At 50.0% G+C, this 255,500-nt stretch overlaps 1 protein-coding gene across 4 annotated transcripts; it reads right to left on the reverse strand.

Annotated features, from left to right (window-relative positions):
- Nucleotides 1-29,290: 29,290 nt before the first annotated feature.
- On the reverse strand, nt 29,291-233,394 carry TBC1D1 (TBC1 domain family member 1). 4 transcript variants are annotated; one of them, XM_056125549.1, is made up of 22 exons: nt 233,143-233,394; nt 221,555-222,019; nt 108,987-109,514; nt 105,625-105,714; nt 102,652-102,756; nt 100,990-101,122; nt 96,708-96,799; nt 87,765-87,875; nt 84,833-84,961; nt 82,457-82,543; nt 79,837-80,114; nt 77,675-77,836; nt 76,258-76,377; nt 74,793-74,932; nt 63,032-63,217; nt 60,448-60,609; nt 54,089-54,247; nt 46,524-46,768; nt 44,032-44,191; nt 35,955-36,124; nt 31,331-31,504; nt 29,291-29,744 (listed from the first exon to the last, which is right to left on the reverse strand). In XM_056125549.1, exons 2-22 carry the CDS (start codon nt 221,963-221,965, stop codon nt 29,592-29,594), a joined length of 3,795 nt encoding a protein of 1,264 aa, XP_055981524.1. In that variant the 5' UTR covers nt 221,966-222,019; nt 233,143-233,394; the 3' UTR covers nt 29,291-29,591. The 4 variants fall into 4 exon arrangements, with proteins under 4 accessions (XP_055981524.1, XP_055981525.1, XP_055981526.1 ...); XM_056125551.1 differs by lacking the exons at nt 221,555-222,019; nt 233,143-233,394 and adding an exon at nt 132,791-132,934 and having other exon boundaries at nt 29,293-29,744; XM_056125550.1 differs by lacking the exons at nt 76,258-76,377; nt 77,675-77,836 and having other exon boundaries at nt 29,292-29,744.
- Between the last annotated feature and the right edge of the window lie 22,106 nt (nt 233,395-255,500).

Below are 255,500 nucleotides of genomic sequence, written 5' to 3' on the forward strand. Positions count from 1 at the left end.
TTGCTCCCCATCCAGTCCCAGCAAAGAAATGATTTTGATTTTGTCTTCCTGTGGCTAAATCAGGAGCGTTCTAGCGGAGTTTTCCTGTGAGCCACCCTTGAAGCCTCCTCCATGCCCTCCTCAGAGGCAGAGGCCAACACAAAAGTTCCCAAGGAGCAGCGAGGAAACCCCCGGCTGGCAGCTGGAAGAAGGGAGATTTCAACTGTCTTCCCGGCTCCCCGTGCCCTGCCCCCTCCCCAGATGTCTGGGAGAAAGATGTCACTCCCCCTACTCCCAGGTCTTCTCTCCTCTCTGCGTCCCATCAATTCCACAGGCCTGCATCGGCCGGCTCTCTGTTCTTTCTCTGTCCCTATGAAGTATGTAATAAATACCGATTGATTGATTAACAATAACCTAGAAAGCCTAAAAATCAAGTTAAAGCCCGGGGCAGCATTTTTTATAAAAAATATAAATCAAGGCAACCTGGAGAGACAACACAGCAGATGGGGCACTTGCCTTACATCAGCTAACCAGGGTTCAGTATCCAGCCTCACACACGGTCTCCTCACCAGCACCAGGAGTGACCCCTACGGTAAGGAGTAAGCCCTGAGCATCACCAGGTGTGGGCTCCAAACCAAACGTGTGTGTGTGTGTGTGTGTGTGTGTCTCCACATGCTTAGACAAGCCTCACCCTTAAGGGAGCCAAAAGAGGAGCTCAGGTATGTGGGAACTTGTGGCTGAGATCTCTAAGCCTACTCGGATCGGAACTGGATCTCCTCCACCCAGATCCCCAGTTCTCCAGTAAGTAGCTTGGCAATCACACCCACAAACTGCCCCCTGGCTCCATGTAATCTCATCATCGGCCAAGATCCAGAGACCATAAAATAAAACACCCAGAAGAGAGTGATGCAGTATTTCTTGGAGTGTGCGGCCACATTTGCAGCCACGTGACATCTTATACTCTAGCCCACTGATGTACCCAAAGTAGCACACATTTCTTTGGTTTTGATATACTTGCTTGTATTCTTTTATACATAGGCCTAACTTGCTCCAGAATGAAATACAACAACCTTCATACACTTCCCTCTTATTGTGGTGGGAAGATGCTCACGGTGGGGTGGGTGTTTGAATAATATCTGTAATGAACTATTGTGAAGTACTTTATGAAAATAAAATGTACAAAAATCGCAAAAAAAGTGTGTGTGTGTGTGTGCGTGTGCGTGTGTGTGAGTGTGTAAACCAGGACACAGAGAAGAACATGAAGAAAGGTGTTTACCTTGCATCATGTCGCTGACCTTGCTTGATTCCTGGGACCCTATATAATCTGCCAAGCACCACCAGGAGTGACCCCTAAGCAGAGTCAGGAATAAGCCCTGAGCATCTCCAGATACAGTCCAACCCACCACCCATCTCAAATATATATATACACATACATATATCCTCCCTGCTACCTACCCTATAAAGTCAGGGTTTCTCTCTCTTTGCAGTTGAGGGAAGAGATGTGGTGGGGTCGGAGAGTATCTAACTCCCCAGAGCTGGATCAGAAGACCAGGACTGTCTGACTATCAGGCTCTTTCTCACACTGATGACAGATCCAGCATTTTGGCAAATGGCCCAGGGAAGCTTCAGTTCTAAGCGCTAAAGTAGAGACTTTAGGAACCAGAAACACCATGCGAGCACGGCCAGGCCAGAGGAGGAAGAGGCTCACCCACATGCAGTGCTGTCCATGGCTGTGCTGGGAGCACCCCGGGCCAAGTCCTCCTTCCTAAAATTCCGAGTTTCCAGCTTCACTCACTCCCCGGCTTTTCAGGTGAGTAGCAAGTGAATGAGTCCCAGGCCCCTCACACTGGTCAATCCTGAGCTGGACTCTTGGCACAGCACAGCTGGAGGAGGTGGCTATGGACACATATGAGCACACCTCTTCCCTGTACGTTTTCCAACGCTGGGCTACAGGGGATTGACTCAACATCCCCCTTAACACAGCGTTCCAGCAGCCACTCTACCAGCCTTGCCCAGAGAGGAAAACTGTCTCTCATTACGGGCATCACCTATGAGCAGTGGAATTTCATTTCCTTTTCATTTTATTTTATCCTTCTCTCCTGCCTTTCCAGGGTTTCTAGAATGGAGAGTAGGATGGACGGATGGGTAGGTGGTAGACGACTGGTGGATGGAAAGGTGGATGGAGGGGTGATGGGTGAGTGTCAGACAGATGGGTGGATGGAGGGATGGATGGATGGACGGCTGACAGACAGATGGATGACTAGATATAGAAAAACTGATTGATCACCCTACAAGGGAGTCTTGATTTACACAGCTCCTAATTCTACAGAATGTAGCCCACTTCTCTCACAAATCCTGCCCATAGCATGAGGCATATTTTGTGGCCTGTGTGACAGGAACTGACTAGAACCCCGGGTCATTTAGAGGCCATGTGAGATCCTCAATGTCAGCATTTGTCTCTCACTCGCTCTCGTTTCCTCCCCGCTAGCACATGCCTGGGCCTGAAAACACCCATTCAGCCCCTACTTCCGTCTTCTTTTTAAAGCTCCAGCTGACAAGGGTAATTTCTTCTCCTACTCACCATTTTCCCCCTTGTCTGTCTGTCTGTCTCTGTCTCTGTCTGTCTCTGCCTCTGTCTCTGCCTCTGTCTCTGTCTGCTCTGTCTGTCTGTCTGTCTGTCTGTCTGTCTCTCTCTCTCTCTCTCTCTCTTTCTCCATGAGGAAATACGGCTCTACTATGGGGTTACTAGAAATAGGCAAAGATTAAGACCTCTTCAATGCAGAGAGCATCAGCCTCCTTAGTCTGAGCATCCCCTACCCTGAGGCTCTGACTCATGCCCTGGCTGCAGCAGGGTTGGGGGCACGGGGCGGGGGGATGTTTCTCCAGGTCCTCTCAGAGCGCTGGTTTGCTTTCTTAAGCTGATCCAGTTATGGTCAGAGCAGAGTATTCTTTCCCTTTTAGCAAAACAGGCTCAAGTGTTCAAGAGGAAGGAAATGCTAAGAAATTTTTATCCGTGCAGGTTTAAAGAGGAATAAAATAGCTCTTACAAAGCAACATTTTTTGAGATTTGAGTACAAGTAAGACAAAGCATATGGATTATGCGCTGTGAAATATGCTTCTGTTTCTCCAGGAAGGAAAAGATACCGTGGGGAAAATATGGTTTATAACATGGTGTAGACTGGGAAAAAAGCTGGAGAACTTTCACAAAAAAAAGGGGGGGCGGAAGCAGGGATGGTGAAACTCTAGTTGTTAATATCCTGGCCTTCACTTTGGTGTGAGATTAGGTGGTAAAATGATTGTCTCCTTTGTTATTCCATGCTGGAAAAGGACACACTGCCTGGATACTTCTGAAGAGGAAAATGCCATGACCACCAGTGAGATAGGACAGCGGTAGGTCTCTTGCCTTGCATGTGGCCAACCCTCAATTCATCCCCTGCACCCCAGATGGTCCCCCGAGCCAATAGGAGTGAAACTCCCTAAATAGCAGAGCCAGAAGTAAGCTCTGAGCATAGCCAGAAGTGGCAAATAAATAACTAAATAAATAAATAAAAGGAGGGAGGATGCTATGCTGAGTTCTAGAAGGCGAGATTCTGCCTCATTCATTGTCTTTGTTTTGGTATTAGTCACGACACTAGTTCCGGTCCCCAGACTCAGACAGTGAAGGATACTGCCTGGGACACTGGCCCTGCTACCTAGGAGGCAAAGTGACTCGGACGTCTCCACATGCTGTGCCCTAGTCCTCATCCGGGAAATGGAGGCTCATAGTCCGCGCGGTGGGGCCAGAGAGGGAGTAGAGATGCATCGGGCATAACCCAGATACAAATCCTTGGCACGGCACACAATCCCTGAGCACAGAGCCAAGAAAAGCCTCTGAGCACTGTGGGGTGTGGCCCCCAAACCAAAATAGGAACAGGGCCAGGGAGACAGAAGAGGAGTCAGCAGCTCATACTCATCCACGTGGGACCCTGGTTTGATCCCCAGCACCGAATGCCTCCCCCAACACGCCTGAAGCCGCCAGATGCAATCAGGATGGTCCTGGTGTTTTAGTTTCCCCCAGACTCGGGATTACAACCCCCATAACTGGCCCCTAAGGGCCCCTAAGCACTGACTGCAAAGCCCCCTGCAAACGAGCACCAGCACACCTGTTCAGCACAGGTGCCAGGCTCTCTCGATATCCTTTGACTGGGCCATTTGCTGCCACCTGAAAGGCTTTCCCACGGGCAAATCCCACAGCTCAGATGCTCACTTCACTCCGAAGACTTTAGCCAGATGGGCAGAAGAGACAAAATGCAAGGGTAACCATTGCATCCCCTCTTCAGAAAATGGAAGAATTAGGAGAGAACACCGAGAGCAATTGCCTACCTACAAATGACATCACCTCGGTGAAATCTCCAGAAACACACACAAAAAAACAAGCGTGACTCAAGGGGAGAAAAACCACAGTGGGCCTAGGCCAGGCAGAACAACTAATCGGTCACCCAAACACTCTCCAGGAGAAAAGTCCAGATGCTGAGGCCTTCACACATAAGCCACAACAAACATTGTATTGTTGTCTTGGGCCACACCCAAAACTCAGGACTTCAGTTGCTCAGGGCTTACTTCAGGCTCTGCGCTGAGAAATCATTTCTTCATCTTCCTTTTCTTTTTTCCCTGTATTTTTTTTAGGGGTGGGGTGGGGAGTTGTGGTTTATACCTGGTGATGCTCAGTAATTATTCCCAGTGGTGCTCAGGGACTATATGGGATTCCAGGGCTGGAACTCAAGTTGGTTGCATGCAAGGCAAATGTCCTACCTGCTGTCCAATCCCTCTGGCCCTTTAAGAATCACTCCCAGTGGGCTCAGGGGACCATCTGAGATACCAGGGTGTCAAACCTGGGTCATCTGCCTGCAGGGCAAGTGCCCTAGCCAGGGTGCTATCTCCCTAGCCCCTGAGGCACTAAACATTTAAAGAGAAAGTACACCACTCTGCAAACTCTTCCAGCAAATAGGTGAGGAGGGAACATGCACAACTCATCCTGTGCACTAACTCATCCTGTGAAAGCGGCATTGCTCTGCACAGTAATTGAATCTCCTGAGCTCGTAGTAGAGTTCTACCACAGAACAGAGCACACATAGCCTTTTCCTTCATGGTGGCCATGGTCTTTTTAAACAGCTACCTTACATAACAACTGAGCTCATTGTCCTTGCCCTGAGCCCACATTTGCTGCAGTCTTCTCTGAACCTTTTCCAGCCCTGGTCTGACCAAAAGTCTAGGCAGAGAGAACACGCCTGACACAGATGTGGAACACTCAGGACCCAAATCTCTGTGTTCAGTGCAATGACAAATCAAAAATGGGGATCTTGGGGCTGGATCGACTGCACAGTGGGTAGGGGGTTTGCCTTGCACGTGGCTGACCTGGTTAGATTTTCAGCATCCAATATAGTCCCCTGAGCCTCCCCCAGGAGCACTTTCTGGGCGTAGATTCAGGAATAACCCTTGTGCATTACCGGGTGTGACCCAAAAAGCAAAAAAAAAGGGGGGGGTGGAGGGTCCCAGGCAATGGGCCCTGTCTTGGGGGGTGGGAAAGTGCTGCAGAAGTATGAGCAAACCATGACACAGAGCACCAGGGACTTGGTACCAAGTGGTGATGTTAGCACATCGTCCTTCAAATGAATAAATATTCTCATGGCAACCGGTTTACTTGTAAGAAATCATTCTTTGACATCCCACAAAGGAGCTGAGCTGCTATTCGAACTAACAAGTGTGAGGATGGATTTGTTTTCCTTCCTGATCTCCCTGGTAATATTGGGTGTGCAGAGTGGTCTGTATCATAGAAAATCAGAAGCCTGGAGGGACTTCTGGATCTAACTCTCTTATTTATCTGCAGGGCCTTACAGAAGTGACTTAACTTCTCTGAAGCTCATTTCCTCCTCTGAGACAATTCAGCTACCAGCTTCTGCCATTGATCAGGTTCTTCCCAAGGGCAAGGCACTAGACTGAAACCTAAAGTTGATTATGTAAGTTAATTTGTCTCAGAATGCTTTGAGGTTTTGTTCATCCTGGCCTTATAAATGAAGAATAGGGAACCATAGCAATACAGCAATACAGCAGTAGGGAACTAACCTTGCAGGTGGCCAGCCTGGGCTTGATCTCAACAGCACATATAGTCTCCCCAAAATCACTAGGAGCACAGAGCCATGAGAAAGCCCTGAGCACATGATCAGAGCCAACAAACAAGTGTAGAAAACGCAGGATGTTAACCCAAGTGGATCTGACTCCAAATCCCCTTCTAACACTTCATTCTACTACCTTTGTGCAGTTCCAACTCCCCCCGCCCCCCACCGACTCCCCCACTCCCCTGGCAGAGCAGGCAGGTTTGACTAAACATGACCCAAGCTTCAAAATCCTCCTTTACAATCATCAGTGACTCCAGCCTCCTCTTGGCACTTAACCACCATCCCCAAGTAATTCTACCTCAAGGTCTAAGGTGGCTGCTCACATCCAGCCATCACACTCATACTCACCATTCCATAAAATGGAAAGGAAGAGACCAACAACATAAAGGGGGGGGGGGGGGGAGAGGCATGTTTCCTACTGTTACAGATATTTCCTGAAAACTTCTGCCTCCACCTTTATTGACCTCATGAGCATACTCAACACTGGCCTAGGTGACTTTTGCAGGAAGTCATGTGCCTATAAAAATCATGGGGTTCTAATCTTAAAGAAAATTGGAAGGTTGGGCACTGAAGGACAATCTCTGGCACACTGGGTGATAGACACTGTAAGAGAGCCATTTCATTCATTGTCACTTAGTAGGCCCTTGCAGTAGAACGTTGTGATTTATTATGCTTGACCTCTCTCCGGCATCCAGTTGAACACAGAAAGAATAACCATAATTCAAAATCAGGCATGGAAAGGTCACGGATGCTCCCGTCACCCACCCTAGCAGAATCAGGGTGCACTCCATGACCCACGGATGATTCTATCACAGGTGGCCAGTTGGGAGCTATTTCTACTGCAGCAGTTAATGGAAATGCAGTTTTCATTACAGTTGGAAAATTGAAATTGCAGTCAGCCTCTGCGAGCTCCCTCTGACCAGGCCTTCATTTCTCATAAGAGTGTGTGTGTTGTTTTTATTCCCCACAAGATTAACCTTTATCATGATGGAGAAAGGGAGCTGAGTAATTGAACTCCCCAGAAAACCTCTACAATGCCATTTTAACCATCTTTCCCAACCTTTCTGATACCAGTTACCTGGACCCTTTTTGCTCAAGGAGAAGAGCTATTTTCAACTTGAGGGGGCAATGTTTTTGAGAAAGGCTTCATAGGACTGTCCACTGTGTGTGTGTGTGTGTGTGTGTGTGTGTACGGGGGGGGGGACAAGACACAAGTGCCAAGAAACCCTAATCATTAGAGGTCTGCAAATACAAGCGACATCTTCTTTTGGGTGGAGCGTATGACATGCAAACACGTGTTCCAGATTAGCTCTTGCGGGTGTTTTTGGAGGACCACAGCAGTGATGCTCAGGGCTTCCTCCTGGCTTTGCGCAGGAATCACTCCTGGTGGTGCTTGGGGGATCATACACAATGCAGGCGTCCTGCCAGGATACACACGCAAGGCCACAGCCTTCACCCCCGTGCAATCTCTCTGCCCATTTCTTGCTCTTGAATTGCTCTGCGACCGAGCCAGGCCTTTCCCCTGTTGACAGTGTCCTTAAGGAAAGATGAAGTTTCTCCCTTGGATACCTCTTCCTCTGCATTCCAGGTCCTTGTCCCTTAGCCTTCCTACTTCTCTCCCCCCCACCCCACCCCCCGTCCTTCTCTGGCTCTGCCTCCTCCCTTCTACCTTTTATTTTTGCACCACTCACTCAAGGAGGCAAGGAGCTAATTATATTTGTGGCCAATAACACCCGGGCTTGGCCCCTGTGTCAAGACATTCAAGCTCATAATTCTGCTGTGAAAGCAGAAAGCGCCCTCAGACATGTTCTGCTTGTCAGCAGCTGACAGCTTCAGGGTGGATCGCTTGCCTGTCTCTTCCTGTTATTGCTCATCAAGACCCGATGGCTCTTGGCTGCTGTCTTCTGAGCCCAGAATTGGACACTGTAAGCACAAGGCACCATTCCCACCACAGGGAACTCTGGGCAAATAAAATCAGGACAGAGGGAAAGTTTGCAAAGGCAGCCTCAAGGGTCTGTCTTGTCTTCTCCAAGACCCCCCAGACATGGAGCAGGGACAGAAAACCCACCCTAGCTGTACAGGAGAGCCAAGTTCCCTTTGTGTTAGATTGCTGACGTCACCCACTGTGATTGCCAAGCCCCTTGCTTCTCCACTCTCAGGTCCTCTCCTCTCAGGAGACAGCGCTCTTACCTGGTCAATCCATGGGCACTGGAGTCGGATGCATCTGTCTGTCTCTTTTTTTTTCCTCTTTTTTAATTTTTTAATTTTATTTTCATAAGGTTGTTCACATTAATTGATTACATTGAATATTTCAACACTAATCCCACCACCATTACACCTTCCCACCACTATTATTTCGAAGTTTCCCACCACGGTTCAAGCCTGCCTGCCACAGAAGACAGATTTTATATCATTTATTTCCTATTGCTTATTATGAATTATATCATGATGAGGAGTCGTGCGCTCCTGGAATTCTAGATATGTAAATGATCAGGGTCCAGAGACATCTCTGTAGGAAGCTAATCCATTTTGAGATTCATTTGGGAGTCTCTGGAGCAAGGTTGGTGGGTGCTTAAATATGGCCCGAGGCACTTGATGGGCATGTGACAGCCAGGTCCCTGAAGGGGCAGGGAGAGGGAATGGATAAGCATCTCCAGAGCTTCATCTGGAGTGGGCAGAGAGGGGACAGCCGCTCCATCAGAGGAGTCCCGGTGAGATCAGCTCGGCACGGGGTCCGGAGAGATCTCCGGCAAGTTGCTGTCGCCTGGGATTCACTGCTGCGTCTGTCTGTCTGTCTCTTGAAGGGAGCCCTACCCATCACGAAACTGGGACTGAAGGCTCTTGACACAGGCAGCCTGCTGGGTTCAACTCTCTCCTCAGGCCTGGACCTGCCCAGGCCCCACCCGAACCCTGGAGGCCTGTTCTTTGCATGGGCAGGTGTCGGGGCCACCTTAGACTGTGGAGAGCAAATCCCAAGAGAGTCCGACTCGTCTGCACTTTCCTCTTTGCATCTCTGCATCCAGTCACACCGCATAATACCCCTCACAACCCCAAATATGGAGTCGACCCCCTCAGACAGACAGAGGGCTCAGGAAGAAAAGGATCCAGAGTGACAGTTATGAGGTGTCTAAGAGGCCAGCGATGGCTGTCACTCTACAGCGGCAGTGGCTGAGGTCAAGGTCACACACAAACCCACGACAGACCAAACCTCCACCTCCTGGTTCACGGTTCTCCCAGATGAACCACTGGGCATCTGATGACATGTTGTGGTTCATTCCCAAACGCTCAACACAGGAGTTAGGTAGAATGAGGTAGGCAGAGACAGGGGACAAGGAGTTATTTATATTTGCAGCCACCTGTGCTTTTACTAACCTACCCAAAGGGTCAGCCGGGTGACCGAGGCTTTGGGGGAGGGGGAGGCAATGGAGGAGGTGGGGCTAGAGGACAGGTGGAGCATGGGTCAGCGTCATGTCCCCAGAAGGACAGAATACGACCGAGTCATCTCAGGTAAACTGGTCAGGACTGAGAACTCTGGGGCCTTCTCAGAATAGGAGTAGGCAGATGCCCCTCTCTGCCTGAAGGCACAGCAGCACAGCCACCCCCAAGGCCCTCCAACCTCGAAAAGGCCCAGCTCCCAAACTGAACCTCCACAAAGTGCTGAGCCTCCAAATTGTTTCAGATCTGTAGCTCCTCGACTGTGCAACACCTCCAAATTTCATAGTACTGTCAGCCCAGTAGGATCGCAGTAGATTTGATGGGAAAGTTATATAAAAGACAAAGTGGGGAAATAAAAAAAGACCACCAAGTGGGGCCGGAGGGAGAGCACAGCAGGTAGGGCATTTGCCTCATATTCAGTTGACCAGGCTTCAGTCCCCACCATCCCATATGGTTCCCTGAGCCCCGCCAGGGGTAATTCCTGAGTGCAGAGCCAGGAGTAACCCCTGAGCATGACTGTCGTGACTCCCCCCCCCCAAAAAAAAACCAGAAAAGAGAATACCACCAAGCTCAGTGAACCTAAACAATAATGCAAAAGGCTCACTAAGCTCTAACCGACACAGCAGATCCTCAGACAATGACTTAAGTAACATCATTATGAGATATAACAAAGATCCCAAATGGATTCTTATTGATCTAAGATATGATCATTCTATTTGCCTTTGTGTTGTAACAAAAACTATTAAGTAAGTTTTCTTGTGCCTGCAGGGGTCAGGCTGGGGAGGTGGCCGGGAAACCGGGGCCCTCGGTGGAGGGCAGGCACACTGGCGGTGGGATTGATGTTGGAACATTTAATGCCTGAAACAACTGCGCTATGGACAATTTGGCAACTCATGGGATTATAATTTAAAAAATTGAGAAAACAAAGAGCACAGGCTAGTGGTTGGGAGTGCAAACCAGGCACCAGCCCTCAGTGAGCTAGACCCCAGCTCTCACACTTCCTTAGCTTCTAAAACTTCCTGAAACTTTTTTATTCCTCCAGAAAAGGGGGGTATTAACATTCTCTAAGGTGAGGGTCACTAAGGACAGATCTGCCCCAGATGGCCACGACGAGGATTACCACGGGGAGGGGGACACAAGGAACAGCGAGAGACAGCCCTGGGACCCCTCCTTATTCTAGAGGGGTTTATAAGAGGGGGTGCCTCGTGGGGAAAGTTCCAGTTCCAGCCCTGACTGTGGTGGTGATGGGAGGCTGGAAGGCAAGAGGACCCCACCCTGGCTGTGACCACACCGCCCACACCCTGGCATGCCGCTCAGTCACGCCACTGCCCTCTGCGGTCACTCAGTGGCCCAGGTTCTTCCTGTGTTGTTTCTGTGCCATCTTCCTCAGGCTCTGGGCACACTGAGCCACCACCCCACACACTCCCACACACAGGGGAAGGCTGAGTGGATGATGCCAGAGAGACGCGCAGCCTGGGTTCTGCTTGCTGACTGGCAGACACATCATCATCACCGGACACGCGGAGTTGCCAGGCAGGCTGGCCAGGGCGTTGAGTGGGAGAGGAGCGGGAGACAGTGCATGTCCAAATACAGTTCTTCCCGCGGCTGGCTGTGTCAGGGGCCAGCCCCGGAAATGCTCCGACCTCTTTCCTGCCTTTTAAACCAGTTCTCAATGGCTGGCCAGGCTTGTACCCCATAGTATTCTCTGAGCCTTCCTGTTTGCAGGATGCTGTTGTGGGGGAGGGGGGGGGGTCTTACACCCACAACATTGACCACGCCAGACGAAGGCCCTCGCCCGCTGAGGCAGAGTCACCACGAGGCCACTGAAGACCCTTCCAAGGGATAGTACAGTGGGTAGAGCGCCTGGCTCGCACAAAGTCAGCCTGGGTACAATCCTTGGCACCCTCTATGGTGCCCCCAGCCCACGAGGCGTGATCCTTGAGTGCAGAGCCAGGAGGAAGCCCTGAGCACCACAAGGTGTGGCCCCAAAACCAACATCCAAAAAAACTGACCTAAGTTTTCATTTCATTTTAAACTTCCGTTTTTGTTTGTTTTTTTGTTTTGTTTTGTTTTTTTGTTTGTTTGTTTGTTTCTTAGGCTTTACCCAGTTGTCCTTAGGGCTTCCTCCTGGCTCTGTGCTCAGCGATCAGTCTTAGCGGGCTCAGGAGGAGGCTGTGCAGACCCTTGATTCTCACTAAAGTCACACAATCTTAGCATGAATGGAGGCCTCAGCGCTGAGACCAGACCGAGAGGTGGTCATCATCTGCTCCCTGACCAGAGCAGGAGGGAGCCCCACAGGAAAGGTGGCCTGTGTGGGGTGATGGGCAGGGATGAAGGCCCCGGAGAGACCACTGAAATGGGCTGGTTTTGTTACCTCTGGTCCCCTGAGAGGGGAGGGATCATATTAGTGACCCAGAGGGGCAGAGACCTTCCCGGGGGTCAAGGGAACCCCCAGAGCCAGGGGCCCAGCTGGCGGCCTCTGCAAGATTTCATTAGCTGCCAGGTGACCCTGCGGAGGCAGCTGCTGGCCTCAGGGGCCCCCAGCCACGCGAGGCCTCACTTATTCCCTTGCCTCACCCCTTCCTGGGCTGTGTTCCAGATGTGGCGGGAAACAGCAGCTAGCAAGAGCACGAGGCAAGCGGAGGGGGCAGAGAGGCCAGCCGGGCTGCTAGGGTGGGGCAGAGCTGGGCAGGCAGGGAGAGCAGCTTTCAGGGGAAGTGCACAAACAAACAAAAAACAAATGAAGGGGCTGGAGTGATAGCACAACGGGTAGGGCGTTTGCCTTGCCCATGGCCCAACCCCGGTTCATTTCCCAGCATCCCATATGGTCCCCTGAGCATGGCCAGGAGTAATTCCTGAGTGCATGAGCCAGGAGTAACTCCTGTGTATTGCTGGGTGTGACCCAAAAAGCAAAAACAAACAAAAAGGGGAAGTGCACAGCACAGTGGGGTGGGGAGTGGATCCGCAGTCCTGTGCTCCAAGCAGAGGCTCCTTCAGGCCACACAAAGGATTTGTTTCTCACAGCCTAAATGCGATGGTAAGTTCGTAGCCAAAGCCATCAATGAACATGGAGGAACCCTGTCACCATCCACTACAACAAAGAGAAATGGAGGTGAAGGTGAAACTCACAAAACGCCCTTCTGTCCCAACTGTTCTCAGGGGGCAGAGAGATGGTAAGCAGTTTGAAACTGACCCAGACAGATGGACACACAGCAGGCAAAAGGACAAAGTTGCTCTTTGTTCGTGATCCCTACTTCCTGTTTCCACACACTACATGACTTTCATGACTTTTTTTTTTTTTTTGGCTTTTTTGGGTCACACCCGGTGATGCACAGGAGTTACTTCCGGCTTTGTACTCAGGAATTATTCCTGGCCATGCTCCTCAGGGGACCATACGGGATGCTGGGAATCGAACCCAGGTCGGCCGTGTGCAAAGCAAACGCCCTACCTGCCATACTATCATTCCAGCCCCACGATATGACTTTTTTTTTTTTTTACAATATGACTTTTGAATGCTAATTTTAAATTTTGTTTGGGGGCCACTCCCAGTGGTGCTCAGGGCTCATCACTCCTGGCAATGCTCTGATTGAGGACAAGCTGGCTGAGGGCAAGGCAGGTGGGCAAGGGTCTCACCCCTACATTCCCTCCACCCCATCTCTCTCTCTCTCTCTTTCTCTCATGCCATGTGACTTTGAGTGGGCAGGCATGGCCAGTGAGTCTCACACAGGGGCAATCTTTCTAAATTACCGCTTTCCATCACTGAACCGCATGCCTCCCACTTTACAAATCCGCTCTGAAGGCAAATATAATTTGTGAGTCCTTCACCTGGCCCCTTTCTGATGGCGCATGGGATGATTTTATTGTCTTTGATCTTCTCACTCACTCCTCCAGCAATAGGCTGACCTTGACAAGAGCTCAAAATTGGGGTCACGGCACTAAAAGCCACAAGTTGCTCCCATACAGTCGTTTTCTCTTCCTCAAGACCCTCCCCACCCTCTCCGCGAGCAGCTGATGCAGATTTCATTTTGTTGCCTCCTTCACTCCTTCAGAGTGCGTGAGGCAAGCGCCCTCCCCGGTGTCCCAGTCTCTCAGGTGTGTTCCAGCCCCGAGCGTAAGAGGTAGACGGCACACACAGTCCCTGCTCTGCCTGTACTCTGTACTAGTCCATGGAATGACGTGATCAGAAGTGCTCAGGGTGACGCTGGCATTGAGTGAATTTCACAGATAAGCAGGCAAGAAGGTTCCTTTAGACGACTTCTGGTAGCTGGGGTGGAGGGGTGTGGGGCAAGGGAACGGAGCAAGTCCCTGGCATGGATCAAAAGTACTTAAGTATCATTGCTTTAAAAAAAAAAAAAGTAAGTGGGCTGGAGCGATAGCACAGCGGTTACGGCTGAGCCTGGAGCCTTGCAGGTGGCCGACCCAGGTTTCGAATCCCAGCATCCCATATGGTTCCCCGCACACCGCCAGGAGTAATTCCTGAGTGCAGAGTCAGGAGTAACCCCTATGCATTGCCCGGTGTGAAATAAAAAGCTAAAAAAAAAATTTAAAAAGTAAGAGCTGAAGAGATAACAGAGCAGGTAAAAGACATACCTTGCATAGGTGGGGAGGTGAGGGGTACTCCCTGAGCACAGAGCCAGGAGTAAGCCCTGGGGGGTGGCCCAAAAAACAGAGAGAGAGAGAGAGAGAGAGAGAGAGAGAGAGAGAGAGAGAGAGAAATTAAAAGCCCTTTATGTGTTACCATTGGGCTAATAACAAAAGCCCTCGAAGCTCTGCAGATGACCGGGATCTCCTAAAGCATTGCCCTCCCCTCCCGCCCCTCCCCTCCCTGGCGCCCCCCTCCCGCCTTTGTCCTTGCAGCTGGCCCGGAGGAGGCCCTGCGAGGTGAGAGCCTGGCCCTTGCTGTGCGCCAGGCACCGTGCCCAGCACTTTCCATGCCTGCTTCATGCCGCGCTTCCCCGAGCTCCAGCCCGGCTCTGCCAGGTCCATGCAGCGCCCTAGGAGGCCAGGGAGAGTGTGAGCCAGCAGACCGGGAGGCGCAGGCAGAGACCCGCTGACTGGTCTCCTCCGCTGGGGCCCCGGGTGGGGCTAGTCTCCATCCCGGGAAACAGCTTTCCTCCCACCCCAGGTCCCCGAAGTTCCCCCTCCCCGCCCCCCCCCCCCCCCCCCCGCACCGTCCCCATCCCCGTCCCCGCGGGAGCGCAGACCCGCCGCGGAAGGGCAGCTGGGCCTTGGCTGGGAGGGAGCGAGAAGCGGCAGCTGCCCCCGCGCTGGCGTCCAAAGGCGACACTGAATCAGCCTTCTGCCGCTGCGGGGTGGGGCCCCGCCCTGGCTCTCTCCCGGGCCCCACCCTGCCGTTATTTATAGTTTTAAAGACCAGATGCCACCTGCCATGGTAAACAGAGGCTGCACAAAAGAGCTCAGGGGTCCAGGGCCTCGCCCCTAGGGCCAGCAGCAAGCAGTGGCGGCCCAGATTCCGAGAGCGGAGGCAGGGGGGCTGCACGGACCCTTGTTCCCCTCCCTCTGACTTGGCTGTTGGCTGCCGCTGGATTGGCAGCAACCTTCAGCCTCATTGGATGTGGTTTTCCAGGAACGAGGAAGACTCAGGAAGCGTGGAGAACCAGCTGCTAGTGTTTACCCAAAGGCAGAGATGTTTCCAGAAGAGTCCCTCCCTCCACCCTTCTTCTCCCGGTAAACCACCCCCTCCCTACTGGGTATTCAGCAATTGCCAGCACCTGTTGGCATCCCCTTGGCATCCTGCTGCCCCCTCCTTGGGCTGGGAAATCCTGCTGGGCTGCCCAGCGGGTTATATATCTTCTCTCAAATTAAATGAAATCTGGGGGGCCCAGAGAAATAATAGTGTGGTTAGAGTGCTTGCCTTGCATGCAGCCAACCTAGGTTCAATCCCCGACATCTCCTACCAGACATCTCCTATGGTTTCCCGAAGATCAAAAATAAACAAATAAATGAATGAATGAAATCCTCCTTTCCATGCTCCCCTTTCCAGATGGTCTATTTTATTTGGGTTAGGGGAGGGGGGAGGAGGGCAGGGGCCACACCTGGCTGTACTCCCGGCTCTGCACTCAGGGATCACGTCCAGCAGGGTTCTGGGGACCATTTGTGGTGCCAGAGATGGAATCCAGGTCAAGGAAATTGCTTTATTTAACCCCTGTACAGTCACTCTGGCTCTTACTCTCCACTTTTTTTTTTTTTGCTAAAAAAAGTAAATAAAATCCAGTATGAAATCTGTGATGATTATGCAATAAAGTGGCAGATTTGATACCTGAAACACTGTTTCAGAAAGACATTTGCACTCCTATGTTTATTGCAACATTATTCACAGTAGTTAAAATCTGAAAAACGTAAGTGTCTGAGAAACAGAGGACTGGATAGAGAAATGATGGTACATACACACAGTGGAATACTTCTCAGCTTATAAGAAAAGACGAAATCACGCCACTTGCTATGATGTGGATGCATCTGAAGAGAATCATGCTGAGTGAAGTTCTTCAGCAGGAGGGGAACAGACATAGAACGAGCTCTCTCATGTGTGGGATATAAAGAAATAGAACAACACATGGCCAAAGGCGACAGAAAATGAGAACTGGTTTACAGAACTGAGCTCGCCACAGGAACTGGGGTTGGGGGGGAGGAATTGAGACAGTGATGGGGGTGTGGTGATGGAACAAGAGACGCAAGAAACCTTCTCCTTAGCAGTTATAAATCATGGTGCCTCAAATACATTTTTAAAAAATTAAACACAAAAGAACTGGTTTCTTTGGGGGCTCGGGGGACCTGAGCTCATAGTCAGCACTGCCCTTCCCCAGGGATGAACCTCACTTGCCCCCTCTTAAACCACAGGATTATGATCCCTATCTTGCACCGAAAGTGCTCGGAAACTTCTGGAAAACTTTGGAAGGAGTCAAGATGGGACCCTGGGAGTAATGCTGACCAGTCCTGAAGCAGGAGGGTGACCCTTAGATTTTGCCCTGGGGCTCCTCTCAGAGGTGGCTACGGGTTTCGAGTGTGACCCTGGAGCGGACCCAGGCCTGTGTGGCGGGCCTTGTTTCCCTAGGCCTTCCCTCTCCTCTGTGGACTCGGTTGTGACGCAGGCAGAGGGCAGGCTGGCAACTGGCCGGAGGACCTGGCCTCGGGAAAGTCAGACAAACGAACCCGTCTGCTCCAGGGAGATTTATGGGCACGGTCTGAACCAGACAACCAGTACAGGCCAATTCGGCTGCCCCAGAATAGGCCAGTGGGCAAGGTGTGGCTGCCCCAATATTGTCCGGGTTATAATTCAGGAGGTATTTTGACTCCCAGGAGGCATTCTGGGGGACTTGGAGGCTCATTTTTTTTTGGCTGGCGATGCACAGGGGTTACTCCTGTCTCTGCACTCAAAAATTACTCCTGGCTGTGCTCGGCGGACCATATGGGATGCTGGGAATCAAACCCGGGTCGGCCGCATGCAAGGCAAAGGCCCTATCACTGTGCTATCGCTCCAGCCCCATCTCCTGCCGATTCTCGCTCATTAGAATCATGACTTAGTGTGAGGGCCAGCATGCAATGCTAAGGATCATCTGGGCCAACCCGGTGTTGATCCAAGGACCATGTGGGACTAGGAATCTTGCTAGGAAACCTGGGGTGTACGTGGGGAATACTCACCCTAACCTTGCCATGCTATCTTCCCAGCCCCTGGGTTGTACTCCTGTCTGTTCAAAGAATGTTTCACGAACCTGCTGTGCCAGATGTCCTTCCCCAGTGAAACTGCCAGAAAACCAATTTGCTTTCTCCTCTGGTCTCCATAAACATCTCAAAAATCGAAACAAGATTCTTAGGACAGCTGACCTCTCCTGGCACAAAGGAAGCCATTTAACTTTAACCAGCTATGCAGAAAATCCGCCTCATGGACCAGGCCTGGACCTGCAGGACCCTCCTCTCCAGGGTGTGGGGCTTTGTAAGCCTGCACAGTGTAGACTGCTGGTCAGCACGACCCCAGCTGTCCGTCCTGGCTCCCTTACCTGCATTTTGTTTCTCTTAGCTTTTCACCAGGGCCTCTGGCCAAGTTCATCTTAGAACTTCAGTTGGAGGGTGGAGACCTTCTCAATGGGCTGAGAGCTGACTTTCATGCCCAAGGCCCAGGGTCGCCATCCAGCACCATGAGAATTGCTGGGCACAGAGGCAGGAGCAGCCCCCGAACACTGCCAGGGCTGACCCCCAAAACCAAGTCGAACTAAGGGGATTCTCTTCCTGCCCTGAGTGGTGGCCCACTCTCAGAGACCCACAATCCATCATGTCCAGACTACAGAGCTTCAGGGGTCGTGCTCAGCACAGATGGTTGGTTCCAGGCCTCCTGCTTCTGCTACCAAGCAGCCCCTGGCCCCAGGTCCTTTCCTTTGGTTTCCTATGACAAATCATCTTTTTGCTTTATAGGAGCATCCACCCAACGATGCTGGGAGGGCGGGGGGCGGAGGGGTTGCGACCCCGTCTGCTCAAGCCCACCCCAGCAGTGCTGGGGGCTACGAAGACCACACTGGGTGTAGAAATTGAGCTCCCATTTGACCCAGCAATACCACTCCTGGGAATATAACCTAGAGAGACAAAAAAAAAAAAAAGTATAGTCGAGGTGACATTTGCACTTGTTTGTTCACTGCAGCACTGTTTACAATAGCCAGAATCTGGAAAAAACCTGAGTGCCCGAGAACAGATGACTGGTTAAAGAAACTTTGGTATATCTACACAATGGAATAATATGTAGCTTAGAAAAGATGAAGTCATGAAATTTACATACAAGTGGTACTACATGGAAAGTATCATGCTAAGTGAAATGAGTCAGAAAGAGAGGGACAGACATAGAAAGATTGCATTCATCTGGGGAACATAAAGTAACAAAACAGGAGACTAATACCCAAGAATAACCGAGATAAGTACCAGGAGGATCACTCCATGGCTTGAAGGCCAGCCGCACATGCTAGGGAACTCAGATAGAGAAGGGAGCACCAAATAAAGGGTGTTGGGAGGATCTGCCCAGGGTGGGAGAAGCATGCTGAAAGTAGACTATAGACCGAACATGATTGCCACTCAATTCTTCTTTTGCACACCACAGCACCCCAAAGGAGAGAGAGAACAGAGGGGAATGCCCTGCCACAGAGGCAGGGTGGGATGGGGGGAGGGGGGGTGGGAAGGGTACTGAGATCCATGGTGGTGGAGAATGGGCACTGATGGAGGGATGGGGACTGGATCATTGTATAACTGAAACCCAAGCACAAAACTTTGTAAGTCTACAACTGTACCTCAAGGTGTTTCACTAACAAAAATTAAAAAAAAAAAAGTCCACACTGGGTGGGCCTCGGGGGTCACTGGATGGCTGGGGATCAAAATCAGGGCCCCCAGTGTGCAAGGCATGTGCTTTGCCTCTGGGGCTACATTGCTGCCCCAGAGGCCGGAAGTTTCCCACCGTGGTTGCAAGGGGCCACTCCTTGTCCCGGAGGCCCAGGCTGAGCAGTTTAGTTGTTGCCATCATTTCACTCTGTCCATGGAGATGCCATGCACTTTGGGAGATGCAACAGGAGGCAGGGACCCAGAGGGACCTAGAACACCTCCAGTGAGCCCAGCACTTTTGGACAGATCACCCAGAAGCTGATTTGCTGGGACATACCCTGGTTCTATGTTTAGCTCTTGGGGAAGCTCCATCCTTGAGCAACCGTGAAGGAAGTGAGAAAACCAACCAAGAGACTGTCTGGGAGAGGGTCATAGTGGTGGGAGGCAGGCGCCACAGACACCCAGAGAAGGGATGAGGGGGAGGTGGGACCTCAGGTCAGCGCAGGGGTAAGGGGAGGTGGGGGGAGGTGGCTGCAGAGAGCCTTTCAGCAGAGACCACAGCCTGGGGGCCGGAGAGAGGATGGTGCAGAGGGTGCTGACCTCACACATGTCTGACTTGGGTTCAATCCCCAGCGCCCCATATGGGGTCCTGAGTTTTGGTCCCCAAACAAAACTGCAAACTCTCCCCAGGATCCATTCTCATTTCTTGCTTTAATTAATCTTTGTTGGGGCTGGAGCAATAGCACAGCGGGTAGGGTGTTTGCCTTGCATGCGGCTGACCCTGGTTCAATTCCCAGCATCCCATATGGTCCCCTGAGCACCGCCAGGGGTAATTCCTGAGCGCAGAGCCAGGAGTAACCCCTGTGCATTGCTGGGTGTGACCCAAAAAGAAAGAAAAAAACTTTAATTAATCTTTGTTTGGGGGCCACACCTGGCAATGCACAGCCTTACTCCTGACACTGAGCTCAGTAATCACTGAGCTTGATGGGTGAGCTTGATGGACCATAGGAGTAATATGATGGGGACTGAACCCAGGCCAGCTATGTGCCAGGCAAGAGCCCTACCAACTGTATTCTCTCTCCAGCACCCATCTTATTTATTTTTCTTTATTTTGGTGCAATCCATACCCAGCAGAGCTCAGGACTTACTCCAGGTGATCCCAGCTTAGGGATCACCACTGGTTGGGCTCAGGGGTCATATACAGTACCTCAGAGTGAACTCAGGTCAGCTTTGAGGAAGGTGTTGCTTGACCTGAAGTACAATCTCTCTGGCACCACCAAGATTAACACTCAATACTTATTTGGTTGTTAATGAATCTTTTATAAGTCAAGTGTATTATGTAGACTGATTCAATTATTTTTTTTTGGCCACACCCAGCAGTGCTCAGGGCTTATGTTTGGCTCTGTGCTCACAGCTCACCCATGGAGGTACTCAGGGAAGCATATGGAATGCTGGGGATTGAACTGTGGTCAGTTGCCTGCAAAGCAAGACCATACCCAGTGCACTCTCTCTGGCCGCAGGCTATATCTGTTCTTGCTTTTCAAGTGTCTACTCCTATTGAAAACACAAATCATTCTCTCAGTGCCCCTGAAAGAAATACCATTGTCATTCCATTTTGGAAAGCCAGACTCCGCTTTGTGCTTCAGGGTCATGAGTTTACATTATAGTAAGGAAAACATGCTAGACCCCAGGGGCATGGACATAAACACCCAGACTTTTGACCACAGCTAACAAGGATGATTCAGGTAAATGGAACAAGATGTGTGAGCCACTGTGTTTTGCTTCTCTACCCTGCTCTTGCTTGCTCAAGGCCCGAGAACGCAAAAGGGGGCACCCAGACCTGCAGGCAGGCACCCAGGGTAGACAGGAGGGCATAGGGATTAAAAACCTCTCCCGGAGGGCGATCGGGGTTCCAAGTCTCTTAGGCTTGCGAACCCTCAGCGATGAATCCCTTGTATGAGCGCCCTCAGCGCGGAGTCCCTGGTATGAGTGTGTTTTGGTGCGTGCATAAAACCTTGAAATATTTGTTCTGTCTTGGGACTGCAGTGATAGCACAGCGGGTAGAGCGTTTGCTTTGCACATGGCCAACCCGGGTTCGATTCCCAGCTTCCCATATGGTCCCCCGAGCACTGCCAAGAGTAATTCCTGAGTGCAGAGCCAAGAGTAAACCCTGTGCATCTCCGGGTATGACCTAAAAAGCAATAAAATAAAATACCTGTCCTGTCTCTGTGTCAGTCAGCAGCTGAGAGTTCGCAAGCCTAAGAGGGTTTGCAGCCACTTAACCCCTGCTCCCTCCTCTTTGCACCACTGGGGTGCTGCTCCATCCCAGTGTTCTTCAGCCTTCACATTTGGGGGACTGTTACAACATCTGTGCAAGCCACATTTGATCTACAGGAGCACATCCCCAGCAGTAATGGTGACAGCACAGACCAGGGGCTCTCAGATGACAGCACGCCAGCACGCAGCTGAATCTCCCAGAAGGCTTGTGCTTAAAAAACAAACAAACACAAAGGAACAAAACAGGGATGGGCTCAGGGTGTAGCTCAGCCATACCACACTTGCCTTTTTCCTGAGAGGCCCCTAGTTTGATTACTGGCACGGCAGGTGTGGGGGGGAGGGGTTGTCAGTAATCTGACAGTGTTGTTCCCTTCTAGTTCCTGAATGAGTCACCTGGAGTGTGCTTTCTCCACGAGCCTTCGGGGAAACCTGTGCTCTCAGTCCTTCAGGAAACACCATGCCTTGTTCACATCTAGCCTGAACACTCTGCTCCCCCTGCTGCTGGGCCCAGTTTGTCCACGTTGGCCAGCATCCTGTTGCTTGTGACATTTGTGACCTCCCTGTGCCTGCGAGACATACACTCAGATCCGTGTCCCTGCTTCAGGTCCGGAAGCCTCAAGTGGGTGAAGGACCAAGTTGGGTCAGGCAAGCTTTCACTATCGCCCGGTCCCAGTGTGATAACAGCATGCTTCTTCACACTAAAAGCACAGCAAGCCTGAAACAAAGCCTGTGACAATGCCAGGTCAGCAGGAGAAATGGAGTTTGTCAGCCTGCGATGTGCTCAGCCCTGGGGGCCTGCGGCGGGGGGGGGGAGGGGAAGGCAGTCTCTCTGCAGGTGATTCTAGGTGCTCCCGGGACCGAGAACTACCTTGGAGAGGGTGCTGCGGCCTTTAACTGGTACACCAACCAGGTGCCAGGTGGCCTGTCCTGCTGAGCATGTCACTGTAACTCACCCAAGCTTTTGCAAGAGTTAAACAGCGCTGGGTGATACAGAGGCTAAGGTGCTTGCTTTGCACACAGACAACCTAAAGAACGCAGGAGATGTGACATAACTGGGAAAAAAGCCAGATGGGAGAGGATGGGAGAGAATAATGGGTCAGAACCAAGTTGGTGACTGATGAGTCCCTCACAGGATTAGTGGCCTTCAAGGTCAAGAGCATCAGAGCATTCAACTGGATTAAAAACAAACAAACAAACAAACAAATCTAGGCACGCAAATTGCCCACTCCCGACCCGGGGAGGTAGTGACGATAAATAACAATACAGGACTCTTTGGAGACCCTGTAGAGAAGGGACCTCCAAGTAAAGGATGCTTGGAGGGCCCACTCAGGATGGGAGATGTGTGCTGAAGGTACACTACAGACTGAACATGATGGCCACTTAATATCTGTACTGCAAACCACAACACCCAAAGGGTGAGAGAGAACAAAAGGGAATGCGCCTGCCACTGAGGTGGGGTGGGGTAGCGGGGAGATGAGGTTGGGGTGGTGGGAGGGATACTGGGATCATTGGTGGTAGAGAACGGGCACTGAAGGAGGGATGGGTACTCGATCACTGTATAACTGAAACGTAAGCACGAAAGTTTGTAAGTCTGTAACTACCTCACAGTGATGAATTAAAAAATAAAATAAATAAATAAATAAAAAATAAATGAATCTCTTCCTTGGGAGTCTCAGAGGAGCCCTCCTCATTGGTTTTGTTTTTGCCTTAAGAGACCCCAACAAAGCAGTGCTGGGAATTCCTCAAGTAACCGCAGCAGTGCGAGGAGTCAGGGGCCCAGGGCCACACCAGCAATGCTCAGGGCGTCCTGTGGTTCCTTGGATGGCAGCAGAGGCTACCTGCGTCTTCAATTCTGTCCCCAAGACCTCCAGCCTGGCCACAGGCTTCTCTGAGAAGAGCAGAGGATTATAGCAACTGGCCCAGAAACCATCGGGATCCAGCCTCCTTAAAAAAAAAAAAAAAGAAAAGATAATAATGGGCTGGAGTGATAGCACAGCAGGAAGGGTGTTTGCCTTGCATGTGGCCAACCTGGGTTCAATTCCCATATGGTCCCCCGAGTACCACCAGGAATAATTCCTGAGTGCAGGGCCAGGAGTAACTCCTGTGCATCACTGGGTGTGACCCAAAAAGCCAAAAAAAAAAAAAAGATAATAGGAGTATAAAATAATCACGGTCACGGTCCTCCCGTTGTTCATCGATTTGCTCGAGCGGGCCCAGTAACATCTCCATTGTGACACTTGTTACTGTGTTTGGCATATCGAATACGTCACGGGGAGCTTGCCAGGCTCTGCCGTGCGGGCGAGATACTCTCGGTAGCTTGCCGGGCTCTCCGAAAGGGGCGGAGGAATCAAACCCAGGTCGACCATATTGGCTGCATGCAAGGCAAATGCCCTACCCGCTGTGCTATCGCTCCAGCCCATAAAATAATAGTAATGATAATAATAACAGTGTGTTGGCTGGCTGGATCATTTCTCCAAGATTTTTGTTCCAGCCCTTCTCCTGCCAGACCGGCTCATCCCAAATGCCGACTATGCCAGCCATTGTCTCTCAGTGTCCTGCGACAACACTTGAGCCACCACAAAACCCCTTCCTTTCCTTTTACTTTCTCCTGCCTTGAAGTCACACTGCCCTTCCTTTTATTTTTTTTCAAATTTAATTTTAGTTTTATAAATTTGTTGATGACCTGAGTTCGATTCCTCCACCCCTCTTGGAGAGCCTGGCAAGCGACCAAGAGTATCTCGCCTGCACAGCAAAGCCTGGCAAGCTACCTGTGACGTATTCAATATGCCAAACACAGTAACAAGTCTCACAATGTTACTGGGCACACTCGAGCAAATCGATGAACAATGGGAGGACAGTGACAATGACAGTGATAATTTATTACATTTAATATTGCAACACCAATTTCGCTACTACTTCACCTTCCCATCACATTTCGAATGTTTCCACTCTGACCCCCAAATCCTGTCCCCAAAGTAGAACCCAAGTAATTTATTTTGTATTGCTTATTCTGAATAATCTGCAAAAACTGATTTAAAAAGTTTCCTTAGAGGAGAGTGTGTGAAGATTGTTGTATTTCACTAAGAGATACTTAAGATGTGTAAGAGATACATTAAGATGTATAAGAGATTAAGATTAAGATATATAAGTAGCACTCCACTGTCCTCCCGGTTATTCATCGATTGGGCACTAGTAACGTCTCCATTGTGAGACTTGTTGTTACTGGGTGTTTTCTGGTGCTCCTGCTGCAGCTGCTGCTGTTGCTGGCTTATTCAATCCCAGCATATGCCTAGGCACCCACTGGGGTCCCAGATCTGGAACTTGAAGGTGAACCTCTGTTATTGAGCTTTGCCTGTGCAGGGAGATGGCTTCGGACAAGTCATTAAAAGCATTTCCAAGATGCACCGAAGTCAATGGAGAGCAGTCACTGAGAATGGGGTGGGGAGACACAGGGGTGCAGGGGTAGTGTTCCCAGCTCTGCTGGTCTTGAAGATGAACTCTGAGGGTAGGAGGAAAGGAACCAGCTAGGAGCAGCTGGTGCGTGAGTGCACTCTGGGCAGAATGGCTGGAAACAACCAAGCACTTTCCAAAAGATGCCCAGCCAGAGGGAGAGAGGGAGAAAGAGAGAGAGAGAGAGAGAGAGAGAGAGAGAGAGAGAGAGAGAGAGAGAGAGAGAGAGAGAGAGTGCTCTTATGCTCTTGAGGGAAGAAACTAAGCTTATCCTTCCTAAGCCATTTAGCTGTACTGCAGCTTAGGTGCAAAGCTGATTGCCATGAATTACAAAGGAAGACAGATCCCACCAACTCTGGAACTGCAGTCAGAGCTGAGTCAGGCCGAAGCTATCGCAGTGCAACAGACCAACCACCCTGGAGCCAACGGGCTTCTACTGCCCACAACGGGCTACTTCCCTCTCTACACAGCTTCTCCAGGACCTCCTCAGAGAGTCAGTCTGCAGGGTGCCAGCACCTAGGGCGAGCCCTGATGGTGGCAAGAACCAGACGTCCCTGCCGTTGGAATTAGGAACACAGAAGTCTAGAAGAAAAGTCTAGAAGAGTAGGAAGGGGACAGACACCCCACAGGGGTCGGCATGGATCCAGATAGACAGTAAGAGGGAAACCAAAGCAGGAAATCTGGGATCTTATGGAGAGGGAAGGGGTCCTCCTCTGCACCTGGTCAGTTCCCCCAGGACAGATCTGATGGGGGGCAGGGAAATGGGGGCCCCATCTGCACCTGGCCTCCGCCTTGGCCAGTGCCTCCCAGCTCCTAAGGGACCACAGGGCCAGGGCGGGCAGTGAAGTGGACAACCAGGGTGGCACCCAGCAGGTGAGCTGTGGTCAGGGCTGCTCGCTCTTCTCTCTGGACACAGGAGCAGGGGTCCAAGTTGGGAATTCAAGAAGAAAGAACCTTGACAAAGCTTTTCAGTGGGGTGGGGGTGGGGGCCAGAAGTCATCTTTGGGACACAGCCGCGTGACTCAGGCCGCCTTGGAGCCGCTCTGAGAACGCAGAAACTTTCCACAAGAGGCGTCCATGGCTTTACAAGTCCTTGTTCCAAAAAAACAAAGAAAGGTTTTATCTTTAAATCTGAAGTTGTGACTAGTTTGCCTGGGTCTGCCCTGGTGAGAAGATGGAAATTTACTAGCCAGATGGCAACCTTTGCACGGTGGTGAAAGGGGTCTCTCGGGAACCTCAGGCACACAGCACGGGAGTCTACAGGCTCCTCCTCCAGGGAGACCTCCAGGCTTGGGAACCTGGGGAGAGCGAGCAGTAGGGCAGAGAGAGGGCAGGAGCATCTCCCTGGTGGTATCACGTTCTGAAAACTTCTTTCAAACCATGAAAAGGGGGGACTGGAGCGATAGCACAGCGGGTAGGGCATCTGCCTTGCTTGAGGCCGACCAGGGCTCAATTCCCAGCATCCGTATGGTCCCCTGAGCACCTCCAGGAGGACTTCCCGAGTGCAGAGCCAGGAATAACCCCTGAGCATCGCCGGGTGTGACCCAAAAAGAAAAGAAAAACACAAAAAGGGCCCAGAGCAATAGTACAGCATGTAGGGCATTTGCCTTACACATAGCAGGCAGGCATTCAATCCCAGCATCCCTGGTTCCCCAAGCTCCTCCAGTAATTCCTGAGTGTAGACCCAGGAGTAACCCCTGAGCAGCACTGGGTGTGACCCCAAAACCCAAAAATAATTTCATTAAAAAAAAACATAAAATACTCCAAGGTTCTGTTTGAAAACCCTGAATATAGCAACCTTTTATTATGAACACATGGAACATGGGACTTCTTGGCTCCCTCACCTGGGACCCACTTTTTGCGTCTCCTCTGCCTTTTCATTCATTCCCTTCCCTCTGGGGAGGAGAGAAGTCACCCCACACTTTGGTTCGCAGCTGAGAGCAGGGTCAGCTGCTGTATGTGGCACTGGTGAGGACCGAACCTGCCGTCTTGCATCTGTAAAGCAGGACTCTTGCCGCTGAGCCAGCAGCTTACAAGCTTTACGCATCGGACCGAGTGAAATGCCATGAGAAGCCAACTTCCCACAACAGGTACAGGTGTGTGGTTCTGTCAAAGGAAGAACACTGAAACTTAGGTTATTTAAAATTTACAGGATTGGAGCTAGAGCGAAAGCACAGTGGGTAGGGCGTTTGCCTTGCATGTGGCTCACCCAGGTTCGATCCCCAGCATCCCACAGAGTCCCTCGAGCACCACCAAGAGAAATTCCTGAGTGTAGAGCCAGGAATAACCCCTGTGCATTGCCAGGTGTGACCCAAAAAGCCAAAAAATTAAAAAAAATTCTGGGACTGGGGAGATTGCTCCAAAGCCTGGAGCACATGACCATTGAGGGTCCCCGTTCAAGCCCTAGCACCCCCGACCTTCCCGAACACCACAGAATGCAGTCTGCGGGGCGGGGTGTGGGGGCAACACACCGAGGATGCCCCTTCCCCCCAACAAACAGATCTGGGGGCAGAGAAAAATTAGACACATCTGGGCTGGAACAATAGCACAGCGGGTAGGGGGTTTGCCTTGCACGTGGCCAACCCGGGTTCAATCCCTAGCATCCCGTATGGTCTCCTGAGCACCTCCAGGAGGAATTCCTGAGTATAAAGCCAGGAGCAACCCCTGATCCCTGACGGGTGTGACCCCCCCCAAGAAAAGAGAGGCACATCTACTGGGAATGACCCCACAGCAGTGATGCGACCCATGTGTCTCTCCTTCCTGGGTGAGTCACAGGCTGAGGTTCCTGCCCACAATCCTGCCCTGTGCTGTTCACCCCTGGAAGGGCGCTTGATTGCTGCAGTTGGTCTAGGTTCCAGCCCTGGTACCCCCATATGGGTCCCGGAACCCTGCCAGGAGCAATCCCTGAGTGCAGAGCCAAGACTGTGACCACAAAACAAGCCAATAAGATACTGACAACTCTTCGCGGCTCTCCATGGTGGAGCAACTTGGGACCAAAGCCACCAGTGTTTGTCCCACTTTGCAGTGGCCGGAATGATCTCCAGAACGCAAACAGCCTTCTTTTGGGGGGTGGAGGGGGGAGAGATTGCTCAAAGGGTGGGAGTAACATGTAGGGCTCTGCGTGTAGAAGCTCTGGGTTTGAGCCTCCAGCAGGGCACGTCCCCCACCACCCCTACCCTGCAGGAACAGTGACCTGGAACACCAAAAGTGTGGTTAGCCTGAGGCAGCAACGGTTTTAAACTTTCATTTTTATTATAATTTTGGGTTTGAGGCCAGACCCAGTCAGTGGTGCTCAGGCAGGGGTGACTCACGGCATTCATTCGGGGCACCAGATGGAAGGATGGGGAGCATATGGGGGGAGCATATGGGGGTCAGAATGCAGGTCTAGGCCGAATTGATAGCACAGTGGGGAGGGCATTTGCCTTGCATGCAGCAGACCCTGATTCGATCCCTGGCATCCCATATGGTCCCCCGATCACCGCCAGGAATAATTCCTGAGTGCAGAGCCAGGAGTAACCCCTGAACATCCTGAGCATCACTGGGTGTGACCCACAAATCACAAATCATCCTGTTAATTGTCGATTGCCTCGAGCAGGCCTCAGTAACGTCTCCTTCATCCCAGCCCTGAGATTATATTCAAGGCTCTTTAGGAGAATGAGACCCATCATTGTTACTGGTATTTGGCATATTGGGTACGACACAGGGAGTTTGCCAGACTCTGCCATGTGGACAGGCTACATTCGGTAGCCTGCCAGTTTGTCCAAAGTAGGAATGAGATGTCATAATAGGGTGTGACCCAAAAACGAAAAAAGAAAAAGCAGGCCTAAACTTTTCAAAGACCCCACCTTTTGGCATCCCTGGAAATTCTCAAATGCCTTCACCCCTGTACTCCAGCCCCAGCAAAAAAATAGTAAAAAATAAAATAAAATAAAAAGGGGGAAAAAAGGGACAATCCTTCCTTCCTCTCAGGCTCACCCCTGCTCCCGTGCCTGTACTGGGATGTGCTGGGGACCCTGGGTGCAGGGAACCACACTGGCTCTGGGACGGCACAGAACCGGCTGGCGAGTGAGGTGCAGAGTCACAACTGTGCTCACCACACGCGCCCTCTCTTGCCTGGGACCCACTGCTGCTGCCCAGAGGTATCCTTTTGCGGTGCTGGTGCTGACTAGCCCTGGGCAGATGCTCTAGGCCACTGAGTCCCCCGGCCCTCAGTCTGAACTTTTCAGAGACACCCACCTTCCTGCACTCCCGAAAATCCTCAGCACCCTGAAACTTCTGCAGGACTCAGATGCCCAGGGGGCGATGGTACCCAGATGCCTTTTGGGGCAACTGGACATTTCCAAGGCCTGGTGTCCCTGCTTTGCATGCCAAAGGCCTCAGGTTGGGTCCCGCCAACCCCCACCTGGTCTCCTGTGCTCCCCCCCACCCAAGAGCGACCCCTGCACACAGAGCCAGGTGGACCCCCCAATGTGAAACAAAACAAAAGGATGTATCTCCGGGTTATACAGCAGCCACACCTAGGAATCTAAAACGAGCACCCCCCCACCCATAACCAGTTATCTACAAGGACTCTGATCAATACTTAGGAGACAAGCAAAATAATAATAAAAAAATAATAATACACGAAGACAAAAAAATTTTTTAAAAGGCAAACTTCATTAAATACCAGGCAGAGTGACCAAATTCAGGACGCCGAGTGCAAATCCCCCAATCCGGGGGGAATGAGCTTTCAGAAGGAGAGCTGTGTTGGGCCAGGCCGGGAGCTGGCCAGTGACAGCCGGGGTGGGCTTAGGTGTGGGGGTCTCGCACGCTTCTGCGACGGAGCGCGCCCCCTGCCAGCGGTCCCCCTGCACCGGCCCGACTTTCCTTGCAGGGCGTGTCGCCGCGTCCCTGCCGTCTACATCCTCCCATAGCTGAGCCAAGGACCTAGCGATGCGCAGGCCAGGCCGGAGGAGGCGCGCCCTCCGCGCGGGGCTGCCGTCAGTCCCCCGCCTGCCCCCGCAGCTGCTCCACCGTCCGTAGCAGGGCCGCGCGCTCCAGCTCCAGCGCCAGCGCCTCCTGCTTCAGCTTGCTCTCGCTGGCCTGCAGCTTCTGGACCGCCGCCTCCAGGCTCTGGATCCTGCTGTTGGCCACCTGCAAAGAAAGGCAGGAGATGCAGGAGATGCGGGAGATACGGGAGGGAGGGAGACGCAGGAGTGTCACAGCGCAGGGCGGGCAGGCGCACAGGAAGGCCACACCCCCCAGCTCCCCTGCAGGGCGCCAGCGCCCAGCGCGGGGGACAGGGTACTGTCCCGTGTCTTGGGGGGGTCGGTGAGGTTCTGCATGGGCGGCAGCTGAGCAGACCCTGCAGCTACACCTGGGAAATAAGCCGGGTTTATAAACCAGCTAGCTCCTCTGTCCCCTACACAAGGGCGCCCCACACGGCAGGCTGAGTCAGCCTGAGCCTCTTCGCAGTGTGAAAAGTGGGGTCTCCAGCAGGAGGGAAAGCCTTCGTGCACAGGCTGCCCCAGGAACACCCCAGGCAATGTCGGGGGAGGGGTGGGGATGGGTCTTTCCAGAAGAGTGCTACCCCTGGAATATTTCCTGAGCCGTGGCATGAAGCTGATGAACGCTCTTCATTCCACCCGGATGCAGGAGTCTGGGGAGCACTCGGGGGTCCTGTGCGTCCTGGACAGCAGACAAGGGCACTGGGAGGCAGCGTAAGGGGAGGAGGGGACCCTATAGGGTTGGGAGAGAGCTCAGGCTCCGAGCTGCACCCAGCTCCCCTCGACATGCCGGCCTCACCAGCAAGGAGCATGTTCTCCTCACCCACTTCTGCCCATCCTAGTCCAGATGGAAGCTTCCAGGAAGGGGGAGACTGGGCTCCTCACAAAATAACCCCCTCCTTTTTTTTTTGCAGGGGTTGTTTTGGGTCACAAGTACAGAGGGTAGGGCATTTGCCTTGCACGCATACAACCCGGGTTCGATTCCTCCACCCCTCTCGGAGAGCCCAGCAAGCTACCGAGAGTATCCCGCCTGCACGGCAGAGTCTGGCAAGCTCCCTGTGGCGTATCCAATGTGCCAAACACAGTAACAACAAATCTCACAATGGAGATGTTACTGGGCCCGCTCGAGCGAATCGATGAATAATGGGAGGACAGTGCAACAGTGCAGTGCTACCTGGCAATGCTCAGGGCCGACTCCTCGCTCTGCACTCAGGAGTCACTCCTGGCGGTATGAAGCCAGATGGCTCCAGGTTGAATATGCAAAGCACACACCCTACCCACTGTGCTCCCGCTCTGGCCACACCTGTGCTCCTAACCCAGGGCCTCCCGGATGAAGCTCCTGTGCTCCTTTCGAGTTGCTGGGTAGATTTCTGAGTCCCTTTTCCCCACCCCCAAGTCTCCATTAATAGATCTTGCTTGAGTCTTTGTTCCAGGAAGCCCGAGCCTTTGATGCCCTCGAGACCCAAAGCACACTAGCTAGCACTCAGCTCCCGGAAACCAGGGGCCTCCTCCAACGAGGCCAAGGCCAGCTGCGCCTCTCAGCAGCCTGATTGACCTGGGCAAAGGACGCCCCGCCTGCCTCCCTGGAAAGCCCTCGATACCCAGTCCAACTGGAGCGGGCAGACAAAGGCCCGCAGTGGTGGGAAAGCCGGGCCACCCAGGGCCTGGGGCGGGTCCCTAAGGGGCGGCACTGCCCCCCCCAGGAGCGGCCGGAAACAAGTGCTGTCATCCCACCTGCAGCTGCTCCAGGAGGTCCAGATTCTGCTTGCGCAAGCTGCTGTTGGCTTTCTCCAGCTTGCCCATTCTTTGGTTGTCGCTGAGCGGGGAGGAGTCGATCAGCTCTTCCTGAAGCACGTGGTACTCAACCTCATACGCTTGCAACTGCTTGGAGATGTCCATCTCGAACACCTGCCGATACATAGAACTCACCAGGGACAGGAAACTAGAAAACGGGCCAGCGGGAGGTAGAACAGGGCTTCCGGGGCTTGTCTTGCATGTGGCACTGCTCGGTCTGCTGAGCATCACCACCAGGTAGGGACCTCGAGGGCCCCTGAGCAACAGTGGGGTGGACCCAGTAATCCCCAGCACCTCAGCACCCTGCAGCACTACATCCTCGGACCCTTGCACTGAACCACCAGCCTAGTCGGCTGAGTATCACGGGGTACCCCCATCATCCACCAAAAGAAGAAAATGAAAACACACTCACATGGCCAATGAGCATCTCCTTCCAACACACACACACACACACACACATGAACACAGGTACACACACACGAACACACACACACAGGCTCACCCACACACACATACACATGAAAACACATGTATACATGCATGTGCAAACATGAGCACAGGCACACACATGAATACACACACAAAAATACGGGTACATGCATACGCACACACAAACAAGCACATGTGCATGCATGAACAGACACATGAGCACCCATGAGCACTCATAAACACATGAGTGTACACATGCACATGAACACATAAACAACAGGCACACATGTGCACACACAATGCTCAGTGAGCAGCCCCTAACGCCAGCACTGAGATCCCTGAGATCAACGAGAAGCTGCACGTTTCCTCGGAAGGACCGTAGGAGCACTTGGGAGCAGGAGATACCGGGGTAGCACTCACTTTTCCATGGCTCAGAGCTTCATTTTTGAGAAGCTTTAGCGACATTTATTTTTAGTGTGTATTTTCAGCACCTTTTTTTTATTCTCTCAGAAAGTTCTATGAGGTCAACTACCTCGACATGGGTCAGAGGCAGAGGCTGGGGTGGGGGGTGGGGAACCAATGCAAGACTCAGGAGCTGCCTCAGTTTCCTCACAGTTCCCCGGGGTCAGAGAGTGACCAGAGAGCACACTCACAACCCAGGCACTCGGGCTCTGCAGAAACGAGCCCCACAATCAACAAACGAGTGAACCCAATTTCAAGGAAGCATTCCAAGCAATGGAATTACTGTCAAATGCTTGAATATGTTTATGATATGTATTGTCAAACTGCTTCCCAAATGGGAACAATCACTGTACATACCATTAGCCAGCCATCCACACATGTGTGCATACGGTGTGCCTTTGGCACTGAAATTTTTCATTATGTTTATCTGGTAGGTAAAAGCATCACTTTACTCAAACCTAAATTATGCATAAAGTGAAATCCTTTCTCAGACATTTGTTTATAGACCCATCTCTGACACACATTGATGCTTGTGTGCCTGGCTCATCTGCTCTTGGAGACTTGGGGTTTGCTCTCTGCAGCCTGTGGACACTTTGTGTAACGAAGTCACTAACCCCGAGGTCTACAGAACCACACACTTACCCCCTTCCCAGCACCCTCCACTCCCTAACCCTGCCCCAAGCTGCCCCCGACTCTGCCCCAGTCTCTGTGGCGAACTAAGGGCTGAAGAGGGGAGCAGTGTGCCAGGGATTGGCAATATGGGGGCACAATGTCTGCAGTGAATTAAAAAAAAACACAATAAAACAACTAGGAGTTGGTCTGCTTTTCATTATCACCACATGCAAGCGATTGTAGACGAAGCCAGTGTGGTTCAAGATCCATGGCCTGGTTTCCTGGGATGTCACTGAGGGGTCTTTGAAAACACTGCCCACCCTCGGCAGTACACAGTACTCAAGCGGGGAAGTGGGTACGGCAGGGGAGGCGAGGAACCTCCCACGGTGGCAAGAGAGTCGCTCCCACCCCGTGACCCTGCATGTCCTCTGAGCAAAGCCGCCCCATAGGCGCCTGGTTTCCATCCTGCAGGCCAAGGGGGATTATCAGTGTGTTCACAGTGACGATCGGCCGTCGAGCGTCCCCAGCATTTGCGAGTGTGTGAACCGCCCAGGACCTTGCTAAAATGCAGATTCTGACTCAGCGGGCTGGGGTGGCTGTGGGGTCTGGGCTCACGTGTCCAGCAGAGCCCGAGGGTGGCCCCCAGAACCCTGCTGCACCTTACTCTGTCCTCCCTCACCCTCAGGAAAACCACCCCAACCAAAGGGGCAGACAAAATGGGCCCAGGGCCATGACTGAGAGGCCCCCAGTCCCACCCACATGACAGTGCGGGGGCTCAAGAAACCGCCCATCGGGCTGGAGCAATGGCACAGAAGGTAGGGCGTTTGCTTGTACGCAGCCAACCCGGGTTCGATTCCCAGCATCCCATATGTTCTCCCCCAGCACCGCCAGGAATAATTCCTGAGTGTAGAGCCAGGAGTAACCCCTGTGCAACGCTGGGTGTGAGCCAAAAGGCAAACAACAATAACAACAACAACAAAAAAAAACCCCACCCATCACTTCTGCCCAGGCACCGCCGAGGGTTCTCACATTTGGCCCCTCATGCTTCATCTCTGCAGGGGGTATGAACATCCTCTGCAGGGGAGGAGCCTAAAAGCTGGAGAGATACCGGGCAGAGCAAGGAAGACACTGGAACTGGCTCCCAGTGGCCGGCGAGGCTGTTGGCAGAGTGGTGATCTGGGCCACCTGAGCCATGTGTGCTCTTGTCCCCAGCGAATCGAGAGTCACTACACCACCCTATGGTCTGCAGCTGGAGGTGGCGCACCTGGGTTTTCTGCAGGTAAGGGTGATCCTAGTCACTATATTGTCCCCACCTGCATCTGCTCTTCCCACTGCAAAGGCAGAGACCTTCTGGTCACAGCCCCCAAGAGGAAAAAGATGCTCCTGTCTCCCCCGCATTGTAGACAGAGTGGTACCCAAACCCCGGGAAGCCCAGGGCATGCACAGTCGCTCCTGTCCACCCGCCTCGCACAAGTGTCCGCCCCCCACCCCCCTCGCCAGGACCCACACAACATGGGCAATCAGCCGATTACAGGAGACAGAGGTGGACCCTGGCCTCCGCCCCTCTGTGCAAAGTGCCAGGCATGGTTCCTCTGTCATGCCCAGAATCCCTGCCTGGGAGCAACAGGAAAATTACCTGGCCCCTAACTTGTTCCAGATTCTGGTTGATGAAGGATGCTCCGAGGGCCGGGGAAGATGGCACTGAGATAGGCCTTTGAGCACTGCTGCGTGTGATGCCCCAGACGACGGCCAAAGGCTCCCGTCACCCGCCTCCCTCACACCGTGCCTCTCCCACTCTTCCTACAATGTAAAACACACCTGAAGCAGACGAGAGAGGTGCTCAGCACCTTTCCTTTGCACAAAGGGACTTCAAAATTATTAAATCCTTATTGCTCTCCTGCAGCCCCGGCCTCCGCGCCCAGCGCCACCGACTGGACTAAGCAGGTCCCGCTGTTCGTTTCTACCCCATCGCTATGCGGGTACACGACACTGGACAGAGAACGGCAGGGCTGAGCGCGAGGCGACCCAGAGCCCTGGCAGCTGCCGGCTCTCGGGGTCCACGCAGGAACCCCTTCCAGATGGTTCTGAGCTCTCTGGCCATCTGGCCACTCCCAATGGGTTCCACCCTGTGCTGAGCAACCCTGTCCTTCACAGTCAACAACGATGACCAGATGGTTCCTTCAGACGGGCTCAAAACCAGCCCCTTCTCTTCAGCCCGGCACCTAACAGCTGGGCCCGCTGCACTCCCCGGCACTCAGTGACACTCTCACACTCATACTTTCACTCACATACTTACACTCTCACACATTCTCACATACCCTCACACACATTCACACACCCTCACAGACTCACTCACTACCACACACTCAGAAATTCTCACTCTCACAGTCACAGGCTCAGCAAACTCATACACACTCACACACTTTCACACACACACTGTCACTTATTTTCACACACACACATACTTGCTCACTCACACACTCTTGCACACCTCCCACTCTTTCACACGCCCTCACACACCTTCATATGCTCACATACTTTCCTAAACAACTGCACATACCCTCACACTTATACTCTGCCATGCACACTCACACATAGACACACAACTCACACACATACTTTTTCTTACGAATATTCATACATACACACATACACACATACAGAGCACAGACCAACCCCTCCACCATAGCTTTACCAACATTCACGTGTAGAAAATTCCAGTAATATTGTTCAGCAGAAAAATCAAATCAAAGCACTCATCTTCCTTTGATGAATAAATATATAAATGAAAAAACTTGGGCCAAGTCTCAGCCATGAGACCATGGTAGGCAGATGTACTGACTGCCACACCTACACATCCGCGGACACTTCCTGGACATTCAAACCCCAGCCCCACCCCCACAAACACACACCTACAGGCCTAGACCCAATGGCCACAGCCCTGGTCTTATATCCTACATACATCCACACAGACACAACCGGGCAGAACAACAGGCCTGCTTGTATAGGTGGTTTCTAGGGGGTTGCTTCCGGCCTTTGGAAGATGCCGAGTGACTCATACCTGGTTGATGGTCTTTTCCATCTGCACCAAGCCCAGGTTGGGGAGTGTGTTTTTAATAAAGTCCACAATGGTCTCCAGGTTTTCATGCTGCAGAATCAAGGGCTTGTGGCTTCCCAAGAGACTTAAAGCCACCTTAAATATGACCTCTGTGCCCTGAAGAAAGATCATGTCTGGGAAAACACAAAAATACATGAAGTTAATCCAAACCATTTTTTTTTTGAAAGGTGTGCAGGGGGCACACCCAGAGATGCTCGGGGCTTACCCTAGCTCTGTGCTCAGTTGGCAGTGCCTGGGAATGCAGAGGATTGAACCAGGTCAACCACATGCAAGGTAAGTACTACTTACTACATGTCATACTATCTCTCTGGCTCCCGCTATGTAATAATATAAAATTATCGGGGCTGGAGCGATAGCACAGCGGGTAGGGCGTTTGCCTTGCACGCGGCCAACCCAGGTTCTAATCCTAGCTTCCCATATGGTCCCCTGAGCACCGTCAGGAGTAACTCCTGAGTGCAGAGCCAGGAGTAACCCCTGTGCATTGCCGGGTGTGACCCAAAAAGCAAAAATAAATAAATAAATAAATAAAATTATATACATCCATGATATAACTAATACATACAGCAACTATAAATAGCATCCTCCACCCAGATCCTCCATCTTCCAGTAGGCAGGGGTCACACCCACCAACTGATCCCCAGCACCATGTAATCCCATCAACGGCCAAGACCCAGAGACTATAAAACCCAGCTCCCGGAAGAAAACAGAGCAGAGTCTCCTGCCCCCGCGCCTGGCTGTCCTCGCCGGGGCCCTTTGGAGGGAGGCAGGTTGAGTTTCCCTCCCTGCCCTGAGCAGAGTTCTGGCAGCCGAAGACCTCCAGAACCAGCCCCAAACATGCTGAGACCACTCTCCACACGCATGAAGGTACCGGCAGAGGAACAAAGGCATGTGGGTCCCGGGGCTGAGATCTCCAAGCCTGCTCGGATCGGGGCTGAGCATCTTCCACCCAGATCCTCCATCTTCCAGCAGACAGGGGTCACACCCACCAACTGACCCCCAGCGCCGTGTAATCTCATCAACGCCCAAGACCCAGAGACTATAAAACCCAGCTCCGGAAGCTGACATCTTATTATCTCATTCTTACTTTGGACAACCTGGCAGGCTACCGAATGTTACCTGCCCACACAGCAGAGTCTGGCAAACTCCCCGTGGCGTACCCAATATGCCAAATACCAGTAACAATGATGGGTCTCATTCCCCTAACCCTGAAAGAGCCTTGAATATGACACCTTTTAAAAAAATCTCAGGGCTAGGACTAAGAGACGTTACTGGGGCCTGCTTGAGGTAATCAATGACATCCATGATATAACTAATACAGCAACTATAAATAACGTACAGTGTTGTTATGCACATATAAATATTGTCACGGGTTAAGATAAATCCTCCAGCTCCAGGTACACATAACACTTAAAATGCTGCCCACCCCATCCTCACTGCACTTGACTCTAGCACTGTGACCCCAACTTCCACTCTGCCCCTTCTTCCCTTTCTCCCCTCCTTGTTCAAGCCCCCTAGAAACAGGTACAGGGATTTGTGGAGCAGGAAGTGGAAGGAAACGTCCTGTCAGCTGACAACGCCATGAGCAAATCACGGTGTGCCAAAGCCACACCCAAGGCACCTGCCCCTCTGCAGAAACTCAGACCTGGCGCCTGGGCTGGTCTGTCCGGGAAGGCCATCTGCATCCCCCTGCTGATACCGTGTTCCTGCGCAGGAACTTTTCTTTCAGTTTCTATTTGCTGCTGTTGTTCTCACCTCTGTGAGGAGGTGAACCTCTCCAGGTGACACCCACAGGCATGGATTTTGCTAGATTTTCCAGCACCCCCTTCATCGGCTGCTGTATCAAGTTACTTCTCCTGGCCGGTAAACAACCTGGTACTCCAGGTCTCTTGGAGACCCCCCCCCAAACCCGGATTACAGGTGGCTCACACTGGACTACCTCTCTCCTCGCCAGCACACCCTAGAGACGTTAGGGACGGAATCTGCATAAGGGAGGAAGCCAGACCCCATTTGAGATTCCCAATCCCCATCCCTAAGGGCATCTGTGTTCAGAAGATAAAGCAAGACAAAGTGGGTCCTTTCAGGGGCCTCTGCACACCCAAATAGGAAACTCTCAGAGGAGGCTCTGCTCCATCATCCTGGACATCGTCCAGGCAACGGTCAAGATGCGGTTGTCGAGGCTGAAGCAATAGCCCAGTGGGTAGGGCTTTTGCCTTGCACACAACGACCAGGGTTCGATTCCCAGCATCCCATAGGGTCTCCTGAGCACAGCCAGGAGCAATTCCTGAGTGCTGAGTCAGGAGTAACCACTGTGCATCGCCGGTTGTGAGCCCAAAAAGAAAAAAAAATGCGGCAGTCCCATGAAGCCCCCTCCAAGCAGCTGAACTGCAGGTCCAGGGACAGCATCATTTCGATGAGAAAAGAGCAACTCATGGGAACTGGATGTGGAACTGCATGCAGTTACTCAAGGACCTGCTTTCCACACCCCTTTCTCTTCAAGTCATGAATGTTTCAAAACAGGGGAGACTTGGAGCACTGGATTCAAAGTCACCCGCAAATTCATGGCTGAGCTCTGCGGACTGCGAGCTGAGAATCCTTTACTGAGGTATGAAACGGGGAATAGTCGAGAAAGGCCCATTTGTCTGGAGGGCTTAGAGGGAAGTGGGCGTCCAGCCAAGAGAGACTCTAGAGTGCACAGAGGAGGCTGGGGATTTAAGAAGCGGCTATTTACCAGAGCAGGCGCGGAAATCACGTGACCTACAGACTTGTGAGAGGGCAACTCTTTTAAAGAACCTCCTCATGGGCTGAAATACTGTACTGGAATAATGGAGTACTGTGGGTAGGGGGTTTGCCTTGCACATGGCCAGCCAACCTGGGTTCAATTTCCAGCATCCCATATGGTCCCCTGAGCACTGCCAGGAGTAACCCCTGAGCATCATCGGGTGTGACCCCAAAAGCAAAAAAAAAAAAAAACCTCCTCGTGTGGGGGGCTAAGCCCTGAAAGACAAAGCAAAAAAAAAAAAATACCTCCTCGTGTGGGGGGCTAAGCCCTGAAAGACAGAACGGGCTGTGCCAAGACACCCCGCAGGCTCTGCAAAACAACATCATCACGCAGTTGCCGCCTCGAACTCCTACCAGGTGATGAGCTGAGAAGGCCAGGCCTGTCCACGTAGGCCCCACTGCAGAGAAGGAGCAGAAACCAGGAGGACACACGGGCACACGGAGACCTACCTCCTACCCCACACGCATCCGCTTTGAGTTCAGGGAGTCAGAAAACTGAGAGGGCCAAGAGCGCAGGCTGGCCTCAGCGATCCGGACAGTGGCAGAACCCAGGCGGGGCCAGCCGCCCAGGAAAGCTCAGGAGCAGGCAGGGACAGGCTGGGCAGAGTCACCCACACATACACATGGCCGAAGACCAGGAGAGCCGAGATGAATGACAGGAGCTGCTGGGCCAAGGCAGGCCCAGCGACAAGATTTCAGAAGTTATACACTGGACTGGGCACTGTGGGACAGAATGAGTAACTTCATACGTGGGCAAAGGGAGGCCTGTACACTTGGGGAGGGCCCAGGACCCATGGACTTAACCTGAACAGTAAACGCTAAAAGCTTAACTAGCAGCAGCAAAGCTGAGAGCTGCCTTTCCAAAGCGGAGGAGTGTTAGGACTTCCCCTACAGCTGTAAGGCCCTTCATAGCTATCCTCAGGCCGCAGCTGACCCCGCGCTGACCCTGCCTGGATTCTTCCCAAGGTGTAACCTGATAGTTCAGCTGTCTCCAATCCAGGACCCTTGCAAAACTACAGTGTGTGTGTGTGTGTGTGTGTGTGTGTGTGTGTGTGTGATCTGATAGTTCAGCTGTCTCTAATCCAGGACCCTCGCAAAACTACTGAGGTGTGTGTGTGTGTGTGTGTGTGTGTGTGTGTGTGTGTGTGTGTGTGCGCGCGCGCGCGTGTGTGATCTGATAGTTTAGCTGTCTCCAACCTAGGACCCTTGCAAAACTACAGAGTGTGTGTGTGTGTGTGTGTGTATGTGTGTGTGATTTGATAGTTCAGCTGTTTCTAATCCAGGATCCTTGCAAAACTACTGAGGGTGTATGTGTGTGATCTGATAGTTCAGCTGTCTCCAATCTAGGACTCTTGCAAAACTATAAAGGGTGTGTGTGTGTGTGTGTGTGTGTGTGTGTGTGTGTGTGTGTGATCTGATGGTTCAGCTGACTCCAATCCAGGACACCTGCAAAACTACAGAATGTGTGTGTGTGCGTGTGTGTGTGTGGGTGTGTGCCTAATCTGATAGTTCAGCTGTCACCAATCCAAGACCCCTGCAAAACTACAGAGGGTGTGTTGGGGGGGGAGGGGGTTAACATTTCTTCTTTCAGAAGAGGAGAGGTCAGAGGCACCAGAAGTAACTGGCAAGAGCCAGAAGCCACACATAGAAATCTTTGCTTTTGACTAACTCTTGTTAGTAATTGAAGTACACAACTTAGAATTTGGAATCTTTTCATTACCTTCCCCCCACCCAAAAAAAAAAGTATAAAATTAAAGAGTGGCACTTTCACTAACAATTTGTTTAATCAGGAAGTAGATATTTTCTTTCAATGATTAATTAGAGTCAGGACATTATCAATTTGAAGAGGTTGTTTAGGTATTTCTAATTAAGGCAAATGGAGCTTCTTTAAAATATTCTTTGGTCAGAAAATAACAATAATGATAAGTAGTAGTAGTAGTAGCAGTAGTAGTGGGCTGGAACGATAGCACAGCGGGTAGGGCATCTGCCTTGCACGTGGTTGATCCTGCCGAACGGAGTTCGATTCCTCCGCCCCTCTCGGAGAGCCCGGCAAGCTACCGAGAGTACCCCGCCTGCACGGCAAAGCCTGGCAAGCTACCCATGACATATTCGATATGCCAAACACAGCAACAACAAGTCTCACAATGTTACTGGGCCCGCTTGAGAAAATCGATGAACAATGGGAGGACAGTGCTACACTAGTAGTAGTAGTAATCTAGTATTCTGGGGCAGAGAGAAGAAAAGATGACCCAATACCCAGTTTGATTATAAAAGCAAATATTAGCATTTCCCAGAATTTGGATATCACCACATCTCTGCGAGTGAGCATAGGCAGATGACTTTCAATATGCAATATCAGGGCTGGAGCGATAGCACAGCCGTAGGGCGTTTGCCTTACAAGCAGCCAACACGGCCCACCCGAGTTCGATTCCTCCGCCCCTCTCGGAGAGTCCGGCAAGCTACCGAGAGTATCTCTCGCATGGTAGAGCCTGGCAAGCTACCCGTGACGTACTCGATATGCCAAACACAGTAACAACAAGTCTCATGATGGAGACATTACTGGGCCTGCTCGAGCAAATCGATGAACAACGGAAGACCGTGACATTTAAGCAACGTTCTCACTCTAGAAACAAATGTAAGGGCCAGAGGGATAGCACAGCAGTAAGGCACTGGCCTTGCATGCAGATGACCCAGGTTCAGGGACCACAAAATTCTTCTGAGCACTGCCAGGAGTTGATCCCTGAGCTCAAAGCCAGGAGTAAGCACTGAGTACCCAGGTGTGTCCCCAAAACAAAAACAATAATAAAAATTAAACAAACCTAAATAATTACAATGAAGTTACAGATTTCGGGGTCCAGAGAGATAGTACAGCGGATAAGGCAATTGCCTTGCACATGGCTAAGTGGGTTCAATCCCTGGGACCCCATATGGTCTCCTGAGCCCTGCCAGGAGTGATCCCTGAGGACAGAGCCAGGGTAAACCCTGAGCACTTCAGGTGTGCCCCCCCGCACCCTCAAATACAGACTTAGAGCTGGGACACACGCTTTGCATATAGGATCCCTGGATTAGATCCCCAGCACCACACAGTCCCCTGAAAATCACCAGGAGTGACCCCCAGCACCAAGCCAGGAATAAATCCTGAGTGCCACCAAGTGGCCACTCTGCCCCTCCACCCCCCACAACAAGCAAAAAACACAGAAAAACATTATAAACCGCACGCCACCCCCACCCCACCCCCACCCTGTTGCTTCTGTGATGCTGATGTGATGACGGGTGGGGCAGGTGTTATCATACACCTGCCTTGGGCCTCTGCATCTGGCCGTGGGGCTCGGAAAATCATACTTCCTTCCGTGCCCACATGTTCACACCCTTCAGCAGCTTGCACACACCTGCTACCGTGTGTCTAGAAATCCTTTCTTTCTTTCTTTCTCTCTCTCTCTCTTTTTTTTTTTTTTTTTGCTTTTTGGGTCACACGCGGCAATGCACAGGGGTTACTCCTGGCTCTGCACTCAGTAGTTACTCCTGGCGGTGCTCAGGGGACCATATGGGATGCTGGGAATTGAACCTGGGTCGGCCGCGTGCAAGGCAAATCCCCTACCCGCTGTGCTATCGCTCCAGCCCCCAGAAATCCTTTCTATCTGCCCAGCATGCTGCTTAGTGTCTGGTAGGGCACCAGGGATTTAAGTCCAGGCAAAATGCTTGCTCCGCAGATGCGCTAGCCACTGAACCTCCTGGCCTCCCGGTCCCAGATGTTTAAGCAACTGGACACAAGACGACACTTTGAAAGCACTCAGCAGGTGGTGAGTATCAATCCTCCCATAACCCACTCTCTACCAGAGTGATCAAGTAACACAAACGCCCGATGGCAATAGAAATGAAGAACATGAGAGCAGGTCTTCAGCAGGAAGCTCGCAATGGAGGTGAGATGGGGAGGGGCAAGGAAGGGGGTACGTCAGGGAAGAGAGAACTACAGCAATGGGGGAGGGAAGTGGTCAGCCTCCCCTCCAGAGGAGGGTGCCAAAAGAAAATGTTTCACAGGAAACCCTATCAGTAACAGTACTGCAAGCTACAGTGTCCAAATATTTATTTAAAAGTGCCTGCGATAGGGGGCCGGAGCTGATAGGGTATTTGTCTTGCACCCGGTCGAACTGGGTTCAATTCCTGGCATCTCATATGGTCCCCTGAGCCATGGCAAAAGTAATTCCTCAGTGCGGAGCCAGAAGTAACCCCTGAGCATCACCAAGTGTGGCCTACAAAGATAAAAATTAAAAAAAAAAAGTGCTGCCTGCTATAGAGGCTGCTGGCGGGCGGGACACTGGCAGAGGAAATTGGGCACTGGTGACGGGCCCAGTATTGGAACACTTTGTGCCTGAAACCCAGCCATGCATAACTTTGTAATCCAAGGTGAACAAAAACGTTTAAAAAAATGAGATAGGGAATCCTTGTGAACATGATTTCATTTTATTGGTGGGATTTTGTTTGTTTGTTTCTTTTCCTTTCTGTTTTGTTTTGCTTTTGTAGGATCAGGAATGGTGCCCGGAGCATCACACATGCCAGGCAAGTGCAGGCCTGCGGTGCCACCTGCCAGCTCCTCCGAGCGGGCTGTGCTTGGGGCCTCCCCGGCCTGCACCAGGACCAAGCTGCCGTCCCCAAAGCCACAACGGCCTGGACACTTGGTAGGCGAATACAGAAACAGGAAGAGATGGGGTGTAACAAGGCAGCATTCACCTGGGGGGTAGCAGACAGTGGCATTCGGGGAGCTGAGAAGTGGGGGGCACTATGGGTCACCCCCACAGGCTCTTTCTGACTCTGTGCTCACCCAAGAAACCTTCTATGATACCAGGAATGGAACCTGGGACGAGGCCCCCGCGGCAACACTCACCCCCTGCACTGACCCTCTAGCCCCTCTGGGAAGATTTTGACTATGTTTGCTGGTTTTGTCTGTTTCATGGTGGATCCAGCCCAGAGCCCTCCACGGCGAGTGGGGAGCCGAAGAAGGGGAAGGAGGCAGGACGAGAAACACACGCCCAGGCCCGGTGGGTCCAGCGGCAGTGAAGCTGCACCAAGCAGGAGCATCGGGGCGCCCACCTGCCCGCCCGCCCACCCGTGCCGCCTACATAGATGCTGGTGCCACACCACAGAGGCCAGAGTCCCCCAAATTCTCAGATCCGGCAAGAGAGAAGGGAAGACGCCCGGAGCGTACAGGGCAAGGGTCGGGCTCACGCGCACCTGCCGCACTTACCAAACACCCGGGCCACGAAGCCCAGAGGGAACTGCGAGGCGAAGACGGTGAGGAACCAGGGCGCGGCGTACAGGCTGGGCCCAATCTCCTGCTCCTCCAGGTGCCCATGCAGGTCCCGGTGGTAGTCGTGCAGGAGCCGTGAGAGCTGGTACATCTGGATCTGGGGGCACACAGACACCCGCTGAGCCTGGCTATCGGCACCCCGCGCACCCAAAAGGGCTGCTGGCAGATGCCCCCGCGTGCCAAGCAGCGCCCTCCTGCTCCCGCCTACAGGAGCCTGGGGGGTCGGTCTCTCCCAGGGAAACCGTCCGCACATCCTCTTCAGAATCGCTGTCCCTGAACGCCCACTGGCAAGGGTAACGGGGATTTGGGGAGGACGGCGGCCTCTGCCGAGGAGCTGTAGGCAGGGGTTTTGGTTTCTTTTAGATTTTAGACCATGCCCGGCCACGCTCAGAGGTCACCCTGGCTCTGCACTGAGGAATTACTCCTTGCCCCATGCAAGGCAAGCGTCCACATCCTGTACTATCTTTCCGGCCAGTCAGGTACTGTCATGTGCACTCCTTAGCCCACGACCCCTGGGGTCACCCCCAAATGACTCAAGTAGGTAGGGCACTGGGGATTTCTCAAGGCTCCCAACAAAAAGTACAGGGCCTGGGTGAGTTAAAATGGGTATAAAATGGGGCCTGAGTGATGGGCACTTGCCTTGCATGTGGCCAGTCCTGGTTTGGTCCCAGGCAGGAGTGATCCCTAAGTGCAGTGCAGAGCCAGGGAGTGAGAGCCCTGAGCACTGACGTGGTCCCAAAATGAACAAACGTGACCCCCTTAGACACGAGGCCATTTGCAGCTCAAGCTGAGTGTGGCTCCAAAGTGCTCCCTCTGGAGAGTGACAGAGGGTGGCAGGGTTCCAGGAGGGACCGGTCGGGGGTCACTGTAGCGCTGTGACCCGAGTCCAACCCCCAACAAGAACCTTGAGAGGTCCACTTCCCGACCGCCATGCCGCAAGGCGGGAGTGCACCCCGCAGGAGGGGGGATCGTGGGTTGCCTGGCTCGTCACCTCACCCTCAGCTTTTCTGTAGCAGGAAGAATCAGTTGGCTGGGGTCTGGCACCCCTGAGGATGCTGGGCTCCAACCCTGAGTCATAGCAAAGTCACAAACTGCTCCCTGGGGTGGCAGCTGCCACATTTTAACTTGCTGTGAATGAAGCTGGGGCCACACCCATCCATGGGCCTGGCCGCTCCAAGAGAAGGGGTCCCCCAGGGGCTTCTGCCCGGTCCAGGCGGGCTCACTCTAGAGTGGGCAAAGGCCAGGTCACAAGGGCCTGACTAAGTGCAGAGACACACAGGCCCGACAGCAGTTGCAGAACTCGGCGGCCAACAGGCAGCACGAGAGCACGGGGCACCAAGTAGGCACCGGGCACTGCCTCTGCCTGCTCAGCCCACACCGCCCCGGGCTGCCTGGGCCCAGACGAACGGTTCTTCTGTCTCAGATAAGAGGAAGATGATGAAAGGAGCAGGCAAATGGCGCAGGAAACGGGATCACCATGGGAAGTGGGGTGAAAAGAAGAGAGAGTGTGTGTGCGCACACGCAGCAAATGGCTCGAAAAAGCGGGATCACCATGGGAAGTGAGTGAGGTGAAAGGAGAGGGTGTGTGTGTGTGTGTGTGTGTGTGTGTGTGTGTGTGTGCGCGCACTGACTGGGGGTAGAGAGGATGGAAGTGAGGCGCACGGACAGAGGAGCCTCTCCAGAAACCCCAATGACCAGGGATCAGGTGAGCTGGGGTGGGGTCCATGGTAGAGCCGACTATACCCGGTGGTCACCTATGGATGATTGGAGGTGTGGGGATTTTGTCTTGTTTTTGAGCCACACCTGGTGATGCTCAGGGCATCGATTATGCCCAGTGGGCTATGCAAGATGCTGGGATCTAAGCTGGGCTGGCTGCATGCGGGGCAAGGACCCTACTGCCTCTACCCCCTGTACCATCATTCCTCAAGGTGACTGATCGGAGGGAAAGTCAGAGGGAAGAGGCCCCCTGGGCTAAACCCCTGCTCTGCCACTTGCTTGCTGTGTGACCTGGGCAAATGGGGCAACCGCTCTGGGCCTCAGTTTCCCTGCCTGTTAGCTGAGTGATAATCAGTGTCTGCCCAGGAGTGAGGGAGGGCAGAGATGAAATATCAACAGAGGAGCCGGAGCGATAGCATAGCAGGTAGGGCGTTTGCCTTGCACGCAGCAGACCCAGGTTCGATTCCCAGCATCCCATATGGTCCCCTGAGCACCGCCAGGAGTAATTCCTGAGTGCATGAGCCAGGAGTAACCCCTGTGCATCACCAGGTGTGACCCAAAAAGAACAAATAAATAAATAAATGTCAACGGAACATCTGGCCTCCAATGCCCAGCAAGGTAAATGCTTTCAGCCCAGACAGGCGTGGGGGTGGAGGGCTGCAGGCAGCTTTCCTGCAGCCCCTCTGGGACACCAAGGCAGGCTCGCGGGCTACCTGCAGGATGATCATGTCCGGCCGGTACTGCTTCCGCAGGCCCATGTCGAACATCAGGAACTTGAGCATGTGGAAGGCCTCCTCCTCGCCCATGTGCAGCAGCAGGATGCCCGCGACGAAGCTGAGTCCCTGGCAATAGCCCACCTCCTGGTCCAGGAGCGAGTAGGCCTTCAGGATGTTGTAGAGCGACAGCTGCCCTGCTCCGAGCTGGGCCGAGAAGTAGGGGTGTGTGGGGAAGGTCCGGCCTGTGGACGCAAGAGGCGCACGTGCGGTCAGTGCAGGGCAGGAGTCGGACAGGTCAGACCTCAGGGCTGCACCTCTGCTTCTTCAGCAGACTGCCTCTGGTTCCCGGGACATGCACAAGCCCTTGAGACCAGACATGAAGACCCCTTCCTGGGGCTGCTGGGGGGCTGGGGAGTAGCTCTACCCCTGACACCCACCAGACAAGCATCCTAACCCCCCTTCTCAAGAGGAGTGGAGCGGGTCTGCACTGGCCCTCTGGTCCGACCTTAAGGGCTGGACAGCCAAGCAGAGTTACACACCATTCTCAGACCTGCTCCCTGCACTACACACACATGCACATACAAACACACATACACACAAACATACATATACACAAAACACACTCAGACACACACAGAAACACAAACACACACAAAACACAACACTGAAGAAGCACACGTATATAGACATGAAAACAAACACATACACAAAACACACATAAACACATGCACAAGCACACCTATATACACAGACATAAAACACACAAACACACATCTACACACAAACATATAGAAATAAACATATAGAATGTCCTGACTCCACGCCAGGATGTCTTCACCGGGGGAACTCAGAGGGGATGCGGGTTGAATTGTCCCAGCAGAACCCCGGCAGCCCAAAACCTCCAGCACCCAACCACCGCCATGCTCATAGCCGCTCTCCACAAACTGGGACGAGCCTCAGCTATGTGGGAACCTGCAGAAAAACCCAGATATGCGGGACCTTGGACTGAGATCTCTAAGCTCGCTAGGAACAGGCCTGGGCCTCCTCCCCACAGCTCCCAAGTTTTTCAGTAGCTTGGCAATCACACCCACAAACTGCCGCTGGTGCAATATAATCTCATCAACGGCCAAGATCCGGAGACTATGAAATAAAGCTCCGGAAGAGAGAACAGGACGTCTTGGAATGTGGCCGTGCGACCTCTTATACTCTAGCCCACTGATGTGCCAAAAGTAGCACATCTTTGCTTGGGTTTAATATATTGCAAGTAATCTCTTATACAAGGGCTTAAATGGCTCCGAGATGAAATACAACAATCTTCACACACTTTCCTCTTATGGGAAAGTGCACAGTGGTGGGATTGGTGTTTGAATATTATCTGTAATGAACTACTGTGAACAACTTTATAATAATAAAATAAAAAAAAAAGAAATAGCACTGTAGCACTGTCCTCCCATTGTTCATCGATTTGCTCGAGCGGGCATCAGTAACATCTACACTGTGAGACTTGTTGTTACTGTTTTTAGTATATCGAATACACCATGGGGAGCTTGTCGGGCTCTGTCGTGCGGGCGGGATACTCTCGGTAGCTTGCCGGGCTCTCTGAGAGGGACAGAGAAATAGAACCCGGGTTGTCCGTGTGCAAGGCAAATGCCCTACCCGCTGTGCTATCGCCAGCCCCCTCCCCAAAAGAAATAAACATACATATACACAGAGAAACATATACACAGACACACACACAAACGCACAAGTATACACACAGCACACGCACAAATACACACACACAGGCCTGGAATTCCTCCCACACGCGGCAGGCCTGCTCTGGGCCAGGGAGCAGGTGTTTCTTTTCTCTGGGGGTGTCACACCCAGCAGTGCTCAGGGCTCCCTCCTGGAGTGAACAGAGGGCCCTGCAGTGCTGGGTGGGACTCAAGGCCCTGCACACAAAGCCGGCCCCTGCCTGTTAAGTGTCTCTTGTCTCCACCCACACCCCATATGTTTTCTTTTATACAAGTTACTTTCCCAACACAGAATGTTCATTTATTTTTTGGTTTTGGGGTCACACCCGGAGAAGCTCAGGGGTTACTCCTGGCTCTGCACTCGGGTCACTCCTGGCGATGCCTGGGGGCCACATGGGATACTGAGGATTGAACCTGGGTCAGCTGCGTGCAAAGGAGAGGAATGATTATAAAACTAAGAATAAATTCACCTAGGGGCTATGGGCTATGAGCTATGAGGAACTGGTTGCACGTGGCGTGGCCCCGGGGTATAGGATGAACTCAGATTTCTGTGAGAGGAAATGAAGTCACCCTCCACTTTAAGCCAGTGTGTTTGTTTTTCAGCAGGGGCCACACCCAGTGGTAGTGTGTGTGTGTGTGGGGGGGGGGTGGTGTGTGCATGTGTGTGGTGTGTGTGGTGTGTGCTGTGGTGTGTGTTGTGAGAGGGTGTGTGTGTGGGGTGTATGTGTGGGGGGGTGGTGTGTGATGTGTGGTGTATTTGTGTGTGAGGTGTGTGTAGTGTGTGAGGTGTGTGTGGTTGTGGTCTGTGGGGGGGTTGAGGGGTGTGGGGTGTTTGTGGGATGTGTGTAGGGTGGGGGGGTTGTGGAATGTATGTGTGTGGTGTGTTGGTGTGTGTGTAGTGTGTGTCTATGGTATATGTGGTGTGTGTGGTATGTGTGAGGGGTGCAGGGGTTGCATGTGTGGGTGTGTTTGTGCAGTGTGTGTGCCGTGTGTGGAGTGTGTGTGGTGTGGTATGCGTGTGTGGTATGTATGCGTGTGTGTTTGTGTGGTGTGTGTGGCATGTGTGTGTGTATGGTGTGTGTATGTCTGGTGTGTGTGTGTGCGTGTGTGTATGTGTGTGTGCTGGCCATGCACAGTGATGAGGATGGAGCTCAGAACCTCCCCCGGGGTTAGCCCCCCCCCCCCCCCCCGCCACCTCTACTCTGGCCATCCTAACCACCCTAACCACCCGTCCAGGATCTGGGTCATGGCTGTCCTGGCCTGGCTGTCCTGATACTGCGAGGCCTCTGGGCACACCCTGTCCCCACAGCTCCCCTCTGGGCTCAGGACCTCTCTGAAGCTCAAGGGCATATTCAGAGTGAGGATGATAACCAGGATCCCACCACGTGGAAGGCACCAGATGTGAGGGCAGGCCCCGCTCCCACCTCCTGAACCCCCAGGATACAGCATGCAGCTGGCCTGACACGTGTGCAGAAAGCAAGGCCCTCAGAAGGGGTGCTGCAGAAGGGGACTGCTGCCGGGGGCCAAGGACAGATGGACACACAGTGTCAGGGGAGCGAGAGGGAAGACATGTGCTCTGGGCCTGGGCATCGCCTCCACAGCACAACATGAAACTAATTTCGGTCGTTTGGCAGGGGCGGTGAGGGGAGCAGACAGGGACGGGCACTCCCGGCAGTGCTCAAGGGACCACACAGTGCCAGGGAAGAACACGGAAAGCTCCCTCATGACACACGGCATGTGCCCAGGCCCACTGAGCCACGCCCCGGACCCTGTGCCACATTCTTAGAAAGCTGACACCCCAAACCATCAAGGCTAGCACTCAGAACACGAAGCACCGTTCCAACTGCAAAATCTACTATTCTCATTCCTTGGGTGGGAGGGAGGGGAGAGAAAAATCTTGCTGAAAAGTTGGTCAGGGCAACAGTTCATTTTGGAACGAAAAGTGAGAGGCAGAAAAGACAGAATCTGATCAACCAAGTGTTTTCTTTCTCTGGGGAGGGTCTGAAAGTCGCTTGTGAAGAACAACTGAGATCAGGGTGCGCCTGTACCTGGTACTCTGCAGCTGGGGTGGGTCGTGGGTTAGAGAGTGTGGACCAAGAGAAACCGAAAACTCAAAACGGGCACCCTCCTGGGGTCGGAGAGATAGTACTAAGGGGAGGGTAGTTGCTTTGCACATGCCAAAGTTCGATCCCCAACACCCCATGAGGATCCCTGAGCCCCACCAGGAGTGACTCCTGAGTTCAGAGCCAGAGTGTGGCCTGAGCATCACCAGGTGTGGCCCACCACCCAAAACAATAATCATAATAAATAAATAAATAAATAAACAAAGAAACAAACAGGCACCTTCCAGAGACCATGGGCAGAGTCAGGAGGAACTTCTGTGAGCCCCCAAATCCGAGTGAGCAGGGCCCAAATAGGACAGGCAGGGCACTTCAAGTCACGGGGGGTGTCCAGGCCACCCGGATGCGGAACAAGGCTGAGCAGCAGGGACCCCGCAGATGCCAGGTGGGGAGAGGAGAATTGCCCACTGTCCGTTACCCACTGAATCTCTTCGATGACCCAGAGGCACCAAGCAGGAGACAGACGGGGGGAAGCCTGGGTGGGAGGGGAGGGCACATGGCGGCCAGTGCTGACCGTCAGAAGAGGAGGTTGCGCTGGGCTTATGGGGGTACTGCAGGGGGAGGGCTGGGAGGGCACGCGGGCAGTGCAGCACTGCCAGGGATTAAGGCGGCTGCCTCAGTGCCAAGTGGGGCAAAGGCTGCCTGGAGCCCCGGGCAGAGGCCCCACAGCACAGCTGCTCAGCCTCCCTCTCCTTGTGACCATCTGCTCTGGCCGGAGGGGGGAAAAAAAGGGAAGATAGCTGAGCAGGAGGGTCAGAGGGTGAGCCCCTGGGGAGGGAGAAGGAGGATCGGGAGCGCATCCCCCCACCTCCGTGCTGGAAGGAGGGCGGGCTGTATGAAACTGCCAGCTCCCCCCGCCCAGGATCTGCACTTGGTTCTCACTGCATTTCACATGATGGGGACATGACGTCACTTCTCACTCACCACACTCACAAACACGGTTCCTGCCAATGTGCACAACCACTTGGGGTTAGTGGGGCAAACCGGCTCCAGCCTCATGCTCCCCAGGGGCAATCATGGCCGTTGGCTTCACCCCACGCCCCGGGAGCCACAGCCACGGGAGTGGGGGTGCTCTGGGCTCCCCGGGAGGTGTCCAGTCAGTTTCTGGGGGTATCAGCAGGTCAACCTGTACCTGCAGGGCAAGTGTGTCAGCTGCCAAATTACCTACTGCTATGCCTCTGGACAACTTGGGGCCAAATTTCCTGAGAAATTAAATGGCCAAAAGTTAGGAATGTGGGAGTCACACCCACAAAGCACCTCTGGCTCAGCTATACAAATTCAGTTTTTGGCCTTGCTATGGACACTCATAAATCAATCTCGAAAGAGATGAAAAGCCGCAGTTAATCTCAGACCCGAGCAAGGCGGAGCAGACTTGGGTAAACTGGACGGGGCAGGTTGGCCTGTGCCCGCCCAAGCGGAGCCCCAGCAGCTGCTCGCTTCCACAATCCAAAATCACTGCCACACCCCAGCCTGACTCCACCATCTCAGGACAGATCTCACCTAGATACAATCTGTTGAAAATTCGGGCCTGCAGGTTTTTTGACTGAAATCTCCCGGCTTTCTCAAGGGTCAAGATGGGCTATCTTACCCCACCTCCCTGTATTTCCGGAAGCCTCGGCAGTCACATCCCACACCCCAAAGCTTCCACCCAGTTAAAAAGCTACTCCAGCCCTACTGTCCTGATAAAAATACTGAATGCCCTGAACCATGACCTCTAAGCACCTGTAATGCAAACCATAATGCACAAAAGTAGAGGGAGGCTGGGGGTGAGGGGTGGGGTGTTGGGGGGTGGGAGGGAAATGGCGGACACTGGTGGAGGGATGGGTGTCGGATAATTATGACTAAAACCCAATTACGAACAGCTTTGTAAGAGTCTCCTGCCCCCGCGCCTGGCTGTCCTCACCAGGGTCCCTTGGAGGGGGGCGGGTTGAGTTTCCCTTCCCCTCCCACCCCTCCCAACCTCCCCCCTCGAGCAGAGCCCCAGCAGCCAAAGACCTCCAGAACCAGCCACAGCCATGCTGAGACTATTCTCCACACGTCTGGAAAAGCCTCATGCATGAAGGAACCAGTAGAGAAATCCAGGCATGCGGGTCCCGGGACTGAGATCTCTAAGCCTGCTCAGATCGGGACTGGGCCTTCTCCACCCAGATCCCCCATCTTCCAGTAGGTAGGTGTCACACCCACCAGCTGCCACCAGTGCCCAGGTTGGTCCCATCAACGGCCAAGACCCAGAGACTATAAAACCCAGCTCCCGGAAGTGTGCGGACGTATTTGCGGCCGCAGGACATCTTACTAACTCGTTCTTACTTTGGAGAACCTGGCAGGCTACCAAAAGTATCCTGCCCACACGGCAGAGTCTGGCAAACTTCCCGTGTCGTACTCAATATGCCAAATACCAGTAACAATGATGGGTCTCATTCTCCTAACCCTAAAAGAACATTGAATATGGCTCTTTTAAAATCTCAGTGCTAGGAAGAAGGAGACGTTACTGGTGCCTGCTAGAGGAAATCGATGAACAATAGGATGATCATGATCGTGATTGTAATAGTCTCATGGATATTTAATAAATTTTTTTTAAATAGTAGTGTAGTGTTCATGCCTGCTTTAGTCAGCTTAATCAGTGGCTGAATAAACAGCAGTACTTTTACATCTAAAAAATATATGGTCAGTCCCTGGGGTGGGGAGTATGGGGTGAGGGACAGGAGGCCGTGATCAGGAGCAGTGACATCCCAGTGCAGACCCTAAAGAACGGATTCAGGATGCCAGCCCCGAGGCCCCTGCTCACGTGACCCCCCTTCCCAGGATGGTCACAGGACAGGTGCAAGCAGGGAAAGAAGCCACATATCCCCTCCGCCCCTCAGGGCACTGACAAGTACAAAGGCTCTTTTATTAAAAATTGGTTTGAGGGGCTGGAGAGATAGCACAGTGAGTAGGGCGTTTGCCTTGCATGCAGCCGACCCGGGTTTGGTTCCCAGCATCCCATATGGTCCCCTGAGCACCGCCAGGAGTAACTCCTGAGTCAGGAGTAACCTCTGTGCATTGCCAGGTGTGACCCAAAAAGAAAAAATAAATTAATTAATTAGAAATTGGTTTGGGGGCCATACTCCTCAGTGCTGAGGGCTTACTGCTGACTGTGTTCGGGAATAACTCTGTCTCTGTCTCTCTCTCTCTGTGTGAGGTGTGTGTGTGTGTGTGTGTGTGTGTGTGTGTGTGTGTGGCACCCCCACAATGCTCAGGGGTTACTCCTGGCTCAGGGATCACTTTTGGCAGTGCTCGGGGGACCATATGGGATGCTTGGGAACAGAACCCACCTGTCAATAACCTGTAAGGCCAACGCCCACCCTGCTGTGCTGTCTGTCTCTCCGGCCACAGGGGTCACTTCTGATGGGCCTGGGGGGGCGACCCATGTAGTGCCAGGGACCAAACCCAGCTGGCTGCATGCAAGGCAAGTGCCACCCCCATCCTATCTCTTGGGCCCTCTGGAGGCTCTCTTGCACCCCCAGAGCCTGCCCCCCACCCCTTCCTTGGCTGCCCCTACACTGCATCCACTTTCCTGCCGTTTCCCCAATTCTCTAAGTCTCCACAGACACCCCTGCGGCTCTCCGGACTTTTCTAGCCAGCTGCCCCGTGAGAAGTGCTCAGGACTGGGGGATGCTTCCTGCGAGGAAGCCGGGCTCGGGAGCCGACACCCACGGTCCAGGCGGCTCACCCAGGTCGATGAGGATGGCGTGCTGCTGTGACGTGAGCTGCTTCAGGAGCTCCTTGTAGGGCGTGTCCTGAGGAGGCGGCTTGCTGGGGAAGTGCTGGTGAAGGTGGCGCTGCTCGGCCAGGAACTTCCAGATCTCCCCTCGGTGGTGGCGGGGCACACCTGCAGGACAGGGCAGGGTGGGGAAGTGGTGGAGCTGGAGAAGCCTTGGAGCAAAACGGCTGGGCTTCCCCCAGCCATTGGGGTCTCGGGCCACTAAGGACGGGCAATGGCAAGGCAGCAGCCCACCTTGAGCTGTCTGCCTGCCTGCCTCATCTCCTCCCTCCCTCCCTCCTTCCCTTCCTCCCTCCTCCCTTCCTTACCTCCTTCTTCCTCCTTCCTTCTCTCCCCCCCACCCCCGCCCTTCCTCCCTCACTCTGCCGGCCCCTCCCCCCCCTCTTCTTTCCCCTTCTACACTCCAGACAGGTTCTACTCAGCTCGGGACACAATGCACTGAAGGGGTGACAGGAGCCAGTCCACAATGTCAGGGCACACGGCTGGGGCGGCTGGGGCGATAGTACTGCAGGTGAGACACTTCCCTTGGACACGGCCGACTCCATCCCCAGCAACCCATCGTGGTCCCCCATACTCTGCCTTGAGTGATCTCTGCACACAGAGCCAGGAGTAACCCTGAAGCACTGCCGGATGTGTTTCCCGCCCCCCCACCCCCCAAATCAAAACAAAACAAAACAAAACCAGGAAAGCAAGAAAAAAGAAAAAAAAATCAAACAATGTCAGGGCAAGAAGAGCAGTGAGTGCGAGCACAGTGCCCATGGGGTCCGAGAGAGGCACAGATACCAAGGACATGAGCGCAGGGGTGGGGGTGGGGTTTCCCGGAGCCTTCTCTTGCTAAGCCTTGAGAGTGGAAGAGAGTGCACAACCCTGAGGGTTACAGAGCGTGCAGGGATCCTGTGTTCCAGCCCCAGCACCACATGTCCCCCCAAACACTATGGGAAATGATGCCATCAGGAGTGACCCCCCTAAAAAAAAACACTGAAACAATAGAGCTGAGGAGAGAGAAGAAGACAGGTACGGGGTGAGGGGTGGGGGGCTCGGCATGTCAGCAGAGGTGCTGTGAGCAGGGCTGGGTCAGCGAGGGCAGGCAGAGGGTTTCAGCAGCAGAGAGCAAATGGAGGACAAGAAGACTGCAAGCTGCTGGCGGCGGAGGCTGAGTCTTTAACTGGGGCCGGGTGACCGGATGTAAGGGTCGTTTTCAAATAAATCCCTTTGTGACTGACCACCACCACATGCTTGATTTGTACACCCATTTTAATATGGCCAGGATGGCACAAAAATTTACTGGGCAAAAAGGGGGTAAGTTCCCAGAGGAAAGAGCTGAAGGTGCTGGAGCGAGAGGCTGCAGGTGCCCAACTGGAGCAGAGGTTCCGGAATAGCATTGCCGGGTGTGACCAGCAGCGACAGTCGGGTACTGTCGGGCATGCAGCTGGCCTGGCGTTGGCTCAACACCCCATCTGGCCCCCAGAGCTCCACTAGAGGTGATCCCTGAGTGCGGAACCGGGAGAGAGCCCTGAGCACTGCCAGGTGTGGCCCCCTCCCAAACAACCCCCCTCCCCAAACAAAGAAAAAAAGGAAGGAAAAAGAAAATGACCCCAGAACCCTTTCAATCTGACTCACTTTTTGATTTGGGATGTCTCTTTCCCCTCGTAACTGGCTGTCGGGCAAACCCAGGGTCTCCCGCTCCTCTGCCACTGAGTCATACCCCTCACCCCTCAGGATGGATGTTTCCAAAGAGATTAATACATTTTTTAAAAATTCTCTCAAAAGAACTGTTAAAGTTTTTTTTTTGTTTTTGGTTTTTGGGTTTTTGGGTCACACGTGGCGATGCACAGGGGTTACTCTTGGCTCTGCACTCAGGAATTACCCCTGGCAGTGCTCAGGGGACCATATGGGATGCTGGGAATCGAACCCGGGTTGGCCGCATGCAAGGCAAACACCCTACCCGCTGTGCTATTACTCCAGTCCCCTAAAGTTTTATTTTTATTTTTGGGGTGCCATACCTGGCAATGCTCTGGGAACTTACTCCCAGCTGTGTACTCAGTTGCCCCTGGCGGTGCTCGGGGCACCACATGGAATGTGGGAATCAAGCAGGTCAGCGTCCTCCAGACGCCCTGCCCTCCCCACTATACTAAGGAAGGCTCCAGCCCTCGAGCTGTTACCTTGAATACTAAAGGTCACAGGCAGTGTCTAGGTTTTACAGAGTCCCCTGAAAGCCAATGCCGCCGAGTGGGGCACATCATGTGAGCAAAAGGGAGTTCTGAACAGGAACTGCTTCGTGTCTACTCATCCGTCTTCCCCTTGGGAGTGGTTTCTGCTCAAACCTGGGCCGTCATGGCCAGTATCTGTCTCTGTTCTGGCTCTTTTATCTTCACAACTGGCTATGACGAGAGTTAAGAGGACAATGCCCGCACAAGAGCCCCTGAGAATGGCCCCTGGGCTGAATCTGCCTTTTCTATCATTATGGTCTTTCTTTCCCTTCTACTCTGCTCAGAGATGTACCTTGAGTACATCTCTGATTTCTCTGATTTATACACACACACACACACACACACACACACACACGCACGCACGCACGCATGCATGCACGCACACGCACACACGCACACAAACATACTTCAAAACCCTGATTCCAAGTAAATGTGGCTCCAAACTGTCTGCTATCCTCCTTTATCTATCAGGATAAAAATAAACTTATCCTAAAAATGATTTATTGTGGGGCTTTTCACAAAAAATCCCCCCCCACCACCACCAAACTGAACATTTTCCCAAGTTATGAGATGGCCAATTTCTTCTCATCCCGAGATCATTCTCATGGCCATATCAGATCTTTTTTTATTTAATCTCACGGTGTCAAAAGTACCCCAGAGACAACAGGGTCATGCCCACCAGCCCTGACACGTGGCTCAGAAGGCATTTCTCCTGCACGGGGTCCACGTCATACACCCATCCCTCCCGCAACATGTATGCATCTACCTTTGTAATTAGTCCTGACATCAAAAGTAACTTTTAGGGGCTAGAGTGATAGTTCAGCAGGTAGGTCATTTGCCTTGCATGTGGCCGACCCGGATTCAATTCCCAGCATCCCATATTATCCCCTGAGCATCATCAGGAGTAATTCCTGAGTGCATGAGCCAAGAGAAACCCCCGTGCATTGCGGGGTATGACTCAAAAAAGAAAAAAGAAAAAAAATTTTAAAAAATTTAAATGTAGGGGGCTGGAATAGCACAGTGGGTAGAGCTTTTGCCTTGCACGCGGCCGACCTGTGTTCAATTCCCAGCATCCCATATGGTCCCCCAAGCACCGCCAGGAGTAATTCCTGAGTGCAAAGCCACGAGTAACCCCTCAGATCGCTGGGTGTGACCCAAAAAGAAAAAAAACTGTAAATGCAAAAGATGTGAACAAAGTGAAAAATCAATATCAGAGGGAACACATAATTTACCAGCCAAAGCAGGAACCTTTGGCAAATGGGAAAGAGGGCGCTACTCAAAAGGATGAGTTGGGTCTGGAAAACCGGACTCTGTGAACCTACAACCCCGCCATCCACCTCCTCCCCTCCCCCCCCTCCGCCCGTACAACCTCATCTGGACGCTCGTCTGCACGCGTGTGCAGAGCTGCACACAGCCGCCCATGAGACGGGCTCCCCTCCTCCTCCCAGGCCCCTAATGAGCTCACACCTCTGTCACGCTGGGGCATTTTCCAAGCACTATCACATGGCTGCAGGTTTCGGTTCTGTTTTGACAGTTCTTAAACCTTGCCACCTTCCTGCCACGGAATTCTGACTGACAGATTTCTAGAAGTTACTCTGAGTGGCACCACTGGGTTCAAGGGAAGCAGAATTCGCCCCTGAACCAACTGCAAACTCCTCCTGCGTGTCCACTCCTAGACAAGTGGGCCTCAGCGAATCAGGGCCCCCTGGACACCCTCAGTGGGACTCTTGAAACAAGGTTTCAACAGCATCCACAGCAACTTCCTATAAGTTTATAAAAACCATCACTGTCACTGAGCACATGGTCACTTGTGCGTAAGAGCGTCGTTTGATAACAGTTTAAAAATGAACACACCTGGGGCTTGTGTCCTGGGCCCATGTTCTCCCTTGCCCGGCTCTCGGTGTCACGTCTGTGCAGGCTTGCCGCTTTAAACCTGTGTTCTCTTTGAACATGTATCTTTCTAGGACTCTGCTTCCTTGCCTTTTAAACTCATGCTCTCTCTCTCAAACAAGTATTCCTCTTCTTCTCCGCCCCATGCACCCGTATCTTTCTAAGTTCCATTCAATAAAAACTCTTGCTTCACCCCCCCCCCAAAAAAAAAACCACCAAAAAACAAAAAAACACCTAAAAACACCAAGGGCCAGACAGTACAGCAGGGAAGGCACTTGCCTTGCACACTTCCAACCTGGGTTTGAGCCCAGTCATCACACATGGTCCCGAGCCCCTCTAGGAGTGATCCCTGAGCACAGAGCCAGGTGTCAGCCCTCAGTGACTGACTGCCAAGTACTTTATTTTGAGGTTTGGGTGTAGCCCCAAACCAGAGAAACGAAAGCAAGAAATAAATCATTATAATGCATGCTTTTCATCTCTGCCTTAGCAGTCTGTCAAATGTTTTGCCTATGTACCCTGCTCTGCAGGTGAGAGCTGAGGTTGAAACTACTACTTTAACTCAAACCACACTCTGAAGCACCTAGAATTCCACGGAACTCTATCCTCTCCCGAGCTGACACCAAATAATAATCCTGCTACTCTGTCCCACTTTGAACTTAGAAAGTTAGGGAAGCCCTTCCGTTCTGTTGCTAGGGGGGGCTCCTTAGGGGGTTAAGATGAGGGACCTCGGGGCTGGAGCAATAGCACAGCGGGTAGGGTGTTTGCCTTGCACGCGGCCGACCCAGGTTCGATTCCCAGCATCCCATATGGTCCCCCGAGCACTGCCAGGAGTGATTCCTGGTGCATGAACCAGGAGTAACTCCTGTGCATCGCCGGGTGTGACCAAAAAAGCAGAAACAAACAAACAAACAAAAAGATGAGGGACCTCATCATGCCCGCGACAGACTTCTCTGGGCAGAGAGCCAGAGTCGGGCGTGCAACAGGCCGGGGGTCAATCTCTGGCACTACACGGTGCCCCGGGCGGGAGCAGCCCCCAAACACTGTCAGTGTGGCCCCCAAAGCAAAGCCAAGTCCCCACTCCCACAGGGCTGAGCCCCCCTGCTTCTGCGTTAGAGCTCAGGTGTGGTTCTGACTGAATCTCATTTTCAGTTTTATGTTATTCCTCAGTGTGTGGGGCTTGGGGCTTCCAGCGTCAGCGTGGTCTATGGCTATTCCAGCCCTGAGCGCAGGGGTGACCTGGGACACTCCTTGGCAGTGCTTGAACCTCAGGGGTTTTTCGTTTGTTTTGTTTATTAATTTATTTTGAGGTTTCCCAGGGGGTGCTCAGGTCTTGCTGGCTCTGCACTCAGGGATCACTCCTGGTGGGGCTTGGGGGAGCATGTGGGGTGTGGCCATTGAAACCAGGTCAGCCGTGTACCAGGCAGGGGCCACATCCATTGTACTATGACTCCAGCCCTTGAATCTGTTTTAAATTCTGAGGGATGAGCTGGCCCACAGCATTGTTCAGAGTGATTCTTTTTTTTTGTTTGTTTGTTTTTCTTTTTGGGTGACATCCAGCAATGCACAGGGGTTATTCCTGGCTCTGAACTCAGAAATTACGCCTGGCGGTGCTCAGGGAACCACATGGGATGTTGAATACAAACCCGGGTTGGCCACGTGCAAGGCAAACATCCTACCCGCTGTGCTATCAGACCAGCCCGTTTGGAGTGATTCTACTTGTAGCAGAACACCCCAGAAAGCTACCAAGTATCGAACCCAGCACCCCTCCTCAAATTGTTCCCCAGTTTGCACGCTGTCAGCTACACCCTGGGTTTTCCTCGCCTTCTGTTTTCTCAGTGTCTCTATTACTTTGCCGATAAAAGCCGCATCACTTAACTAGGACACTGGGCGCCCGATCAGATACAAGCACCATAAAGTGGACAGAGCTTGCTACCACAGTCAGATTCTGTTTTTCTTTTTTCCTTTGGGTTTTGGAGCCACCCCCAGTGATACTCAGGGCTTACTCCTGGCTCTGCACTCCGAGTCTCTCTGGCATGCTTGGGGGACCCTATGGGAAGTCCAGGTTTGAACCAGCTGGCCACATGCAAGACAAGCACCCGATCCGCTCTCCTATCTCTCTGGCTCCAGGCTGCATTTCTCTGTTCGCACTTCTCTCCCCAGCCGCCAGGGCAGGGTAGGGGTAGGCCCCCTCCCCCGAGGGAGGTGTACCTTGTCCAACTGCCCAATGCACTTTTTCCATGTCAAATTTAATTTTCGCCCTTCCCGGCGTGCTGAGCATTCTCTCCCAAACAGTCGTGACGTCTTTGAGGCAGGGAGTGACTTCTTCGTAGTCCAGCTTGAGGCGCTTGTTCAACAAGTCATTCTTAGAAGCTGCAAGAGATCACGGAGGGAGAGGTTAGCCCACACTGCGGCCACATGAGGGACCCAGCACATCTCGTTCAGCTCAGTGGACCCCAGGTAGCCTCCTGTTACCCCATCTCCTCTCCCAGCCCCATTTTCCTGAGCTTGGGGGGGGGGGGAATCCTGAAAACAAAAACAACAAACAAACACGAAGAAACCACAACTCGGGGATTCTCGTGGCTGCTCTTAGTCTTTCTCATCCACAAAAGGTCTTCTTGGCTCTTGTGCTGAAACACACCCTCGGTGTCCAATGGGTACCACACCCCTGCTCCAGGGCAGGGGCTGTGTGCTGACCCTACCCTGCCGGCATGGTCAGGTCAGCGTTCAACAGGACCCATCCATGCTGACCCGGGGGCTCTCCAGGACAAGAGTCCTCCTGAGCTCCCCTCCCCCACCGAACCACTCCTGCCTCCTGGTGTTGGCGGAATCAAGACCCTCTTCCCATGGGGTCTCTCTCCCAGGGCTCAGGGAAGCTAGCCAGTCCACCAATCTCCCTCAGCTGCATGTAGAACAATTATAGCGGAATGACGAAACTGCAGGAGGCCCTCAGGGATCAGTCAAGGAAAAGCTGAACTCCACCGTCCTAAGATGGGTTTGAAAACGGAGCGCCCTGAAGCCTCAAAATCCTGTCAGAGCAGAGGGGTCGACAGCAGATGGTCCATGCCAGAGTCCTGCTGCTTACTGTCTTAGATGCAGAGCCGGGTCTTAGAAGTGGGGGGAGGGGTGTGTGTGGCTTCGTGATGATGATAAACAAACACAGCCTTGTCTTTTTTGGGGGGGGGGCTTTTTAGGTCATACCCGACGATGCACAGGGGTTACTCTTGGCTCATACACTCAGGAATTACTCCTGGCAGTGCTCGGGGGGACCATATGAAATGCTGGGAATCGAACCTGTCTCGGCCGCGTGCAAGGCAAACGCCCTACCCGCTATGCTATTGCTCCAGCTCCAAACACAGCCTTGTCTTAAGCACTTGAGGTGTTTGTCACGGTCCCTCTTCCTCCCAGATGCTGACGCTCTTTTTAGCGGAGCGACCCTGGTCCCTCCCACCACTGTCGGTTCCAGTTGTGTGCATCTTTGCTTCAACATCCGCAGGAGATCCCTCCTTTGGCTGCCACGCTCCCATCCCACATCACAAAGGTGCCCTTGGCTAGCTTTCTTTCCCCTCAGGCTCGCCACGTTGGCTGCTGTCGCTGTGTTCATTCTCTCTAACTTTACATCCTGATGGTCCTGAGACAGGTGGTCTGGGAGGAAAGACTGACTGGTGCAGGGGGGCATGGGTGGAGCAGTCAGGGACCCTCACCTCTGTGCCAAGCCTGTTCTTTTTTTTTTTTTGCTTTTTGGGTTTTTCCAGTATGGGGGTCACGGGCTGGAGTGATAGCACAGCAGGTAGGGCATCTGCCTTGCACACAGCCGACACGGGTTCGATTTCTCCATCCCTCTTGGGAGAGCGCGGCAAGCTACCGAGAGTATTTCACCCGCACGGCAAAGCCTGGCAAGCTCCCCGTGACGTATTCGATATGCCAAAAACAGTAACAAGTCTCACAACTTGTTGAGACTGTTACTGGTGCCCGCTCGAGTAAATCAATAAACAACAGGAGGACAGTGCACCAGTGCTACATTGCTACAGTGCTTTTTGGGTCACACCTGGCGATGCACTGGGGTTGCTCCTGGCTCATGCACTCAGGAATTACTCCTGGCAGTGCTCGGGGGACCATATGGGATGCTGGGAATCAAACCCAGGTCGGCCGCGTGCAAGGCAACGCCCTACCCGCTGTACTATCACACTCCAGCCCCCTCCTGCTATTTTTAAAATGCAACTTGCCGCTACTTCACTGAATTGCTCTTGTGAGCAAATTCCAGACCTGCTCAAAGTGATAATCAGGTTCCTCAATTCACGTGGCAAGATCATCATCAGAGCACTCAAAAGCAAGCTGGGTGAACTTTTCTTAGGGACCCTAGCAACCTGCTTGGAGTCAGACCACAGACCCAGTGTGGGCAACACCATGGCCCAGGGGTGCTTGGAGCCATCCAGGGAGGTACTTCTTGTTGTTTTCTGATTTTTCCAATAGTGCCGTGCTGAGTGCTTTTGAATAGTACAGTGGGTAGGGCATTTGCCTTGCACATGGCCAACCTGGATTTGATTCCTCCGCCCCTCTTGGAGAGCCTGGCAAGCTACCCCGAGGGTATCCCGCCCGCATGGCAGAGCCTAGCAAGCTCCCTGTGGTGTATTCAATATGCCAAAAATGGTAACAAGTCTCACAATTTGTTGAGACGTTACTGGTGCCCGCTCGAGCAAATCGATGAACAACGGGAGGACAGTGATACAGTGCTACAGTGCTCTGACAAGGGAGCGCCAGGCTCCAGTGGGGGCGCCGGCCTCTCCACACCCACCTTGCAGCTTCTGGTTCTCCTTCTCCATCCGCAGCAGCAGGATCTGCTGCAGGATTGCCTTTCGCCACAGCTCCCGGAGCTCGCGCGACGTCCTCCTCTTCTCCTCGGGGACAGGCCTGAAGGGTCCGTCCTCGCACACCGGCTCCAGGGGAGACCGTGGTGGGAGCTCACCCAGCTCTGAGTACTCTGGGGAAGGCAAAGGGATACTTTAGCAGGCTCATTCCGTCTGGCATTTAATGGACATCTCTCGTGGGAGCCGGCGTCACCTGGGAAGATCACCCTCCTGCATACATGGACGTGGGCTACCCCCAAGTTAAAGTGTCATGTGTTAACATGCACTGCAATTAACCAGGCCTGGGCCATAATTATCTGCCCCCATATGGACATACATACTTATAGGGGTTGCATTGGAAGGTGTGCGGGGTCGGGGCCAGGTGATGTCAAGGATCAAATGCCAGGGCCCTGCATGTGCCAGGCATGTGCCCGACTTCAGCTATCCCCCTGGAACCTTAAAGTGTATATACTTAGAGGGGAAAGGATCGGAGCCATACCCAGTGATGCTCAGGGATCACTCCTGGCAGTGCTTAGGGGACCATATGAAGTGCCAAGGATTGAATCACAGTCAGCTGTGGGCAAGACAGATGCAGAAACCCCTGGATGACTTCCCGGTCCTTGAGGTGGCTATTTTCATCTTTTGAGTTAAGGACTATTGCTGATAATCACAGCGAGCACTCACACAGTACCTTGCTATGGGTCAGACTGTGCCAACGGCGTTAATTAACCCGCAATTACTGTAAGACACAAGAACTGTGACTTTTACAGAAAACCAAACTGAAGCACGGGGAACCTCAGCAACTTGCTCAATACCCACAGCAAGAAAACTAAAACTGAGCGAGGACTGGGACCCAGGCTGCTTGGCTTTTCAAATGCCCACTCAATCTCTTTTTCAATCTGTCAAAGGCAACCATCCGTGGTCATAAGAACGCACACAGCATTTTCTTAGGAAATGCTCTGTGAGGGGCCCCAGGTCAACTTCTCATAGGACCACAGTGTGAGGGCGATGCTTCCTCTAGAAAACTCCAGTATGAATAGGAAAGAACCATACACCGAGACCAACAGAACAAAGAATCACGCAACACAAACCGGAAAAAGAAAAAGAAAGATGCAAACAGTGTGCTGAAGGCGAGGTCAGGACTCTGAACCCGTGGAGCTCATTTCAAGGGAACAGTGTCAGGAGGAACCACGTGTCTTTCAGCAGGAACAGAAAGGATCCCACGGGCTTCAGAGTCCCCAGGGTAAGAGTTTATTTTAGCGGGGAAGGCCCTTGCCTTGCATGCAGTCAACCCAGTTCCAATCCCTGGCACTGAATAGACATGGTCCCCTGTGCACCTCTAGGAATGATCCTGAACACAGAGCCAAGAGTCAACCCTGAGCACCCCTGGGTGCCCCCCTTCACACTCACACAAATGAAAGATCTTATTTTGCTCCTAGTGGTGCTCAGGAGCCTTGGTTCAGAACTGGGGTCCCCTCCAGAGATGCTCAGGGGTCAATTGAACTCAGGGCATGCCAAGTATACACCTCAGTCCCTTTGAGCCATCTCTCCTAGCCCAATTTATTTTATTTTATTTATTTATTTTGATGGCTTACTCCTGGCTCTGCGCTCTGGGATCACTCCTGATGGGGCTTGGAGGGCCTTCTGTGGGGCTGGGGCTGACCCCGGGTGGGCCGCGTGCAGTGCAAGCACATTCCCCTCCACACGATTCCTCTGGCCCAGGCCCCTACAAATTTTGTTTTGTTGTTTTTATAATTTTTTAGTTTTTTTAATGAATCGCTGTGAGGTACAGTTACAGACTTACAAACGTTCATACTAATGTTTCAGTCATACAGTAACCGAGTACTCATCCCTCCACCAGTGCCCATTCTCCACCACCAAAGTTCCCAGTATCCCTCCTGCCACCCCCCCACCACCACCCCACCTCTGTGGCACGTGCATTCCTTTTTATTCTCTCTCTTTCTCTCCTCTTGGGTGTTATGGTTTGCAATACAGGTACTAAGTGGCCATCATGTTTGGTCCATAGTCTACTTTCAGCACACATCTCTCCTCCTGAGCGATCCCTCCAAACATCCTTTACTTGGTGTTCCCTTCTCTTTCTTTTTCTTTTTTTTTTTTTTTGTTTTGCTTTTTGGGTCACACCCGGCAACTCACAGGGGTTTACTCCTGGTTCATGCACTCAGGAATTACTCTTGGCAGTGCTCGGAGGACCATATGGGATGCTGGGAATCGAACCTGGGTCAGCTGCGTGCAAGGCAAACGCCCTGCCCGCTGTGCTATTTCTTCAGCCCGTCCCTTCTCTTTCTGAGCTGCCTTTTCCCCCAGCATGTGAGGCCGCTTCCGAGTCATGGAGCAATCCTCCTGGTCCTTATCTCTACTATCCTCCCCTGACAAATTTTGACTTAGCAGTTCTGATCCTCCTCTTTTTTTTTTCAAGTCAATTTTATTTATTTTTTATTTATTTTTTGCTTTTTTGGGTCTCACCCGGCGATGCTCGGGTGGAGTGATAGCACAGCGGTAGGGCGTTCGCCTTACAAGCGGCCAACATGGCCGACCCGAGTTCGATTCCTCCGCCCCTCGATTCCTCCGCCCCTCTCGGAGAGCCCGGCAAGCTACTGAGAGTATTCGATATGCCAAACACAGTAACAACAAAATCTCCAATGGAGATGTTACTGGGCCCGCTCGAGCAAATCGACGATCAACGGGAGGGCCTTTACCTTTACCTTTTACCTTTACCCGGCGATGCTCAGGGGTTACTCCTGGCTTATGCACTCAGGAATTACTCCTGGCGGTGCTCGGGGGACCATATGAGATGCTGGGAATCGAACCTGGGTTGGCTGCGTGCAAGGCAAACACCCTACCCGCTGTGCTATCGCTCCAGGCCCCTGATCCTTCTCTTGTTTTCAGGGGCTGCCCTTGCCTCCAGCCGGCCATCCTCTGCTAAACTGTCACCAGCTAAGACTGGCCACCGTCCGCTTCCAGAGCATCCCCGGGAGCACCGGAACAGGCAAGTGCCCTCTGAGCACAGCCAAAGGTCCGAACCTCCCCCCCACCCCCCCACCCCCAGAGAATGGGCAAGTGACTGAAGGGGCCAGGTGAGAGCGCCCATCAGGAAAACCAGCAGTTGGACAGCAGATGAGCCAGTCTGATCACCGGAAAGAGAAGGTTCTGTGGCTATGATGACTGTGACTCCCACCCAGTCTTCCAGTCTGCCCGACCGGGGAGGATAGCACAGCTACTTCCAAAGCACCCACCTTGCTTGTGGGGCTCCCTGAGAACAGAAGACTTTCAATTCCAAACAGGCTATTTGGGTTTTCTGTTCTGTTGTGTCTTTGGGCCACACCCGGCGCGACTCGAGGCTTACTCCTGGCAGCCTTACACGCGTGAGGCTGTGCCCTCTCTCCGGCTCCCACTCAGGCTATTTATAGGAGCGGGACACACAGTGGAACTTCTGGTCTGCGGCCGGAGCTGGCCACCTCAGCAAGGAGACATCAGCTGTCAAGCACAGTCCGAGGGGGCCTGGACCGGAGGATGTTGGGTGAAGGGAGGCCTCGGGGAGCCTCATGGACAGTGGCACACCCCTGGGGATCTGGGCGAGGACGAGGCTCAGCACCCAGGTTCTCCACTACGGCCAGGAAGCTTTGAGCAGACTCCAGATGTCGGCCAGTTAAGACAGAGAAGGATTGATAGTATGGTAGTTGGAAATAGTCGCTTTGGACAAGAACTGAGTGCTGGAAGGAGGTAAAGGGAGATGCATGATAACCCCTCATTATCTGTATGGCGAACCATAATGCCCAAAGGCGGGGGGGGCGGGGTGAGGGGTGGGGGAGGAGAGGGAGAGAGAGTAAAGTGCCTGCCATGGTGGGGGCGGGGGGGGGGGGGCGAAGGGGCAGAGTAGGGGGACGGAAGGGAAACTGGGGTCACTGGTGCTTGGAAATGCACACTGGTGAAAGCACGGTTGTTGGAACACTGTATCACTGAAACCCAATCATGAACGGGTTTGTAACTGTATCTCATGGTGATTCAGTTTAAAAAAAATTTTTTTTTAAAGAAAGAAAGGCAAAGTCTGCCAGAGTCATCATCCTGGGGTCTAAGGAGCTCTGTGTGACCACTGGGCACTTGTGACAAACAGCACAACCTGGAGACACTGAAAAACACCCACGGCCACTTGTATGTCTTCTTTGAAGAAGCTCCTGTTCGTCTCTTCTCTCCCTCCCTCATTCTGCCTGCCACAGGGCAGGCTGGCTGGGGTTGGGGGGAAACTGGGGACAAGGGTGGAGGGTAGAGGGCACCATGAAGGAACTGGTGTCGGAACAACAGATGCAATTATAAATATTCTTGTAACTTTGTAATTCATGGTTGTAGGATGACATTGTTTTGTCCTTCCTCCACAAGGAGCTTAGGTTTATCAGGTTATACCCATCACAGTGCTCCTGAGGCACTTCCATTCCATTGTGTTTATCTGTAAATTCTTCCCTATGCTCCCATCCCCAACCCCCAACCAGTTAATCAGCTTTCCCCCTAATCAGACTCTGTTAACTTGTAAAGGTTAGATTCCTCAGAAATCTATGATTTTATATGTATGAGTGAAATATTGCCTTTCTCCTCTCCTTATGCCTCATGAACAGTTTACTTTAAAGCAATGCCCTTTTTGTATGGATACAGGAAGACTGTTAACATTATGCTTTGTAACTTAGGATTTAATTGGCTTTGAATATTATTCACTCCCGGGCATCTGCTTTCTCGACTTAAGCCTCAGTTGCCCTTAGTTCCTAACACCCCAAAAGCAGGGTCCCGACTGAATGGGACCCAGGGCAAGTGGTGAACTACCTGGCATCGAAATGGGCCAGGCCAAAGTGCCACGATTCTTAACTATAAGTTAAGAGTTTGATCATAGACAAATGCTGTCATGATCCAAAAGTAACGGCGAGACTAGGATCCTGCTAGGGGTGGGAAAGACTATCTGGCCCGAGCACTGTAGTCTGAGATCGAGATGGCCCTAGGAGAACAATTCTATAAGTTTAAGATATTTCTTACTGTATCCATACAAAATGATTTATATTATATATGCTTATATGCTTGCTGGACAAGGAGGGGAGAGACACACCCATGGGATTCCGCTCTAGGCTGGGTCGTCCTGCTGAGAGAGGATCTGTCCTAGGAGCGGCTTTTCCCGAGGGAAAGAGTTCTACCCCTATTGATTGTGACCACACCTATGTGTAATTATTACCCCAACCCCTCTTGCTTTGGGATTTAACTGTTCTGCAAGAGTGGGCTGGGGGATCAGAAGGAAGAAGCAGGGGATCGGAAGGAAGAGAAGGAGGATGAAGGGGGATGGAGAAGGAGAATGAAGTAGCATGGGGGAGGAAGAAGCAGAGGCAGAGGAAGAGAAGAGAGACTGGTGTGGATGGAGAGAGGATTGGAATAAACTGCGACTAAGACCAACCAGTCTGGCCCTCGTTCCTTCCTTTGCCTGCCCATCGCCATCGACCTCCCCGGGGTGGGGGAAGAAGGGTGAGACTACCAAACGCGGGCGGCGGGAGAGATAGAGCCACCGCCGCTACGTGTCGAGCCCCTTTATTGAGTTTACACATCTGGCGTTTGGAGAGAGAGAGAGAGAGAGAGAGAGAGAGAGAGAGAGAGAGAGAGAAGGAAAACAAAAACACCCTCACAGCAAGGCACGACTTAGCAAAACCCCAGAGAAAAGCAGAGATACTGAGAGGGCCAGGAGGATGCTGTCAGGGTGGACAGGCTGAGCGCTGGGTGTGGACAGGAGAGGACGGGCAAGAGGGACTTCCTGGCAAGGAGATCCCGGGTGCAAACTCCCAGCTGCGGGGAGAAACAAGACCAGGCTGAATGCGTGAGCTGGCGGCACCGCCCTGGCCGTGGGCTCTGGGCATCGCCTGCTGTCGGAGTGCTCGCTGGAAATGATGCAGCTCCACACTCTGTACGGTCTCGCCAGCGGGGTCACCCCTGCCAGTCCAGGGCTTCCTCCTTCCTTCTAACTCGAACTGGGAGGGATCCTGAAAGCGAGCTTTCAGCTGACTGTTTCCACAAGGCAGCCATTAGGAAGGAAGGGAAGGGTGGGGGAGGGCGGGGGGTAGGGGCAGGGGAAGAGAGGGGAGGGGAGGGGAGAGAAGAAAAGGGGAGGGGAGAAGAGAGGGGAGGGGAGGGAAGGGCAGAGGAGGGGGAGGAGAGGGAGGGGAGAGGGGAGGGAAAGAAGGGAAGGGGTGGAAGGGAAGGGGACAGAGGGAAGGGGAGGTCAGAGGAGGGGAGAGGAGGGGGGGAAGGAAGGGGAGGGAGGGCAGGGGAGGGAAGGGCAGCCTGGCTCAGTAGAGATTTCTGGCCACTGCGCCAGCCTTGCCCACCACCCTCCACACTCCTGCTCAGAGGGGAAGGGGGATCCCTCCTCGGCCGTACAGAGGCACAGGGCTCCTGGCACATTCTCTCTAACACAACCTCTAAATAATGCTAATGGTGGTACCTGGGAAGGTACAGGTCTGGGAGATGCAGGGCTGGCAGAGGTGTGGAGTGGGGGCACCGGGCAGGGAGGAAGTCCTGTCACTGAAGCACTGAAGGGCATTGTGAGGGGCTGCGTCAGCTTCCCCGAGGGGAGGGGCATTGGTCTCTAAAGCCACTGTGGCAAACACCTGCTGCTGATTCTAGTGCCCCCCTCCCCGCCTCCGCCTCGAATCCAAGTCCTAGATCTGAAGCCTCATCTCCCTCTGTCTCTCCAGCCCGGCCACAACGCCAGTCTCCTGGAAAGCTGCAAGAGCCCCGCAGCATCTCTGCAGCAGAAGTGCCCACGGTGGCACCTTCTCCAGCCCACCAGAGAACCCCACGCCCCCACTTCTGTGCAAAAAAAAAAAGAATCTTCTGAAGTCTAAGAGCTGTGGGCTGCAAATGGGTGCCGAGTCCAAAGACCATCACCAACGCTCCTACTTCAGAGAACGACCTTTATAATTTTCTTCCCGGTCACCCTGCACAGATTTTCATGGTTGTTGCGGTGAGGAGAGACTAACCGGCTCTCAAAATGATACATTTAGAAAACTGTTCTGATGCTTCCCTGGACTTTGATCTCAGTGTTTTACAAAGCGGAGAGCTGGCAAAGTCAGCCCGGGGCTGCCAGGCTGGAGCCACCCAGCTCCTGACCAGTGAGGACATGCAACAGGGCTGCCCTCAGAGCGATGCTTGCTTTATGACATAAACAAAACCCACGGACACCCTTCAACTAGGAGGAGTCTTCTAAAATTGGGATTGGAGCCACTGAGTGCCCAAAATGTGACCTGAACTAGCAAGAGTTAACGGTTGCTTCTAAGAAGACTTTGGGAGGGCCAAACATTGGGGAGGGCCCTGACCTTTCCGTCCCTTTAGCCAATCCTCATCCTCGGAGCTCTCTGGCCTCTCCAGGAGGGTGGCCTGGACCCCACAGAGAAGAGGGCAGGGCCCACGTTCAGGAGGCGTCCACTGACTCGCTGTGTGAGCACAGGGCCAGCAGCTGAAGGTTCCTGAGAGTGAGTGTCCTCTTAAACACTGTACTCGGGACACCAGCAAGCCCTACCCCGCCCACCTGGCTTTCCCCAAGACCCTTCAGATAAAATCTATAGATTTTATCCACATGAAAATATTTCAGGCTCCATCACTAAAGTAACAAACCTTGATGAGGGTACTTAGGACAAGTAACCCACAGGTGACTCCTGGCCAGAGTGGGTACTGGATCCTGGGGTGGACACCCAGGCTGTCTATTTCATGCCCCTGACCCAGAGCCTCCCAGCAAGCTCCAGAGATGGAGGAGTCTGCACCCACACCCCCCATTCACCCAAGCAGCTGCCTTGCACCAAGCAGAGGAACTGACAGCTTCAATGTCAATGATTAACTAGGAATAGCTCCTTCAACACTGATTTTCCACTGTTGACAGGTTAAAAAGAAAAAAAAGGCAGCAAACCAGGTAAAAATCTTGGCATTCGCCGGGGCTCCAGGATATCTGTAATGATGTGCCAAGAAGCACAATAAAGGGGAGGAAAGAAAACTAATTGCTCCCAACTATAAAAGTCCGCGAACAATCACATTCTTGGCGCGCGATATTTTATCTCGAGCCTGGCCTTTATTCAGCACAGAAACGCCAAGTTACACAAGAAAGTAAATCAGGAACAATCTCCACAGGCCGCGTGTCCTGGCAGCCACAGAGCGCCTTTCTTTTCTTCTTGGGCTTCCCTTGGTTTTACGGGCTCCCTGAAAACCCTGTCCTCCTGTCAGATGGGTTGCAAACAGACAGGAAAGACACAGCAGCCCGAACAAACTAACAAATGGGGTGGGGGAGGGAACAAAAACACAGCGGGAAGGAGGGGGGTGTGGTCAGCCCACTGCTCTGGGAAGGCAAAGCTTGGAGAGAGACCCAGGGAGCAACACCGCCACCAAGTGGTGACACCCTCTCCGGCCGCCCAGAGGGACAGCCAACGGGATTCTCCGGAGGAGGCTTGGGAAACTGAGCGAGCAAATCCTGCCCCATCCTCACGCGGGACAGATCCTGCTGGGAGCAGGGCAGGGTTCCGGGTCTATCTGAACCGCACGGTGATGATGGGAAAAAGTCTCCAAGCAAAAGGGCCTGAAGCTGACTTCGGGTACCTTTCTCGGCAGTTTTCCCTGTCCCTGTCGTTATGTCCCTCAGGTCAGCTGTGACCACTGCCTGATGTGCCGGAGATGCTCGAAAACACGGCCTGGCGGGACACATCTGCGGGCCCAGGTGACAGCCGCTCTGCTTCCCACACGCTTCAGTCTTTACAGGGAGATTCAGGTCGGAGGGCAGGCGGATGGCTCAGAGGGCAGGGGCACAGACCTGCATTCAAACCCACCCAACACTGCAAGGCTCCCTGAGCTCTGCCAGAAGTCATTCTGGCACCCACCACACACACCATCACCACCACACACACACATACACACACACCATCACCACCACACACACACACACACACACAATCATCACCACCACGACCACCACACACACACCTTCACAGTTACCACACACACCACCCACACCATCCACACATACACACACACCACCACCACCACCACCCACACACATACACACACACCACCATATACACTACCACCACTGCTGCTCCACACACACCCCACTACCACCGCACACCATCATTACCCTCACCCCCACACACCACACCACCACCACACACACACATACCACAGCACCATAACCCCCCACAACACACACACACACACACACACTCATACACACACACACACACACACAAGAACAGTGCTGGGTATACCCCAAGTCTACTCTCCTAAGGAAATCCCGATTATACCCCTGAGTTTTGCCACCATTATGCATGCCTGCTCTCTGCTCCAGCACTTTCCTCAAGCAAACTAGGCCTCTGGACCCAGTCACACTCCCAACACAAAGACCCTTTGAACTTCAGTTCAAGCAAAACTCTTTGCTTATACAATGGGTTTCAAATCAATCACCCGTATCTATTCCTCCTATCTCTCTCTCTCTCTCTCTCCCTCCCTTTCTCTCCGTCATTTTCTCTCTCTCTCTCTCTCCCCCCTCCCTACTTCTCTCTCTTTCTTTCTCTCTCTGCATGACACATGTAACACCTGAAAGCCTCCATTGTTGGTCATGTCTATAAAGGCACAATGTAATCTGAAACGCTGACCTGAAGGGTATTAAGATAACACTTTCCTGGCTCACATGGTAAATAAAGGCTCTCACACAGCCGCCGACTCCCACCCCACCCCAAATTTCGAAGTTGGGAGTTGACTTAAAAAAATTATTTCTTCATCATGGAGAATTCTCTTCTCTACCCTTATTGTGGAGTATTTTTTGCTACCAAACATGGAGAAAATGGAGAAAGAAGTGGAGTTTTAACCCTCTTTGCTGGCCTGGACAGTTAGGCCAATGCCCAAGGGTTGAAAAACTAACCCTCTGGATCTGAACCTTAACACCAAGGCCAAGGCATTTGCCCTGCAGTCAGCCCACTGGGGTCTGATCCCTGGCATCCTATATGATCCCCAAGCCCCTCCAGAAGTGATTCCTGAATGCAGTACCAGAAGTAACCCCTAAGTATCACCATGTGGCAACAACAACAACAACAACAACAACAACAACAACAACAACACACACACACACCAAACCCATAAAATTATCCCTTAAGACTCAACAAGAAAATACTGCTATAAGATTTGCACACCTTGTGTTACACCCAATTCAATGCCTGACACCACGCATGGACCCCTAAGTCCCACCAAGAGCGACCCCTGAGCATCCCCAAACCAACCAACCGACAAAAATCTAGGCCTCTCCATGCCCTGAGGTCAGTCTGGAAGAAGCGGAACAGTAGGGAGGAGGCCAGGCGTGCCCAGGGCGCCTTCTCTGGACACACGCCCAGACCTGTGTTTCCTTCCCCAGCCAGCCCGACTCTGCTTCCCCGGCCCACAGCCAGTCTCGGAAGGCCTGGAAGGTCTATGAGAGGCTGAGGCCAGGCAAGAACCCAGAGGAGACTGCCGCTTTGTAAAGCCCGGCACTGCTGGGCAGCTAAACCCTGGGCGCATCCAGGCCTCTCGGGCCTGTGCCTGCCTGTTCTGCAGATCCCCGAGGGTTTCATGCATCAGAGGGTGCCCTGGCTGGGGCTCCTCCCCAAGCGGGCAGTGACGGAAGGAGTAGCAACTGACTCAGGACGCAGCTGGAGACACTTGGTATGCTTGAAGTAGGGAGGTTTCCTGGGGCCAGAGAGATAGTACAGTGGGCAGGGCACTTGCCTTGCACATGGTCGACCAGGGTTTCATGCCCAGCCTCCTGTATCCTGCCCTGAGCCCAGCCATGAGTGATTAATGAGTGTAGAACCAAAAGAAGCCCCCGAGTATCACTGGGCATGTGGCCCAACAAACAAAACAACACACAAGTAAAATAAGAATAAAGGAAGGAGATTTTCAAGGGTCAGAGAGAAAGAGAGAGACAGAAACAGAGAGAGACAGACAGACAGACAGAAAGGACAGAGAGACAGAGAGAGAGAAGCCAGCCTGGTAGTGGCCACCTTGACCCTAAGGCTGAAGCTCAGGTAGCCTTTGGCCTCCTGTGCTGACCCCCCCACTGTCTTCAGGGGGTGCAGTATGAGCTCCCTTCTGCTTTTAACTGCATGCTCCACACAGACCTTAGACCTGTTCTGTTGTTTAAAGGAGGGCATGACCCTTATGTAATGCTTTTATTTTATTTTTTCTTTTTTGGGTCACATCTGGCGTTGCACACTGGCTCTGCACTCAAGAATTACTCCTGACAGTGGTCAGGAGACTATATGGAATGCTGGGAATCGAACCCGGGTCTGCCGCGTGCAAGGCAAACACCTTACCGGCTGTGCTATTGCTTCAGTCCCCTACGTTCCGCTTTTATCTGCATCCTCCACACAGATCTCAGACCTGTGTTGTTGTTTAAAGGAGGGCATGACCCCTACGAAATGCTTTTAGAAACTGTGTTGGTGTTACCTAAAAAGAGAACCAGGGAGCGAGGACCACGCAGTGGGAAGGGATGGGCGGCAGAGCTGGGCTCCACGCAGGGGGTCCTGAGGCGGCTTCACAGACCTCCATGGCCCAGCACACACCTGCCTTTCCCTGGGCACCTGGACATCCTGGTGACACGTTAGACCCACCTTCTCCCACCCAGTGTCCTGGGGTCACGGGGCAAGGGCGCCAGCTTACCTTCGTACCGACCTGGCGACTCGCTGGCCTTCTGCGGGGTGGCCACGCGCAGGAAGATCTGCTGCCGCCAGGATGGTCGCCGCGTCCTCACTGGGGTCCCACTGGCGTCACCTGGGTGGCTGGATTTGGAGTCAAAGTCCCTGCGATGGCAAGAAGGGATCTGTGACTAGAGCCCAACATCAAGGGGCATGGGCAACTTCATTTCTCTTTTCTTTCTTTCTTTCCTTTCTTTCTTTCTTTCTCTTTTTTTTTTAAAAGACAAAGTACTAATTATAAATCGTCTTTGCAAACCTAAGTAGGTACTCCTGGAAGGATTGCTGTCCTACGGAGCAGTTTCATGTTGCCAAGATAGTCCTCCCCCACTCCCTCCCTTTGTCCGTACTTCCATCCCTCCACCCTTCCCTCCATTATTCCTTTCTTCCTTCCTTTCACTCTCCCTTCCTCCCTCTTTCTCTCCCCCTTTCGTCCCTCCCTCCCTTCCTTCTTTCCTTCCTGTTGGGAGATAGGGATCTCTTCTTGCAGTGCTCGGGGAACAATATGGAGCGGCAAGGATCAAACCTGGGTTGGCTGTGTGCAAGGTGAGCGCCCTACCTGCTATCCTATCCCTCCAGCCCCCATCAATTTATTTCTAACAAGAAATACATGTCACAGATCGTCAGCTTCTCATCACTCTGCAGGCATCAATGGCATAAACCCTCCCACAGGGGGTGGTGTCCTCAGCCCTCAGGCTGAGAATCTTGAATGTATGACTAGCTGAGGATAGAGGTGTGTCTCCATACATGGTCACCAAAAGGAAAATAAATTGACTGACAAAAGAGTGAAGTTGAGATTGGGGGTGGAGTGAGTTCATAGGGCTGGAGCCCAGGTTTTGTATGTGGAAACCCTGGGTCTGCCAAGTACCACCGGGAACTGGGAATTGGGAACAGCCAGTGAGCACCTAAAACATCCCTAGCTAATCAATTAGAAATAAATAAAAGGTTAAGTTACACAGAACTCTCAGGGCAATAATACAGGCACCTCACTACTGTACTTTATATGTACATTGTCACTTGTGCTTTTAAAACTACAGAACAAAATCTACCTTCCAATCTACAAAAATACAGTCCAATCATTGTAATTTACACCTGGATCTATATTACAACCAAGGAGTACACACACACACACACACACACACACACACACGGGCTGCCATTCAGAGCACCACTATCACTCAGCAAGCTGGCTAAGATTTTCTTCAACCTTCTGAAGAACACAAGATATTTGCATGCTAGCTAGCCCCTAATGAGGAACAGATTGACTATGACTTAAAAAAAAATTTCAGAAAGAAAAGTTTAATAAAAGAGAGGCAAGAGATTCCATCAAAGCAGTGTTTTTCCAATGACAATGTCAGTCAAAATCCCCCATAACACCAGACAACAATTCCCCACTTCCACCCAGGCTCGATGCGTCTAAAATCCAACCCTACCTTTTGGGATGCATAAAGTCACAGGTGTTATTTTCATCTACAGGAGCCAGAAATTTTAAAAAATTTGGCACAGAGGAAGAAGAATGAAGTTTTTTCCGCAGGGCATTACGGTAGGAGATGCTAAGAGTTTGGTTGAAAAAAAGAGTTTAGGATAAAAAAATATATAGACACCAAGAAAAGGACAAAATGTCAGCTTCAACATAAGAGAAACACGTTTTGATCCAAGCGAAAGAAACCAAAGCAGGCTAAGAAATGAAAAATAGCTCACAAATGAGATACAAACTTTCATTTCCATATACAAAATGAACAGAACTGGTGGGTGCATGAAAAGACCCCAGAGTCTTCAGCAGTGTAAGATGACAGAATTCTAGAAACCCGCTGAGCAGCGCAGTGAGGACAAACAGCAACCTCGTGCCATGCTACATGCTCTAAACATGCAGCCACACCACATGAGCATTTGGGATCGGATTTTATTGACATCGGTTAGTACTTGTTCAACACTGAAATGTGTACTTCATTAAAACCACACGTGGCTATGGAAACCAGTGCTGTCGGTCAGGATTTACAGGTTGTGTGTGTATTCAGTTCATTGTACTCAATTATTGCACTCAAACTGGGGATTAAAAATTCATTTAAAGGTATTATTATTTGTACAACTGAATGCTTCCGTGTCTCTTCCAGGCATTATAAATCAATACCCAGAAAATCTTTACTTTCTTATATGAAGAATAAACTATGCAAGATTAAACAGATATGATATATCAACTTCTGTTTTGTTTTGTTTTCTTTTTGGGTCACACCCGGCAATGCTCAGGGGTAACTCCAGGCTCTGCACTCAGGAATTACTCCTTGCGGTGCTCAGGGGACCATATGGGATGCCGGGGATCGAACCTGGGTCAGCCAAATGCGAGGCAAACACCCTACCGGCTGTTCTATCACTCTGGTCCCCTCAACTGTTTTTTTTTCCATTTACTTATTAACTTTCAAGAATATTTTAGCTCCTTAATCTCAATAGAAACATTATTATTCTTAAAAAAAAATAATTCCAAATCCAAAACATAGGCACAGGCAGCTCACTCACATCAGGCGTTCTTACCAGAAGGGAATTCGAAAAGAACAGAACAGGGGACAAAGACAGTCAGCTTCTAAGATGTCATTTTGTTCCCAAGCAGAAACAGTCCTTTTCCTAAGCCATGAGGCGAGCCCGGCCGGGGGCACAGAGGGTGGTGCCCCGTGGCGGGCAGGGAGGGGTGGACAGCGGGCACACACAAGCCACGTGCCATCAAGAGCGCTGGAGGAGCTTGTTACATGCAGTGACAGACAGACAGGTGTGGCCGCTGGGTGGATGGGGTGGGGGGGGATAGTGGGGCCATGCCAGGGGGATGGAGGACAGGGCAGACCACACGACTCGGCTCACCTCTTGGGCACTGCATTCCCACCGGCTTCTCCACTGGAGGGGTGTTTTAGGTACTTAAAAAAGTTTGGTGAGGAGGCAGAGGGGCTGAGAGGGGATGGAGGAGCGGGGGCTGAAGGCTGAGCCGAGCAACTTTTGGTCTTGGCCTGGGGCAGAGGAGTCACACTAGAGAGAAGAAGGAGAGAGACAGAGATAGACAGACAGACAAAGAGCCAGGGGGGTCAGGGGGCACGCAGGAGGAAGCGAGAGAGTGGGGTGGGGTGAGTCTCGCTCTGGGAAGGGACAGCTCTGCACCGCCCCCTGCTTCTCAGCTCTCTGGGGCAACTCCAGGGCCAGGCCTGCAAGGAGCTGTTTGGGGGAGGGGCACACATGCTTAGGTTGGACTCCTGGCTCTGTGCTCAGGGATCACTCCTGGTGGGCTCGGGAGACCTCATGGGGTGGATTAAACCAGGGTTGGTCGCATACAAGGTGGGCTCCCTTCTTGCTGCTCTATCACCCCAGCTCTAACAACTGGCTACTCTTGATCCTCCCCTACCCCCACCCCCCCACCACCGGACCTCTCAGCAACCAACAGTACTTCTTCCTTCATGTGCTTTTTAAGAATGATGAAAAAAAAGAAAAAAAAATTTTTTTCAATATAAAAAAGCAAAAGCAAACAAAATAAAACAACAAAAGTTTGAAAAAGTTCTCTTTAAGGGGGCTGGAGTGATAGCACAGTGGGTAGGGCATTTGCCTTGCACGTGGCTGACCCAGGTTCGATTCCCAGCATCCCATATGGTCCCCTGAGCACCACCAGGAGTAATTCCTGAGTGCATGAGTCAGGAGTAACCCCTGTGCATTGCCGGGTGTGACCCAAAAAGCAGAAAAAAAATTCTCTTTAAGTGGTTGGAGAGACAGTACAGCAGTCTGCCTCGCATGTGGCCAACCCAGGTTTGATCCCCTGCATCACATATAATTCATGAGACTGCCAGGAGTAACCCCTGAACACGGCCAGGTGTGGCCCCCAAACAAACAAAGAAAATAAAGGGTCTCTCTCAACAGAGCAATGTATCTTACAAGGCAAATGTCAGTTCTCTCTCTCTCTCTCTCTCTCTCTCTCTCTGACCCCAAATAATGTCTTGAATTTCCACAGCTTATTTTCCTGGAGTTTCACAAGAGGGGCAGAAAGCAAAGCGGGCGTGCTGGAGAGGGAGGGAGGAGAGGGCCAGAGAGATGGTGCAATGGGCAGGTACAGACGGTTCTCCAGCCTCCTCCCCACCTGCGCACCCGGGGACGCTGCCTTCTCCTGGAGGACAGGAAACTCCCAGGCTTCTCGAGACCACTATCTCAGGCAAGAGAACTTCAGGATTTTCTGAAGTTAGGAAATTTTCCATTCTCACAATAAACATAGACGCCCAGGGGTGGGAACCCAGTGATGAGGCTGACTGGCAGTCGTAGGCAGGATGCTGCCGCTTCCAGAATGTTCTCCCTGTCACCATGTGCCTTCTGTGAGGGCCTCCTGCTTTGGGGACCAAAGGTGGTGTCCAGCCACATCCCCAAGCACCCAGAAAAGAGTAAAGGAGTAATAAGCTAAGAGATGAGCGGAAGGTGTGTGTGTGTGTGTGTGTGTGTGTGTGTGTGTGTGTCGTGTAGACAATTCCTCGTGAAAGCACCTCCCCCACACTCCACAGGCCACATCTCGTAGCCCTGAGCCACGGGGACAGCCCGAGCCCCTGTCCACAAGGCAAGGGGGTCTCACGAGAACCAAGTCCCGCACACAGCTGGCAGCACCCTGACAGGCTCTGACACCAAGGGCCTCGCAGACTAAAGAAAGAATGAATGCCGGCCACCAGATTGCTCAACCGTGTGGCAGAGCCCAGCCTCCACGGAATATTCTAGAACTTCCTCACAGACAGGGATTTGAGACGACACAGACTCCCGTTTGGTGACACAAGAGATGCCCCCGCCCAGTGGACAGAACAGAGCAAGAAGCAGAGTCAGGGATCCTTCCCTGAGGACCCACTCTGCAGCCCCACCCCGTCACCCCATCAGGGGCCTCCCTGTCGGCCCTGCACCACCCGGGCATGGGGACCCCTCGAGATCACCCCAGCAGGTGACCCGGACGTCAACAGGCGCCGCTGATTGCCCTTCCCCGCCCCCGCCCGGGCGAGTGACCCAATGCTCACCTGCGCTCATGCGGCGTTTCTGTGCTCACAGAGTGATAGCGCATGAGCTTCCTCTGCGACACCCCGGGGGAGCCCGGAGCCGGCTCGGGGGAGCCCTGACCGTCCACAGGGAAATGGCCCAGGGTGTTGGCACGCCTCCGGAAGGCCTGCTGGGGGGACAGCGGCGCGGGCTCCTCGGCCGAGGTGCTCTCCGAGTCGCTGGACAGGTCGTCCGAGGAGCCCAGAAGGCGGAAGGAGCTCTCGGAGGCGGCCGGGGCCTCCCGGTCCCACTGCTGCTGCTCCTGGGGAGGAGGCAGAAGGCTGTCAAAGTCCGGCCCACGGTCGACACCCCCCGAGAGGTCACCAGGCCCCTCCTGGACGCCCGCACGCAGGACCACGGCGCGGGGGCAGGACAGAAGCCTTGAGGCGTGATGACTTTTTTTGGGTCACACCTGGCGATGCTCAGGGGTAACTCCTGGCTCTGCACTGAAGAATTACCCCTGGCGGTGCTCAGGGAACCATACGGGATGCTGGGAATCGAACCCAGGTCGGCCGCATGCAAGGCAAATGCTCTACCCGCGATGCTATTGCTCCAGCCCCTGAAGTGATGACTCTCAGCGAGGCCGTCTGGCTCCTGCTTTTGGGAAGTGTCTTGTTTCTTTCCTTCCTCCTAAACTGGATTTCAGGACCGTGATTGACAGTATGACATTGGCAGGGATTCCCGCACGGAGGGTCCAGCACCAGAGCCTCCGCCTGCGCGGCAGGGCCGTCCCCCACGCCCCCTGCTAAAGGCAGCGCCCTGTGTTGTCACTAAGGGTCTTTCTAGCCCACAGCAGTGCGAGGTCACTCTGCATCTGTCCCCCTCCTCGGACCAGCTTCTGAAAAGGTCAGGGCAAGCTGTGTATAGTGTCTGCACTGTCTGGGAAAATCAAGTCCCCCGGGGAAAGGAATTTCAAAGAAGACTATCAACTGCTCCCAACAGACTCTTACATAGCTAGAGGCCCCACATGGGAGCAGGTTGGGGAGAACCCTATAAAAGCCCCCTAGAGCCACGGGAGGGCGTGCATATGCTGCCTGAGCCCATGTGCTGCTTGTGCCCACGTGGCCCAGCACATATGGAACCCGCATCTCCCCTCTTGAGATGTGCATTAATATCTAATGCTGGGGTGAAAGTAGGGGCTCGCTCCACCTTTGGAGAAGCCCGTGTTCTCTCTTGAGAGCATTATTCTCTCTCAGTTTCTCTCTCTCCTTCCCTTCCTCAAAGCCTCCAAATAAAATATTTTTACTTTGGGGATGAAGGGATAGTACAGCGGGTAGGGCATTTGCCTTGCACGCAGCCGACCCAGATTCAATCCCCAGCATCCGATATCGTCCCCCAAGCACCTCCAGGAGGAATTCCTGAGAGCAGAGTTAGGAGTAACCCCTGTACATTGCCGGGTGTGACCCAAAAGGCTAAAAAAAAAAAATGTTTTTCTTTCAAAAACTAAATTAAAAAAATCAAGTTCCCTGTCTCAACCAAGAGCGTTGAACATGGTATAGCCACATGCTCAGGCTCTCTTTGAATCTGATCCAATGTTGAGATTGAACTTAATTTACTTGAGGAGAAGTTGGGGGAGGAGGAAAAAGGAGGGGGTTCCCCAAGCAATGCTGAGGCGGGGGACCCAGGCCTTTCCTGACGATACTTGGGTCCAGCAGGTTGACCCCAGAGGTGGTGTTCATGGGTACAGGCAGTGCCAGGGACTGACTCTGGGCCTCCATGTGCCACGCATGTGCTTCTGCCCTGGCCGGAAGTTGGGATCTTGAGGTCAGATATATCCTAGGCCCAGAGTACCGCTCCCGAGCTAGCACATACCCCTCGCCTGCGGAAAAACCCTGGGTTCGTTCCCCAGCAGACCCCAGCCCCACCAGGTGTGGTCTCCTTAACAGTAAAGAAAAACAAAACAACCCCCCCCACCCCAGGGCTGGAGCAATAGCATAGAGGGTAGGGTGTTTGCCTTGCATGCGGCTGACCTGTGTTTGATTCCCAGCATCCCATATGCTCTCCCGAGCACCGCCAGGAGTAATTCCTGAGTGCAAAGCCAGGAATAGCCCCTGAGCATTGCTGGATGTGACCCAAAAAGCAAAAAAACAAACAAAAAACCCTAACTGTATCCTGTACTCTGGATACGTGGAACATCTTCCCCTCAACATTTATTGTGTGATTTAGGGTAAATCAATTTAACTTCCTCCTGCACCTCATCTAGAAAGGGTATCGGAGATTCATCTGACGGATACATTTCAAGGACCAGCAAGCGAACGGAGAGCGGTCTGTGCGCCGTGAGACACTGGGCCCGCAGGAGTGAACACTTTCTGGGTGCTCCGTGCATCTGCTGGGCGCCGAGGGCAGTGACAGCAGCCCTGCAGGGCGGGTCGCTGTTCCTGGGTAGGGCAGCTGCCTTTCTCCTCAGAGCAGGGAGCAGAGGAAGAGAGGGGGATATAACTCCAGTGGCAGCACCTGTGCTTCTGTGACGGAGGCCCGGCCTGTCCTGCTCCCGTCCTGGTCCTCTTGAGTCAGACACAGCGCCTGGCAGTACACACGACTGCAGGCACGAGCTGTGTGTCCCCTGTCCCCTCCATGGCCCCGGGAGAGAAAGCGGCTTACCCTGCTGGTACTGCTGGATGCGCTGAACGGGGAGCCATCGGGATCCCGGCTGGCCACGGGCTCCTGGGGGCCTCTTCCTTTGTTGCCCTGCGGACGGGAAAGACAGCGGGTCAGGGCCCAGAGCATCTGTAGTGGTGAGGGCAGAGAGCCGGGTCTTCCCTGATGAGCTCAGAAAAAATTCTTTAGGGGAGGCAACTGGAGCCACAGTACAGCGGGGAGGGCATTTGCCTTGCATGGGGCCGACCCAGGTTTGATCCCCGGCATGCCATATGGTCTCCCGAGCACTGCCAGGAGTAATTCCTGAGTGCAGAGCCAGGAGTAACCCCTGAGCATCACTAGGTGTGACCCAAAAAAGAAAAAAAAAAGGTGTGTTTTTTTCATTTAGTTTTGGTTCTTGATTTTTCTGATGGTAAGGTGCCTGTTTTATGGCCGCAGTGCTGCTACACGGGGCCCACCAGCTGACAACTGCATTTAAAGTACAGTTCGCAGGCCAGGGAGACCGGTCCACGGACTGATGTTCATGCTCTGCATGTACAGGCCTGGGTTCCACCCTAGCCACTGCATGGACCCTGAGCACTACCAGGGTGATCCTCAAGCACCAAGACAAGGAGTAACCTCTGAGAATTGCCAAGTACGGCCGAAAAAAAAAAAAAACCCAAATACAGAAAGAAAAGGAATTAAAGTACAATTCATGCAAGAAAATAGAGCAGAGGAGACTCAGAAATAAAGCTCTCGGAAGGGAGCAACATAGAACGCCAGAAAGATGCCTCCAGACCCTGTGCCAGGCTGTCCCATCCAAGGCAATGGGGGGGTGGAGGGGATTGTGAGTTCCTCTGCCCACCCCAACAGAGCCCCGACATCCGAAACCCTCCACAACTCAAATCACCGCCATGCTAACGGTCATTCTCCACAGGCTCAGATGAGCCTCATCCATGAGTCAATCTGCTGTATAACCATATTTTAAATTTTAGCATTCCTGGAATGACATCTTGTACTCTATGCCACTGACGTACCAAGAGCAGCACGCGACATTTGATGGGGTTTAAAGTAGAGGGGAGCCAATCTTATGAGAAAAAATATATATCTATAAGCACACAAGGGTCAACCTTTAACAACATGTTAGTAATCTCTTATATGAGGGCTTAATGGCTCCACGGTGAAATACAACAATCTTCACACACTTTCTTCTAAGAAAACTTTTTTGGATCATTTTTAGCCGATTATTCATAACAAGCAATACAAAAAAAATTATTTCAGTTCTGCTTTGGGGCACGGTTTGGGGTTCAGGGTGAAAACATTCAAAATACAGTGGTGGGAAGGTGTTAACGGTGGTGGGATTGATGTTCCAATATTAAATATAATGAATTATTGTGAACAACCTTATAAAATTCAATTAAAAAAAGAGAAAGCCGCCCTGACTTGACACACAGTCCCCTCAGCAACCCTGAGCATTGCTGGGGAGACCCCCAAGGAAGCCCCGAGCTCCTCTGGATGGGACCCTGGAGGCCCGAAGCTTTGCTGGGTGCTGACCCGGTGGTAGCCGGCAACACAGGGCTGAGCAGCACCCATCCTCTGGGTCCCAGCATTCAGCTGTCCAACCCAGCTGGCCAAAAACCACTGGAATTAGTCCCTGGGATCTCCTGAGAACCACTGGAGAGAATCTCAAAAAGAAAAGAGGAAAAAAGGTAAAATACGATTTTAAAATACAGTTCTAAAGCTAAGAATTCAGTAAAAAGCCTGTACACTTTGCGGTGAGTATCAATGGGATAAGAAGCAAACTATCAAATCTTATATTTGCTTTATCTTTGGGGGGAGCGGGGAGATTGTACCACACCGGTGCTCGACCATATGCAAGGCAAGCAGTATCTCAAACCCTGAACTGTCTCTCCAGCCCCACATCTAGTGTTCCCTTAAAGGTGATGTAACTTGGACAGTCAGCAGAGCCTGGCAAGCTCCCCACAGCGTATTCGATATGCCAAAAACAGTAACAATAACGGGTCTCATTCCCCTGACCCTGAAAGAGCCTCCAATATGGCAGTGTTGGGAAAGACGAGTGAGGAGAGGCTGCTAAAATCTCAGGGCTGGGACGAATGAGAGATTACTGGCGCCTGCTTGAGTAAATCAATGAACAATGGGACAACAGGTCAGCAGTGATACAGTGAACCTGAACGGGAGCGATAATACAGTGGGTAGGTATTGCCGGGCATGCAGTCAACCTGGGTTCAATCTCTGGCATCCCATATGGTCCCGAGTAACACCAGGAGTGATCCCTGAGTGCAGAGCCAGACATTAGCCCTGAGACTCTCTAGGTGTGGACCCCAAACAAACAAACAAACAAGGTGGTGTAACTTAAGTGTGGCGCAAGTGAGCACTTACCCGGGACAGAATGCTTTCTAAAGACTCTGTTAAGGATCTCTTCGCTTTGTTCTTCAGCATGTCCAGCCTGAATCGTGGGGCGCTCAAGGGCAGTTCATTGCCTGCATTCTCCATGACCATCCGGGAAGCCTGAAATGCCAGGGAATGGGTCATTGACTCCTTCCTCCCTAAATGTCCTTCCTTCCTTCCTTCCTTCCTTCTCTCCTTCCTTCCTTCCTTCTCTCCTTCCTTCCTTCCTTCCTTCCTTCCTTCCTTCCCTCCTTCCTTCCTTCTCTCCTTCCTTCCTTCCTTCCTTCCTTCCTTCCTTCCTTCCTTCCTTCCTTCCTCCCTCCCTCCCTCCCTCCCTCCCTCCCTTCCTTCCAGAATGAAGTCCTTCTCAGAGGTAACATTTCAGTTTCTGTCCATGCCTCATGCGCCTTCTCCTGGGTGTCACAGCTGCAAGTCTAGGAAAAAAACTTTGCCCAGTGAGTGGCTTTGCCGGCTCCGGATAGAGAAAAGGAGATGGGCCAAAAACCCCAGCAGTGAGCAAAGCAGCCTGGAACATGGCGGGCTCCACCACCAGAACAGCCCAGTGTGTGAGGGGCTTTCTCATACCCCAACACCCTCTCCCATACAACTGAAGCCAGCCTCAAGATCAAGTGGACAGCCAAGCTGTGACACTGGATGAGGCCACAGGGGCAGCTTCGTTATGAAATACCAGGATAGGAAAATCCAAGGAATTCCTCCCAAACGGAAGAATGAACTCTTTTGGGGGGGTGGGGGGAGCGTTTCCCAGAGCCAATCCTAAGGAGTTCAACAATTGAAGAATCTGCTTCCCACCCGCCCCCTCAACCCCCATTCCTGCTTCACTGCCCCTTCCACGGTCTTCTGCAGCCACACTCTCTCCCTTACCTGCCCTTAACTGGACACTTGCAAACACCACGGGCAGGGAGCATGGGGAGGCCCCTGGGGCTGGTCTGCCTCAGGTCAGATCCCTGGCACTGCACAGCCCTAAACACTGCCAGGTGTAACTTCCTAACATCAGAATGAATAATCCGGTAGTAGAAACCGAAAACAGGAAAAACAGTCTCAAAAACGTCACCTGGGCCCTACCCGCTGTGCTATCTCTCCAGTCTCTTGAACACACTTTATGGAGGGGCGGGAGATGCCGTTCAGCAGTGGGGCTCAAACCCAGTGTGATCAGGCCCTGGGTTCCATACCTGGCACAGCCATGACCACAAACCAAACAAAAACTACTTAAAACCCTTAATATAGGGGCTAAAGCAATAGCCCGGCGGGTAGAGCGTTTGCCTTGCATGCAGCCGACCCGGGTTCGATTCCCAGCATCCCATATGGTCCCCTGAGCACCACCAGGAGTAATTCCTGAGTGCATGAGCCAGGAGTAACCCCTGTGCATCACCAGGTGTGACCCAAAAAGGAAAAAAAAAACCTTAATATGATACATTCATGTGTTTTATATATATAATATTCGTCTCCAGTTTTGTTGGCATCGAAGTAATTTCTACTATTACAAAATGTGTATGTTTTGAAACTCTTATGAAGGAACTTAGAATGACAGAGTCCAAAGACAGAGGAAAATGGGTGGCCACAGCCACAGTGCAGTGGCTGGGCACTTGCCTCGCACTCGACCAACCATGGTAAGCCAGATGGACCCTGGAGCACTGCCAGGAGCGATTCCAGGGTACAGAGCCAGGAGTAACCCCTGAGCATCTCTGAGTGTGGCCCCCAAACAAAAACAATTAAAAATAATTTTTTTTAAAGACAGAGAAAAACAGTCTGTGCACCACACAGACCGCCTGGGAAGTTCTTCTGGGAGAGACCCGCAGGTCGGCACTGGCTACGGGGAGCTGAGACCTGGGAAAGCTACCTGCAGCTTGTGGTGTGGGGTGGGGGGGAGGGGGCAGCGGAAGGGTAGAAGCAACAGCAGTTGTGATTGTAACGAATAATTAATAACTAGCAGTAGTGGGACCGGAGCAATAGTCCAGCGGGTAGGGCATTTGCCTTGCACGCGGCCGACCCGGGTTCGATTCCCAGCATCCCATATGGTCCCCCGAGCACCGCCAGGAGTAATTCCTGAGTGCAGAGCCAGGAGTAACCCCTGAACATTGCCAGGTGTGACCCAAAAAGAAAAAAAAATTAACAGTAGTAACCCCAAATGTGCGAGACCCGGAGCTGAGATCTCCAAGGCTGCTTGGATCGGGACTGGGCCTTCTCCAAACAGATCCCCCATTTTCCAGTAGCTAGGCAGTTACACCCACCAACTGCCCCCGGTGCCATGTAATCCCATCAACGGCCAAGATCCAGAGACTATAAAACCAAGCTCCCAGCCTCACAACCTCTTATTGTCTGGTTCTCGCTCTCGGAGAACCCAGCAAGCAGCTCCCCATGGCGTTTTCGATATGCCAAAACCCAGTAACAATGATGGGTCTCATTCCCCTGACCCTAAAAGAGCCTCCAATGTGGCACTTGCTAAAATCTCAGGGCTAGGGTGAATGGAGACGTTGCTGGAGGAAATTGATGAACAATGGGATGACAATGACAGCGTGACACAGTGAAGCCCAGCAGCCCAGGCAGATGCTCCAATGCCCCCATCCTATCTAAAGATGCTCCAGTCCCTACCTGGTGCCCGGGGTCAGGCCCAGGTGGGCGGCCCAGAGAGGCAGGAGGCACGCGGATTCCCATCCTCTGTCCTCCATGGTACCTGCTTTCCCAGCTTGTTCAGAGCAATGGCTCCACCTCCACCCTCCCTCCCAGCCCAGAACCTTCTCGTACCTTCCCCATGCACACCGTCAGCAGTGCCCAATTGTCCCCCAACGTGCCCGGCAAACAGGAACGCGGGGCGCAAACTGGCTCTTAGAGCTTCGGAGGATCCGGAGGCGGGGGGCGCTGTGCTCTTCCCTCACACAGAGCATCCCGGTCCAGGGAGACCTACCTGCTTCACTTCCCCCAGGTGGACGTGCGCTTTCTGCTTCTCTTCATATAAGCATCTCAGGAAAGAAATAATCAGCTCGTTCTCACGCTGCTCATTTCTTGGTCTCAATTTCTTTTTTAAAAAGAAAAAAAGGTGTATCACATTAAATTTCTTTCTAATTGTCAAGCAAACTGACCCACCATCCTTTATAAAGGTTTGGCGCCATCCTCCCGTGCTTTGCCCAATTCTCTCACCAGGGGGCAGCAGTGACCTTAAAAGTGGAGATCTTATATTTTATTCCCTTTCTGTTTTTTAAAGTAAGATCGTTTTTAGTGAATGAAACTTGCTTAGAAAAACGTGAGAGAAAAAGGGGGAAATATGCATTCATGGGAGAACACAAGCTTCTCCGGAGTGGGAATAAGCAAGCATGAAAATAGAGAGTTGGGGTCCGAGGGAAAGTACAGCACACAGGGCATTTGCCTTGCACACAGTGGATCTGGGGACCATCCCTGGCACCCCATGCACCCTCCCGAGCACTGCCAGGAGTGATCAATGAGCACTGAGCCAAGAGGAAGTTCCGAGTACAGCAGGTGTAGCGAAAAATAAAAATTTTTTTTTATACCCATAGAGACAAACAAGCAAGGTACGTATTTGAGAGAACATGGCTTGAAGGGCAAGTCAAAATCGTGCGTTTAAAAAACACAAGCGCAATGGGGCTGGAGCGATAGCACAGCAGGTAGGGCGTTTGCCTTGCACGCAGCCAACATAACCAACACAGGTTCGATTCCCAGCACCCCATATGGTCCCCTGAGCACCGCCAGTAGCAATTCCTGAGTGCATGAGCCAGGAGTAACCCCTGAGCATCGCCGGGTGTGACCCAAAAAGCAAAAAAAAAATAAAATTAAATTAAAAAAATTAAAAAACACAAGCACGATGGGGCTGGAGTGACAGCACAGCAGGTAAGGCGTTTGCCTTGCAAGCGGTTGACCCGGGTTCGATTCCCAGCATCCCATATGGTCCCCCGAGCATGGCCAGGAGTAATTCCTGAGTGCATGAGCCAGGAGTAACCCCTGTGCATCATTGGGTGTGACCCAAAAAGGAAAATAAATAAATAAGAAAATAAAAACACAAGCACTGACAACGGAGACACTGGGTTGACTTTTTCTGACCTCTGTAATGTCCTTATCCCTAAAATACGTATTTTTATATCAGAGAACATCTTAGTCAAAATATCGAATATATGGTCTTCAACACAGAAAAGAACGACATGGGTGGGATCCCCAGAGCTCGGGATCCGTCTGGTGGAGCCAGCGCGGTCTCGGCTCTCAGGCAGGGCACCCAGCAGGCCCGTTCTGCGAGCAGCAGCAGGCGTGGACTTGCGCGCACCACTTCCGGGCACGAGCTTTGAGTTTTCTCCTTTTCCTTTTTGATTCTCTCCACGCCTTTGTATTCTTCAGGCAGGAGCAGTGACAAAGCAAACGGCTGAGAACTGTGACCCAGAGGAAGTGGATTCCTCTGAGTCACAGGGTCTGTCCAAACAAAGATCCCATACGAAAGCAGATAGAGTGTTAACTAGAATTCATCTGCCTCACAGGGACGGGGAGGGGTGGGGGGTGGGGTTTTATTGGGGTTCTTCATGGTAAAAAATAAGTATTGGTAAAGGGAAATGTGTTTGATATCTGCATGACTGAGACATAAACCTGAAAGCTTTGTAACCTTTCCCACAGTGATTCAATAAATAAATAAAATTAAAAAAAATTAAAAAAAAAAAAAACAAAGATCCCATACGAAATCCCACACCTCCTGCAGCCCCTCTTTCCCGGGTCTGGAGAGCGAGACTTTACAAGAATGCCTCGCCTGAGTCGTCTAAAATGCATCACATGTGAAGAAAATCTGAATTGTTCTGTAGATAAGCTGTGATGGTGATGATGATGTCAACCCCTCTTTCCCGACTCCAAACTTTTTTTTAAATTGTCATGGCTGTGGTTTATTGAGTTATTCACAGTTAAATTTTAGACATACAATGCTCACCACCAGTGTCAGCTTCCCCATTCCAGTGTCCCCAGGGTCCCTCCCAACTCCCCTCCCACCCCCCCCACCCCCAGCCAGCCTCCTTGGCAGACACATTGGTAAGTTTGGCTGTTGTAGGGTAAAGCTCCAGCTTCCAGCGCTGCAGGTTTTGTTTGACGGTTAGATAGTACCACTCTCCAAAACTCCAGGCTGCTCTTTGGAGCAGAGGAGCAGAGGGGGAGACTGACCCCTTCCGGGAACTGGTGTGAGAAGCTAAGTTAATGCTGAGTCAGACCTCCTAACACCTAACATTCCTATTCTTTAAAAACAAAGACTGCTTTGCAGCAGAAGCCTTGCCCTAAAAAAAAAGATGTGAGGCCCTAAATTCAATCTCCAGCATGAGAAAAGAAAAAAAAAAGATTGCTCTAAAAGGTAAGTTGTTCTGTGACTCAAGGGAATAACCACTGTCAACTGGCTGTTTTCTTTCTTTTCTTTTCTTTTCTTTTTTTTTTTTTTGCTTTTTTGGTCACACCCGGCGATGCACAGGAGTTGCTCCTGGCTCTGCACTGAGGAATTACTCCTGGCGGTGCTGGGGGACCATATGGGATGCTGGGAATCGAACCTGGATTGGTCGCGTGCAAGGCAAAGGCCCTACCTACTGTGCTACTATTCCAGCCCCTAAGGGGCTGTTTTCACTGAAAAACTTCTCTGATCTGAATTCTAAGCCAGGAGGAACTTCCATGTCATGAAATAAATGTTCCATGTTTGTGCAACTGGTGTGAGAAACTAAGTTACCCAAGTGTACTTGCTACAGAACGTTCCCATAAGCTCTCTAAACAGGCATACAGGAGTCATGGGCACAGCACTGCACGTCCCCAAATCCCAACCATGCCTGGTTATCCCCAGAGTCTTAAGGGGGGGTGGGGGGGAGGAAAAGTCCAGGGAGCAAAAAACTCACCCAAAATGCATAGCTCCACTGTATGGCAGAACCAGTGGTCTATTTCTTATTGGCAGCCTGCTCTGCCAATGCAATGCAGCAAAGGTTGAGTCAGAAGCAGGTGACCATAGAACCGGAGCAATAGTACAGCAGGTAGGCCATTTGCCTTGCATGCAGCTGACCCAGGTTCGATCTCCAGCATCCCATATGATTCCCCCATATGGTCCCCCAGTCACCATCAGGAGTAATTCCTGAGCACAGAGCCAGGAGTAACCCCTTGAGCACTGCTGAGTGTGGCTCAAAAACAAAAAACAAAAAAAATTTTAAGTGGATATCTACATAACAACATGCACAAAAATACTTGAGACTGCTTAATTCCTAACTGCCTCAACTCCGAAGCAACCCAGATGCCTTCCAATAAGTTCCTGGATGAACTTTGACTTACCCAAAAGTGGGACTCTCAGATCAAGAATGTTTGTACGGCACCAGAAAGTCACCAAGCCATGAGAATGCATGGAGAGGAGCAGAGAGACAGCACGGGGGGTTAAGGCACTTCCCTGGTGCACACACACGACACTAGTTTGATCCTGGGCACCCTACGTGATCCCCCGAGCACCACCAGGTGTGATTGCTGAGCTAACAGCCAGGCGCAGTCTAAAACTGCCCCTACTCCGCAAAAAAAGACAGGGACACTGTGAAAGGAAAACAACCCAGAGAAAAAGTCACACACTGTAAAATTGCAATTCTGTTGCATTTTTGAGAAGACAAAAGTACAGTCAGTAAACAGCCCATGGCGAGACAGGGAGGAGGCAGGGCAGACCAGAACAAGGCTTCTGTGCAAGGTGGCTGCCAGGACCTGTCAAGCCCACAAAACACACAGCACTGGGGAGCTGGAGCGATAGCACAGCGGGTAGGGCGTTTGCATTGCAGGCGGCCGACCCAGGTTCGATTCCCAGCATCCCATATGGTGCCCTGAGCACCGCCAGGAGTAATTCCTGAGTGCAGAGCCAGTAGTAACCCCTGTGCATTGCCGGGTGTGACCCCCCCCCCCCAAAAAAAAACGCACAGCACCAGCGGGGTCTGCAGCTCCCTACCACAGCTCTGGTATGCCCAAGAGAAGAGGGACAGGCAGGCAGGATTGTAGCTACTTTGCTCCTGATTTTTCTATAAAGCTGAAACTACTGGAAAGCTCTGCAGAGCTGGTGAGAGGCTCTGGGCCGGCTCCAGAAATCTGGGCCATCCTTTTGTTTTCTCTCTCCTGAATCTTTTTCGTCGGGGGGGGGGGGGGGGGGGGGGGGGGGGCGGGGGGGTGTCTCTCTCAAGAAAATGTAAATTTTGTGAGGGGGGGGCTGGAGCGATAGCACAGCAGGTAGGGTGTTTGCCTTGTACACGGCCAACCCGGGTTCGATTCCCAGCATCCCATATGGTCCCCTGAGCACTGACAGAGATAATGCCTAAGTGCAGAGCCAGGAGTAATCCCTGTGCATCACCAGGTGTGACCAAAAAAAGTAAAAAAAAAAAAAATTCTACAAGCAAAAAATATATATATAATAATGAAAAGGTCAACTCCTCTGCCTCTCTTTGCAGAGACTGAAGCCCTGGGCATCAGGATGTGGGCAGTTTCCCATGCAGGGACAGACGAAAGAGAAGCCCTCCGTGAGCCAGAGTCCGGCCTCCCACCTGCCACACCCACACTTTGCACTACAGACTATCTCCTCTCACTCTGAACACATGCTTGAGCTTGTGTGGCTTAAGCCACATCCCGGCCTTGGGGGCTGAAGGCAAGAAGGGTCTGCTCTCAAAAGGCAAACGCCTTGACCTCTGTACTGACTGTTTCTCGAACCTTGCACTGTTTCACCCCAAAAACACGCTTGCAAGGGAGAACTTCCCTTGAAGTATTGAGAAGCAAGCCCAGAGGTGACAGTCACTCCTACCCTGAGGTTAAAGCTGGAGGAGGAGGCAGTTGGTGTCCCCCCAGGTGTGGGAACAGCTTCACTGGCCTTATTTAAAAAAAAAAAAAAGTAGAGACTCACAAATGAATCTCGGAGCAGAGCAGCTCACTGGACCTTGTGCCAGGCTGATTTCACTGGGGCTGGAGCGATAGCATAGAGGGTAAGGCGTTTGCCTTGCATGCAGCCAACATGGCCGACCCGAGTTCGATTCCTCCGCCCCTCTCGGAGAGCCCGGCAAGCTACCGAGAGTATTCGATATGCCAGACACAGTAACAACAAAGTCTCCAATGGAGACGTTACTGGGCCCGCTCGAGCAAATCGACGATCAACGGGAGGGCCTTTACCTTTTACCTTTTACCTCGGAGAGGGGGCAGGTGTGTCCCTCCGTCTGCTCCAAATGGACCCCGGCAGCCACAAACCTCCAGAATCTAATCGCCACCACACTCACAGCCGACCTTCACAGGCTCATCCAGAGCCCCTCCACACAAGAGAATGAACCCGCTGAAAAACCCAGGTATGCGGGACCAGTGACTGAAAACCAGGCCTCAAGGAGCCAGGAATGGGCCGCCCCTCCCATCTCCCTGTCTGTCTGGGCTCTGGCTATCACGCACATGAACTCCCTCTGGGTAACATCCATGATCCAGAGACTCAGAGACGAATCTCGGAACCAAGCAGCTCGCCGCATAGATGTCTCCAGATCCCAATTATTTAAAATTTTAGAATTAGGGGCTGGAGCGATAGTACAGCTGGGAGGGCATTTGCTTTGCATTGCAGCCAACCCGGGTTCAATCCCCGGCGTCCCATATGGTCCCCCAAGCACTGCCAGGAGCACCTCCTGAGTGCTAAGCCAGGAGGAACCCCTGAGCATCACTGGGTGTGACCCCAAAAAAAGCAAAAATAAATAACTAAATAAAGCACCGTAGTACTGTAGCACTGTCCTCCCATTGTTCATCGATTTGCTCGAGCGGGCCCAGTAACATCTCCACTGTGAGACTTGTTACTGTTTTTGACATATCGAATATGCCACGGGGAGCTTGCCAGGCTCTGCCATGCGGGCGAGATACTCTGGTAGCTTGCCGGGCTATCTGAGAGGGGCACAGGAATCGAACCCAGGTCGGCCGCGTGCAAGGCGAATGCCCTACCCGCTGTGCCATCGCTCCAGCCCAAATAAGTAAATAAATTTTAGAATCCCAGGAGCGTGCGGCCACAACACATCTCATACAATTTCTATTTTGACTTTTTTATTGAATCACTGTGAGACAGACCTTTACAGACATCTCATACTATTCATAACAAGCAATTCAGAATAAATTATCTAGCATCTGCCTCCAACAACGGCCAGGATCCAGAGATCATCACACTCAGCTCCTGGGAGAGAACAAGACAGAGTCTCCTACCCTATGCCTGACTGTCTCCACCAGGGCCCAACAGCTGAAGACCACCGAGGCCCAGCCAAGGCCTTGCTGAGAGCACTCTCCACACACTTGGATGAGCCTCACGCATAAAAGAACTGACAGAGGAACCCAGGTGTGTGGGACCCGGGGCTGAGATCTCCAAGCCTGTACAGTTTGGGACTGGACCTGCCAGTAACTAGACAGTTACACCCACCAACTGCCGTGTAACTCCAACAACAGCCAGGATCCAGAGATCATCACACTCAGCTCCTGGGAGAGAACAAGACAGAGTCTCCTACCCTATGCCTGACTGTCTCCACCAGGGCCCAACAGCTGAAGACCACCGAGGCCCAGCCAAGGCCTTGCTGAGAGCACTCTCCACACACTTGGATGAGCCTCACGCATAAAAGAACTGACAGAGGAACCCAGGTGTGTGGGACCCGGGGCTGAGATCTCCAAGCCTGTACAGTTTGGGACTGGACCTGCCAGTAACTAGACAGTTACACCCACCAACTGCCGTGTAACTCCAACAACGGCCAGGATCCAGAGATTATCACACTCAGCTCCCGGAAGCGCGCGGTCGCATTCGCGGCCGCGTGACATCTTATCATCTCATTCCTAATTTGGTCAAATTGGCAAATGTAACATGCCCACACGGCAGAGTCTGGCAAACTCCCCGTGGTATACCCAATATGCCAAATACCAGTAACAATGATGGGTCTCATTCTCCTAACCCTGAAAAAGCCTTGAATATGGCACTTTAAAAAAAAAAAAATCTCAGGGCTAGGACGAAGAAGACGTTACTGGCACCTGCTCGAGGCAATCGACGAACAACAGGGTGGTCGTGATCGTGATCGTGATCTGCCTGTGGGGTAGCCTTGAGTGGTGGTGGGAAAATTCGAAATAATGGTATTGGGAAGGTGGAATGGTGGTGGGATTAGTGTTGAAATATTGCATGTAGTCAATTATTGTGAATAGCCTTGCATGCAGCCCGCCCGGCCGAGCCGGGTTCGATTCCTCGGCCCCTCTTGGAAAGCCTAGCAAGCTACCGAGAGTACTCAATATGCCAAACACAGTAACAAGAAGTCTCACAATGGAGACGTTTCTGGGCCCGCCTGAGCAAATCGATAAACAACGGGAGGACAGTGACAGTGAAACTTTAAAAACTTTTAAAAAATTGAAAGAAAAGAAGGAAATGAGACTCTAGGTATCATGTCATCTCTGGCTTGTAAACCATGACTAAACTGAGATTGTTTTCTAAGAGCTGGGTCCACTTAAAGGGACCCTTCCATATCAGAGTCCTCACATTATAAGTGTTTGAGGCATGTGCTTCAGTATAGGTGCTGGCACTCTGTCACAATAAACCAATGATGGCTTGACTAGAAGTAAAAAAAAAAAAATACTGTAAATAACCCTGGCGGGGGTGGGGGGGGGGAGGGAAACTGGGGACCTTGGTGGTGGGAAATGTGCACTAGTGGAGGGATGGTTGTTGGAACACTGTAGGATTGAAACCCAATTATAGATAATTTTTTTCTTTTTTGGCTTTTTGGGTCACACCTGCAATGCTCAGGGGTTACTCCAGGCTTTGCACTCAGGAATTAGTCCTGGCAGTTCTCAGGGAACCATATGGGATGCCAGGGTTCAAATCCAGATCAGCCTCGTGCAAAGCAAATGTGTTCCCCCACTGTACTATCACTCCAGCCCCACATAGACAACTCTGTAACTGTTTATGTCATGATGATTTCATTTTTTAAAAAAAGGAAAACTAAATAAATAAATAAATAAATAAATGATATGCCATAGCCATGCCGCCAGACCCCGCGCCAGGCTGTTTCATTTGGGGCATCCCGAAGGGGGTCAGGTGAGGCCCCTCCCGGCCCCAATGGAGCCAGCCCCAGCAGCCGAAAACCTCCAGAACTCAGTCATTGCCATGTATTTGCAGCTGCGCGATATCTCATACTTTACACCACAAAACACCATGAGTACCACACCACGGGCTGGAGCGATAGCACAACGGGTAAGGCGTTTGCCTTGCACACGGCTGACGCAGTCGGCCCAGGTTCGATTCCTCCGCCCCTCTCAGAGAGCCCGGCAAGCTACCGAGAGTTTCTCGCCCGCACGGCAGAGCCTGGCAAGCTACCCAGACATATTCAATATGCCAAACACAGTAACTAGTCTCACAATGTTACTGGGCCTGCTCAAGCAAATCGATGAGCAACAGGAGGATAGTGCTACAGTGCTACCACACCACATTTGATTGGGAAGGCAACCAATCTCAGGGGATAAGGGAGCAATATACTTATAGAGATACATATACAAGCACACAAGGCTCAACCTTTAACAACATGTTACTAATCTCTTATAGAAGGACTTAGTGGCTCTTGGGTGAAATACAGGAATCTTCACACACTTTTGCCTGAGAAACCTTTTTTGGATCATTTTTTAGCGGATTATTTCTAATAAGCAATACAAAATAAATTATTTCGGTTCTGCTCGGGGGAGTAGGGTTTGAGGTTTGGGATGGAATTATAATGGTAGGAAGGTGTCACGGCGGTGGGATCGGTGTTCGAATATTAAAGGTAGCCAAGTATTGTGAACAACTCTGTAAAAGTAAAATAAATAAATGAAAATAAATAACCCTTTGTTGCTACGCTGAAAGCTCGCACAGTACCTGAACCTCTTCAAAGATAGTTGCTTGCTCCTGGTTGCTGAGTGTGGTCAGGTGCTTCTGGAGTTCCAGCTTGGTTTTAGAAGCGTTCATTCCTGTGGGACAGACAGCCGGAGAGAGGTGAGAGCCAGGAGAGGAAGCCGCAGCTTCTCCTCACCCCTGCTAGGCCCATGGCCCGCAGAGTCACTCACATCAACAGCGATTGAGGACGGAGATGCGGCCAGCTGGACCCACCGAGTAAGCGGGTAGGTGGCAGCTGAGACCTCGGCTCTGTAGTTCACAGGGGGCCCCCCTTGAGCCTCTTTATCCCAGAGCACTGAGAAAGCAGCTTCCAGGAGGCCCGTCTTCTAGTTAAGGAAACAGGCCCAGGGACTGGAGCGACAGCACAGCGGGTAGGACGTTTGTCTTGCAAACGGCAGACCTGGGTTCGATTCCTGGTATCCCAAATGGTACCCCGAGCACTGCCAGGAGTTAATTCCTGATTGCATGAGCCTGGAGTAACCCTTGTGCATCACTGGGTGTGAACCAAAAAAGGAAAAAAAAAAGAAACAGGTCAAGCAGGATGACCCGTGCCCAAGGACTGCTCCCTGGAGCTCGGGCACAGAGGGTTTCGGGGGTGCTTCACATGCTTGACATGGCCCGTTCACACACTCACACCATCAGGATACTGGCTTGGGAAATGGGTTTGGGGAAAAGGTCCCATTAATGAGTGAGCTTGGCTTAATTCCCAGAAAGAGGAGCTTCTCCAGGGCCCTGTCCCCCAGCAAGGGCCAGGTTTCTAGCCAGGTCGATGGGAGCCGCTAACACCTTCCCTCTTACTGCTTGGGGCCCTGAAGACCCCGACGGAGGTCCTGAAGGAAAGGCAGATGGGAAAGGGCCCATCCAGTGCCTGCGGGGAGCTGGTGGATGGGGGCAGCTAGGGGTGAGACCCTGCTTGACCACCGGGAAACAAGTAAGAGCTGCCCTGTCACCTACTTGCCCTGGAGGGCCACAGCACCACTGAGACAAAAGGCCTGGGAGGGGCAGCCGTAGGCCCATGGGGCAGTGCCATTTGGGCACGGGACGCCTCTCCCAACACACCATCCCCCCTTTAAACATGATGCCCCACCCCAGGGCAGGGTCGGAGGCTTCCCCAATCCATCATCCTGGCTTTCTGCTCTGGCTGGATTTTATCAGTTAAAGAAGACACGTTAAACCATCATTCTCAAACTACAGCAGCAAAATCCCTACCCTGATTAAACTTTTCGGTTATAACTTTCTGAAAGCAAGATGGATCAAGGAAGATGCCTGCCTTGCACGCGGCTGACCTAGGTTCAGTCCCCAGCACCTCGGCCCCCAAAGGAGCCCACACCAGGAGTGATTCCTGAACACAGAGTCAGGAATAAGCATTGAAGCACAATTGACGGTGGCCCCAAAACAATTTTTTTAATATATATATTTTTAAATTGAACAAGTGTAAATCAGGAATCCTTCCAGTGCCTGCAGAAGACCATCTGCTTTCTCCTCAGGGCCAAAGTCACTGCTGACCTCTGAGCAGGCTCTTACAGGACATTTTCGTCATCATTTACGTGATCTTGACAACTTAGAGTGACTTGGCCCTTTCAGATAGGATCGGCAATTAAAGCACAACTTTCCTTGTTCCCAGGCATATTTCATATAATGTCAGCAAAGAATAACAACTGAAAAAAAAAGGAAAAACACCCAAAAAACAGTTAAAATTATTGAACAGGGCCAGATGATAATACAGCAGGGAGTGCACTTGCCTTGCACACAGCCAGCCTGGGTTCAATCCCTGGCATCCTATGTGGTACCCCAAGAACCGCCAGGGGTGATTCCTAAGTGAGTGCAGAGCCAGGACTAACTCCTGAGCATCACCAGGTGTGGTCCTCAAAAAGATAAACAAAAGAAAATTGGTGCTGGAGAGATAGCACTGCAGGTAGGTGTTTGCCTTGCATGCAGTAGACCTGGGTGTCGTCTCTGACATCCCATATGGTCCCCCAAGCACCATCAGGAGTAAATCCTGAGTGCTAGAGCCCAGCGTAACGCCTGTGCATCATCGTGAGGGTGACTCCAAAACCAAACAAACAAAAAAATTTATCATTTTCATTTATTTGATGTGTCCTCACCTTCCCTCAATGGCCTGCGGGTCACTCCTGGTGACGCTCAACACCACGGGGTCAAACTTGGGGTCTCATGCAAGTAAGACACATACTCCATTCTTTGAGCCATCTCCCAGTTCCTTGACTCATTTGATTCATTTATTGCTGCAGAGCCGAGGAAGGAATCCCACCCCTCCTCATGCAAGGCAAGTGCTGTACCAGTGAGCCAAACCCCCAGGCCCACCCTGATTCATTTGATTTTTTTTTTTTTTTGCTTGTTTTGTTTTTGGGCCACACCTGGCGTTGCCCAGGGATTACTCCTGGGTCTGTGCTCAGGAATTACTCCTGGCAGGGCTCAAGGGACTATATGGGAAGCCGGGGGTCAAATCCGGGCCAGCCGTGTGCCAGATCAGCACGCTTCCTGTTGTACTATCATGCCAGTCCGCCTTGACTCATCTTAAAGAGCACCAGGATACTCTGCAAAACAGCAACGAGGGTGGCCACTGCCTAGCCAGCCTCGTTTTTGAAAGGGAGACGTGCTTGCCCTGCAGGCTCATGACTGTGGCCTCAGAAGGGAGCGGGAGGCCGTGGACAAAGGGGCGTTCTCGTGCACTGTCTGCGGAGGGTCCGGCCACTTCTCAGACCACTAAACACAGGGCCATCACATGCCCTGGCCCTTGCACTTCTGGGTCTGCTGCCCGAGGAAGAGCAAGCAGCACCCTCAACATCCAGACAGTGGCCACCGGGCCTAGTCGCATCCTCCACAATGCTGAGAGGGGGAGGAGCAGCGAGAGTCCCAGATGCCGGGATGGGGTCCCTGGCGACTGGACAGAGGGGACTCCTCCCTAAAGGGAGTGACACTGTGACCCGGGCAAAAACACAAATGGACGAATGGAGAGGTGCTGGAAAGAAGGGCCTCGCTCACGCTGCCAGCCCCAGTCTGATCCCAACACCTCGCGGGGTCCCATGAGCCCCCACTGTGAGTGAGCCCCAAGCACTGCCAACGGCGACCCCAAGCCCCCAGGAGCCCTCCATGCGCAACAAAAGAAAATCAGGTCATAGGGTTCAGCAGGAGCGATAGCACAGCAGGTAGGGCGTTTGCCTTGCATGCAGCTGACCTGGGCAACCCGGGTTCGATTCCTCCGCCCCTCTTAGTAAGCCCGGCAAGTTATCGAGAGTATCTCACCCACACAGCAAAGCCTGGCAAGCTACCTGTGACATATTCGATATGAAAAACACAGTAACAAGTCTCACAATGGAGACATTACTGGGCCCACTCAAGCAAATTGATGAACAATGGGAGAACAGTGTTACAATGCAGTGCTACAGGGTGCGGCCTTCTCCCACAAACAGGCTTCTCAGACTAAGGGAAGGCTCATGGCCAACACCCTTTCTGGATTTCATCTTTCGGTTTTGAGGGCACTCTGGTGGTGCTCGGGGGCCGTTCCCAGCTCAAAGCCCCAAGGATCGAACCCAGGCCTCCCCCAGCCAGCTGCGCCATGTCTTGGACTATTTCTTGCCCCGGGTCCCACCTACAGCCAGCGATGGCCTGTCTCCTGCCCCTGGACAGCCCCCAGAGAATGCGCTGGTCATGGCACCCCGTGTCCTTCCACAGAAAAGCCGGACGGAAACGCTTCAGCTCTGTTCTCCCTGCATCTCTCTAGGCCGGAGACTCCCGGGTGGGATAGCGGGAATCTGCGATTGGGGCGGGGGGAGGGGGGGCAGAGGGCTGAGTCCTTCCTCTTCTGAAATGGGGGAGTAGGTTACGGCTTTGCATAGCAGGGTCCCAGGTTTGATCTCCAGAATCAACTGATGGCCATCAACTGATGGCCATCAATCCCTATCAACTGATGGCCCCAGACCCTAACCCAAGCAGGCTGAGGGCTCAAGAAAGGTGGCAAACCTCAGTCTTCCCATGAGAATGTCCCCCTACCTGGACAAGGAGCGTAGCGGGTCCGGGAACCTGGTTCCCATGACACCCAACCCCTGGTCCCCAGAGGGGACACAGGAGCCGGCCCACAGGGATCTCACCTCTGGTTCCGGAACACGGGGGAGAGGACAACACACCCATGGCAGGTTCCGAGGTCACTGACACGCCCTCCCCGTGGGTGTGCTCCCGAGCTGCTGGTGACACGGCCTCCCCGAAACCAGCCCCTCACTGCAGTGGCCCGATGCCCAGCACTCACCCTCGATGCGCTCACAGAGCCTGTGCAGGGCCTGAAGGGGGCAGGCATCACAGGGCTGCGTGGGCGCGCGGGCCGTCTGCTGCACGGCGGCCACTGTGAAGGCCTGCTTCAGCGTCATCATGATCTCGTCTACCTGTGCCAAAAGAGGGGGCCATGGGAGCCAGCGGGAAAGCATCCGTAGCTCTGACCCTGGAGGACTTTTCCTGGAGGACTTTCCCCAATGGCCAGTTCTGGGGCTGAGAAGCACTGCTTGGGTGTGTCTGGCTCTTACAGATCAGGCATCTGAAGTGATGCTCAAACAGCTGGACTGCAGGCTTTGTGACCATCATCATTCCCCCCAACATCCCCCCCCCACCACTACACACACACACACACACACACACACACACAGAGAAATCAGGCAAAAGTTCAGAAAGAATCTGGGGGGATTGGAGCGATAGCACAGCTTTTGCCTTACATGTGGCAGACCCAAGTTTGATTCCCAGCATCCCATGTGCTCCCCCGAGCACCACCAGGAGTAATTCCTGAGTGCATGAGCCAGGAGTAACCTCTGTGCATCACTGGGTATGGCCCAAAAAAGAAGGAAAAAAAATAATCTGGGGAGGCAGGGAGGTGGGAGAGGAGTCAATTCCTCGGGTCCAAGACCAAATGTCCAAAATGCTATACATAGAGATATTTTTGGTTTGGGGGCCACACCCAGAGGTACCCAGGGCTTACTCCTGGCTCTGTGCTCAAGGATCATGGCGGGGCTCGGGAGATCGTAGATGGCGCAAGGGATCAAATCCAAGTGGGTCACGTCCAAGACAAATGCTGTACTATTGCTCTGGTCCCCAAAATGCTATTCTTAAAAGGCTGGACCAGGGCAGGGCTCAGTGATGGAACTCCTGAATCCTTGCAGGAGTGAGGCCTGGTTTCACACCCCCAGCACAGAGGAAAAAAACTTTAAAAATACCAAGCCTGACGGCCAAAGTGAACAGGCTGCTTGAAGTTCACGAGAATGGAGGTGCTGGGATAGCTCAGAAAACTGGAGTACACACAGGAGCCCGGCAGAAACAGCATCCCTAGCACTGAGGCCAGGACACTCGCCAGCTCCACCAGGCATGGCCACCAAACAAAACTAAGAATAAAGAAAACTGAAAAAAATGCAAAAGCCTGGGAGAAAGCGCAGGGACCATGGCACAGGACCTAGTTTGATCCCCAGTACCATGTGGCACTCTGAGCATTGCACCAGCCCTGGAACACCCCATCACTGCAGAGTCCAAACAGCACAGCATCCCGGGATCCAAGCACTGAACTGCCTGTCTGCTTAGACAAGAATTGCCAGAACAGGTCTCTCCACCCGTTGAGCTCCCGCCCCATTTCCCCCCAAAATCTGAAGGGACACACTACAGTGGGTCAGGCATTTGCTTTGTGCGCAACTGACAGGTTCAAATCTCCAGGACCATATATGGTCCCCCCAGGACCCTCACCAGGTCCTGAGTATCACTGGGTGTAGCCCCCAAACCAAAGAAAGATGGAAAATGAATGCCTGAATGAGTTTCAAGTGATGAGTAGGCTAGTTATTAAATTGCCGTGAGCCAAGCAGCGCACGACTGAGGGTGAGTGGCTTTTGCTCAGGAGAGGAGATGTTCGATTTTGCAGGGATGCGGCCGCCCCTCTTACCAGAGCTTCGCTGGCGCACTGGAACACGTAGCAGACGAAGGGGAAGCCCCCACCTCCGGAAGACTCCCGGCAGATAAACCCAAAGTGGTCCACATGTCTGATGCCCTGTGGAGGTGGGAAGTACAGAAGTCCTGAGTGGCTGATGGTCACCACTGCATCTTCAGCATTGGCACAAGCTCCAAAGGTACCACACACCAAAAACCACCTCTCAGGCGGGGAGTGCCGGCTAGCCTCATCCCACCCGAGGGCCACGCAGAGCACCCTCGCCAGAGATGAAGGCTGAAAACGAGAGTTTTAAACACTCATTTTAGGACCAGGGGAAGTAACCTTCACACACACACACACCATTTCTTAGGTATAAAAAAGACTATTTTGGGACTGGAGCAATAGCACAGCAGGTAAAGCATTTGCCTTGCACATGGCCGACCCAGGTTCGATTCCCAGCATCCCATATGGTCCCCTGAGCACTGCCAGGAGTAATTCCTGAGTGCAGAGCCAGGAGTAACCCCTGTGCATCACCAGGTGTGACCCAAAAATCAAAAAGGAAAAAAAAGGTTCATAGCAAAGCTATGTGCGTGCTCCTAAAATAACAGACAAGAGGCTGGAGCAATAACACAGCGGGTAGGTTGTTTGCCTTGCGTGCCGCCAACCCGGGTTCGATTCCCAGCATCCCATATGGTCCCCTGAGCACCACCAGGAGTAATATTCCTGAGTGCATTAAGTGCATGAGCCAGGAATAACCCCTGTGCAACACCGGCATGACCCAAAAAGCAAAAAAAAAAAAAGAACAAAAAACCAGGTGGGGAAACACTGGCCTGAAGCATTGGTCAGGAAGGATCTGCACAAGTGCTGAGAGATAGCAAAGGGCTGGAGCAAATATTGTGCCTCCAGAAGCCCCTCATGTCTGAATCCCAGGCCTCCACAGTTCCCTGAGACCAAGCCAGGAGTCGTCTTCTGGGTGACCCCACCAACCCCACCCCCCAAATTAGATGTACAAAAAATAGTGCATAGAGATCCTTTTACACTTGAGCTATTAGGTGAGGTGAGGCCTATAGCACAATTTCCTAAAAGCTCTTTTGAATAAATGCTATCTCAACTTCTTGTGAAGGTCTCAAAGAGACAAGGTCACACAGATAAGCCCTTCACATTCATTCATCCATGTCTCTCAAAATCACCAGCATAGCAGAGAGATACAAGGGCTGACAGACTGACGCTTGCGTCATCGCGTATATTTATAAACAACAGCTGGAGGAAATTATAAACTGTCACATTTAAGAAAAAATAAAACATTAATACTCCATAGGAACAGCAGCCAATCAAGGTTAATAAAAAAATATTGTGTAATCTTACTTTCTGCTCAAATAGTTTTCAATAAATGGGTAAGGACTGATATGCCAGCATCTTGATCAATGTTCTTCAGGAGCAAATCAAAGATATGCTAGAGGTTACTTCTCAGGGAAATATGATTTGAAATAAAAAATAAAAGTTTCCTGAGCTGGAGTGACAGCACAGCAGGGAGGGCATTTGCCTTGCACGCTGCTGACCCGGGTTCGATTCCCAGCATTCCTTATGGTCCCTCGAGCGCTGCCAGGAGTAATTCCTGAGTGCTGAGCCAGGAGGAACCCCTGAGAATTGCCAGGTGTGATCCAAAAAGGAAAAAAAAAAGTTTCCTTTGTAAATTGTTCCAACTGCATTTTGGGTACAATCTTTATCACAATTTTTATCACAATCTTTATAAATTGTTCCAACTGCATTTTAGGTACAATCTTTATCACAATCTTTATCTTTTTGACTTTTTTTTTGTTTTTTCCCCTAAATGTTTCTTTTTTAATCCTAATGTAGACTCTAGACAATTATTATAATCGAAGAAACAATGAGGTCTTCATTTTGTTCTTATTAACTTTGGAAACATGGAAATGAGAAGTGAAACTTCAAAAGCAACAAACAATAATTTTAAATGACCTCAAGTCTGTTAGGAAGAGCCCGAGTAAAATTGGCAGAGCTCGTTATAATTGGCAGTCTCCAAAATCTCTCTAGGAAAGAATCCAGAAAATACCCATTAAGAACTCAAGTAGTCATTGATCCAGCATGATATAACATGACTTGTTTATACCTAGAAAATAACAATATATTATTTTAAAAACTGAAGCAGAAAAGCGGGAGAGAAAGCACAATGGGTAAGGCCCCTGCCGTGCCATGGTTGACTCGGGTTTGATCCCTAGCATCCCCTGGGGTCCCCAGACCATGTCAGGAGTAATGCCAGAGTACAAAGTCGGGAGCAATTCCTAAGCACTGCCAGGCATGTCCCCAAAAGGAAAAACAAACAAAACTGAAGTAGAGGGGCCAGAGCAGTGTAGTACAGTGGGTAGGGCATCTGCCTTGCATGTAGCCAGCCTGGCTTCAATCCCCGGTCCCCCAAGCCCCACCAAGAGCCCATCTCTGAGCACGGAACAAGGAGTAAGTCCTGAGCACTGCCGGTGTGGCCCAAATTCTCCCTCACACCACCAATAAAAACACCTCAGAAAGACACTGTATTTGATAAAAGATAAATTTTTTAAAAAATCACTATTATGCTTTAAGGAAGGAGAACTGATAAGCACTTCAGAAAAGTTATAAATTGTATAAAATGTAGATGAATAAACAGTTACACAGAAACAAATATGTACCTGGAAATCACAATAAATAATTGAAAAGGATCTATTTTCTCTAGAAGGATATTGTCTGTTAAGAGCAAAACTGATTTTTAAATTATTTGTGTGTGTGTGTGTTTGTGTGTATCAAAGCAAAGGAAAAACAAATATAAAATCCCAAATCCAATACTCAGAAATCACATTTCTTGGGACGCTTGCACGGCTCTTGAGTGTCAGGTATTAAATAAATCCTGCAACACTGCCAATGAATGAAAACTTCACTTCAAATTTCACTCCAAAATTTCAACTGTAACTGAGCAATAAACAACCCACGTTCACTTACCTGAGAACAAAAGGATATCTCCTTAAAATTCTTCTCCAGTGCTACTCTTTTGGTATCCGGACTGATGAGGTAAACTTCAGATTGGCCAATCTTAAAAGATAAACAATAACAACGAAAGCAACTAGCTTTTCACAAACTGAATTCAGGTTAATCACACAAACATTCCCGTCTGACGACCTGTGGAAATGATGAGTGAAAGGAGTACTCCTCTGTGAAGTTCTATCTCGCCCTGGAAAGTCACTTTGAGGGTTCCTTTACCCAGGGGGGTTCAGCTAACACAGGCTAACAACTAAAGGGAGAAGACAAAGACCCAGAAGTGAGTGACAGGGCCCGGAGCAGTGCACTGCCTCCATGGAGCCTGGGTCTCAGTCTTACGGAAGACAGAGCTCCACTTTTTTTTGGGGGGTGGGGGGAGGCAGGGTAGGGACACCTGCTCGGGGGCTACTCCTGGCTCTGCACTCAGGGATTACTCTTGGCAAGGCTCAGAAGGACCATGTGGGATGCTGGAGATTGAACTGGGTCAGGCACATGCAAGGCAAATGCCCTACCCGCTGTACTATCTCTCTGGCTCTGAGAACTGCACTTCAGAAAACTGCAGTTATTTTAGTGCTTTGTGAAGGGGCCACAAACAACGATGTTCAGGACTTAACTGCTGGTTCAGTGCTCAGGAATCACTCCCAGCAGTGGTTGGGGGACCATATTTGGTGTCAGGGACTGAACCCAAATCAGCCACATCTTTATCCACTGTACTCTCTGTCTGCCCGCCAGCAGTGGTCATTCTGAACTAAAAGGTCCTGGGGCTGGAGCGATAGCACAGCGGGTAGGGCATTTGCCTTGCACGCAGCCGACCAGGTTGGATTCCCAGCATCCCACGTGGTGCCCGGAGCACCACCAGGAGTAATTCCTGAGTGCAGAGCCAGGAGGAACCCCTGAGCATCGCTGGGTGTGACCCAAAAAGAAAAAAAAACACTAAACTAAAAGGTTCTTTAAATTCATGTTCAAACAAACCCACCTTTAGGACTCTACTCTAGAATAGGCAGAATCCATGGTCTTGCATTCAGGTGGCCTGGGGGATCCCTGGTACCATAGGGCCTGGGAAGTACCATATCCTGAGTCCTGCACAGGGACCCTCTGGCCCCATTGGCTGAGGATTGCCGGGAGTGGGGCCTGGGAACCCTGGTCACTTCTAGGAAGGGCTCCCAAATTAACAGCAATGCTCTGCCCTCCCCTGAACGCACACTTCGAGCAGGTACAGCCTTTTCCCAGTTACGACCTTAGCATCTACTAAGCAACCAACACAAGCCAGGCCAGGGAGAACAGAGCAAGGGGGAGCTCTCAGTTGGGGTCCTATCCCCGCAGCACTGCAGCACTGGGAGCAACCCCCAGACCAACCAGATGGAGTCCCCAAACAAAAAGAAACTAAAACGTGGGGGTCTGGAGCAATAGCACAGTGGGCAGGCCCAGGTTTGATCCCCAGCATCCCATATGGTCCCCCGAGCACTACCAGGAGTAATTCCTGGAGTGCATGAGCCAGGAATAACCCCTGTGCATCGCCGAGTGTGACCCAAAAAGCAAAGCAAAAAAAACCCCACTGAAAATAAATGCACTGAGCACCCTCCCCAATTCACTGAGAGTTAGGGGTTTTTTTGGGGGGTGGGGTTCTACTATTTTTCCATTACTGATCACAGATTAAAGGGCTCTGCTGGATGCAGATGCAGCCCTTCCCCTGGTCTTTCCCAAAGTGCAGGTCACCGCTCTCTGGGAGGGGGGGAGAGGAGGATGCAGGGCAGGGATGCAGGGGCTCTGTGATGCTTTACAGGGTAGCTGGGTGCAGCCAAGTGTGTGTGTGGGAAGGGAACGAGTGGAGCTTTCTGTGTGTTTGCTAGAAAAGGTAGATTCCCAGTGGTGTGCTGAGTAATTTTTTTTTCTTTCTAAAAAGTGTGAGGCGAGGGGCTGGAGCGATAGCACAGCGGGTAGGGTGTTTGCCTTGCATGCAGCCGACCAATTCCCAGCATCCCATATGATCCCCTGAGCACTGCCAGGACTGGCTCCTGAGTGAAGAGTCAGGAGTAACCCCTGTGCATCACAGGGTGTGACCCAAAAAAGCAAAAAAAAAAAAAACGTGAGGCGAAGGAAAGCCAAGTAGATTTGGGAATCTCTGGCTGCCGATGAACACAGCAGCCCCGGGTATCTGCTGACACCCAACCGTGTTCATCCCCTGCACACACCCACGACGAAGGAACCCAAGCAGCTCTTCTGCCTCCGTCTCTGCGGCTGGGTCAGGTGCAAAACAAGACTCTGCATTCGGGGATCAGATGTCCACCAGTCCTGAGACTGACACGGGAGCGGGAAGCCCCCCGGTACGTGTCCCAGAGGACAGAGGGGGCCATATCAGCACTGAGCCCCAGAACGACCCTCTCCCCCCAGCTCCTCCTTTCTGGCCTTCAAGCCTCATTGTCAGTTTAGCAACCACATAACATAACTAAATTAATAGTTCTTGGCTTTAATTACTGTTTACCATCGGCTCAACTCGTATTTCACTTTGGCATGAATTTCAAGAATCTTGGATTCTCCCGCATCCAATTATCCTGATGAGCCAATGTCTTCCAAAGGAATAAAAACTAAAAAGGAGGGAGTCTTCTTTCAAAGAGAGGTTGTGGGAAACGCATTCCTTGAAATCAATCAGCATTTTGGAAAAGCCCCCTTGGGGGCAGGGGCTGTCTCTTTTCCGCACACTCATGGTTCTTCCCACACTAAAAGGGACTGGGGAAGTAAAGCTCATATAAGATCTGAGATGGGGCCCTCTGTCTCCCAGTGGATTTTAAAGGCTGACCACCCAAGTCGGGATTTTTTTTTTTTTTTTTGCTTTTTCAGTCACATCCGGCGATGCACAGGGAATTACTCCTGGCGGTGCTCGGGGGACCATATGGGATGCTGGGAATCGAAACCGTGACAGTGGCGTGCAAGGCAAACGCCCTACCCGCTGTGCTATCACTCCAGCCCCCCAAGTCAGGATCTCATCCCTCATCCCGTAAAGAGAGTAATTGCATACGAAAGATACGTGTGGATTCAAAAGGAATCTACAGGGGCTGAGAGAGAGTACAGTGGGTAAGGTGTTTGCCTTGCATGTGCCCTGACGTGGGTTCGATCCCCGGCAATCCCATATGCCACCCCCCAATACCACAGAGAGTAATTCCTGAGTCCAGAACCAGGAGGAACCCCTGAGCATTGCCAGGGGTAACCCACCACCACCAACACTACCAAAAAAAAAAATTAAAAAATGAATGAAAATCCACCGAAGGCCCCAGCTCTGTGGGGCAGCTTTTCCGTTGAGTGCCCCTCTCAGCACCGAGGGTATTTACCGTGAAGAGCATAGTTCGATTCTCCTCCATGTCTGTGGGCTGCACGCTATGGTGCCCGCCGATGAGGTGGTTCTCAATGTCATTTTCTTCAAAGGAGCTGAAGAAACTGTGGCTGCGCAGGTTCCCGCCTTGGAACTCCTTCCGGAAGGCCAGAGAGCGCAGTCCGGGCTGCGAGAAGGACTTGCGCATGGGCCGCTGGGCCTGCTCCCCGTTGCCCACGGGCTGCAGCACCGAGCGGAACCTGTCCGCCAAGGAAAGCCCCCCTGCCACGGCCGGACCCATAGTGTCGGGGTTCTGAGGGGCCAGGTCCCGGGTCTCAGCCTTCCGGCCGCAGCTGACATGGTTAAACTTCTCGATGCACTCGTCGATCAGGGCCGGGGGGGCCTTCTTGTGGGCCACCGTCACACGGCCACAGAAGAGCACCTCGAACTTCTTGGCAAACGTGTCGTCGAATTCCGATGGGCAGTGGAGCTCCTCCTGGCGGGCGATCTTCCCGGCCTGCCGGATGGAGCTGATGATCTCGGGCACCTGCAGGAAAGAAAAGTTGTGTTCCGGGATTAGTGGCGGGCTCTCTTGGGCACACACCTGCAGGGAGCAAGCATTGCATGCCTGCCCATCACCCCATCAAAACCCTAGTCCAGGGCCAGAGCGACAGCACAGTGGGTGTGCCTTGCACGCGGCCGACCCGGGTTTGATTCCCAGCATCCCATATGGTCCCCTGAGCACTTCCAGGAGTAATTCCTGAATGCAGGGCCAGGAGTTATCCCTGAGTATCACTGGGTATGACCCCCCAAAAAAAATTTGGTCCTTGGGGGACCGTGACTACAGTGACAAGAGGAAAGTCCCGCTCACACGCTGGGGGACCTCAGGAACGCATTCACTTGTCCTCGACACACTGCAGGTTACTAGCCTGAGAAGGTCCCCGTACGAAGTGGCAGGGCATGATCCCTCCACCCACCCAACCCCCGTCCAAATCCAACCTCTGGGGCTGGAGCGATAGCACAGCGGGTAGGGCGTTTGCCTTGCACACAGCCAACCCAGGTTCAATCCCTGGCATCTTATATGGTCCCCAGAGCACCGCCAGGAGTAATTCCTGCGTGCATGAGCCAGGAGTAACCCCTGAGCATCGCTGGGTGTGACCCACAATGCAAAAAACAAACAAAAAACAAATCCAACCTCCTTCCAAAGAGGGGCTCATGGAACACAGCAGCTATTTCAGATTTCATGGGCCGGTGAGCTTTCACAAGTCTTTCCGAAGAAACGACTAGGCTAAGGAGCGCACGGCTGGAATGACCTGACCAAGCAGCTCACCCCCTTGACAAAGGGGGTCCGCCCGTGGCCACCGACAGTGCAGGGCTTGTGTCTCATCCTCTGAAGAGCTATGGGGCTCGAATCAAGGAGTAAGCGAGGCAGGACGCCAGCTGGTCATCACAGCGACAAGCAGGGCTTGCTTTCCCGGGGGAGGAAGGGATGCTCTGCAAAACCTTTGGGCTAAGCATCAAGACAAGATCAAGGGAAAGAAGCAGAGAGACTCCGGCCTTGATCACCGGATCCCGTGCCTCCCGCAGCTGGGCTCGCTCATTAGCTTTCACCAGGACCCTTCCCAGCAGCAGCAAAGAGAGAGATGAAGCCGCGGCAGGCGTGCGTGAGCAACTGCAGCCTGGACTTCTGACAAGATATGCAGGAGGAAGAGGAACTGGGCTTTTCGAGAAGGGCCCCTCTGTGGCACGGTGTGCCTAAGAAGAGAACCAACACTTCCTGGCTCCCGGAAGGGAAGTCACCAAAGACCCATTCCTTGCTACCCCAACGTCTTTTTTTGACCATATTCCACACAGCAGAGTGGCATCTAGGGGAGCTGGTGCACGCAACCCCCAAAGGTCTTCCTTTAATGAACACCTGGCCAGGAAGATCACGATGGGTTCCCAAGGTGCTTTATACCAAGAGTTGAGCGTTCGGGGCTGGAGCAATAGCACAGCGGGTAGGGTGTTTGCCTTGCACGTGGCTGACCCTGGTTCGATTCCCAGCATCCCATATGGTCCCCCGAGCACCACCTGGAGAGATTCCTAAGTGCAAAGCCAGGAGTAACCCCTGAGCATCACTGGGTGTGACCCAAAAAGAAAAAAAAAAAAGAGTTGAGCGGTCAAAGTGATTCTGGGGGGTGCGGAGAGATGGTCCAGAGCAGGGTGTTTGCTTTGCAGGCGGCCGACCCAGATTCAACCCCCAGTATCCCACAGGGCCCCCTGAGCATGGCCTGGACTAATTCCTGAGGGCAGAGCCAGTAAGCTGTGCCCCTACCAAAAAAAAAATACATTTTTAAATTTTTTTTTTAAGTGATTTCTGAAGCAGACCTAAACACTAAGTAACAACATTAGAGAAGCTGCAATTCCCCTGTGCCTGGTGCTGACCATTTGTCTGTGTTACAGCACGGTTCTCTACTGCCGAGAAATCATTACGGGTGAAGGGCTACAGCTCACTGAGCTGTGCCGAGGCTCTCTCTCTCTCTCTCTCTCTCTCTCTCTCTCTCTCTCTCTCTCTCTCGGAAGGAGGCGGCCCTGCTCCAGCTTCCCTGCTCCGCCCCAGAATCACACAGCCTCTTGGGTTTGGTTGGGGTTGTGTGTGTGTGTTTGGGGTTTGGGGCCACACCCGGTGGTGCTCAGGCTCACTCCTGGCGGGGCTTGGGGAACCACATGGGTGCCAGGAACCAAACGCTAATGCTGTGTTTTTTTTATTTTTTTAATTTTGGGTCACACCCGGCGATGCACAGGGGTTACTCCAGGCTCTGCACTTAGGAATTACTCCCGGCAGTGCTGGGGACCATATGGAATGCTGGGAATCGAACCCTACTCGCTGTGCTATTGTTCCAGCCACTAATGCTGTATTTTTCAAGTGTGGGGGGTGGAAGGTTGATTTATGCAAGTGAAGTCTGGGGCCCTTCTGTGGCAGCGTGTGAAATCCTCCTCTACCGGGGTCACTGAGAGTGCTACTAGATCTGTCTGAGGAGGGGGTGGCTGGACAGATCACTGGGGGAGCCTCAGCTGTGGCCATCTGGGCACCTAGGGAGGGACGCCCCACTGCACCAGGCCCCATCCCAGGCCTCCCCGACCCCAATGCGGGTCCCCGGAACGACTCACTCACTTAGTCTTGTCACCAAACTGGCCCCTGTGTCTCTAGTGCAGGAACTTGGAACTCGGTGGGAAGAGCCAGGCCATCGAGGGCAGGCCGGGGGTGCGTGCCCGAGTGTGCCTGGGAAGGGTGTGTGGATGCATGTGTGTCTGAGAAGGGTGTGTCTGGAAAGAGTGTGTGGGTGTGTATGTGTGCACCTTGGAAGGATGTGTGTGTGTGTGTGTGTGTGTGTGTGTGTGTGTGTGTGTCTGGGAAGAGTATGTATCTGGGTAGGGTATATGTATGTGTTTGGGAAGAGGTGTGTGTGTGTGTGTGTGTGTGTGTGTGTGTGTGTGTTCTGTGCATCCGGATAGGGTATGTGTATGTGTATAGGGAGGGTGCGTGTGTGTCTGGGCAGGGTGTGTGTGTGTATCTGGGTATGGTGTATGTGTGTGTTTGGGAAGAGGTATATATATCTAGGTAGGGTACACATGTGTGTCTGAGAAGGGTACGTGCATGTGTGTATGTGTGTGTGTTTGTCTGGGAAGGAGGGGTGTGTATCTGGAAAGGGTGTGTGTCCAGGAAGGGTGAGGTGTTCCTGGGAGAAGTGTGTGAGTGTGTGTGTGTGTGTGTGTGTGTGTGTGTGTGTGTGTTTGTCTGGGAAGGTGTGCATGTTTGCGTGTGTGTGTGTGTGTTTGTCTAGGAAGGGTGTGCATGTTTTGTGTATGTGAGAGAGAGAGAGAGAGTGTGTGTGTGTGTGTGTGTGTGTGTGTGCATCTGGGAAGGGTGTGCAAGTGAGTGTGAGTGTGTGAGTGCGTGTGTGTGTGCGTGTGTGTGTGTGTCGGGGCGGGTGCACGTGCCTGTGTGTAAGGCCAGGTGTGCTCTCCTGCTCTGGCTTCCCGGCAGCCATTCTGTAGAGCCGGCGTGAGCAACAGCAGCTTTGGGAAGAAGCTGCTCACTGAGCACAGGACTCGGAAGCAAAGGCGTCACGGAACCCAGGGTTGGCCCAGGAGACTAAGTGCAAGAGGCTGAGGTTGTGGGAGAGGAAAACAGCGGGGTGGCAAGCGGGGGAGAGGAAAGGGGTAACGGCAGGACCTGACGGAACCCCAGCTGTCCCTGAGGCAGAAACTGGGCCGGGAGAGGTGGGGCAGGAGGTCAGGGGAAGGACGGAGGCAGGGAGGCCCTCCATCAGGAGCGGGCCTCTGCAGCGCGAGACCCCAAGGTTCACCCCCCACACCACGGTCCCCGAGCACTGTTGGAGCAGTCCCGAGCCCCACAGGATATGGCTCAAAAATGCAAGGAGGGAAGACGGAAAATAAAGGAGGCAAGGAAGTGTTGTGTTGAGCTGGCTGAAGTCTGGAGTTGGGAAATGTGAAAATGAAGGACAGGGCTGCCAGTACACTACCCCCCAAGCCAGCGTGACTGAAAAGCTATCCTTGGGGGACACAGTCTACAGGCTGTCACACTATTTACTGCAAATATATCAATAAATGACTTACAGGATTTACTGCAAAGTCCCAGACCTACTGTTTACACACACCGATGGGCTCTGGGAATTTGGACCGGCAATCTATTTTTAGTTGCATCTTTGCAATCACAGAGACGTCATTGCTAATTACAGATAAACCAATCGCGTAAATCAAAATGAAAGCAAAGCCCAGAATCTGATGAGCATTTCACAGGTTCATAAATCCAGTAAGGGCGTTGAGATCATTTCCTTAAGAACCACAACAAAAATGTTAGATACTTGAAACGTGTCACACGTCATGGAAAAAAGGGTCACTGATTTTCTCTTCATCTATTTCAACTTTTATACCACAGCTAGACTCGAAATCTGTGTTTAGTTCACACATGAGGCTAGTTTTTCCTGAAACGCCCGTTTTCCCAGGAGACAGCTCAAAGGAGGGAGTTGTCGCACGCAGGAGAAGACTGGGGTCCGCCATCCCAGACACTGCACAGTCCCCAGAACCTCAGGGTGAGATTCCTGAGCACCGGGCTGGGAGTAACCCTCAAGCACGCCTGGTATATCTATACCCTATCAGCCCCCTCCTCAACATCATGGGATCAAATGCACTTAGTCTAACCCTGTGAACTTCCACAGAATTAATTGGATACTGCTTTATAAGTAGCCAGAAAGAATACTTTCTAAGAGACTTAGAAATATTTATCTCTGTCCATAATGGTCTTAAACATCTGGGCTGATTCTTTAAGGATCTGGTGGGAGGGGTTAAGGATTAAATTACATGGTGTAATTTTATTCACAAAAATTTAGGCCAAAGCTCCTGAAACAACACTTGAAGTAAAAAGTCATTTTACTTTTACATTGACACATTTGCTTTGTTGCCAACTAGCAACAAGTCAAGAGTAAATGAACCTAAAGAGTCTCCTATTTAAATTTTCAGTCCCTAACACCCATCCCATCCCAGGCCCATTTAACATCCAAGCATTTTAAAACCAAAAAAAAAAAAAAAAAAAAAAGGTGGGGGGAGGGAGCATAAAATGTTTTCTCCATGTGGGGTCTGGAGAGATAGTACAGAGGGTTGGGCGTTTGACGGCTGGCCCGGGTTCGATTCCCAGCATCCCATATGGTGCCCCGAGCACCGCCAGGAGTGATTCCTGAGTGCAGAGCTAGGAGTAAGCCCTGTGCATCGCCGGGTGTGACCCAAAAAAGCAAAAAAGAAATAAAATGTCAGACACTGTGAGAGCCCACCCACACCTGAGGCCGCCACGAGAAGCCACGGGGCATTGCTCTCCAGTTCCCTGGGCTTTGCTCGTTTTGTTGGTTTTGGGAGAACCACACCCAGCGGTGCTCAGGGGCTACTCCCAGCCCAGTGCTCGAGCACACAGAGCCTGTGCTCTTCCTTTCTTGGCCACCCCTCCTCCCCGCCCCGTTGTCATTGCTGTTGTTTGTATTTTAGTTTGGGGGCCCGCACCCAGGGGTGCTCAAGGCTCATTCCTGGCTCTGGGCTCGGGGATCCCTCCTGGCTGGGCCCGAGATGGTGCCAAGGATTGATGGGCGGTAGAGAGCACCAAGGCAAGCGCCTTGCCCCCTGGACCATCTCTCTGGCCCTCGACGGGAGAGAAAACAATGCCATGCTCCCCAGAGGGAGCACTCCTTCAGGCCTCTGCTCCCCAGCCCTGGGGCCGCCACTCCCCGCCCACACGGGAAGAAGTGCCTCCACAGCTCCACATCTGGGTTGAAGCGAGGGACAAGGTCAATCTTTATAGCCAAGATAAGTGGTCAGCACAGGGACAGCTGGCCCCTGCCTCTTACTCCCTCCCAGGGGCCCAAGCATGACCCTATCCTGGGGCCCCAAAGGAGCGAGCCATGCAGGGACGTCTTGCCTTGGTGTGAAAAGGTCAACTTCCAGACCCAGGAAGAAAAAAAATACATACCTCGCCATCTCCCAACTTCTCAAGGTTTGATCCCTGGCACCCTAAATGGTCCCCGGAGCCCACCAGGAGTGATCCCTGAGCAACATCACTGGGTGTGGCTCCCCCCAAATAATTTTTTTAATTTCTTTTTAAAAAGCCGTTTGCAGGGGAGAGGCATCTCGGCCTGCAAGAGCACCCCCACATATTCCTCCCAATTCCACCACCACCACCCTGCTCCCCTGCAGGGATCAGCTGCTCTCTAAGGCACCCAGGGCCGACAGACCCCAGACTCCGCTTAAAAACTCTTCTCGCAACCAGGGTTTCAAATGCATCCAAAATAGGACACCAAGAGATACGACAGAACTTCCCTAGACCAGAAGGAAATTCGCCAAGTAGGGCATTTGCCTTGCATGCGGCCAACCCGGGTTCTATTCCTCCGCCCCTCTTGGAGAGCCCAGCAAGCTACCAAGAGTGTCTCGCCTGCACAGCAAAGCCCAGCAAGCTACCCGTGACGTATTCGATATGCCAAACACAGTAACAAGTCTCACAATTTGTTGTGAGGCGTTACTGGTGCCCGCTCGAGCAAATCGATGAACGGGAAGACAGTGCTACAGTGCTACGAGTATCAAATCAAAGCACCCACAGCAGGATAGGGCCACAGCCCCTAAGTGTGCCAAGAAAGCACCATGGGCAACTCCGCCTTCCAGGACTCAGAGAACCTGCAGGCGGCCAGGAAGGTAGCACAGGGCCCCAAGGCCTCCTTTCAGGATGAGGTGACTGCTGAGGGGTCACAGTCCACCATGCCCTCCTGCTGATGAGGACACACGGGACATTTCCTTCTCAGTTGTGAAGACTCGAAACCCTGCAGCAGAGGCTGGAACGAGAGCACGGCGGCGGGTAGGGTGTTGGCCTTGCACACGGCCGACCCGGGTTTAATTCCCAGCATCCCGTATGGTCCCCTGAGCACCGCCAGGAGTAATTCCTGAGTGCATGAGCCAGGAGGAACCCCTGAGCATCGTCGGGTGTGTGACCCAAAAAGAAAAAAAAGAAAAGAAAAAAAAACCTCTGCAGTAGAAATGCCCCCCACCCCGCAGCCTGCAAACCCCCAAATGGAAGCAGAGATGGGCTTGGGGCTCCAGGAAGGCGGGGTGGTGGGGGGGGGAATCATAGGAACTGGGTCTCTGGCACAGGAGAGAGAGAGCCTCAGAGAGTCAGACCTGGGATGTCCATCACAGTCTGAGGACGTACGTGGCCCTGCCCCTCAGGGCTAGCATGATGGGGCTCTGAGGACGGACAGAGGTAGATACGAGATCCCATGGCTGGGAGGAAGAGCACCGGGTGGCAGCGTGAGGCCCTGGGGTCCGTCTGTCTCCAGCACCGCAAAGACAGAGGAAACCTGCCTCCACCTTTCAGGGCTTTCTAAACTGACTTTCTAATCTGACTGATGGATCCTCCCTCCCTCCCATGAGGAGGGTCGGTGGGTGGGGGAGGGGTTCGCAGCCCCCCTCCCTGCAGGCAGGCGCTGACTTCATCCTCACGAGACCAGCCATCTGACAATCAGGCACATTCCTCGAGAACCAGCCCCTCCCCCCACCCAAAGTAAGGCTGATGAGAGATAAAGACGGGTCCAGCCAAGAGCTGCTGCTGGGAAGGCTTCCAGGCAGCCGGCCCGAGCCGGGAGAGGGCCGGGCTGGCTACCGGCTACCAGCTACCCGCACCCGCTTCCACCCGCTCCTGTTCTCGCTCTCGCTCCCTGCTAAGCAGGAAAAGGATTCCACTGCTGAGCTCCTAAGCTCACAAATTCTTCGACGTGAGATCTCACTTGTGGGGTGGGGAAGGCTAACAGGAATACGGTGCCCCTGAGTCCTAGGGGACAAAAGGCACAAGCAAAGTAGTTTATCTGTTTCAGACCTTGCAGGGGGCCAGGCACTGCTGTTCGGTAAATATCTTAAGGAAGACCTCCCACAGTTCTGATTTCTCTCTCCTCATGACTCCCCCAAGGCCAACAGAGATTATTTCTGGGTTTTTATTTCGGTGTATATTTTTTTGGGGGGGGGGTCACATCCAGCAGTGATTAGCAGCTATTTTGGGCTTTGTGCTCAGAAAACAGTTTAAAACAATACAGACTGGAGCAACAGAAAAGGGGGTAGTGTGAGCCTTGCATGAGAATCACCCGGGTTTGATCCCCAACATCCCATTGAGCGCCCCCCTCACCCCCCAGCCCACTGAGGGTGATCCCTGACTGCAGAGCCAGGAGTAAGCCTTGGCAGCTGAAGGCCCCCATACAAACAAAAACCCTACAATAAAATCAGCAGTAAGCCCACCCAGGGGGGACCTGTCCATCGGGAAATCACTGCCAGAGTGACAGTTTCTGCAGGGCGGGCACCCTGCCCTGAGCAGTTATGGGCTCCCAAGCACACAGCGCTGAGAAGGGGCTATTCGTGGCCTGTGATCAGCGGGATTGCTTTTTTTGTTTTGTTTCCGGACCACATCCAGAGATGCTCAGGAATTACTCCTGGCGGCGCCCAGGGAACCATACAGAAGGCTGGGGATCGAACCCATGCTGGCTGCGTGCAAGATAAATGCCCTACCCACTGTACTATGGCTCCAGCCCGAAGTTGGATTTCTTTCTTTACAGTGTTTTCCAGTGTACAGGGTTGGTTTGGGCCTGACCTGACAGTGCTCAGGGATCACACCTGACTCTGAGCTCAGGGGACCATAGCAGGGATGGGGAGCGAACCCAGTACAGTCCTATGCAAGGCAAGCACCTACCCGCATATTACTGCAGCAGCCCCGAAGCTGGGTTTCTTGGCCTAGAATGTCTGGATGTACCCCAAGGACCCCAGATGGGGTGATCTAGCACACTGAGCTCGGGGGGGGGGGGGGATTCAGTCATCACCAGCACAGGGGGCAGAAACTAAAGAGCCGAAGGGCTCATGCCTCAGCAAGGCACTCTCCCCCTGCGGCTAGACAGGCACCGACTAGCCCTGCAGCCCCACTGGACGCTCGGGCGCAGTAAGAACCTTCCGGTGCTGCTCCCTACAGGGCGCTCCGAATGGCAGAGAAAACGCACAGCCCAGCAACATGGCTACTTGGGACTCGTGTTCACATCAACACGGTTCTGACCTAGCATATCAGCACATCATCACATGATGCCAGGTTAATGACCAACATACAGGAGGTCACAAATCCATCACTCTGATGTGGGCATTTGTATTATCTTTCTTTTTTTTTTGTGAGGGGGCTTTTTGGGTCACACCAAGTGATACTCAGAGGTTCCTCCTGGCTCTGCACTCAGGAATTACTCCTGGCGGTGCTCAGGGGATCATAATGGATGCCGGGGATCGAACCCAGGTCGGCCACATGCAAGGCAAGTACTCTCCCTGCTGTACTATCGTTCTGGCCCCTAGATTATATTCCTGATGCCAACATTTACAGTTGAAACCTGTTGTTTTTCTTGGAGGTGGGGGAAGGCGGGAATACCAGAAATCAAACCCAGAGTCTCCCTCATGTGAGGCCAGGGCTGAGACCACATGGCAGGCGGGGGGGGAGGGGGGGGAATCATCTTTTAGACTTGGAAGGGCTGGAGCAATAGCACAGCGGTAGGGCGTTTGCCTTGCACGCAGCCAACATGGCCAACCCGAGTTCGATTCCTCCGCCCCTCTAGGAGAGCCCGGCAAGCTACCGAGAGTATCTCGCCCGCACGGCAGAGCCTGGCAAGCTCCCCGTGACGTATTCGATATGCCAAACACAGTAACAACAAAGTCTCCAATGGAGACGTTACTGGGCCCGCTCGAGCAAATCGATGAACAACGGGAGGACCGTGACCGTGAGACTTGGAAACATCTTATCTTTTTTTTTGGGGGGGGGGGGGGCTTTTAGGATCACACCCGGCAATGTACAGGATTACTCCTGGCTCATGCACTCAGGAATTACTCCTGGCAGTGCTCGGGGGATCATATGGGATGCTAGGAATCAAACCCGGGTTGGCTGCATGCAAGGCAAATGCCCTACCCGCTGTGCTATCACTCCAGTCCCCCCAAATGTGTTATCTTTCTCAAAATCAAAGGCCACCAAAGAGAGCATCACTATGGCCTGGCAGGTCTGTCTGTGGGCAAACACCATTTCCAAATTGTGCCCTTGATTTCTCCCCGATGACAAACTTCCTCTGGGTCCACCCTGGGAAGAAAACTTCCCGCAAAGGACCACGTGGCCCATACAACGCCTAGAGTGGGCTGACGGTCATGCACTCCGCCAAACAACACACTTCCTGCCCACTTTTCAAGCTTTTCAAAACTGGAGACTCTACCTCATGGGCCAGCACACGGTTTCCTGGAGTTGAGACTCCCTGGAAGTTGGAGAAATTCCTCCCGGCACTTGGAGAAAGCAGAGGAACTTCAGAAATAGCTGCAGGGGCCCTTCCCAGCTCCCATATTTGGCAAAGGGAAACCAAGGCAGCCCTGAGCCCTGAGTGAGGTCACCAAGGCTGCCCATGACGGGCTCCATGCCCCCCCACTCCCACCATAATTCCCGTATCTGACGGCAATAGCTTGGCCCCTGAGCCACCCTCGGGCACCAAGCTGAAAGTAGCCTCAGAGAAAATATCTGGCGTGGCCTAAAACAGAGAACCAAAAGGGAACAGTACTTAGAAATCTCCTCTCCTCTCTTCTCCTCTCCTCCCCTCCCTTCCCCCTCCCCTCTCCTCCCCTCCCCCACTCTCTGTTTGTGTATGTGTCTGTCTGTCTCTCCATTTTTGTTTTAAGACGGCACCTAACACTGCTCAGGATCACTCCTGAGTCTGCACTCAGGACTAACTCCTGGCTCTGTGCTCGGGGATCACTCCTGGCTCTGTGCTCAGAGATCACTCCCGGCTCTGTGCTCAGGGCTGACTCCTGGCTCTGCACTCAGGGATCACTCCTGGCTTGTACTCAGGGCTGACTCCTGGCTCTGCTCAGGGCTGACTCTCACTCTGTGCTCAGGGATCACTCTTTTTTTTGGGGGGAGGGGATTTTTTTTTTTTAGTGAAATACCATGAGATACAGTTGTAGACTTACAAGTTTTTGTGCTTGGGTTTCAGTTATACAATGATTGAGTACCCATCCCATCACCAGTGCCCATTCTCCACCCCCACCAATCCCAGTATCCCTCCCACCTGAAAGTAGACTCTAGACCGAACATGATTGCCACCCAATGCCTCTTCTGCAAACCACAGCACCCAAAAGGAGAGAACCAAAGGGAGAGGCAGGGTGGGATCAGGGATCACTCTTGAAGGTACTCAGGACCTTATGGAGAACCAGGGATTGCACCCAGATCAATGGCTTGTAAGTCATGTGCGCAACCCCTGTACCCTCTCAGCTCCTGTGCTTTCTCTTACATAGATGAGTCCTCCACATTCTGGAGAACACTCAGAGGATGAACACATCCCTGCTGAGAAGCTCCGGGGTGACAAGTCCCCCTCTCACAGCTGGGCAGGGGCTCCATCCCGGGCCCCTCTCTCCCTTACAAAGGCAGACTGTCAATGCTGACAAGAGCAGACCTTAAGACCAATCCTGGCATCACTCAGCACAGCGTCCTCACTGAGCAGAAGAAGGACTGCAGTGGGTACCTGGCTGAGAGACAGAAATCAGGGCCCCCGGCATGCATGCAGCTGACTCCCGCCTGATCCCAGGCACCACGTCTGGGGGGGCCCAGCCAGTCCCCAGCACCAGGGACTGAGAGGCACTGCATTCTGGGCCTCATACTGAACACAGCCAGCTCAGAATCACTGAGTCTGCCCCCCCCCACACTGCCCCCCAAGTCTCCTGAGCACCACTTGAGAGCCCTTGGCTAAGCCAGGGGAAGAAACGAGACTGAGAGGGCCCGAGCAATAGTACAGGGGGGAGGGCGTTTGCCTTGCACATGGCCGACCTGGGTTCGATCCCCAGCATCCCATATGGTCCCCCGAGCACCACTGTTGTGATTCCTGAGTTTAGAGCTGGGAGTAATGCCTGAGTATCACCAGGTGTGACCCCAAAATCCAGATAAATAGAATCACTTTTTTAAAGAAAAGAAAAAAGACTGAATTCAGAGAACTGACCCCAGAAACTTAGTGGCAATGCCTGGCACAATGGGTCCGTCAACAGACATGTGCCCCAGAGGGGGTTAGAGGTCCACGTTCCCTGTATCCGCCCACCAGACACCGTGTCTGGACACTCAGGGGTCCTCCCTGTGACAGTTGCTCCCAGAGCACCCACCAGCCAAAGACCGACAGGAAACGCACGACCTGGCCCGAGCGGGTGACTGCTCCGGGCATGACCACCAGCTGGGGAGAATGGCTGCAGTGGGGAACCGAATTCACTAACCGAATAGTTCTCGAGGATGCAACAGGACTCCAAGTGCTCCAGGAAGAGCAGCAGGCGCTGGCGGCCGCCGCTCAGGTCAACAACGGCACCAAAATGAAGGTGAGGGCCTCTGGTCCCCTGGCCATGGGCCTGCCCTCCCCAGAGCTGTCTCACTTCCCGCCGGCCCTGACCTATCTCCCCTGTGCCCACCGATGCTCCTCTCCTCTCTCCCATTCTCATCCCCCACAAACCACCATCAGGGAAACCAGGGCTCTGGCTGTGACTGATTCCTTGGGCCAGCGACATCGGCTGCGAGGGCTGAGCACCAGCTCTGCATGAGGGAGGCCCTGGGTTCCATCCCCAGCCCCGCCTGGGCCCACAAGCTCCGCGGGGAGTGACCCCTGAGCACAGAACGGAGAGTAGCCCCCAAGCACTCCCAGGTGTGGTCCAAACCACAAACAAAAATAGCACTAGTTCCACTTTATTAGTCTCCATTGTACGCACCAATTTTGAAAACATTTCCCTAACATCTGCGCTCTTGTTTCATATCCTGCACGTGTTCTAATCCTTTCACGACAGACACAGCACGGGCAGAAGAGCTAAAACATAAAAAGCCAGACTGGTATAGGGATGGGTAAATGATCATTGTATAACTGTGATGCAAACATGAAAGTTCGTAAGTTTGTAACTACTTCACGGTGATTCACTAATAAAAAAATCTTTTAAAATTTTAAAAATAAAAAAATAAAGAAGAGCCAGATAATTTGTCTTTTTTTTTTTCTTTTTGGGTCACACCCGGTGATGCTCAGGGTTTACTCCTGGCTCTGCACTGAGGAATTACTCCTGGTGGTGCTCAGGGGATCATATGGGATGCTGGGAATCGAACCCGCGTCAGTTGCATGCAAGGCAGACGCTCTACCCGCTGTGCTATTGCTCCAGCCCCAGAGCCAGATAATTTTGCCTTAATTTTTTTTTTATTTGGGGCCACACACAGTGATTCTCAGAAACTACCCCTCTGGCCTGGGGCGCTACTCAGACTCCCTCCCAACAGTGCTCACAGGAACGTGAGGTTTGGGTAATGAAACCTGGGCCGGCCGCATCCTAAGCACAGACACGAGCCCTCTGAGCTGTCTCTCAGGACCTCAGGCTTCACCCATGACAGCACCAGAGCTACTCCCGGCCCAGTGCTATGCAGGCACACTTGGAAGTGCTGGGGCCTGAACCCAGGTCTCCCCAGAAATAACACGCACTGCAGCCATGAAGTATGCTCGAGGGCCCCAATCCTGCTTCTTGAAACTACTGTCGAGGACAGGGACGAGGGAACCCCAGCATCTCGTCCAGCAAGACTGGGATGCCAGCTGCTCCCAGGACCAGAGCTGGCCCTTCTCTGACTCCAGAAACACATCCAGGACCTGTGTCCGTGCTCTTGTGAGGAGTTTCCTTCTTGAAACCCCAATTTGGAGCCAAAGAGATAGGGTAGGGTCCTTGCTTTGCAGGCGGCAGACCAGGGTTCGATCCCCTGAGCACAGCCAGGTGCAGCCCCCAAATAAAACAAACAACAACAACAATAACAAAACAGAGAAAGGGACTGGAGTGATAGCACAGCGGGTAGGGCGTTTGCCTTGCATGGGGCCGACCCAGGTTCGATTCTCAGCATCCCATATGGTCCCCTGAGCACCGCTGCGGTAATTACTGAGTGCAGAGCCAGGAGTAACCCCTATATATTGCCGGGTGTGACCCAAAAAGCAAAATAAAATAAAAACAAATTTTAAAAAATAATATTTGAAAAAAAAAAAACCAAACCGGCTTTGCAAGCGACATTTGCCTGAGCAGTTTCTTCCCCAGCAGAGGAGAGCTACAGTCTACACGTGCACCCCATCTCCTGGGCCCGTGAGTTGGCAGGTCAGGGCGGACACGAGCAGGAGCCACATCACCACCCCCTGGCCTGGTGGCTTCTGTGCGCGGTTCACTTGGTGCTGCCTTCACGCGTCAGCGGATCCCCACCCACCCCGCCAGCTGTCCCCATCGGCTTCCTCTCAGACGCCAGGCTCCACGAGCACCTGCACCTACTTACAGGACTGACCAGAGGAAATAGAAGCCACAGTGAATTACGGGCACAGCCGTGTTGTACGTGGGCTGTGAAACGCGGTGTATTGTTTAGGGAGCTGTGCGTGACTTGACTTTTAGCCAAGTGCTTGAGTAACAAGAGGCCCAAACATCAACACAGGGACTCTCGGCGAGGCATGCAGATTCCAGCGGTCCAAGATCTGCCACCAGTGAGTTCCGCCATCCAGTGCGAACTCCTTCACTGCTCTGCGTGACCCTTTTCTCCTATGGAAGAGAGTCCGGAGTCACGGTAACAATCACACCAGTTACACCAGTGACAGTCTGTAGAGCTCCTTGGGGCTGCTGGATCATAACGAAGGGCTCGCTCCTAATTCTGAGGTTCCTTGAACCCGGGTAATTTGTTCCACTTGAGTTGACTTTCCTGGGAGTAGCACTGTCCTCCCGATGTTCATCGATTTGCTCGAGCGGGCCAAGTAACGTCTCCACCGTGAGACTCGTTGTTACTGTGTTTAGCATATCAAATACATCATGAGTAGCTTGCCAGGCTTTGCCTTGCGGGCTTGATACTCTCGGTAGCTTGCCAGGCTCTCCGAGAGTAGAAAAATATAAAATAAAATTCACTGCTCCCCTGCCCCCCGCGAGCGGCTCTCCGGCACGGCCACGACTCCAGAGCACAGAAACCAATCTCTTAACTATCTAACTTTTAATAGAAATACTTCCAGGGTTAATAAGTAAAATAGCAGAAATCCAAAACCGTGTGGCCGCGACATCATTTAATTCTTAAACCCAGCTGTAGAAAGCAAATCATTTCACAACGCTTTTTCAGCATGTCTGATTTGGGGGGGGGGGGTGGTCGTAAACTCTAAATAATAATGGTGCATCTTTTATCGAAACATGAATTTAGTCAAAGTAGATAGAGTGTTAACTAGAACTCATCTGCCTCACAGGAATTGGGAGGGGTGGGAGGTGGGGTTCTATTGGGGTGCGCGGTTAAAAATAAGTATTGGTAAAGGGAAATGTGTTTGATACTTACATGACTGAGACCTAAACCCGAAAGCTCTGTAACTTTTCCCACAGTGATTCAATAAAGAAATAAATTATAAAAAAAAAAAAATCACTGCTCCCGGGGCTAGAGAGAAAGTACAGTGGGTAGGGCACTTGTCTTGCATGCGGCAGACCCAGGTTCTGTCTCAGGTGCCCAGGTGATCTCCCGAGTCTACCAGGAGTGGTCCCTGAGTATCGCCAGGTGTGCCCCCCAAGCAAACAACAATTCACTGTTTTTGGGGGCTGGAGCAATAGCACAGCGGGTAGGGCATTTGCCTTGCACACAGCCAGCCCGGGTTCGATTCCCAGGATCATCCCATATGGTTTCCCGAGCACCGCCAGGAGTAATTCCTGAGTGCATGAACCAGGAATAACCCCTGTGCAAATCTAGGTGTGACCCAAAAAGCAAAAAAAAAAAAAAAAAGAATTCACTGGTCTGCGGCTGGCGAGTAAGAGGCTGAGCACATGCCTGATACACAGGTGGCCCGCTTCAATCCCCGGCACTACAGGGGCCTCAAGCACTGCACAAAGCAACCCCTGAGCACAGCTGGGTGTGGCCCCCAGAGTGAACTCCCCACCACTGGTCTCCAAAACCAGGCAAACGGAGTTGGTAGGTGAGCAACACTGAATAATTCCCAGACACTCAGGCAAACAAGCACCATTGCTCCTGACAAGCCTTTCTTTGCCAGGCCATCGTCCCTGGGGACCACCAGAAAGGAAAGAAGACGGGATGCACCTCGGGTGAGCACTGATGAGAAGAACGACGACACAGCTCCGGGAGTCTGCGGGAGAGGGGGGCTTGGATACCCGAAGCCCGCGTGTACCCTGTGCCCCCTCAATCCCACTCTGCTGTCCACTCTCGGCCTCGGTTCTGGCATCAGCCTGTGACTCAGCTTTCTCCGGAGCCCCGTTCCCTACTCCAGGAAGGCCCTGCCCTGTGGGTGGGTCCCACCCCTTGGACCACCTGCCACTTGGCCGCCCCCGGGCACGGCCTCACAAGGTGGTGGCCCAGAGCGAAGGAAATGCCTTCATGCCTTCTCTTTGCCATGGCCCCTGTCCTCCCGGTCACCAGCAGCACCAGACGGGAGATCAGGGTTCAGGGAGGGCGGCCCCGAGAACCAGGTCTGTCCGGGGAGCAAACTCCGACCTGCCTCCTTTCCGTCAGAGGCCCAGCGCTGGGCTCAAAGGTCTGCGAGCAGCTGGGGTTTCACAGCCCTGCGTGTCTATCTCTTGTCCCTGAGAGCTGCAGCCGGGTGACCATGGCTCTTGGCCAGCGGCGCTCCCGGGGTGGGGGGGCAGGGCAGGGGTCCTGGGGGCGCCTCACACACTCAGCCCCAACCACACATTTCTCAAATCCAAGGGACCATTTGGCTGATTCAAAGCCAGGAGAGACTCCCGGAAACATCTGAGCTGGATATTCTGAATGACCCACAGTGGGACGATTGGGGGGACGCTGGGCAGGTGTCAGTACGCAGTGGGGGGGTTCCCTAACAGGAAGGATCCCCAGGAGTCTGGGAAACAAACACAAGGGCAAATCTAGAAGCCAGGCCGGGGTGGGGGGGGGGCAGCGAGGTGGACTGGGCAGTCAGCAGGAAACCTCAAAGGTCAATAACTAAACCCGATCTACAGTGGACGAGACGGCGCCTGAGAGGCGTGAAGCGGCCAGCCCGGGACGGGCTGAACTGGATTCGGCTTGGAAGAAGCCGTTCACGCTCCATCCTGCACACCGAGCTCGGGCAGACCAGTGGCAGAGCCTGTGGTCGCAGCAGCCGGAGAGGGAAAGAACCGTGATCTGTCGTCCCTCACCAAGTCCCACCAACCATCGCCATCGGCAGGCCGGATCCACAAGGGCCGCCTATGTGCTCCCTACCTGCAGCCCATATGTCCCGGAGGCCAAAGCTCTCACACACGTCACCTGCTTCCCACGCCCACGCCCAGCGACCGCGTCAGGCACGGTGCCCTGCAGCCTCCATTCACCCATCAGGGCCCCTCTCTCCCCTCCAGCACGCCCGTCCCCATCCCCCCCCCCCTGCCTCCTCCAGGCCACTGCTGTTCTCTCTGCTCAGAACACGCTTCATGTCCTTCCTCCATCCACCTGACGCTCTCCACCCCAGCCTCGACCGCACACAGCCGCGTTTGCATTTCCTCCTGGCACCCTCGAGGCAGGGAAGAGAGTACAAATGGTTGGGTCACTGCACAGAGCCCCCCCAAACACCATCAGAAGTGATCCCTGAGCACAACCAGGTGCGCCCCCCTCCCCCAAAGAAAGAAATCGTCCTGTTTGCAAATTTCTTTGCTCTCTTTCCCGTCTAGAACTGAGTTCCACCAGACCAGGGGCTGGACTGGTCTGCTTCTGATCACTGCTAAACTTCCAGCTCCTAAAACAGTACCTGGCACCCAGTAACTACTCGATCAGTAACTGGTGAGTGAGCACATTTATGAATTGACCTCTTGAATGGACCTCTATTTTAAGTGAGGCCAATATATGGGGAAATATTTACATGAAATACCAAGGAGGGATTATTTTATGAAAGGATTCCTTCCCTAATCACTGGAGGGGATTTCCACGTAGTGTTCAGAAGACCTGGGGGTTCCTATGGTGATTCTCTGCCAACCGGGTTCTTGGGGTGCCAGGGATACCTGGTCCAACCCAGCAGCGTTCAGGGACCTCCTGGGCTGTACCCAGCAATGCTCAGAGGAATGGTACTATGGTTCGAGAACAGAACGCAGGTAGAATATATGCTAGGCGTGCGCCCGAACCACAGTACAAACTCCCGCCTCCCCTCACCCCAAAGCATTTTTTAAATACTTAGCTCTCTTACTAAAAGATAAACCTATTGTGCAAAGTGAACCAACTCCTTCGGTGCAGTAGTGGTGCCTGGTTCACAGGGGGAACCCAATGAATAAATAACAAGCACTGGAAAACCAACTTAATGCATGCCACAGACTCTAAGAAACCAATGTGGATTCGAAAACTCAACAGATTGGATCCTATTAATTCCACCTTTTCCCACTTTAATCTGACAAACTGACATCAGCATAGCTAAAGTCCACTGAGAAACCAGCAACAACCTCAGCCACCGCCCTTGTGGATAGGTGCAAATCCAGCTGCCCAGGGTCCCGCTGTCCTGCTGCAGTGACTGGCACTGACCAGCACTGACAGGTCCAAGGTGGAGCACAAACACTCAAAAGTGCCACATCCTTGGGGGTTTCTGCGGGGTTAGTCTGAAACTGCACCTCAGAAATACTTTACTACCTATGTGAAAATTCAAATGTCTTGAATCACCAGGGAAAGATTAATCAAGAAATCACAGTCTGCTAATCCTGGTCCAATTTCTTGTGATCCATTATGCACTGGTCTTATACTCCAGATCGTGGTTGAGTGACAATGCACATTTTTCCTTTTTGCAGTGCTGGGGATCAAACCCAGGGTCTCACACATGTGTCACTTGAGCCATACCCCCAGCCCCACATCCAATTTTTCTAAAATTCCAAGGAGGGATTATTATATGAAAGGATTCGCCTCCCCTCCCCTTCTCCCTAGTTTTTTTTTTACCACTTCCAGCAGTGTTCAGGAATCACTCCTGGCTTCAGGGGCAATATGGGATGCCAAGGATGGAACCAGGGTTGGCCACATGCAAGGCATGTGCCCTACATGCTGTCCTATTGCTCTGGCCCCTTAATCACATTTTTTAAAAGAAGTATTTCCAGTTAAAATTTCCCAATTTGGGGACTGGAGCCATAATAGAGTTGGTGGGGCATTTACCTTGCAGACAGTTAACCCGAGTTCGATCCCCAGCATCCCATATGGTCCCGTGAGCACTGCCAGGATTCCTGGGTGCAGAGCTAGGAGTAACCCCTGTGCATCACCGAATGTGACCCAAAAAGCAAAAAAGAAAAAAAATTCCCCATTTTTTGCTTTATTCCTACACCATGAAATCGCTCGCTCTTCAACATTGGTACAGTTATCAAGGCATCACCCAAGTCAAATAAATCATGCTTAGTCATACATCTGCATAAAAGACTCCCACCACCCTCTCTGCCGGCTCCCTGTCACTGTCAAGCTAGTTAACAAAGGTCAAACCATTTTTTTATGCATTTGCTTTATTTTTTATTTATTTTGCTTTTTTGTGTCACACCCAGCGATGTTCAGGGGTTCCTCTTGCTCTGCACTCAGGAGTAACTCCTGGCAGTGCTCGGGGGGACCATATGGGATGCTGGGAATTGAACCAGGGTCGGTCACATGCAAGGCAAACGCCCTACCCGCTGTGATATCCCTCTAGTCCCCGTCAAAATACTTTTGAAAAAGAAACAAACTTGCTATGAAAGGGTTTAAGGGAGGGGTATGAGCGCTAGTTTTCTCAACGGACTATAATCCACCAGCACTGAGTATCCGGGCACTGGGACTGCATACCATGTGCAGTCCGCGACATAAACTCAAGAGGCTCCATAGAACGCCACTGCTAATCTGTAAATCCAAAGCATTTCATATCCTGGAAGCCCTCACTGAAGAACGCTAGCCGTAAAAAGCTCTTAATTTCAGGGTACAACTTTAATACCTACCACCTAGGAAAAGGAAACCAGAAGCAGTCCTATTTTCCCTTCTTTGGTTTTGGAGGTGGGGAGGGGGCCTTGGGCCTTGGCCAGCATGGCTCTCAGGGGTGTGTGTTAATGAACCGCAGGCTGAGCAACCTCTCTGGCCCGGAGCACACGTCTAAAAAAATATGTTAAGGGGTGGTAGCGATGATAAAGCTGCTAGGGTGTTTTCCTTAGACCTGGCGGCTCCAGGTTGGACCCCCAGCATCCCTACATGGTAAGTGACCCCAGAGTGCAGAGCCAGGAATAAGCACCTGAACACCACCAGGTGTGGCCCCAAAAGAAAATTTAAATTATGTTAATGAAGGGAGGGTCTGAGAGAGAGTGAAAGTACCAGCCTTGCAAATGACTTGTTTGATCCCACCCATGCCCAGAGCGAGGAAGAGCCCTAAGCACTGCTGGTGGTGGCTGCCCCCATGGTATCTGTGAAATGTGCTCCAAAAACACTGTACAGGGGCTGGAGCAATAGCACAGCAGGTAGGGCGTTTGCCCTGCATGCCGCCAACCCGGGTTCAATTCCCAGCATCCCATATGGTCCACCAAGCACCGCCAGGAGTAATTCTTGAGCATATGAGTCATCAGTAACCCCTGTGCATCGCCAGGTGGGACCCCAAAAGTAAAAATAATAATAATAAAAATAAAAACACTCTACAGTTTTGTTTTGTTTTTTTGGTTTTGGCTTTTTGGGTCACACCTGGCAATGCTCAGAGTTACCTGGCTCTGCTCTCAGGAACCACTCCTGGTGGTGCTCGAGAGCCCTATGGGATGTCGGGTCAGCTGCGTGCAAGGCAAATGCCCTCCCACTATGCTATGGCTCTGGTCCTATAGTTTTGATGTTGTCTGAAACAATTTTGGAAGGGTTCCGTGTTTAAGGCAAATAGCAACACAGGTGCAGCTCATGAGCTTTACAGAGGCACTGTTCCGTCCTCCCCCATCCCCCACCCCCCCCCAGAGACAGAGCAGGACACCTGACCATCCTTCCTTCCCCATATGGCAAATCTGTTTTTGGAAACAGATTTTGGTCTGTGATCAAGCTCACCTCCACAAAGAAAGTAAGTCCATCTCCCTCCTCTAGAGAAAAGTACCTTATTAAACATGTCTTGGAAAAGAAAAAAACTTGAAAATAGTACTAACAGTAGCACTGTAGCACTGTCGTCCCATTGTTCATCAATTTGCTCAAGCGGGCACCAGTAACATCTCCACTGTGAGACTTGTTACTGTTTTTGTATATCGAATATGCCATGGGGATGGTTTTGGTTTTTTTTTAATTAACTTTCTTTTCTTTTCTTTTCTTTTTTTTTTTTTTTGGTTGGAGGGGGCACACTTGATGTTGCTCAGGGCTAATTCCTAGCTCTGTACTCAGGGATTACTCCCGGAGGGCGCAGGGGACAATATGGATGTCCCCTGCATGCAATATGGGGTACTGGGATTGAATCCCGGTCAGCCACATGCAAAGCACGTATCCTATCTGCTGTACTATCTCTCTGGCCCCTAAGACTGAATTCTTACACTGGGGAGATAGCTCAAGGAGCCGAAGATCAAGCTCTGCGTGTGGGAGCCCTCCCCCGAGTATGAAGTACAAGCATGCCAGCTGTGGCCTACCAAAATTCTACAAAATTCTACAAATTTGGGCCCTGGCACTTAGTGTTCAGGGACCCAGCAGCACCAGATAGAAATGGAGATTCCATACACAAGGTACGAGCTCCATTCCTTTGAGCTTCTTCCCAGACCTAAGACATGCCTCAGTGATTTTACTGTTTATTGGCTATACCCCACTGTGCTCAGAGCTTAATCCTGACTCTTGTGCTCAGGAATCACTCCTGACAGGGCTCGGGGGATCGGATGTGATACAGAGATTTAGTTCCCTCGTAATAATTTTGTTTTGTTTTGTTTTGTTTTGGGGGGCCCATACCTGGTGATGCTCAGGGTTACTCCTGGCTCTGTGCTCGGGGGACCATAGGGATCCATCAGGCCCTCTCAATGATTTTTGAACAAAGCAGGAGTTCTTCGTTGCTCCTTTTGACCTCATAGTATCAAAGTTAGACACCAGAACTTGACTTACTCTCAGTCTCTCAAGTGTGTAAAATGGAAGCAGACAAAATACTTTGTATTTATTTTCATCTACACAACACCTTTTGAAAATTGTAACATTACTTTCCAAAAGGCTGATTAGCCATCACTTCAGACCAGAAAATCTGGGCATTATCGCTTTTCATTCTTTGGAACAAAAACCACTTTAAAAGGGCAAGACTTTCTGTGGCCCCCACTTGGCCACCAGCTGTGTTTCAGGAAGTGGGGGTTCTGGTGAGAGTTCGGAAATGCAAGCTGGATCGCAGCGGTCAGCCTAACAACTATTATCTGTTTTCTGTGTCTCCATTTTATTAACACTTAAATGAGGCAGGCCTTATCTGACTCACAAAACAGGTTTGTTGTTTTTTTATTTTTTTAAACAAGAACACTTTCTTTTTTTTTTTTTTAAGTGTAGTCCAGAACTGGCCCATTATTGTTTGTGCAGGAATGCCTAACGGGTTCTTCCGAAAAAGCAGCTCATTCCTCAACCTGCCATCCCGGAAAGTGGGCCAGCCAGTCAAGTGGACAGCAGAGGAGGCGTGCGAGAATGATGCCCCACTGACCTATGGGGCCTTTAAAAGCTGGGGAGCAGCGTTATCACCCCAAATCTGGCACTGCCGAGGGTTTGGTTTTGTTTTTTTTTTTTTTGGGGGGGGGGGAAGATCCACTACACTCCCCAGCTGGTGGGAACGCTAGAAATCGTCTCCTACCCGCTTCGCTTCCGCGACCGCGAAGCCCTGCCTAGATCTCTGACCCCCAGGGGCACCCCCAAAGAGATCCCAGCGCTGAAAGAAGAAAACAGAAAAAAAAATTCTAAACTTTGAGGAAAGCAGCAAGCAGAAAGAACTTACTTAGCCAAGCAAAGGCAGATCTCAAACCTTCCTAAAACCCAGCTTTTTGAGTTTTATTTTTGACTCCGGGACTCCGAGCGCGCCGCATTCCACCGAGGGACCCCCCGACACCCCGGCGCAAACTTAGATCGGGGGACGACGGAGCCACGCGGGTGGGTCCCCACCGGCCGGCTTGGCCGCGCGGGGGGTCCGGCGAGGCGGAGGGGCGCCCCGGTCCTCGCCGCCCCGGCCCTGGAAAACGGGACGGGCACCCCCGGACCGAGAGCGCACCTGGTGGCCGGGCCCCGGGTCCCCCCACCTCCACCTCTCCCCGCGCGCGCCGCGCCCCCCGCGCGTTCCCCGACGGTTGCGCGCCGAGCGCCCGGTAACCGCCGCCTACCTTGGCCACCCAGCTGAACAATGGGGACATCGCGGGCCGGCCGGCGGCGCGTCCCGGCCCGCCGCTCCCGCTCAGTCCCGCCGCCAGCCCGGGAGGCGGCGGCGGGCGGCAGCCGGGGGCGGGCTCGGGGCGCGGCGGGGCGCGGGCATCGCTCCCCCGCGGCCGGCGCGGCTCCTCCCCGCTCGTCACTGCCCGCCGAGGTCGCGGCCGCGGGGCTGCCGGGACGAGGAAGGGAAGTGGGTGGGTGGGGAGAGCCGGTGGGGGGGGGGGGGCGCTGCGCGGAGCCCCGGGAGCGGCCCGAGCGCGGTCTACCCCGCCCAGCCGGCCCGCGCCCGCCGCGCGGCGGGAAGCGCAGCGCGCCCCGGGTCCTCTTCCTCCTCCTCCTCCTCCTCCTCCAGGCGGACCCCGGGCGAGCGGGGCGCGCCGCTCCCGGGCCTCGGGGTGAGCCGGGCAGGGAGCGCCGGAGGGAAGCTCCCGCTGGAGGCCTAGCGTGGGGGCGTCCCGCCAACTCTTGCCAGCCTCCCGCAGCCCCGGGCCATCCCTGAACAAAAGGCCCCTGAACAAAAGGGCCCGCGTTTCCTGGGACCTTCGCAATACCCGAGCCGGGGGTGGGGGGTGGGGGGTTCTTGGAGACGCAGGCACGCAGATTGGCTACCCCCCCTCCCCCCGGTGCCCTCCGGTCCCCGGACTCTGGGGAGTTACAAAGGTTGGTGGGCTGGATTTCAGACCAGGCTTCCACGTGCAAAAAAAAAAAAAAAAAAGCCTTTGTGGGGGGCCAAAGAGAGAGCGCAGTGGGTAGGGCGCTTGCACTGAGCCAAGGAGCCAAGTCTGGTCAGATCCTGGGCATCCCCTGTGGTCCCCCCACCGCTGCCAGGAGTAATCTGAGGGCAGAGCCGGGTGTGGCCCAAACACCGAAACGAAACAAAGGAGTGGTGACCTTCTACCTGGGTCATTTGTGAAGGACTCTAAGACTGTCTTGGGGAAGTGCTGGGGTTGGGGCGGGGGCGTGTTCCTCCTTCCCTAGCTGTCCTCTAGCTTACTGTTGCAATGATTAGGGGTCACGACGCGCCTGATTATGGTGTTGGAAACAGGACCTTGGTGCTGCGGGGGTCGCCCACGTGACAGCCTCGTCTCCACCCCACCCCACCCCCAACACACACACTTTCAGCTTTTGTGCCCGCGGAGGAGCTTGCTGGGGATGGTACCGTGGCCCTCACTGCTCCCACACACAGTGCTCGCAGCGCTTGCGGGGAACAGAAGGGGCGTGCGCGAGCCTGGCTGCCCTGAGCCTGAACCTGAGATGGACAATCTGCTGCCCAGCAACGAGTCCCGGACAACAGCCTGCCAGGGCCATGGATGCATGGAGTGCATGTAGGCATTGCTGAGCGTCCAACTTTCCAGCTTGACACAGGAGGGCAACTTTTGGCTACGCTTCCCAACACCACGTGTTCCCAAAGCATCTTAGGGGGCCAGCCCCGCCTGGGTATCCCCTGCATCTCCCAGCCCTAGTAGCCTGGCATCCTGGGGCCCTTGCATGGAACAGTGGTGGGTCCACTTGGCAGAGTATCGCTGCGAGGGGTGGGGGAGTAGGTTTCCGAAGCATTGCTTGGTACCTCCTCCAAAAAGAGCCCTTCCAGGTTCCACAGCCTTGCTACTCAAAAGTATGGTCCACAGTCCAGCAATCTCAGATCACCTGGGCATTTTGTAGAAATACTGGCCCTCGCTCTCCACACGCTCCGGTGGAGCTTCACAAATAAACCCTGGACCATGCAGCCGCATTTGCAGCTGCACACGTGAAATCTCATACCTCACACCACTCATACTCCAAGAGTAGCGGAAGACTCAACCTTTAACAACATATTAGTAATCTCGTCTAGAAGAGCTTAATGGCTCCTGGGTGAAATGCAACAATCTTCACATACTCTCCTCTAAGGGAAGTTTTCTGGAGCATTTTCAGCGGTTTATTCATAACAGACAATATAAAATAAATCGTTTTGGTTCTTCTTTGGGGCAGGGCTTGGGGTTTGGGACGGAAACATCTGAAATATGGTGGTGGGAAGGTGTCATGGTGGTGGGATTGGTGTTCAATATTAGATGTAATAAAATATTGTGAACTACATTCTAAAAATTAAATTTTTAAAAGAAGAATAGATACTTTACAGAACTAAAAAAAAAAAAAAAAAAGAAAGAAAAAAGAAATACTGGCCCTGCCCTACCCTGAGCAGATTGGACATTAGCATTATTTCACCGTGATTTCAGGTTGCTAGTATGCATATTAAGTTTGAGATACACTTTGCACCAGTATGTTCATTGCAGCACTGTTCACAATTGCCAGAATATGGAAACAGCCCAAGGGCCCGAGAACAGACAGCTGGTTTAAAGAAACATTGGTACATCTATACAATGGAATATTATGCAGCTTTTAGGAACGATGAAGTAATAAAACTTGCTTTTAAGTGGATGGTCATGGAGAGTATCATGCTAAGTGAAATGAGTCAGAAAGAGAGGGACAGAAATAGAATGACTGCACTCATTTGTGGAATACAAAATAGCATAATATGAGACTAACACCCAAAGACAGTAGAGACAGGGCCAGGGAGATTTCTCCACTGTTGGAAGCCTGCCTTATGAGCCGGGGGAGATTGTAGCTGGGATAAAGAAGGGATTGCTAGATCAATGATGGTTGGAGGGATGGCTCGTGATGGGAGATGTGTGCTGAAAGTAGACTGAGGACCAAACATGATGGCCTCTCAGTATCTGTATTGCAAATCATAATGCCCATAAGAGGAGGGAGGGAGGGAGGGAGGGAGGGAGAGAGAGAGAGAGAGAGAGAGAGGGAAACTCTGCCATAGAGGCAGGGGGAGGGGTAGGATGGGGGGGTAAGGAGACTGGGGATATTGGTGGTAGAAAATGTGCTCTGGTAGAAGGATGGGTGTTTGATCATTGTATGACTGAAGCTCAAACATGAAAGCTTTGTTAGTGTTAAAAAAAAGTTTGAGATGCACCAGGATGCAATTCATTCATGTTAATCTATCTTAAAAAATTAATTACTGGGGCCACTATAGCGATAGCACAGCAGGTAAGGCGCTTAGCTTGTATGTGGCCAACCCAGTTTCGATCCCCAGCATATGGTCCCCTGTTCCTCCCCAGGAGTGATCCTTGAGCCCAAATACCCCCTATTCTCCCCCAAAAAATATTACTGATGGAGCTGGAGAGATAGTACAATGGGTAGGGCACTTGCCTTGCATGTGTCTGACCTGGATCTGATCCCTTTCACCCCAGGAGTGATCCCTGACCACTGCCAAGTGTGGCTCAAAAAAAATTAATTAATTAATTAATTAATTAATTAATGACCAACAATCCTTTCAGAAAGTGGTTCAGCAACTGGACACTATAAGTAAGGCACGCCTTGAATGCAGCTGACCTGGTCCCCAGCACCCCTGAGGACCCCAGAACACCATCAGGATAAACACCTGATAACAGAGCCAGGAAAAAGCCCAAAATACAACCAGGTATGCCCCCCCCCCCAAAACTCTCTTCCCCCGCCAAAAAAAAAAATTGACTTAAGAATTACCTCTGTGATACACACTTGGACAAAGGGGAAGAAGGGAAAATATAAGACTGCATTACATTTAGGAGAATAAGAAGTATTTCCTGAAAAAAAAAAAGATATATGTATACACACACACACACACACACACACACATTCAGACCAAATCCTGAAACTGAAAAAAATGTTTATGACCTGCAGGTGACATAAACATAACAAAGAGCTAAAACCTGGTAGAGGGGGCTGGAGCGATAGCCAGCAGGAAGGGCATTTACCTTGCACGCAGCAGACCTGGGTTCGATCCCCAGCATCCCATATGGTCCCCCCCTGCACCGTCAGAAGTAATTCCTGAGTGCAGAGCCAGGAGTAACTCCTGAGCATTGCTGGCTGTGACCCAAAAAGCAAAGCAAAAAAAAACCTGGTAGAAAGTAAAGAACGTTTGGAGGACTCGCTTGGGATGGGGGATGCGTGCTGAAAGTAGACTATAGACCAAACATGATGGCCACTTAATAACTGTATCAAAAATCATAACACCTAAATGGAGAGAGAGAGTAAAAGGGAATAAGGAAATGTGTCTGCCACAGAGGCGGGGGGGGGGGGGGGGGGGGGGTTGGGGAGGGATACTGGGACCATTGGTGGTGGAGAATGGGCACTGGTGGAAGGATGGGTACTCGGTCATTGTATGATTGAAACGCAAGCACAAAAGTTTGTAAGTCTGTAACTGTACCTCACAATGATTTATTAAAAAATAAAATATAAAAATAATAAAAAAATTTTTTTAAAAATGGCGGGGAGAGACTAAAGCTCTCCTGACCCAGAAAGGTTTCCCTCTGCCTGATCCAGGAGTGGACAGACCAACTCCGAGCCTTCATAGCGAGTAACCCCCAAGAACTGTACACCTTACACTTAAGAAATATCCATGGTAGGGGCAGGAGAAACAGTTAGAGATGGGGGTTAGGCCCTTGCCTGGATCCTGACGACCCAGGTTCAAATCCCCAGCACCACATATGGTGTTCCCCTAAGCACACCAAGAGTCACTCCTGAGCACAGGGTCCTGAGCACCTCTGAGTACGCCCCCAAATCAAAATCATTAAAACTTGGAAGGTACTTTTTCATTTTATTTTGCCCTGCCGGGAACTGAGCCCAGCTCTCACCCTGCAGGCGGGTGTGGGCTTTCCCTTCAGCCACGGCTCTGGCCCTGGAGCCCCGTGAAATGTTTTAGTTCACTGCCAACCTGTGGCTTGCCCATCACACTGCACAAAGAAAGCCTCTGTAATAATCGGACTTTATTAAACATTAACATCAGCCAGGCTAACTAATGGCATACTCAAAACAATTTCCCTGAAAATGCCACACAACCTCTCAGCCGAAAACGTACCTTCCCCCCAAGAAGCTGTATGTAAGCCAAGATGCTCTCTCTCCCCCTTCCCTCTCTCTCCCCCTCCCTCCCTCTCCCTCTCTTACTCTTCCTCCTCTCTCCCCCTTCTCTCTCCTTTCCTTTGTTCTCCTCTCCTCTCCCCCCTCTCCCTCTCTCTCTCTGTCTCTCGCTCCCTCCCTCTCTCTTGCTCCCTCCCTCTTTCTCCCTCTTCTCTCCTCTCTCTCCCCCATTCTTTCTCTCCTTTCCTTTCCTCTCCTCTCTTCCTCACCTCTCTCCCACCCCCTCCTCTCCTACCTCCTCTTCTCTCTTCTCTCTCTCTCTCTTTCTCTCTCTCTCTATTTTGGCCACAGCCAAAGTGTCAGGCCTTACTCCTGGCCTCCTGGCTCTGTTGCTCAAGGATCACCCCTGATGAGGCTCAGGAAACAATTTGCGATGCTGGGAATAGAGCCTGACTTGACAGCATGCAGCACCCTACCCAAGGTACCTCTCAGGCCCGGGCAGCTGTAATTTTCAATAGCTACCAGGTGGTTCCCTTTCAGCCCAAGAGGAGAAACCTCCAGACAGAGTCGGTCATTGATGGATCTCAGACAATGCTTGGTCCCCAGCCCAGTCTGTCCATTAACTGCCGCATCTTGGAAGGGGCGGAGTGGAGGGCAAATGATTTTGCTGCTCTGGGGCACAATCAAATTCAGGGACCTAAAAGGGCAGGCGGGATGGATGAAGGGGTAATGAGGGCCAGGCGGGGGACATGGAGAATTCATCCTTGGTGATCAAAACACTACACTCAGCCGAGCACACTGTGTGGGCTGAATGGGGACATTATGGGTGCTGGCCCTTGGTTTACTTAAGGCTTGGAAGTGCGTCAATGTGACTGTGTGCATCATCTGTTACAAATCACATGTATTAAATGATATTGAATATTTTATGCTATCTACTTGTGTGTGTTCACAAAAAATGGGTGTGGACACACTCTCCGGGTTCGGTGGTCAGGCCACTTTCCCACCTCGGATGGCCAACGGTGATAGACAAAAGAAGGAGGAAACAGGGGCCAGTCTGGTTGGTGATCAATTGCCATTTATTCTAATCTAGTCTTCCTCTGCCTCTTCCAGTCTCACTCACTCCCATATTCCTTCTCACGCAGCCCAGCCTCACAACCTTAGTTATATAGAACAATCACCAAGTGTTAGGGGTACCAATTACACAATGGTCATCTTAAATTTACTTCTTTTGTTTGTTTGTTTGTTTGTTGGTTTTTGGGTGTCACACCTGGTGATGCACAGGGGTTATTCCTGGTTCTGCACCCAGAAATTACTCCTGGTGATGCTCGGGGGACCATATGGGATGCTGGGAATTGAACCTGGGTTGCCTCATGCAAGGCAAATGCCCTACCCGCTGTGTTATTGCTCCAGCCCCTTAAAGTTACTTCTTAATAATCTTTCCAGTCATTCTGTATGGACACAGTAAGAGAAATATTAAGCCTATAGGGTGGCTCTCCTTGGGACAGGAGATGCCAGATTATAGTCCTCAAACAGATTAATCTTTCCTAATCCCTGCAGGGTCCTTGTCCAGTTCCTTATTTTTAGGTCATGACAGAATTTGTCCATGACCATGCTCTTAACTTACTATAAGTTTTATGGCACTTGGCCTGTCCCATTTTGATGCCAGGGTAGCTCACAGCTTGCTTTGGTCCATCCAGTCCCTTCGTTGGGACCTCCTTTTGGGGTGCCAGGAACTAAGGGCAACTGAGACTTAAGTCAAGTATATATGACATATGTCCAGGAGTAAATATTATTGGGAGTCATTTAACTCCCAAGTAACAAAAGCATAGCATTAACTGTCTTCCTGTGTCTATACAAAAAGGACATTGCTCTATGCAAAGGCCAAAAGGGAAAGAGAAAAGCAATATTTCAATTACAAATACAAAATTCAGATCTCTGAAGAATCTGATTTTACAAGTCACAGGTTCTGGTTAGGGGAAAGGAGTGATTAACAGATAGGGACATAAAAGGAGAAGTTAAAGATAATTAAAGAAGTTAAAGGAGAAGTTAAAGATGAATACTGAGGAAATGGAAGTGCTTGGGAACACTGTGATGGTTAGTAAACCTAAACTCCTTGCTTCATTGGAGGAAAACAGGTGGAGGAGGAAGGAAAAAACTAATGCTATCCCACAATACTAAACTATATATTTCTATATGTATAGATATGTATTTCTATACCATATGCTGTGCTAAGTTTACACGAAATATATATAGTAATAATTTCTACACCATCCAAAATAAATACATATAATGACAGCGATGTTGACTGTCAGGATTGAGAGCCAATCCTATTATTCTGATAGCACAGCGGGTAGGGCGTTCGCCTTACACGCGGCCAACATGGCCGACCCGAGTTCGATTCCTCCGCCCCTCTCGGAGAGCCCGGCAAGCTACCGAGAGTATTCGATATGCCAGACACAGTAACAACAAAGTCTCCAATGGAGACGTTACTGGGCCCGCTTGAGCAAATCGATGATCAACGGGAGGGCCTTTACCTTTTGCCTTTACCTACTTAACAAAACAGTGGGTGGGAAAGAGAGTGATGTACACAGACAGGGAGATAGGGAATGACAGGCGATGGCAGTAAATTTTCTAGGAATAGCTCTGACATTGTGAAAGCCAACCTTGCAGAAAACAGGAACTAAGGCCTGATAAGACCCTCACCTGGCGCCAGCAACCGACCCTGAGGAGATCGGAACGCTCCCCATGAAGGAAATTCCTCCAACGCCCTCAGACCTCTCCCTTAATCCGATTAACTTTAGTGATTCAGCCCGGAGAAGACTTCAGAACAAGCCAGACCAAGACATCCCTATAAAAGCCACCTGAACAGAGGAAGGGCACACATACGCTGCCCAAGCCCATGTGCTGCTTGTACCCACGTGTTCAAGCACATATGTTGCCTGCATCTCCCCTCTTGAGATGTGTACATTCATGCTTTCCTGTCTAATGTCGGGATATTGTAGGGGCTCTCTCCGCCCTTGGAGAAGCTCGGGTTCTCTCTTCAAACATGTTACTCTCCACTCTTTCCCACTTTCTCTTCCTCCTTCCCTTCAAAACCTCCAAATAAAAACTGTAATTTCACTGCTCGTCTACTCCTGAAATTCCTTTCTGTGAGATGAGACAAGAACCCAGTAATCCTGGGTCCTGGGTGGCAGAGGTGGATCAGAGAAAGTGACCGTCTTTCTCCTCCACACTTCACATGAGCCACCTGTGGGGCCCACCAACATCAATAGTACAGAGGTTAGTACAGCTGTCTTACCCCTGATCAACTCCAGTTTGACCCCCAGCACTACATCTGATTCCCTGAGGCCCGCCAGGAGTGATCCCTGAGGAGAGTCAGGAATGAGCCCAGGGCACAGCCCAAATCCAGTCCCCGCAATGCCCAGAGAGCATGTTGCAGCCCCATCTTCAATCCCCCACATCTCTTAAGGGAGGGCCTCAAGATAGTACCAGAGGTTAAAGTGCTCGGTTGCCAGCAGCCCACCTGGGATCCAGTCCCAGCACCACATATGGTCCCTGGACACCAATCCTATGCAAAGGCCAGTGACGAAACCACCTGCCCTGAAAGTGAGGACAAAACCTTGGTATCTGGTGCTGCCCACATGTCCCAAGCATGGTCCTGGTTGCCCTGCGCTCAGGGACCTCAGCATTATAACAATATACAGATCCCTATGTTATAACAACATGCAGTTCCCAGCACATCACAGAACCCAGAGCATTCAAGGCCTGTGATCATGGTGGAACCCCCAGCCCACACCCTGATCGAGCTTGTGTGCAACCCCAGTCACTGCAACAGTCAACGGGGCTTGGGTGGGATTGCAGGGAATCTGTACTTCACAAAAACAAAGACGAAGAAACAAACGTTTGTTGGAGGAGAGTTAAGAGGCATTTGCAATAGACCTGTGCCAATAGGATCTACTGTAGACCCAGGACTGCCATCTTTCCATGGACTTCCAAGGGATGACTTAGCTCTGCACATGGGTATCCTGAGTTCGAACTCCACACCTTGTGCTGAGAACTACCCAGAGCTATCACAGAGCACTGAGCCAGGAGTAGCCCCCAAGTACCATTAAGTGTGGCCCAAACCTCCCCCAGCCAAAAACCTAAAGGGACGCATTAGTAATTTTATTTGGTTGTTTGTGGCCACACTCAATGATGCAGAGAGCTTACTCTTGATTCTGTGCTCAGGGAGGACTCAGGGGTCCATATGTGTTGGCAGAAATCTGGGGACAGTCAGATCAAGGCTAGCACCCTACCCACTGTACTACTTCTCTGTCCCCTTGATGGGATGCTTTAATGCCTCACCAGCTCAATTTTCTTTTCTTTTTTATTTTCTTTACTTCTTTCTTGTTTCTTTCTGTGTCTCTGTGTCTCTCTCTCTGTGTCTCTCTCTGTGTCTCTCTCTCTCTCTCTCTCTCTCTGCTTATATTTTGGCCCCATCTGCTATGTTCAGGCAAGCACCCTACTTGTTATACTATCACTCCGACCCCACACCAGCTCAATTTTCATGGGACATTACAGAGGATCCTAGGGAGAGGATTTTAGAGAATGATAGTTGAGGTTGTGCAACCATCCTTTGCCAACATAAAACTGTGTTAGGAGGGAAAAAATATTGTTGAGCAAATAAAAGAGGGGGATACCTAGAAACTGTCAGAGCTGCTCCCTACTAAGCCTGACCATGAGCCTCCAGCCCTGCCCAATGAACTCTGCAACTCCAGCTCTAAGAGGAGGAGGAGGAGGAGGAGGAGGAGGAAGGGGAGGAGGAGGAGGAAGGGGAGGAAGAGGAGGAGGAGAAGCACAGGAGGATGAAGAGGAGGAAAAACAGAAGGAGAAGCAGGAGGAGGAGGAGAAGGAGGAAAAGGAGGAGGAGGAGTGGGAGGAGGAGAAGCAGGAGGAGGAGCAGGAGGAGGAGGAGAAGGAAAAAGAGAAGGAGAAGCACCAGGAGGAAGAAGAGGAGAAGCAGGAGGAAGAGAAGGAAAAACAGGAGAAGCAGGAGGAGTAGGAAGAGAGGAGGAAGAGGAGGAGAAGGAGGAAGAGGAGGAGGAGGAGGAGGAGGAGGAGGAGAGGAGGAGGAGCAGGAGGAGGAGGAGCAGGAGGAGGAGGAGAGGAGGAGGCGGAGGAGGAGGAGGAGGAGGAGGAGGAGGAAGAGGATCTCACGAGCTCAGCCTGCTTGCACCAGAGCCGGGAAGACCCCACTGCCCAAGGAACTCAGCGCCAGAGCCGCCAGAGCCCGGCACCATGAAGCCACCATCACTTAGCACGTGTGGATTCCCCCACTCTGGCAAACACGGTGACTTCCACTCAACACCATTCTGCTTCTCTCTGGGGATAACTTCCGGTCCCTTCAGTTTAGGGCTCAGCTCTCTAGACTGCCCTCGCCCCACAAGACTTGCAAGGCAAGTGTGATCCCAGGCACTGGGGCCCTACCAGTCCAGACTCGTGCTTCTGAGGCGCCCACCTTCTCGGCCTGGACTCCTGCGCCAGCAGCCCTCAGAACGCTGGCATTTGGCTTACTGTAGGTCGGATTTTCTAGACAAGGCTCTCCTCGGAACAGCCAGGTGGAAGAGATGTGCGGGGCAGAGAGTGCAGAAAAGGCTCTGGTGCACTGGGTGTGATGCTCTCATCCCCATTTCCATGGAGACCCAACCAGAAGCTCTCTAAACCCCACCCGCTGGGTCCAAACAGGCTTTATCACATGGGGCAAGACTGATTCCATCACTGGTCATTGGCGACTGGACTCCAACTCCGGTCCTCCTCCCCTCCTCCCAAGATGGGAGAGTGGGAGTGAAAGTTCCAAATCCTTAATCACCAGGTTGGTTGCCCTGGCAACCCAGGGGCTTTCCAAAAAATCACCTCATTAGCACAACAAAGAATACCTTTATTGCCTTCCTAGCAGGAAATTCCAAGGATCTGGGAGCCGGAAGGGGGTTTGAGTAACTGATGGGAAATATATTCAGTGTGTGACTATTACATTTTGGCTGTTCGGTTTGTGATGCTGGGAATCGAACCCAGGGACTCACACAGACAAGGCCAGCGCTCCACCACAAGCTACAGCTCCACCCCAGTCTGTGAACATCCATCAGTACTTGCGAACAACATGTGTCCTCATAAGGGATCCCTAAGTGGGTCGGAGCTGACGTCTGACCCCCCCCAAGAGCTGAGACAGAAGCAAGGATGTTCTGGCAGATGAAACAGCTAAGCATGTTTCACGGAGGGGTTCCCGGAAGTGGGAGAGAGAACTGGCTGCAAAATGAAGACCCAGCTAGCAGGCAGGAAAACTCTGAGGTTTGCACAAATGGACAAGAAAACCATGCCTTTCAGGGGCATGGGGGCTGGTTTCCAGGTTCCTTGGTTTCCAGGTTCCTCTCTGGAAACCAAGCCTCACCTGGACACAGGAGCAACTGCAGTGAGAGAACTGCATCTTATTTTTATTTCATTTTTATTTTGTTTTCTATTTAGAGCCACTCTGAAATTGGGGATCATTCCTGGGGGTTCTCAGGGTGTCATAGGGAGTGCCAGGGATGAAACCCACATCTGCCAAGCTGCCACAAGTGCCCTAGGGACAGGGCTTTAGAAATGATAGTTGATGGTCTGCAGCATTCTCGGCCAACATTAAACTTTGTTTCTAGGAGGGGAAAAGATTGCTGATCAAATTCAGAAAAATTGATGGGGGGTGGGGAGTCCTCCATTTGGAAAAATTGCATAGCCATGGGGAAAATTACATACTAAAACTTCAATTGCATTATTCATAAAAAAGGTAAAGGTAAAGGCCCTCCTGTTGATCGTCGATTTGCTCAAGCGGGCCCAGTAACGTCTCCATTGGAGACTTTGTTGTTACTGTGTTTGGCATATCGAATATTCTCGGTAGCTTGTCGGGCTCTACCGAGAGGGGCGGAGGAATCGAACTCGGGTCGGCCATGTTGGCCGCTTGTAAGGCGAACGCCCTACCGCTGTGCTATCGCTCCAGCCATGCGAAGTCCAACCAAATGTGCACAAACTGATGGATGATAAACAAAAGGCGGCATGTCCCTACAACAAAGACAACACCTTTAGAAATGACAAATATTCACTCAAGAAAGGAACGTGTATTAGGGCCTGCCGCCCTAGGGCCGAGCCTTTGAAACTATGCCAACCCAAAGACTAGGAACGCCTGATTCCATTATACGAAACATTCTGGGGCTGGAGAGACAACATACAGGGTTAAGGCACTTGCCTAGCTCACAGCCAACCCGGTTTCAATCCCTGGCACCACATGTGGTCCCCTGAGCACTTTCAAGAATAAGCTCTGCATACATCCAGGTGTGGTTCAAACTCCCCCTTCTCCCCACCATGGAAAAAAAAAAGATGGCCTTCAGCAATGTGGGTGCATCAACTAATTTTTTGAGTAATCAACAGATTGATTTACATCAATGTAGGCGAATGAATCAATAGATTAAGGGTCCAAAGGGGACAGAAATATGCAAGAAGGGGCTAGATCCATAGCATAGCCAGTAGGGCATTTGCCTTGCATGTGGCCAACCCAGGTTTGATCCACGGCATCCCATATGGTCCCCTGAGTACTGCCAAGAGTGCAGAGCCAGTAGTAACCCCTGAGTATCGTGAGTGTGACCCAAAGAGAAAAAAAAGAAAAAGGAAGAAAGAAAGAAAGAAAGAAAGAAAGAAAGAAAGAAAGAGGGAGGGAGGGAGGGAGGGAGGGAGGGAGGGAGGGAGGGAGGGAGGGAAGGAGGGAGGAAGGAAGGAAGGAAGGAAGGAAGGAAGGAAGGAAGGAAGGAAGGAAGGAAAGAAGGAAGGAAGGAAGGAAGGAAGGGAGAGAGAAAGAAAGAAAGAAAGAAAGAAAGAAAGAAAGAAAGAAAGAAAGAGAGGCAAGAAGAGCAAATTCCATCTCTTCCACATCTTCCAGCTAGTACATTCATCTTCTGAACTCAGGCATCAACACTCCTGATTCCTGCTAAGGACAAACACCAGTGCCCCCACCCCCACCCCCACTTCTTCCTAGTTCTCAGACCTTCCGTGGGAATGGATTGGGCCTCTGGCTTTCCTGGTTCTCCAACACACATTGGCCAGGAGTTTCTCAGCCTCTATAACCACATGAGCCAACAAGAACCATAAATCTCTCCTGGCACGCGCCTCTCCACAGGCTCCTCGTTCTGCTCTATGGGACGGTCCTGCTTCGTGCAAGATGATAGGCTATAAGTAATTTACCACACAAATAAAACAGGAATAATGGGCTGGTGGCCTCAGGTTCAGGGCTGAGTTTATAGGCCAGCAGTTGGCATCAAAGGGAAGGTTGTGTGAGGACGAGAGAACTTAGAACTAATTCTGGGATGGGCGGGCCTCTGGGAGGTCACTCCATATTTTCCTTTCCTGTTTTACGAGTTACTATGTCTAGCAGCACGACATGGAGCCATTTGGTTTTATTTATTTATTTATTTATTTGGTCTTTTGTGTCACAGCCGGCCATGCACAGGGATTACTCCTGGCTCTGCACTCAGGAATTACTCCTGGCGGTGCTCGGCGGACCATATGGGATGCTGGGAATCGAACCCAGGTTGGCCACATGCAGGGCAAACACCCTAACACTGTGCTATTACTCCAGCCCACGGCGCCATTTGTTCCTTTAACTATCGTTCCAGGGATGACACACCATGGCATCAGGGATGAAAGCAACGCTAGGGTGGTGCTGGCATTAATCTCATGCCTTCAAGGCAGGTGATCTACCAACGGAACCTCATCCCTGAGCCCAAGATTTAGTTTATTAGCCAGAATGAGCGGCAAACAGATTAGATTATACTTTCAGTGTCTCCAAGTTCCTTCACTACATTTATCCAAAAGTCTCTGCAGCCTAACTAGAAATATTAGGGAAGACTTTAGTATCCGTACAAAAGAGAACCGTTGACTTCTAGAGGCTACTGAGCAGCATACATTTCACAATGTATACATTTCACAAAGAATACATATCAGGAGGTGGAGGGGGTGGTGGAGGTTGGGCAGAGACATAGTACAGCATGCCTTGACTGCAGCCCACTTGGGTTTGATTCCGAAGCACCACATATGGTCCCCTGAGCCCTGCCAGGAGTGCCCTGAGCACAGAGTCAGGAGTAAGACCTGAGCACAGTCAGGTGTGGTCCAAAATTAAAATTAGAAGAAGAAAATTAAAACAGAAAAGTACACTTGGTACCAATTTCACCAAGCTCAGGATGACTTCTCTCTCTCTCTCTCTCTCTCTCTCTCTCTCTCTCTCTCTCTCTCTCTCTCCCAACACACACACACTCCCCAACAAAATGGCATCACTTTATTAAAAAATAACAATCTAAAAAGTGACTTCAAACCAGTTACATTAATATGCTTTTCTGTTTAAACATCCATTTCCTTCTCAATGTTTTGCTTAATATGAGCAGTAATCATGTTCACTTTTTACTTGGTAAGACATCCCAAAAATAGAAACAGGATTTTTCTATTTTTAACTCAGTCTATAAAGTTTAAACAAATAATCTTCTCTCAAAAGTACAGGACACATATGTTTCAAATTCATGGAAAAACCCAGAGGCAATGACCTCATCAAAGTCAACACGGGAGCCAGAGAGACAGTTCAGAGAGCTGGAGGGGTTTTGCATGAACTTTGCCTGTAGGAGCCTTGGGCTCATCCCTGGCACCACATGGTCCCCAAGAACAGAGGCACAAATAGCCCTTGAGCTCCACAGAGTGTGATCCAATCCTTCTTCCTGGCCCTCAAATTAGACTGACAGATACAAATTCCTATTTCCTGATCGCTTTTTGGTTTTGGGCCACACCCAGTGATGCCCAGGGCTTACTCCTGGTTCTGTATGCAAGATTTACTCCTGGTGGTGCTCGGGGGACCACATGGGATGCTGGGGACCAAACCTGGGTTGGCCACATGCAAGGCAAATGCCATCCCCACAGTACAATCACTCCATCCCCAAATTCCTATTTCCTAATCAAATTCATTAGTGAATAAAACCAGGGATAGACCCCTCTCAACAGTCACAGGAAACAATTCACCATCTATCTGCTTGCCACCCTGTGCTTCATCAGAGGAGTGGCCGAGTCACACTGTGCACAGCTTGTGGTTGCTGAGTTCTCCAAAACTCAGAAAGTGCCCTCTGGTCCTCAGACACAGCTCGAGAGCCTGAATGTGGCACTACGGCCTTTGATGGTATCTGGATGGATTGGCTTCTCTTCTCTGTGTGCCGGCCTCTCCTCCATCATTCATATGCTCTTACAGGAGCCTGGGAGCTTCCCCTCATTGGGGGAGTGATGCTCTGGGTCAAGTGCAAAGAAATTTAGCTTTCAGAGGAGTTATATGTATCTAAAATGGTCTCAGAGACTAGTCTTGGGTAGGAAGCTTATGGGGTGGGGGTGGGGGTGGAGGGACAGGATGAAGGGGGATGAGGGACTCTGGGACGCTGGTGGAAGAAAGATGACACTGGTGGAGGATGGAGTGCTATAATGTTTTATGCATGAAACCCTACTCTTTTTTTGTTTTGTTTTTGTTTTGGGGTCACACCAAAACAAATGCATAGGGGTTACTCCTGGCTCATGCACTCAGGAATTACTTCTGGCGGTGCTCGGGGGACCATATGGGATGCTCAGGATTGAAACCTGGGTTGGTTGCTTGCAAGGCAAACGCCCTACCCGCTGCGCTGTGGCTCCAACCCTGAAACCTCACTCTTAACAGTATTGAAAATCATGGAGCTTAAAGTAATTAAATAGTAAATACAGTGACTTCAGGGTCAGAGAGAGTGTGCAGGGGCTATCTTGCATATGGTCAATCTGGGTTTGACCCCTGGCACCCCATAGGGCGCCCTGAGCCCTACCAAGAGTGATCCCTGAGCAAAAAGGCAGGAATAAGCCCTGAGCACTGCTGGGTGTGGCCACAAAATATCATGCCCCCAATTTTTTTTTAAATCATTTTACAAATTAGTCACAATATTTGATTACACATAATATTCAAACACCAATCCCACCACCATTATACCTTCCCACCACCAAATTCGAGATGTTTTCATTCCAAGCCCCAATCCCTGTCCCAAAACACAACCAAAAGAATATATTTTGTATCATCTATTATTAAGAACTACTGAACAAGCTTACAAGAAAGTGTTCATATAGGAAACAGTTTGAAGATTGTTCTATTTTGGCAGGAGCCATTAAGACACTGATAGGATATCACTAACATGGAGCACAGCGGTAGGGCGTTTGCCTTGCACGCAGCCAACATGGCTGACCCGAGTTCGATTCCTCCGCCCCTCTCGGAGAGCCCGGCAAGCTACCGAGAGGATCTCGCCCACACGGCAGAGCCTGGCAAGCTCCCCGTGACATATTCGATATGCCAAACACAGTAACAACAAAAGTCTCCAATGGAGATGTTACTGGGCCCGCTCGAGCAAATCGATGATCAACGGGAGGGCCTTTACCTTTACCTTTACCTAACATGTTGTTAATGTTTGGGTGATGTGAGCTTTATATCTGAAAATATGTATATATGCATATATATTATATATTTCCCTCTATGGTTTGTTGCCTACTGTCTGAACACCATCAAATGTGGTGTGGTAATTATGGAGAATGGGTAGGGAGTGTCTTATGATGTGTCCAGGAATATGTCCACTCATGTGTGAGGCTTGGCCCAAGCATGTGGGAGTGGTCTGGAGTGTGACGTCGGTTGGGTTGTGGAGGTAGGTCGGCTGCTGAGGCTGGGTCCCTTGGGGTGGGGCGGGCTCTCACCCACCCTCCTCTGAGGAGCTCCAAGTGAAAACAGCCTGGCACGGAGGTGCACCCATTTTTTTTTTAATTAAAAAAATTTTAAACTTGGGCCAGAGTGATAGTACAGCGGGTAGGGCATTTGCCTTGCACGTGGCCGACCCTGGTTCGATCCCTGCATCCCATATGGTCCGCTAGCATTTCCAGGAGTAATTCCCGAGTGCAGGGCCAGGAGCAATCCCTGAGCATCGCCAGGTGTGACCCAAAAAGCCACCAAAAAAAAAACCTTTTTTTTTAATTTTTAAGAAGTCCCACTCAAGGGTCCTCGGGGAAGCTCAGGGGTCTTGCCCTTGCCCGGCAGCTGTGAGACCTGGACTTGGATCCCTGGAACTGTCCCACATGCATGGGATCCCAGCAGCAGCACCCGAGAACCTCTGAGTACCATGACAGTCTGTGTGGTATCCGCACACTTCAAGTCCTGCAGCACAACTGCAGTGTGTGAGTGCGTGCTCAAGCCTGTGTAGTGTAACACAGCAACACAGCAACACAGGGAAGGAAGGAGGGGGGAACCAGGTGGGCCCAACAGTTTGTGCACCTTTGGGATTGACCCTCCCTCCCTGTCACCTTCCCTCTCTCCATCCCTCCCTCCTTCTCCCTCCCTCCCTCCCTCCCTCCCTCCCTCCCTTCCTTCCTTCCTTCCTTTCCTTTTCACTCTGTTTTTTTTTTTTTGTCTTTTTTGGGTCATACCAGGCAATGCTCAGGGGTTACTCCTGGCTCTGTACTCAGGAATTACTCCTGGCAATGCTCGGGGGGGCCATATGAGATGCCAGGGATTGAACCTGGGTTAGCTGCATGCAAGGCAAACACCCTACCTGCTGTATTATTATTGCTCAGATCTCTTTGTTGTTAATTTTTTTTTTCTTTTTTGGGTCACACCCAGCGATGCTCAGGGGTTCCTCCTGGCTTTGCACTCAGGAATTACTCCTAGCAGTGCTCAGGGGACCATATGGGATGCTGGGAATTGAACCCGGGTTGGCCGCCTGCAAGGCAAACGCCCTACCAGCTGTGCTATCCCTCCAGCCCCATTGCTCAGATCTCTTTAAAGGGGACCTTTTTCCTCTGCGGAAGGGACTGTCTCAGCCAGAGGCCAGTGGACCCACTGCATGGCCTCAGGCTGTCGGGATTGTAATCTGGACCTGCATCTACTCTCACAAGTCCAGCTTTGACCTCCCAGAACCCTGGCATCTCCCTCAGGAGGGCTTCCAAACAGGAGCTGTACCAATTGCCCCAACCATGGGTTTGTGTGTCAGTCTTCACGGTGGGGGAAACCATCTTACACATGTCCAGGTGGGAAAGGCGGAGGTGCCCAAGCTTCTGGAGCTTTGGGGGAACCCTGGAATGGGTTACCGTCCTCCAGGGAGCAGCTCATATGGATGAAAACCTGGGGTTCCGGGGTCGGGGCTACATGCCGGAGGGTGCAAGGCCCTGAGGTCAATCCCCAGTACTGCACGGAGCCCTGGGCACACTGGGTGATGCCCGGGCGGCCCCCAGCCAAGCTGGACCAGAGTGCACCGCATTGAGAACTGTGCTCTGAAGTCACCAGGTGTGCCTCCCCTCGCCCCCCCCCCCACATACACACACTCACTTGAGCACTTCTGAGACTCCTCAACCCCCCAAACAAAATCTGTCTACAACTCTACTGCCGCCTATCTGAGGGTTGGAAGAATGTCAGGAAGGAGGAAACATCCCCCGAGCTCTAGTGTAAGCATGGGTTGGTGGGTTACATGCACCTGGTGCTTGTTTGTCTGTTTTGGGGGGTCACACCCAGTGATGATCAGGGCTCACTCCTGGCTCTGTGCCCAGGGATCACTCACGGTGGGCTTGGGGGACCCTATGGGGTACCACGGATTGAAGCCAGGTGAGCGGCTTGCAAGGCTAGCATCCTGCCTTCTGTACCATCACTCTGGCCCCAGGTATTGCCTAGGTTAGCTGGTGAGTGCTCATGGCCATCCTGGTGTACACCTCGCAGACATGAAAACTGTCAAAGTGCCCGGATCTCTGCGTCTGCGTTTATATATTACACTCTAGTGCATGTGTTAGGAACATACAGATGCCATAGTGCCTGTCTCTGTGTGTTTATATAAGCCAGAGTGCATGTGCTATAGACATACAGTGCTCCAGTGTCTGTGTCTGCATTTACTTACTAAGTATATAGTGTGTATCTGTCTATTTATGTACTATAATACAGCACACAGATTATAAACATACATCTTGCTGTAGTATATATCTCTATCTGTATCTGTGTTCATTGATTGTGTTTTATCTTTTTTTTTTTTTTTTGCTTTTTGGGTCACACCCAGCAATGCACATAGGGGTTACTCCTGCCTCTGTACTCAGGAATTACTCCTGGCGGTGCTCAGGGGACCATATAGGATGCTGGGAATCGAACCCGGGTCGGCTGCATGCAAGGCAAACGCCCTACCCACTGTGCTATTGCTCCAGCCCTCATAGATTGTGTTTTATAGAAACACATATACTGTAGTGTCTACCCTGGTATCTACATTTATTTCTGTACTGTGCTTTAGTACATGTGTCAGAAACAGTGCAACAGTGTCTATGCCTCAGTGTCTAATTTATTTATGTACATGTGTATAGTGCATGTGTTTTACAGAGTGCTATGGTGCCTATTTCTCTTTTTTTTTAATCTACAGTCTCCTGCCCCCGCGCCTGGCTGTCCTCACGGGGGCCCCTTGGAGGGGGGAGGGTTGAATTTCTCTCCACCCCCCGCTCCGGGCAGAGCCCCAGCGGCTGAGAACCTCCGGAGCCAGCCACGGCCATGCTGGGACCACTCTCCACACATCCGGACGGGCCTCATGCATGAAAGAATTGGCAGAGGAACCCAGGCATGCGGGTCCCGGGGCTGAGGTCTCCAAGCCTACTTGGATTGGGACTGGGCCTTCTCCAGCCAGACCCCCCCCCCATCTTCCAGTAGGTAGGTGTCACACCCACCAGCTGCCGACAGTGCTAGGTTGGTCCCATCAACGGCCAAGACGCAGAGACTATAAAACCCAGCCCCTGGAAGCGTGCGGCCGCATTTGCGGCCGTGCAACATCTTATTATCTTTCCTTTGGAGAACCTGGCAGGCTACAAAGAGTATCCTGCCCGCACGGCAGAGTCTGGCAAACTTCCCGTGTCGTACTCAATATGCCAAATACCAGTAACACTGATGGGTCTAATCCTTCTAATCCTGAAAGAGCATTGAAATGGCTCCTTTAAAATCTCAGGGCTAGGGAGAAGGAGATGTTACTGGTGCCTGCTTGAGACAATCGACGAACAACAGGATGATCGTGATCGTGATCTACTATGCTACGGTGCATGTGTTATAGAGAGAGAGAGCTACAGCTTCTTAAAAATTTTTGTTTTTAATTTTTTTGGTTTCGGGGCCACACCCGGAGATGCTCAGGGGTTACTCCTGGTTCTGCACTCAGGAATTACTCCTGGGGGTGCTCAGGAAACCATACGGGATGTCGGGGATTGAACCTGGGTCTGCCACAAGCAAGGCAAACGCCCTCTGCATTGTAGTATGGCTCCGGCCCCCAGCCTGCAGCTTCTGTGTCTCTGTGTCTCCAGCACTATGTTTCCAGAGCACTTACTACACGATGACTTCCCAGTTGGTGGCTGCAGATCTGGTAGCTGCTGTGTGCAGAGCTGTGGATTTAAGCCCTGACTGATCCATTCAGTCACTTGTAAATACCCACCACACACACTTGCATGGCACTCCTAGGGGATGCTGCAGCTAATGAGACACCTGCCCCTAGAGGACCATGTAGGGTCCAGTGGGCCCACAGAGTAAGTAAACAGGAAATGTACCAGGGGGAGGGAAGCGCTTGAAGACAGATAGCCAGGGCCACAGCTGCGGGAGTGAGCCTCCGCCTCACCCAAAAGCCAAGCAGGAATGCGCTGGGGAGAGAATAGAGGACCCCGCCCCCCCCCCCCATAACACCATGGATTCTGATACAAGCCTTCTTACAGCATTTTTAGTTTCTTGTTTTTGGCCTTCCAACCAATCAGAGACTCAGAGTTTCCTCCCAGGGACTCTTGTCCGGCCAGATCAGCAGTTTAGTGGGAGGTCCCCAGGATGCAGTGCTGCTCCAGCCCCAAGGGGCCTGTACCGGAGCTTGGGGGGAGTCCAGAGCTGCCCCTATGGAGCTCAGGAGACCATCTGGTGCTGGGGATCGAACCAAGCTTGCGGGTATGTAAGTCAAGGCCCTCAGTCCCTGTAATGCTTCTCTGGCCCTCAAAGGATTTTTAAGTGATAAAACATTTCCTCAACATACACTGGTAGAGGAATGGGTGTTGGAACACTGTATGACTAAAACCCAATCTTGAACAGCTTTGTAATGGTCTATCTCAGTGATTCAATTAAAAAGCTAAAAAAAAGAAAAAAAAGACATTTCCTCAAAATTCAGTAGAGAGGGGCCAGTGATAGTACAGTGGGTAGGGCATTTGCCTTGCATGCAGCTGACATGGGTTCTATTCCCAGTGTCCTATGTGGTCCCCCAAGCACCGCCATGACTAATTCCTGAGGGCAGAGCCAGGAGTAACCCCTGAGCATTGTGGGGTGTGATCCAAAAAGCCAAAAAAAAAAAAAAAGTAGAGAGACCAAAGAGAGAGCAAGCACAGCCGACAGGGTGCTTGCCTTTGTATACAGCACACCAGGGTTTGAGCCCCAGCACGAATATGCTCCCCCAAGCCCCGCCAGGAGCAGAGCCAGGAGTAAGCCCTGAGCACAGCCTGATATGGCCATATTAACAAAAAAAAAAAGTAGCACTGTAGCACTGCACTGTCGTCCTGTTGTTCAACCATTGCTCAAGCAGGCACCAGTAACGTCTCCATTGTGAGACTTGTTACTGTTTTTGGCATATCGAATACGCCACGGGGAGCTTGCCAGGCTCTGCTGTGTGGATGGGACACTCTCAGTAGCTTGCCAGGCTCTCCAAGAGGGACAGAGGAATCGAACCCAGGTCAGCCACGTGCAAGGCAAATGCCCTACCCTCTGTGCTCCAGTCCAACAAAAAAAAGTAAATTGAATAATACAACAAGACTGTAGCTACCGTCACGGCCACTGTCACTGTCCTCCCGTTGTTCATCGATTTGCTCAAGCGGGCCCAGTAACATTTCCATTGTGACACTTGTTACCGTGTTTGGCATATCGAGTACGTCACAGGTAGCTTGCCAGGCTCTGCCGTGCGGGCGAGATACTCTCGGTAGCTTGCCGGGCTCTCTGAGAGGGGCGAAGGAATCGAACCTGGGTCAGCTAGGTTGGCTGCATGCAAGGCAAACGCCTTACCTGCAGAAAGATAGTACAGTGGGTAGGGTGCTTGCCTTGCGCATGGCTGACCCTGGATCAATCCCCTGTACTACATATGGTCCCCTCACCCTCACCAGGAGTGCTCTCTGAGCACAGAGTTAGGAGTAATCCCTGAGCACTTCCAGGCATGGCCTAAATAGCCATAAATAAATAAAATCAATCTAATAGATATGTATATTTATAAGGTTTGAGTTGGATTTTTTTTTATTGTTTTGGGAGGTTCTGGATTTGGGGGCTAAACCCAGCTGTGATCAGGGCTTAGTCATGCAGTGCTGGGATTGAACCAGAGTTAGTTGCACACAAGGCAAGCACCCTACCCACTACACTATCTCTCTGGCCCTGACTTTTCATTTGGGGGGCCACACACAGTGATGCTCAGGGGCTACTCCTGGTTCTGCACTCAGGAATTACTCTTTGCAGTGCTCTTTGCAGGTATGGGATCAACACTGGTCAATTACATGGAAGGCAAGAGCCCTACCTGCTGTACTATCACTCCAGTTCCCCAATTTTCTGTTTTTAAGAATTAAGACACTATTAATAAAGCTCTTCCTCCAACTGGGGTACATCTTTATCATCCTGAGCTGGGTATATTTTCATTCTGTGTAGCGCCCCTCACCCCAATCCTCGAAGTATGAATATACGAAAATATGGAGCAGCATTTGCGCTTTTAGATTTACTTTTCTTATACAGTTTCTTCATATATAGTCTTTGGCGAAAGCTGCGTGTGTGTGTGTGTGTGTGTGTGTGTTTCTGTCATATCAGCAATGGTTAGGGACCACTTCTGGCATGCCTCAAGGTGGGGAGGGGAGGGCAAAAGGGGTACTGGGGATTAAACCTGGGTCAGCTGTGTGAAGGCAAGCGCCCTACAAGCTAGAGTATCTCTGCAACCTGGAAATTGCCTTTGAATATTCAACAAGGTACCATTTTAATTAGTTTTCTGTTGTATCCTACTGGATGATTATTCCATAATCTAATGATTTGATGCTGTTTGGGGAGAACATGAAGACAGCCCTTACCCTTCTTATTTTTTTCATAGCAGTGACCCCCTTGTGCTCACTCCTTGTGCTGAGGTCTGAACTCACGCTACCTGTGCAGTGCAGTGTTTGGGTGAGGACAGCCCGACTTTCGCTCTCCCCCACATTTCTCTGCAGAACACCGTGTCCAGTGAGCCTGGAAGCATGATCCCACCTCACACCAAGTCTGACGTCATCAAACTGTTAAGTCGTGCATCTCTAATGACGATTAATATGTTATTTATTTATTTTCACCATCTCCTGGTGGCTAGCAAATTGCCCGTCTCTTCTTCCATCCCCTGGCTATTCAGGATTCCTCTTCTGTAAATTGCATTTTTCTATCAAGTTGCCTATTTTCTTCTTTTTTTTTAAAAAGAAAACAAGTGATCTGGGGACCTAGGGGAAGGTTTGGTGGCCAAAGGAAGATGGCTGCCTTGCAAGTGTGAGACCTTGAGCTCGATCCCTGAGACCATCCACAGGTGAAATCATGGCCCAGCTGCTTTGTGCTTTGGTCTAAAACAACCAGAGGCGTGTGTGTGTGTGTGTGTGTGTGTGTGCGTGCGTGTGTGTGTATGCATGCGTGTGTGTGTGTGTGTTCGCACAAGCATGCAAGCACCACAGCCAGGATACACCACCTGATAAGCACATTGTGTGAGCACCACAGAACACCCCAACCAGAATGTGCTAGAACACCACAATGAAGTGAGGGTGGCCCCTGGCAAGCACGGGAGCAAACACCACCACTGACGACACCCATGTTGTATTGTCATCAAAACAACAACAGCAATGAAGAGAAAGGTGGGGAAATGCCTGCTGTGGGGACCTGCACTTGGTATTCTGTACGTGAATGCTCTCCAAGTGTTTTTTGGCTTAATTATTTAGAAGCAATGTTGTTAAGTGAATCAATTAAAAGATCCATGTAGCCTACTAAATATGCATTGCTTAAACAAAATGATTTTTTCCAGACTTCATTTGCATTTTCTTAATGGTTTCATATCCCATGTCTTAAGGCAGCATGGCCAAAGAGGTGTTTGGGTTTTTTGTTTGTTTGCTTTTTTGGGGGGGGGAGTGCACACCCAACAATTCTCAGGGGTTACTCTTGGCTCTGCACTCAGGAATTACTCCTCCTGGTAATGCTCAGGGGACCATGTGGGATGCCGGGAATCAAACCTGGATTGGTGGTGTGCAAAGCAAGTGCCCTCCCTGCTGCACTATTTGCTCTGGTCCCGTCGCTGCCAAAGAGATATCTGAAACAAACAGTTCCTGATGGTTGCCTAAGAGACTCCAATGGGAGATGGTTCATTTCCGTCCAGAAGATGTAAAAGAGTCTCAGAAATGTTTCAAATACCACGCTACCCTTAGATCTTTTTGCTCAATTTGTCTAAATTTTGTTTGTTTGTTTTTGACCCACACCTGGTGGTTCTTGGGGGCCACTCCTGGCTCTAAGTTTGAGGGTCACTCAGTGATGCCTAGAGGACCATGTGATACTAGGGACCAGTCCCAGGCCACTTGCATACAAAAGCTTCAAGCTATCCCCACGGCCCTAATTTGAGTTACAATTTGGCTTTTTAACATTCTTTATAATTACCCTGGGGAAAAGTCCAGAATAAGATAAATGAATATTTGGCCAAGGAAAGAGCATTCAGGAATCCCAGGATCTTCCCTGCCACCACGTGGTCGCACAAGCACCACTGGGAGTGACCCCCAAGCACTGTCAGGTGTGACCCCAAAACAAAACACCAAAAAAGATAAATATACTAATACTCTACTAATACTCTCATAATGGAAATCCCAGGATACTAAAACTGGAATGTTACCATCAAGTGAAACCTAGATGATGCAAGTTCAGTCTGAAAGGTCGAGTAAGTCACTTATGTGTTCATTCGCTCATCCCACAACATGTATTCACGGAGCTCAAACTCTGCCAGACGTCACCTAGATGCTTACAGGAAGTTCGGACTAAACACAAAGCTGAGAGTTTTATATAAACTGACATAACAGATGTAATGGAAACATTTTCAATATTAAATTTGAAATTAAAAATTCAAATTTTTATGGGACTGGAGCGATAGCACAGCGGGTAGGGCATTTGCCTTGCATGCCGCCAACCCGAGTTCGGATTCCCAGCATCCCTTCGGGTCCCCTGAGCACCACCAGGAGTGATTCCTGAGTGCATGAGCCAAGAGTAATCCCTGTGCAACTCTGGGTGTGACCTAAAAACCAAAAAAATAAAGATTTAAATTTTTGTGTTTCTTAACATGCACGAGGGAGGAGATAATAAGACAAGCTGTGGACGCTGAATTGACAGCGGAAGGAGCAGAAGAGACAAGGACGACCTCTGGGTCTTAAAAACTGGGAATAAGGGACTGTCTGATACAAATATTTCTTGATTTATCATGATTGAGGTGGGGGGCCACACCCGCTGTGTGTGTTATGGACTGCTTCCCCCTCTGTGCTCAGGAGTGAGTCCTGGCTGTTTCAGGGGACAGCTGTGTCCCCTTCTCGGAGCTGGGATGGGTAGCATCTCCCCCTCACCTTGTACTTCCGGGAGTCCTGGCAGGCAGCCACGCCCCCATCCCACCAGCACCACCACCATGTAAGCTCATCTACCAACCCTGTTTCAGAGACTCAAATAAAGCTCAAAAGAGACCAACTAGCTGCAAAAATTCTCAGACATCCCTTCCCCACCAAGACCTGGGGGTGTTCTAGAAGGGGGTTGGGTTAGCACCCACCCAAACAAAGCCCCGGAAGCCGCTCTTACACCACAAAGTCATTTTCCACATCTGTACATTGGAAGGAACACCCATTTCCTGGGCATTTTGAGATGATTTAAAAAAAAAAAATCCACTTAGGTATAATACAAGCAAACGGATACATGAACAGCAGCTGCCCTGATGGCATTTCCTAGTTTATAATGAACTTTTGCATACACGGTTTCACTTCTTAATAGACTTCAGTGACTACTTTTTATCCCCTTTTCTGTGTGTGTGTGTGTGTGTGTGTGTGTGTGTGTGTGTGTGTGTGTGGTGGGGGTGGGGGACACACACTCAGTGGTGCTCAGGCTCTGCGTTTGGGGGCGTCACTCCAGGTGGTCCTTCGGGATCAAACTCAGCCTTCCACATACAAGCCGGGCCTTCTGCCCCTCTAGCCCACTTAGTGTATCTCTCTCTCCCCCTCTTCTGCTTTCCATGCAGAAAACACCCAAAGTTCTAACCACAAATGCCAGGTCATTTTCTCAGTAATGTACCTCTTTTGCTGACCCTGATCTACCAGTAGGAAGCACAGAGCAGTCAGTCAAGTTTCAGGGCCCTGTCTGGGCTCATCTGGGATGTCCCTGGTACGAGGGCACTAATGCTGTCTGCTGTGGTCACAGGCCACAAAGTGTTGTAATCACTGCAGGCTTGCAGCTACTCTAACCTTTTTCCTCCAAGGCTCCAGGCTGTCTCAGAGAGAGAGAGAAAGAGAGAGAGAGAGAGAGAGAGAGAGAGAGAGAGAAAATTATTTGCAGGGAGTCCTTTGGGTGCACAGATAATAGGATTGTTTTGTTTTTTTCAGCTCAAGCTGAAATCTTTGACCCTTGACCCGGAGTTACCTGAGAGTCTCTATTTGATTCCATTTGCACAACTTACTGCTATTTGCATAAGTCCCACCCCAGTAATTCACAGATGAATTAGTTTCCTGACCTGAGGCTGCTAGACACAGAGACTAGATTTGGTCTGTTAGAGCAGGTGACTAGTGTAACTGCTACCAGAGCTCAAGTACCATCACTACCAACTTGAATGTGGAAATATGTGAGGTGCTGGGAGTAGGGAGCAAGGAGACTGGCAAATTGGGCTCTGGGGCCACACCCAGCAGTACTTGCTCAGCACTCAGGAGTTGCTCCTGCAATGCTCAGGGGACCAGAGTTGGGGGGGGGATAAAACTCAGGCCTACCCCCAGGCAAAGCATGTGTTCCAGCACTCTCAGCTCTTTCTATAGCTTCTCCTTTTCCAATTTTCTTTCTTTCTCTCTTTCTTTCTCTCTCTCTTTCTTTTTCTTTCTTTCTTTCTTTCTCTTCCTTCCTTCCTTTCTTTCGTTTCCTTTCTTTTCTTTTCTTTTCTTTTTAATAGATATAATAGATAATCTTCAAATGGTTCTCTGAATTGGGATAGTTAAAATCAGAAGAAGAATGGTGACATAATGACCTAAAGAAGGGATAAATAAGACTAGTAAAGTCTAGATGTGTGAAGCACATGCAATCCATGAAAACTTCCTGGAGGAAATATCATTTAAGCTGGGAGAGGTGGAATGGTTTTTTTTTGTTTTTTTTTTTGTTTTTCTTTTTGGGTCACACACCCAGCAATACTCAGGGCTTACTCCTGGCTTTGCACTCAGGAATTACTCCTGGTGGTGCCTGGGGGGACTATATGGGATGCTGGGAAACGAACCAGGGTCGGCAGTGTGCAAGGCAAATGCCCTCCCCACTGTACTATCGCTCTGACCCCAAGAATGTTTTTCTTAAGTAATAAAGAAGCCTTTAAAAGAAACAGCAAATGAGCAAAAAAGAGAAAAGCTCAGTTAGATTGACAAAATAAATAGTCCCATTTTGTTAGAATTTAGGTTTACAAAATCTTGGAACTAGAGACAGAGATGAGACATCATCCGAGACCAGTTAGTCATGGCCCTCCACTGCCAGGCTCAGGAGTGCAGCCTCCATTGGTTGGGGAGGGGAGTTAAACACGCCAGGAAGTTCAGGGATAAAAAAGCCTGAAAATGGTTCAAAGGGCTGGAGAAAGCCTGTGCCTAGAGGGGCCCCAGAGTTGATTCCTGGCACCACATGGTCCCAAGCACCACAGGGAGTGACCCCCACCCCCAAGCTACAGTCAAGAGTAGACCCCAGCACTGCCTTGCTGCTTGGTCCAAAAACAAATCAACAACAACTAATTTTTTTTTTTTAAGGAGAGACTGATCAGAGAATGGTTTCCTAGGATATAAATCTGCTATGTTGATGTTCAGCACACAACTTCAACCTGAAAAACATGTTATTACGCTAAGCATATGTCTTTGAAAGTAAACTTGGTCACCACAAACGTATATGAGAAAAGGGAATATAAAAAACTAGCAGCCAATTCCACAAACGTAGCCCATCTGTTTCTTGGGTAGAGATCAGCAAAAACAGTATTTTAGAGAACAGACATCGCTACTTGAAATCAGATTTTCCACTATAGTTTTCCACCAGTGACTATTGATCTCATTTGTCTGGCATTTTCAATAAAATATCCTGTCTCCAGGCCTTCATAGAACACTATCATCTGCTGCATTATAATTGCAAGAAATAAAAATAAGGCACGGAGGAAGGGAAATGATATATAGCTCGTCAGGAAATGTAAATCAAATGTCAGATTTGACCTTTTTAAAAGTAATAATGATGAAAAAGAAAAACATGCAACAATCTGTTCTGAACTTTCAGGAGAAAGTGGCAGAAGGCTAAAAATGAATAACTTAAGAGGTGTGGAGTTTAGAAGGCCAGGTCGGGATCTCACCTCTTTTTCCTAAAATCGTCAGTCTGCTGGTAGGCAAAGTTCCTTCTTTTGTCCACTAATCAGTGGGCATTAAAGTGTTGTACTGCATATGAATCACATAGTGTCACCCTTTCTCTTCCTTTGCAGGAACAGACACGCTTATCACTGTGTTCATGGGCAGGACACAAACTCTAGATGCAGAGATTCTCCACCAGGAGATACATGGGTATCTAAGCACCCATGTGGTTAGCCTGCAGCTTTAGAAAAAGGGAGCGAGGCCATGGTGCAGACACCCACAAATCAGAACAGTCATGTTTTTTGGGGGGGTGGTAGGGATACACTCGGCTGTGCTCCTGGCAGGGCTCAGGGGATCAAATGGGATGCCGGAGATCAAACCTGGGTTGGCAGCATGGAGGCAAATGCCCTACCCACTGAGCTATCTTTCAGGCTCCCGAGTCATGATTTTTCTGGAACCCTAGGTCATGCATGGGGTCACTACTGGGGTGAGGGGAGGCGGTTCCTCCCTGTATTTTCTTCTCTTTGGATAAAATAATTAATGATCTCCCCCCTCACAGCCCCAGCCTACCATTTGAGTCAAGAGGGGAAGACCACCTGCCCCCTAGAATCCCGGCGGCCACCATCTTCCAGAACCCAATGAGAAGCCCAGGTATGCGGGAGCAGTAACAGCAAATGGCAGGTTTCATGGGATAGGGGAGGAGCCAGTCCCTCTTGTCCCCCTGCCCCAAGCGACCCTGAGATGATGCCCACCTACTGCTCCCAGCTACTTATTAAGCTCCTTAACAGTCATGATCCAGAGACACACAAACGAATCTTAGAACTGAGCAGCTCGCTGCAGAGATCTCTCCAGACCCTAATTATTACAATTTTAGAATTCCAGGAGTATGTGGTCACTCTCGTGGCCACTGCAATATTATATGCTATTCACAACAAGCAATACAAAACAAATTGTCTAGCATTGCCTTTTCAGCAAGTTTGAGTGGTGGTGGGAAAACTCCAAATAATAATAATGGTGGGACTGATGTCGAAATATTGAATGTAATCAAAGTAGAGAGAGAGAGTATTGTGGAAATTGTCTGCCACACAGGCAGGGGAAGGGCTGGGATGGGGGGATACTAGGGATTTTGGTGGCAGGAAATGTGCACTGGTGAAGGGATGGGTATTTGAGCACTGTATGACCAAAACTCAAACATGAAAGCTTTGTAACTGTATCTCACGGTGATTCAATAATTAAAAAAATATATAAAATTAAAAAATAATTTTAAAAAATGAGGGGAGACCTAGATTATGGTATGGGATAAAGCTATTGAGGAATTTTAGTGTATTTTTAAAATTTAGCATATATATTTTTAATTTGACATATATATTTTTTGAATTTCAGTTACATTTTAATACATTTAGTATTTAAAAATTTTAAAAAAAATTTTTTGCTTTGGGGATCACACCGGTGATGCTCAGGAGTTACTCCTGGCTCTGCACCCAGGAATTACTCCTGACGGGGTTCCAGGTGACATATGGGATGCCAGGGATTGAAGCTGGGCCAGCCACATGCAAGGCTAACGCCTTCCCCCCGTACTATCACTCTGGTCCCGTGATTTAGTGTTTTTAAAAATGCCACACCAAGTGGTGCTGAGAGTGCTGGGCATAGAAATCGAACCCAGAGCCTCACTCACGCTTATGCTCTCTACCACCTGAACCCCAAACCTGACCCAACTAGGAAGTTTTATCTTAGTTTTTGAGCCACACCTGGAGGTGCTCAGGAGCTACTCCTAGCAGTGCTCATGGGTCTGTATGTGGTGCTAAGGGTTGAACAGTATCACCCTGCGTGCAAGGCAAGTACCTTAACCCCTGCACTGTCTCTCCAGCCCAGCTTTTACAAGTTGGGGGATTTTATTTTATCTATTTATCTATATTCTGTAGTGCTGGGATTAGACCAAAGTCTCATAGATGCAAAGCACATAGATACAACCTATGTATGGTTTGGGGAGGTTTGGGGCCACATCCAGCAGTTCCTGGGGCTACTTCCTGCTCAGTGCTTGGGGGAGATGCTGGGACTGAACCTGGGTCTCCAGCATGCAATGCATGTGCTCCAACTCGTTAAGCATTTCTCTGGCTCCCATCAGGGAATTTCAACTGTGTAAAGAGCAAAACACAATGAGAAGAATCTATTGGTAATTTATTTTATTTTATTTTTTGCTTTTTGGGTCATACCCGGCGACGCTCAGGGGTTACTCCTGACTCTGCACTCAGGAATTACTCCTGGCGGTGCTCAGGGGACCATATGGGATGCTGGGAATTAAACCCAAGTCAGCTGCATGCAAGGCAAATGCCCTACCTGCTGTGATATCGCTCCAGCACTCTATTGGTAATTTATTCTTTATCTACAACTCCTTCCTAAGCACCTATTTGGGGCTGGAGACTAAACAGACAAGGAACTGGACAAACCTGAGTCCCTGCCCGCAGGAAGCTTACCTCCTCGGAATGAGAGAGAAGGACCATGATGGTAAGAAATATTTTGGTGTCCCAGTGTCTGAGCAGCCATCAGAAGCAGACTCAGCTGATGTCATTAGACAGCGGAAAGGTAAGCTTTGAACGAAGGTCCCTATAATTAGTTAACACCGGGGGTCTCCTCAAACTCTGGACCACTCACAGCAAATACAGGGCAGTGACTTCTGTGCCAATAATAACCATGGGCACTGCCTCCTCAGTGAGACTGAGGGTGGGGGTGGGGAGGGAGAGAGAGAGAGAAGGGAAGAGGTGCAGAAGTGTGGAGAAATCTCTCCACAGGCCTCGATGACTAAGCTTTTCACTTACTTAACGTTTCTTAAATTAATCAGAGTCTATCTTGCTTTTGTTTTATGATATTTTTGTTTGTTAGGCTTTTGTTGTTGTTGTTGTTGTTGTTGCTTTTTGGGTCACACCCAGTGATGCTCAGGGGTTACTCCTGGCTTGCACTCAGGAATTAATTACTCCTGGTGGTGCTTGGAGGAACATATGGGGTACTGGGGATTGAATCTGGGCTGGCTGTGTGCAAGGCAATCACCCTCCCTGATGTACTATCACTCCAGCCCCTACAATCTTTTTTTCTGGGGGGGGGGTTATTTCGGGGGACCACACCTAGCTGTGCTCAGGGCTTACTCCTGCTCAGGAATCACTTCTGGCAGTGCTAAGGGAACCACACAGGGTGCTGGGAAAGGCCCTCCCGTTGATCGCCGATTTGCTCGAGCGGGCCCAGTAACGTCTCCATTGGAGACTTTGTTGTTACTGTGTCTGGCATATCGAATACTCTCGGTAGCTTGCCGGGCTCTCCGAGAGGGGCGGAGGAATCGAATTCGGGTTGGCCATGTTGGCCGCTTGTAAGGCGAACGCCCTACCCGCTGTGCTATCGCTCCAGACCTGGGAATCAAACCCAAATCAGTCGAGTGCAATAGAAGTTCCTTATAACCCCTGTACTATCTTTCTAGACTGTCTCATTAATTAATTTTCAAGGTTTGGAGCCTCACTCAAAGGTACTCAGGGCTTACTCCTGGCTCCGTGCTCAAGGAAGTACTCTAGGGACCATATGGGGTGCCAGGGATCAAACCAGGATTGGCCACATTCAAGGCAAACGCCTACCCACTATACTATCACTCCAGCCCTCACAGACGTTTTTACAGGCAGCCATCTCTGGAGAGCCGGGAGAGTTCATCAGTCCCTCTCGGGGACTCACCTCTGAATCCACTTTCTTCCTCGCAGCCCCAGGCAGTGCCCAAGCAGAGTGCTCTGGGCAGCCTGCAGACCTGGGCACCCTGAGTCTGAGTCCATGCCGAGCGTTCCCATCTCTCACTGGGAAGACGCCTGTCTCTGTCTGTCTCCACATCTTCACACTCCAAGAAAGCCCCTGCCACAGTGTCCAGCCCCTCCCCGCCCCAGCCGCCCTCATTGTGGCGGTGACTCAGACCTCACACTCCCACTCTTTTCCTCTCAACTCACTGAACCCCAACTCTGTCTGTCTGAGGAACAGAGGCGCAGGCCAGAGCCACAGTACAGGAGATGGGGTGCTTCCCTTCACACGGCCCACTTGGGTCTGATTCCTGGCATCCTATTCACTTCCCCGGGCGCTGCCAGGAGTAATTCTTAAGTGCAGAACCACGAGAAAGCCCTGAGCACTGCAGGGTGTGGCTAAATACAGAAACAAACCAAAAAAGAAGAAACAGAGTCTGTGGACCTCAGGCTTTGACCCCCCGAGGGAAGCTGGAGAGTTGACACAGTTCACAGTCATTTCACCACCAACTGGATGAGCGGTCTGAGTAAGCCACGCTGTCACCAGCCCTCTCTCACCCCGCAGGTCTGCAAGGAAGGATGTGATGACCATAGAGAAGTCTGCCCGCAGAGACCCCGGGCTGCCCCTCCATGGGCCCCCACCCATAATTTGCCTCTGGGCACCATCTAAATGCACCAACAGCCAAGGCCTGCTGAGACTCCCAGTTGAATCCCAAAATGGATTAGTGCCTACAGAGATGTCTCTGGAACCCAACCATTTGCAATCTAGAAATTTACATTTACAATCGCAACCGTGCGAGCTCTCATGATATTCAAAATGAGCAATGGAAAATAAATTATCTAGCATCTGCTTCTGGCAGGTAGACTTGAATGGTGGTGGGAAATTTCGAGCTAAACATAATGCCCAAAACTAGAGAGTATTGGGGAAATTGTCTGCCATAGAGGCAGGGTGAGGACTGGGATGTGGGTGGTGGAAAATGTGCACTGGTGGAGGAAGGGGTGTTTCATCATTGTACGGCTGAATCTCAAACACGAAAGCTTTGTAGCACTGTAGCACTGTCGTCCAGTTGTTCATCGATTTGCTCAAGCGGGAACCAGTAGTATCTCCATTGTGAGACTTGTTACTGTTTTTGGCATAATGAATACGCCATGGGGAGCTTGCCACGCTCTGCCATGCGGGCGGGATACTCTCTCTCGGTAGCTTGCCAGGCTCTCCGAGAGGGACGGAGGAATTGAAGCAAACACCCTAACCCTTGTGCTATCGCTCCAGCCCCGAAAGCTTGTAACTCTAAAAAAAAAAAAAAAAAAAAAAAAAAGTCTGCTTTTGCTCCAATCCTGAAGCTCACTTGTACAAGGATACAACAGGTGACAAAGCAAAGAACCAGATCCCACCCACACAGGGAGCTTGATGGAATGATGGAATGAGCTATGATGGACAACAAGCTGACAGCACATCGGCTGACACAGACGCTCCCTCTAGAACCGCTTTCCTGGAATTCTGAGACGGGAAGCACCCTACCTCTCAGCCATTGGTAAGGAGGAGAGCAAAATATCTTTACGGCCTGAGCTGGACTTAAAAGTACGGATGAATCACTTGGAAATCTCGTCAGAGCGAGCAGTCTGATTGTGTAGGTGAACGGATGGCCTGAGAATGGATGAAAATGGGACTGGCAGGGGAGGAGCGGTGCGATGAGCACATCTGGAGGAGTAGGGGACGAGCCGCTACAAACCCAAATCTCATGACTCTCTACCTCTCCAGGGGGGTGCAAACTGCATGGGGGCTGGCTCCTGTCTCCTCCTGATACTGAGCTTGTGCAGATTTGAGTATTTTTTGACACATTAGCTTTGGTGGTAACCTACTGGGTTTGTGTGTGTGTGTGGGGGGGGGGGTGGTGGGAGGGTACTTCCAAGCAATGCTTGCAAGGTCTGGGGCCCCTCTTGGCAATTCTCTGGATCAGTACAGGGCCTGAGGGTGAAGGCTGGCTGGGTCTGTGCAGGGCCAGGGGTTCTCATGTGGAGCCAGGATGCGAATCAAGAGAGGGCTACATGCAAGGCATGCACCCCAAACCTGGCTTTGCCCTTCACTCAATACCTCCCCGTGCTCTTACCCCTAAATATATTCCTTTACTGTCTTGTATTCAAGATTCAGTCTTGACAGTGACCTGTTTAACAGTAAAATGATTTTTGAAAGACCTCACAAACCACTGTAAAATTATTAAATTTCCCAGATTGTCTATATTACATCATGCAACTGTGTCATGTTTCGATAACATGGGAATTGAAAAGTATATAGTGCTGGAGAAATAGTATAGTAGATAAGGAACTTGCCATGCATGTGGTCAACCCAGGGTTGACTCCTGGCACGGCATTTGATCTCCTGAGCACTGCCAGTGTGAGGGCAAAACTGATGCCATGACAAGCTGTAACAAACAGTAAGTCTCAACGAGGCCTCAGTTTCTGTTCCCCTAAAGCAGGACTTGCAGTTGCTGGTAAACTCCCAGTTGAGTAATTTGTTGAGATAAGGAATTGGGCAGTTGGGTCTGGCCGGTCATGAAGGATCACTGTGCCCTCCTTAGAAACTATTGCTAACCGTTGCCTAATTGCTGACCACCAGTGAACAGGGCCAATGCTAAAAATAACCCAATATATAGACTGTTCATAACTCTGAACCCTATATAAACTGCTTGTGATTTGAAGTTGGGGTCCTTGTCAAGACTCCACTGCGTTGGATGAGACTTGAACCCTAGCTCGAGCTAGCGCTGTTTCGGGTTAGTAATAAAGTTACTTTGCTTTTGCATTACCATGAGTAGAACTGGGTCTCTCCATGACTGGGGATCTGAAACATGGGCACAACACCAGGAGTGACCCCTGAGTGCAGAGCCTGGAGGAAGCCCTGAGCAGCGCCGAGTAAGGCCCTCCCCCAATGCCGCCCAAACAAACAAACAAACTATATAAATAAGGCGAGGAAGGTGTCTCAAAGGACTGGAGTGTACGCCTGGTGTGCATGAGACCCCAAGTTTGGTCCCTGGCACCATATGGCCAACAGCAGGCAGCAAACTTCAGTCTAAGAGTCCACCCCAGCCCAGTTCCGCCTTTGCTCGGATAATTTTATGGGCGTCCAGCCAGGCTAGTTCTGTTAGTGCCACTGCCCGCTGCCTCAGGGCTAGAGGACAGAGTTGCCCTCCTGGCCTGCACCCACCGCTGATGCTCCGTGTCCCTGACCCCTGAGAGAAAGTCAGCATAGCCCTAGGCAAAGCAGGAAAACCATCAGGACTCAGGCAAGAGGGAAGTGGAGAATCTCTTTCCCTTGGAGGGAAGGTCACTAGATCGGCCACTCTGCCTCGTTCCTATGGGTTCTGAGGCCTGGCAAAGTCTGCGCTGAGAAGCATAAGGACAGACCTGGTCAGTCAACCTGGACTCAACTTAGAGCCGGGTCAAGGTCTATGGGGCTGGATGGATAGCACAGTGGGTAGGGCACTTGCCTTGCACGTGGTTGACCCAGGGTCCTTCCCTGTCATCCCATCTGGTCCCCAGAACCCTGCCAGGAGTGATCCCTGAGTGGAGAACCAGGAGTAAGGCCTCAACACTGCCAGGTGTGGCCCCCAAATAAACAAACAATAACAAAAATGCTCAGCTGAATCCAAACTTATCGGACCTACCTCCTTCCTTTTTTTTTCTTCTTTTTTTCTTTTTTGGGTCACACGCAAAAAGAAAAAAAATGCACAGCAGTTACTCCTGGCTTTGCACTCAGGATTCATTCCTGGTGGTGCTCAGGGGATGCTGGGAATCAAACCCAGGTTGTCCACATGCAAGGTAAACGCCCTACCCTCTATGCTATCACTCTAGCCCCCTATCTTCTTCTTTATGGAAACAAAATCCCCCAGCCACCCCCGGAAACACCTCTCAGCTCTGAAGTCGGTGTGCCACCAGTGATTCACGCCTGAATGTGGTTTAGTGAACACAAATCACAGTGTGCCATGTTAAGCCAACACACAAAAACACCCTCCACCCTGCTTGCAGCCAAGATGATGCTCACCCCCCCCCCCCAGCCCCCACTTCTGGATGATTCCATCCCCCAGGGACAGTAGTATCTACATGGGGCAAGGGACTGGTCCCCCTCTGAGCACCACACCAGTTCCTCTCATTGCCACCGCTGTCCAGAAACCAGGCTACCATGATTGGGCCAGGGACAGCTCAAAGGGCTGAAGTTTGAGGTTCACTGCTGAGCCCCAGGTCCTGTCCCTGGCACCGTATGTCTCCTGAGCACTGCCATGAGCCACCCCCAGAATTAGCTCCTGAGCACTGACAAGTGTGTCATCCCCCCTCCCTCCCTCATACACATAGACACGAATTGGCAGTGACCAAAATATCTTGGGAAATACACACTGAGCATTTCCTCAAAATACTGGGAGACTCAAGAATAACATTGTCTATGTTTGTTTGCCAAAGAGGGTCTCATGCATGCAAAGCAGCTTTATCAATGTTCTTGCAAAGAATTTCATAAAACACTAATATGAGGGGCCAATATCAATGTGCCTGTAGCCTAAATCTAAATTTTTTGGGGGGGGGGCTACACTTGGTTTTGCTTAGTTCTTGCTCCTGGCTCTGTGCTCAGGGGTCACTCCTGGTGGTGCTTAGGGAACAATTTTTATTTTTAGGAAGAGTCACACCAGACAATGCTCAGGGGTTACTCCTGGCTCTGCAATTACTTATGTTGGTGCTTGGAGGACCATATGAGATGCCAGCGATCAAACCCGGGTCAGCCTTGTGCAAGACGAATGTCCTACCCGCTTTATTATCACTCCAGCCTCTGTGGAACAATTGTGGTGCCAAGAATCAAACCAGGTTTGGCCTCATTCAAGGCAAGCACTTGAACCCCTGTATTATATCTCGGGCCACAAGGAAGTCTAAATTCTTGCCCAGCAAGAAAATAAGTTCAAAAGAGTTTCCAGTCACAAAGTACTAAATTGGTGTTATTTACTAACAACAAACAAGACCAATAACAACAAAAGAACATTCTGGAAAAGCAACCTGAAGTTCCTTGAATAAACAGAGAGCCTTCTGCCTAGATGGCCCAGCCGTGGGCTGTGACTGACATCTCTGTCACATCATCATTGTTTACACAAAATTGCTGGAGAATAATAAACAACATGGTGCATAATTGTTTCCCAAACTGGAAACAATCCCAGCATCCACCAACTGATAATTGAATAAACAAAATGTGGTGGGCTCTGACTGCGCCATAAGGAGCCCCCTTGCAAGCATGAGGCCGCGAGCTTGGCCACGGTGTGCCCACGGGGCCTCTGCTGACCAGAGTGTGACCCGACACAGCCAGGGGTGCAGAGAACCGCACCAAAGCGGGCACTCCTACTGAGCATCCATAGCGAGCATATGGGTGGCCCAAGGCACCCAATCCCAGAAGCAACGGGAAGGGAAAGGAGAAGGACAGAGGGAGATGATGACGCACAGCCGAGCCTGGCGAATGTCATGACGGTGAACCTGACCAGGAGAAAAAGAAGTGTGGGGTGGGTTGACGTAAAGGAAGTTTCCAGAACAGGCGAGTCCAAAGAGATAGAAGGCAGGAGAGGGGCTGGCCAGAGCTGGGGCACAGAGAAGCAAGAGGTGGGGGGGAGCGATGGTTTAGGGGTTGTCCCCCACCCCCTCCCTTCCTGTTGTTGGTGCAGTGACCAGAGCACAGACACACCTGCCTATCACGCTCAAGCTGGTAGGGGCTGGTACATCGAGTGGAACTCGGGGGTTTGCGCCCCAGGGTACTTAGGGGACCACAAAGTGCCAGAATCAAACCCAGTCCTGCTGCGTGCAAAGCCTGTGCTTGGCCCTGTTGAGTGCTCTGTCTGTCTTTCTGTCTCTCTCTCTGTCTTTCTCTCTGTCTCTCAGCCTCTTTCCCACCCACTCCTTCCAGTGTTTATTTTTTCTTTATTTTTTTTTCTTAAAATGCATATTTTATTTTGGTAGTCAGTGACCATCAATCGAAGAAAGAGAAAGAAATTAATTTCATGGAGAATGACAAATCTATGGAGTGGTTTACAGGAAGTGAAAAATGAGATGATGCAACTAAACCAAGTTAAAATCCTATCTACAAATCTCAAATTAACTGCAAGACAAGTCTCAAGGGGGCAATAACAGTTTTGAAGTGTTACACAACTTTCTGTATCTTTCATACTTCATAATTATCTATAAAAGTTATAGATATATGAATAGCTAAAAATTCCAATCTATGAAAGTAACGATTTATAATTTAAAGCTCTATTTTGATACTCTTCCATCTTCAAGTCAGATTCTGTCATCTAAGGGTGGTGCTCTATTAAGCTGTGGTTTGAACTTCCTCAGTTGACAAAAAAAGCTGTAGGACCAATTTGCTAGTGTATAGCTCTAACAATACAGGGAACTGATCCGTATGGGAAATCATAATGTGATTCCTCTGCATGGTCATCTTCATGAAACCTCTCATCTTCAGTTTTCATAGAATTTGACTGTAGATCTATGTGGCTTTTAGGCACCACTTCTGGGGGTAAATTTCCATTTTTCTATTTAGCAAGGCAAACCAACCAATCTCTGACTATGGTTTCACTTATCTTTTCACATGAGAGATCAAGTTCACAGATTCGAATTCCATCTAAAAGCACTATAACCTGTGTGATGCCTTCAAAAGAGTGGAGAGTTTACATTTGTAAAATTATTACATTCACTGCGTCTCTTTCGAGTGGGCCCAGTAATGTCTCCATTGTGAGACTTCTTGTTACTGTGTTTGGCATATCGAATACGTCACGGGGAGCTTGCCAGATTTTGCTGTGCGGGTGAGATACTCTCGGTAGCTTTCCGGGCTCTCGGAGAGGGGCGGAGGAATTGAACTCAGGTCTGATGGCCCGCTAGAGCAAATTGATGAACAATGGGAGGACAGTGCTACAGTGCTACAGTGTCTCTTACCTGGGCCTGGAGCAATAGCACAGTGGCAGGGTGTTTGCCTTGCACGCAGCCACCTGGCCAGGCCGCATTCAATTCCTCCGCCGCTCTAGGAGAGCCCAGCAAGCTACCGAGAGTGTCTCTCCCGCAGGGCAAAGCCTGGCAAACTACCCAGGATGCATTCAATATGCCAAACACAATAACAAGTCTCACAATGGAGACGTTATTGGGCCCCCTCGAGCAAATCGATGAACAACAGGAGGACAGTGCTACAGTGTCCTAAATTGAAATGATATGAGTCAAATTAGGCGAAGAAGGATTAAAACTTCAAGTTGGGCGACATAATAAGCAATTTCATAAAATACTAAGTTAAAACACATACATGGACCATAATTCAACATCATTATTCACACTATACTCAGTGTTTATTTTTTCAAGTTGTGCTGCCTTCTGGGGCATTACATGGAGGACGAAGGGTCGCTCCCCTCCTTCAGTGCTGACGGCAAGCCCCGTAGGATGCACTTTCTCGCTAGGCACTCACACATCTTTCTCTTTTGTTGTGGGACTTGTCCAGGCCACCCCTTCAGTGGTGGTCTTCGCACCCACATGCCTGGGGACCAGGCAGACATCGCTTAAACTGACAGGCACAGATAGCAGAGCAGTTACTGGGACCCAGTCATCCCTGAGGTGTCCCAGGGATGGAACTTGCAGACTTCTGTGTGCAGGCGCCTTGCTCTAGCCACCGTGCCATCCCCCCGGACCCCTGATGTTCCTTGGGTGGGTGAGGGCAGGATGCACAATGGTTGCACAAGGCTGCGGGTCTATGAGAAATGACTGACGCTTGTCTACTTTCAAAAGGTGACTTCTGTTTTGCTTTGGACCACACCCGGCAGGGCACAGGGCTCCTGGCTCTGCACTTAGGGATCCCTCCTGATGATGCTCGAGGGATCTTATAAGATGGTGGGGATTGGACTGGAGTGATAGTACAGCGGGTAGGGCGTTTGCCTTGCATGCTGCCAACCCGGACGACCTGGGTTCGATTCCTTCGCCCCTCTCGGAGAGCCTGGCAAGCTACCAAGAGTATCTCGCCCGCACGGTAAAGCCTGGCAAGCTATCCGTGATGTAGTCAATATGCCAAACACAGTAACAACAAGTTTTACAATGGAAACCTTACTGGGCCCGCTCGAGCAAATCAATGAACAATGGGAGGCAGTGCTACTGTCTAACAGGCTGTTTTCTTTGAAGGCCTTTTTTTTTTTTTGGCCCCCAAATGATGGGTCTCATTCTCCTAACCCTGAAAGGGCCTTGAATATGGCACTTTAAAATCTCAAGGTTAGGACAAAGGAGACGTTACTGGGGCCTGCTCGAGGCAATCGAAAAACAACAGGATGATCATGATTTTTGCATTTACTGTTTTTTTAAAAATTTATATTTGTGCTATATAAAAGTACAGACTGTTATGTTTTGACATATGGAACAATCTGTGAAAACAACAGTTACCCTAACATTTCCATCACTCCCCAAACTTCCTGTGCCACTTGGCAACTCTTCCCTCCCTCCCTGCCCCCAAGTGTTCCATTTGTGCCTGAAGACTGACGACTCGTGTGCATTTGTGGGAGTCTGTGGGGGCTGACTTCACTCAGTAGAAGGGCAGAGGAATCCCACACTGCTACATGCACCCAGGGCCCTTTCCTCTTTATCTTGCTGCCGATATCATGGGTGCATCTGGATTTTCAGGTTTTTGTTTTTGCTTTTTTTTTTTTTTTTCTTTTTGGGTCACACCTAGTGTTGCACAGAGGTTACTCCTGGCTCATGCACTCAGGAATTACTCCTGGCAGTGCTTGGGGGACCATGTGGGATGCTGGGAATTGAACCCGGGTCAGGCCGTGTGCAAGGCAAACAAATGCCCTACCTGCTGTGTTATTGCTCCAGCCCCTAGATTTTCAGTTTTGAGACTGTTTCCCACTTTGGTTTAGTTGTTGGTTTGGGGGTCACACTCAGTGATGCTCAGCGCTTACTCCTGGCTGTACACTGAGGGGGACCAGATGGGATGTTGGGGATCAAACCCAGGTCGGCCACGTGCAAGGTAAGAGCCCTACCCACTGTAGTCTGGTGTCTAAAGGTTGGAGGAGCACTGGTGTGCAAGCATGCCCAGGGCAGGTATTCATTGCTCGCTGATCCCTGGGACGGAACTGAAACACTGCAAAGCCCCAAGGAGCGCCTGGTTCTTGCCCTGGAGGAGGGAGAGAGAGAGAGAGAAGCCTGGTTGTGGTCTCCCCACATGACCCCTGGACACCGGAGCCCCTCATCTCCCACACAGTTCCCACTGCCCTGCCCTATGGCAACCCCATTACCCCCTCTTCCTGCAGCTGGAGCCTCCTCATCTCTCCCTCGGGTGCCCCTGCCCCTTCAGTGCATGGACCATGTTCCAGCTTCTTCTGGGGGACATGACAGAACTGACCACTTCCTACTCAGACAAAACAAGATCTTGGGTTCATGGATGCATCAATATGCAGCTTTCCTACATGTCTAATCTCCCGATTATATATCAAGTCAAGACACCGAGAGCAAATCATGCTGGAATAAAAATAGGAGAGGCCTCGGGGATGGCTGAGTGGTCTAAAGCAGACTCCTGCCAGTAGAAAGCCACAAGTTTGATGACCAGTGCTGCATCAAACCCAGTGCTGCCCATATGTGCCAAGTGCAGTCCCAGGAACTCCCCAGGAGTACCACAGAACAGGTAATCTTTGGCACACAGCCAGATATGTGCAAGAACCACAACTGAAGTGTGTGACTTCAGGGCTAGGGCAATAGTACAGTGGGTAGGGCGCTTGCCTTGCATGTGGCCGACCCAGGTTCGATTCCCAGCATCCAATATGGTCCCCCAAGCACTTCCAGGAATAATTCCTGAGTGCAGAGCCAGGAGTAACCGTTGAACATTGCCAGGCGGACCCAGAAAAGAAAAAAAAAAGTGTGTGACTTCATGGGCATCTCAACTAAAGATACGCGAGCACTGTAGTGAGTAGAGTAGGTCTTGCCCCCTCTGTGAGCACTGTGAAAGCACCATCACAACTAAAGTGATGACCCCCGAGGTGCACCACATTCAAATGTGCGAGCTCAGGGCATGAAGGATAGTACAGTGGGTAGGGCACATGTCTTGCATGTGACTGGCATGGGTGGGGTCCCAGCACCTCAGAGCATCCTCAGAGTGTCACCAGGAGTGATTCCCTGAGCACAGACCCAGAGTAAGCCCTGAACACAGTCACATGTGGCTCAAAAAGCAAAAAAGCAAGAACAAAACGGGACCAAGTACCCAAAAGAAGAGAGAGAGAACAAGGGGGAATACCCTGCCACAGAGGCAGGATGGGACGGGGGGGGGGGGGGGGGGGGGGGGGGGGGGATGAGGGGTGGGAGGGAATGCTGGGACCCGTGGTGATGGATGACGGGCACTGGTGGAGGGATGGGCACTTGATCATTGTATAACTGAAACCCAAGCACAAAATTTGTAAGCTTATAACTGTACCTCATGGTGTTTCACTAATAAAAAAAGAAAAAAATATGTAAGGGCCAGATAGATAGAAAAAAAAAAAGTAATTGTGTGAGTGCCACACTCAAGCGTGCAAGGACCCTGGCCATTGTGCCACCGCGGGAAAGGAACTGGGAAACAAATTGTTTTGTTTGTTCTTGTTTTTCGTTTTGGTGCTCAGGACTGACTGGGGTTTGATCCCCGTCACCCCAGATGGTCCCCCAAGCCCTTCTGGGAGTGATATGAGTGCTGAGCCAGGAATAAGCCCTGAGCACATCTGGGTATGACCCCAAAACAAACAAACAAAATTTAAATATCAAAAATCATATTTTAAAAAGTAACATGGCCATTTTAGGGACAGAGAGATAGCTTACAGAGCTGAGCGTGCACACCGTGCATGCAGGAGGACTAGTTTTGATAACCAGCACCACATATGGTCACCCAAGAACCCTGAGCACAGAGTTGGGGTATCCCCTAAGCACTGCTGGGTGTGACCCCAAAACAAACAAAAAGTATACATACACATACCTATACATAAAATTAAGTATACTAAATTATATATATATATAAGTATATATAGTCTTTTCACAGCGGTAGGGCGTTCGCCTTACAAGCGGCCAACATGGCCGACCCGAGTTCGATTCCTCCGTCCCTCTCGGAGAGCCCAGCAAGCTACCTAGAGTATTCGATATGCCAGACACAGTAACAACAAAGTCTCCAATGGAGACATTACTGGGCCCGCTCGAGCAAATCGACGATCAACGGGAGGGCCTTTACCTTTACCTTATAGTCTTTTTAACTGGTGCCTTCTTTTAAAGAGCCAATGTTTCTTTGTATAAACAAAATATTGTGGCTTTCCATCATATTCATTATTGTTTTGCTATAATCACATGTTGTAAAATCATGTTTTTAAATTAAGGTCCTTCTCTGTTCCCAGCACTCAAAATATCCACATGTTTTCAAATGAATCACAGCTAACTTTTATTTTGGCTGTGATTTCAAAGCAATCTACATTAACAAATTTCAATCTGTCTCTGTTCGTTAGATTCTATCAAAAAGATGGAACATTCGCCCATTTCATAGAAGCGAAATTGTGCAGCTCTAGTTTAGGGTGAGAAAGTATGACATAAGGGCTTTGTAGGGCACTCCTGATGCCACATCTTAAATCTCATAATCTCTTCTCCCTTGTACGGAAATACTGTTGAACTGCTAGCTTGGTAAAGAGGGAACTTGGAACCAAGGATGCGATTGAAGTGGTAGAGTGCATGTGCATCACATGAGCTCAATCTCTGGCCCTGTGTGATTTGAAAAAAAAAAAACATTGACATGGCACATTAAACAGTTACATGAATGGGGACAAAGTGATAGTACAGTGGGGAGGGCATTTGCCTTGCTTGCAGCTGATCTGAATTCGATCCCCAGCATCTCATGAACACTTCCAGGAGTAATCCCTGAGCACAGCCAGCAATAACCCCTGAGTAAAGAGTCAAGGTATCCCCCAAGCACCACTGGGTGTAGCCCCAAAACCAAAAAATAGATATAAAACAACAATCCATCATCAAATTTTAAAATAAGAAAATTACATGAGCAACCTCTTTCTCTGTCATAAACTGGGCAAAGTCAAGCAACTTAAGCTACTAGCTTTCATATCTAGGTTCTTATTGGCTAACAACCTAATTTGAGCCAATCTCAAGTACTCATTTGGGCCACTTAATAAAAGACACACAGGGTCCCTCCTTGCTTTAATGTGTTATTCAGCTCCCTCCCTCTCCTTCTTCCCTCTTCCTCCCTCTCTTCCTCCTCTCTTCCTCCCTCCCTTTCCTCCCTTCCTTTCTTCCTACCTCTCACTCTCTCCCTTCCTCCCCCTCCCTCTTTCTCCCTCCCTTCCTCCTCTCCCTTTCTCTCTTCTCTCTTCTTTCTTCTCTCTCTTGTCTTCCTCTCCTCTCCTCTCCTCTCCTCTCCTCTCCTCTCCTCTCCTCTCCTCTCCTCTCCTCTCCTCTCCTCTCCTCTCCTCTCCTCTCCTCTCCTCTCCTCTCCTCTCCTCTCCTCTCCTCTCCTCTCCTCTCCTCTCTCCTGCCCATCCACTGGGGGGCATCTGAGTGCCGCTCCCAGCCAGCCAGCCAGAGAGCCAACAGAGAAAGCTCTAAGATCCTGACCCAGAATAACTTTCCTGGAGGTCATCTGAGGTTATGTTCACTCAAGCATGTGGTTCCTTCACAATCTCAGCAAAAGCTATTTAAAAGAATGATATTTTTGTGGGGGGTCACACCCGGCGATGCACAGGGGTTACTCCTGGCTTTACACTCAGGAATTCCTCCTGGCAGTGCTCAGGGGGCCATATGGGATGCTATCGAACCCGGGTCGGCCACGTGCAAGGCAAACGCCCTCCCTGCTGTACTATAGCTCCAGCCCCTTCACCATCTATTCTTAGCTGAGAAGTTCCTTAAGTAAACTTCTAAGACTAAGAACAGACATTTCTCCTACTTTAGACACATCTAAGACTCTTGGAGCTGATAACACTACCTACTAGCTGGAGGTGGATAGGGGTTGGGAAGCAGAGTGGATGGTGTTTGCTTCGTTGTGCTTTGAGTTCTTTTTACTCACATCTGCCAATGTTGAGGGCTTACTCCTTTGTCTGTGCTCTGAGATCACTGATAGTGTTCAAAGGACCATATGGGGTGCTGGGGACCAAACTCAGGTCTGCTGTGTCCAAGGCAAACACCTTAACCCCTAGATTGTCTCTGTAGCCCTGGGCTCACCTGGGAATTAATGGAATGTTTCTTGTTTCTGGATTTTGAGGACCAGTTTTTCCAGAGTGCACTTTAAGGACTGTCTGTGTTGCCCAGATTTGATGTGTGGTTTTAAGGAGGAGATTTCCCAACAGCTGGAAACCGGTCGCCTCTTCTGCCTGGGGACAAAGATTCCTTCTTTTCAGCTTTCAAGCAGAGGCAAGCCAATCCGCAGCCGTGGTCCAGCCAGCGAGGCCTTCCTGTCTGGGGCTTTCATCCTGAAGCGGGAGCCTGAACTCACGCTGGGTGAGCTGAACGGTAGCCCTGATGCCGCCCTGCTTCTCTCCCGGGATGCTCACTAGGATTGAGTCCCAGTTTGTTTTGTTTCAGTCATCCTATGTTTTTTTTTCTTTTGGGGTCACACCTAGTGATGCTCAGGGGTTACTCCTGGCTTTGCACTCAGGAATTACTCCTGGCAGTGCTTAGGGGACCATATGGGGTGCTGGGGACCCAGGTCAGCTGCATGCAAGGCAAATACCTTACCCACTGTGCTATTGCTCCAGTCCCCATCGCATCCGATGTTTCAGTCCAATCCCGCCACCACTGTCCTCCGCATCCCTCCACCAATGACCCTTGGTTCCCTCCTATCTCACAACCTTGACAGCTGAATTACTGTCACCTGGGTCCTATGCTTACTGTCACGTTGGCTCTGCTGGTTTAGATGTACACAGATAATTCACCTCAACACCATATACCCAAGGCCCCCGATCTTTGCCCTATGTTACCCCCAGACAGCTCTCTTCTTTCTTCCAAGGCTTTGCATACCTTCAATACCCTCCTTTCCCATGTCATGTTATTCTATATATATCACAGATTCTACTCTAGCTCGTATTTGTCCTTGGTCTTCTGATTTACTTCACTTAAAATGAGATCTCCCTATTACACAGAATTGCATGATTTCATCATTCTTTGTGGCTGCATGGTATTCCATTGTCTATTTATCTATCCACATCTTTACCACACCTTCATTATCCACTTATCTGTTGCTGGATACTTGGGTTGTTGGCATATCCTGGCTATTATACCAAGCATTGCAATCAACAACCTAAGTGTGCACATATCTTTTCTAATGGATGTTTTTGTGTCTCGGGCTAGAAACCAAGCAGTGGAATTGTTGGGTCATATAAGAACTCTATTTTTACTTTTCTGAGGAGCTCCACACTATTTTCCATGGTTCCCTGGTCTTTAGTATCTGTGAATTCTACAGCCTCCTACAGGCTTCCAGCGAACTCTTTTCCTGTGGTATCTGCCTGGTTGGTTCCTTACAAACTTGTGATTGATAAGAAACATGAATTTCTGAGACATATTTGGTCTCCATGCATCATGCCTGACTCATTGCTCTCTAAACCCTGGACTTAAGTGTTGAGATGTTAATGAGTTGACTTACAGACACTGCCTCAGGATAAGGCTTGGCTGCCAGGGAACCAACAGTCTGATGGGAAGGTTGGAACATCCGTGACCTCAGGGAGGGAAGAGGGACCAGAAATTCAGCTCCATTCATCCTAGAAAATGAGTCTACCAATCCTATCAAATGTAGTGAAGCCTCCATAAAAACCACAGGGGAGAAGGCTTCAGATCTTCTGGGCTAGTGAGTAAGATTTGGAGGAGAATGACACACTTGTGAGGCACTAAAGTTCCATGCTTTTCTCCACATTATGCCTCCATTTTTTTTCTGTATGCTTGTCATAAATCCTTAATATCCTTTGTAATATACCGATGTTCTGGTGAGGAAATGGGTTTCTTTTTTTTTTTAATTAATTTATTTATTGAATCACTGTGGGAAAAGTTACAAAGCTTTCAGGTTTAAGTCTCAGTCATGCAAATATCAAACACATTTACCTTTACCAATACTTATTTTTCACCACAAAGAACCCCAACAACCCCCCCAACCCTCCCCAATGCCTGTGAGGCAGGTGAATTCTAGTTAACACTCTATCTACTTTGATTAGATTCATTGTTTTGACAAAAGATGCACCATTATTATTTAGAGTTTACACCCCCAAATCAGACATGCTAAAAAGGCATTGTGAAATAATTTGTTTTCTACAGCTGGTCACAAAAATCAAATGATGTCACGTAGCGGCCGCGCGATTTTGGATTTCTGGTATTTTACTTATTAACCCTGGAAGTATTTCTGCTGACAGTCAGATAATTATGAGATTGGTTTCTGTGTTCTGGAGCCATGGCCATGCTGGAGAGCCGCTTGTGAGGGGCAACTCGTGACCTCGTAGGGCGTGAAGGACGAGCCGGGAACGCCCCCCTTCGGAAATGGGTTTCTTGAGGTCTTTATGCCATGCCAGCAAATCAACGACCTGGAAAGGGTAGCCTGGGAATCTCTGATATCTATGCAGTCTGGTCAGAAGCCCGGACAAGAAAATGGGCTTGAGGGTTGCCTCCCCGTCGTCAGGTACATTGTAGGAAAATCAGTGGCAAGCTGAACTTGTGGCCATGACTGTAAAGAAGGAGGGTCTCTGTGGACCACCATTTACCTGTGGGATCGCCAGGACTGAGTTGCATCCTCAAAGACCCTCTAGGGCCCAGGATTTGCTACCGGTGTGGTCCACACAATCACACTGGAATCGAGGTCTGGAAACACAGTGCAGTTCTTGTAGTCGAGAACTCTGACCTGCGAGTTTGTGCCTTCATTCACGTAATCAGTATAATACCTACTGTCTAGGCATAGAGATTCTGCAGAAATAAAAACTCCTTGGAGCTCTTGCTTCTTCATCACCACCTAGACCTTCCTGTACCTTTCTCCAGTAGTCTGACTCTAATATTGGAAGCTCTTCTCTGCCAGAACAGGAGAGAACCCTTACCTCTTAGGTAGGAGGGAGTCAGAGAAGCTCACTGGGAGAAAGGATGTTTAATTTAGCCAGCTGAAGGGACAAAAGACAGAGCATAACAGAAGGAAAAACACATAGTAGTCTAGAGAGTGTTCTAGAAGATTCTTGATCACTCTAGATAATCTGAGATATTCTAAAGAACACCATATATTCTAGAGAATATTCTAAAGATAGTCTTGTGATCACTTGAGTGAGAGTGCCCATGGAAAAGGGTTCGGTGCAGGGGGTGGGGTGGGAGGAGGACATGGAATGCAAGAAGCAAGACAATGGCGAGGATGAGACTTCAAGAGGCAGATGAAACTCTTATTAGCATCCCCAGACCTTATTCTCAGAACAATGAACAGCCATGAGAGAGCTCAAACAGAGGTAGCAGCAGAAGGGCGCTTCGTCAGATCTGCCGATCAAAACGCTCAGTCTAGCTGTGGGTGGAATGAAATGAAGAGAGGAAACACAGAGGCCCAGAGATGCTTGAGGAACCCGCCAAAGTTGTCCAGATTGGAGCATCGACTTCCCGAACGCACAGAGACAGGAAAGATGAAAAGAGCAAAAGGTGGTCCAGAGACTTGGCCCAGGGGTTAAGGCACTTGCCTTACATGCAGTCAAGCCCAGCCTCTGCCCTCAGCACTCCAAATGGTGAGTCCAGAGCCAGGAGTGAGCCCTGAGCTCAGCTGGGTATGACCCAAAACCCAAAACAACAAAACAAAGAGAAACCAATGTGCTGGACTCAGACCCCTCCTGTGTCTGGCGGCCGGGGCAGCTGGATGGCCTCTGTCTCTGCCATCACATTGGGAGCCCCTGCACTTATGCACTCCCCTCCTTCCAGCCTCCTGAGACGACTCCTCCTTCCCACCATGGGACAGAACTAGGAGTGTCACTCTAATTCAAAGCCTGTTGCATACTCAGTCAGTAACAGTTCCCTGGGTTCTGGCCCCGTTTCTAAAGCAGAGGTTCCTGTTCAGGTGGCTCATCCTTAGCTTCTGACCCTGTCCTGAAGGCTCCCAGGCACAGATGTCCAGCCCTGTGTCTTTTCCAGATTCCGAGGGGCTCTTCTTCCTCTGCCCTTCCTTCTTCTTCCACCTGCTGCAGAATTCAGACCCCTGAACGCCAAATGCCACCCACAGCGCTCCCCATCCGCTGTCCCAGCTGAACCAGGTCACTCTGGCATGTGCAAATGTCCTCTCTTACTCCAAAGACACACAGCACAAGCTTCTACTTCTCCTTAGCTGTAGGACAAGGCTGTCTTCAATGGGCTCCCCTCCTTCCAGCCTCCTGAGACGGCTCCTCCCTCCCACTGTGCGCCAGAACTAGGAGTGTCACTCTAATTCAAAGCCCGTTGCATACTCAGTCAGTGACAGTTCCCTGGGTTCCGGCCCCGTTTTCAAAGCAGAGGAGCCCAGATGATGATGATGATGATGATGAGCATAGAGATTCTTCCCTTTGTTTAAACTTCGTGGCTGTTCGCCATTTTTGCATGTTGTAAGCAAACAGCATTCACTGACAGCAAAGTCGCCAGCACCACACCCCTGTGATCAGACCGCAGCAGTGCCTCCGTCATTTTGAAAATGGCGAAGTGAAGATTTGAAAGTTTAGGGCTACATGGCCAATCCGGGTTCAATCCCCAGCACTCCATATGGTTCCCCGAGCATGGCCAGAAGTAATTCCTGAGTGCAGAGCAAGGGTGTGGCCCAAAAGCAAAAACAAAAGTTTATGGCTGAGAGGGCCAGAGAGATAGTAGACCAGGTAGGGCACTTGCCTTGCTTGTGACGGGCCCAGGTTCAACTCCTGGCACTACATAGGGTGCCCCAAGACCCCCCAGGAGCCATCTTTGAGCACAGAACCAGGAGTAAACCCTGAGCATCAACAGGAGTAAACCCAATATAAAACAAAACCAAAGCAAAGAAAAGCTGAGAACAGAAAAGCAAAGTTTAAGGCTGAGAAAAAAGCCAGTAGGTTTGATGTCTGCCTCACTTCTGAGTCCTAACTTTCCATCAATTCTGCAGCATGTATAGGAAATATACACAAGCGGGTGTATCCTCCCCCCCCCCCCCCGCCCTGTCCCTATCTCTCTATACATACACTCACACACACACACATCCTTAACATGTGTAAGGTAAGAGTTAGAGAGACAGTGTAGTGTTAAGACACTTGCTTTGCATATGATCATCTTTGGTTTGACACCTAGTGCCATATACAAATCACCTCAAGTGACCTCTGACCACAGATCCAGGAGTCGCCCACGAACACCACTAAGTGCGGCCTAAATGCCCCCTACAAAAAGTGTAAATAAAATATATTTATGTTTTAACCATCTAGTATTACATCTAGCATGATAAATATTTTATACATGTGTGTGCATGGGTATGCTAGCACATACTGGCAAATTATGAGCGCAGAGAGTATGTATATAAATAAATTCATGCATATACTTGTGTGTGAGAATATATATATGTATATATATATGTTTAGATGCATATATATATCTGTGTCTACCAGAGAGTGCCAGAGGTTTCCGATTTTATTTTAGAAAGTAGGGGCTGTACCATGTCTCACACATAGCATCACACAATATCCCAATAGAAATGTTCTTCTGTGGGGGGAAGCTCGATCACCCCCATTTGGAGTCCTCATGTCTGATCCCTGGCTCTGCACGCAGGGGTCACTCCTGACTGTAACTGGGGGACCATATGCGTAGTTGGGGAACTAACCAAGATTAGGCACATGCAAAGTGCCTTCAACGCTATACTGTCTCTCTGCTCCTCCAATAGAAGTCTGTCTGTTTGTTGACATCCAGCGCTGCCCAGGGCTTCCTTTCAGCTCTGTCCTCAGGGACTGCTCCTGGCAGGGCTCAGGGGACCTTATGCAAGGGATGAAATTGGGGTTAGCCTCAAGCAAGGCAAATTACCTGCTGTACTATCGCTCTGACCTCCAATAAAAGTTTTAAAATGCTTCTAAATCATGAAGGTTTACATTCATGAAATAAGTTCCTTTAAAACTTCTTTTATTATTATTTTTTAAAAATATATGTTACTGAGAAGTCCATTAGAAGTTGCACTTGTTAAGTCCTGGGCACTGGGCCCAGTTTTGCCACCACCCAGTCAATGCCTTCTCTGATGCCATATTCCCTCTGTTTGACCACAAGCCTTAATAGGGACATTCCTGCCCTCAAAGACTATCTCTCTGAAGAAATGAAATGCTGGGACCAGGAGATAGATCATGGTGGAGCACTTGCTCAGCACCTGTGAGTGGCTGGGTTCAATCCCTGACACTACAAACACAAAACAAAACAGCACTCACAAAACCCAAGAATACAAAATGTCAAATCAACAGCTTTAGGGCAGGGCAAAAGCCAGAGGCTATTTGGGGCTGAAGTACCTGCTTTCATGTGAGAGCTGGGCTGTTTCTATTCCCAGAAATCAGGAGGGAGAGACCCCACCATAACACATTGGGGTGTGGCCCCAAAACCAATCACTTTCTACTGAAAGCAGTGTGCTTGCCCATAGGATGACTAGCATTTACACTTTGATTTTCTATTGCCTTTTCCTCCTGGAAACCTTGTGCTACTGTTTACCCCAAGTGTCCATGAGAACAATAGTAAGAGTTGGTTTCACGGAACTTCTAATTTACTGAACCCGCTAAAACTGAACAATTATGAAACACCAGTGGTGATTCTTAGCAGCTTCTCACGTCAACTAGAAGCTCAGAAATGAAAAGAATCGGAGTATCTCTGGGTTTCTCGGGCGAGACAATGCATCCAGACGGTGCTGGTTCCAGAGGCCCGACAGAGCTATTTCCGTAAAGGGCGAACAGGAGAGGCCCTGCCTTGACACATCCTTCAGAAATGACTGAGAGTTAAGTTTCAGAGGCTGCACGGAAGATGCAGACCGTGGATGCTGGCAAAAGCCCATGAATGCAATCTTTAGTTGCCTTTGGGGAAAAAAACAATGACAGATTAGTTGAAGATTTTCTCACAGGATGCCAAATGTGTTAGTTAAAGTGCTACCAACCAAAGCTGATGGGGAGGGAGGGAATGGGATGGAACAGAGATGGGGCTCTTAGATCTAATGCACTATTTCAAAATTTATTTCTTGATCCTGTTCAGTGATCACCATTTGGGCAAAGTAAATGAACTTGGAGCACAAAGGAAAATGAAAGATACTTGGCAGGAAAAAATGAGTTTACAAAACATCTGGAGTGTCCCCATCAAGTATGAAAAGTTCTATAATGGTGGTGGCATAAAACAGGCTGAAAGAAATTGTAATGGCCATCATTGTTTTTATATAAGCCCAGTGTCAAAGTTTTCTATTGCATTCTTTCTCCAAGGAGAAGGGAGCGAGTACTCCACACACAATTCAGTATGGTTTTCTCTACCTGTGTTCTAGTAAATTTTTATCTTGAGAGTATACCTAATTCTTCACCTTTTCATTCGTTAGTTTTAAATAAATGTATTATTCACTTAAATCACTTAACTTCCCGTTAGTCATCGATTTGCTCGAGCGGGTGCCAGTAACGTCTCCATTTGTCCCTGTCGCGTGCTAGTGTAGCCCAATGGCATCTGTTCGCTCCGGGAACATGAAGGGCCTCAAACCGATCGTTCATGATCTTGATGAAGAAGTCTGACCATCTGGTAGGTGGGCGGCCACGCGGTCTTTTGACATCCCGTGGAATCCAGTCGGTAACAGCTCTAGTCCAGCGGTCGTCTTTAAATCTCATTAAGTGACCAGCCCATCTGATTTGTATTATTATTTGTATTATTATTATTATTATTATTTGCTTTTTGGGTGACACCCGCATTGCTCACAGGCTACTCCTGGTTCTTCACTCAGGAATTATTCTTCGGGGGTGGGGGGGCATATGGGATGCCGGGGATCAAACCCAGGTCGGCCATGTGCAAAGCAAATGCCCTACCTGCTGGATTATCGCTCTGCCCTGCTTACTATTTTAATATCTGTAAACAATTCCTTAAAAAAGATGTTTCTCATTTATTTTACTCACTTTCAAATCTTTAGATGATTATAACAAGTTAGTGTACAAATGTGACTTGTCCTTCTAGAAACTGTAACCAAAGAGTTCAATATTTTTTGGGGGGAGGGGCATATTTTAGGCCATATCTGGTGGTGGTCGGGGCTTATTTCTGGCTCTGTGCCCAAGGATCACTCTTGGCAGTGCTTGTGGGACTATATGCAGCAGCAGGGATCGAACCCAGGTTGGTGATGTGTAAGGCAAGCTCCCTACTTGCTGTACTATCTCCCCAGTGCCAGAATTCAGCATTTTAAGGAAAAGCTTAATAACAGAGTTTACCCAATTTTAGAAAGCTAATTACCCCAAAGCTCTATCTAGTTATCTTAAATTTTGGTATTTAGGATTCCACTTTATTTTAGGAACTGGAGAGATACAGCAGGTAAGGCGCTTTCCTTGCACACAGCTGACCAGGGTTCAATCTTTAGCACCTCTTATAGTTCCCTGAGCACCACCACCAGGGATGTTCACCAAGCATAGAATTAGGAGTTAGTATACCTAACTGGGTATACCTAAAACAAACCAAAAAAGATTCCATTTTGTTTTGAATTAGATATGATTTAATTTATTTTTCTTTTTGGGTCACACCCAGTGATGCACAGGGGTTACTTCTGGCTCTGCACTCAGGAATTACCCCTGGCGGTGCTCAGGAGACCATATGGGATGCTGGGAATAGAACCTGGATCGGCTGCGTACAAGGCAAACGCCCTACCCACTGTGCTATTGCTCCAGCCCCTAAAAAATAATTTTAAGTTATCTGAATTCCAACTATAAGCACAAATAGGAAGAAGCAACACACAAAGGAGTTCGTTAAGTTCATGAACATTTATGCTTTATTGTTGTTGCAAGTATTCATGCTCTACCAACACCAATATGGGCCTTTCATATTGATTATTTTATTTTATTTTATTTATTTTTCTGGTTTTGAGGCCACATCCAGAGATGCTCAGGGCTTACTCCTGGTTCTGTGCTCTGAGTTTGCTTCCAGCAGTTCTCAGGTGCTGGGAAAACCCAGCATCTGTTACATGCATGTCAGGCAAAGGCCTTAACTTTAACCCCTGAACTATCTTTTCAGCACCTCCACTTTCCAAAATTCTAAGTAAACAGATTATATAGCTTATGTTTCTTTGAATGGATTCCTTAGCATAATAAGTTGGAAGCCATCCTCTTGCTGTTATATAACAACAGGTCACTTCTTGTTATTGCAAAATAATGTTCCACTCTATGGATAGATATACCACCATTTATTTATCCCTGAAACTGTTAATAACACTGCCTCAATATTTAGCGACTGTTTTTGTTTGGGGCCACACTCAGTGGTACTCAGGGCTTACTCCTGGCTCTGTGCTCAGAGTTTTTCCAGAGAGATCTGGGCTTGGCTTAGGAACTGGAGACCGTAAAACAATCATTTGTCTGGTTACCCTACTCCTGGTGGGTCTCAGAGGACCATAGATGATATCAGGGGTCGAACCTGGGTTGGCCACATGCAAGGCAAAGGCCTTACCTGCTGCACTATCTCTCTAGTTCCATTTTACAACTTTTTATTATGAAAATAATGCATATTAGAAAAGGACATAAACAATTACTATTATATAAATATATATTATACAATTATATTCAAATAGAAAAATGATGAAATAAATGGCTGTCCTCATTCATGCCCTAAGACCCTCACACACACCTTCATAATTTGAGCCCCTTTGTTCCTTGAGAAGGTAGTGATTTCTGACTTCTCATGTGCTACCCTAAACAGTGTTATCAGTTGGCTTTTGACCTACTTTGAAATTCATATGAATGGAAATACAGAATGCATTTCCCTCAGTCAGGTTTTCTTTGATTATATTTTAAATTTCTTTTCTGTCTCCTAACCACCACCACCCCCTTTTTTAAAAAAATTGAATCACCATGTGATACAGTTACAAAGCTGTTCATGATTGGGTTTCAATCATACAACGTTCCATCACCCACCCCTCCACCAGTGTACATCTCCTTCCCTTTTTTATGTGTGCACATTCAGCTGTGCTCAGGGCTTACTCCTGGCTCTGTGTTTAGGAGTCACTCCTCGCAGTGCTCCAGAGATCATTTGAGGTGCTGGGGATCAAACTGGGATTGACTTGTACAAGGCAAGTGCCTTAAAGCGCTGGATTATTTCTACCACTCCAATATTATGACAAACTTAAAATCCTAACAGATACAAGGAAGGCAAGTCTCAGACTAGCAGTCGGAAGAGAACTGATTGCTTTACTGTGCCACGTTCCTAAGCCAAACCCAGATCTCTCTGGAAAAGCTCACAGTGCTTCAGAGAAGTCTGCCTCTAGGTCCTATAACCTTGAATTTCAACATGTTACTTGTCGAAAACAAAAACAGCTAGTGAAGTAGTTAAGATAGAGGAGGGTCCATTATGACAAAAGTGGTTGGAAATGATCACTCTGGACAAGAACTAAGTGCTAAAAGTAGGTAAGGGATATATATGATACCCTTTCAGCATCTGTATTGCAAACCATAATGCCTAAAATTAGAGAGAGGGAGAAGGAGAGAGAGAGAAGAGGTGCCTGCCATAGAAGGAGTGGGTGAGGGATGGTGGGGGGTTGGGTGAGAGAAACTGGGACATTAATGCTGGGAAATTACACTGGTGGAGGGATGGGTGTTGGGACATTGTATGACTGAAACCCAATCTTGAACAGCTTTGTAATGCTCTATCTCACAGTGATTCAATAAATTTTTTTAAAGGGAAATCAACGAACCATCATCTATTTCTCAACATTACAATGACATTCATTTCCAGTGCAGAAAAGTGTGGGATTGCTTCAGGTGGTTTTTTTTTTGGATTGAGCTCGGATTCTGGCCTCCTGTGGAATAGCTGGCACTCGTACCTCAGCCAAAAAGGCTCCTGGAAGGAAGCTGGCACAGGCTGGTTGTTTATTCTGCATAGACAAGCTGCAAACTCCAGATCTCATTTTTCAAAAGGAGAGGCATTGCGCGGGCTGGCTGCCGCACACCAGTGAGTAAGAGAGAATCAGAGCCAAAGGAGGGGCAGGAAGCAGAACTGAGACCTCCCGGAGGGGATGAGGAAGCAAACAGAAACAGCCGCAGCCGCAACCTTCAGAAGTCAAAGTACAGAAAGCTAAGCTTCTACTCTGGACACCTACTCTGACTCTGCTTGCAAACAGCTCCCACGGGAAAGGGAGCACTCCCCGGGTTATCCCATGAGCCCAAGTTTGAAAACTAAGCGAAGAGATCACCACTCTGTTGGAAAACCTGAAAACACTTGGCATTTATCAGTGTGGGAATTAATCAATAACCTTGACTGAAGCCTTCAAAAGGAAACACTACAAAAATGCTGACCTAGGGGCAGGAGCGATAGCACAGCGGGTAGGACATTTGACTTGTATGCGGCCGACCTGCATCCCTTATGGTACCCTGAGCACCGCCAGGAGGAATTCCTGAGTGCACGAGCCAGGAGTAACCCCTGTGCAATGCCCGGTGTGACACAAAAAGCAAAAAGCGAAAAAAGAGAAAAAAATTAAATTAAAAAAAAAAAAGCTGACCTAAATTCTGTCTCGCTTCCAAAGGAGAGTCTGAGTGCAATGGAATTTTCGTGCGATAACTAGCATCTGCATCCTGCCGTTTCCTCTGTGTGCCAGGCCCTAATCAAAGCACCTGACCCAGAAGAATTCTCTGAATCCTTCCCAAGCCAGGACTGGGGTGCCGCTACCACTCCCACTTCACATCGAGGAAACAAAGGCCAAGAAGAACTTCTGTATTCTCCCCCTAGTACATGCTCTAGTAAATGGCTCTAGAAAGCAGCTCTCAATCACACTCGCTGTAGAATGATCAAGACTTTTTGTTCGTTTGTTTGGGTGCCACAGGGCTTATTCCTGGCAGTGCTTGGGGGACCGTATGTGGTGCCAAAGATTGCGCCATAGTAGACCATGTGCAAGGCAAGCGCCTTAATCCCTGTACCATTTCTGGCTTCCACTACTTCTGTTTTGTTTAGTCTTGTTTTGTTTGGAGGCCATACCTAGCAATGCTCAGGGCTTACTCCTGGCTCTGTGCTCAGGGATCACTCCTGGGAGGGTTTGGGGGACCAAATTGGTACACTGGGGATAGAACCTGGGTTGAGTGCATGCAAACGCCTTACCTGCTGTATCATCTCTCTGTTCACACTCCTCCCCCATTCCTTTTTTGTCCCTATTTCAACCTACCCATATTTTTAAGGTTCATTAACCTTATAAAATGTAAGATTTTGTATTTAAGCAGCTCAGCTTCATCTTCTCTCACAAAATTATATTTTACTTGTATAATAGCACAAGGAGTGTTTGTAACATGAAACAGTTATCCATTCTGTGTAAGACAATGTAATGGTTGAGGTCACTTTTTGTAAAATATTACTGTCATAAAGCAAAACCCAGGGATACCAAGCACAACTGGCTCTTTTTGGATCTGAGCTCCCCAAAGAAAATACCAATGAAGCAGCAAGAGCTTTGAGAGAGACTCTGGAGAAAGAGCTTAAAAAAAGAGAAAAATGAGTGATCTTCCAAGTAGTCCTGCAACATACAAGAACTGAGACCCAGAGGAAGAAAGGGAATTTGTTTTAGCAGAAGTAGACTTCAGTTCATAGCTTTGATATGTGTGCCTGAGTATAACAGGAGTCTGTTGGGTCAAATTGCCACTAATAATCATAGAGCCAGAGACGGAGCACTTACAAACAGAACTACTACAAGCAATTTCGGCAGAACTTGGTGGAAAATTTAAGCTCCACATAGCAGTTTGGCGGTGCCACTGGCTGAGGAGAAGGTAAGATCTAGATAGCCTCCCATGAGGAACAGACCGGGATGGTAAGGGCTCAATTGATAAGGGGTAGAATGAATTGAGTACTACAACAACAGAGTTTATCAGACACTGAAGCTACATCACTTAGATCTGGAATATCTACAACCTCCTTATCCCCCAAGTGGGATAAACCCCCCAAAGCAAAGCCAGAACCATCACACAAAGCTTAACATGCTGTTCATTGAACAACGGTGCCATCAGGAAGCAGAGTGACCCAGTGGTGTGGGGTATGGGGAAGGATGAACTCTCCCTCCCTCCCTCCCTCCCTCTCTTCCCCTCCCTCCCTCCCTCCCTCCCTCCCTCCCTCCCTCCCTCCCTCTCTTCCCCTCCCTCCCTCCCTCCCTCCCTCCCTCCCTCCTTCCTTCCCTCCCTCCCTCCCTCCCTTCCCCTCCCTCCCTCCCTCCTTCCTTCCTTCCTTCCTTCCTTCCTTCCTTCCTTCCTTCCTTCCTTCTATTTCCTTCCTTTTTTAAATTTCTCACTGTGATTTATAAAACTGTTCATAGGAGGGTTACACAAAACATTTCAGCATCACACCCTCCATCATCAAAGTGTCCACTTCCCTCCAGCATTGTCCCAGTGTCCTGTCTCCTCCATCCCTCACTGTGGCCAGCTTCCTGCTGAAGAGCAATTCTCAGTTTCTGTTGCCTCTGGACATTCATGACTCCCCAACTATGATTCTTTATATCCACACATGAGAGAGATCAGTCAGTGTCTGTCCCTCCCCCTCTAACCAGTCAACACAATATCCTCCAGATCCAACTACATAGCAATCAATTGCATGGTTTCATATTTTATTACAGCCCAGTAGTGTTCCATTGTGTGTCTGTCCTATAGTTTCTCTATCCAACCATCTGTTCTTGGGCATTTAGGATGTTTCCAGATTTTTGGCTGTTGTGAACAGCACTACAATGAACACAGGAGTACAGATGCCTTTTCTAAATGGAGTTTTGGAACCCTTGGGGTAGATACCGAGAACTGGAATGAAATTAGGACAAAGGGGTCACAGGGCTATCTATGGCTGCTCTTGGGATATAACGGGGAAGCCTTAGGAAAGAGCCAAGGTAGCCGAGAGAGATAGAACATGGATTAAGGTGCTTGCTTTCCATCCCCGTGACCTGGTTTGATCTCAGCATCTCATATGGTCTCCCAGGTGTCCGGGAATCACTCATCCACACACAACACGATGCCTGATGTAGCCCAATCCCTCCTCACCACCTAAAGAAATGAAGCCAACCTGACCAAAGGGAGGAGCAACAGAGAGACTCCTCTGAAGTACGAAGGCCTGAAGGATTGGAACTGTGTTCTGAAGAATGTTGCTCTTATGTGAACTCTGCCCCTCATATTAGAGTTGAGTCAGAGAGCTGTGTTTACTGCAAGATGTCACGCCTTCCCAGGAGAGAGGTGGTGTCACAGCTGCCTCCCGTGGTTCCTTCCTCCCAAAGCACACACGTCCTTCCAACTAGTTTCAAGAGAGTGCAGACAGATTTGAGTGTCCTGATGATGGATAATGAGAGAGCCATTGTGGGCACCATCTGGCACATTCTGTAGAATAAAATGTCCTCCAAACAGAAAAACCAAGTTTGCAGTAACTGGATTGAGTCATTCAAATATGCTAGAGGGACGTGTGTGTGTGTGTGTGTGTGTGTGTCTGTGCCTGTGTGTCTGTGTGTGTCTCTGTGTGTGTGCACACGCGCTCATGCGTGCCAGAAACAGTTTTTCTCTTATGCTTTCACAGAGTAAACTGATACCAACCTCTTTTGGTGCTCTTAATTGTAGGACAATATGGTCTCTTATGCACTTATTTTAAACTTAAGTCTCTAAAAGGCTGGAGCGATAGCACAGTGGTAGGGCGTTCGCCTTACAAGCGGCCAACATGGCCGACCCGAGTTCGATTCCTCCGCCCCTCTCAGAGAGCCCGGCAAGCTACCGAGAGTATTCGATATGCCAGACACAGTAAGTCTCTAAAAAATAATGACGGGGCTGGAAAGACAGCCTGGCGGGCTGAATACATTCTTTGCATTGCAGGTGTCCTGGGTTTGATCCCCCCAGAAGTGACCTTGATAAGAAAAATATATAAATTGAAAAATTTGTTTATAAAATAAATTAATTAAAACAACAATCTCTGAAGAGCATGCATATAGGCTCGTTTTCTTGACTACATATCTACTTTTTTCTTTTTTGCTTTTTGGGTCACACCCAGAGATGCACAGGAGTTACTCCTGACTCTGCACTCAAAAATTACTCCTGGCAGTGCTCAGGGGACCATACGGAATGCTGGGGATCGAAACCTGTGTCAGCTGCATGCAAGGCAAATGCCCTACCTGCTGTGCTATCACTCCAGCCCCTGTATATCTAATTTTTACCTCCAATTTGTCTGCCATGGCTACACATCATTTTTATAATTGGAAGAAATATATATATTTAGATACATCTATTAATATATTTAGACATATGTCCATATTATTTTATAGTGCATACACCTATGTATTATACATGAATTACATATTAGATGTACATACTTGTATAATTAAAATACAAATATATATTTATATATAGTTCCTCTTAGCTTGTTTCCTTGTTGCCTCCACCAATAGTCAGGACTGTGTTCAAACAAGAAAGCAGCTGTACATGATCTGAGACCGGCCAAACCAGTCGCCAACGAGGCAAAATTGAGGCCTGGCCATGTAAATGGAGCAAAGATGCCACACGTGAGACATGGCAGGCACTTTGCATGGCAGGACACGCTGAGAGTGCTTCTTCTCCACACTCCAAAGAGCACCCTGGGAGGAATGTCGGGTACCTACACCTGCATGTTGTTGGAAACATTAGATCAAATACTGGGCATAAAATACACATAAAAAAGGGGGCAGAGGGGGCCCGGAAATGCAAGAGGCATAAGTTCGATCCCTGGGGCCCTTCATACATATGCAAGCACCACAACTAAAGCGGGTGACCCTTGGCAGATACCACAACCCAAGATGGGTAAATTGAAACCAGAATGATGGTCCTCCATAAGCACTACAACCAGGCATATGTGCAGCCCTCAGTGATGGAAATAATGACAACAGTGAACCAAGCACAAAGGGAAAGAAAGGCCAGAATAGAAGAGTGACTGGTCCAGTGATTCCATCTCTCAGAGTGTCCGAGAAGAACTGAAAGCAGGTTGCAGGCAGGCACCCGGGGCTCAATCCCCAGCACAGTCATATGGGCTCCCAAAGAACTGACTGATCTCTTCTCCCCCACCTTATTTAAACACCGTGATTTAAAGAGTCGCTCATGATGACTTGTTACAGGCATTCAATATTCCAACACCAATCCCACCACACTGCCACCTTCCCTCCACCACTGTCTCCGTTTTCCCAACCACCCCTCAAGCCTGCCCCCATAGCAGGACCAAAATAATCTATTTTTGCAGCTAGTTGATCTCATTTTTTTAAAAAAAATTTTATTTTTTAAGGAATCACTGTGAGGTACAATTACAAGCTTACAAACTTTCATGCTTACGTTTCAGTCATACAATGGTCAAGTACCCATCCCTCCACCAGTGCCCGTTCTCCACCACTGATATTCCCAGTATCCCTCCAATCACCCCCACCCCATCCCCCCACACAGCTCCCCACCCGTCTCTGTGGCAGGCACATTCCCTTTTACTCTCTCTCCTTTAGGGTGTTGTAGTCGGCAATGCAAGTATTGAATAGCCATCATGTTTGGTCTATAGTCTACTTTGGGCACGCATCGCTAGTTGATCTCTTTTTCTCCCCCCCTTTTTTTTTTTGTTTTTTGGGTCACACCTGGCAATGCACAGGGGTTACTCCTGACTCTGCACTCAAGAATTACTCCTGGCGGTGCTCAAGGGACCATATGGGATGCTGGGAATCGAACCCAGGTCGGCCACATGCAAGGCAAACGCCCTACCCACTGTACTATGGTTCCAGCCCCTAATTGATTTCTTTTGAGATTTATTGTGACTCTCTGAAAAGGGCCAGATGAGGTTGCATGGTGTCAGGGGTGGGGTGTGGGTGTGGCTTGGGGCTTCCAGAAATACAGGGAGGTCGGATGAGGATACCCATCCAACTCCAAAAAGGCCTGGAGTTTTCAGCCAAAAAAAACAAATAAACCCTGTGTACCTGTAATTTTCAGTAGACTAGGATCTCTGTGGAGCTTAGTCCTGAGGTGTGGAGTCCTGGTGTTGGCTTTGGGGCGTGACTGAAGCTGCAGGGGCTTTGGTAGGGGCCACACCGGTGCACCTCCTTCTGGAGATTGGCCCAGAGCTCTCAGCAGAGAATGTCTCCCAAATAGCTGGGAGTGACACCTAGGCACCAATTGGGAGTAGCCCCCAAGCACTGCGTGGTGTGGTCCCAAACAAAAATTGCAAGGGGATGAAGGACAGCACAAGGGATAAGGCACTGGCCTTGCATGCAGCTGTCCCCAGACTGATCTCTGGCACCACACAGGGTGCCCTGAACACCTTCAGGAGTTATTCCTGAGCACAGAGTTAGGAGGTCAAGCACTAAGTCCAGGCAGTCCTAGTGGGTGATGAGCTTCACAAACCCATCTCTACTCTCCACACTATGTCTGGGCCTGAGAGATCGGACAGGGGTTTGGGCATATGCCTTACACAAACACAGTTGACCCAGGTTCAATCCCCAGCACTGTGTGGGGTCCCCCGAGCATAGCCAGGCCTTCCCAGCCCCTCCCCGAAAGAAAACCAAACAAACAAGAAAAGAAATGATGCCCCGTGTCTTCACTAGAGGGACACTGGACACCTTCACGCTCCTTGTTCTGACTCTCCTCCAATTTCCCGCTTCTCCTCCCGCCCCATCTCCCCACCACCCTGCCCATCACTCTCCCATCTTTGCCTCCCGCACAGATGCTGTTGCGAAGTACCCGCAGGCCTGACAACTCCTGGGAGTTCATCCCATTCATTGTCCCTCAACTACTCCAGTACCCTGTGCCCAATCCCCACCTGCCACCACCCAGGGTCCACAAGCTACCCTCAATCTTCCTGCTGCCCATCTCAGGCTCTCACACAAGGTGAGCACGACTCCCTCGGCCTCTCCTCTTCTCTGCTGCTCCCACCTCTCTCTCGTGGCTTTGCATCCTGCTACTCACTCAGTCCAGCTGCAGCCTCACACTTCCTGGTCCAGAGGTCAGTTCACTGAGTGTTCTGGCAAGACTAACCCCCTAGCCGCCCCCACCCTCACCCCCCATATCTCTTGCCAGGCTGTCCTGAAGCATCTGGCAGTGGCTGTTCTCAGCTCCCACATCCCCTCAATGCTTCTGGACTTGAGGGGTCATAAGCACTGTAGGGGACGGGGGGAGTGGTGGGTTTAGTAGCCCCTGGCTTGCACCAAGCCTGTGGAGTCTATCCTCAGTGAACCAAACCGGTCCTCAGCAGCTGGAGCAAAGCGGAATTAGAACACTCTGCTAGTGATAAAAATAAATGAATTTCTCACAGTCCGTTTAGATTATTTAATGCAGTCTCTTGGCACAGATGGAGTGGAGAGAGGGGAAAGTCCGCGTGTCGGCAATGAGGCAGAAGATGCCGCAGCTTCTGAATGGATTGATGAGTCTGTAGCACTGTAGCGCTGTCCTCCTGTTGTTCATCGATTTGCTCGAGCAGGCCCGGTAACGTCTCCATCGTGAGACTTGTTGAAATATACACGCGAATTGGTGTTTTGTTGTGGTTTTGGCTTTTGTGGGCCATACCCGGTTGAGCTTAGGGCTTAGTCCTGGCTCTGCACTCAGGGATCATTCTTGGCGGTGCTTGCGGCATGATATGGGCTGTTGGGGGATTGAACCTGGAGCATGCAGGCAAATGCCCTACCCACTGTGCTCTCTTCAGTCCCACAAATACAATTTTGAATGAGTGATCATGTCATAAGTCCCTTCCTAGGCGAAGTTGTTCTTTTAATTCCCCCAGAACTGCAGATACTAATAAAATCAAAACCCAGAATCTTCAACTTCTTTAAGGGTATTTTTCTTTCTTTCTTTCAATCTTTCTTTCTTTCTTTCTTTCTCTTTCTTCTCTTCCTTCCTTCCTTCCTTCCTCTCTCCTTCCTTCCTTCCTTCCTTCCTTCCTTCCTTCCTTTCTTTCTTTCTTTCTCTTTCTTCCCTTCCTTCCTTCCTTCCTTCCTTCCTTCCTTCCTTCCTTCCTTCCTTCCTTCCTTCTTTCCTCTCTTTTTCTCTCTTTCTCTCTCTCTTTCTCTCTCCCTCCCTCCCTCCCTCCCTCCCTCCCTCCCTCCCTCCCTCCTTTCTTTCTTTCTTTCTTTCTTTCTTTCTTTCTTTCTTTCTTTCTTTCTTTCTTTCTTTCTTATTTTTGTGCCATATCTGGCGATGTTCTGGAGTTACTCCTGGTTCTGTGCTTAGGAATTACTCCTGGCGGTGCTTTAGCCCCCTTATGGGGTACCAGAGATCAAACTCAGATCAAATGCCAGGCAAGCACCCTAGCTACCGTACTGTATCTCCAGCCCCTCTTCTTTCTATCCTTTTCTTTTCAAAACACAATTTTCAGATTTAAAGTTGGGGGTGGCAGTTAGGTTTCAAGCTTGAATCTTGGAGTCAACTTCTTGCCATCTTGTCTCCTTGTTGGTGACATTTGTAGTAAAGAAAATACCATCTAGAACTTTAAATGAGAAACAGATCCAATAATTCTGCTGCATTATGCTAGATGACTTTTTAAAATGTTATACACACTGGAATATAACACAAAAATTTCATTCTGCTGCACATCTATAAAGATAATAGCATAATCTATAAAAATAATAATATCTTTCATAATAAATTAGATGAAGTGACCAGTTGTACATCTGCTTTTGGATATCAATCAAAAGACTGGCCAGTGAGCAATTACCCAAACATTCCATGAGGATATCAGTTTAAGAACAACAACAAAACTGAAATGATATCCTTCTCTTTCTCCCCCTCATTTTTCTCTTCCTCCTCCCCTCACTTAATTTTTTTGTTTTTGGGCTACACCCAGTGATACACAGGTGCTATTCCTTGTTCTGTGCTCAGTCAAAACAGCTAGAGAGATGTCTAGCTGTATTCAGGTGACCATAGACAGTGAACCTGGTTCATTCACTTTTTTAAAAAAATTTTGGGGGGGGTCTCACCCAGAGATGCTCAAGAGTTACTCCTGGTTCTGCACTCAGAAATTACTCCTGGCAGTGCTTGGGGACCATAAGGGATGCCGGGGATCGAACCTGAGTCACCTGCATGCAAGGCAAATGCCCTACCTGCTGTACTATCACTCCAGTCCTGGTTCATTCACTCTTGAGGCCAGCACGTAGTACCTCATTTACTATCTTTCTGAGTCCATATATCTTCTCTAGTATAATTTCATTTTCTTCATAAAGCTTAAATGCTATCTACAGCTTTCCCAGGTAAGACCATCTTTCTTTCTCTTCTTTTCATTGCATCAGAAAGAAGTACTCCTTTATCATCAGTCGTTCTGAGAAAATCCACATCATGGCAGAAGAAACACAAGAAGAAATTTTAGAAGCCCAAAAGTCATAAATCAAATTCCAAGAACAGCAGTTGCATGACGAGGACATTTATTCCCTTTACGTATACTTTGTTTCTGGTTGTTTTTTTAAAACTATGAATCCCAATAAGGCCTGCTGCAAAATGAAAATACAATCTTTGCCCAGGTTCGATTCTCAGCATCCCATATGGTCCCCCGAGCACCTCCAGGAGTGATTCCTGAGTGCATGAGCCAGGAGTAACCCATGTGCATTGCTGGGTGTGACCCAAAAAGAAAAAAGAAATCTAATTTCTGATCTGAAAGTTAGCTCTGTGGAAGTAGCATAGGGGAACTATGAGGTCTGAACAAAATCTGCCGCTAGGGGAACAGCTTCAAAATACTTGGACTCTTGGGCTGAAGAGATAGTACAGCAGGTTATGATACTTGTCTTGTATGCATCCAACCCTGATTCAATCCCTGGCACCTCATATGGTCCTTAGGAGGAGGAGAAAGAGAAGGAGGAGGAGGAGGGAGGAGGAGGAGGAAGGAGGAGGAGGGAGGAGGAGGAGGAGAAGAAAGAAGAAAGAAAAGGAAGAAGAGGAAGAAAAGGATGAAGAAGGAGGAGTAGGAGGAGGAGGAGAAAAAGAAGAAAGAAGAAGAAGAAGAAGGAGGAGGAGGAGGAGGAGGAAGAAGAAGAGGAGGAGGAGGAGGAGGAGGAAGAAGAAGAGGAGGAGGAGGAGGAGGAGGAAGAGGAGGAGAATTAGCAGCAGCAGTGGAAACCCCCACCTTCCAGCATCCACCCCAAACTCTTGAGGGTTTCTGGGGGTCCTCAGCTCCTGCTACTCCCTCTCCATTCATCCAGATCCCTGTACCCCAAGCTGTCCTCCCCGGCCAACCTCCTCTGTCTCAGGACTCACTGTACTCACAGCCACCACACAGCTCCTCCGACTTGATGCCTGTAAACCACACTGACAGGTGAATATGGCAGTCAGAGGTCTTGGGGACACTCACCAGGGGAATCCACGGTTGGAGGAAGAACACTCTTAATCTCCGCATCTCTCTCTCATTCTCTCTCTTGCTGTTTTGGTTTGTTTGTTGTTGTTGCTATTTGGTTTTTGTATCATCTCTCCAGGCCCCAGACAATCTCTTTCTCCCTTCTTCATCCATTATCCTAACAACAGCAAGACTCCGGCTCATGCTGGGCCAGTGTGGATCTGCTACACATTGTGAATCATGGGGTGCAGACATTTCTACAAGCTCAATGTTCCCTTTCTTTTGAATATCTGCCCAGACACACATGCTGGTGTATCTGTTTTCCATTTCCCAAGCAACTTCCACATTGCTTTCCACAATGGCCACATCCGTCTACATTGCCATCAGCAGCACACAAGGATTCACTCCTCTTCACGTCTCTGCCAACACTTGCTCTTTCTTATCCACTGAGGTCAGACATTCTAACAAGAATTAGAAGTTCCTTCACATATGGTCTCTGATGATCGGAAATGTAATACACCCGTGAAAAAATGTTTACTCAGATTCCCTGCCCATTTTTGATCAAAGAGTTTGCATTTCTTGCTATTAAGTTGAATGAGCTCTTTACATATATTGATTAACCTTTTAGTCACTACATAATTTACAAATATTATCTAATTCCGTTTCTGTTTCTTTTTGTGGATAACTTCCTTTATATACAGATGCCTTTTTTTCCTTTTTGGGTCACACCCGGCATTGTACAGGGGTTACCCCTGGTTCATGCACTCAGGAATTACTCCTGGTGGTGCTCGGGGGACCATATGGGATGCTGGAAATCGAACCCGAGTCGGCCATGTGCAAGGCAAACACTCTACCCGTTGTGCTATCGCTCCAGCCCTGATTTTTTTTTTAATTTTTTTTCGATAAAACAAAAAGCCTTTTGATTTAGTAGTCCCTCTTTTTGAAATGTTTGCCCCTTTTTTGGTTTGTTCTTTAGCCTCACCTGGTAGTGCTCAGGAATTACTCCTAGCAGTACTCAGAGGAATCAAATATGATGCTGGAGACTGAACTCAGTCAGCTGCATGCAAGGTAAGCATCCTACGCACTGTACTATTGCTCCAGCCTCTCTTTAGCCCCGTTTGATCTGCTTTTGTGATTCTAAACTCTTGAACAATCAAGACTGATACCAAACCGATTAAATATTTGGAACTCACTTTCAGCCCATTCTGGCCATACTACCTTTTCAGAATCCATCAAAACTGAACAGAGATGGTGCTGTCAGCTCAGTGATAGCTCTGTGAGTCTTGTGAAACTAAGCTTTCCCTTCTCCCTACTGTGGACAACCTCTCATACATTAGAATGGAGGCCATCTCTGCTACCTTGTAAAGTCCATCAATCTATGGGAATGTACAGACAGAGAAAATACTGAGTGTGAAAAAATAGTATAAATAAAACTATTAAATGATTACATATACATACACTTACTTTTAATCTGTACCTGTGAGGTGAGTGCATCAGCAGCCTGATGGTGCCTTCAGACTTTCAGATACCCCAAAATTGCTGCTGTGCCTTTGGCCAGACCCCAAAAACTTGGAGCCAAGTTTACTAAGAAAATAAATGGCCAAAAATTAGGTATGTGGGAGACACACCCACAAACCACCTCTGGCTCTGCTATATAATTGGAGGCAAGGCGTCTCTGGTTCCTGATCAAACTAATTAATAGCCATGATCCCAGAGACTCAGAAACAAATCTCAGAACCCAGCAGCTTTTGGCAGAAATGCGTCTGGTCCCTGCAGTAGGTTACCGGCACCGGGCCACTCCAGTGGGAATAGGTTTCATGCCTTGGCCTGTTCCCCCTGGCGGCTCGGTGGCCGCCATCCTCCAGAGGCCATTGGACAGTCAGGTTTGGGCTCACAGTGACGAGACAAGCAGGAGCTCGTGGGATGGGGATGGAACTGGCCCTTTACTCCCCACCCCAATGAGACTCCGAGTCGCTGCCGGCGAACGGCTGCTCTGGCTCCTGATCAAGCTGCTTAACGGCCAAGATCCCAGAGACTCAGGAACAAATCTCAGAACCCAGCAGGTTTTGGTAGAAATCCCTTCATATTTAATTGTTAAAATTTTGGAATTCCAAAATCGCATGGCCACTACTGTTGCCGTGTGACATCATATGCTCTTCGTAACCAGCAATAGAAAACAAATTGTCTACGGATGCCTTTTTGGCAGATATGAGTGTTGGGGTAAAATCCCAAATAATTATGGTGGGTCTGGTGTCGAAATATTGAATGTAATCAAAGTAGAAAGAGAGTAATGTGGAAATCATCTACCCCACAGGTAGGAGGAGGGTGAGGGATGGGGGGTATACTGGGGCTTTTGGTGGTGGAAAATGTGCACTGGTGAAGGGACGGATGTTTCATCATTGTGTGACCGAGACTTAAGCTTCGTAACTGCTCTCACAGTGATTCAATAAATAAATTTATAAAAAAGAAAAAAAAAGTAAAGTGGAGTTCCATGCTCAATTCAATCAGCCTAATCAATAGCTGAATAAATAGCAATACTCCTGCATTAAAATAAGAAAAAAAATCCACTTACTTTTATGTGATAAAAACAAAATATGGGGCTGGAAAGATAGTGCGGGTGGGGGGAATGGTAAGACATTTGCCTTGCACAAGGCATCCCTGGTTAGATCCCCAGCACCACATATGGTCCCCCAACAGGAGTGATTGCCAAGCAAAGGACCAGGAGTAAGCCCTGAGCACAGCTGGGTGAGACTCCACTAACCAAATTAATTAAATAAGCCAGGGAATGAGGTTGAAGTGATAGTATAGAGGGTAAGGCGTTTGCCCTGCATGCGGCTGACCCAAGTTTGATCCCCAGCATCCTATATTCCTGAGAGTAGGGCCAGGAGTAACCCCTGAGCATTGCCAGGTGTGACCCCAATTTTTAAAAAGTAAATTAAAAAAATGATAAACCAAGGAATGACTAATCTCAAAAGAGATGCCACGCCAATGAAACTCACAGGTACAATAGTCTTAAAACTCTGGGGCCTTCTGGTCAGCCGCCCCCTCCTCCCACCCCGTACTGCCAGAAGCAGCACCAGCCCCACCCACACCCTTCACTTTCCAGGATATAAATGGTCCAGCTTCACAGCTAACCTCAGAAGAGACTCCAAGCTGATGAAACTCCTATTCATGTATATCAGTCTTCAGACTCTGGGGCCTTTATGGGAGGAGGACAGACTGTGTCCCCACCCTGCTGAAACTCACACCCTACCCCACAGCCTCTGGCACATAAGCAGCTGACTTACTACTCATCTCAAGAGACCCCAAGCCAAAGAATAGTCCCAAAGAATAGTTCTACACAATTTTCATAAATTTCCTTTTACTTGACTAGTTCTTGATAATTGCATTTGCCATTTTGTTGCAACACTCAATACAAAATAAATTATTTTGTGCCTACAAAGGAGGCAGGCTTGGGGATGGGTGGGAAACTGGGGACAGTGGTAGGGGGAAGGTCACACTGGTGATGGGATTGGTGTTGGAACATTGCATACCTGAAACAACTTTATAAACCACAAAACACCACAAACCACGGTGTTTAAATAAAGTTAGAAAATAAATAAATGAACCGAGGATATTTACACCATTTAAAATCAGATATTAAGAGCAACATGCAGCAGAGATGCCCCCAGACTCTGGACCAGGCTGTCTTATCCGGGGTAACCTGGGGGGGGGGGCGCATAACTCCCCCTGCCCACCCCAGCTAGCCCCAGCAACTGAAAATCTCCAGAACTATTGCCACCATTCTCTCTCTCTTTCTCTTTCTCTCTCTTTTTTTTTTTTTTGGCTTTTCGGGTCACACCCAGTGATGCACAAGGGTTACTCCTGACTTTGCACTCAGGAATTACTTCTGGTCGTGCTTGGGGCACCATATGGGATGCTGGGAATTGAACCCAGGTTGGCCACATGCAAGGCAAGCGCCCTATCCACTGTGCTATTGCTCCAGCCCCAGTCGTTGCCATTCTCACGGCCAGTTTCCACAGGCTAGCACAAGTCTCATCCTGAATGAATCTGCTAAAAAACCCAGGTATGTGGGACTTGTGACTGAAATCTCCAGGCTCGAAAGAGTCAGGTATGGGAAACCTCAAACCCCACCCCTTCCCCATCTCCCTGTGCTTCCAATAGCTGGCAGTCATGCCCATGACTGCCTCTGGTGCCATATAAGCTCATAACAGTCATGATCCAGAGACTCAGAAATAAATCTCTCAGAAGAAAGCAACATGAGAGCAACACGCTGCAGGGATGCCCCTGGACCCCAAAGTCACCATCCAGATTTTAAAAAAATGAACCTGAGCTGTATCACAACATTTAAAATTTAAGAATTCCTGGAGTGTGTGTCCACGTGACATCTCATACTCTACACCATTGATGTACCGAGACAAGGGCCTAATGACTCCAGGGTGAAATACAGCAATATTCACACACTTTCCTCCATGGAAACTTTTTTGGAATCATTTTTAGGAGAATATTCATAACAAGCAATACAAAATAAATTACTTAGGTCCTGCTTTGGGGGCAGACTTTGGGGGGTCAGGGTGCAAATATCTGAAATGTGATGTAGGAAGGTGTAATAATGGTGGGATTGGTGTTGGAATATTAAATTGTAATAAATAATTGTGAACAACTTTACAAAAATAAAATTAAAAATAAATAAAGTTGGTTGTTAGTTTCTCTATAGGGGTAGAATAAAGGTCTAACTTTTCAACCTAACAAACATGCACTAAAATTTTTTTGAGATTCAAATAAATGACACTTGAATTGGAAAACGTTTTATTTTTTGCCCAAAGACGGACAAAAAATAGTGATCATGCTGGTCACAGCTGAAAGGACTCAATATACACACTCGGGTTTCTCAACAGTCAAGACCGCTCTGCATTCAGGAAGCTGTTCCCACAGCCATTCCTTGTTCCATGCCAAGGAAACTGGGTGTTCCTAAACACCAAGGGAGATAACACACATATCAAAGAGCTGAGAGCCAATGGGCCTTATCTTGTCTTATGAGCAAAGGCTCTAGGAGCAAGAGGAATGAAGGGAGAAGAGAGGTGCCTGACAATAAACCATGAATCAGCAGGAGAATGTGTCCCCATGAAGGAGGAAGAGAAAAACAAGGAAGCCAACCAAGATGGCAGCATGGGGGTGGGGTGGGGGAGTCCAGAGAAGACTGGTATAACACAATAGGGGAACAAAGAGAAACATCCCAATACAGACAGAATGAAAAGGAATCATTTATTCACTTATTCATCACTCCCTCAGCCCCTCATTCACTCACACACTTATTCATCCAATCTCTCACCCATCCACTCAATCACTCATTATTCACTCATTCATTCAGTCACTCGCTGATTCACTCATTTAATCAGTTCCTCATCCATTCATTTATTCACTCACACACTCATTTACTTACTCATTCACTCACTCAGTCCCTCACTCACACCTCACTCACTCCCTTACTCACATATCCACTCAATAATTCACTCACTCAATCTCTCATATATTCACTCATTCACTCATTCACCCACCCATTCATTCATTCATTCACTCATTCACTCCGGAAATCCCCTCTGTCCCAGTGCTACTCTAGAGGCTGAGGTCTGGCATAAATGAGAGACCAGGATCCTGTTCCCCTGAAGCATAGGCAGGAGGGGAGAGGCCACAGCAAGGAGCACATGGACTGGCATGACGTTTTCCGAGAATGGTAAACTGTGAGTGACGGGTGTGGAGGTTCTTTCCACTGACCAGAGGGTGTATGAACTGAGTTCTGAAAGATACAGGCCCAAGCTTCTTAAATTGTGGGTCGTGGCCCCAGAGGGGAATCACATGACTGAATGTTGGGGTCACAAAAAATCTGGCAACAGAAAAAGGCTTCTGCATGCACAATGACCAAAAATTAACTCAAAATCAACTATGTGTTGAAGCCAAGGTGTTTTCTTGGTAGTGCCCACTCATGTAACATTTCTGGGGCAAAAAGGGGTCACAAGTCAAGAAAGTCTGCGTCCTGGCTGAGGAAAGTGGCACGGGCAGGGCTGATGGCAGAGCCTTCAGCCAGAGGAGATCATTTGAGCTTTCTGCCTCAGGCAGAGGTGACAAGATAAAAGATCTATGTGGGGAGAAGCTCAGACACCAGGGTGGCAAACACCCAAATCACTCATGCCCTGGGGATTGGGCAATTCTCCTCCCACATCCCATGGAAGCTCTATGGGTCACTGAGTTCCTCTGGTAGACAAATGAATGGCAACACAAGGCATCACAGGAAGCAGTTTCATTTCACACACACCATAGCTTTAGACACAACAGTGGCCGTGTGAAACAGGAGGTCTTGGTCACTTGCACACTCCTCAGAGAGGAAATGAGAGAACAGGAGGAAGGAGAAACCTCCTTGAGGCAGGATGCCTGCAACTCTAGTGTTTACTATGCACTGTACCACTGTAGCACTGTCCTCCCATTGTTCATCAATTTGCTCAAGCAGGCATCAGTAATGTCTCCATTGTGAGACTTGTTACTGTTTTTGGCATATCAAATACGCCACGGGGAGCTTGCCAGGCTTTGCCGTGTGGGCAGGATACTCTCGGTAGCTTGCCGGGCTCTCCGAGAGAGACGGAAGAATCGAACCCAGGTCAGCCACATGCAAGGCAAATACTTTACCCCGCTGTGCTATCTCTCCAGCTCAACGTCCACTATAACTCTTTTAATTACTAGGTGCTCATCACTAATAACAAGTCTAAAATCCACCCACAGATTCCTAGAGCTCCTAGTTCTGCCCTCTGGCACTGTTCCTACTTTGTCCACTTTTGTTTTTCTTTTGGGACCACACCTGGCAGTGCCCAGGGCTTACTTCTGGCTTTGAGCTCAGGCATTACTCTTGGGGAGCCTTGGGAACCATAAGGGATGTCGGGATTAAAACCAGAATGGCCGCATGCAAGGCAAGCGCCTTAACTCTGTACTAGCTCTCCAGTCCCATGTCCACTTCTTTTGTTTGTTTGTTTGTTTGTTTGGGGGCTACTCCAAGTGGTGCTCAGAGAATTATTTGGGATCATAGGTGGAATCTGGGGCTCCTGCAGACAAAGCCTGTGCTCAGGCCCTATCAAGCCATCTCCCCACAGTAAGAAGCAAAGATTCCTCAATATGATCATAAAAAGGGCGGAATGTGAGAAGCAGAAGATTCCTCAGTGAGATGCTAGAAAAAGGGGAATGTGAGAAGCAGCTAGTCACCTCTTCTCACCCTGGTCGTAAAAGTTACAGGGGCCAGCTCTGGCCAAGAGGGATAAATGATTTAATTGAGCTAACTAGCTTACATCAACAGACCTAGAGAAGCTCCTGTAGGAACACAAGAAAGGAATTTCAAAGAAGACTGGCACCATTCCCAACCCCCCTGGTAACTGCCTTAGCAACGGACTTTTATCTAGGTAGAAGTCCATGTGGGGGCAGGTTGGAGGAACCCTATAAAGGCCACCTTGAACAAAGGAAAGGCATGCATATGCTGCCCGAGCCCAGGTGCTGCTTGCGCCCACATGGCCGAGCACATGTGCCCGAGCACGTGTTGTCCACATGTCCCCTCTTGAGATGTGTACTTTCACACTTTTGTGTGTAGCTGATAAGATGCTTTCTTGATGTATGGGAACTGGGAATGTCTTCTTAATTGGGAATGTTTACTTTCTTGATAATTTGTTTTTGTATGCCTTTGTTTGCTTTGGATTCTTTGTAAGTTACTTTTACCTTTGGAATTGTTTTTCTTCGAGCTCCGAACGGACTGCGAAGTCAGGACGCCTCAGCCCCAGCTAGCTGGTCAAATAAAACCTCGATGTACGGTTTGCATTCCCGTGCATTCCCGGACTCTTTGTCTCTCTGAATATTGAGGGGTGGTCTTCAGTCCTAACACCCACCTCTGTCCATGGCAGCCTTTTAAGGACCTGTAGGCACTCATGAGGCTGATTCCCATTCTACCCAATTGTCCTTCCATCACTTACAAATGTTACTCACCAAGACTGGAGCAGCATACAGAACTATTTAGTAGATAAAATGCTGCTCTACTTCGTGGGGTGGAAAAGGCAATTATGCGTTCTTTGATTTGGGACCCTGACACCCAACTGAATGTATGACACCTTGGAGTATTCAATGGAGTATTTAAATTCATGTAAACTCGGCATCATCTATCTATCTTTTCTTTCTTTCTTTCTTTCTTTCTTTCTTTCTTTCTTTCTTTTCCTTTTGAGGTCACACCCGGCATTGCACAGGGGTTACTCCTGGCTCATCCTGGTGGTGCTCGGGGGACCATAGGGGTTGCTGGGAATCGAACCCGGGCTGGTCACGTGCAAGGCAAACACCCTACCCGCTGTGCTATCGCTCCAGCCCTTGGCATCATTTTCAATACCTATATCAGCTGGGAGTTCTGGGTGCACAGCTGGAGCTGCAGCACCCAGGAATGTGCTCTTGCACAGCCAGCTGGCAGGAAGTCACATGTGCAGTCCTGGGTCAGACACAGAATCACACCTCAGAAGCCATTCCGAGTCCCCCTCTTGTCCTCTGGGTCCTTGAGCAGGTCTCTGGCAGCCCCAGGCCCTCACTCAGCGCCCAGTGTGGCCTGTTCTATTGGTTGGCTCAGGCTCCCAGCCAAGAGTTAATACCGTGGCTGCATGTGGATGCCAGAGGTAGGGAAATTCTTCATTTACTTTGGTTTTACGGGTGGTTTTGTTTGGGGGCCATGCTCAGCAGTGCTGGGAGACAGGGTTACTTCTGGCTCTAGTGTTCAGGGGTTTGCTTCTGACAGTGCTCAGAGGACCGTGCAATGCCAAGGATCACCACTACAATAACACCTTGCAAAGATTGCCATCCAGTTCTTTGAGCCGCCTCCCTGATCCTGGGAGAAGTACTTTACTTTACTTATTTATTTAGTTTTTGCTTTTTGGGTCACACTCAGGTGATACACAGGGGTTACTCCTGGCTTTACACTCAGGAATTACTCCTGGTAGTGCTCAGGGGACCATATGGGATGCTGGGACTTGAACTCCGGCATGCAAGGCACATGCCCTACCCGCTATGCTATCACTCCAGCCCCAGGAAAAGTATTTTAAAAAGACAGAAAGTAGAAACGGCAGGCCCCGAAAGTGGCTCCATGGTAGAGGCCCTCTCTCTGCAGGCATGAGGCCCAGACAGCTTCCTCCCACACCACCTCACACTGCTGCACAGGATCCCAGAGCTACCATAACTGTGATTTCCAACACTGCACTCTCCAGACACCACAATGACAGCAACAACAACGAAAGGAGGGGCCCAGAGACAGTGGCTCAGGGAAGGTGGTGATCTACAGGTGGTAACTCCAGTTCATTCCCTGACACTGCATATGCTGCCCCCACAACACTCCCCAGCAACACCAGGAGTGACCCCTGAGCACAGAGTCAGGAATAAGCTCTGAGCACTGCTGGGTGTAGCTAGCCCACCCCTTCATCCCCCCCGAAAAGAACAAGGAAAAAGGAGGAAAGAAGAAACGAGGAGGGTGATGGAGCAAGAGATTGTTTTTTTAAGATTGCAGTGTTTGTGTGTATGTGTGTGTGTGTGTGTATGTGTGTGTGTGTGTGTGTGTGTGAACCACATCAGGGGTGCTCTGGGTGATTCCTGGCAAAGAGCACAATTACAACCTTCAAAAAAAAATTCTAGCTAATTGCAATGGCAAGATACCCACTAGTTTGGGATATATAAACCCCTTGCTGTCTCCATCCTCCTCATCCCCTCCTTCCCTTCCTTTTCTTGTTAGGTGGGTTTTTTCTTTTCTTTTCTTTTCTTTTTTTTTCATGGTGCAGGGGGACCATGTCGTGGCAGGGATCAAATCCAGCCTTCAGCACATAAAGCATGCACACTGAGCCTTTGCGCCATCGCCCCAGCTTTTCAGGTGGTCATCTGGGATGTCATCTTTTCACAGAAGCTCTGAGCAAAATGTGATCATTGATCATGAGAAGGCAACACTTCAGGGCTGAATGTTCACTTTATTTCCAGAAACACTTCCTAGGGGGGGCTCATCTAGTCCAGTGCTGACTTGTAGGAAGAGGGTGTGAGCAACGCACGGAACTGAAGGTTTTCCCAAAGGCATGTTCAAGAGTGTGGAAGGCACCAGGAAAAAGCATTTTTAGCTTTTTAAAAATTCTGTTTAACCCAACCAAGCCAAAGTCTTATCTGCCCAACAGATTTGCAATTAATCCAGAAAAGGGTGAGGTGACTTTAAGCTCTGTTTCAAACCAAGTCTAAAATCCCCTGTGTTCTGACACACCAGTACTCATCAGCCAGGTGGCTGTGGGGATGGCTCTGGCCAGGGAAGTGTCAGGCTACAAATAAACGCTTTTATGCTGCAAGGAAACTTTAGATCCAAGATACTTGCAAAGGTGGTCTTTTTGAAAAAAAAATTAAAGTACTTGTTTGAAGACTGAGAACTCTGGGTTCAACGGGACCAGGAATGGAGATCCTTAGCCTGTATCCTCATCCCCCCTCCCCCGCACCCCTCCACCTCCCATCTCCAGCGACTCACTCCTGGCTGGCGCCAGATAATCTAACAGTAATCTCGCCATTGGCCACTATCCAGATTGCATGTCCTTCTCTCCCGAAAGGGAGCATAACATGACACTCGCCATAACCATGCTGTCAAACCCCGCGCCAGGCTGTTTCACTCGGGGCGCCCTAGAGAGGGGCGGGTGAGAGCCCTCCCGGCCCCAAGGGACCCAGCCCCACAGCGGAAAGTTCCCAGAACTCAACCACCGCCATGCACATGGCCACTCCCCACATGCTTGGGCCGAGCCTCACCCACCAGTGAACCTATTCTTGGACCCCGCGGCCGTGAGACACTTCATACCACACACTGTACCCATATTCCAAGAGTACTGCACCACATTTGATGGGTTTTAAAGTAAGAGGCAAACAATCTTAGAGGAAAAAATTTTTTAACATACATAAATATATATATATATATATACATATAAATGCTCAACTTCTAACAACATGTTAGTGATCTCTTATAGAAAGGGCTTAATGGCCCCTGGGTGAAATACAACAATCCTCACACTGTTTCCTCTAAGGACCCTTTTTTGTAGTATTTTCAGCAGTTTTTCATAACAAACAATACAAAATATATCATTTCGGTTCTACTTTGGGGCAGGGATTGGGGTTCGGGATGGAAACACCCGATATATGGTGGTGGGAGGGTGTAATAGTGGTGGGATTGGTGTTTGAATGTTAAATTTAATGAAATATTGTGAACTACTTTATAAAATAAAAAAAGTATGATTTTTTTAAAAGTACCATGATTTACAAAGTGATCCATAGTTGGGTTTAGTTAAGTTTTAGACATACAATATTGCAGCACCAATCCCACCACCAGTGTCAACTGCCACCTACACCCCCCACCACCGCCAATGTTCCCAGGTTCCCGCTCACGTCCACCCCACTCCAGCCTGTCCTCTTGACAGGCACTTTTCTCAGTTCAGTTGTTAACGTTTGTGTCTCTGGATTTCACTGTTGTTGACTCTGTGGATATTTGTAAGATTTATGCTTGGGGCAGATCTACATATATATGTATATATATATATATATATATATATATGTATGTATATATAACGGCCAAATTCAAAGCCTTCAGTGAAAAATTCAAAGTCATATAAGTGTAAGGTACTGAAAACAAACAAAAAGGATGACTTTTTTCAAAATCACCTGAGCACTAAGCAACGTTTCCAAAACCTTCAGATTCCTTTTCCAAAGTCGAAGCTAAATGCTGCAATTCATCCTGGGTCAACCCCAACCTTCCAACAAATACCGCGGAGTTCATGCAGTCTGGGCCAGTCTTTTTATAGATGAAAAGAATCCCTGCCCAGCCTTGCACACAGCGACCGCATGCATCAAGCGTGATAGCTGGTCAGGGCTAAGGGGTTGACCTGCACTATTCGTGCCCTGGCACATAGAGCTGAGAGCCGGACCCCAACCCCCGCCCCGCCCCCCACCACCACACACACAGAGCCAGACCAAAAGGATCAGGAATCCAAATCTGCCATAACTTCTACAACAAAGCCTCCTTCTAACCATTCCTGGAACAGAGACGAGCTGAGAAGTGATGAAGGCCAAATGCCGACAAGGCCACGGATGGGAATATCTGAAAAAGAAGGCTGTACCCTCAAAGTCGGGCTCAGTTATCATCTCAATCTTCACTCCAGCAAACAAAGTCATGAGTTGGCAAGTACAAAGTCAAGCTGGAGACTCTGTGGAAATCAGGTTCTACTGAAAATCTTGTGCATGTTTGAAGTCATTATCTTGAAATTCCAAGCTAACAGGAAGTTACTAAGACAAATTAGTAATTGGTGGGTAAAAACCCACCAACATAGCTACAGTCAGAAATGGCATTCCAAAAATGTTTTTTATTTAAATCATAAAACTCAGTCCCATAACTCTGACTTTGACTACAGGGGGTCTGAAGTACTATTCCTGCTAATCACAGGAAGACCACTTTATTATTATTATTATTAATTTGATTTATTAGTTTATTCTTTTTGGGTCACACCCGGCGATGGACAGGGGTTACTCTTGGCTCTTCACTCAGGAATTACTTCTGGTGGTGGTCGGGAGACCATATGGGATGCTGGGAATCGAACCTGGGTTGGCGGCATGCAAGGCAAGGGGGCTATCGCTCCAGCCCCCTTATTTACTTATTTTTAATAACCATGAGGTACACAGTTACAAAGATGTTCATGATTGGATTTCAGTCATACAATGTTCCAATAATCGTCCCTTCACCAGTGGACAGTTCCCACCACCAATGTCCTCAGTTTCCCTCCCAATATCCTCTCCAGCCTGACTGCCTCTATTGCAGACACTTTTCTTCTCTCTCTCCCTCTTTCCCTCTCTCTCTCTCTCCCTCCCTCTTTCTCTCTCTCTCTCTCTCTGTCTGTCTCTCTGTCTCTCTCTCTTTTCTTTTGGGAATTATGGTTTGCAATACAGGTACTGGCACGTTATCATGTATATCTCTTTACCTCCTTTCAGCACTCAGTTCTTGTCCAGAGTGATCATTTCCAACTATCATTGTTATACTGGTCCCTTCTCTGTCCTAACTGCTGTTCCCTAGCCATGGACCAGTCTCCTGGCCCTCATTTCTACTGTCCTTGGTTATTAGCTAAGACCACATTAGAGCATATTTCTGTTTCCTGAGAAAGGTTACCAAATCCAGAGGCCAAGTTGAATAATTCTGAATCAGTTACTGAGAAAGACTATGTCCACACAGGACTCAGGGAAGAGGCCACTGGTTCTTTACTGGAAATGTCGAAAGGAAACATCTATTGCTCCCAAGTCTACAAATAGCCTAAGCAGTCTTAACATTGTCAGGAAGGAAGTCCACAGGGTCTTGTCTCTGATATATGTCACCTTCAAGAAATGCAGTTTAGTTGCTAAAAATCACAGAAAAGAAAAACGCAGTGTCACAAAAGACAGTGACATTCTCTCAAAACCATCTTCCTCAGCAATGGAGTCAGGCCAGTCCTGTTCTGTGGGCAGCCATGGTTCTAAATCTCTCCTTCCCAATTCCTGACTCCTCCAAATCCCCCAGTCCCCAGCCCCATCTCCATTTCACCCTGTTTGTCTCCTTCCCTTCCTCCTCACTGCTAAGGTTTTAGCAATGTATCACTGTATCACTGTCTCACTGTCATTCTGTTCTTTGTCAATTTACTCAAGTGGGTGTCAGTAATATCTCTATTCCTCCCAACCCTGAGATTTTAGCAGCCTCTCCTTACTCATCTTTCCTAACAATTGGAGGCTCTTTCAGGGTCAGGGGAATGAGACCTGTTGTTGTTACTGTTTTTGGCATATCGAATACACCATGGGGAGTTTGCTAGGCTCTGCCCGTGCGGGTGGTAGCTTGCCAGGCTCTCTGAGATATTTCTCTCTATGATTTGTTCCCTAATGTTTTAACCCCATCAAATATGGTGTGGTAATCATGGAAAATGGGTAGGAAGTGTCTTATGATGTGTCCAGGAATATGTTCACTCATATGTGAAGCTCGACCTGAGCACTGGGAAGTGGCCTGGAGCGTGGCAGTGGCGGGCAGTGGATATGGAGATCAATTTAGCCTCTCTCCCAGTCAGAAATAGTGCTGCTTTTTTGAGAAGGCAAGCAACAAGAATCTAGCAACTTCTCTAAAAATGAAGAAGAAAAACCTGATTACCCTCACATTCATTCACATTCAAGATACCTGTTCATCTTATGAATCACCCGTTTTGTGCCCAGCTTGGACATCAAATCCAGAACATTCATATCCAACTAGCGTCAAGAGCAATGTTTGAGAACCAGGCTATATTTCCCTCGTGATATGTGAAGTCAGATATTAGATGGGGCAGAGAGATAATACAAAGAGTTAAAGTGGATGCCAGTTTGATCACTGGCAATGCATATGGTCCCCCAATCAATACCAGGGGTTGTTCTTAAGTACAACCCAGGAATAGAAGTTAAGCACCACTGAATTTCTGTGGCCCAAAAGCATCCACCTACATAGGGGAAAAAATAACCAAACCAAAACAGGAACATTTAGAGCAAAAAATACAACTATATTTTTTTGTATTTTTTATCTTTGACACCCTGGATCAAAACTCACTTTCTAATCCCTTGGCTACACAGCTACCTATATATCTCCATTTATTCCCATCACAAATAATCTATACTATTTCCCATTAAAACTCCTTATTTCCTTTTATAGCATTTGGCAAGAAGAGGGTCAGAAGCCCCAGCCCAATATCTCCACTACCTGCCATTCAATTCTAGAAAATCTCTTCCAAGGAAACAGAACTTTTTACTCCACTGAAGAAAAAAAAAAAGATAAACACTGAAACACTCCTGTAACTGAGTTAAGCCATTCTCAAATGAGTGGCAAATCAGATGCTCGTCTGAAGATGACCTGGACAAGAGAAGACTGGAGATTATTTTCTTATACTTTTTCTAGAGCTGGATGGATGGAACTCCTGAAGTTATGGGGCCAATACGTAGTCAGGTCACCAGACTCCCATCTATTCTAGGGTAGATTTATTCATTTCCTGTCAAGAACCCAACCCCAATCTATATGACCTCATGCTATTGTGTTAGTATGTTCTGAGGGATGTTCTTGGACGTTATGAGAAAATGCGACCTGATATAAAATAAGTCTGAGGATCAAATGCACAACTTACAACACGAGAGCAAAACAGAAGAAACAGAGTTTCTCTCAGTCCTTCTCAATGAACCCAATGAATCAATTTTTTTCCAAGCAATTAAGTCATGATATCAGAGTGCATTTAAAAGATCCACTCAAGGAGCTGGAGTGATAGCACAGCGGGTAGGGCATTTGCCTTGCATGCGACTGACTTGGGTTCGATTCCCAGCATCCCATATGGTCTCCTGAGCACCATCAGGAGTGATTCCTGAGTGCAGAGCCAGGAGTAACCCCTGAACATCTCCAGTTGTGACTCAGAAAAAGCAAATAAAATAAAATAAAAGATCCACTTAAATATGTTTTTAAATAGAACAAGGTTCAAAACAATGTGCTTTGAGGGCTGAAAGGATCATACAGTAGGTAAGTCTCTTGTTTTGCATGCAGCTGATTTGGGTTCAATCCCTGGCACCACATATGGTCCCCTGAGTACTGCCAGGAGTGATTCCTGAGTGCAGAGCCAGGAGTCAACCCTGAGCACTGCTGGGGCATTTTGGTGGTTGGCAAGGAGTGGTCACTTGTACCTCTAAAGCGGGCGAACATTTGCATTCCTGAAAAACTATTCTTATTGAGATAAATTAATAATTTAAAAATAAAAAGCATCTGGTAGCACTTGGGAGCAGGAGCGTGGTGCCCAGGATTGAACCTGGGTTGGGAGCAGGCACACATATACCCACTAACCACTATACCCTTTCCCTGCCCACCTCCCAACCCCAGTCCTGATTGTATCTCAGTTACCAAAGAGAAAGGAAAGGGAAGTGGGGGATGGACAGGGTTGAGTTCAACAGTGCAATGGCCCCAGAACTTTGGTGACAGGTGGGCAAAGGGCATGTCCCTATCAGGGTGTGAAGGTATCCTCTCGAAATGATAGCGTGAACCAATGACAACTCAACACAATTAGAATGAAAAAGCAAAGTGCTTTTCTTTCTTTTTTTTTTTTTTTTTGCTTTTTCGGTCACACCCAGCCGATGCTCAGGGATTACTCCTGGAGGTGCTTGGGGGACCTTATGGGATGCTGGGAATTGAACCAAGGTTGGCCGTGTGCAAGGCAAACACCCTACCAGCTGTGCTATTGCTCCAGCCCCGCAAAGTGCTTTTCAGAACAGACCAAAATATAAAATCAAGTTGTATTGTTTAGAGTTTCTGGGGATGGAACCCAAGATCTCACACATTCAAGGTCAGTCCTCCTTCCCCAACCTTCTAGAATCTTTTCTCTAAAAACAGCATGTCTTACTAGGAGCAGATTGCAGGCTAATTTCAAATCTCAGGTAGAAAAGAAAAGGGAAACCAAGACAAATGTCTTCAGCAGGGTGGAGAGTGGCCAAGATCCCGGTTGTCCTTGCACAACATTTTATAAACTGGACACTTAGCAGCATCAATAAACAGACTCTGGTGGTTGGGCAGATTCCAGGACAAAAAGGAAAAGATGAACAGGCTGTTCTCCACGGCCACACTGTATAAGGACTAGGTTTCTTTAGGGAGAGCTTGGCTTCCAAGAGTCTTCTAGAACTTATGCTTCTCACTCTTTCCCAAAATCTTGGACAGCCTCTGAGACAGGTTTCTGGCCGGTCTGTCAGCTTCCTGACAAGACTAGAGATTTATAGCTGCAGTTGGGCATTGGGGCTTCCAGTCATGCTGGAAGCTGAGCGTTGGTCTTACTCTATATTCTAAAATGCCCTGGTAGAAATAGGAATAATAGGAATCGGTCTTTCAGTGATTTTTGGCTGGTATGCAATTTTTACAAGCACAGATTGTCTGCACTCTGAGTCATAAATGGCTGTGCTCCTGCTTTATATAAGAGAAATCTGGAATCTGTATGCCCCAGTCAGGCAGATTGGAAAGAAATGGTGACCCAAACTGGACACAATTCTAGCTTTCTAAACCGTTGTTTATGTTTCTTTCCCTGGCACTGTTTCTCAGCAGAGAACGAGATACTCTAGGAGCATATTAATGCAGGTCACCGTTTCTCTGGTCTGTGTGTCACATCTGCTCAGTGGAGTAATTCTCTGGATTGGTGCCTCTTCTGAACAGTTGGACTAAGCATCAACTGTGTTTGCCAGAGGAGACATGGGCATTTACATGGGGTAAGAAAACATGGGGTCAGAAGCTGAGAACTACTGTTGAAGAAGAAACCCCAAGTCAGCAAATAAATTCACTTACTTAAGAATGTCTAGGAAGAAGAAGAAGAATCACATGAAAGGTGCCCATGCACCCTGTACACCTCCAAACACCACATCCTCAAGACCCAATATCAAGTCTCCTGGCCCACTTGGTGGTGTATTGCTAGAAGCATGCCTTAGGACCCCTGCCCAACTGCCCCCTAAAAGAAAAAGAATTCAGCTAGTCTCTCACCCCCAAGAACCCCAACCTATAAATTCCTCAGAGCCAGTTCAACAACTTTCCTAAAATATGGCACCTCAAATATCACTCAGTCTAAAAATTCTTCAGGGCAAGACAATCGGGCCTTGTTCGCTGCAGCCCTTCTCCAGCAAGGTGGTGGGGAGCTAACTCATTCCGAGTACTCTGTCTGGTGTATGGCCTTCCTGGGCTGGCAGTCCTTGTGCAATGATCTCCCCTGGGCACCTGCCACCTGGAGGGGTGTGTGCAAATCTTTAGACCCAGGTGCAGCAGATCCCAGTTAGGCATGTACAGAACAGTAGGCCACACACAGGTCCTGGAGCTGGTGCAGTGCTTTCCGAAATGGACCAGGGAACAATCAGAGTGAATGGGTGTTCTCGAATTCCATGCATGCATGCTTAAAGCCCCAACCAGGCTCTCTTTGGAGATCCAGATAAGACGCACTGTTCTGTGTGATCTCCCTTGTGCACAAGTTTGCAAGAGACACTGCCTGAATCTCTCACCAGCCTCCTGTTAATTTCTACTTACGCTGAGAACCAAAATAACCCAGGGTCTACCACACAGCACACTGGACTACATATAATCACAAGTTATTTTGAGGGTCCAGAGCGGTCGTAGAGCAGGTAGGGCACTTGCTTTGCACACAGTTGACCTGGGTTTGATTCCCAGCACCACATATGGTCCCCCAAGCCCACCAAGAGTGATTTTTGAGCACAGAGCCAGGAGTAAGCTCTGAGCTGTGTTGAGTGTGGTCCAAAACCAAACAACAAAACAAACCAAAAAATGTTATTTTTGTTATGCTTTGCCAAATCACTAGTACAACTTTTTTGGAGGGGTCAGGGGGCATGTCCGTTCCCAAGCAATGGTCAGGTGCCCTGGGGCCACACTTGGCCATGCTTGGCCCAGCAATGCTCAGGCCCAGCAATTCTTGGGCCCACCAGAGCAACCCCAGCAGTACTTAGGGACGAGGAGACCCCCAAGGGTCTCTGCATGTTAGACACACGCTCCAGCCCTTCGAGCCATCTCCCCCGCCCTAGGAGGTCCAAGGAAACTTTATTCCATGAAAACTGGCTGATGGCTTACTCATCTATGCTTATTAAGTTTCAGGTGCCATTCTAGCTACATTGGTCTTCTCAGCTATGGTCTAGGAGCTGGGCTGAAATCACACAGTGTTTTCAGATGAACAAGCTCAGTGTCACCTGAGGTCACCCAGATGGCAGAGACAGAACAGGAATCCAGGAGTCTGGGCCCTCTGATGGAGAGGCTGCCTTTTGGGTTTGTTTGAGGGCCATGCCCAGCTAAGCTCAAGGCTCATTCCAGCTCTGTGCTCAGGAATCTCTCCTGGTGGGCTCAGGGTGCAGGAACCGAACCCCGGCCAGCCACTTGCAAGGTAAGTGCCCCCTACCATACTCACTCCAGCCCACTTTGTCCCTTTGAGATATATGGATACTAACAAAAAATCCTTTACAAGAAGGAGTAATGCAAGTTTATGGGTGGTAAACGCCAGAGTAGCCTTTATTTCAAAAAGCCTCCCCACAAACCATTCTCTGTCTTCCCACATGCCCCAGCCTGAGATCATTTGGCTTTGACCTCTCAATCCTTCTTCCAGCCTCTACTGATACCTTCTGGCCAGTACCTGGAGCAGCCGTCAATGAGTGATGAATAGAAGAAGCAAGAAGTGAGCAGACAAAAGCGAATCTCCACTTAGTCACCAAATCTACTTTGTCACCAAGAAAGCTCATTTCCACACGAGACTCCCACATCCTGGAGTGTATAAAGACAACCCAGTGGTAACCAAGGAGAAGACATAAGCAGTGCTGTCTCTATTTCCTGACATTTGCCCCCTGGCCCGTCACTGGTGTCCTCACTCAAGGCCTGTATTACACAGGCACACAAACAAGTTAGGCGAGGGTCCAGAGAGCCCTTACTTCTTTAAGGGGGTGTCAGAGGGCTTTACCTGCCTGCATACTTTCTGGGGTGGCACAACTGCTGATTACATGGGACTTATTAAAAAGTACACATACACACATGTATTTGTTGTTTATGTCAGTTTTTAGTCACAGCTGGCTCTGCTCAGGGCTTACTCCTATCCCAGTGCTCTGGGATCCTTCCTGGCATACTCAGGGAACAATATGGGGTGCCAGGGATAGAACCCAAGTTGGTCGCAAGCAAGGCAAGTGCCCTACCTACTATAGTATCACTCTAACCCTCAGTTTCATTTTAATTTTGAAATTATAATATTATTTTTGAAATAATAAAATGCCTTCTTTTGTGGGAGCGAGGGACCATTGGGGCCACAGCTGGTAGTGCTCAGGGGCTAATCCTGGCTCTGTGCTCGGGAGTGACCTCTGACAGTGCTTGGGGAACCATATGCAGAACTGGAGATTCGAACCAAGGTTGGCTGCATACAAGGTTAAGGACTTCACCAAATTGCTGTACTATCTCTCTACCCCATAAACCCTGTTGCTTCTTAAATTACATGCCATGATCCCACATAGGATCAAGTAACCGAAAGTGGGTGGGCATTAAATGTGGGGGCAACAGTAAAAAGTTTCTGAAGGTTCAATGACCAAAAATTCATTAAAAAATTGCCTAAAACCAGAAGTGTTTCTGGCAATTTCCAGCCATCTTGCACTTCTTGGGCCAAATGGGATCATCAGTCACAGTCCTCCCATTGTTCATCGATTTTTGCTTGAGCCGGCCCAGTAACGTCTCCATCATGAGACTTGATGTTACTGTGTTTGGCATATCGAATACGTCATGGGGAGCTTGCCGGGCTTTGCCCTGCGGGCTCGATACTCTCTGTAGCTTGCCAGGCTCTCCGAGAGGGGCAGAGGAATCGAACTCGGGTCGGCCATGTTGGCTGCATGCAAGGCAAACGCCCTACCGCTGTGCTATCGCTCCAGCCCAATAAGTAGAAAAAAATTTAAGAAGCTCTGATTTAAATTAACCTTCCTAAAAAAGACAGGTGCCTTTAAGTGAGCTCTGCACAGGACTACAAAAATCACTACCAAAAACACGTACAAAGAAACAGGGAAAGAGAGGAACTAGTGAGAATTTTACCACGGTTCATATATATTTTTTCTCAATCCCATCATGAAAGAAAATAGTAACGGATTTGACATAAAATTGGCCCACTACAATTATTTAAAAAAAAAAAAAAGGAAAGTACCAAACTTTCTATTTCACTGACCTCAGAACCCATGGGGCTGGCTCAGTGCCTCCACATATATCTGCCTCTCAAACCTGAGGCCATGAATTCGATCCCCGACACCCCCATGAGCCGTGAGCTCCATCCTCACAACTCCACTTTTTTGAGATCCCCCTGCTGCATACAATTTCCAGTCACACTGAACCAAGATGTGTGTGTGTGTGCTAGCACCATGACCCAAGGGCCACGAACCCTATCGAAGCATCACAACTAAAGGAGACACGTGAGTTCTGTGGCCAGGAGCTCACCTGGGTGAGTACATGTGCAAGTGCCAATGACCAGAAGAACCAGACCACTCGACCCCTGGTGAGGACCACCCCCAAGGGTGCAAGCACCACAAACTAGGGTGGGATGCCGCCCACCCCAACATAGGGAGCACTGCACCACCATCAGGCCTGTGTGAGACTGCAGGTCAGCGATGGGCTGCCCCCATCTAGTACTTATTGCCCAAGTGCCATACCCAGAGCAGTGGGAACCTGTCAGAAATGCAGGCATGGGGGCTGGAAGGTAGCCCAGAGATGGGGGAGGGGGGTGCATGGCTTGCATTGCATGTGTACTGCACTGTAGCACTGTTCTCCTGTTGTTCATTGATTTGCTCGAGCGGGCACCAGTAATATCTCCATTGTGAGACTTGTTACTGTTTTTGGCATATTGAATACACCATGGGGAGCTTGTCAGGCTCTGCCATGCGGGTGGGATACTCTTGGTAGTTTGCTCTGCTCTCTGAGAGGGGCGGAGGAATCGAACCCAGGTCGCCCACGTATAATCCCCATCCCCACCTGAACCCCCTGAGTATCATCAGCTGCAGCTCTTGGGGTTCATCCCACACCTCCTGTTTCCTTTTCACACCCTCACCAGAAAACTCAGATGCGCATTTCTGTTTGAGAAGCGGAGCTCACCTCTTCTAGGAAATGAGTCCAACAACTCAGCGCTCAGTTCTAAGCTTAGACAGATTTCCTCGTGGACTGTTTTAGTTGAGAAACTCAAACTAAAACGAACCGTCTCTATCTGAGCTATCTACTGGGCTAATTCCTGTTAGCAAACGTTCTCCAAAACTGTCAACTATTCCACGTCCAAAGGGAGTAAGAGAATGTAGGCATCACTACAGCTCATCTCTTAGTCATTCCAGTCCTCTGCAAATAGAAGCCCAAGCCCCCTTCTCCAACAAAACAATCCAGGCCCTCCCTTCCTCTTGCAGATTCCCCCCAGTTCCACTTACTTTGGTCTGGTCGTCGGCTTTGAACACATAGCAGATACTCTGCCTACCGGCCGCGTCGTCCTTAATCAGACAGGCAAAGTAGCTGGGGTCATGACTGTTGTGAATCAGCTTGTGGACATGCTGAGGCTTACACTCGAAGACGCTGGAACAGAGCAGCGGGTCCCATTGCTGGCTTTTCCCGGGCTCAGGTTCACACTTCAGCCCGGAGGGGGCAACAGTAAGGCGGACTTGCTTGATGGCGGGCTCCTTGGTGGAGACGCTGAGTCCCCGCACCTCGGCCACCACCCAGGGCAGCATGGGCATGGTGGTGAGGGGGTGCACTGGCAGCGAGCCCACCAGCTGGAGGCCGAAGTCCACTGAAGCGTCAGTGGGAAACGCATGTCTGCGCGCGGTGAATGTGATGGGTTCCATCTTGGAAACTCAGCCGGCACAGGGCAGGGCTCTCTTTGCTCCTGATGCAGGTTCCTGGTGGGAGAAAAACAGATGCATTTGGATTTTTGTTTGCTTGCTTGCTTGGTTTCTGGGCCACCCCCAGCACTGCTCAGAGCTTACTTACTGCCCTAGCTCTGTGCTCAGTGATCACTCCTGACGAGGTTCATACCCAAGTCAGCAGATACCTTACCTGCTGTACTATCTCTCCGGCCCCCTGCATTTGGATTTAATGAGATGGTAGGGATAAAGACTTTACAAGACATGAGACAGTTCATGAGAACTCAGAAGTCTGAAAGCCAAACACAGGCAGAGGTAGATGGAGGTTCCTATAAAAAGCTTTCCCATAACTGCATTTCTTCTTTTTTTTCCCTTTTGGGTCACACCCAGCAATCCACAGGGGTTACTCCTGGCTCTGTATTCAGGAATTACTCCTGGCAGTGCTCAGGGATGCTGGGAATTGAACCCAGGTTGGCCGTGGCAAGGCAAATGCCCTACTTGCTGTGCTATTGCTCCAGCCCCCATAACTGCATCTCTGCAAACCTGGCACTGCTGTGGCTGTGACACTCAGGTGACAATGGTCCCCCTGGGACTCCCTGTTGAGCATAAGCCTCTCGGAACCAATGAAGGGAGCATGACCGGAAACACAAGTTCTGTCCTCAGACAGCAGCCGGGATCTTCTTTCACATAGAGTTTAAGGGAATTTCTTTTGCTTTTTAGCTCTTGGACCACACCCAGCTGGGCTCAGAGGTTACTTCAGAAGGTGTTCAGGGGGTCAGGTAGAGATCCATCCGGCGCAAACTCTAGCTCTCTAAGCCATCTCTCCTTAAGGAAATTTCTTAAAACAATTAATTCAGAGCTTGAGAGATATAGTATAGGGGTAGGAGACTTGCCTTGCATGCAGTTGATCCAAGTTTGATCCCCAGCACACCATATAGACCCTGAGCACCATCAGGAATGATCCCTGAGCACAGAGCCAGGAATAAGCCTTGAGCATTGCTGGGTGAGGCATCCCCCCACCCCACCCCCCCAAAAAAGATAATCAAATTCAAGGAACCCAATTATTTCACAATGGGGCATGTTGACCCTCACTCTACAGGAAGATGGTTTCTACTTCCTATAGCTGCTTGCTATTGAAAAGAAATATAAATGGGCCAGAAAAGAGTACAGTGGGTAGGGAGCTTTCCTTGCACATAAATGTCCCAGATTCAATCCCCAGCACCCTAAATGTTCCTCCAAGCCCTGCTAAGAGTGATTCCTGAGTAGAGTCAGGAGGAAGACCTGAGAACCCTCAGATGTGGCTTCTCCAACCCCCCAAAAGAAAAATTGTGCTAGGAAGATGGTTCAGCAGGCTGGAGTATATGTTTGGCAGGCAGGAGGATAGGTTGGAGCCCCAGCACTACATTTTACTCCAAGCACTGTCAGGAGAGTCCCAAGCACCAAGCCAAGCACCCACCACTGCCAGGTGTGGCCCCAAGCCCTTCCCGCAAAATAATAATAGATGTTCATACATTTAGAAATAAACCCACACTTTAGAGACACGTATTTAGAAAGCATATTTAGAGAGTATATTTTATAAAAGAGCATTCCCTATAAATAATAATCTCCCTCTCCTCTCCTCTTCTCTCCACTCCTCCCCTTCCTTCCTCTCCCTTTCATTTTCCCTTCCCTTCCCTCCTCTTCCCTCCCCTCCCTTCCCCTCCCATCCTCTCCCCTGTCCTCCCCTTCCTCCCCTCCCCTCCCCTCCCCTCCCCTTCCTCTCCTCTCCCTGCTCTCTTCTCTATTTCTCTCTCTCTCTGTATCCTACAGGTGAAAATGGCATTAAATATCTGGTTCATCTTCCACTCCTGTAACTGAATCTGTTTCAAGATCTAACCGTTGACAGCTGCTAATCCCAAGACATGTTTGACAACGTACTAGAATTATTACAAAGGATATTCCCAAGATCTATCAATCAATGCAGATGAGCCCTAATTAACATGGTGGCAATAAGCAGAAGCAATGCAGAACTTTTTCCCTGTGCTAGTAAGAGAACACATAAATAAAATCAATTCAAAATTAAAAAAATCAAAACTCTTAGATATTTCAATATTTGGCAAATAATTAGTCACTAAACCACTTCTGTCTTTTCACCAATTAATCTATTTGAATTCCTCAAGTTTTCACTTTTCAACCAGTGTGGAAAATTCTGAGATTTTCTGCAGAAATAATGTTGGACCTTGCTACTGTTTATAAATTTGCAGTGAGTAAGTTCTGCCTCTGACAGTAACAACTATTTATAAGTACCTTCAGAATCTACTGAGAGAAGATCATGGAAACTTGGACAGAGGAGACAAGTAACAGCTTGCATTTTTTTCCAATAAAAGCCCATGATGTGAGTGAGGTTTGTAGTAATAAAAAAAAAATTCCATGGAACAAACAAACATTTCAAACAGTACTAGTGAACCAATGGGTGGTGTTTTACACCATCTCAATCTACATCATTTGCAGGAAACCTCAGACCATCCTTTAAGCACCAGGAGAACCATCTTTCCCAAGAGACCTCTCATGTCCTGCCCCCAGAGTCAGAAATCCTACGAGTTGTTATTCCACCGAGCTTCTAATACCTTCTTGTGGGTACGATCATCTGCGTGGAAGCCTTATTCCTAACAAAGACCTTCTGTGTTCGACACAGCTCCTACCTACCACAGACCACAGTCTGTGCTCAAACACAGGTACTCTTTTATTAGGAGTTTCGATAATCTTGCTAGTGAATCCAGCTGTGCTTAACACCACTAGAAGCATGTTCATAGAGTCCTACAATTTTCGTTTCTTGAGGAACTACAATGTATAAATACAAATATATATGCACATGTGTACATGAATTTATATATATATACATATACATACACACACAAACATATATATGAGAATTGACTGAATATGATAATTCTCCATATCAAAATGAATAATGTTCACAATGGGCTGGAGCGATAGCACAGCACTAGGGTGTTTGCCTTGCGCGCAGCCAGCCCGGCCAAGCCGGGTTCAATTCCTCCACCTCTCTTGGAGAGCCCGGCAAGCTACCGAGAGTATCTCGCCCGCATGGCAGAGCCTGGCAAGCTACCCATGACGTATTCAATATGCCAAATACAGTAACAACAAGCCTCAAAATGGGCCTGCTCGAGCAAATTGATGAACAAGGAGAGGACAGTGACAGTGACAGTGAGGAACTACACTCCAGTGTTCTCAGGAGTGATTGCCCACTCTGTGCACAGGAGAGACCCCTGGTGGTGCTCAGGAATTTGGACTGGGGTCTGCTGCATGTAAGGCAAGTGCCCATCTCCTGTACACTCTCTGGCCCCTGAGTCCTGCCGCTTAAAGCCAAAAAGGTCCTTTTGAAAGAACCACCGAGACTCCATTTTGGAAAGCTAGATTCCACTTTGTGCTTAGGGTCATGAGCTTACAATCTTGTAAGAACGACATGCCAGATCGAAAGGGCATGAACATAAACGCCCTGACATCTGACCACAGGTAACAAGGATGATTCAGGTAAATGGAACAAGATGTGCGAGCCACTGTGTTTCGCTTCTGTACCCTCCCCTTGCTAGCTCAGGCTATGAGAACGCAGCTGGCAGGGGGCGCCCAGACATGCGCCTAGGGTAGGCAGGAAGGCACAGGACTTAAAAAACTCTCCCGGGTGGCTGGAGTGATAGCACAGAGGGTAGGGCGTTTGCTTTGCACGCGGCCGACCCGGGTTCGATTCCCAGCATCCCATATGTCCCCGGAGCATCACCAGGAGTGATTTCTGAGTGCTTGAGCCAGGAGTAACCCCTGAGCATCATCGGGTGTGACCCAAAATGAAAAAAAAAGTCTCTCGGATGGTGATTGGGATTTTGAGTTTCTTAGGCTTGCGAACCCTCCTTGATGAATCCCTTGTATCAGTGCCCTCACAACTGAGTCCCTGGTATGAGTGTGTTTTGGTATGTGAACAAAATTTTGAAATATCTGTGCTGTCCCTATGTGTCTCAGTTGGTGGCTGAGCTCAGGCTTGTGGTCATTTAACATTTGGACGTTCCACCGAGATCTCTGGCCACTTAACATTTGGGGGGTCCACCAAAGTCTCTGGCACTGGACACTAAGCCATTGAGAAATGTCGCCAAGTGAGAAAGCTGAATTCTTTTTTTTTCTTTGTTGGGTTACACCCAGGGATGCTCAGGGGTTACTCCTGGCTCTGCACTCAGCACTCCTGGTGGTGCTTGGGGGACCATATGGGATGCTGGGGATTGAACGCAGGTCGGCCTAGTGCAAGACAAACACCTTACCCACTGTACTACACCCCAGCCCCGGAAGCTGGATTCTGAAGAGATGAAGTGGCCTGTCTGAGTTTGGTGACAGAAGAGGAAGGATTGAAGTGCCCGATGCCCCTCTAGGATCCATCCAAGGCAGCAAACAACCTGTCCCTGGAGGCACTTTTGAGTATGAGGTTGAAAAAAATCAATTACTTGCCCAAATTTCAAGCATCTTCTCACCAGACAATAGAATATGAGTATCTCCAACTTTTGCTCAACCTCTAAAATCTGGAGAATCTCATGATCGTCCTGGGTTATACCAAATGTCCCCGATTATTGGCGGGGGAGGGAATCCAATGCTGATCTCAGCCTCCCTTCCGGAATATAAATGGGGCTGGGGTGCAGAACACAATGGTGAGTTTTGTTGACTGGGAAGTGATGGTGGGATTCAAGAGAACGTCATTAGGAACCCTCTCTCCTCTCAGCACCTCCACCCCCAGCTAACCCCAGGGAGGAGGACTCGGACTCGGTCCCCAGGAGCTGCTACACCACAGGGCCCATCTTCTCGGGACACTGGTGGAGGAGAGTAGGGAGAGAAAGGGCGGGAACAGGGCTGGGGCAGGGCATTGTCACAGCTCTGAACCAGGGTCCAGATCAGCAGGCGGGTGTGCAGCAGAACAAGGAGGGAGTCCTGCTAGCCCCCACGCACCCCTGAGAACCAATGCATGGGGGTCTGCTATCCCCTGAGAAGGGCGCGGGGCTGTGCAGAGCCACCACACAGTCACCACTGCTTCTCACTGACTCGTGCAGAAGGAACTCCAGCTCAGTGAGAAGATGTGTTCACTCCCTGAAGGGAATCCCCTCCCAGGCAGAGCAGTGTGGCTCCCCCAGGAATGGTCTACAGCGTCCCTGGAGGATCTCGGGAGCCACTGAGTTTGGTGACAGAATAGGAAGGATCCTCAGATAATATTCTGGGGCCAGAGGCAATTACCCTTCACATTATCCAACAGCAGGGGGGTGGAACTTAACACTTTTAATGGTTTCCTTCCTGCATTAGACAGAGCCGATACCAAACTCAACTTTAATTATTATTTTTTAAACTAAATTTTGTTTTTACAAAGTTGTTCACAATTGGGGCCTGAGCAATAGCACAGCAGGTAGGGCATTTGCCTTGCATGCAGCCAACCCAGGTTCAGTCCCCAGCATCCTACATGGTCCCCTAAGCACCACAAGGAGTAATTCCTGAGTGTAGAGCCAGCAGTAACCCTGAGCATCGCTGAGTGTGACCCAAAATGAAAAAAAAAAGTTGTTCACAATAATTTGTTATATTCCATATTCTAACACCAAACCCACCACCATTATACCTTGCCACCACTATTATTTCAAAATGTCCTAACCACCACCCAAGCCTGCCTCAATAGCAGACCTTCAATTATTTATTTATTTATTTTTTATTTTGTATTGCTTGTTGTGACTAATTCTCTAATAATGATCAAAAAAGGTTTCCTTAGGAGAAAGTATGTGAAGATTGTCACCCTGTAGCCACTGAGTTCGTATAAGAGATTACTAACATGTTCTTACAGGTTGAGCCTGTGTGCTAATATTTTGTGAATCGAGAGTGGTTACCTTCTATGTCACATCTTATCCAATGTACACTACTCCTGTACATCAGTGGCATAGCAAACTCAACTTTTAGAATGGCACTGTCCCTCTGTTTCTCTCTGATGCCGGGGATCTAGCCCACTACCCAACACTCACACCTTTGTATCTCCTTTGCTGGTTGCAAGGATTAGGGGGTGGAGTCTGGTCCTGGCTGATCTTCAAGGGGATGATGATAATCCCAAAGAAGTATGTTTTGGTCACCCTTGCTTTATCGAGTGTGGTGAGAGCAAATCTGAATCCAGACCTGTTTTGTGTGCAATCTCCTATTCGGTGCAATATTAAATATATTTTTAGAATATTCTGACAATATTTCAAGTCTAAAATATCTCTGAGGTTGATTAGATGGGTGCTTTTCTGTCTAATTTTTGCTTGCCTCTGGTGGTCCAATGCTAATGTCAAAGTTATACTTGAAAGACATGTGAAAATGAGGGCAAGCTAGAGGCACATGTCTTACACAGTTGTGTAAGGACCCACCCTGAATCTCTAGCACCGCATGGTCCCACCCCTGGGTATAGCCCTGATGGCCTCCTTCTGAGCACCACCAGGTAGATGTGACCCTGGCGACCCCCAGCGCTGAACTAAGTGCTGCTGGGAGTGGCCCAAGTGCTCCTGAGCACTGGCCCACAGAGAGTAAATATAAAAGGAGCAACATAGGGCTGGAATGATAGTACAGTGGGGAAAGCATTGGTCCTGCATGTGGCCCACCCGGGTTCCATCCCAGCCTCCCATGTGTTGGTCCCCTGAGCATTCCCAGTAATTCCTGAGTCCAGAGCCAGGAATAACCTGAGCATCACCGGGTATGATCAAAAGAGAGACAAAAAAAAGGAGTAAAAAGTAACAGAATATTATTAAATATAAGGGCTGGAGCGATAGCACAGCAGGTAGGGCGTTTGCCTTACAAGCGGCCAACATGGCCGACCCGAGTTCGATTCCTCCGCCCCTCTCGGAGAGCCCGGCAAGCTACCGAGAGTATTCGATATGCCAGACACAGTAACAACAAAGTCTCCAATGGAGACGTTACTGGGCCCGCTCGAGCAAATCGACGATCAACGGGAGGGCCTATAAGAGTAGCAACAGAGAATATTTATCAAGTTCTCTCTATTGACCAGGCACCAAGAACCTTACACATATAAATTCACTGGTTTGAAAGCACCCATTGATAATAAATGTGTACCCTCTTTGAAAGTTCAGATTCATTGCCATAGAGATGTGCTTAAATACGTACCCTAAGGAGACCGGAGAGACAGTACAGAGGGAAGGCACTTGCCTTGCACACAGCTGGCCCAGTTCAATCCCTGGTACTACATGTGGTCCCCAGAGCATGGCCAGGAGTGATCCCTGAACACAGAGTCTGGAGTAAGCCCTGGACACTGCTGGATGTGGGCCCCAAACCAATAAAAACAAAAGGAGCAAACAAAACCAAAATAAAAATAAATACATATTTAAAAAAAATTAAAAAATAAAAAAGTACATACTATAAAATAATTCTCCTTTCAGGAGAAAAATTGTTGCTGCTTGTCAGAGGGAAATAGGTTTAATCCAAGTAAAGGCCTCTTAGTTGCATGAAAACATATTTTCTACCATCTGCACAGCCTCACTAGAACCGGAGTTTCATCTTTATCTCTCAGAGCCCCTATACCATAAATCTTCCTCTAAACATTCAAAACCTGGAAACGGCATATGTTGCCTTTAGACCTAAGAGAATGTCCCCTGGACATCTCTGCTTGAGCATGTCAAAAATCTCGAAAATATACCCCTTTATGTATTTTGTGAATATTCTTTATTGGGGCCAGAGCGATAGTACAGTGAGTAGGGTGCTTGCTTGCATGCAAATGACTTGGGTTCCCAGCACCACACATGGTCCCTCAAGCCTCACCAGGAGTGAGCCCTGAGCACAAATGGTATGGCCCCCAAAAAGCAATAGCACTGTAGCACTGTCCTCCCATTATTCATCGATTTGCTCGAGCGGGCACTAGTAACGTCTCCATTGTGAGACTTGTTACTGTTTTTGGCATATCAAATACGCCATGGGGAGCTTGCCAGGCTCTGCCATGTGGGTGGGATACTCTTGGTAGCTTGCCGGGCTCTCCGAGCGGGACAGAGGAATCAAACCCAGGTCGGTTGCGTGCAAGGTTTAAGGTTCTTGCCTTTTATGGGGTCGACCCAGTTGAGCTCTGGCACCACATAAGGTTCCACCACCCTGAGTACCACCAGAAGTAACCCCCTGAGCACCGAGCCAGGAGTAAGTTCTGAAAACAACCAGGTGTGCCCCCCCACCCCATCAAAAAAGGATTCTTTGTTGGCACGCCTGTTGGAAAGGAGGAAATGAGAAGAGTTAGCCAGCGCAACGTGTGGTAAGGAGAACTGATCATGGAAATCCTGATTCTTGTGCCACCAGCTGGGGCAAACGCACACACCAGTCCTGAGAGCCCAGGGGGCGACTCGCAGGTGGCAGCTGGGGTGGCTCATTTCCTGGTAGTGCTGGAGCTGGGGTGGGGGGGGGGGGATTGCGCCGTGCCAAGGATTGAACCTAGGACCTCCTGCAGCCCTCTGAACCATCTGCCAGGCCCTCGGTGATATGACAGATTCTCCTGCTCTAAGTACCAAGAAAAGAGAAGGGCTGGGAGGACACATCAAGTACAGAACTCACACGGGAAGTAAACTTGAGAAGGGCAGCACAGGGAGCTGGGAAAAGGGCAGGACCAGCTATGCCAAGTCTCCCACATCTACACAGTCAGAAGCCCCGCTGAGAGACAGGGTAGGTCCTCCAGGGAGCCCAAAGTGGGAAGACAAGCTGCTGGGAGCATGAGAGGATTAGGGGGAGGAGGCGTCTGCAAGGCACAACCGAACACATGTTCAAAGCACGGGCCTCCTCAACCACAGTCATTGGAGGTGCTGAAGCGAGGGCAGGCCAAAGCTGTGTGCATTCTGGAAGATTCTAGAAGATGCACGCAGGGAAAGGAGGGGCCCCTCACCTGGCTAAGCACTGGACTGCCCCTTTGGTCTCTCTGGCCCGAGGTAAACAGGGAGGCAGAGACTGCCCACCCCTGGGCAATGAGGGGCAGGGATACTGCCTCCACGTGCTGCTTCTCACAGGGACGAAGACCCACCAGGTCACACAGGAGGAACGGTTGGATCCCAATGACTGCACCCCACACAAATGCCTCCAGGAAAGAGAAAACTGCAGGAGGTGGGGTACAGGGTAGTGACATCCGATATATGTGAGGCTCGAGCCGATCCCTACCTCAAACATATGGAGGGGATCTCCAGGATTCTCCGTAGGAAAGATGGTGAATGGTAGCAGAGTAGAAACGCCCATCAGCCAAATTCTACCCCCTTAGTAATAATCTGTTATGATGCCGCTGAATCCCCCTCCCCAGCCCGCCCTCCCTTCTTGGGATCCAAATCCACCTAAAGGCCCTTGTTCCTCATGACCACCCGACGGTCTCATTTACTCCTCGAGCCATGCCACCCCCTCTCAGATGTCCTTGTGCTCCATCAATCGGCTGAGGACACACCATCTGTTTACACTCCAGAAAAATGCCCCTGAATCATTTCACACGGTGCCCTTTAGCTCACAGCTGTGCCCACACGCCACAGCTCATGTTCTGTCAGTGCTCACCTGCGCTGAGTCTGGAGAGAAAGCACTCCCCTCCCTCCCCCCTTATTTTTAAAAGAGCCAAGGCCTGGATAACCTGGTGGAAATGTTCGACCCACCCAACCGAGGATTTGAGACTGTGATGATGCGGCATTCCCAACCGCTGGCAGACACCTGTTGGATAAAGTGTCTCCACTTTTCCAGGCTGGGTTCTAAATTTTCTGGGTACCCAGGAAGGAGCTGGGAAGGAGGCACACCTCCTCCACAATCAACTCCAGGAAAAGGGGCAGCACTCACTGCTTTGGGGGGTCCTTGCCCAAGAGGAATGGGAGAAAGGTGGGGTCCCAGGCTCCTATAGTAGCTCAGGCTGCATCTTTCCACTCCAGGAGTGGAGATAATCCAGCGGGGAGGGCACGCGGCCCAACAGGCTTCCAACCCCAGCATTTCATATGATACATCCCCCTCTCGCCAACCCCAGCCCTGTCAAGAGTGATCCCTGAATGCAGAGCCAGGAGTAAGCCTTGAACGCTGCTGGGTGTGGCCCCCCAATCAAAACCCAATATTTTCCCATTCCAGCCTCTGCCACATGGAGCTGGCTCCCGGACTCAATCAAACAACCAAGCCAGCAAGCAACCCCCCAGCCCCAGGTGGCCGTTCCTCCCATCAGCCCAGAGCCTGCCTGCTTTCCCAGGGGGGTTCTCTAGGCCTATGCTTTCAGCTTACACCTGAGCAGAAAGTTTAAAAGCTGACACTTGCAAAGTGAGCTGAATTTCGTGGGTGTGATCCATTCAAACCTGGTCATCTGCGACTCTTCTCAAATCTCAAAGTGGGGGCCAGGAAGGGGGGGAAGAGTAAGAGAGAGAGAGAGAGAGAGAGAGAGAGAGAGAGAGAGAGAGAGAGAGAGAGAGCAGCGCTGGGGGGGGGGGGGATACTTAGCCATCCATCTAGGGCACTCTGAAATTAAAACGGTTTGCTGCAAAGAACAATCATCACTTTCCATTTCTCTTCCCTTTTAAAGCAAACTGCTAGGAGATAAGCGATTGGAAATAAAAAATTCCAGAATGTCAAGAAAGCGTCCCTTTCTGGGTGGATTTCGGAGAAAATGACATTTGGCGAGAAAAGGCAGGAAAAGCATGCATGGTCAAGTGTGAGGGGGGTCCCCTCGTCACCGGGCGATCCGGAAGCTGCTAGAAGCCGGCCCGGGTTTCAAAATGACTAGTACAGGATGTGCCGACAGACGGAGCGGCGGCGCGCGCGGCTGGGTGGGACTTGCCAAAGTTCCTGCTGCAAAGTCCCCTGAACTTTCGCAGGGTGCCGGGGGGGTCAGGGACCGCGCTGCCCCCGCCCCCGGCCCGGTTGCCCTCCCCGCCCGCCGGCCCCGGGAGAAGCGTGCAGGGAGGATAGCGGGGCGCCGGGGAGCGGGGAGCGGGCGGGCGAGCGCCGGTGCCCGAGCGGGGAGGCGGCGGGAGGGAAGCCGGGGCCAGCTTTTGTGTCCCGGGAGCTGGCGATCGCGGCCCCCGAGACCCGCCAGTGGCTCCCCGACTCCCGCCCCCGCGACCCCACGCGCGCGGACCCCGCGGCGGCCGGGATGCTCGGGCCGGGGTCGCCGCCCCCGCCGAGGCTCCTACCTGCGCGCGCGGCGAGCTCGGGGCGCCGGGCCCGGCCGGCGGCGTCTGCGCGCGGCTCCGGTTTCCTCCTCGCGGGCCGGCGGGGCGCGGGGGAGGTGCGGAGGGCGGGCTCGGTCCCCGGGGCCCCCGCCGGCCTCGCTGCTGCAGTGCGGGGCCCCGCGGCCGCCCCATCCTTCGGCCTTCGGGGGCGGGGGGCGGGGGGCGCGGCCCGCGGCCTGCTCGGAGCAGGTGGCGGCGCAGCGCCGGGGAGGGAGGACACGCTGCCAACGCGCCCCGCTTCCCTGGGGGTTGAACACGGGCTGGCGCGGCGGGAGAATCCGGGAGTTGAGGAGGGGGGTCTCTGCCTGTTCAGCCCCCGGGAGCCCCCTTTCTCACCAGTCTGGCGAGATGCTTGCGGGGGCGGGGGCTGTGCTTCCCGCTTGCGCGCCCCCCGGGCTCGGGGTACGAGAAGCACAGCAGGACACCTGGGGAGATGCAAGACCAGGATGGCGGTGGCAGGGAGCAAGCAACCCCTCTCCAATCCCGGTTCCACCCAGTAATCACCCTGGCTGGACCAGGACCTGGGGTTGGGGGTGTGGGCGTGAGAGGCAGAGGAGGCTGGAGGGAGAAGGGGAAGGTGGAGAGGAGAAGAGGTTGGAGAAACCCCAGCAGGAAGTCCAGCAGAGTTTCAGGGATCCAGTCCGTTGGGCTCCTATTTTATTTTATTTTATTTTATTTTTTTCTTTTTGGGTGACACCCGGCAATACTTAGGGGTTACTCCTCGCTCATGCACACAGGAATTACTCCCGGTGGTGCTCAGGGGAACATATGGGAAGCTGGGAATTGAACCCAGGTTGGCTGAGTTCAAGGCAAACGCCCTACCCACTGTGCTATCGCTCCAGCCCCTGGGACCTTATTTTAGGGAGTCGGCTGAGATCCCGGGTTGGGGCTGTAGAGTTGCCCTTGAACCCAAACCTCAGCTATACACACACACACGTTTGGCCTCGGTGAGCTGCTGAAGGTCTCCACTCTCTCCTCGGACTAGTGCTGGGGGCTGGGAAGTAGGACAGTGGTGAGCAGGGTTCCGTGAGTGGGGTTCTATTTCCTGCACCAGAAGGCTCCCTGAGCATCTCCAGGCGTCGCTGTGGCAGCCCCCAGCACTGCTGCGGTGATCTGGGGATCCCCAACATGCAGGGTCCAAACCACCACATCCTGCATCTTCAGGTACTGGACCACTAGCCTGACCTCCACTAGGGATAAAAATAAGTAAGTGGAGTGTGCAGGAGGGAGAGGACGGACACCTGCAGAGGCATTGTAGGGGGTCACCCAGCGTGCACTTTCCAGGATCACAGTGAGGTTGGACTGGGAACCCTTGTCCCAGTGCAGGGCCTCAACCAACGGTCCCAGCTTGCGACTTAAGACCCCAGAGGTGGTTCAAGGTGTCCCCCTGCTTGGCCACCCTGTACCCTCCCCAGAAACTATGTATTCCTAGAAATGGACCCAGTTCTTGAGTCCTGTAGGAGGTTCCTGAACCCATTCACCTGGAGGCTCACATTCAGGGTGCTGGATTCAATCAGGACACAGCAGTTTTAGTTTCTAAATTGTAATACCACCCCGTACCAGGTTGAACCTCATGGAGCGGGGGGGGGGGGGGGGGGGGGGGGGGGGGGGGGGGGGGGGGGGCGGGGCAGGCGAGTCCCACCATCCACCTAACAGGGTCCTGGCAGCCAAAACCCTCCAGAACCCAATTGCCACCATGCTCAGGGCCTATTTTCACAGGCTCAGATAAGCCTCACCCACGAATAAATCTGTTGAAAAACTCAGGTATTGTATTGCAAATCATAGGAAATGCACAAAAAGAAAGGAGAGAGAGAGCAAGAAGGAAAGGTCCTCCTATAGAGGGAGTCTGGGGTGGAGGATGGGGTTTTGGAGGGCGATGGTAGGGAAACAGGGAACATTGGTGGTGGAAAATGCACACTGGTGGAGGGATGGGTGCTGGATCACTGGATGACTGAAACCCAATTATGAACAGCTAGGTAATGGTCTATCTCACGGACATTCAATTAAAAATTTGTTTAAAAAGTCATGTGGAGTTCATGCCCAATTCAACCAGCTTAATCAATAGCTAAATAAATAGCAGTACTCCTACATTTATAAAAAGAAAAACCTCAGGTATGTGGGTTTTGTGACTCAAATCTCCAGGCTCTCATGGAGTTAGGGATGGGCAATTTCCCCCATTCTCCTGTTCTTCCAGGAGGCTGGCAGTCATGCCTACAAACTGCCTCTGGTGCCACCGATGATCCTGAGACTCACAAAAAAATCTCGGAACAGATCAACAAGCTGTAGTGATGCCTCAGACCCCAAAGTCACCATCCAGTTAAAAATCTAACGTCAACTGTATCACCTTATTTAAAATTTTAGAATTTCTGGAGTGTGCAGCCATGACATCATCTCTTACTCTACACCACTGATGTACCAGGAGTAGTACACGTTGGATAGAATGTAAGGTAGAGGCAACCAATCTCAATTAAAAAAATATTAGCACACAAGTCAAAACCTGAAACAACAGCAGGTTAGTAATCTTATACAAGAGCTCAATGACTCCAGGGTGAGATACAACAGTCTTCTTCTAGAGAAAATCTTTTTGATCATCTTTAGAGAATTATTTATAACAAACAATACAAAGTAAATTATTTAGGGCCTGGTATTGGGGTAGGCTTGGGTGGTGGTTGGGAAAATTAGAAATGGTGATGGGAAGGTGTAATGGTGGTGGGATTAGTGTTGGAATACTGAATGCAATAAATTATTGTGAACAATCTTATAAAAATAAAGTAAAATTTAAAAACAACAAGAACAACCACCACCATACTCTCATACTAGCAAGAGTTGTTATTCCTTAATGGGCCAGTATCATGATTCTCTGGGGGCCATTTGTTGTAGGCACTTCACATTTATTATCTTTAATCCTCACAAAATGCCACAGACCCGAGAAGATGAGTTCCACTTGGCTGCTGAGAAAGCAAAGAGGCTCCAGTCTCTTGCAGGCCATGGAGCCCAGATTGTGAGGACCCAACCACCCACAGCTCCTTCTACCACTGTCTCCCTGGCCTCTTGTAGCAGCAATCTTGACACATGAGCTCATTCTTGGTTATATCACAGTTTTCTGTGTACTTCACCTCAAATATTTATTTTGGGGGAGTTTGGGAACATACCCAGTGGTACATAGGGGCTACTCCTGGTGTTTGGAGGACCACGGGATGCTGAGAATCAAACCTGGGGTTCCTGCATGCAAAGCCTTCATTCAATCAGCCTACTGAGCATCTCTCAACCCCCTTTTTACCCCTCATTTTCTCCCTCTATTCCTGCTATACCCACTGTCACCCCAACTCCCTTTATCCCAGAGTGCAGGAGAGTTTAGAGACAAGAGGCAGTTGGATAGGGTGCTAAGCAGGCCAGGAAGGTGGGAAGAAGGAAGCATAGGAGAACAGAGGCAACCCAAGGCCATGTCCCCCATACTATCACAGGCTGGGAACCATTCCTGGCTCCTCTCCATTGTAGAAACCCGGCAAGTCCCAGCTCATGAATTTTGTAAAACAACTAATTAAAAATAATCTATTTATTTTATATAGTCGTTCATGATGATTTGTTACATTCAGTATTCCAACACCAATCCCACCACGATTGCACTTTCCCATCACCATTATTTCAAATTTTCCCAACCACCCCTCCCTCAAGCCTTTCCCGATAGCAGGCCCTGAATAATTAATTAATTAGTGTTGCCATTATAAATAATTCACTAAACATAATCAAAAAATGTTTCCTTAGAAAAAAGTGTGCGAAAATTGTTCTATCTCACCAGGAAGCCCTTCAAGCCTTGTATAACAGAGTATTAACAGGTTGTTACAGGGTAAGCCTTGTGTGTTTATATTTTGTTAGTCGAGATTGGTTGCCTTCTGCTTTGCATTCATTCAGTGTGGTGTGCTACACCACTGATACCACTGTGGTTATCAGTGATGCAGAATTACGCTGTGTGCTCTAGGAGTTCAAAACTTTTGCATGGGTGATACAGATAGAGTTAAATTTTTAACTGGATGGTGACTTTGGGTGCTCCAAACCCAAAATTCCTGAGTGTATGAGCCTGGTGCGGGATCTGGAAACATCTCTGCAACTTTTTTTTAGTTTCTTTCGAGAGATTTATTTATGAGTTACTCAGAGATTTTTTGGGGGGTCACACCCAGTGATGCACAGGGGTCACTCCTGGTTCATGCACTCAGAAATTACTCCTGGCCGTTCTCGGGGGACCATATGGGATGCTGGTAATCGAACCCAGGTCGGCCATGTGCAAGGCAAACGCCCTACCTGCTGTGCTATCACTCTAGCCCAGCTCAGAGATTTCTAAGTGATACAGTTGCCCGTTTGCCCACACCCTCATCTAGGTGAGAGAAGAACCATGGCCTTGTGAGCAGCCATGATTTCTGCTTTGATGTGCTAGTCTTGAGGCCAGTTCATCCCCTGGGAATGACATGGAGGCCTTATAAAAACACAGGCCTGGAAACAGCTCCCTCTTGGTGCTGCCATAAACAGTTGTCTCAGAGTCGTCTGCATCAGCAGCACTAAAACATCCAAAAGGGAAACTTGGGGCTTGCTGGGATCCAGGGGAAGGACAGGATGAAGACTGGGCAGCAGGGATAAAACACCACACTGTCCCCACACAGCTAGGACAGGTGAGAGGCCCTCCAGGTGTGCCTGCAGGAGCCCTCGCCAGGCCTCATCCTGCAGAGCCCCGGAGGCATTCAAGGAATCTGTAGCCAGCTGCATTTTAATATTCATGGTATATATTTTTCCCAAGTATGTAATTAAAATTTCTGTTTAGATCAATGCAGTTCTCTTCATGCATCCTTTTCTAATGAAGAGCTTCTTACCCCTCACTTGGTAGCTTGTCCATTTTCTTTTTTTTTTTTTTTTTTTTTTTTTTTATTAGTGAAAAACCATGAGGTACAGTTATAGGCTTACAAATTTTGTGCTTGGGTTTCAGCTATACAATGATCAAGTCCCCATACCTCCACCAGTGCCCGTCATTTCAAACATCAGTTATTTGCTTTGGCAATCGAATCTCTGCGTGTGCCATATTTTTTCTTTATAACTATTTTTTCTTGCTGTATTCTAGCTTACAGTACTATGCTGCTCTATGCTTGTAGAGTTGCTACACCAATCCCTCCCCCAGCATTTCCATCTCCACCCATCACTGTCCTCACTCTCCTCACCTGCCCAGTTCAGTTGACCATATCACAGGATTTTTTGTCATCAAGATTGTCTAATTATAATTTATTTTTTTGCTTTTTGGGTCACACCTGGAAATGTACGGGGGTTTCTACTGGCTCTGCACTCAGGAGTTACTCCTGGCGGTGCTCAAGGGACCATATGGGATGCTTGGAATCAAACCCGGGTCGGCTGTGTGCAAGACAAATGCCCTACCCAATGTGCTATCTCTCCAGCCCCTAATTTCTTTATTTTTATTTATTTATTTATTTGCTTTTTTGAGGGGTCACACCCAACAATGCACAGGGGTTATTCCTGGCTCTGCACTCAGGAATTACTCCTGGCAGTGCTGGGGGACCATCTGGGGTGCTGGGAATCGAACCTGGGTTGGCCACATGCAAGGCAAACAGCCTACCCTCTGTGCTCTCGCTCTAGCCTTATTTTCTTTATTTTTATAAAAGTCACATTTGAGTGAGATCATCTGACATTTAGTTTTTACTTTCATTATTATTTTGGGGGGGTTGGGGACCATGGCTGGATATTCTCAGGGGCAATTACTGGCTCTGTGCTAGGAATGACCCCTGACATGCTGTGCCAGGAATTTGAGTCAGGAGTTGACTACTTGCAAGGCAAGAACATGTTCTATCTCTCCAACCCAATCATCTGGTATTTATCCTTTACTTTCTGATCATTTTAATTATCATGACACTCTTCAATTTTATCCAAGTTGCTACAAATCACAAACCTTCATCCTTTCTCAGAGCAGAACGGTGTTCCTTTATGTATCTATATACCTGTGAATGTGTATATGCACCTGGACTCAAATTAAAACAGGAGTGGGGTAAAAACACCCTGTGATCCAACTTCAGAATTCATAGTTCTACCTTGTGTGGCTGGGAAGCACAGGGAGAGCAGAGAGTGTCCCTTCTTGAGGCGTCGAGCCAGAATGCAGTGAGTGAAACCTGGAAGCGAATACATCAGCAACCATGACGGCTGCTGTGTGTGTCAGGGTACTTCCCTCTCCTCTGAAAACCTGCCGTGAGTCATTCTTTTGGGGCTTCCCCTATACACTCTTTCGTAATTTTGCTGCACAATTTGGCCTTCGCCAAAGGCCAGAAACATGTATATCAGCTTTAATAAGGCCACAGGGCCTGTAAAATTATGAGCCATTGGAATTGGTGGGAAGAGTCAGAGTAATGACAATGCTGGATGTCAAAAAAACATTGGAGGGGCTGGAGCAATAGCACAGCAGGTGGGGCATTTGCCTTTCACGTGGGAGACCTGGGTTTGATTCCCAGCATCCCATATGGTCCCCTGAGCACTGCCAGGAGTAATTCCTGAGTGTATGAGCCAAGAGTAACCACTGTGCAATTTCTGAGTGCAGAGCATCACTGGATGTCACCCTCTCCCCTCTGCCCCCCCCCAAAAAAAACAGGTGTGACCCAAAAAGCCAAAAAAATCGGCAAGAACCCCAGATTTGAGCCCTGGCACCACATTGTCTCACAGTGAGCTTTCTCTAAGCACCATGCAAGGAACAGCCCCTAAGCACTGCTGGACGTGCCCTCATCCCAATAAATGTGATGGGGCAAATGTGGATTTATTCCTGAACTTGTGGCTTCTTGAGTACCGTGTGCAAGATTTGCCTATGAAACTCAGAAGCTTAAGAAGTTAGAATTTAGGGACCAGAGAGATAGGACCGAGGGTAAAGTGCTTGTCTTGCATGCGCCCAACCTGGGTTCAATCATCAGTACCATATATGGTCCCCAAGCCCTGCTAGGAATGATCCCTGGGCACAGAGCCAGGAGGAAGCTCTGAGCACAGCTGAGTGTGGCCCCCTTGCCTTACAGAAAAAGCACTGCAGCACTGTAGCGCTGTCTTCCCGTTGTTCATCCATTTGCTTGAGCGGGCACCAGTCACGTCTCCATTGTGAGTCTTGTTACTGTTTTTGGCATATTGAATATGCCACAGTAGCTTGCCAGGCTCTGCCATGCAGGCCAGATACTCTCGGTAGCTTGCCAGGATCTCCAAGAGGCATGGAGGAATCGAACCCAGGTCGGCTGCATGCAAGGCAACCACTCCCTACCCACACTGTGCTCCAGCCCACAAAAAAAGAAGGTAAAGGGTTTTTTTGTACAGTTTAAAAACAGCATGGGTCTGAGTCCCTCCCCAGTGTCCAGGCCTCTCTTTTTATCCGTGCATGATGTCACTTATCCTGTCCCCCAATGCCTGATCCAGATTGTCATCACGGTCCTGTCCCCCAACATCTGCTCACCTTTGATGTGCAATGGCCTTGTCCCTGAGCTGTGCTCTATCCACTGTGCATGCTCTTGGTCTGGAATCTCGAGCTGGAACCCTGTCACCTGTGTCCCCCATGCTGGTGCTGCTGCTCTGAGATCTCACTGGGCCTCTGTAGCTGTGCCCAGCAACTCCCTGTCTCCTGGGCTTGCCTTGGTCTCTGACCATACATGTGCATGTGGCTCAGAAGCTCGGCTGTCCTGCAGTCCATTGGCAGAGTGAAGGGCTAAGAGGCACTGTCTTTTATCTCCCACTGTCTCCCCGCCCAGCCGTCCCATTACCTATTTTGACTGGGCACCTTTTTAGAGGATGAGATCTCATTTAAGATCTAAACTATAACCACCAAACTTTGAAACGTGTATGTCAAGGTGACTGTATTTACTTTCACTGTATTTACTGAATGAACATCTTCGAATGCAGCAGCTATGTGTATCTAGGTCAAGAACCCTACATGATGAATGACCTGGCACCTGAATTACCCATGAGGAAAAGAGTGGCATGGAACGCCTTCAAGAGCATCAAAGAAATAGCTGAGAGGACGAAGAACCTCTGGCTCCGGGCACATCTCTTAGATTCCACCGCTCTTCCTGCACTGACATATGCCTCAGAGACCTGGGCCCTATGAAAACAGAATGAGAACGCTATTTGGGTCTCTCAAAGAGGAATCAAAAGAGCTATGCTTGGAGTATCACGCTTTACTCAAGTGAGAGAAGGAATCCGGAGTTCCGACCTTCGTCAACGATCGTGAATCAGGGACTCTGTCTTGTTTGCCAAGACGTCGAAAATCAGATGGGCTGGATACGTAATGTGATTTGGAGACCACTGGACTAGAGCCATTACTAACTGGATTCCACAGGACATCAAAAGATCGCGTGGTTGCCCACCTACAAGATAGTCAGACTTCTTCATCAAGACTCTGAACAATCGGTTTGAGGCTCTTCATGTTTCTGGAGTGAGCAGACGCCACTGGGCTACACTAGCGTGCGACAGGGATGAATGGAGACATTACTGGCACCCACTTGAACACATTGATGAATAACGGGATGTCAAGTGATCAAGTGATGTCATGGTGACAATGGGAGCGCTGGTGGAGTGGAAGCTGGAACTGGTGATTGGGTTGATATTGGAATATTGGATGTCTAAGATTCAAGTGTCACTAACTTTATAAATCACAGTCCTTTTTGTTTTTGTTTTGGGGCCACACCCGGTGATGCTCGGGGTTACTTCTGGCTCTGCACTCAGGAATCTCTCCTGACAGTGCTTGGGGGAGCATATGGGATGCTGGAGATAGAACCAGGGTGGGCCAGGTGCAAGGCCAACACTGTGCCCACTATCCCTGGAGCAATAGTACAGTGGGTAGGACGTTTGCCTTGCACGTAGCCAACCTGGGTTAGATCCCCAGCATCCCATATGGTCCTCCCAGCACCGCCAGGAGTAATTTCTGAGTGCAGAGCATCACTGGATGTCACCCTCTCCCCTCTGCCCCCCCCCAAAAAAAACCCCAAAACACAGAAAAGCTCCACCAGAGCAGCAGGAGGCCGAAAGCTGAGGCTGCTCTACCTGCTGCCTCCTCAGGGACCCCCCATCTCACCCCCTCCCTCCAGGCTGGCCTCCTGGTGCTCTCCCTGAGACAGAGTATCCAAGCGTGTCCACATTCACTCACATAGAAACTTTGTGGCCTTATCGGCTGTCCAGAACTCTGAGCGCTGCTGGCGCTCCCCCAGCTCTGGCCTTGTCTCTGTGCTGCCCTTGTCTTGACCGGAAGTCTCTCCCCCTGGAGGTCCCCTCTCTGAGAACACTGTAGATGGCTGGACTTGGCACAACGATTTCTGCTTGCATGTAGGGAACAAGTCCTGGGGCACAACGGCAAGAAAGCGCCCAGGGAAGACCGCAGACAGGTTCCCACCCCCAACCCTCAGGTTTGGGGGTGGGGGGCAGGAAGTTACTGTCAGCCCTAAGAGTGACTTAACTCTAACCCCCTTCTGTAAGGGGTTCTGTAGAGTCCAGTGACTGTTGGTCGTTGCAGCTTCCTCTCCAGATAACTAACCTGCGGACTTTGAGGACTGGGGGATTCCTCTGAGGTTAAAGCCTGGTGGCGGTTTATTTGCTTATCACTTCCCTAAAGCCTGCCTCCGTTAGCTGGAACCACCAGACAGCAAGCACCGTCTCCTGCCTCATTGCTATGAACAACGAGACCGCCCTCAGGGGAGAAGGAACTCTCCCGCATAAACAGAGACCAAGCCTCAAGCCCTCTTATTCAGAGAAACCTGTCCCCTGTTCCCAGCTCTACCTCCTTAGGGTGGCTCTGAACAGCCTCTGGAATCAACTTTGCTCTTTTGTGTGGTTCCAGAGAGGGAATCCAGGGTCTCACACATTGGCATCTGTTCTACCACTGAGCCACCTTTCCGGCCCCAGCAAAGTTGTCTCTTGTTCAACTGTGAATTCATGTCACAGCTGTCATTATTTCAGTAGAAAAGTTATTTACATGTTCACATGACTTAAGAATCTAGACTCTAATTATGGCTCTGACACATTTTCACCTAATTTAAAAATTACCTTGTGGGCCTGTTGCAAAAACTTGTCATAAAGAAAGGGGCTGGAGCAATAGCACAGCGGGTAGGGCATTTGCCTTGCACGCGGCAGACCCGGGTTTAATTCTCAGCATCCCATATGGTCCCCCGAGCACTGCCAGGAGTAATTCCTGAGTGCATGAGCCAGGAGTAACCTCTGTGCATCGCTGGGTGTAATTCCCCCCCGCAAAGGAAAAAAAAGGAAAGGGAAGAGGGGCCAGGGAGATGGCTCAAAGGGCATTCCTTGCATGGGGAACCCCTTGGCATTGCATCATCCTCCAAGCACTGCCAAGCACTGCCAGGGCTAGCCCCCAAACCAAGCAGTGAGGATTAAGACTCTGCTGGATAGAACCTGAGGCAGTTAGCTGGAGGTGCTCTCATCATCGCTAATTTTCCTGGAGCCCCAGGTGGAGTCAGGTCCAAAGGCAAATCCAAACTCAGTGGGAAAGAGGAGTGCAACATTGAGAAACAGCAACAGCCTTAAGCAGGGGACGTGAGTATGTGTGTGTGGGAGTGGGGAGGGGGTGTGGACAGTGATCATTGATGATCACTGGGGTGGCTCACCTATCATGCCAACCCAAAGCATAATGATCGGCATCTAAACAGTCTACGCAGTCCTGCCTGAGTATCTTTCTGAATTGGAAATATAACTCTCCATGACAAGGAAAGGGACTGAAGCAAACCCCAGAGATTACCTTCCATGCCTGGGAGGGTGATCTTTCTGGTAAGGGAGGTCCTTGACGTTGCTTTCCGGAAGGCATGGGCATGTCACAGTGAGAGTGAACATTGTAAAGTGAGCCGAGAGCCCTGGGAGGCTTGAAACGCTGGGCAGTGGGACAGCGCAGGAGGGGGGTTGAGCTCCTGAGTCCCAGGTCTCAGGGGTAGGCTGACCAGCCACAGAGTGCTGTGTGAACCCCACGGCTGTATCCCTGCAGCCAAGCAGCAGCCTGTGAAGTGCCTGATCTCCTTTTATGGACAAAACAGTTAAACCTCTGGGCAAGGCCCTCTCCTCCTGCCACTCCTCCCCTTTCACTGAGCCATCGCTTGGGATCAGCAGCTCTCTGGCAGCCTGGACTCGGGATTCCTGAGCTGGTTTTGCAGGTTTGCACACCAGAGAGAAAGCTGAGCTCCTAAGAAAACCCATCACCTTTCCTTATAACTAAGCTTGCCTGGGGTCTATGAGAATCCTTTGTAAGTGGCCAGAGTCACGGAGAGCAGGGATTTTTCTCCATATTAGTGAAAGGACAAAACATCCACCCAACACTGGCCTGGAGTGATACCAGGTAGGGCACTTGTTTTGTATGTGGCCAACTTGGGTTCGATCCCCGGCATCCTGTATAGTCCCCTGAACACTGGCAGGAGTAATTCCTGAGTGCAGAGCCAGGAGTAACCCTGAGCATCACCGGGTGTGACCCAAAAAGCCAAAAAAAAAAAAAATCCAGCATTGCCAACTCTGTCTCCACCTCCCACACCTCCCTCTCATTTGCTCTAAAATGACATTATCATCATGACATTATTGTTTATAACATGTTGAAAACACAGTAGCTGGCTTCCCTTCTCTTGCCCTTGCCATCCTGTGGACCCTTCTCAACCCGGCAAACCTATTTTTAAAAAGGTTAGGGAGGAGACTAGAATGATAACACAGCAGGTAGGGCATTTGTCTTGCACGTAGCTAACCAGGGTTCAATTCCCAGCATTCCATATGGTCCCCCGAGCACCATCAGAAGTAATTCGTGAGTGCAGAGCCAGGAGTAACTCCTGTGCATCGCAGGGTGTGACACAAAAAAGGGGAAAAAAAAGGTTAGGGTGATGGATCATACTGAAGCACATATTATGCAGATGGGAGAACCAGGCTCAAACCCTGGCATCACATAATTCCCTCAGCACCACCGGATGTGGCCCGAGAACTGAAGGAGGAAAAAAATAAGAAAAGAGTTAAGCCAAGTCATTGCTGTGCTTAGATCCTTCCGTGGCCTCCTGGAGTCCTGAGAATAAAAGTCCAAGTCCTTAGGGTCAGAGGGATAGTAAAGGGGTTAAGGTACTTGCCTTACATACAGTAGACTCAGACCCTGGCAACGCATAGGATCCCTCAAGAACCACTAGGTGTCATGTCTGAATGCAGAGCCAGGAATAAATCCTGAGCACCACTGAGGATGACCCTAAATACAAGCCAAAACACAAAGTCCTGGGACTGGAGCGATAATACAGCAGGTAGGGTGTTTGCCTTGCACGAGGCCAACCCAGGTTGGATTCCCAGCATCCCATATGGTCCCCGAGCACCGCCAGGAGTGATTCCTGAGTGCAAAGCCAAGAATAACTCCTAGGCATCGGTGGTATGACCCAAAAAGAAAAAAAAAACAAAAATCATAAAGTCCCTACAGTGCCTTTCGGAGCAGGCCTTCCCTCCTGAGTGCCCAGATGTTACCTTTGTCTGTAACCTGCTCCTCACCTGTGCTTGCTCTGCTCCAGCCTCCTTGGCCTTGCTGCTCCTCATCAGCACCAGGCACAGCCAGCAGCTTCACTCCCATCCCAAGGCCTCCTGCATGCACTTAAGCCACTCCGGCTCTCTTCCAGCCCAATTTTCTTTTTTTGGACTTCGGCATGACTTCATTTGTCCAAACTGGGATACACACACACACACACATACACGCACACATACATACATACACACACACAAAGAGTTTTTTGTTGCTTCTACATGCATAAGACCTAGGTTTGGCCCCCAGCACTGCAAATACAATAAATGGCTTTATTAAAAGCTGCCAGAAAGGTCAGAAAGATAGTAGGGCAGGTATAGCGCTTGCCTTGCACACCCAGATTTGATCCCTGTCACTAAATATGGTCCCTTGAGCATGGAGCCAGGAGTAAACCCTCAGCACAGTTGGGTGTGACCAAAAAAAATGAAACAATTATAGTCAGAAAACAAGTCCCCTTCTTTCATCATCATCTTCAGTATCCTCGGCAAGTTATTGTATGGGTGTTTTTAATGGACATAGCACATCACACATCATTGAATCCTCTCCAACTTTTGATCATAGGAAAAAATATTATTTTTTCCTTTGCACTCATTAAATTCACAGAGATTTAGGCTTAGAGAGTTGAGTTTTCCTATGGAACAAAATTTCTGGAACCAAAATAGAAACTTTAACCTAGAGATGCTACTTATAAGCCTAATTCATATGTCTTCAGTGCCATTTAACTGGCTTTAGAAATTGGTTTTGAGGGTGGGTTTGTTTTGTTGGGAGGGAAGGAGTCCTTCCAAGAAGAGCTCAGGACATCCCAGTGGTAGGGATTACATGGACCATGTCAGGGGTGCTCTGGGGCCTCCAGGACCTTTCTGGGTAGTTCATCGGGGACTCTAGGGTGCTGGGAACGGAGCTGCATGTAATAGGCACCTTACTCCTTGTACTGTTTCTCTGGCCCCCAGAGTTGGCTTTTAGTAAAGCATTAGAAGATCCTGGTTATTCCTTGGCTCCGAGAATACCTCCCTTATATCATGAGCAATTGTGGGAGGGCTAAGCTGGGCCGCTCCGACTCCAGAACCCAGGGGAGCACTCACTGAATCAAAACCCCATTGGTCAGCATGCCATGAAGACATGTGCAGCCAATGTCTGCTTCTGCTCACATTTTCTGTTGCACAATATTTCACAGGGGCCAATCGAAGGAGCTTGCTTCAGGACTGAGTAATTTCCTTTAAAGCTGGGCTGAAGATTTTTGGCCCTCTTCTCATTTTCCTGTTGCTAAATATAAAACATGAGATGAAGAGCTCCTATTATTCAAAGGAAGGGAATGGGAGGCCTTAAATGGGAAGCCTAGGAACAAGATTGAGAGGTAAACTTCATATAGTTCCGAGCCTGTCGAGTAGGTGCCACAAGGCTCCACAGAGTCTGGTTATCATGAGACTTGTTGATTGCTTAATTCCTACCGATATGGCCTCAGCACCCAAAAGATGGAAAGAAATACAAGAAATTTCCTTCAGGACTGTCAAAAGTTCTTAGGCCTGAGGGACAGCGCAGCAAGTTGAGGGTGTTTGCCTTTCATGCAGCTGACTAAAGTTTGGTCTCTTGTTGGTCCCTTGACCCATCCAGGAATGATCTCTGAGCATAGAGCCAGAAGTAAGCTCTGAGCACCCATGGGTGTGAGCCAAACCAAACCAAAAATGTATATGGGCCAGGGTCTTAAAGGGCTGGTAGGTATGTTTGTAAGTAGGAGGTCTGGATTTGATGCCCAGCATCACATGCTTCTCAGAGCACCCTGGGTTAGGGTGGCCACCCCTGATCACTGCTGGGTATGATCCCTGAAACCAAACCAAAAAAAAAAAAATAGCATAGTCGAGTTAACTTTGTTCTTCAGTATTAAACAGAACTTATAAGTTCTGTTTACCATTGGTGGTAGGAACTTGTAAGTTCTGTTTAATAAGTAAGAAAGAGGAAGGAAGGGTATAAAAAGAAAACCCTGTTACTTTATTTATATCTACCTTATAATTCAGGTTACTCAACCTTAAGAAGGCTCCGCTCCCTCTTGGTGTCTTTCACTCATCTCTCATCTACTCCTGCTTCTACAAACTCTTAAATGGATCTTTATTAAACTCAGCTTAAACTGACTTGAGGCCAGCCCACATTGGCAATCCACGGAATTAAATAGCATTTGCCTGTTGCCTTGGGGTGGTTAACTTATGCAATGAAAGCTAAATAAATCTAAATAGATCTATTTTCTAAATCTATATTTCCTGACAATTTTTTCATATTCCACAAATACTACAAGATTAACACAAACTGTTTTAGAAAAACATCTACAGCTGTTGGAATAAATTGACAGAATAAAATCTCTAGTATCCAGTTCAGAGCTGTATATTCTTAGTCTTATTACCCAATACAGAACTTCAACATTTCAGTTAAACTTGGCATTTTAACAAAAGAAAAAGGAAAGAGAGAGAAAGAAGATAAGTGCCGACCATAGAGGGAGGCAGGGGTTGGAGGGAAGGGTTTTTGGGGATGGTGGGAGGGAAACGGGGGCATTGGTGGTAGGAAACGTACACTGGTGGAGGGATGGGTGCTGGATCACTGTATGACTAAAACCCAATCGTGAACAACTTTGTAATGTTCTATCTCGGATATTCAATTAAAAAATTTATAAAGGAAGTAATGTGGAGTTCATGCCCCCTTCTCAGCTTAATCCGTGCTGAATAAATAGCAGTACTCCGACATGTAATAAGTAAATAAATAAATAAACAAACTCGACATTTTACAGGACTGGAGAGATGACTCAATGGGTTGAGTGCCTGTTCTGCGTGCAGGAGGCCTGGGTTTGATTCCGAGCACTGCATGGTCCCCTGAACACTGCTGGAGTCAACCCTAGAGTACTTAGTCAGAAATAGACACTCTCAGCACTGCAGGTGTGCTCTTGCCCAAAAGAAAACCTAAACCTGAAAGATGGCGGCCGCATGGGAGCCTTGTGGAGAGCAGGTCTGAGCCAGGGGTGGGGGCGCGACTGAAACCTCATGGGACGGAGGGCATTCCGGCCTGTCCTTCACGCCCTACCGAGGTCACCAGTTGCCCCCCACGAGAGGCTCTCCAGCACGGCCCGGCCCCAGAAGCACAGAAACCATCTCTTAATTATCTGACTCTCAGTAGAAATACTTTACAGGGTTAATAAATAAAATAGCAGAAATCCAAAACTGTGCGGCCGCGATAGCAGCCGTGCAACATCATTTAATTCTTGAACCCAGCTGTAGAAAGCAAATCATTTCACAATGCTTTTCCAGCATGGCTGATTTTGGGGGGGGGGGTAAAGTCTAAATAATAATGGTGCAACTTTTATCAAAACAATGAAGCTAGTCAAAGTAGATAGTGTTAACTAGAATTCATCTGCCCCACAGGCATTGGGGGGGTGGGGGGTTTATTGGGGTTCTTCGTGGTGAAAAATAAGTATTGGTAAAGGGAAATGTGATTGATATTTGCATGACTGAGACCTAAACCTGAAAGCTTTGTAACTTTTCCCACAGCGATTCAATAAATAAATAAATTAAAAAAAAAAAAAAGAAAACCTAAACCTGGTAAATTATAAAATTATGCCTGCCCACAACAGGAATTCCCAATCATCACAACTCTTTTTTTTTTTGGTTGGGGATGGGGGTTGGGGGAGTGTCACATGCAGTGATGCTCAGGGGTCATTCCTGGTTCTACACTTAAGAATCAATCCTGGCGGTGCTCAGGAGACCATATGGGATTCTGGGGATTGAACCCTGGTCAAGTGCATACAAGGTAAGCACCTTCCCCGCTGCACTACGGCTCTAGCCCACAACTCACTTTTTATAACCAGCGACAGAGCTCAACAAGTCTGGGTCAAAGTCCTCTTAAATAAGAGCTACAGATAACTCCCTTAATTTGAAGCTCTCATTCCTGTCTCACTGGACATTCATCATTCCCTCAGATGATTTACCTGCTTCCTTATGGTTCTCAAAAAAGAATAGTACTTGGGGGGGGTGGAGCAATAGCACAGCGGGTAGGGTGTTTGCCTTGCATGCGACCGACCCGGGTTCGATTCCCAGCATCCCATATGGTCCCCTGAGCACTGCCAGGGGTAATTCCTGAGCGCAGAGCCAGGAGTAACCCCTGTGCATTGCCAGGTGTGACCAAAAAAGCCAAAAAAAAAAAAAAGAATAGTACTTGGGCTGGAGAAGTAGTGGGTAAGGCACTGGCCTTGCACATGGCTCACCTGGTTCAATTCCTGCATCTAATAGGTCCCCCAACATTACCAGGCATGACCTTTGAACCCACAGGGTGTGGCTCAGAAACAAAAACAAACAAAAAAGTAGAATTTACCTACAATCCTTTTTAATTTTTTCTTATTTTTATTAAGAACAGTGATTTACAAAGGTATTCATTATACAGTTATTTCAGGCATTTAGTGTTCCAACATAGTGTGATCTTCCCTCCAACAATGTCCCCAGTTTCCCACTCATCCCCAACCTGCCCCTTAAGCACATAACTAATTTGCTTTGTATTACTTGTTCCAACAAAACTTACATGGCAAACCAGAAAATAAATCAGTAAGAGCCAGTTTGTGATTGCTATATGATTTTAACCTACGTAAAGGTAAAGGTAAAGGCCCTCCCATTGTTCATCGATTTGCTCGAGCGGGCCCAGTAACATCTCCATTGGAGACTTTGTTGTTACTGTGTCTGGCATATCGAATACATCACGGGTGGCTTGCCAGGCTCTGCCGAGCGGGCGAGATACTCTCGGTAGCTTGCCGGGCTCTCCGAGAGGGGCGGAGGAATCGAACTCGGGTAGCACAGCGGTAGGGCGTTTGCCTTGCACGCAGCCAACATGGCCGACCTGAGTTCGATTCCTCCGCCCCTCTCGGAGAGCCCGGCAAGCTACCGAGAGTATCTCGCCCGCACGGCAGAGCCTGGCAAGCCACCCGTGATGTATTCGATATGCCAGACACAGTAACAACAAAGTCTCCAATGGAGACCTTACTGGGCCCGCTGGAGCAAATCGATGAACAACGGGAGGGCCTTAACCTATGTAACTGAGGAAAATAATTGTTACAATATAACAAACTGCTTATTCTCATTTACATAAGCAAGTTCTCAACTCTGGACTCCAAAGTACATTACATTAAATTTATTTATATTTGGATCTCATTATGGTAAAATAATGCCTTACCTGTCTTTAATAAAACTTTTAAAGAACTTCTGTGCTAATGTATATATATTTCTTTTTTGCTTTTTGGGCCACACCCGGTGATGCACAGGGGTTACTCCTGGCTCTTCACTCAGGAATTACCCCTGGCAGTGCTCAGGGGACCATATGGGATTCTGGGAACCAAACCCAGGTTGGCTGCGTGCAAGGCAAATGCCCTACCTGCTGTGCTATTGCTCCAGCCTCATAATATATATATATATATATATTTTATAAATTTTATTTTATTTTTGTAAAGCTGTTCACAATAATTGATTATATTTAATATTCAAACACCAATCCCACTATCATTACACCTTTCCACCACCATATTTCAAATGTTTCCATCCCCAACCCTAAACCATGCCCACAAAGCATAACCAAATTAATTATTTTGTATTGCTTGTTATGAATAATCCGCTAAAAATGATCTAAAAATTTTTCTCAGAGGAAAGCGTGTGAAGATTGTTGTATTTCACCCAGGAGTCATTAAGTCCTTCTGTATAAGAGATTAGAAACGTGCTGTTAAAGGTTGAACCTTGTGTGCTCATATATTATATATATCTGTATATATATATATATTTGCCCCTAAGATTGGTTGCCTTCTACTTTAAATGTGGTGTGCTACCTTTGGTATATCAGTGGTGTAAAGTATGAGATGTCCAGGAATAGATTCACTCATGGGTGAACCTCATTCAAACAAGTGGAGATCAACCATGGACATGGCAGCACTTGAATTCTGGAGGTTTTCAGCTTCTGGGGCTCAGTTAGGGTGGGGAGAGGAACTCACCCGTGCCCCTCCAAGTTGCCCTGAATGAAACAGCCTGGTGCTGGGTCTGGAGGCATCTCTATGTTGTACTATACTCTCTTCTGAGGGATTTGTTGTTGAGTCTCTGGTTCATGGCTGTTGATGAGATTATATGGCATCAGAGGCAGTTTGTAGGTGCAACTGCCAAGCTGCCAGAAACAGGAAGATGGGGGAAGTCACCCATTCCTGACTCCGTTGAGCCTGGAGTTTTCAGTCACAAGTTTTTGTACAAGTGTGTGAGGTTAGGCCGTAAGCATGGCCGTGTTTGAGTTCTGGAGGTTTTTGGCTGCCAGGGTTATTTTGGAGCATCAAATGAGGGGCCTCACCCACCTCACTTCAGGTTGCCCCTGATGAGACAACCTGGTGCAGGGTCGGGAGGCATCTCTATGGCATATCATCCTGTGCTCCACTAATATATTTTGCAGTTTACATGAAATAGGCAAGGCCTACTTATATAAACTTCCCCCCTACATTTTATATAAACACTGTGGTTTGCCAAGTTATTCATGATGATTTGTTACAGGCATTCAGTATTCTAACACCAATCCTACCACCATTATCACAGTCCTTCCACAATTGTCTCCAATTTTCCCAAATACTCACTATGCCTACCTCCGTAGCACACCCACAGTAATTCATTTTATATTGCTGGTTATCAATAAATTGAAAACAGAATGATCAAAAAATATTTCCTTAGAAGAAAATTAGTGTAAATTGTTGTATCTCACCATGGAGACATTAAGTCCTTGTTGAGGGATTACTGAGATGTTACAGGTTAAGCCTTCGTGTTAATGTTTGATTAGTCGAGATTGGTTGCCTTCTGTGTTATACCCCAACCAATCTGGAGTGCTACTACAGTGTTGTAGGGTTTGGAAATGTCTTGTGGCCTCAAAGGCCGCCATGTGCTCTAGGAAGTCCAAATTTTTAACTAGGTTGTACAGCTGGAATTAAATTTTTAACTGAGCATTGGCTTTGGGGTGTGAATGTGACTGCCAGGGCTTCCAGAAATACAGGGAGGTGTGGGGAGGTAGCCCATTCCTGCTCCAAGAAAGCTTGGAGATTTCAGTCCCAAAGACCCACATACATGAATTTTTTAGTAGGTTGATTTTTGGGTGAGACTTGGTCCCGAAACAATGGAGTCCCACTAGAGGCACTGCGGAGATTTTGCAGTGTCTTGCTTACAATCTGAATCAGTAAGTCTGATGCCACAATAAAGAGAAAATGCTTAGCAAAGAATCTATAATATCATTATCATTATTACTCAACATTGTGATTTCCTTCCTTTTCCCTCTTCTCGGATGATTAACAGATTTCTTTTTTCTTCCATGTCTCTATATGGAAACAGGGTGCTATCCCAATGGGCTATTTTCTACAAGGGAAAAACTAAAACCCCAGTTTTTTTTGGAAACACAAGACTTCAAGAATCCAGTAGTCATATCCTTTCAGAGCCTGTATAACAATGGTTGTAAGAAAAAAATCTTGAGATATTTTTTTTTCCTTTAAAAGGGTCAAGATTTTGCCAGCAAGGGCAGTAAAGTGAGATCTACTTTTAAGTTAAAATTGAACTGCCTTAAAAGTATCTCAAAATTCTTTCAAATCTTGTCTTCTCCAAAATGGAATTTTTAGGGAGCTAGTGGGGTGTAGAGGAAGATATGGGGACTGTAGGGGTGGGGGGAGGGGAACAGAACTCGCAACATGGGGCTGGGCAGGTATAGAGAAGACTTAGAAATGGATCTTCCGATGGCCATTAGTGCTCGATAAGATAGAATGTCATGGTTAAAATATACAATTGAATTTCAAAGAAGGAAAATAGCCCAGTATTAACATTTTGTCAAAAAGAAAAATCAGAAAGATCCACGGGCTTAGGGAGGTATGAGACCAGGTGTGACCTCTGGAAGTGGGAGTTGAAAATCTCACACGTATATACACACAAACTCACATGCACATGTGGGTGTGTGCATGTGCGTGCGCGCACACACACACACAACACACACACACCAATACAAGAGCTCTAGACATACTGCTGGCAGGGGGTGGGATGAGAGGTATTGTAGCAGAATTGGAATGTTTCTGATTTTTTTGTTTGTTTTTTTGGGTAACACCTGGCAATGCACAGGGGTTACTCCTGGCTCATGCACTCAAGAATCACGCCTGGCGGTGCTTGGGGGACCATATGGGATGCTGGGAATCGAACCCGTGTGCAAGGCAAATGCCCTACCTGCTGTGCTATTGCTCCAGCCCCTCTGATTTGATTTTGTTTCTCTTAAAAGTTCTACTGGATGATCTTTTCAGGCTTTCATTCTTATCCCAGGGATCCCATCTTATGGCCCGTGTCCAAGAAACCAAATAGGGGTTAAAGTATTTTCTTTGCATCCTATTGACCCAGGTTGATCCCAGGCACCACGGATGGTTCCCTGAGCACTGCCGTGAGTGATCCCTAAGCACACAGCCAGGAATATCCCCAGAGTACTTCTAGGATTCGCTCAACACAACCCCTGCCCCCCAAATAAAATCATTATTTCCTCCTTCTCCCCCATCCCTTTTTGCAACACTTGGGGGACTGCACAGAGTTGAATGCAGAGATGTGCCAGGGACCCCAAACAGCAGCACCTAGGGGATCACACTCAGTATGTAGGGGTGCCCTGGCTGGAGCTCACGTTGTGATGCCTGCACGGAGGACTCTGCCACCCCAGGCCCAGCCCAGTATGTGCTGCTGTTGGGTCTTGGGGTGCAAGCTACGTGCTCTAGCACAGCCGCACCCCCGGTTCCTGCTCCATAGTTCTCTTTCCCTTCAGAATGAAGATGTCTGTTGGTAATATGTCTGCTTCTTCTACGTACATGTGCATGGTATTTTCCCCCATTGGTTCCTTCTCTCTGCCACATTTACTCATTTTTAGAATAAACATTGTTTCATACTACAATTACTGTCCTTATTTATTTATTTATTTATTTATTTATTTATTTATTTTTAGTTTGTTCTATATCCAGTTGTGCTTAGGGTGTCAGTTCTGGTACTGCGTGGGGGCCATGCGGTGCCAGGGATTGAACCTGGGGCTCCTGCATGCAAAGTCTGTGCTCGAGCCCTTCAGCTACCCCTGAGCCCCTTCTTTCTCATTTTAAAAAATGTTATTTTATAATAGAATCAACATTACTGTTTTATACTTGTCCACTACCATGCCCACCACCAAAGGGCCAAGCTTCCACCATCACTGCAAGGTGCCTTCCTTCTGTGGACTGGATCTCAGTAGTTTCCTTTGAGGGGTTATCTAATCCCTTGCTTTGTTTATACTCTGACTATGAGCAATAGCACCTAGCTTTCTCCATTTCCTTTCTGACTCACTTCACTTGGTATGGCTTCTTCTATTTCCATCCAAGTTGCAGCAAAGTGCAAGATCTCATATTTTCTCAATGTATTTTACAGAAACAGGTTTGATATCAAGGTCTTTGTGTGTGTGTGTGTGTGTGTGTGTGTGTGTTTGGTTTGTTTTTTTTTTAGGCCACACCCAGAATTGCTCAGGGCTTTTTCCTGGCTCTGTGCTCAGGAATCACTCCTAATGGCTCACAAACCATGTGAGACATGCAGGGGATCCATTCTGAGTTGACCATGTGCAAAGCAAGTGCCCTACTCACTGCCCAGAAGAGTTCATCTTTAATGCATGTGTGTGGTGTGAGCCAGGACTGAGCAAATGCTTTTGTGCCTGGGATCCCCACACCACATGGCCCCTGAGCACCCTACTGGGAGTAGCTCCTGAGCACCCT

Source organism: Sorex fumeus, unplaced genomic scaffold (genome assembly GCF_029834395.1).
Source record: "Sorex fumeus unplaced genomic scaffold, SorFum_2.1 ptg000055l, whole genome shotgun sequence".
Taxonomy (NCBI): domain Eukaryota; kingdom Metazoa; phylum Chordata; class Mammalia; order Eulipotyphla; family Soricidae; genus Sorex; species Sorex fumeus.

Bases quoted from the DNA above. Each gene is read 5' to 3' on its own strand.
- TBC1D1 (XM_056125549.1), bottom strand. From the start codon at position 221,965: ATGGAACCCATCACATTCACCGCGCGCAGACATGCGTTTCCCACTGAC. The intron at 102,757-105,624 runs GTAAGTGAACGT...CCACCTCCACAG, and splicing joins AGATATCCTTTTGTTCTCAG to GGCATCAGACATGTGGACCA. The intron at 80,115-82,456 runs GTAAGCCGCTTT...CCTCCCCAGGAG, and splicing joins CATCCAGCAGTACCAGCAGG to CAGCAGCAGTGGGACCGGGA.